General features: G+C 39.4%; 6 protein-coding genes across 10 annotated transcripts in view; 4 read left to right on the top strand and 2 right to left on the bottom strand.

The window, feature by feature from the left end:
* Positions 1 to 13010: 13010 nt before the first annotated feature.
* Positions 13011 to 19065, bottom strand: LOC122547930 (suppressor of cytokine signaling 4-like). The gene is made up of 2 exons (XM_043686488.2): positions 18958 to 19065; positions 13011 to 15031 (listed from the first exon to the last, which is right to left on the bottom strand). The coding sequence occupies exon 2, from the start codon at positions 14869 to 14871 to the stop codon at positions 13528 to 13530; it is 1344 nt and encodes a 447-aa protein (XP_043542423.1). The 5' UTR covers positions 14872 to 15031; positions 18958 to 19065; the 3' UTR covers positions 13011 to 13527.
* A 56-nt stretch (positions 19066 to 19121) lies between these two features.
* Positions 19122 to 85572, top strand: wdhd1 (WD repeat and HMG-box DNA binding protein 1). 3 transcript variants are annotated; one of them, XM_087989871.1, is made up of 26 exons: positions 19122 to 19379; positions 29838 to 29930; positions 36414 to 36525; positions 37418 to 37569; positions 37850 to 37961; positions 38837 to 38887; positions 39126 to 39221; positions 42336 to 42428; positions 42767 to 42873; positions 47452 to 47581; positions 47953 to 48169; positions 50024 to 50205; positions 53365 to 53549; positions 55704 to 55945; positions 61003 to 61140; positions 61911 to 62067; positions 63345 to 63459; positions 65429 to 65560; positions 66705 to 66910; positions 68091 to 68248; positions 69890 to 69946; positions 70335 to 70378; positions 74895 to 75068; positions 75942 to 76066; positions 76380 to 76518; positions 81475 to 85572. In XM_087989871.1, the coding sequence occupies exons 2-26, from the start codon at positions 29854 to 29856 to the stop codon at positions 81688 to 81690; spliced, it is 3417 nt and encodes a 1138-aa protein (XP_087845997.1). In that variant the 5' UTR covers positions 19122 to 19379; positions 29838 to 29853; the 3' UTR covers positions 81691 to 85572. The 3 variants fall into 3 exon arrangements, with proteins under 3 accessions (XP_087845997.1, XP_087845996.1, XP_087845998.1); XM_087989870.1 differs by having other exon boundaries at positions 68088 to 68248; XM_087989872.1 differs by lacking the exon at positions 36414 to 36525 and having other exon boundaries at positions 68088 to 68248.
* A 4405-nt stretch (positions 85573 to 89977) lies between these two features.
* LOC148149404 (GTP cyclohydrolase 1-like) lies at positions 89978 to 128506 on the top strand. Of its 2 annotated transcripts, none has more exons than XM_087989869.1 (6): positions 89978 to 90653; positions 116338 to 116447; positions 117260 to 117315; positions 120565 to 120596; positions 123386 to 123470; positions 128358 to 128506. In XM_087989869.1, exons 1-6 carry the CDS (start codon positions 90317 to 90319, stop codon positions 128482 to 128484), a joined length of 747 nt encoding a protein of 248 aa, XP_087845995.1. In that variant the 5' UTR covers positions 89978 to 90316; the 3' UTR covers positions 128485 to 128506. The 2 variants fall into 2 exon arrangements, with proteins under 2 accessions (XP_087845995.1, XP_087845994.1); XM_087989868.1 differs by lacking the exon at positions 117260 to 117315 and adding an exon at positions 118024 to 118079 and having other exon boundaries at positions 90002 to 90653.
* LOC122546615 (WD repeat and HMG-box DNA-binding protein 1-like) lies at positions 128499 to 164244 on the top strand. The gene is made up of 16 exons (XM_087990214.1): positions 128499 to 128517; positions 128695 to 128879; positions 132037 to 132221; positions 134376 to 134617; positions 139675 to 139812; positions 140583 to 140739; positions 142017 to 142131; positions 144101 to 144232; positions 145377 to 145582; positions 146763 to 146920; positions 148562 to 148618; positions 149007 to 149050; positions 153567 to 153740; positions 154614 to 154738; positions 155052 to 155190; positions 160147 to 164244. The coding sequence occupies exons 1-16, from the start codon at positions 128499 to 128501 to the stop codon at positions 160360 to 160362; spliced, it is 2292 nt and encodes a 763-aa protein (XP_087846340.1). The 3' UTR covers positions 160363 to 164244.
* A 4426-nt stretch (positions 164245 to 168670) lies between these two features.
* gch1 (GTP cyclohydrolase 1) lies at positions 168671 to 211727 on the top strand. Of its 2 annotated transcripts, none has more exons than XM_043697704.2 (6): positions 168671 to 169325; positions 195010 to 195119; positions 195932 to 195987; positions 199237 to 199268; positions 202058 to 202142; positions 207030 to 211727. In XM_043697704.2, exons 1-6 carry the CDS (start codon positions 168989 to 168991, stop codon positions 207154 to 207156), a joined length of 747 nt encoding a protein of 248 aa, XP_043553639.1. In that variant the 5' UTR covers positions 168671 to 168988; the 3' UTR covers positions 207157 to 211727. The 2 variants fall into 2 exon arrangements, with proteins under 2 accessions (XP_043553639.1, XP_043553637.1); XM_043697702.2 differs by lacking the exon at positions 195932 to 195987 and adding an exon at positions 196696 to 196751 and having other exon boundaries at positions 168688 to 169325.
* An 18823-nt stretch (positions 211728 to 230550) lies between these two features.
* Positions 230551 to 239530, bottom strand: part of samd4a (sterile alpha motif domain containing 4A) — a 119240-nt gene continuing 110260 nt past the window's right edge. Inside the window, exon 11 of the mRNA XM_087990213.1 lies at positions 230551 to 233528. Coding sequence (XP_087846339.1) covers positions 233500 to 233528 — 29 coding nt within the window. The 3' untranslated portion in view covers positions 230551 to 233499. The remainder of the gene's footprint in view (positions 233529 to 239530) is intronic.

The following is a 239530-nucleotide window of genomic DNA, read 5'->3' as shown; positions in this document are numbered from 1 at the left end:
AGAGTTAATAGTACAAGAAACTTAAATATTTTTCTACTTGGTTTAAATTTTGGTTAAGATTAATTTAAGTTCAGGTATGACATGGGAGTTCGGTCTTATGTGTTGAAGTATGTGTTTAGTATTTGATTCTGTGGATGAATACATCTTCAGGAAGTGCCACAGGTTTGACCAGCTTGAGTGCTGGGCTTTTTAGCCTAAGCATCAGCTGGAGGCCTGGTCGCACAGAGAGCTATGTAGATTCAGATGTTTTTAGACGTGGTCACTCCACAGTTTAAGGAAGTGCACTCAGGAGGAATGGCTGACCACCAGTCAGAAGGTGAGAGGCAGGCAGTTGGTAGGAAAGTCTCAGAGTGCACCTCACTCTAGACAATGTTTGTGTTGGAAAATAGTGAAAGTGATGGTTTCCCTTGGAGGGTGCAACCAGAGCCCAACTGCACAAAGATGGAGAAAGTGAGGAAGAGCAATTGTGTAAGAGACTCATTAGCAAGGGGTACAGATTTAAGGTAAATGATAGGAGGCTTAGAGGAGATTTAAAGACGTTTTCTTGGGGTATCTGGAACTCTCTGCCTGAAAAGGTGGTAGAGGCAGGAATCATCACAATATAAAGAAGTATTTAGATTATAACTGGAAGTGTCAAAGCATACAAGTCTATGGGACAAGTGCTGGAAAATGGGTGAGTTTAGATAAGGTCCTGTTAACTGACACAGACACAATTGCTGACGGGCCTTGTTCCATGCTGTAAAACTCTGACTCTTTGGTTCTAATTCTTGTATCTAGAGCAGCAGCCTCAAGCAGGAGGTGCTACCACTGCCTGTGAGTGTGGTTGTGACCGTGAATTTCTTAATATCAGAATCCTCCCAGACTGGAACTGCTGACGTCTGTATCAGCATTCAGTTCACTGTCCACCATTGCTTAAGAGAGTATTCCAAGGCAGGAGAGTTCATGTTCTCTCTGACCACAGCAAAGCAAGCAGATTTCACTAGCATATTATTAACATTGAACATCTGCAGCCCAAGTGCATGGGTATATGCACAGTGCTGTTAGGTTGCACGTTGCATCGTTTTGACTCAGTGACAATGAAGGAATGTAAAAGATTTTCAAGTTAGGATGGATGGTGTGTGACTTTGGTGGTATTTGCAGGTGGTGCTGTTCTAGTTGCCCTCATCCTTCTAGGTGATAGAAGTTGTGAGTTTAAAAAGTGTTGGCTAAGCAGCCTTGGTGTGTTACTGCAGTGATTCTTTCACATGGCAATGAATGCTGAAAATGATTATTGGAATGAGAATCAAGTGTGTTGTTTTGACCTCAATAATATTAAGCTTTTGTTTGATGTTTGGAACTCATCCAGGCAAGTGTAGAGTACTCTATCACACTCCTAACTTGTGCTGCAGACTGGTGAATCAGAAGGTGAGTTAAGTATCACAGAATTCCTAGCCTTTGACCTCCTCTTGTAGCCACAGTATTTGTTTGGTTGGCCCAGTTCAATTTCTGGTCAATTGTAATCTCCAGATTATTGATGGTGGAGAATTTTGCTTTGGTAGCAGCATTGAAATTCATGGGCAGATGGTTAAATTCTCTGATGGAGATAGTCAATGCCTAACATGTGTGTGTCATAAATATTGGAACATGCCACCCACGTTTGAATGTTGCTCCAATCTTGCTGCATGGAGACACAAATTACTTGAATATCTGAAGAATTATAGAATCATAGAGTACAGAAGAGGCTCTTCAGCCATTGAGTCTGTACCACCAAACCAATGCTAAATCTACACTAGTCCCACTTTCCAGCATTTGGCCCAAAGCCTTGAATGTTGTGACACTTTAAGTGCTCATCCAAATCCTTTGCAAAAGGTCGGGGTGACCTGCCTCTACTACCCATCCAGACACCCACCAACTTTTGGGTGAAAAGATTTTTCCTTAACTCCCCACTAAACCTCCTGCCTTTTCTCTTAGAAGTATGCCCCCGACTTATTGACCCTTCCATAGCTGCTTTCTATCCACTTTTTCTATGCCCTTCATAATCTTATACACTTCAGTCAGGTGTCCCCTCAACCTTTCATGCTCCAAAGAAAAGAACCTAAGCTTTTCCAGACGCTTTTCATAGCTAAACTGCTCCATTCCAGGCAACATTCTGGTGAATCTCCACTGCACCCCCTTCAGTTCAATCACATCTTTCCTACACTGTGGTAACCAGAATTGCACAGTACTCCAGCTGTGATCTAACTAGTTCTTTATAGCTCCAATGAAACTCCCTGCTCTTATAATCTATGCCTAAATTGATAAAGGTTAGTGCGCTGTTTGTCTTCTTCACTACCGTATTAAACTGCCCCACTTAAGGGATTTGTGGACAAGACCCTCCATTCCTCCAAGCTTCCTAGTGTCCTACCAATCATTGAGTACTCCCTTGTCTTGTTACTTCCTCGAAAGGTCTTCTTAAGACCTTCTTCACTGTTAATCACCACACCAATCTTAGTGTCATCTCCCTTCCCACCCAACACAAGGAACCCAGCACTGATCAGTGGACACCGATCTCCAGTCACATAGCCTTTTACCACCACCCTCTGTCTCATGTCACTAAGCATTTTTGGATCCAATTTCCTGAGTTATCCTATCTTTTATCTTCTTTATCAGTTTCCCATGTGGTACATCAAAGGCATTGCTGAAATCCATATAAACTGACCTTTGTCTATACTTCTGGTCACCTCCTTGAAATGTTCATCCAGATTCCTTAGGCATAATCTCCCACTGTCAAAGCTATGCTGACTAGCCCTGATCAAACTTTGCCTGTCTAAATGGAGGTATATTTTCTCCTTTAAACTTTTCTCCAGTAGTTTCCTTACCACAATGTTATGAATTTCCCAGTTTATCTCAATCACCTTTCTTGAAAAATGGAACCACATTATGTCACCTCCACTGTGGCCAGACAGGAATGAAAAGTTTGGGTCAGGGCACCTGTAACTTCCTCCCTTGTCTCCCACAACAGCCTGGATGCAACTTATACAGATCTGAAGATTTACCAATTTTCAAGCCCACCAAAACCTCCAATACCTCCTCACTCCTTACGTCAAACTGGTCAAAACCCTTCAGCTTACCTTCCTGAATTCTGTGCCTACATCCTCCTTCTCTTCAGACAGAAGTGAAAACTTACCAATGTTCTCCAGTTCCATGCACAGATTTCCCTCTTGATGCCTAATGAGCCCTACTCTTTCACTGGCTATTCTCTTCCCCTTGATATACTTGTGGGATATTTGGGATTCTCCATAATCTGTCTGGCAGCGTTTTCTCATATCCCATCTTTGCTCTGCTAATTGCTTTTTTAAGTTCCCTTCTGCACATTCTATACTCCACCATGGTCTCTGTTGATTTAATCTATCCATACCTGTACTCCCTCTGTGACACACCTCTCTTTTTCTTTTTATCCAGTTCAAATGTTCTGAAACATCAATGGTCTTCTGGGTTTGTCGCCCCTATATTTCACCTTAAAGGAATATGTTAGGCTTGTAAGTTCCCCACTTCCTTTTGAATGCCTTCTACTGTTCTGATGTGGATTTACCTCCAATTAGCTGCTTCCAGTCTACTTTGACCAGCCCCTGCTTTATTTCAATAAAATTTGCCTTCCTGCATCCAAAGCACTTCTTTGCAGGCCATATTTTTCTTATCCAAAACAAATTGTACTGTATTGTGCTCACTGTCTTTAAAATGCTCCACCACTGCCACCTTGACCACTTGTCTGGCTTCATTCCACAGAATTGGTTCAGCATTGCCCCTTATTGGATCCTCTATGTATTGATATAAAAAGCTCACCTAAATACGTTTCAAGAAATCCGCCACCTCTAAACCCTTTACACTCTAATTATCCTAATTAATGTTGGGAAGTTAAAAATCCCCTAATATAATTATCTATTATTGTTTTACAGTTTTACATCACTCAATTATAATTGTCTACATATTGGCTCTTATATTGCCTGCTTATATTTGGGGGTCTATATTACAATCCTTTCAGTACGACTGCCTCTTTTTATTCCTAAGCTCTACCCACAAAGCCTTATTTGTTGACCCTTCCAAGGTATCATCCTTCCTTACTACAGTAACTGACTCAATTAATAATGCAACACCAACTCCACATTTACACCCTTCTGTGCCCTGCCTGAAGATCCTTTATTTCAGAATGTTGAGTTGTTCTGTGATGGCAGCAACATCGCAATCTGAAAAGGTTTATCAAACACCCAGTAATCTCAGTTTTGGGGTTAGTCTTTGACATTTTTGAAAAGGCATTATTTATTGTAAACATTGATGACATTATGAGATTTGTCTCGTCATCATGGTAGAAAGTATCCATGCCTCTGATTTTAGGCTCATTTCATTTTCTATTCACTATCTCATAACTTCTGTCCATTTCCTAAGCCAGGTAAAAAGGAAACTGCAATTTAGTTCAAGCATCCTTTCCAACCTTAGTGATCAAGCAAGCCCAAGAGAACTTTCTGAAGTCTCTAGAGGGGTGTAGATTGTGGTTTGGAATAAATTAATTCTGCTAACAAAGTTCATTTAATTATGTGAATCATATTTCACATTTCATTTCTTTTTACTCATGGGATATGTGCATCGCTGCTGGGCTAGTAGTATTGCCTGTTTCTAGTTGCCTTTGAGAAGGTGGTGGTCAGCTATCTTTTTGAACTGTTGCAGTCCATGTGCTGTACATTGACCCAAAATTCCATGAGTGAGGAATTCCACGACTTTGATTCAGCAATAGCGAAGGAGTGGTGATTCATTTCCAAGCTAGAATGATGAATGTCTTGGAGTGGAACTTGCAAGTGGTAGTGTTCTCACATATCTGCTGCCCTTCTCTTTCTTATGTTTGGAAGGGATGTTTAAGGATCATTAGCAAATTTCTGAAGTGAATTTTATAGATTGTCATAAAATCCCTACAGTATCATAGAATCCTTAGTGTGGAAACAGGCCATTAGGCCCAACAAGTCCACACCGACCCTCTGAAGAGAATCCCAGCAGACCCATTCCCCTACCCTATTACTCTACATTTACCCCCGACTCATGCATCTAACCTACACATCCCCGAACGCTATGGGCAATTTAGCATGGCCAATTCACCTAACCTACATCTCTTTGGATTGTGGGAGGAAACCAGAGCACCTGGAGGAAACCCATGCAGACACTGGAGAATTTGCAAACTACACAGAGACAGTTGCCAGAGGCTGGTATCGAATCCGGGTTCCTCGCGCTGAGGCAACAATGCTAACCACGGAACCACCGTACTGCCCGCTACATAGCTGCTGCTGAGTATTGGAGGGAGTGGATGCTTATGGATATGGTGTGAATCAAGCAGGCTACTTTGACCTGGAATGGTGTCAAAACTTCAAGTGTTGTTGGAACTGTACTCATCTAGGCAAGTGGGGAAAGTATTCCATCACACTCCTGACTTATGTGTGGTAAATGGTGGATGGGCTTTGGAATTGTCAGGGGGCGAGATATTTGCTACAGTATTCCGAGCCTCTGATCTATTCTTGTGATATAAAGCCCTAGGATATAAATCCTCATTAGAAAATATATGCTTGCATTCAAGGAACTATAGTAAAGAAGTGTTGTTGATATGCTCTAATTTTCTTAAATTGCAATATTTGACAGCCAACATTCAGCACAGATGATCTTTTCTTTACCACATCAGTGTTGTACTTTATTTTAAGAAAGTGAGGGAAGTGTCAAATTTGTGAAGTGAGCGAAATGTGAACCGTAATCATCTCTAGGTAACATGGTTCAAAATTTAAGCAAAAGGTGAAGTTCATTCTTTCAAGTTCCTGTTTTATAACAGTACAATTGATAAGATGCTGTCATCAAGCCAGAAAGACATTCTGCCTAATGCAGTATTCAACTTCAGTGTCAGTGTGATCCTAAATATGTAGATTGTACATTCCAATGTCTGGTAGATATTATCACACACTACACCACGGTACCTGTTCAAACAGGTAAAGATCTTGGCAGCATTCTTTCAATCAGCCCATGCTAACAAATGCAAAATAATGCTCAACACTGCATGTAATTCTATGACTGGACACCATCTACTAACCAATCCCAACAATCTCACTCTGACTACTACCAGTCATGCTCACAATGCGGCTTGCGAGAAGTTATATTGAGATTTTGAAGATTTGGAGATCAGGTTGTGTTTACTTGCTGAGCTGGTGGATTTGTTCTCAGATGTTTCGTCACCATGCTAGGTAACACCATCAGTGAGCCTCCAGTGAAGCACTGGTGTTCTGTCCTGCTATCTATTTATCTGTCCTGGTTTGTTGTGGTAGGTGATGTTACTTCTGGTTCTGTTTCTGAGAGTTTGGTAAATGGGGGTCTGCAGTCCTCACTTTCTCCGAAATGGGGTCCAAATCTATTTGTTTGCTAATGGAGTTCCGATTTGAATGCCAGGCCTCTAGGAATTCCCATGTGTGTCTTTGTTTAGCCAGTCCCAGGATGGATATACTGTCCCAGTCAAACTGGAGTCCCTCTTTGTCTATGTATGGATACCAGTGATAGTTGGTTTTGCCTTTTGGTGGCTAGTTGGTGCTCATGTATCCAGGTGGCTCGCTTCCTGCCCGTTTGTCCAACGTACTGTTTGTTGCAGTCATTACAGGGTGTTTTGTTTGTGACATTTGTTCTTCTGGCTATTGGTATGCGGTCCTTTAAATTTATTAGGAGTTGTTTTATTGTGGTGCTAAGTTTGTGGACTACCATGGTGCCAAGAGGTCAGAGTAGTCTCGGAGATGTCTTTGATGTATGGTTGGGTGGCTGTAGTGCAGGAATCGGCAGACTGTGCTTATCGGGTACTGTTGTTCCTGAATATGTTATATAGGTGTTTTTCTTTGGCATCTCATAGTTCCTGGGTGCAAGAATGCATTGTGGCTCATTTAACTAATGTCCAGCTTCAGCTCCATTTGTGGGTGTTGGAATGATTGCTCCTGCAGCTGAGTATCTGATCTGTGTGTGTGTGGCTTTTCTGTAGACGCTGGTCTGCAGCTCTCCATTGGCTTTTCATTCTACTGTGATGTCCAGGAAGGGGTGCCTATTATTTTTCTCTTCCCGTTTGGTGAAATTTATACCAGGAAAGATGTTGTTTATGCAATGCATTGAAAAAGCAAACATACTACCTGCCAATAATGACACCTACCGTGATAATGGACTCTACTCCACAGCTAGAAAACCGCATTACAGAACCCCTGTTTCTACGGATTACCAAAGGTACATAAATAAGAGGCAGCCCCCTCAGACCCATAGCCTCACTTCCCGGCACACGGACATACAGCCTAGCAAAGGAACTGTAATACACACAAACACCAAGTAGAAGACACAACACGCTCCATCCACTCGACCCAGGAATTCCTTATCATCAAAGGCACCAAGGTAGAGGATGATGAGGTCATGGTTTCCTTCGATGTGTGGCCCTATTCACATCAATAGATATCACCCTAGCCAAAAACACTGGGCTCACTGCCGGACGAACCGAGGACACAAAAACCTGACAGCACTAACTCCATCAGCAAGGACAGCATCCTCAAACTAGTAGACTTGTGCCTCATAACCTATTTCACCTTCATTCACTAGATTTACAAACAAATCAACAGGACACCTATGAGATCACCAAATATGAGGACTTTTAGCAGAAGCAGTTATACAGAGGTTAGAACAAACAGCTCTTCCCATGATCCAGCCCAAGCTTTGGGTCCACTATGTGGATGGCACCTTTGTCATCACGAAATGCAACAAATTAGAAGAAATCCACAAACACATAAACAACATCCTTACTGGTATAAATTTCACCAAAGAGGAAGAGAATAATAATAGACTCAATTTCTTGGACAAAAAGTCAATGGAAAGCTGCAGACCAGCATCCACAGGAAAGGTACACACGCTGACCAGATACGCAACTACAGGAGCAATCATCCCAACACCTACAAACAGAGCTGCATCAGGACATTATTTAAGAGCCACAACACCTTCTAGCATCCAGGAACTACAAGAAGCCAAAAAAAACAACACATACACAAAATATTCAGAAAGAACAGGTCCCTGCTAAGTACAGTCTGCTGATTACTGCACAACAGACTGAAACAGGAAGACAGAACACACCCGACACTCTAACTACCCTATCGTACAAAGTCATCTCAGAGATGACGACCATACTACTCTGACCCCTAGGCATCATGATAGCCCACAAATATACCACCGCACTGAAACAGCTCCTGATGAATTTAAAAGACCCCGTACCAACAACCAGCATAGAGTCAGAGATGTACAGCACGGAAACAGACCCTTCGGTCCAACCTGTCCATGCCGACCAGATATCCCAACTTAATCTAATCCCATTTGCCAGCACTTGGCCCATATTCCTGCAAACTCTTCCTATTCATATACCCATCCAGACGTCTTTTAAATGTTGTAATTGTACCAGCCTCCACCACTTCCTCTGGCAGCTCATTCCATACACGCACCATCCTGTGTGAGAAAAGGTTACCTCTTAGGTCCCTTTTATATCTTTCCCCTCTCTCCCTAAACCTATGCTCTCTATAATTCTGGACTTCCCCACCCCAGGAAAAAGACTTTGCCTATCCAAATCATGATTTTATAAACCTCTATGACGTCACCCCTCAGCCTTCGACACTCCAGGGCAAACAGCCTTAGCCTATTCAGCCTCTCCCTATAGCTTAATTCCCCCAACCCCGGCAACATCCTTGTAAATCTTTTCTGAACCTTTTCAAGTTTCACAACAGCTTTCCGATATGAAGGAGACCAGAACTGCATACAATTTTCCAACAGTGGCCTAACCAATGTCCTGTACAGCCGCAAATTGACCTCCCAACTCCTATACTCTATGCCCTGACCTATAAAGTTAAAAAAAAATCACAACACCGGGTTATAGTCCAACACATTTATTTGGAAGCACTAGCTTTTGGAGCACTGCTCCTTCATCAGGTGGTTGTGGAGTATAAGATCATAAGACACCAAATTTATAGCAAACCTTTACAGTATGATGTAACTGAAATTATATATTGAAAAATACCTGGATTGTTTGTTAAGTCTCTCATCTTTTAGATTGAATATGTTGGTTTCAGTTATTTCATATGTTCTGCAATTTACATATGAAAATTGAAACCGACATGTTCGTTCTAAAAGATGAAAGACTTAACAAACAATCCAGGTCTTTTTCAATATATAATTTCAGTTACATCATAATGTAAACTTTTGCTATAAATTCTGTGTCCTACGATCTTATACTCCACAACCAGCTGATGAAGGCACAGCGCTCCGAAAGCTAGTGCTTCCAAATAAACCTGTTGGACTATAACCTGGTGGTGTGATTTTTAACTTTGTACATCCCAGTCCAACATCGGCATCTCCAAACCATGACTGACCAATAAAGGAAAGCATACCAAATGCCGCCTTTTAGCAATACTCAAGTAAACATTAGTTTTTACGTGAAGTTTGTAGATCACAAGAAAGCATTTGTATTGGTTTCATATATGTAATATAATTTAAACTGTGATATTTAAGTTGGCATGGCTCTACCTATCTACCTGCGAATCTACTTTCATTGAACTATGAACTTGCATCCAAAGTCACTTTGTTCAGCAACACTCCCCAGGACCTTACCAAGAACGTCATACGCAAAACAACATGCAAGGACTGCAACAAACATTACATTGGACAAAAGGGCAAGAAGCTAGCCACCAGGATATGTGAGCACCAACTAGCCAAAAGACATGACCAACTATCACTGGTATCCACACACAGACAAAGAGGGACACCAGTTCGACTAGAACAATACATCCATCCTGGGACAGACTAAACAAAGACATGCACGGGAATTCCTGTAGGCCTGACATTCTATCCAGAACTCCATTAACAAACATATAGATTTGGACCCCATTTTGGACCCCAACCTCTCAGATATAGAACCGCAAATGATATCACCTACCACAACAAACGGAGACAGATAAATAGAAGTGGGACAGAACACCAGCGCTTCATCGGAGGCTCACTGATGACGTTACCTAGCATGGTGATAAAATGTCTGAGAACAAACTTCCCAGTTCAGCGAGCAAACTTACAACCACAAGTTACATTCTATAGGAATATAGCCAAGCATTGTACTGGTTTTGAACTGAACGAAATCCCAAGACAAGCATTCAAACAAAAAAATCTGCGTGATTAACTGTCCCCTGTTGCATTTGTTATGGTAACACCTCAAAAAGTCAGAATCCAGCTGCCGACTAATCAGCATCCCTTTTCATGAACTATAAATTGTTGTGCTACTTTGAAGTTTTGTATTTTTGCAATGCTGTCCTCAAGAGTACAAAATAAAAAGCTTTTACAGTGTGTATATTTTTAGCAATACTCAAGTAAACATTAGTTTTTACGTGAAGTTTGTAGATCACAAGAAAGCATTTGTATTGGTTTCATATATGTAATATAATTTAAACTGTGATATTTAAGTTGGCATGGCTCTACATTTCGAAACCTTGAGTAATATTTCTTAGGTGAATATGGTATTTCAGGATATAGGAATCAAGGTTGCATTGATTACAATCAATATTACAAGCTTCAGAGTACCTAAATGTTTCCTCTTCCATCTTCATACAAGACCATTTTTCAATGCCTTGCCCTTGGAGACATGTGGTACCTTTCAGATAATATTGTCAGAGTCATACAGCATGGAAACAAACCCTTTAGTCTAACTAGTCCACATTGACCATGTTCCCAAACTAAACTAGACCCACCTGCCTGCGTTTGGCCCACGTCCTTTCCTATTCACATACTTATCCAAATGTTTTGTTAAACATCGTAACTGTACCCGCAATCGTAACTTCCTCTGGCAATTCATTCCACACACTAACCATTCTCTATGTAAAAACTTTGTTATACATGTCCTTTTTAAATCTTTCTCCCCTCACCTTAAAAGTATGCCCCCTAATTTTGAACTCCCCCACCTTGAGGGAAAAGAATTTTGCAAGTCACCTTATCTATGTGCCTCATGATTTAATAAACCTATATTAAGTCACCCCTCAATCTCCTATGCTCCAGTGAAGAAAGTCCCAGGCTATCCAGCCCATTTTTATCACTCAAACCCTCCATTCTAGACAACATCCTGATAAATATTATCTGAATCCTCTCCAGTCTAATAATATCCTTCCTGTAATGGGACAACCAGAACTCCAGAAAAGGCCTCAACAACATTTTGTACAACTTCAACTTGATGTCCCAAATCCTATATTCAAAAGGTCTGAGTAATGAAGGCAAGTGCGCTAAATTTCTTCTTAACTACCCTGTCTACCTTGCAAATTTCTAAGAATTACATACCTGAATCCCGAGGTCTCTCTGTTCTCCAACACTACGCAGGGCCCTACCATTAACTATATAAGTCCTACCCTTGTTTGTTTTACCAAAATGTAATACCTCACATTTATGGAAATTAAACTCCAACTGCCACTCCCCAGACCATTGACCCAATTGATCAATATCTGTTTGTTATCTTAGATAATCTTCTTCGCTATCCACTGTACCATTAATTTTGGTGTCATCTACAAACTTACTAACCATGTCCCCTTTATTCTCATCTAAATCCTTTATATAAATGACAAACAAAACTGGACATAATACCGATCCCTGGGCAAAACCACTGGTCACAGGTTTCCATTCCTAAAACCAACCCTCTGTCTCCTATCGTAAAGTCAATTTTGTATCCAATTAGCAAGCTCACTCTGAATCCCAAGCGATTTAACTTTACCAATTGCTCTACCATGCGGAACGTTATCAAAGGCTTTACTAAAGTCCAAGTAAACAATGTCTACTGCTCTGGGAGGGCAAATTGCAGCCTTTAAAGTTTATGAGACACAACTTCCCTTGCACAAAATCATGCTATCCCTAGTCAGTTCTTGCTTCTCCAAATGTAAATCCTCTTTCAAATGATCTTTCAAAATCATCTCCAACAATTGAGCCACCATTGATGGCAGACTTATAGGCCTATATTTCCCAGGTTTGTCCTTCCAACTTTTCTTAAATAAAGGAACAACGTTAGCTACCAAGATCCACAAGTCAGCCTACCCGACCGGTCCATTGTTTCGGCCTGCTGCTGCCCCACTGAACACATCTCCACATACCTCGATACAATCCTATCCCCCCGGTTCAGGAACTCCCCACATACGTTTGGCACACCACCCACGCCCTCCACTTCCTCCAAGACTTTTGTTTCCCTGGACCCGAACACCTGATCTTCACCATAGACATCTGTTTCCATGCTGTACATTTCTATGACTCTATAAATGATTGTGGAGTTGTCATTCTGTTTTTGATTCATTTATGCATGGAAGATCTTGTACCGTACAAATATGCCATGTAAAATAACATAACCAGCTATCATCAACTTAATCATGACAACAATTTTTAAACACATGGCATAAAATTTGGGAATCTACATCTAAACAAAAGGTTCACCTATGTGATTCTTTTTGTGGTAATTATGAACTGCTTATTATGTTAATTAATGATGGGACAAAGTTACATTCTGTAATCAATTTCCTGACAACACAAAAGGTAGGTGGCATGATGTACAAGTACACACACCAAGTGATTTTTAACTTTGCCCATGCATAGTCCAACACTGGCACCTCCTCATCATGCATACAAGTACATAGCAGCATAAAAGAATGTTAAAAGAATATGTAAATGAACAAAACTATAAAAATGGATTTCAAAAGAAGTGTGATATGATCCACTCCACAATTGTGTCTGTATCCAAAGTAAACTTGATTATTCTTTCTACAGGTGCTCACTGAGCTGTGGTCTGTTTATAAGATTTACTGCTTTGTTAAAAAAGTGTAATACAGTTCGGCCATGCAAAATCTATTTACGTTTCAGTACATAATGGATATTTGAATTGTTAGCAATATTAGGGACTCTAATAGTACACTTTTTATTTGTAACATTATGTAAAGCAAACGCCAAAGTGCAAAATATCTGTTTGAGGTTTTACTCGTAAAATTAATTTTGAAACTTACATTGCAGCAATCAATGTTACACACTTAAAGCTTCTTATAACTTAGAAAATTTTGGGTTAACAAATATCTTTAAAGGTGTACAAAAAGTGCAAATAAAATTGCAATATATGTGTGAAAAATTTTCAAGACTGGTATGTTTTACATTGAAGATCTTGGCTTCAGAACTGAACTCAGTCTTTAAAATCCATCTCAACACAATGTAAGAGTGCTTTCTAGGCAAATAAGTGTCACAACCTACAGATAAGATGCGCAAATGATTTATCCCATTGGAAAATGTGTATTGGTTTGATTACACTGAAGAATATAAGGAAGAAAATTAATCCGGAATACCTGAATAAAGTCGATGATAATGTTTGAAAGTTAGCAGACTTCAAACAAAACTATAGCATAACAAAACATTGTGTGAGAAAATGTCTTTTTAAGACAAATACTCAATTTGCTCTATGATGTAGAAATGTTCCTGGTGGTCTTAAACTTACTGATTGTCTTTCAGTCCACTACACCATTGTTGTGTGCTGATCTTCAGCATTCTTATTTTTTGTTTGTAATGGTATTCCTTCAAGTAAGCTTTCAATGATGGTGGCACAGGAAGAGCATCAATTCCTTCATAGGTTGTAGAGCTGCAAATTACAGCTCTGCAAAGGCGTTGAAGTGAAAATGGAAAAGTCCTGTTCAATGGAAGTGACAACAATGGTTCAAAGAACATACAAGAATTTGGGTCCCTATAATGTTCCAAAAGGCCGGTTACACTTGGTGCATGAAAAACACAGGGATCGTGGGCATCAAAGCTGAAGTTATGATTCCATTGTTCAATTCTAGCATGGAGAGAGCGGCTGTAACGTCTAAAACTGACAGAGAAGAGATAATCCTCCTGAGCAGAGTCTCTGAGCAAATATGTACCTTCTGGTTTGCCTTCTAATAGAGCCTCAGCTCCATACCTATCCATTACACCCCAGTAACATGGATTATTAATGATCCAAAACAGATCTGGAACTAAGCGGTAGATATAACCAAACTCAGTATGATATTTGTAAAAGGGTGCTAGCCAACTGCAATTATTCTCAAAATTCAGTTTGAAATTATTCTGATTTTCAGAATCTGTGAAAACAGCCATCAGTTCCTCTTCAGAGTCTGAATCATTCAAACAAAATGTTGTGTTATTATCACATGCTAAATCATTTGTTCCTTGCTCCACTTCAGAGTTCTGTTTATGCAAAGTATTTATCTGAGAAATCACTTCAAATGAGAGAATTTGTGCATCTAGAGGTTCTGCCTCTAGTTCAATGCTCATTCTGGATCCTTCTTCTAACTCATGTTCGTCAAATCCCACCTCGGAGCCTTCCCAGATTCCACAGCTTTGAGTTAATGGAATTGTATGCCAATCAATCAAATGCCATTTTTGAGCCAGGTCAGAACCATTAGGAAATGGACAATTATCAACCAGCAGATCACTAATGTGTATTTTACTTTTTGAACTTAAAGCAGAGTTTTTATGGTTATGGACCTTAAGAGGAAAACAATGAGCTACTGCATCCTGAATCTTTTGCTTCAGCGATCGAGTAGAGAGCTTGCGTGAACATGAATCTTCAAGATCTGACACCTGTCCAAGAGAGGTCAATTTTCTCTCCCTTCTTGAAGCAGTTGATGATATCCCAGCAACAGCCCCCACTTGTCCATCCAAAGTAGTCTCCATTTTGGAAGATCGTGAACGCTTCTTCCCACTCCATGTATAACCATCCCTACGATCAACACTTTTCACTTGGTTGACTTTAGGTTTTACATCCACGTTTTGAGATGCCACACCTTTTTGTTGTGACATTTTTTAAATAACAATGAAACAGTTGAAAATTGACATGCAAATCAGTTAATTCAGGATCTATGTAGTTCTTTGAATAACTTAACGATTTCTCTGGTTTACACTGGAGTTATTTCATCCGGCAGCTGCACACACAATTCCACTGTGCTTCAATTGAAAACATCTGCAAAAACAAAAACAATGAGAACTTCACTCTTAAGTAATAACATGGAAATATGAATGGTTCTCAGGTCAACTTGATTTAACTTTCCCTCCACAAACACAGTCCTCCTACCTCTAGAAATACAAGCCCCAGAACACACTGAAAACTTGGTCTTCCTTCAATTCTGCTATTTAGTGCATCTCTCTTTGCTAATGCCCAATCCTTAGCTGCTACACCTTCAACTGTACAAGGTTTAATCTGAGTAATTCTCACTGAACTGCTCCACCTCAAAGACACTCCTCAAAAAAATTTTAGTCAGTCTTGATGGTACATAAGGTGCGACATAAAAACAATTTGCAACTGTTCAATGTACAATCTAAGCTAATGCTACTACCCATCTTTTGCATCTACCGGAAAGGACTCATGACGCATCTGAAAGACAAAATATTTATCCCTCCCTCTATATTAAGAGAAACAATCAGACTAGATTCTGTACTCAAGCTTCTGTTGTGGGGCTTGAACCCATGATCTTTGACTAAAAGGCAATAGTGCTACCAGTGAATCAAGCTAGCACTAAATAATAAATTGATAAAGTGTTTTAATAAATAATATTCAAATAAACTACAATAAATAGATAACAGAAACGAAAATATCACAGCTTGAATGATATTCATGCTCTCAACATTCTACTCCAATGATTTTAGCTGTGCTTTTGTCTGAATATGCTGTGTAGAGGTAATGCACTTGATAACCAGTGTCGCTATTAATAACAGGAAGATCAAAAATTTTCAAGATAAAGCAGGTAGATCATAGAATTGGTGAATACCAGAACAAAAATCAGATGGATTCTGTAACATAACACAAAGTTTTCTATCACATTATCATCCACTTGAAGATGAAAACTTCACACTGTAATTCATAGCATTTAGAAATAAAAGCACCTCAACAGCGACCTTAAAGATTCACAACTTTTATGTATTCAAGACCTGAACTTGCAATCCTTAAAATTTAAACTGGCCAGTCATTTGTGACATCACCACCTGGCTGATATTCCATTTCTAAAGCTTAATCCAGGTGAAGTACCAAATGTATTTCATGAATATTTCTACTCATAAACTTAGCTGTGTCACATGCAAGTCAACTCATTTTGGGATAAATTATGAGAAGCTACAAGATTAAGAGGTGAATTGATCAAAGTTTTGAAGATATTGAAGAAAACAGAAAGGGTAGATAGAAAGAAAGAAACAAACAAACTGTTAGTTAAGGAGTATAGCACTGAATAATAATCAAAAGATTGGGAACTAAATGAAGTATCACTTCTTCATGATAGAAATTTGGAACTCGTATCCACAAATGGTAACTGACTGCAGATCAATTATTAAATTTACAACTGAGATTGCTAGATCCCTGTTAGCCAAAGGTATCAATGGTTATGGGTAAAAGCTGATAGATAAAGTAAGATTACAGATCAGCCGTGATTACTGAATGGTAGAACATGCTTAGGAGCCTAAATGTTCTGTTCCTGATCATCTGATTATGCAAATCTTCACAAACTACTTATGCTCCACAATGCACAATAGCTGCAACAAGTTGATTACTGATTTTATAAAACTGCTATGGAAATGATTATTTTTAGTGGTTATCTTTGCAATAGATTTTGTAAAAATATTAAACAAATGGGATACCAATTTAAAAAATATATACATTTTAAATAGAAGGTATAGCATTCCCATTGCTTTGACCAGGCCTACCAGCAGGTTGAGAACTTTGCACTATTCCCATACACCTTATGCTATAGGTACAGATACAAACATGCCAGACATGAAAAACTGTTGATCATGTCTGACCAGTTGACCGTTTAACATTGTAAGAGATCATTTTATAATATAAAGCATAAACCAAACATGTCTTTGACTTTAAAAACTAAATTTGGTTATTAAAATAAAGAATACTGCAATGATTCCTGTAAACCCAAAATAATATAGTCAGCATTCAGTGTTAACTGTAAATGTCATGCGATTATACCATTTATGACTGTTTTGGTATATGATCAGAAAATCCTCAGGCTCCTATCCATGTTGTGAAACTTGAAAAGGTTCAGCAAAGGTTTACAAGGATGTTGCCAGGATTGGAGGGTTTGAGCTACACTGAGAGGCTGGGGCTGTCTTCCCTGGAACATCAGAGGCTAAGGGGTGACCTTATAGAGGTTTATAAAATCATGAGGGGCACGGATAGGACAAAAAGGCAAGGTCTTTTCCCTGGGGTGGGGGAGTCCAGAACTGGAGGGTATAATTGTAGGGCGAGATGGAAAAAATTTAAAAGGGACCTAATGGGCAACTTTTTCATGCAGAGGGTGGTGCATGTATGGAATGAGCTGCCAGACAAGGTGGTGGAATTTGGTAGAATTACAACGTTTAAAAGCATCTGAATGGGGAGACGAATAGGAAGGGTTTAGAGGGATATGGGTCAAGTGCTGGGAAATGGGACTAGATTCGTTTAGGATATCTGGTCGGCATGGACGAGTTGGACTGTTTCCAAAGGGGCTGTACACCCCTATGACTCTATTACAAAGTAAATAATACTCAAATTTACACATGGCAGAAACTAAGGAAAAAAAAGCACCATACATCTTAAGTGCTTCCATACTGGCAATAGATTGAACAGACTTTGGATTGGATTTCAATTTGATAAAAAGTCTACCATGCTAGATTAGTCAGAAACAATAATAAAGCCAAACATTTCTCAGCAATTCCATGGATATCTGAATGTTGAAACTGATGAACTGTTGACCTTTCTATTGGATGGCTAAGATAGACAGGTGAATTTATGTTGGATACAGACAAAGGCCTCATTCATTTTACATAGTACTTAAATCCTAGTTTCCTGAAGTGTAAAGTAGATGAAGTTACACCAATAATTTCACATAGAGGTGGTGAAGTCTGGCAACTGGGCATTCGACAAGTTATTGTACTTACACTGCTAGGGAAGTACAGGATATTGCCAGGAATGGAAGGTTTGAGTTTATAGAAACTTATAAAATTGTGAGGGGTACAGACAAGAGAATGGCAGGTGTGTTTTCCTTAGGATGGAGGATGTCAGGACTGGACCAAATTTTAACGTGAGAGGAGAAAGTTTTAAAAAAGATGAGGGACAACTTTTTCATACAGAGTGGTTTGTGTGTGAAATGAACTTCCAGAGGAAATGGTGGATGTGAGTACAGTTACAATGTTTAAAAGACATTTGGATAAGTACATGAATAAGAAATGTTTGGAGGGATATGGGCCAAGCTCAGGCAGGTGGGTTTAGTTTAGTTTGGAATTATGGTCAGCATGGATTGGCTGGACCAATGGGTCTGTTCCCCTGCTCTATTATTCTATAACTGATTAAGTAAAAATGGGCAGCATCCACTTATATTAATGACTTTTTAGGGAGCACCAGTTCCATTATATTTTCTTTACAGATCTAACTCAACACCAAGAGACGTAGACCTATGAAAAAAACCACAGTGTATTACTCTTCATCTGTGGATGAGTTAGAACCCCTGAAGAAGGGCCTGTGCCCGAAACGTCGAATCTCCTGTTCCCTGGATGCTGCCTGACCTGCTGTGCTGTTCCAGCAATAAAGTTTCAACTTTGATCTCCAGCATCTGCAGACCTCACTTTCTCCTCAACGTTTTATTTAGATAACTTACACGTTTGAAATGGAAAAGAGAACGCGAGGATTCCACTCAGTATTCATACAATTGCAGTAACATGGTGCTGAGTCAAGGATGATTATGTTAGGTGAGGCCGGGTTGGGTTTGGGAAGGGAGTGATTGATGCTAGGCTGGGTTTTGGGGGAGGGCAGGGTCAGGCGAGGCTAGGCTAGGGTTGCGGAGCGGGTAGAGATGTGCGTGTCAGCCCACAGTGTGCTGACAAACTGACAGTTATGTGTCTCTAGACAGTTACCTCTGCCAGATGTGCACGAGCCGGCGGTGAGGTTCCCTCGCGGCAAACGGACCCCTCGCGGTGACCACACCCCTTCAGTGACATCGGCGGATCCCCACGTGATCTCCTGACCCGGATATTGCGTCAGGACTAGAGCCTTGACCCTATCAAGGATAAATATTCGTGAAAAAGGAAAACACTTTGCAACGTTTGGCTTTGTCAAGAGAGATAATAAACGAAACGCGAACTTAACAAACTGCGTCCTTTATGTTTTTCATCATTCCCTTTTCCTCTCTCATCCGGCATTGTGTGTGACGTGTAGGAGGAGGAGGTTGGCGGGAAACGTGAAGTTGTTGCTGAGCCACGGAGTTCGCTGGCGGTTGGAGAACAGTCAGAGAGAGAGAGAGAGGGAGAGGATATACGGTCATCACCAAATCCCCACCGTGAGTCTGCAATTCACTCTCTTTATCTCCAACTGTTCATCGCATTGGTGATTCGGGTTTCGTGAACAGTCCACTATTTGGTGACAGCGGCAGCCACGATGCAGTTTGCACTTTGGTTGACGAGGGTTTACAATTGTGCATTGCACAACTGAGGCAATCTTTTCGAACTAACTTTATATTTACATCGCTCCAACAGAGTAGGAAATATAACAATGCTAACATTCTGCAATATACTATACATCACGCTCACTTAGAGTCGATAAAGTGTAGCGCAGGAAAAATCACAATAATCCTTCATCAGGACTGAAAAAGGATTATCAAGGTCGAAACGTCCACGACCTTGCTCCTCAGTTGCTGCCTGACCTATTGTGTGGCGCCGGAAGAAAGCATTTGATGAACTCTGACTTCTCCAGCAACTGGAGTCCTCACTGTCGCCCACTTAAACAACTCCCATTAAAACGTAAAAAAAAATCTGTCATTTGACTCTACAGAAGCAGAACTAAAACTATGGGAACAAAAACCGACCCTTCGGTCCAACTCTTCCATGCCAACCCGATATCCTAACCTAATCTAGTCCCATTTGCCTGCACTTGGCCCATATCCCTCTAAACCCTTCCTATTCGTATACCCATCCAGATGCCTCTTAAGTGCTGTAATTGAACCAGTCTCCACCACTACCTCTGGCAGCTCATTCCATACATGCACCACCCTCTGTGTGAGAAGATTGTTCTTAGGTCCCTTTCATATCTTTGCCCTCACACCCTAAACCTCTGCCCCCTCGTTCTGGACTCTTCCACCCCAGGAAAAAGACCTTGTCTATTTATCTTATCCATGCCCCTTATGATCTTATAAACCTCCTATAAGGTCACCCCCCCCCCCCCCCCCCCCGATCCCGCTGCAGAGAAATCAACCCCAGCCTCTCCCTATAGCTCAAATCCTCCAACCCTGGCAACATCCTTGGAAATCTTTGCTGAACCCTTTCAAAATTTCCAATATCCTTCTGACAGGAAGGAGACCAGAATTGCATACAATATTCCAAATATGACCTAACCGATGTCCTGTACAGTCACATGACCTCCCAACTCCTATACTCCATACTCCTGACCAATAAAGGAAAGCATACCAAACACCACCTTCACTGCGACTCTACTTTCAAAGAACTATGAACCTGCACTCCAAGGTCTTTTTATTCAGCAACACTCCCCAGGAGCTTACTATTAAATGTATAACTACTGCTTTGAGTTGCTTTCCCAAAATGCAACACCTCGCATTTATCTAAATTAAACTCTGTCTGCCACTACTCCGTCCATTGGCCCATCTGATCAAGATCCCATTGTACTTTGCTGTCCTCTACACCTCCAAGTTTGGTGTCATCTGCAAACTTGCTAATCATACTTCTCATGTTCACATCCAAATCGTTTAAATAAATGACAAAAAGCAGTGGATCTAGCACCGATCCTTGTGGCACACCTCTGGTCACAGGCCTCCAGCCTCCTGCTCGTGAAGGCTACATCCTTTTAACTTGCTAGAATGCAATATGGATAAGCCAGCACCAACAATAAAATTAACAGGTTTGGTTGATATTTGTTTTTTTTAAACCCATGAATGTGCCTCAAAGTCTGATAAAAGTCTACAAATATTATTTTAAAAATAATTTATTAACACTAGCAGTGTTTAAGTAAAAGGTAGAATTTTAACAAAAACCCTTTCGATTAATATATTTTTCAATTAATCTTCTGTCTCTTTTCTATATGGGCTTCTAATTCCAGTTGCATTAGCCTGACTTTGTTTCCTCACCGTCCCTGACTTTGTCAAATCTGAATTTACCTGATATGGCCTACAAGTGATTCCAGAGCCACAGCAGTGTGGTTTAATCGTAAATGCCTTTTGGACTATTAGGAATGGGCAATAAATGCACGCATAGCTAGTGACACCACCATCTCATGAATAAAAGAAAAGGTGGAAGTTTTTTTTCCATACAAAAATAGATCATTGCTGGCAAAACACAGCAGGTCTAGCAGCATCTGTGGGGACAAAAAAGAATTAATGTTTCAAGTCCAGTTACTTTTTGTCAGAATTGGTAGCAGATGGAAGTGTATTTATGTTGACTATCAGAGTGGAGGAGGGTGGGGAAGAGGAGAGCGGATAGCTGGTGACTGGATCCCATAGAGAGATGAAAGGGCTAGATAGATAAAGGGATTATTGATAGGGCAGGACAGAAGAGAAGTCAAATAAGTGATAATGAGAGCTGAGAATGGGTAGGATGTTCTGAAAATACCCATGGAGTGTAATAATAAGACTAAGGTAGCACAGTGGCTCAGTGGTTAGCACTGCTGCCTTGCAGCGCCAGGAACCAGGGTTTGATTCCAACCTCGGGTGATTGTTTGTTTGTGTGGCGTTTGCACATTCTCCCCATCTGGTGGGTTTTCTCTGGGTGCTCTGGTTTCCTCCAATAGTCCAAAGATGTGCAGGTCAGGTGAATTGGCCATGCAAAATTGCCCATAGTGTTAGGTGCATTAGTCGGGTGAATGGGTCTGGGTGGGTTACTCTTTGGAGGGTCGGTATGGACTTGCTGGGCCGAAGGGCCTGTTTTCACACTGTAGGGAATCTAATCTAAGAGTCGATGAGAATAGGTTGTTTGTGCTGAAAGCAACCCTTGTCATGATAGGACCAGGGTGTGAGGGTGGGTCAAACACATGGGAAGACAGAATCTGGCTCTAAAGTTATTGAGCTCTCTATTAAACCCCAGAGGTTGCAGGGTTTGCAAGTGGGAAATGAGATGCTTTGATCTTGCCGTGATGGTAACTGGAACACTGCAGTGGGCCTGTAACAGAAATATTGATGTGGGAACATGGTAATATATTGAAATGGCAGGCAACTTGAAGTGCGGGGTCACTTTCATATTGTTCCATGTAATGTTTCCCATTTCAAGCAAATAATCCACATGACACTGATGGAGTATTTTACCAAACTTCATGAGATGTGTGAATGCACTTAATCTCTTTACAACAACTTCAGTTACAGACCTTTTGTCACTTAGGTAATTTTTCATCATGACCTTCTGACCAAGACTGAAATAAGTTTGGATTTGGAGATGCCGGTGTTGTCCTGGAGTGTACAAAGTTAAAAATCACACAACACCAGGTTGTAGTTGAACAGATTTATTTGGAAGCGCTAGTTTTCGGAGCGTTGCTCCTTCATCAGGTGGTTGTGGAGTATATCTTATACTCCACATCCACCTGATGAAGTAGCAGCGTTCTGAAAGCTAGCGCTTCCAAATAAATCTGTTCAACTACAACCTGGTGTTGTGATTTTTAACTTTGAAATAAATATTATACTTCATTTATCTTGAATCATTTTTACCTTGTCTTTCTTTTCTTTTACTTTGCTAATGAAGTCAGGCTCAAGCAAACTTAACCATTCCTTTGGACCATATTTAAACAGCAGTCTGTTGTAGAATGTAGGGAATTCTGTCATAAAACTGGGAATTATCTAGCCTGTATTAAAGAGAAATGTGGAAATTACTGTCTACCATTTCACTGAGCAAAACTTCTTCTGCAAATACCTATTCACAATCTATCATACTATTCAGAAATATTTCAAACTTTTTGATATAAACTATGAAACATTATCTGGTTTCTAGCCTCTGACCAAATGTCTCTAACAAATTATAAGGTGCAAATTGATCTCTCAAAACGTAAGCAGCTCTGGCACTTTGGGGACAGATTCAACAAGGACAGCTACATCAGACTCCTGCTCATTGATTAAAGCTCCACCTTCAACACCATCATGCTCTCTAGATTGATCTCAATTCTCTGAGATTTTGATCTTGGCTCTGCCCTCTGCAACTGGATCCTCAGCCTTCTGACCCACAGACTACAACCAGTGAAGATAGATCCAACTGCAGCTACTCCATGATAACACTCAACACTGGAGCCCTCACCCTGCTACCTTATTCACTGTACACCCAAGACTATGTTGCCAAATTCTGAACGAATGCCATTTACAAGTTTGCTGAGACATCACTGTGGTAGGATGGATACAAGTCAGATTACAGAAAGGAAAGAGGGCTTGGTGATGTGGTGCAGTGAGAACAACATCTATCTCAATGTTGACAAAACTAAAGAATTGATCATTGACTTCAGAAAGAGAGGAGGAGAACAAGCCCCCCCTTCTACATCAACAGAGCTGAGGTTGAAGAATGAATAACATCAGGTTCCTAGGAGTGGTGATAACTGGCAACCTGTACTTGACTTCCAACGTAGATGCAATGGTCAAGAAGACAGAACAACACCTTTTCTTTCTCAAGTGGCTTGGGGAGTTTGGCACGTCCATAAGGATCCTCACCAACCTTTACAGATACACCTTTGAAAGCAAACCGTCTGGGTGCATAATGGCCTGGTATGGCAACTTCTCTGCCAGTAAGAAACTACTGAAGATTGTGTGCACAGCCCAGATCATCTCAGAAGCCAATCTTCCATCCACTGATTCCATTTACACTGCTTGCTGCCGCAGAAAGACTGCTAACTTCATCAAAGACACATTGCACCCTGGTAATGCTCTACTTCAGACAGAAAATACAGAAGCTTGAACACATGCAGCAGCTTCTTCCAGCCTGTAATTAGATTGATGAATGGATTCTGTAATTTCAAATAATGCTGATGTTGATCTTGCCTAACGCATGGCCTGTGCGACGTAACCTGTCTAAATTTTTTTCACTCTGATCTGAATGACCTCGCTTACTGTAAACTGCCTGTATTCCTTGTAAACAAAGCTTTTCACTGTCGTTAGGTACATGTAACAATAAATAAATCAAATCAGATTCAATGTTTATTCATTTGCTATAGTTATTGGCTGAAACAAGGTACTCTTTCCCTTCCACTTCAAAAACATTGATTCGTTTCCACATTTTTCTTGTGGTTGACCATGGAATGAAAGGAACCTTGGTTGGATAATTTCTCATTTTAAGACACATTGCATAACTTTTCATCTCTGTACTTTTGGGTACCAAAAATGGTTTCCTCTACTCATATCCAACATATACACAGAGGTGAATGTTGAGAGGGCTTTAAAGGAGAAACGGATGGAAGGTTAATTGTGTATAGCTGCCTGCATTGGGGCTGAAGAAATTGGGGGTGGGGGGTGATGGTGCTCATCAAGAAGCCAAAGATACAAGACTGGCGCAATATGGTGTTGAAAAGTAGGGAAACATGAGGCCATAATGTTGTTTAAATATAGAGATGAGAATTTTAAATTTGAGATATTCAGAGACCAGGTGCTACTAGGTCAATAAGAATATTAAGGAATTATGAAATAGTCAACTGTATTAAAGGTGGCAGTTAAACTGGAAAGAGAAGAACCTTATTTGTAGATAATGTCATTTATGACTTTGGTTAAGGCCCACGGGAGCATAGAAACCTGTTTGAAAGGATTGGATTAGATTTGCCAGAGATTTGATTGTAGATATGAGACAACAACAAGCTCATGAAGGCTGAAAGTGGGACTATAGTTCAAGGGTAGAGCTGTTGTGGAATAATGAGCTGAATTTGTTTTTATGTACTGTCATTCATGACTTCAGGCACTTCACAACCAGTTGATTACGTATTATTTGGAATGTAGTCACCATTGTGTCATGGAGGATGTGTAGCTCAAAATTGATGTGATCATAATCAAGATCTATTTTAGTGCTGTTGTTTGAGAGAGAAGTGCCAAGACATCAGTGGAAATTTGCTGGGTCCTGTGATAGAATAGTTTCTAGGCAGACTTTAGTTTAAAGTCCCATCAGAGTGATATGCCTCTGAGAATGAAACTCACCAGTGTGGCACTGGACTGTCAGCATTGAATATTTGCCCAAGTCTCTGAAGTGAGGCTTGTACCCATGACCTTTTGTCCTGGAAGTGCTGGTGCTAAATGCTTAGCTTCTGTCATTTGAAGTGATTATACAGTTGCATGAGGGACAATGCAGAAAAGTAGATAAATCCCTGGGACCTGATTAGGTGACGCTAGAAGTTTGCGGGAAGCTAGGGAAGTGATTGCGTCCCTTGCTGAGATATTTGTATCATCGATAACCATGGGTGAAGTGCCAAAAGACTGGAGGTTGGCGAACATGATGCTTACCTTTAAGAAAGGTGTTAAGGAAAAACCAGGGTACTATAGATCTGTGAGCCTGTCATCCGAGGTGGGCAAGTTGTTGGATAGGATGTATGTGTATTGGAAAGGCAAGGACTGATTAGGATAGTTCACGTGGCTTTGTGCATGGGAAATAGTGTTTCACTAACTTAATTGAGTTATTTGAAGAAGTGACATAGAAGATTGAGGGCAGAGCATTGGATGTTGTCTATATGGAGTTAAGATGTTCGACAAGGTTCTGCATGGTAAACTGGTTAGCAAGGTCAGATCACGATAACTAGCAATTTGGAAACAGAACTGGCTCAAAGGTAGGAGACAGAGGATGGTGGTGGAAGATTGCTTTTTGGACTAGAAGCCAGTGACCAGCAGTGTGCCACAAAGATTAGTGCTGGATCCACTGTGTTTTTGTCATTTATCTAAATGATTTGGATGTGAACATAGGCATGGTTAGTAAGTTTACAGAGGACACCAAAATTATTGGTGTAGTGGACAACGAAGAAGATTACCTCCGAGTACAATAGAGCCTTGATCCGATGGGCCAAGGAGTGGCCGATGGAGTTTAATTTAGATAAATGTGACATGCTGCATTTTGGAAAGGTAAATCAAGGCAGGACTTATAGACTTAATGGTAAGGTCTTGGGGAGTGTTGTTGAATATAGTGACTTTGGAGACTAGATTTTTGAAGGTTCCTTGAAAGTGGAGTCAGAGGTAGACAGGGCAGTGAAGAAGGCATTTGGTACCCATTCATTTTATAGGTCAATGCATTGAGTTTAAGAATTGGGAAGTCATTTTGTAGCAGTACAGCCATTGATTAGGCCATTTTTGGAATAGTGTTCAATTCTGGTCTCTCTCTGCTATAGGAGGGATATTGTGAAACTTGAAAGGGTTATGAAATGATTTATAAGGATGTTGTCAGGGTTGGAGGGTAGCTATAGGGAGAGGCTGTATAGACTGGACCTATTTTCCCTGGAGCGTCTGAAGCTGAGGGGTGACCTTATAGAGATTAATGAAATTATGAGAGGCATGGATAGGATGAATAGTCAAGGTCTTTTTTTTTCCAGGGTGGGGGAGCCCGAGACTAGAGTGCATTGGTTTAAGGTGAGAGGGAAATGATTTAAAAGGGACCTAAGGGGTAACTTCTTCACATAGAGGGTGGTGCATGTAAGTAATGAACTCCCAGAGGAAGTGGTGACAGCTGTTAGAATTTAAAAGGCATTTGGATTGCTACTTGAATAGGACGGGATTAAAGGGATATGGGCTAAATGCTGGCAAATGGGACTAGGTTGTTTTAGGTTATCTGTTCACTGTCGACAAGTTGGACCAAAGGTTCTGGACACTTCTGTGACCAAGAAGAGCGATAGTATAAACTGAGCAGATAAGTCAGCTTGTGTGGAGGGAAACAGGCTTAACATTTCAGGCCTTTTTTTGGGGGTGGGGTCAGTGGTTAGAAATATTGTCACCCCTCAACTTGAGGATGAGCAAGACTGAGGGTCCCAAGTTTCTGTTTTGGCTGAGCGAGCTGATTATTGACTTGAAGATCCTGGGACACGTGGAGCAAAATATTCCACAAAGTAATGGGATCCAGAAGACAGGATGAGCTTTTCTTTATCTGCCACCACTGTGTCGCACCATGGCAATTATCTTAAAACTAGATGGACAAGTTATCCCTATTTTGAACAATTCAGCCTTCAACATTATTATCCCCTTGAGACTGATTACTAAACTTAGTGATCTCGGACTAAGCCCCACTCTCTGCAACTGAATCCTCAGTTTCCAGGCCCACAGGTCACAATCAGTGAAGATTGGCGACAATATTTCATCGTCACTAACGCTCAACACCGGACCCCCCAGGGGTGCATACTCAGCCCCCTACTGTACTCACTGAAAACCCATGACTGCATCGCCAGATACCAGACAAATGCTATCATACAAGTTTGCTGGTGACACCACCATAGTCGGTCGAATCTCAGATGGCAACGAAACAGACTACAGACGGGAGGTGGAAATCTGGAAAAATGGTACACTGAGAACAATGTAGCTCTCAATGCTGGAAAAAAAACCAAGGAACTCATTACTGACTTTTGGAGGGATGTTACTCATGCCCTCCCCACACATTAACATCATAGCAGTGGAATGAGTGGAGAGTGTCGAGCCCTTGCGAGTGGACCTCCACAACAAGCTTTCTTGGACTCTTCATGCGGATGCACTGGTTTCAAAGGCCCAACAACGTCTCCTCTTCCGCAGGCAGCTAAGGAAATTTGGCATGACCGCGATTACCCTTGCCAACTTTTATAGGTGCACCATCGAGAGCATTCTGTCTGGATGTGTCACTACCTGGTATGGCAACTGTACCATTCAAGATCTGAGATGGCTACAGAGAGTGGTATACTCGGCCTGGACGATCACAATGGCCAACCTCCCATTTATAGAATCCATCTACCAGGCCTGCTGTCAAGGAAAGGCTGTCATCATTCTCAAAGATCCACCCCACCCTGGCAATGTTTTTCTACAACCTTTACCATTGGGGAGAAGATACAGAAGCCTGAACACATGCAACAGCCAGTTTCGTTACAGTTTCTACCCTACTGTTGTTAGCATACTGAATGGACTCAAACTCTTAACATTCGCCTGTACCTAAGTTTTTGTTTTTGCTGCTGTTTACCTATTTACTTATCAATGCTACTTAACTCTGTGATCTGCCCGAATTGCTCGCAAGACAAAGCTTTTCACTGTGCCTCGGTACGTGTGACAATAAATTCAATTCAATTTAATTTAATTTAATTCCATTCAATTCATCTTGCAGCTCCTTCCAATTATTTACTATAAAAGCTGCTGCACTTCAACCCAGCCTGCAGAATGATCTTGAAGTTTTTTTTTGCTGTCCCCAGGAAATCTGTGCTTTAGAGAATTTAGAAAATGGGACCAGGTGAGAGAGATTTCTTTTGGCCATCTGAATACTTGGTGAATTTATGTCTATATTTATGGACTGTGGAGAACTGGAAAATATTGAACTGTTTGGGCATCTTCAGAACGAAACAGGGTTTTAAACAATGGTTTGAAAAGAATCAAAGTGTGTTGTTTTGGAAATTAGGTAAACAGGTTAATGTGGGCTGTGATGTATCTGATTGTAGAAAGTAAAATGATTTTGGGAAAATGACCAAGCAGTTCGTGGGGAGATATGAGATGGGTTTTATTGCCCTCAAATGGCTAGAAAACCTGGCTTTGGAAGGGGGCCCCTATGATGAGCAGTATTTTCTAAACTTTTTTTTTTGTTTCATGAATTTGAAAGGAAGGAACAGACAAAGTTTGTGCAAAGATTTGTAGCTCGGGTGCTCGTTATTGTGGTTCTGTTCGCCGAGCTGGAAGTTTTTGTTGCAAACGTTTCGTCCCCTGGCTAGGCGACATCATCAGAGCTTGGGAGCCTCCTGCGAAGCGCTTCTTTGATGTTTCCTCCGGTGTTTATAGTGGTCTGTCCCTGCCGCTTCCGGTTGTCAGTTTCAGCTGTCCGCTGTAGGAAGGAACAGACCTCTGAGAAAGCAGTAAGGCTGCCCAACTAGGTCTGTCCATCTCTTAGTTAAATTTCTTGGGGGGGAGATTGGGGAAGAGAAGTGCAGGTCTCTGAAGAAGATGATACCTATGACTTTTGGGAGGGTAGGTTTATGAGTGAGGATGGAAACATCTGACATGCATCGGGAGATATGAGAGAGTTGGGATTTGGAAATGCATATGATGGGTGGAAGTTGAGAGAACAGAAGTGGGAAAGCTGTATAAAACACAGGATTTTGAAGTAAAATGCATCTGCATTCCTGTCAGCTTTTTAGAAAAGGACTCAGGCCAGACACTTGGGTGCTTAGGTCATGCCCATTATTTAAAAGAAAACTCTACGTGATTTAGAGGGGTCTCACTGATGATGGCATTTGGTTGAAAGTCCACAGCAGCCAGGGTATTGTGTTCCCTGCACTTTCATAACAGAGATGTGTTCTCTGTGATTAAAGAATGGACCAAGCTGTCTTTGAGGGAATAGTATCTTTGCAATGCTGAAAGGAGAGGGAAGATGTGATTGGTGGCAGAAATGAAGTGGAGGATCTGTTGAATTTGGAAACTGGTGGGTTGAAAGGTGAGGACCAGAGGTGCCTGATCATTTTGAGAGGGAAGGGTGCAAGGTTAGAAGAAATAGGGTGGGTATTTTCAAGTGCTCTGTCAATCACAGTGAAAGGTAATCCACAATCGGGGAAAAAACATAGCGATAGTGCTAATGTGGAAGGTGGCAATACCTACAAACCTGTCTGAAATTTTACTTTTTTGGAATATTATTTTCCTTTTGATTAGGACACATCAACCCAAGATGCCAGCTGAGAGAAAACCAATGCGATATGCTCACCCAGATGGATATACGGGTGTTTGTTTTGATGAGAGTGGAAGGTAAGTTAACTTGTTGTAACCTGGCCTGGTTGAACTCAACATCTTGTTCCGTTTTAAGTAGCCACGCACTGATATTTTATGAACCTTTTATGTCAGTTATGACTCTGGGACGAGCATAGATTCATAGAGATGTACAACACGGAAACAGACCCTTGGGTCCTACCCGTCCATGCCAAACCCAATCTAGTCCCACTTGCCAGCATCTGGCCCATATCCCTCCAAACTTTTCCTATATATATATATATCCATCCAGATGCCTTTTAAATGTTGCAATTGTATTAGCCTCCACCACTTCCTCCGGCAGTTCATTCCGTACACCCTCTGCATGAAAAAATTGCCCCTTAGGTCTCTTTTATATCTTTCCACTCTCACTCTAAACCTATGCCCTCGAGTTCTGGACTTCCCCACTCCAGGGAAAAGACTTTGTCTGTTTATGCTATCCACACCCCTCATGATTTTATAAACCTCTATAAGGTCACCCCTCAGCCTCCGACGCTCCAGGGAAAACAGCCCTAACCTGTTCAACCTCTCCCTATAGCTCAAATCCTCCAATCCTGGTAACATCTTTGTAAATCTCTTCTGAACTCTTTCAAGATAGGAAGGAGACTGGAATTGCACATAATATTCCAACAGTGGCCTAACCATTATCCTGTACAGCCGCAATATGACCTCCCAATTCCTGTACTCAATACTCTGACCTATAAGGGAAAGCATATCAAACACCTTCTTCACTACCCTATCTACCTGCGACTCCACTTTCAAGGAACAATGAACCTGCACTCCAAGGTCTCTTTGTTCAGAAACGCTCCCTAGGACCTTATCATTAAGTGGATAAGTCCTGCTAAAATTTGCGTCCCCAAAATGCAGCACCTCACATTTATCTAAATTATACTCCATCTGTCACTTCTCAGCCCATTGGCTCAGCAGATCATTGTTACTTGAGGCCTTTTCTCAACTTTAGAATTGAAGTGTCACTTGGAAATTCTTCATTTTCTATCTTCTCCCAAGTATCTCAAATGAAAATAAAACATAAGCTCCTTGGATCCACTGCATTATTCATTCATATTCTGGAAAGCCTTCTCCATCAATTACACTTTCTCACCTAATTCCCATATTCCTTATTTCATTAGTGCCCAAAACTCTCTCAATGGATGTAGGTTTGCTCGCTGAGCTGGAAGGTTCATTTTCAGACATTTCGTCACCATACTAGTTAACATCTTCAGTGAACCTCAGGTCGAAGCTTTGTTCAGAGGCTCACTGAAGATGTTAACTCGTATGGTGATGAAACGTCTGAAAATGAACCTGCCAGCTCAGCGAGCAAATCTGCATCCAGAACCTCAGCCTGAGCAACAAATCTTCTCAAAACTTGCAAACTCTATTTAATCTCTAATTTGAATCTCTGCCAAGGTACATAAAGCTATGGGCCAAGTGCTGGAAAATAGGATTAGAATCGTTAGGGTGGTTGTTTTTGACTGGGAGAAAGTGAGGACTGCAGATGCTGGAGATCAGAGCTGAAAAGTGTGTTGCTGGAAAAGCACAGCAGGTCAGGCAGCATCCAAGGAGCAGGAGAATCGACATTTCGGGCATAAGCCCTTCTTCAGGGCTGAAGAAGGGCTTATGCCCAAAACGTCGATTCTCCTGCTCCTTGGATGCTGCCTGACCTGCTGTGCTTTTCCAGCAACACATTTTTCAGCTTTGTTTTTGACTGGCACAATCTTGATAGGCCAAAGAATCCTTTTTCTGTAGACCTCTATGCAGGCATTCAATGATTAAAAGCCTAGACCTCTGGGGTAGAGAATTTCAAAGGTTCACAAACTTTTGAACGATGAAATTTTGTCTCATCGCTAAAGGGTGACATTTATCCTGAAATTATGATCTGTATTTTGACTGTCTTCACCTGAGGAAACAGTCTATCAAGCCCAAATAAACATTTTGTATGTTGTCGAGCAAACACCTATTATTCTTGTAAACTCAAGAGAATATTGTTCTGATCTGGCTAATCTCTCAAAGGATTGCTTGCTTTTTTCATTCATTTTGTAGGATTTGAGCGTGGTTGGTTGGCTGGCCATCATTTGCTTTTAAGATGCCTTCTTGAACCTGGTGTAGTTGACCCACAATGCCATTAGAGAGGCAATTTCAGGATTTTGTCACATTGATAGTAGTGGCATGGTGATATATTTCCGAGTCAGGATGGTGAGTGGCTTGGAGGAGAACCTGAAGGTGGTGGTGTTCCCACATATCTACTGTCTTTGTCCTTCTAGATGGAATTGGTCGTGGGTTTGTCTAAAGATCTTTGGTGAATTTCTGCAGTGCCTCTTGTTGACAGTACATGCTGCTGCTTCTGAATATGGATGGTAGAGGGAATGGATGTAACGCCAATCAAGTAGGTTGCTTTGTCCTGGATGGTGTCAAGGTTCTTGAATGTTCTTGGAGCAGCACCCATCCAGGCAAGTGAGGAGTATTCCATTATACTCTTGACTTGTGCGTTTTACATGATGGATAGACTTTGGGGAAATCTCAGGATCAGTGCTTTTATCGCAGGAATCCGTCTAATGAATTTTTGATGCAATCACTGAAAGGCAAGTAAATCTTTCATTTAAGGTGAAGAAATAAAACTGTGCACAGAACTCCACACATGGTCTTACCAGAACTCTGTATAAATGCAGTAGGAGCTCCTTATAACTGTGGTGCCACTAACTTGTCTCTGGCTGTACTTTCCTGATGAATCATCAGTTGCACCAGCATTGAACATGAAATACTCAATAGACTGGAAACTGCTGCACTGTCTGGTCCTGCTAGACTGCTTGGTAGTCACCCATTCCCTTGTTGCCTGTGCGCTTTTAACTGCAATGTAATCACTTTTGTAAACATGCTATCCACATAGACTCCTATTGCAGGAGCACAACAATGACTTGAGCCCAGAGTTTATAATCTGTGTCCGGTCTGCATTTATCCTTGTCTGGTACAAGTGATGTGTCCATGACTTCAAACATAGTGCAGAATGAACACTCCACTTGGTTGAGTTGACCTGCCATTCTGCAAGTGGTGGAAAATCATAGCAAAGCTCACCAGTTAGCTGCTTCTCCTGTCCTGAAGTAAAAGCCAGCTATAGAAGGCCATTTCCTATAGAGTGCACACTATCCACTCCAGCTGTTTTAAGTCTCTCCAAATCATTTGCCCTTCTAGATGCTTACTATAACTGCATGATAATTTCGTGATTTAACTTCATATAAGGCCACCCAAATATCTCTTGAAAGGGTGAGTTCTACCGTTTATTTCCTCGTAGACGAGATGAGACTCGCATATTTTTCTTTTAAATGTTTATTCATGCACGTATGGAAGAGTTATACATCAAGAAAATGATGTACACATCAAATTTGTATTGTGCACTCTTAATTCCAGATGACACAAAATTCAGTATAAAGAGAAATAAACCTTTATTTCTGGATAGCTGGCAAGAGATTCTGGGGGTGACACCAAAGGAATCTCATATCCTTGTGATGGTACCCCTTGATGAATCTCTGAACATTACATGCAAGCAGTGCACTTTATATATCATTCAGGTGTGACTGTTACAAATATCTTAACATCACATGGTTAATTGCTATTACATTATTAAAACAGGAATTTCTCAACGTTACAATGACTAGGGATTGCTATTTTCCTGTTACAAATACTGAGTTGTTCACATGAGCCTGTTACTATATTATTCACATAATCTTGTGTTAAAGGTAAGGAAGTAGCTAATAGGATCCTGAATTGTGGTCATTGTTGGTATTCACATACTTCCTTACCTATTAATAAGAGTATGTTGATAGAAAAGAAGGCAGTCAATAAGGTCTAGATTAGAGTGGTGCTGGAAAAGCACAACAGTTCAGGCAGCATCCGAGGAGCAGGAAAATTGACGTTTCGGGCAAAAGCCCTTCATCAGGAATGAAGGCAGGGAGCCTCCGATATGGAGAGATAAATGGGTGGGGGGTGGGGCTGGGGAGAAGGTAGCAAAGAGTACAATAGGTGGGTGGGGGTGGGGATGAAGGTGATAGGTCAGAGAGGAAGATCGAGCGGATAGGTAGGAAGGAAGATTGGCAGATAGGACAGGTCATGAGGATGGTGATGAGCTAGAAGGTTGGCACTGGGGTAAGGTGGGGGAAGGGGAAATGAGGAAACTGGTGAAGTCTACATTGATGTACTGGGGTTGAAGTGTTCCGAGGCGGAAGATGAGGTGTTTTTCCTTCAGGCGTTGGATGGTGAGGGAGTGGCAGTGGAGGAGGCCCAGGACTTGCATGTCCTTGGCAGAGTGGGAGGGGGAGTTGAAGTGTTCGGCCATGTGGTGGTGGGGTTGATTGGTGTAGGTGTTTCAGAGACGTTCCCTAAAGCGCTCTGTGAGAAGGCATCTAGTCTCCCCAGTGTAGAGGAGACCGCATCAGGAGCAACAGCTACAATAAATGACATTGGTGGATGTGCAGGTGAAACTTTGAATGTGGAAGGCTCCTTTTGGGGCATTGGATGAAGGTGAGGGGGGAGGGGTGGGTGCAGGTTTTGCAATTCCAGCGGTGGCAGGGGAGGGTGGGTTGTTGGGGGGTGTGGACCTGACCAGGTAGTCACGGAGGGAACCGTCTTTGCAGAAAGGGGTGGGGAGGGAAATATATCCCTGGTGGTGGGGTCCGTTTGCGGATGATGCAGTTTATGCGAAGGTTGGTAGGGTGGAAGGTGAGCACCAGGGCGGTTCTGTCCTTGTTACGGTTGGAGGGGTGGGGTTTGAGGGCGGAGGTGCAGGATAATAAGGCCTATAGTCAGGACGGGCGGTCTTATCCAAGGAAACAATTAGTTTTGCCCAAGGGCAGGGAGCAAAATACGTGAATGGCTCCAGACAATTCCTATAATTCTGAGATAGCCAGACACCTGCAGTGATTTCCAGTCTCAGCCTGCCAAAGGACAGTTTCACAGTCAACCATTATAGTAAGTCACTATAATAGGGAGTTTTTAACTGTTGAATTCCCAATACTCTAAAACATTATGATAAGCCATTGTAATAGGATTTTTGGACTGTTGAATCCCCAAAATTTTCAGTGTCACACAAGAACAAAGGTTTTATTCCAGTTTTATAGATAAACAGCTTCTAATTGACTTTTTCTTCAAATAATTTCCAATCAAAATGTCGTACTTTACTCACTCCTATCTCTATCCATTTAGTTTTGCACAGTTCACATTCCATGTTAGTACACGTTATAATACGATCCAACCATACTTAAACTGTTATACATGATTATTCAATCATATCATCAAACACAGAGTTCTGATGAAAGGTTACTGGACCTAAAGCATTGACTCTGCTTTCTGTCTACAGATGCTGCCAGACCTGCTGAGTTTCTCTAATTTCTGCTTGTCAGATTTCCAGCATCCACAGTTTTTGGTTTGAATTTACTTCACTATCTATTTTTCCTTTCAGTCCCTTGTATTGCCTGGACTGTCTCTTTTCCCTTTCAATCTGCAGTTAATGTCTGCTGGCAGTTATGTAGGTGCTTGTAGTTTTTTTCAAAAAAGCTATATCTTTATTTTACAGACTATTAAAATTGACATTTACTTTTTAATTTTAATACATCACTTGTTAGTTCATATTTATATTGATTCTAACTTGTGTTAAAGTAAAAGTTACAAGAAGTGAAATCTCATTGATAATTCTTTTGGGTTATTTGGCTAATTTGGTCCATACTTCCCCTTTTGCAACTGTAACAAAATGCCCATAATTAAATGTTAAAAATCACACAACACCAGGTTATAGTCCAACAGGTTTATTTAGAAGCACTAGCTTTCGGAGCGTTGCTCCTTCATTAGGTGGTTGTGGAGTATAAGATCGTAGGACACAGAATTAATAGCATTAGTAAATTTTTTAAAAGTCCTGTAAATACAGCTAAGATCTGAAGTTAACTACAAAATATTAATATCAGGAGATTGTTGTTAATGACCATGTCAGGTTTTTGCTATAACTTGTGTCCTACAATCTTATACTCCACAACCATCTGATGAAGGAGCAACATTCCGAAAGCTAGTGCTTCCAAATAAACCTTTTGGACTAAAAGCTGGTGTTGTGATTTTTTAATTTTGTACATCCCAGTCCAAATCATAATTAAATGAATTTGGTATAGATCTACTCCTTGGATTGACCGCACAAATCTGTCTGCAAAAAAGGAATGGGATAAATTGCCAGTCAGTATGTCTTATTAGTGGTGATAAATATTTATATGGACACTGGGAGAGTTCTGCTGATGCTTTTTCAGCAGTGCTATGGAATCTCTTGCATCCACCCAAGAATCTTTGTTTTGAGTTTCATCTCATATTGGACATTCCTTCATTACTGAAGTGGCTTCCTGTTTTGCTGAAGCTCATGAAGCTGAAAGGCAAGAGAGCATCCATTATCAAGACTGATTAGTCTTTACAAAGACTTCAGGATCTCTCATTTTGTTAATCTTTCTGAACTTTCAGATTCATAGTAACTGGTGGCAGTGATGGAGACATTAGGATATGGGAAAGTCTGGATGATGACGATCCCAAATCAATCAATGTGGGTGAAAAAATTTATTCACTGGCTCTCCGGGTAGGTGTTTGCTTTACCTTTTAAGGATTCTTTTTTAAAATAATTCCCCAAAGTTATAAATTGTTTATGTCCCAAGTTGACTTGATCAAGCATAACAATTTATAATGAATATAATAGGTAGCCAGTTACTTTTGGCAGTGACAACTTTTCAGCATTATTAATTTTTTAAAAGTTCTGTGAATACAGCTAATACCTGAGTTAACTACAAAATATTAATAATCAGGAGACTGTTGTTCATGACCATGTCAAGCTTTTGAAAGTGGAGGAATGAAAATGACCAGTACTACTCAGAACTGAATAATTCTTGAATCCTTGCAAGCATTGCAGAAATATTCACAGGATGGCAGAAGTTGAAGATTTAAAATTCAAATGGTTAGGCAAAATCTGTCATGAAAACAGTGCATGTCGATTGAATGTTTGTCATAGTTGTATTTTATTGATTTGACATTTATTTTGTAATCTTACATTTATGCATCTGGTACATTTTAATGTGGGCTCTTTAATCCAAATATTAGTTTGATTTGTACTTCAATTGGGGGGAGAGAAAACTGGAAGCCACTTGCTCCTATGGTATTGTGGTGCCTAATGATTGTATCAATGGAGTATAACTAATACAATAAATAACAACAGTAAAAATCTAAAACAAAATATCATCAGCTTTTACAAAACTAATAGTCTTAGGAAAGAAATTTTCAATCTCAGGTTTATCATGAATGCATTATTCATATGTTAACTTTAGCATTTCAACTGCAAGTTAAGAATGAGTAATATCTTGCAATATTTTATAAAAATAATTTTCTCTCTAGAAATGCATGAAGCAGTTCAAGAGTATGTCATCATTTATGATTTAAGGAGATTAATAATTGAAAAATATTTTTGCTTCTGCCTTCAGAATGGAATGCTTGTTACAACTGTTTCTAACAACATTGTTCAAGTTCACTCCTTCCCTGAGGGTTTACCAGATGGTATTTTAACTCGCTTCACTGCTGAAGTGAACCACGTCGTCTTCAATACTTCTGCAACCAGTGTTGCTGCTGGTTCCAGGTAATGCAAGTTTGGAGAATGCTACACTATATTGCAAATGATCACCATGTAATAGATTTTAGGTAACCATTAACAATTTTAAACATCAGCTTTTGGAAAGGGAAAGGTAAAAGGATGCAGATGTAACATCAAGGGTATTTTTGATTTTGAATGCAATATATTTAAGTTATGTGTTTTATTTTCTGATAATGAAGAGGACTAACATATTTTCTTAATGTGGGATCTGAATATTGCCTCTGGTTATGTACAAAGTAGGTAATTGCATGACTGTCCCTTGCAGTGACTTTATGGTGAAGATCATTGAGACCAAGGACAACAGTCAGCAGAAGACTATTCGAGGTCATGAAGGTCCTATCCTCAGTGTTGCCTTTGATCCAAAGGATTTATTTTTGGTAATAAAATATTAGTGCACCTTAATCCATTCAAGATCTGTCAGTAATAGGCTATAAAGTTATTTTAAACTAAGACTAATGAGTGCTAAAATATATTTACAGTTCTGGGTTCATATTAAAATCCTAAGAAATCAGAGCAGGAATAGGCCAAATGGACTTTCAAATAAGCATCACCATTCCATAAAATCATGGCTAGGGCTAATCTTGGCCTCAAAGTCACACTCCTGCCCCACTTCCAAAAAATACCTTGACCTAATTATATCAAAAATCTGTCTAATGCAACCTTGACTACATTCAATGACTCAGCCTCTTCTGGTCTGTGGGATATGGAATTCAAAAGATTAAGGACCCTTGTGTGAAAATAAATTTATCCTCACCTCTTCTGAAACTGTACCCTGTGAAACTATTCCAGATTCATGTCCATGAGGAGGAATATATCCTCCCAGCATCTAACTTATCAAGGTCCTTAGAATTCTGTATGTTTCAATAAGATGACCTCTCACTCTTATGAACTCCAATCTCCTCAAACTTTTCTTAAAAGACCATCATTTATCCCAGGAATCAACCTTTTGTTTCAAAACACTTCCAATTCAAATATATTTCTTTGTAAATAAAGGCAATGTGTAAAATTACCAAAATCTTCACAGTAACGTCGCCCAACACTCCCGACAGTTGGAGAAAGACTTCTTTTCTTGGTTTTACAACTCATGTGCAATAATTCTTTCTGCCTCGCTGCATTGCTGACATTTCTTATTAAAAACTCGCAATTGAACTTTTGATATTATAAATGACTATAATATTTAAATATATGCAAAACATTTTCATGGTTCAGTACTTAAATTATTAAGCAGGTAACAGTCATGTTATGTTTACAGGCTTCCTCTAGTTGCGATGGAGCAGTTTGTGTCTGGAAAATTGCTGATCAAGTAAGTTGGACAAGCTTTACGATTGAGGTCATGTAGTTAATGTACATCAGTGCTAGTTTCGGATAAAATTGTACTAAAAGGTGGTATGTATACAAAGCTTAATTGCACTATGGATTTTAACTCTGCATTCTTGTCACATTCATTATAATTTCTTTTCTTTTATTGAATCCTATAAAATCTGTTTTGAAGTAAAATACATTTAATATGTGCAATAATAGTTTTATTTTTTATTTTGTAGACACGTGTAGCAAGTTGGCCACTATTAACTAAATTCAATGAGGTGAACCGTGCTACATCAATCTGTAGACTTGAGTGGCAACCAAAGATTGGAAAGGTAAATACAAAATTAGCACCATACAAAAATACCTTAAGAGACACCATCAATTTTTTTTTTAACAACAGAGATTAAGAAAATATTGCCTTGGTTAGGGATGTAATCATATTTCTGGATTAGAGTGGTGCTGGAAAAGCACAGCAGTTCAGGCAGCAACCAAGGAGCAGGAAAATCGACGTTTTGGGCAAAAGCCCTTCATCAGGAATACAGGCAGAGTGCCTGAAGGGTGAAGAGATAGGATGTAATCCTAGTCCTACCTATGTTAAACAGATGAGGTCAGATATCTGATATGAAAAATATCAGATGTAATATTAATAAAATTGTGTCTTCATGCAGTCTGGTTTACTGATGGAAAATATATAATTAATTAAAGGAGTTTATTTTATGTAAGTGAAGTATTGCCCTTTTCTTCACGATTAATAAATGCCTACCATCCTTGGTTGTGTATGCAGTCAACCACTCTCAGACTGCTATTGCAATGTGTCACCTGGTAAGAGATGTTAGACATCTAGAGCTAGGAATGATTCCGATTTGTGTAAATCTGTAGAATGAAAATTTTTAAAACATAGTTTTTTTAAAAAAAATTCCCTTGAATTCAAGTAAAGTGCACTGAAGTGATTATTCTAAATACTAGAAAGTAGCCTTTTGGTGTGTTGGCCATCTGTTCTGGGCAAAAGAGTAAGAACAGTAATAGTCTTAGAGGTACGTCCTGAGAAACATCAACTTGGTTTGTGTCAAGGAAATGTGCAAAGACTTAAATTGGCATTATGTAGGTGTATCAACCTCCTGAAAGATGTTTCTCTATCTTAGTTTTTTAATCAAGAACCTGGATGTAATAATAATTGGAGGCATGTTTAGTATATTTCAATGAAATTGGATATTTATAACAATGCAGTTGTTTTTTTTAGATTATTGGACATGCTGTTGATAATTATCCATCAAATAGCTTGAAATGTTAGGAGTTGCACATCTGCCACTGGTAAAGCTTCTATTCAGTGGGATCTAGTTTGCACCTGTTGTGACCACAAAGGTGATAACGATACATTGGCCTACTTGTAATGGATCTTGCTACTTGTGCTGTTGGCACCTGCTGCTGAGAGCTCAAATATATACATGTCACTGTTTTAAGTTTGGAGTGTTCATTTTGGCAAATAATGGTATCCTGAACTCTGGTTTGCTGATGCATGGACAGCACATAATCAGTCTTGGATTGGTGAGGTAGTGTGTGCTTTAATTCCTGATTAGTTTCTTAACTGTGATAGAAATTATATTAATAATATGACTGTCTCCCAACTGGTTCACAAAATTATCAATGACAGGGTACACCTTTTCCTTCCAAGTTTTCCCTGTTAGTAGGAAGTCATAAACTTAGTAAGCCAAGTAAGGAAATACTATCCAAGTACTTTTGTGTGCTTAGAGGTATGTAGTGTCATATTCTAGTCATAAATATCAACCCAAATGTTCTGGTGAATTCTAAAACCATCAATATCTTAAAGTTAAAATAACCATTTATTTATGTAATAACTGCTGCCTAGAACAAGTTAATAAAAGGAAATTTTGGAAAGCCTTTGGTTGTTTAGATTGTCATTTACCAAGAATCAAACCTTATCACTGAAATTTTACAGCCTAGATTGTCTTAAGAAATTGTTGTATGTAATTAATTACACAACGTCATTCCAAAGTAATGTAGTTATAAAATGAAGCCAATTTTAAACACAAAACTTTGCCTGTATACTAAAGACTTTCACTTCAAAGGTTATTACAAAATGGGAGTTTACTCCACCAGTAAATTTGTTAGTGTGGGCCATTTGGTTAATCTCACCTTTGAGGGGCTATCTTGGATAATAAGCAATCACAGACAAAATGCCACATGCTTAAGTTACCAGATTTCTCATTTAACCACAATTAACCTGCTATAACTATGCATTGGAAAATAATCTCAAGTCCATAGGTACTCTTGCAGTGCTATTTAGATAGGTAGTTGCAAGATTTTACCCCAGTGATGATGGAGAATGATATGATTCTAAGTCAAGATGGGCACATGACTTGGAAGGGGGTCTTGCAGGTGGTGATGTTCTCGTGTACCTGCTTCACTTCTCCTTCTAGACAGTGGAGGTCATGGATTTGGAAAGTGCTATTGAAGAAGCCTTGGTAAGTTTCTGTAGTGCAGCTTGCATTGTGTGTACACTCAATAATGGTTCACCACTGATGGAGGGCGTTACTGATTTCTGCTTATAGATCAGGTGTCAATAAAGAAGACAGCTGCTTAGTTTGTGTTCGAACTTCCTGAGTGTTGTAGGAACTGCAGATTCAGGTGATTGAAGAGTTTTCCATTACACTCTTAACTTGTACCTTGAATATGGTGGATAAGCTTTGGGAGGGTGGTCAGGAAGTGAATTATTTGCTAAAGTATTCCTAGCCTTACTGGATTAGCTGCAGTACGTGTACGGTTGTCCTGTATTTGGGTGAGGTGGATTGTGGTGCCTAGCCTAGTGGAGTTACATCACCTCCAAGCTATTCCCGCCTTGTGATGGATGATAGTACTGAGTAATTCCTCAATGGGAGACTCTGGGGTATGATAGCTCAACTTATCAAGTCTGCAGTGTTTCTTTTCTCATTAGCAAGCAGCCATTTCGGGTGATTTAGTAGTCTCTGAACTGATGGCAGTGTCTTGCGGGTTGCAATTCTTGTGGGAGCAAATACCGTAAGAAAAGGGTGATGCTATATGGACATGTAATGGAGAGGCTACCAGTGCCATGTATTGATGAACTATAGGCCAGTTCCGTCTGTATTCTACTTCATTGTGGACTCCAGACCGGCCTTGTACGAACCTGATCCTAAATTTGTTTGGTTCAGTAAGTGGAATAGGATCTTTTGGGTACATTTTATGCTGTTGATAATGTAGCTTTAGTTGTGTATTTTGGTCTCCGCTTTGACCAGAGTTTCTAGTATTGTAATTCGTTTCTGCATTACTAACCAGAAAAGTATGCAACATGTATACCAAAAAATGAGAAGAAATGTTTGGAAATTAAATTTTAACAATTGACTGAATACATGTGTAATTTGAATGTTTTCAATTTAATTCTGTCTTTTTGTTTTGGTATGTGCATATAGCTTCTGGCAGTTCCAGTAGAAAAGGTTGTGAAGCTCTTTGAAAGGGACACCTGGGAAAATACTGACAATCTTTCAGATGAAAGTATTATGATGGTAAGTTTTCCAATTGAGAGTAACCTTACTGAAATTTAATATAAAAATAACATTTTTATATTAAAATAACATTTCATGAAGCAGCAATCATTGCAAATAGCTTTCTAAACAACGAGTCCTCTGGATTAGAACTAATGTTTAGAAGATCATAGAAATATTAAAAATTATTTTGCCAAAATAGGTAAGAAACCTTGTGTATTTTCCCTGTAAGTTTTGCCAACTGTTTTTAGAAGTTGTGTTTATTTTCAAAGACAGACAGGTGATTATTAAAGGCAAGATTAATGTATTTTTTTACAAATGCTAAATTTGAGGATTATTTTCCCATTCTTTTTCCTCAGCCATTAAATGTTGTATCATGGTCTCCTTGTGGTGGTTATGTGGCTGCTGGGAGCATTGATGGATCAATGGTGGTTTGGAACGTACAGACCAGAAAATGCATTGAAAGGTATAATATTCTCGTGTTAATTTGTGAAACTCCATTATTGTTTGAGGATATTGTGATGGAATTCACACTGAATTATTTACAGGATAAGTTAGTGTCAAAATGTTTATTTTCCTTCATGAGATTCTATTATTCAGTAATGAGAAGTCAAAATACTGGAAATTTAAATGTTTTAAGATAATTTTGTCCAATTTCTAAACTAAAAAATGATTATGAATTTAAAATGCTTATTTTGTTTGCACTTTTCATTGAAGTTAGCTTATCTTCATTTTTAAATGGATGGAATGTAAGTTTATGAACATTTGCTGAATTGCTTTGAACTTTTGGAAATAGTTTTATTATATTTTGCTCTCAAAATAGAGGTGACATTTTATAAATGTTAAAATAATTTCTGGCATAATTCTGACATGAATTTCCTGGGCTATTTTTAAGTACTATCAAGTTCTCAAGAATAGCACCTATATGATTTTCTTAGTAGGCTAATGACAAAAAGTGGCGTTTCCCCAGGCACCTTAAAAATAATTGGTGCAAAGGCACTTGCATAGTTTCTTCGCAGTTAAATTGTTATAAGGCACAGTGACAAAAGGTGTGGCTGTATGCCTATGGCTTTCTACAGGGCTTTTTTAAAAATGCAGGAGGAATCAGCAGTTGAACAGTCCCAGTGCATATTTGCATCAATCTGTAGCTTGGTCATGCAATAAAAATAGTTGAAACTTTATTGCTGGAACAGCACAGCAGGTCAGGCAGCATCCAGGGAACAGGAGATTCGACGTTTCGGGCACAGGCCCTTCTTCAGGAATGAGCAGAGAGTGTTCAGCAGGAGAAGATAAAAGGTAGGGAGGAGGGACTTGGAGGAGGGGCGTTGGAAATGTGATAGGTGGAAAGAGGTCAAGGTGAGGGTGATAGGTCAGAGTAGGATGGAGGCGGAGAGGTCAAGAAGAAGACTGCAGGTCAGGAAGGCGGTGCCGGGCTGGAGGGATTCGGCTGAGACAAGGTGGGGGGAGGGGGGGATGAAGAAACTGGTGAAGTCCAAGTTCATCCCCTGTGGTTGGAGGGTTCCCAGTCGGAAGATAAGACCCTCCGACCGTCGCGTTGTTGTGGTTTGGCGGTGGATGAGTCCAATGACCTGCATATCCTCGGTGGAGTGGGAGGGGGAGTTGAAATGCTGTGCTACAGGGTGGTTGGGTTGGTTCGTCCGGGTGGCCCAGAGGTGCTCTCTGAATCGCTCCGCAAGTAGGCGGCCTGTTTCCCCAATATAGAGGAGGCCACACCGGCTGCAGCGGATGCAGTAGATGATGTGGGTGGAGGTGCAGGTGAATCTGTGGCGGATATGGAAGTTTCCTTTGGGGCCTTGGAGAGAAGTGAGGGGGGAGGTGTGGGCGCAAGTGTTGCACCTCCTGCGGTTGCAAGGGAAGGTGCCGGGAGTGGAGGTTGGGTCGGTGGGGGGTGTGGATCTGACAAGGGAGTCGCGGAGGGAGTGGTCTCTACGGAAAGCTGATAGGGGAGGGGAGGGAAATATATCCTTGGTGCTGGGGTCTGTTTGGAGGTGGCGGAAGTGACGGCGGATGATGCGCTGTACATGGAGATTGGTGGGGTGGTAGGTGAGGACCAGTGGGGTTCTGTCCTGGTGGCGGTTGGAGGGGCGGGGCTCAAGGGCGGAGGAGCGGGAAGTGGAGGAGATGCGGTGGAGGGCACCGTCGACCACGTCGGGGGGGAAATTGCGGTCCTTGAAGAAGGAGGCCATCTGTGTTGTACGTATTTTGAACTGGTCCTCCTGGGAGCAGATGCGGCGGAGACGAAGGAATTGGGAGAATGGGATGGTACTGGGTGGTACGGCGGGAAAGGAAGAAGCGGAGTGCTTTGAGTCCTTCGTGATGGGGGATGGAGGTGTACAGGGACTGGATGTCCATGGTGAAGATGAGGCGTTGGGGACCGGGGAAGCGGAAATCCTGGAGGAGGTGGAGGGCGTGGGTGGTGTCACGAACGTAGGTGGGGAGGTACATCGAACAATTCTTCCGCCGCCTTCGCCTCCGTGCCTTCTTCTTCAATCAAGACTCTCGCCCACCCTCTGACGACCCCTTCTCCCACCTCCAACACACCCCGTCCACCTGGACACCCCGTGCTGGCCTCCTACCTGCCCTCCACCTCCTCCAGGATTTCCGCTTCCCCGGTCCCCAACGCCTCATCTTCACCATGGACATCCAGTCCCTGTACACCTCCATCCCCCATCACGAAGGACTCAAAGCACTCCGCTTCTTCCTTTCCCGCCGTACCACCCAGTACCCTTCCACCGACACCCTCCTTCGACTGACCGAACTGGTCCTCACCCTGAACAACTTTTCTTTCCAATCCTCCCACTTTCTCCAAACAAAAGGAGTAGCCATGGGCACCCGCATGGGCCCCAGCTATGCCTGCCTCTTCGTAGGGTATGTGGAACAATCCATCTTCCGCAACTACACTGGCCCCACCCCCCATCTTTTCCTTCGCTACATCGATGACTGTATCGGCGCTACCTCGTGCTCCCACGAGGAGGTTGAACAGTTCATCCACTACACTAACACCTTCCACCCCGACCTCAAATTCACCTGGACAGTCTCGGACTCCTCCCTCCCCTTCCTCGACCTTTCTGTTTCTATCTCAGGCGACCGAATCAACACGGACATCTACTACAAACCAACCGACTCCCACAGCTACCTGGACTACACCTCCTCCCATCCTGCCCACTGTAAAAACGCCATCCCATTCTCCCAATTCCTTTGTCTCCGCCGCATCTGCTCCCAGGAGGACCAGTTCAAAATACGTACAACACAGATGGCCTCCTTCTTCAAGGACCGCAATTTCCCCCCCGACGTGGTCGACGGTGCCCTCCACCGCATCTCCTCCACTTCCCGCTCCTCCGCCCTTGAGCCCCGCCCCTCCAACCGCCACCAGGACAGAACCCCACTGGTCCTCACCTACCACCCCACCAATCTCCATGTACAGCGCATCATCCGCCGTCACTTCCGCCACCTCCAAACAGACCCCAGCACCAAGGATATATTTCCCTCCCCTCCCCTATCAGCTTTCCGTAGAGACCACTCCCTCCGCGACTCCCTTGTCAGATCCACACCCCCCCACCGACCCAACCTCCACTCCCGGCACCTTCCCTTGCAACCGCAGGAGGTGCAACACTTGCGCCCACACCTCCCCCCTCACTTCTCTCCAAGGCCCCAAAGGAAACTTCCATATCCGCCACAGATTCACCTGCACCTCCACCCACATCATCTACTGCATCCGCTGCAGCCGGTGTGGCCGCCTCTATATTGGGGAAACAGGCCGCCTACTTGCGGAGCGATTCAGAGAGCACCTCTGGGCCACCCGGACGAACCAACCCAACCACCCTGTAGCACAGCATTTCAACTCCCCCTCCCACTCCACCGAGGATATGCAGGTCATTGGACTCATCCACCGCCAAACCACAACAACGCGACGGTCGGAGGAGGAGGAGCGTCTTATCTTCCGACTGGGAACCCTCCAACCACAGGGGATGAACTTGGACTTCACCAGTTTCTTCATCCCCCCTCCCCCCACCTTGTCTCAGCCGAATCCCTCCAGCCCGGCACCGCCTTCCTGACCTGCAGTCTTCTTCTTGACCTCTCCGCCTCCATCCTACTCTGACCTATCACCCTCACCTTGACCTCTTTCCACCTATCACATTTCCAACGCCCCTCCTCCAAGTCCCTCCTCCCTACCTTTTATCTTCTCCTGCTGAACACTCTCTGCTCATTCCTGAAGAAGGGCCTGTGCCCGAAACGTCGAATCTCCTGTTCCCTGGATGCTGCCTGACCTGCTGTGCTGTTCCAGCAATAAAGTTTCAACTTTGATCTCCAGCATCTGCAGACCTCACTTTCTCCTCATGCAATAAAAATACAATTGGCTGTTTGCTGTCTTGAACATGCTGACTGAACTTAATAGTAGTAGCTAAAACCTGGAAGATAAATGTCTTTAAAGCGTTGAGATTGAATAATAAGAACTTGAATTCATACTTTGGATATCCAGAACTAGCTTTTCGTCCAACCTGTGGACCAGTCATTTTGCGAGAGTAGGCAAACTTGATATCTTTCTGTGAACTTCTCTTTTTGTCATGTAGTGACCAATGAATAAGTAAAAGGGGTGTTCTGCTTCTCTCTAACTCCTTTGAAAACAGTTTCACTTTTAATTTTCCATTTCACCCTAAATAATGCACTTGAAGATAAAGAAACTTGTCGTGATGGAATTGAAAATGTAAACTTACAATTTATTGGAACAAAATACTAACACTTGGCTCATAAAACTGAATTAATTAATTGAAAAGCGGCAAGGCACTGAAAATCTTTACTAGTTTAATTGCTCAACACTTGAGAACTGATCTATATGCTCAAGTATTTAAGATACTAACGGTCTAAAATTATAATGTGTTATATCAAAGAAGTCTAAGATGCGAGTTTTTAAGCCCTCACTTTTCTGTTGATCCCTTGCCATTTCAGTGGTAGTTTATCTGCAGTATAATCTAATAAATGGTTGATAAATGTATGATGTGAGTAATACTATGTTGTTTTTTAGATTTCAGCATGAGAAGTCTTATCGCATCTGTGCAATGGCATGGCATCCTTCAAAAGAAAGTATAGCATATACAGATGCTGAAGGAAATCTGGGTCTTCATGAAGGGGTTTTGGCAAGTGCTGGTAGCAAGGTAAACACTTTGTCTATAGTAGTAATACAGGCACAAGGATGTTTTTGTAATTTTGTTGCTGTCACTTCATCATTTCTGGTAGAGTGTGCAATAAGCTAAAGCAAAGTAATATAATTATAAGGTCTTACTTTATTTGAACTGGTAGTTTTGTATTAAAACAATTTTATTAACTGTGTCTGTGTGTGTATGTATACACGCTTGCATGAGTGCATTAAATCCTCGTCATAGGTGTATCTGTTCCGCAGTTTACAGTACTGAAGTGTATTAATTCTATTCACCATAGAGAAATTATACAAATTAGAAACTTGTAGATACCTCAATTAGTTCTGTTGGACATGGTTACTGCAAATTTTTTAAACATTTTTATTTAGGAACACGCAACTCATTCAAATGCTGCCACATTTGAAGATTTGTTTGATGAAGAGGACAATGACTTGTTAACAAAAGGCATGAATCTATCACCCCCATCACCTATGAGGCAGCCATTAGTGGATGATGATGATGACGATGATGGTGATGATGATAATGTAATGGCGATTGTCAACCGTTCTCGACATAATCGAGCTATTGAAGATGATAACTCAAACGGTAAGGAATAAGGAATAATTTTTTTAGATTAGATTAGATTACTTACAGTGTAGAAACAGGCCTTTCGATCCAACAAGTCCACACCGTCCCGCCGAAGCGCAATCCACCCATACCCCTACATTTACCCCTTACCTAACACTACGGGCAATTTAGCATGGCCAATTCACCTGACCTGCACATCTTTGGACTGTGGGAGGAAACCGGAGCACCCGGAGGAAACCCACGCAGACACGGGGAGAATGTGCAAACTCCACACAGTCAGTCGCCTGAGGCGGGAATTGAACCCGGGTCTCTGGCGCTGTGAGGCAGCAGAGCTAACCACTGTGCCACCATGTTGCCCACCAATTTAGTATCTTTGAACATGTAAATACTATTATTGTATTTGAATTTATATTTGTTAGCTATTTTTGCTTATGTATTTTCATTATTTTGTCATTTGAGATTATTTAACTTGTGTGAAAGTAAGGAAGTTGTCGACGTGATATGTAATTTATTCTGTTTGAAGAAATGTTGGTAAATTTTATTTTAGAAATCTCTGATATTACTTTCCAACTACAATTCCTTTTAATGAAATAAAAGCTATTCAGCTAGCTAGACCATTCTTAGAACATAATCGATTATGTTCTTCTTAGATTCCGCAGTAATTGTCAGCACCAAAGGTATACCTGATACACTTTTATGCGCACACATCCATTGTCATTTCAAATCTTATTTTTGATGTTTAAGATAGGAGGAATATTAAATAGAATCATCAAATGGTTGAAGCACAGAAGGAGGCCATTCAGCCAGTCATGTCCATATCAGTCTCTGCAAGACTAACTTATCATCAGTTATATCATCAGCAAGATCTTGCTTGATTTTGCCTTCATCGCCCTCTGAGGTGGTATATACCAGATACTAACTGCTCACTCCATATAAAAGCTTTTGGCATTGATTTTTTTTTTGCCAATAACCCTAAATCGATGTCTTCTGATTTTTAATCCCTTCTGCTAGAGGGAGTAGTTTTTCCCTATTCACTTTGTCCAGAGTCCTTTTGGTTTTGAAAATCACAATCAAATCTCCTTTCAACCCTCTCTTGAAGGAAAACAGACCCAACTCTTTCAATCAATGCACTTGACTGAAATTCCTCATCCCAAGAAGCATTTTTGTTAATCTGTAACCTGCAACTCCCTAACAGCACTGGGTGTGCCAAGTCTCCATGGTGTGTCACAGTTCAAGATGACAGCATTTTTGGGGCGGCATGGTGGCTCAGTGGTTAGCATGCTGCCTCAACTCCAAGGATCCAGGTTCAATTCTCGCCTCGGGTGACTGTCTGTCTGTGTCCAGTTTGCACATTCTTCCTGTGCCTGTGTGGGTTTTCTCCGGGTGCTCCGGTTTCCCACACTCCAAAGATGTGGGAGGAAAGATGTAGGTTAGGTGGATTGGCTATGCTGAAATTGTCCATGTTCAGGGATGTATAGGCTAGGAGGATTAGCTATGGTCGATGTGGGATTATGGGGTGCTGGGTCTGGGTGGGATATTCTTTGGAGGACTCAGTGGGCCAAAAGGCCTCCTTCCACATTGTAGAGGTTCTTTGATTCAATGACTCTGATTCTTGAGCAGCTAAGGATAGGCAATAATTGCTGACCTAGCCAGTAATGCACATATTTTGTGAATAAATTAAACAAAGCACTTCATGTAATATCAAAAGGGAAAATATGGCAATTCTTCACATGCATATTAATGAGTACAAAGTTATCCTTCAGACGTTCAAAACCTTAAAATAAAATAATGTTTACTTTAGTTGTATATTTGGGTGGGGAGAGTGACACCTGATGTTCAAATAACAATTTAAGGTTTATACATTTATTCTAGATATTGGATCTTCCACCCAATTAGAAGAAATGGATAATGATGATGATGACGATGACAATGCCCGAACTACTGTTGCACAAACTGCACCAACAGTTGTAGGATACTCTGGACCAGTGCCAACACCACAACAAAAACCTTTTCAACCTTGTTCCACTCCCTCTTATCTCCAGCATCGGTTCATGGTAAGCTCAAGTACCATTGCTTTTAATTTTTTTCATATCCTGCCTTAAAGGTGAAATACACAGATAAGTGATCACATTATCTTAGAAATTATTACACTTTATAGATTTTACAAGAAAAGATTGCAAACTTATCTCAAATATTATGCTGAAGTACTTTGAAATTTGATTTATGACAGCAGCTGCTTGCTGAATATTTCAGAAACAGCAATAAAATGAAGGAGCAGTTCATTTGTTTGTGGTGGTGTTGGTTGAAGGAATGTATTTGATCAGGAAACTAGGAGAACTTATTGCTCTTCTTGGAGTACTGTTACACCAGTGATATCTTTTTTGAAGTGACGTTTTGTCATGACTCAGGTACTGAGGTAGTGTGTTCGAAATCGAGCCTTGTTCCTGAAGTCATCATGAAAGTTAAAGACCTTGAAAAATATGTAAAGTTTCCCCAATTTACCTGACTTTTAAGTCCCAGGTTGGTAGAAAGCCCAGCCCAGATTCTGTACTTAAGTAGAATTACTATTTATTCCAACCGGCTGCTTGTCTTCACAGAATACTACCACCTGCCACCACCCACTCTTCTCCTCTTTTCCCCCCCCCCCCCCCCCCCAATTTCATCTGTAGCCACTTCAGTTAGTACTTGTACAACCAGTTGAACATCATAATGCTGGCCATGGATGTTGGGTTACTTGTTTTCAAACCATACAGCCATCCTTTACTAACACTGGTTTTAAAACAGTTCTTTCTCATTTCTTGGTCATAGACACCTACAGCATAAGAGACAGGCCCTTCGGCCCAAACTGGTGTATGCCAAACAAAATGTACATCCACGCTAACCCCATTTCCCTGCACTTGGACCATAACCTTGTAAACATTTCCTATCCATGCATTTATCCAAATGCCTTTTAAATGTTGTTAATGTACCCACCTCAACCATTTCTGCTGGCCGCTCATTCTGTATGTGTACCATCCTCTGTGTCAAAAAAAGATTGCCCCTCAGGTTCCCTTTTATACTTTCCCCTCTCACCTTAAACTGATGCCCTCTAGTCCTCAGTTCCCCAACCCTGTGAAAAAGATTGAGTGCATCGTGTTATCCATGCCTCTCATGATCTTATACGTTTCTACAAGATCCCTTTCAGTCTCCTATGCTCTAAAGAAAAATGTTCTAGCTTGTCCAACCACTTCCTATAACTCAGACCATTGAGCCTTGGCAACATCCTTGTAAATTTCCTCTGCACTCTTTCCAGTTAAATAATATCCTTCTTATAACAGGATGACCAAAACTGAACACAATACTCCAAGTGCATCTTAACTCCAAGGTCCATCTGTTCTGCTATATTCCTTAAGGGCCTGCCATTCGCCAAGAAATTCCTATTTGATTTGACTTCCCAAAATCCAACATCCCACACTAATCTATATTTAACTGCTTTTGCCATTTCTTGGCCCACTTCCCCCATCTGATAAAAGTGCTGCTGCAATTTCTGATAACCTTCCTCACTGTCACAATACCGCCTATTTTAGTGTCATCAGCAAACTTACTAATATACAATTCCTTGTACATTCTCATCCAAATCATGAATATAGATAACAAACAGCAAAAGACTCAGCACTGACCTCTGAGGTACACCACTAGTTACAGGTCTCCAATCCGACAAGGATCCTTCCACTATTCCCCTCTGCTTCCTACCATTAAGCCAATTGTGTATCCAATTTGCCAGCTCTCCCTGGATTCCATACGGTCTAACCTTTCAGAGCAACCTACTATGTGGAACCTTATCAAAGGCCTTACTGAAATCCATATGTCTACCACCCTGTCCTCATCAACCTTCCTGGTCATTTATCAAAGAACTCTAACAAACTTGTGAGGCATGATCTCTCTCCCATGCACAAAGCCAATGCGGATTACTCCTAATCAAACCCTGTCTTCCAAATGCATATATATCTTATCCCTCAGAATTTTTTCAAGTAATTTATCTACAATAGATGTTAGGCTTACTGGTCTGTAGTTCCCATGTTTTTCTTTGAAGCTCTTCTTGAATAAGGGTATGACATTCTGCTACCCTGTAGTCATCCAGGACCTCAGCCATGGCTAACAATGATGCAAAAGTATCAGCCAGGGCCCCCACAGTTTCTTCTCTAGCCTCTTTCACAGTTCTTGGATATATCTGGTCAGGACCAGGAGATTTATCCACCTCCATATATTTCAGTCCACAGCTTTTTAAAAAATAAAGATAACAGTCTGTACACCATAATTTTAAAAATCCCCTAATCATTACTAGACAACAGTTCTAATGCAAATGTTGGGAAATATAAATTAGACAGATATCATGTTTTAGAGTATGATCCCTTTCAATGGGATCAAAGTCAGTTGTCTGAGGTAGACCATGCTTAATGGTGTAGCCGTAAAGATTTGAGAGCTAAAGTCTCATTTGTCTTTCAAATTGTTGCAATCCAGCTTCAAAATTCTAAAACAGTTAAGAGATAATTTTGCAATTGTCTTAACCCCACATGGCCCATAAAGTTTTCTCTGAATAAAGGTTAAATGGTTTTCGTGTAGTTGCTGATTTTTGGACATTGTTATTGTTAAATGTTTGTGTAAAGGTTTTGTAGCTTGGGTGCTGGTTGCAGTTTCTGTGGATAAGTTTGGCGAGTTGGGAAGTTATTTTGCAGATGTTTCATCCCCTTTCTAGGTGATATCCTCAGCTCTGGCATGTGGGTTGTTGATAGGTGGTCTATACCTGACACGGTGGTAGTATTTGACACAACAGTACTAGGCTAAGCCAACCACAGGACAGCCATAGAACTTCTAGAAGCATGGCATTCATCCACAGACTCCATCAATAAACACATTTGACCTAGACCCAATATACCAACCACTACAATGAACAACTGGAAGCAGTGGGAATGAAACCAACTGAATTCCAACTGACACAATACAGCAGCGCTTCACAGGAGGCCCCACAGCACTGAGGATGTCACCCAGATAGGGCTGAAAAATGTGTTGCTGGAAAAGCGCAGCAGGTCAGGCGGCATCAAAGGAGCAGGAGGAATGTCTCCAAACCAACTTCTCAGTTTGGTGAATATACCCACAACAACTGCATTGTTCTTGTTAATTCTCTGCCACAGTGTTCCTTCTTAATAAAAAATTGTATCTGTTTTATTTTTTAGGTGTGGAATTCCATTGGTATTATTCGCTGTTACAGTGATGAGCAAGATAATGCTATAGATGTAGAATTCCACGATACTTCAGTACATCATGCAATACACTTGAGTAATGTTCTGAATCACACCATGGCTGATTTATCACATGAAGCAGTGCTACTAGCGTGTGTAAAAACTGATGAAGTGCCAAGGTAAAAGTATGGGATTTTAAAAATAATACTTGAAGTTTGGTTTGTGCTGTACCACTGAGTGTGTTAAATATTTACAGTCAGTATTTGCCTTCTATGTTAACCAAAACAAAGCCCCATAATTTTATTGACATTTTCCAAAATGCAGTCTGTGGACTGATTGTGGCCCACATGAACTCCTTTTAATTGGTGGGCACAGGCCCTTTTATTTGTAATGGTAGTGGCTTTGACAGGATGCTAAATCTGGTAACGGCCTTTGTGGCATTGTGGTTTGATTCTCAAAATAGTTGAATACAGGAGCAGGATCAGAAGGTGTGCAAAGGTGTGCCAATAACACTTGAAAGTGGTAGAGGCTGGTCCAATTACAACATTTAAAAGGCATCTAGATGGGTATATGAGCAGGAAGGATTTAGAGGGATATGGGTCAAATGCTGGCAAATGGGACTAGATTAATTTGGGATATCAGGTTGGCATGGTTGAGTTGGACCAAAAGGTCCGTTTCCGTGCTCTACATCTCTACGACTCTGTGACTTGTTTCGGATTTGGCTTTGTGTAGTGCCCTAAGATGCTTAACAGATTCATAAGAAAAATGGCATTGAATGAAAGTGTACATTGGGTGCCATTGCCAAAATGATAGCTGGAGAAATGGCTTTTAAAGAGGGTCATAAAGGAATCCAGAGATTTGGAGTCTATTTGTCTCAAAGCACAGCCTCCAAAAATGGAGGGGGAAGTGGGAAGCATAGGAGCCTAGTGTTGAGGCCTTGGCTCTTAGGTATTACTGGATCCTGGCTGATGTGTTTGAACTGATGATACCTAAGCATCTTCTGTTAACTGGGGTGAATATTGTGCTTGTCTAACACCGAAAGAGAAAAGGAAAGCAGTGAAGGTGGACAGGGGGAGAGAGACAAATGAAAATCCTGTCGGAGAAAAGAGCAGTACTTCTTCACGGTAGGCATTCCTGGAAGAGAGGTGGCAGTGGGTTAAACACTGGATAAAAGCAAATTACTGTGGATGCTGGAATCTGAAACCAATCAGCTTTGACAAAGGGTCAGTTAGACTTGAAACGTCAGCTCTTTTCTCTCCTTGCAGATGCTGCCAGACCTGCTGAGATTTTCCAGCATTTTCTCTTGGTTTCAGATTCCAGCATCTGCAGTAATTTGCTTTTATTTATTGAATATTGTGCTTTATTTATTTGCAGAATGGGAAATACCACCACCCCATGAAATTTCCAACTGGGTCTGAATTCATATTGAATAATATGTTTAGGAAAGTGGAGCAGATTGAGGAAGGATAGATGTTGTTGGAACCGATGGAAATGACTAGATTTATACCAATCCGAATGTATCTTGCCATGGTGGCTATAAGGGAACCTTGATAGGGAGTGTAAGCAGGCTTTTAAACTGTAACAGGTATCACAGGTGAGCTTGATGTGATCTTGACGCAAGGTCCACTGATGTTCATTTGCAGCAGGACTTGTCGGAAGGTGATTAGGAGCTGAAACTTTGCATACTTAGTCCTCTGGCTGGAGAAAAGGGATTAGACTTACTGTCATGTGGAAATTTACAATTATATTGTGCCATTTCCTCTGCATATTTTTAAAGAGCTGTGAGATAGCTAAACATGGCAGCCAATCTGAACATAGCAAGATGCCATATATATTCACCAAATGAATGATTGATCAGATAATCAGTTTTAATTGTGTTGATTGAGAAAGCATTATTAGTCCTCTGGTTCATATAAAATGATTTGCTGTACCAAAAGATATCACCTCTGACAATGAAAGGTCTCTTCACTGTCCACCTAAATGATATATTTTTAAAATTATAGTGGCTTTTAAAATCAAATGGTTAACCAAGGATTAATGCCTAAGCAAAACTGACATGTTATTGCTGCCACACTGACCGTTCGGTAAACTCTGCACAGACCGGGGATTGAGCTGGGGTGTTCTTAACCTGCATGATTCAGCAATTCACTACCTTAACCTGCTGAACTCTTGGGGAAAGCTAAACGATCTTTATCTGTTCCAATCCGTTCAGCTTATTGAAGTTAAATCTGTATGTTTTCTTTAAATCCCTGCATGAGAAAATATTAAAGTGCTCTTGGGAAAGGAAGTTATTGTGTATATTAAGACACTATGCTTTTCCATCTGTCCATCAGCACACTCCAGTGTATTCACTTCAACTCCAGGGATGCAAACAAAGAATGGATGGTGGATATGCCAAACAATGAAAACATTGAAGCCATTTGTTTAGGTCAAGGCTGGGCTGCTGTTACGACAAATGCTCAAATTGTTCGCATCTTCAGCATTGGTGGTGTACAAAAGGAGCTCTTCAGTCTTATGGGGCCTGTGGTCGCTATGTCAGGTCATGGGGAGCAGCTATTGATTTCTTATCATCGAGGTACATTTTAAAAGTTCTTTCTGAACCATTGTACTTTGTGCTTTATATTGAGTTTATTGTTCTGACCAATTGCATTGAAGCAAGCAGTCCTAAGTCCATAATTGTTTCGTGAAATGAAAAGTAAAGCAACAGCATGCCTTAGATCATATATACTTTAATTTTCTACGCCAGTCATTTGTAAATAAGATTACTCATTTGTGCTATGCTATAACAAACTTTGATATAGATTCTCATCCTGTCCAAACTGGTGGTCATTAGTGTGATGCCATTTTAGGGTATTATAGTGAATCACTCTATAAAATGCATACAAGTTTAAAAAACAGACACAGGCAGGTTCAACCATTTCAAGTTTGCATTCTAGAAGTGTTCTAATTATATTTATTAACCTGTTGCCAAACTCCTTCAATCTCTCTTTTTTTTGTTCACCTAAGTAGTAAAACATTGACATGTATTCTGCCCCCCAGTACTTGTAAGTCAAGGCTGTTGAACATTAACATCTACTTTTATTAGGTTTCCTTGCTACCCTGTCAATACAGTGCCTGAGATGTGACACCTGGTGCACCTCATCAGATGCCTTTTAAAAATCCAAATGCAATACGATTACTGTTTATGGATGTAGGTTTGCTTGCTGAGCTGGAAGGTTCATTTTCAGGCGTTTCATCACCATACTAGGTAACATCTTCAGTGAGCCTTTGGATGCTGATGATCCCTGCTTTCTGTTGATATGTTTGGGTTTCTTCGGGTTGGTGATGTCATTTCCTGTGGTGGTGTCATTTCCTGTTCTTTTTCTCAGGGGGTGGTAGATTGGGTCTAAGTCAATGTGTTTGTTGATAGATTTCTGGTTGGAATGCCATGCTTCTAGGAATTCTCGTGCGTGTCTTCGTTTGGCTTGTCCTAGGATGGATGTGTTGTCCCAGTTGAAGTGGTGTCCTTCCTCATCTTCTCAAAACTCGATTACTGTTTATCTTGCTTGCTACATCCTAGAAAAATAATTTATTTTCAGACAAGATATCCTTTTAATTTTGTTTGACTGCATTCTTTGAATTCCCACCAAAAATCAGAATGCAACAGGTTCTTCTCCTTAAAATTACAAGTGTGAATTAAAAGATAGTTAGAGATGAAAAAGGTCATTGGCTGACATCAGTCTCACGTTTCCCTTCTCATCTGTGGTACTGAGGACCTCAGGTGTAGGCCATGATGAATCACTCACTCAGCACTCCTGGAAGAAGATGGATGCAAATGTTTCAGTTTTGCCTTTTGCACAGACATGCTGGCCCCTGTCTTCTGTTGAGGATGGAATATTTATGGATTTGTCTCCTTCTGTCAGTTGCTTAATTGCCCACTACCACTTGACATGGCAGGGCTACAAAACTTAGATCTGATTTGTTGTTTGTGGAATCACTTAACTCTAATAATGCATGCTACGTTTGACATGTAAACTCCTGTGTTGTAACTTCAGACTGATACCTTATTTTAGATACGTCTAGTGCTACTCCTGCATATCCTCCTGAATTCTTTGAACCAGAGTTAATTTCTTGTTCTGGCTTGATGGAATTGTGTATGTTTTTAAATATAATTCTATTCTTCCCTACTCCTCCCTGCTTTCCTACCGTCTGTATTTAATTTGGCCAAGTCCTCATTCTCAGTTGGATCATTTTCTTTCAGTCCATAAAATTGGTTTCAAAACAAATTTTAATTTATGCCTCTAAAATGCCTTTAAATCATTACGAGATCATGATATTCATTGCCAGTTGCTGTTTGAGATGCAGTATAGAGCAAGTAGTTGTTAATAGCTAAAGGGTTCTACATCAGTAACATTGAAATTTACAGATCTGCAGTCTTGATATTGTTCTTCTTTGACCTCTGGCTCATTCATTAAAGTCATAAAGATATAGTGCACGGAAACAGACCCTACGGTCCAACTCGTTCGTGCCGATGAGATATCCTAACCTAATCTAGTCCCATTTGCTAGCACTTGGCCCTTATCCCTCTAAACCCTTTTGTTTGGAGGAATATTATTTGGGAGCAAACGATGCATTTTTCCCAAATTTATTTCTTTTGCAAGTCTTTTCCAAGTCAAAAAAATCCAGGTGATTGACAATGTGCAGTCCACCATATCCAGAATGATGTTGAATTCTTTCTCTCTTTTCCTCTATCCTTATGAGTCCATTATTCTTCAAACTTTCATCCATGACCTGTCATCTCCAGACTTGGTTAATCCAATATGTTTCTATCTGGCGTCAGTTCTTTCATCCTTTTTAGAACAATTTGTATGCCATCCTTCGTCTCACTGGTCTTTCAGCCTGCACATTCTCGCTTCCATTGGCTCCTGGCCTTCCAGTGCCTCCCCAGAGAAAACAAATAGTAAAACTTGAAAATGAGCATCCTGCTTATGCTGGTCCTCCATTTTGACAAGCCAGACCAGGATATCTCTTTTGCAATTTTACTGTTTTTTTTCTTTCTGGGTCAGATTTAAAATTTGCATCCTGATGAAGCACTTTTGCCTGAAACGTCGATTTTTTCCTGCTCCTCGGATGCGGTCTGGTGCTTTTCCAGCGCCACTCTAATCTTGACTCTGATTTCCAGCATCTGCAGTCCTCACTTTTGCCATACTTTAATCCCAACATGGCTTCTTCCTTTCCTCTTTCTGTAAACTCCTGTTTTACAAAGTTACCCATTACCATATTCTCTGCTATCAGTTTCTTGTGTATTAAGAACTCAGACAGAATCCCCTTCCTAATTTCCTCTAAATTTTCTGTTCTCCTTTTGAGCTTTAGCTCGCCCCTTCTAAATGTTGTTCTTGACTTGCCATCCATTTTTTGCTTCTAAATCTTGGAAGCATTTTGCAACATTTTTCGACATAAGAGGTGCTAACTGCATAATGTAAATTGCGTTGGCAAGAATGAACTGTGAAATTAAACAAAGAATTGTAGATGTTGTATACCTGAAACAAAAACAGAACTGCAGGATACACTCAGCATGTGTGGCAGCATCAGTAGAGAGAAAAAGAGAGTTGATGTTTTGAGTGCAGTGATGTTTTGTCAGAACTGAAAATAACTGGGAAAGGGTGGTATTTATGTTAATGATGGCTGGTTGTAGGGGGAGAGAGGAGTGACATGGATAGTTGAAGATGGTGCCCATCAGTAGAGAGAAAAAAGGGAAGCATGCAAAGATATTGCAGATAGTAAGCTGGGGAAGAGGTTTTGTGCTGAATGAGAACTGTAAATCGTTGAAAATGGGAAAGGCTATCCTGGGAGCAACCCATACAGAACAGGCCTTTGGGAGTGTGGTGGTGAGGAACAAACACGGGTGAAAGTGTTCCCACTGAAATAGTTAAACTCTCATGGTTGTGGGTATGTTAGACTCTCAGTTGAGACTTTAGAGCTGTAAGGTACCTAAGTGAAAGATAAATGCGAGGTGCTGCATTTTGGGAAAGCAAATCTTAGCAGGACTTATACACTTAATGGTAAGGTCCTGGGGAGTGTTGCTGAACAAAGAGACCTTGCAGTGCAGGTTCATAGCTCCTTGAAAGTAGAGTCGCAGGTAGATAGGATAGTGAAGAAGGCGTTTGGTATGCTTTCCTTTGTTGGTCAGAGTATTGAATACAGGAGTTGGGAGGTCATGTTGCGGCTGTACAGGACATTGGTTAGGCCACTGTTGGAATATTGCATGCAATTCTGGTCTCCTTGCTATCGGAAAGATGTTGTGAAACTTGAAAGGGTTCAGAAAAGATTTAGAAGGATGTTGCCAGGGTTGGAGGATCTGAGCTACTGGGAGAGGCTGAACAGGCTGAGGCTGTTTTCCCTGGAGTGTCGGGGGCTGAGGGGTGACCTTATAGAGGTTTACAAAATTGAGGGGCATGGATAGGATAAATAGACAAAGTCTTTTCCCTGGGGTTGGGGAGTCCAGAAGTAGAGGGCATAGGTTTAGAGTGAGGGGAGAAAGATATAAAATAGACCTAAGGGGCAACTCTTTCACGCAGAGGGTGGTACGTGTATGGAATGAGCTGCCAGAGGATGTGGTGGAGGCTGGTACAATTGCAACATTTAAGAGGCATTTGGATGGGTATGTGAATAGGAAGGGTTTGGAGGGATATGGGCCGGGTGCTGGCAGGTGGGGCTAGATTGGGTTGGGAAATCTGGTCGGCATGGACTGGTTGGACCGAAGGGTCTTGGTTCCATGCTGTACATCTCTATGACTGAGGTTTTGTTCCTCCAGCTTGCATTGAACTTTGCTGGAGCACTGCAGAAATGTTAGCAAGGGAACAGCAGTGGTGTGTTGAAGTGGCAGGCAGTTAGAAGCTCATGTCATTTTTCCAGATAGAGCGGAGGTGTTCAGCAAAGCAATCACCCACTCTGCATTTTGTCTCCCCATTTTAAAGGAATCTGTGTTGTGAGCAGCCAATACAGTAGACTAGATTGAATGAAATGCAGGTAAATTGCTGCTTCATCTGGAAGGTGTCTGGGGCTTGAGATACAGACGAGGTAGCTGCTAAATGTTGTATCTTCTATGATTGCATGGGAAGGTGCTGTTGGGATGTGACTGTTGAGAGTGAAGGAGGGTGTCAGAACAGACAGTAATTTTATTTCCATGTGGAAATATACACAGCCACCTTGTGGATTTAGGAATCCCTTGAAGTTTTAGTAAGTCATTGTTTCAGTGGCATTGTTTTAAAGAAAGACTGATTTTATATGATATGGAGATGTCGGTATTGGACTGGTGTGTACAAAGTTTAAAAAAAATCTCTTGACAGCAGGTTATAGTCCAACAGATTTAATTGGAAGCACTAGATTTCAGGCAACCACCTGATGAAGGAGCAGCACTCTAAAAACTAGTGCTTCCAATTAAACCTGTTGGACTATAACCTGGTGTTGTGTGATTTTTAATTTTATATAGTACTTTCCATAACTAACTGAAGTCTCAAAGCACTTTATAACCAATGAATAGTTTCACCCACTTAGCTAGATGGTAAATTTCTTTGAAATAACCCTTTCTGAAGGTAAAATTTATTGAAGAAAATTTTAATTTTTTTAAATTTATGACCTTTCTCTCTTCAGGTACTGGTTTTGATGGAGATCAGTGCTTGGGGGTGCAAATAATGGAATTAGGAAGAAGGAAACGGCAGATTCTGCAAGGAACGTCCCTTCCTCTTACCAGGAAGTCTTATCTGATGTGGCAGGGCTTCTCTGCTGAAGGTGATTTTAATATCTACTCTTAATATTCCAAATACTTTAGGATATAGTGTGCAGGCCATGAAGAAGAGAAAGTATAGTTCTTTCATCTGACCTGATGAGTGCAATTTCTTTTCTCAACAATATTCCAGTTCTGTACTACCAATTAAATAAAAGGAGAACTCCTCACCTGGAAATGGTGCATATATGTTAAATGTGCTGCGATATGTTCAAAATGTGTTGATAAATATTATAGATTAGGAAAAAACTGAGGAAATACTGAAATTTTGCAACGGCGCAATGAGCACTGAAAGGGAAAAGAAAAAATGAATTTTTTGAATAAGATTCTTCATTAAAATTATTGAAGAATTATTAATGAAATCCAAGCCTTCCTTGGAAATGTATCCACCTGTGGTGCATTTTTGTTTTAAAAGTTTCTTTTAGCAGTTCTTAAACATATGGCCATATGCTTTTAACTTGTGTTTTCTTAACATTGAATAAAGGCTGCCTCCCTGCATTCCATTGCTGTATTAGATTTTTATTTTACAGCAGCAGGTATCGTATCTTTTTGTTTAAGGTGTAAAATGTTGTAGCAGAACTGCTACATTTCAACTTTAAGAATCTCAATCATACATCTGATTTGAAGTTCCAACTTGATCGTCTTTGTATTATAGTTCGTCTTTTTGAAGTAGAATTTATAAGTTGTTTGTAATCCATTAACAATCCCAGAACAATGCAACTTTCATTAGATATGCAAATCAATTGTCTATTGTTCAATACTTTTTTTTTGGTAGGTACCCCAGTATTTGCAGATTCAGAAGGGATCGTACAAATGCTAAACAGATCTTTAGGGAGCACCTGGATTCCTATTTCGAACACCAGGGATCATTGCAAAGGCAAATCTGACTATTACTGGGTTGTTGGTATCCATGAAAACCCTCAGCAGCTCAGGTAAGGAAAGGATGCAGATGAGCAGATACATATAGTGTACATGATTGTTCTATTAAAATGGAAAAGTGCCCTTGGAGAGAAACCTCAGATAGTAGCAGTTTTGAACTATGGTAAAGATCAAACTCTTAATTGTTCTCTGCATTGCTTTACATCGTAAACTTTAGAGATTGCTCAATTCTTTTTAAACTAAAAGCAGCTACTGCTGCTGTAATTTCAGATGGCTAAGAAAAATGAATTTATAATTCTTTCCCGACCTTTGAACAGTTTTTCTGTTTGGGTGTATTAATATTACAAAATTATCATTGGTGCAAAGCAGAAAAACCTTTGGTTCAGTGGTAAAACTGCGATACTTGCACATTTAGTGTCCAAATATGTTTAAGTTGCAGTTAAATAATTTTGTTTATTTTAAAAATGCATATGTTGTATCTTCACACAGACGATGCAGCACATTTTGCAATGTAGTTTGATCCTGCTTGAAATAACTATGCAGCTTTTCCACTAGAGAAGCATATACACTACTTTTTTAAAGCAATAAATTAATTTCCTTTTATGATTCAGAAACTCCATATTTCGTAACTTACTCTGGTTTCAGCTCTATTAAAATTAAAGTTGCTCATTTCTGAAAAATGGAAAATGCTCTAGAAGCTTTGCAAAGAGAAGCACCTTCTGTACAATACACTTTCTGTTACCCTAACATTGCGTGTGAAATGGAACCATTAATAATCAGTAGGACTATTTCATTACATGTACTGCCATTCTTATGATTATCTGAAAGTGAATACTTTTGTCATATTTTAGTCATTTTGTGGTCCCAGGCTCAATATTGCTACAACCTGAATTAATTTCAAGGAAATAAATTCAACTGATAGACTGACCTGAAGGAATTTTAAAAAGTCTGATCTTGCAATTCAGTTGCCCTCCAATTTTACAATTTTTCAGTAAGTTAAGAATCCGTTATGAAATAGCTTCACAGTTCAAAACAATCTGCACTTTTAAAAAATATGCTAAGCCTTTGTATCATTCATATGAAAGCTCTCAAATGACACAGTTGCTGTAATGCATCACTCTGTTTCCATAACACTGAAATTATGCCCTATTTTATTTATGGAGAACTAGTTGACCTCATGTATTTCTCCATGGCAATATTTTCATTGTTTTGGACCATGCAGTTAAAAGAAACCTTGTTCTGCTTATTGGAAAGCTAATTAGGCAAGATTGATGATGTGATTTAAAATGTCTTACTCCTGAGAACTAAAATATAATTTTATTGTTGACAGATGTATTCCATGTAAAGGCTCTAGATTTCCACCTACACTTCCACGTCCCACTGTAACAATTCTACCATTGAAACTCCCTTATTGTCAAACTAGTTCAGAAAAAGGACAAATGGAGGTATGTGATAGGTGGTATGTTCTTTTGCATTGATGCAGTGCCCTGAAGTAATTCCCAAACATTGCTTTTTCTTTAATTTTAACAAATTTTAACTTGTTGCAAAATTTCAAATATTACACCTCCTTATTTCTTGATTTCAAAATGGATAAAATTAAAGATGAATTATTATTTGCTTTTATGCCATGTTAAAGGAGCCATGTTAAAGAGAATTTGTCATATTGATTCTGATGCAAATTTGTGCATGACTGCTTTATTGAATTGATACAAATTTACCAGTTTAGGGAGAATCTGAAGTACATTTACTGAATTAATTTTGAAAAGCAACTCAAAGAAAGTTGGAGTGGATACCTGCATCTAACTGTTTATGAGTGTATATTTTTAAGCTTTTAGTAGATGGTAGAGTCCTTTCTAAACTGATGTGCACAGAATTGCAAAACTATGGATGTAATATTTCAAAATTACCAATTCATTTATTAACCAACAGTTTTCATTACTGTTGGGTGTCAGGAAGACCTGTCACCATCGAAAGGTTCACGTCATGCATGTTGAAAGTTATACACATGCACACTTTGTGAAACACCCTGTCTTTTTTTTTAAAAAAAAGAAGTGCTTAAATAAGCTCAATAATGTAAGCAAATAAACAGAATGTGCACTGGAAGGTGTACAGTGCATGCACATTTTGTACGTGCTTCATGAGAGCGGCTGGGTGTTGACAGTTCCCTATTTGTTTTATGAAATTGCCTGTGTAGATTTTATTTTTAAAAAAACACCTGGAATATTAGAGAATTTTGAACACTGTGTAATGTTTAAAATATAGTTATAATTGACTTCCAATATGATTTTATGATATTCTTTGGGAGGGGGAGTGGATGGCGCTAATTTACATCAATGTCATTAGGTAAAAGTGATGAGTAAAGAACTTGCTGTAAATTAAAATCAGGTGGATTCTGCTACTGGTGGGCAACAAGCTCTACTAGTTTGCCACTCAAGTGATGTGAGGTGAACATTATTGCCACAGCAGTCCTCAAAGGCCACAATAAAGTGGAGTTGTTATCATGCCTCACTGGGATGGCACACTGGACATCAAGCCCAGCTATTCCAAGAGTTGTCACAGAAGTTTAAAATATGAAAGTGTGCTAAATAGAAGGCTCTGAGTGATTTGATTTACAATCGTAAAGTCTCTTAATTAATTACTGGTTAAAAACCACAGATATAGCAACTGGTGAGGGGAAAATAAATTGGCTTTCTTCAGACATTAGGTTGTTTTTTCACTGGAGAGGGAGCAATGCCATCTCCCTTTCCACATGTTTAAAGGCTTCTGGCCATTTTGTTTATCCCCACAAACTCCTCAGCTACCCAGGGCCAATCTTGTAGTTGTTGGCATCAATGATTAGTTACTACTCCACAGACCAATCAGCTAGTTGTTGCCAGCTGAATCTCACTTTGTACACAACCCCTGGTTCCAGCCCATCCAGATCTAACCTCCCTCCACTGCTTGACCAAAAAGCAGTTTAAAGACCACTTTCATGAGTGCTGGTAGCTGCTTTTAAAAGGTACAGCATTCCCTTTCATAATTTTTACTTTCAAAGGTCCTTTCCTCATTTCAGTTCAAAATACTGAAAAACAAAAAATACTGTTACTTTGTTATCCAAAATCAAATAATACCACTTTGTGTTTACGTTGTTGTCTGTAATCTTGCAAAGCTGCAAAAAGGTGCTGCAGTATAACTTTTAGCACACAATGTAATGGTTAGAAAATGGAGGCACATAATTTAAGACTTGCCTCTCTAAGCAATAATCAATTTCACGAATAAATGGTCTGGCTGGCTTTCATTATATATAAACCAGTTGCTTATTTCAATGCAATAATATAAATAACTTGATCCAAAATATTTGTTGTTTATAGAAAATCTGTTGCAATTTGTTAGTAGTATAATATGGGTCATTTAAATTCTTTCCTATCTTCCCAGGAACATTACTGGCGATCAGTGCTATTTCATAATCACTTTGACTATCTGGCAGAAAATGGTTATGAATTTGATGAAACTGCAAAACACCAGGCACTAAAGGAACAGCAGGAACTACTAATGAAGATGTTTGCTGTGAGTAAATTCTATATAATCTTGAGCAGCTGTTTCTGCAAACATACACATCCTCTCCTTCCTGTCTTTGAAGAGAGAGACAAAGTAAGGGGTTGTGAGTGCAATTACATTTCAAATGTACACTGGTGTTGCTAACATGCTGCCAGCATACTCAACTGGGTAGGCTGTATACCATTTGAACATCCTATTGCTTTTCTTTAAACAATGCAACGTTTGAGCTGCTGATTTAGCTAGTTAAATCAAAATTTGTGTTTATCTGACAGCTGCAGAATATACACAGACACTCTTAATATTAAAGCAATGCTTTGGTTCTTCTGAATATTTTTACCTTTTAATATTTAGTCTTCTTGAAACGGAAACTTCCATCATATATGCTGGTGGTAAATGGAACAGCTTTCTGGAGAATTAAAGCCATTCATTTATTGTTGCATACCGCAGTGGGGACAATCTGTGATTATCATTACATGCTCCTGTTTAATACAATACATGTGTAAAGCATCATCAGGTCTTAAATTTCATGATGTTTGATTTGATCGTCCAGTCATTGAGATGTATGACTTGTGTAACTGGCATTGCACCAACACTGAAATTCATACACAAAGTGTGCTAAGCAGAGCACCAGGTTCCTTCAGTTGTTTGTAGTCAGCAGAGCTGTGTTCAGCTAGCCCATGCTTGTGAAGCCAAGATTAGGAAGTACTTGCTGGACAATCCTGAGGGCACTATTAGCTACACTTACAACTGAACGAAGGTTATTAGTCATATTCATAATTCACCTACATTTGCTAGAAGTGGCATATGATTGTGTGCGGAAGCCAGTTTTTCCAGAGCGTGCTGAAATAAAAATAACAATTGTTAGAAATGTGCTCAAAATGTTTTGTCACAAGTTCATTAGCTGAAAAAGTCCAAAATGTTTGCCGGAACTGCTGAATATTCATGAGAATTTCTTTAGCTCAGATTTCCAATATACATAGCTTATTGTTTTTGTCTGGAAAGTCCTTGCATTTATTTACATAGTGTGCATTGTTAAACTTTTAAAAATATTTTTGAATTAATTTTTATAACAAGACTTATTAAATGAGTATTATCATCACATTTTCGTTGAAGCTCAATTGGAAAGAAAGCTAACATTCTGTTTGTCATTTAGCTGTCGTGCAAGGCAGAACGTGAATTCCGTTGTGAAGAACTCACTGAATTTATGACTCAGAACGTCTTAAATTTGGCTATCAAATATGCTTCACGTTCAAAACATCTAACTCTTGCCCAACGCCTTAGCAACCTCGCACAGGAGAAAGCTACAGCATTATTGACAGTACAAGATGAAGATGACTTTCAAGCTGATCCAAAGGCGAGGTATTGCTTTTTTGTTAATTTGTTATTGCAGTGTATTGTTTGGCTCAGTTGACTAGAATATGGTACTGAATGACACCAACAGCAGTGGTTCACTTCCACTTGCTGTGGTAATTCGTGGAGGCCTGTCTTCTTACTCTGCACTTGATGTAGAGGGGTGCCCATCAAGTTATATATCTGTTGTCTAAATCTAGTGGGGATAGATGCCTTTGGTACTTTGTGGACTATACCTCTTAACTCATTATTACCTATATTTCCATTTAATCATGAGCTATTTGAAAATGTATTTCCATAATTCAAATAATTCTATCCACTGAGATCGTTTTTCACAAGACCATATAACTTGTTTGCATGATATGAAAACAAAACTGCATGCATGACACAAAATAGGGGTATGCTTGTGGTATGCTTCAGGTTGTACTGTGGTTCAATCTGATATATTTCGAACTAGAAGATTTGCAGTTGTGATTTTACTTCATGTGAATACCTTAAAGGTATTTCAGCTTGCCCATACCATTTAATCAGCATTTTGCACTTTGAAACATCTCACCAAAATTTGTGATCAGGTGCTCATGCCTGTTCAAGTTTCATATTTCTCAGTAGTTCTGTTATAATCGATGTTGGTGTTCATAAGCATGTCTCAATGCTATTTTATTGTTTCATCACTTATTCCTACAAATGTGCAACAGTTGAAAGAAGGACTACATTTTATCCTTTCCTTTCTGAAATTTTTAATTTTATTAGTCAGATACTTTATGTTGAACTCTTTTGTGGAGAGATTGAAATCTCAGTCCTGTGGTTTATTTTGAAAATCACTTCAGTGTCCATGACAAGTAATTCAATATCCTCTTCTGAAACATGAACTGAATTTGAGTGGGAAAACCTCTAGGAATAAAATGGCACTTTAGAACTTGGGCTTTTTACACTTTTTTTATTTGATCTTAAATCCAATAAATTACACAGTTGATCAAATGAATTTAATGAGCATTTAACAATTTCATGTTGCTTTCAACTAATTGCAACCAAATGAAGAAGTTGCAAGTAACTTCAGAATCCAACTGCCACATTTTTTTGCATTTGCATTAAAACTTTGTGCACAAAAGTAGGCTTGTTTAATTATTTCAGGATGTAAATGTTAGTGGTCTAAATTTTGCTGGTTATTGAAACTGTCTTTCTCAAGCAGCTATAGAAGAACAGTGACCAAATGGAGTTCACATGTGCAACCTCCAGCTCAAAACTCCATTGAAAAGGAAGAAGGAAGTGAGGAAGATATTCAGAATAATGCAGAAGGAGATGGTAACAATGAATTGGATCCTGAGGAAACAGTTCATGCAAAGAGAAGTAAGTTTGGCTAGATATTCCACTTTCTAAATTTATTTTAGATGACTTTTTACATGTTTAGCATATTTAGAAGTCCAAACCAATTATGAGACCAGATTTTTATTCATTGCTCTGATATGAAATTATTTGAACAAGACTTGAACAAAAATTGTGCTTCAGCTCCTGTAGCTGCATGTCGTCATAGAGATGTACAGCACGGAAACAGACCCTTCGGTCCAACCCGTCCATGCCGACCAGATATCCCAACCCAATCTCGTCCCACTTGCCAGTACCCGGCCCATATCCCTCCAAACCCTTCCTATTCATATACCCATCCAAATGCCTTTTAAATGTTGCAATTGTACCAGCCTCCACCACTTCCTCTGGCAGCTCATTCCATACACGTACCACACTCTGTGTGGAAAAAGTCACCCCTTAGGTCTCTTTTATATCTTTCTCCTCTCGCCCTAAACTTATAACCTCTAGTTCTGGACTCCCTGACCCCAGGGAAAAGACTTTGTCCATTTATCCTATCCATGCCCCTCATGATTTTGTAAACCTCTATAAGGTCACCCTTCAACCTCTGACGCTCCAGGGAAAACAGCCCCAGCCTGTTCAGCCTCTCCCCATAGCTCAAATTCTCCAACTCTGGCAACATCCTTGTAAATCTTTTCTGAGCCCTTTCAAGTTTCACAACATCTTTCCGATAGGAAGGAGACCAGAATTGTACGCAATATTCCAACAGTGGCCTAACCAATGTCCTGTAAAGCCACAACATGACCTCCCAACTCCTGTACTCAATACTCTGACCAATAAAAGAAAGCATACCAAATGCCGCCTTCACTATCCTATCTACCTGCGACTCCACTTTCAAGGAGCTATGAACCTGCACTTTTTGTTCAGCAACACTCCTAGGACCTTACTTAATGGTAAGTGTATAAGTCCTGCTAAGATTTGCTTTCCCAAAATGCAGCATCTCGCAATTATCTGAATTTATCTCCATCTGTCATTTCTCGGCCCTTTGGCCCATCTGGTCAAGATCCTGTTGTAATCTGAGGTAACCTCCTTCACTGTCCACTACACCTCCAATTTTGGTGTCACCTGCAAACTTACTAACTGTACCTCGTATGCTCCCGTCCAAATCATTTATGTAAATGACAAAAAGTAGAGGGCCCAGCACCGATCCTTGTGGCACTTCACTGGTCACAGGCCACCAGTCTGAAAAACAGCCCTCCACCACCACCCTCTGTCTTCTACCTTTTGAGCCAGTTCTGTATCCAAATGGCTACTTGTCCCTATATTATGTGATATCTAACCTTGCTAACCAGTCTCCCAGGGGGAACCTTGTCAAACCCCTTACTGAAGTTCACATCTACGGCTCTGCCCTCATCAATCCTCTTTGTTACTTTTTCAAAAAAACTCCAACACTCTTTCGACCTTCCTGCTTAGCAAATCCTGATCCATTTTATATCAGTATTCAGAACTTTGAAGTAAATAGAAGAAAATATTTGTACAAGTAAATACTGATGTGTAATTTTTTACATGTTCCAAAAGTAACTTCTGTTTATTTTTGTGCTGGTAATATGTGTTTGAAGCAAACATATGCAGAAAACCACTTTGTTGTGTTGATTACTTATTGAAAACTGTTCTTCTGTACTGCAGGGTTAAATCCATTTAGTAAAAATCTTGGTCCCGTGGAACAAATAACTCCAAAATCAGGTACTGAGAGTAGTTTGCCATTAGTGTATATTAATTATGCATGTTACTTTGTTGTCTATTTAAAGGTGATAAAATAATATACTGACTTTAGTCTTCATTTAAAAGCCAACATATTGGCATTTAACACGTTTGCACAACTATGCATATTATATCATAGGCATTTGCATTGAATCAGCTGGCTGGTTGTCTAATTGTGAAAATTACGTTAATTACAAACTGAAAGTAGATGCTTAATTCAGGATTGCTTCCTTTTAAATGTGTCACTGCCAAAATGATTGTATCATAAAATCATTGATATAAATTTTAGAATGGAACAGTATTAGTGAAATTGAAAACTAGTATTGGATTTATGATACAGATTCTGATTTTATAACTTTCTTGTCAATAGTAACTCTTACAAACAGTATGCTTGCACGTGCCAATCCATTTAAGGTAAGAAATGATCGTACAGTACTTAAACTCTTTGTGATTATGAAGTTTTATCTGTCCTGTGAACTATTAATTGTTTACATGCATTGGTTTTAGAAGAAAACAATTTGATATCCACAAAGTAATTTGATTTAATGTGTGGCTTTGGTCACACAACTCAATTTGCCCTTCTCGAAAATAAAGCAAAAGGACTCTTTTTTTTTTTTTGCTTTTAAAGGAAGCTTCTCCCTAACAGAAAGAGAGAAGAGAAATAACAAGCTACAGTGATGTTCATTACCGAAGCCCAAATATTTCATACTTTGTTTCTCATTGGAAATTTAGTAGAATAATTTTTCTGTGAACAACCTTCTGCTGAGAACTCTTCCCTTCCCTTTACTTTTCTTTTCTCCAGCAACTTGGTCCTAACAGTATAGTCTTGGTTTATATTCCTAGAGCTATATTCCAAGTGGCATACCTGCTTGTGCATCCATGGCTGGGAGCCATCAGAGGCTCACCTCCCATTTCTGGAATCCATTTACACTTGTTGTTGCCACAGAAATGCAACCAACATCATCAAAGTCCTTTCCCACTCTTGTAATACCCTCTACCTCTTCCATCAGGCAGAAAATACAGAAGCTTGAACACGCACCAACATCCCATCAGATCTTCTCCTCCTCACCCCCATTGACATCTAGGCAGTGCAATGCAGATCTGAACCATCTCATTTGCAAATCTCTCAAAATCTATTTCCTCTTGTTCTTGATCCTTTTATTAGTGGGAGCAGTTTCTCTGTGTTTACCCCCACGTGACCTCTCAGCACTTCTCTTCAACCCTCTCTCCAAAATAAAAAGTTCTAAGCTGTCTGATTTATCTTCCTAAATGGAATTTTTCATCCCTGGAACCATTCTTGTAAAATCACTCTTGACATTCCAGTGGGTTCATATCCCATGTGGCACACTACTCCAACTGAGGTTTAACAAGTGTCTTTTATAATTAAGCATAAACTCTTTGCTCCTTATACTTCGTGCCTATGTTAATATATCCCAGGGTACTATATGCTTTATTGACTGTTCTCTCCAATTGTCCTGCCACCTTCAGTGATAGAGTTATAGAGGTCTGCAGTTCAGTTAAAGCCCTTTGGCCCATCGAATCTGTACCAGCCAAAAACAATCACATCTATTCTAATTCTGTTTTCCAGCACTTGGCCCATAACCTGTGTACATTGGCATTGCAAATATACATTTAGATACTTTACATTTTTTACATTACATTACATGTAATGTAAAATCAGAGCTGAAAAATGTGTCGCTGGAAAAGCGCAGCAGGTCAGGCAGCATCAAAGGAGCAGGAGAATCGACATTTCGGGCATAAGCCTGAAGAAGGGCTTATGCCCGAAATGTCAATTCTCCTGCTCCTTTTATGCTGCCTGACCTGCTGCGCTTTTCCAGCAACACATAGTTTACTATATTTCCAAGTTTCAAATTATCCATGTGCTTTGAACTTGTGGCTCATTAGATTACTACGTATCAAGAAAAGCAAAGCCCCAGTGCTGACCAGTTGGGATGTCCAAAACAAACCTTACTGCAGCCAAAAAAAAGTATCCATTCATCTGTTTCCTATTGCTCAGCTAAGTTTGTATCCACATTGCTTATTTCCCTTTTGTCCCATGAACTAAACCTCTCTCATAAATCTGTAGTTTTTAAATAAATCCACATACATCATATCAGCAACATTAGCTCACTGAATCTTTCTGTTAATTTGTTTTTAAAAAATCCAAGTTAGCTAAATATGACTTTTCTTTTAGAAATTCCTGCTGATTCTCACAATAGAAATCAGCTTTTTCCATGAGACTGCTAAATCAATACCGAATAATTGTAGAAGCTTCCATACCAGTGAATTTACTTTTATTAGTTTGTAATTGCTGAACTTATTCTACTTTAAACAAGGGCAAAATGTCTTAAATTTTCCAAAGCTCTTGTACACTCTGAGCCAAGGGAAGAGTGAAAGATTATGACCATTTCACTTCCTTATATGCTTCTCATCTGGTCTCACTGCCTTATCACCCATAGACTATCCAACCATATGATATTGGACCAGAAGGAAGCCATTCACTGAGAGCATGGCTGAACTGATAAACCTCAAATTCGCATTCCTGCTTTATCCCCATAACCCTTGATTTTCTTACTAATTAACTTTCTATCTCAGCCATGACAATACTTAATGACCAGCCTCTGCAGCCACCTATTCTTGACATCTGTAAACTTCTGCTTCTCTTGTCCAAGTCAATAAAATACATTGTAAATAATTGTAGCATTGTAAGTAATAGTTTTAGGTTGCCAACCTGAAAATGCCCTTCAATCCAAATCTGTCACTCCTATTAGGTAGGAGAAAGTGAGGACTGTAGATGCTGGAGATCAGAGCTGAAAATGTGTTGCTGGAAAAGCGCAGCAGGTCAGGCAGCATCCAAGGAACAGGAGAATCGACGTTTTGGGCATAAGCCCTTCTTCAGGAAGAAGGGCTTATGCCCGAAACGTCGATTCTCCTGTTCCTTGGATGCTGCCTGACCTGCTGCGCTTTTCCAGCAACACATTTTCTACTCCTGTTAGGTAGCCAATTGTCTATCACTACTTATACTACTCCAAACACAGTGACATCTTGTCTTATTAAGTAGCCTTATGTACAGTCCCTTATCAGATGTCTTTTGGCAATCCCCAAATACGATAAATCTACTGGTTCCATTTTATCTATTCACCTTGTTAATACATTTGACACACTTGATTTCACCTTCATGAAGCTCTGCTTGATTAGGTACTTCTGCATGCTTTATTTTGTATTCTTTATAATAAATTGTTTTGCTTTCCCAACAACAGATGTCAACAGACCTATAGTTACCTGTTTTGGCTCCTTCCCTCTTGAAGGATGTCTAATGCAACTTTCCACTCCGCTGGTGATTTCCCAGAATCTAGGGATTCTGTGCATCCATTATCTCTGAGCTGCTTCCTTTTAAAATCCTAGGTTGCAAACCTTTGGGTTTAGGGAACTTGTTGGCCTTTAGCCCATTAGTTTTCCTACTGTTTCTTCTCTAGTGGTTTGTTATTGTATTTTTTTCCCTGGCTGCTTTAGCACTTGATTATTTAGTACTTTTGGATTTCTATTCGTGTCCTTTACTGTCAAGATGCAAAACCTTTATTCCACTATTTCCTGGCTGTCCATTATTATTTCCCTAGCTGCATTCAATAAGGGGTTTATGTTCACTGTGACCACTCTTTTTTTTTTTGCTTTTTATATATACCTAAGGAAGCTCTTGTCCATTTTTATGTTATTTGCAAGGTCGCTGATATAGTTTATTTTCTCCATCATCTTTTGTAATCTTTTATTGGATATTAAAACTTTTCCAAACTCTGTTTTACCACTAATCTTTGTCCCATTGTGTTTTTTCCTTTCAATTTGATAACATCCTTAACTTACTGGTTAACTGTGATCGATTTATCTCCTTCCTACAGTCCTTGTTCTTCACTGGAATAGAGCTTTGCTGTGAACCATGAACTGCTATTGTTTCTTAACCATCTTTTCTTCCCGCCCAAGTTTCTCTCACACGAACTAAAAGTTAAATTCTACCATATTATAATCACCGTTAACTAAGCGGGTTTTTTACTCAGATCATTTATTAAACTTCCCTTATTGCACATTGCAGTACTTCCTCCTGGTTAATTTTGAGCCCTTTTAGTGACTTCCTCTTGTCACCAAGAGGCAGCATCTGTTTACTTGGCAAAGGTGGATCCAAATTATTCATTTAACTCTTAAGCCATGCCTTTTGCTTTTAATGTTCGTATAGAACTCTTTGTGGCTCCCTTTTGTGTTGGATGCCTGTCTTTTCTCATAATGCCATTTTACTTTTCAAATATGCTTTTTCAACTCTCCTCTGGAACCTCTTGGTTCTTAGTTATACTCTCTCCCTAAGAATTGTCAAAAGTACACTTACCTTTATTTGTATCTCCTTTTTTATCCAGGAAGCTCTAAATCTGTTTATCCTGCTTTTCCATTTTGAGGGTGTGTACTTTGTATGTACCCAAACCATGTCTTCCCCTGAATGTAGCCATTGTTCACCTACAGTTTTTGTTTCTGTTCTTACCCCATTGAAGCCAGCTCTCCACGAATTAATTATTCTTACTCTGGATTAACAAAATGCTGCACAAGAAACACATTACGAGCTCTGTTCAGGTGTTGTCTTACCACTTTATATGTAAGTTCCACTATGCTTTGTTTTAATCTGTCTAGCAGTAATAAAATCAGCAGGTTTGGTAGCTTCTGTGGAAAGAAGAACAGAATTGACATTTCTGTCCTCGCCTTTCCTCTGTTTTTGTGAAAAGACATAGACCTCAAAACCTAACCCTGTTTCTCTCTCCACAGAAGCTACCAAATCTGAGAATTCCAGGATTTTCTGTTTTCATTTCAAATTTCTGACATCCCTGAGCCTTTACTTTTGTAAACGTTAATATGGCATTTTATTTGCTCAGCCAAGATGTTTTTTCCTTTTCAGGTAACATCTGGTGGAATATCCCCTGCATTGGTTGGAAATCATGCGCGTAACACCAATATTCTAGATAGCATGGCAAAAATTAATAAGAAAGCATCAAGTAACAACAGCCAATCTGCAAGTAGTGAGAAATCACTGCTTCTGAAACCTCTGGTCTCAAAACCAAAAGCCAAACAGGTACAAGCATTTTCAGAATTTGCTTTATTAGAATCAGGAACTACGTTGTTTTGTTTTTTAAGTGCATGATTGTTGTACCAGTTGGGTGTAAAACCTAGTATGGGATTGAGCTGTGCAGGCCAAAAAATCCCGATTTGTCTTCTGTTTTGTGATGTATTGGTTGTTCACTGCCCAAGTGGTCGTTGACATATTCCTACTGCTGTTCTCTGTAGCCCTGTTGGGAGTTATCACATCCTGTAAAACCCCAACAATCTTCAGCATCTCTTTGGAAAATTACATGTAGACATTGCATTATGATCTAACTGAGTATGCAGCCTTATCCATTTAACTGCTTATGCAGCCTTTAACTAGCTGCCTCTGCTCAAATGTGAAAATACCTTTGATGTCAGACATTTGTAAAAGCTTGTGGAACAAGTACTCAATTACAATTTATGGGAGAATATTTAAAATTTGTATATCAATATCAAGAGTCATTAAAGGAAAAAAGTAAGTCCTGTGTGCTACCTTTTTTATTTAACTCCAGATATATTACCTAACCATTTTTTAAATATCAAACATTTTTTTTGTAAGCATTTGTTCACAAAGCTAGTTCTTTTTAAAAACAGGTTTGGGTGTTTTGCAACACTTGCATTGCAAGATAAGATGTAGAAATAAAAAAAAACTTGACCTTTTAAAACTCCCATGTGGTGATAATTACATTAGAGTTCATGATTTCTATAATTAATTTGTGTAAGGATTGAGCAAGTCCTACGCTCTTCTGCAGTCACTCCAAAACTGATGAACTGCCTGACAAAAAAACCACAATTTCTGTTACAATATTCAGGCTGTTAATCTTCAGTTTGGCATCTTATTTTACCTATTTTCTTTTCAAAGATCCAAGCTACACTGTTCCAGCCAGCCAACTCTAAATTCAGCAGTAAAACTGTGGAAGAAAAAGCAATTGAGGCTCCTTCTGTACAATCAATCATCCCTGACAACAACAACACAGAAAACAAGAAGTGAGTGCTTTTAAAATTATACACAATGGATGTGCACTTTAGATAATCTTTAATGCTACCGGAAATCTAGCAATTTGTGTCAGAAACCATCGCAGAGTTTCTTTCAAGAAAGTGTTATTTACTGACTTGTTTGTTGGAAAATAGTGATTACAAGATTCAATGTGTTTCCAGTTAGTCACCATACAGATTCTACTTTGAAGCTTAAACCTATTATCTCCAAAATCAGTATTGTATTAGAATTTCTAACAATTTAATGTGATTAGTAAACATTAGCTGTTATAATACAACAATAATGTTTTTTCTTTGTAAAAAGGCCTAAGAAGACAGGTTTCCAACTTTGGTTGGAAGAAAGTCGAGAGGATATTGTTGCTGAAAGTCCAGGTTTATCAGAAGAAGAAATAATTAAGGAAGGCATGAACAGATTCCGTGTTCTGTCATCTGAGGAGAGGAAGGTATGAAAATTCAGGCCTGGAATAGTTTTTAGCCTTTTTAATATTTTAGTTTTTGTTTTTTGATTGATAACTTCTGTCTGATTTTACTAATTGCTTAATTTGCAAGCATTTGATTTCTTCAAATAATAATAATAATTAACCAGTCAACCTATTTCATTTGCTTTCAAATGAAAGTAGATGCTTGGTAAAATATTTGTAGTCATACCTTTAACACATCCTACTGTTGTAGTTATATAGATTTTCCATTCAGTTACTTTGGATTACTCCTTTGCATTGGTTGGGTATAATGTAAGAGAATGCACCTATTCTACAAATACTTGTTTAATATATTGAATAGATATTTGAATCTGAGCAGATCCATGCAGTAAAACTGGTGCATAACAACAATCCCACATTTATCATGAATATCTAATTTTAAAAATCTACAGGTTTCAATAATGTTAAATTGATAATAAAAACAAATCTATATAGGTATTTTAAGGTACGTGCACTGCTGAGATTTATTTTCATCAATACTGGGAAGTCTAGCAGAAATCAAATTGGAAACTGTGTCAGCACCAGCGCTACTTGATTTTGATTGTACTGCTCATAGACTACAAAACAAAGTACAACTGAATAGATTTGAAGTGGCTGTTGCTGAGGAATCATATCTACGTAAATTTAGTAGTATTGATTTTGTTTCTTTGTGATCTGATGACCTGTTATTTAAGCAGGATTGACAGGTGCAGAAACACATCTGTTTAGGTTTACTTAATTGGAAGACAACATTGGAGAGTAAAATATGAAATTTCACTGCAGCGTTTGTGCTTTGAATTTGAAATTAATCTGAGGTGAAATCTTAAAGTAGTGGACGAGGAATTCCAATTGAAGCTGAGTCAGAGGTCGAGGGGGATCAGCCAACTGGATGTTTCATATTTGATTTTATTTTGCTTCTGATAATGGAGTAATGACATTTTCAGTGCAGCTGTTTTGTTTTTAGTTTTTGGGAATCAGCTAGCTGAAAAAGAAAAAAAATAAATTAGTCATTCAACATTTGCAGAAATTCTGCAATTAAACCTAGTGATTTTTTTCTGCCAAAGAACTGAATATGACTCAAAACGTTTATACGAAGGAAAAGCATAAAGGAAAATGTAGAATGTAAGTTTTATACTGTAGTTGCAAGGGCACCCCTTTAAAATTTTCTCTTTAATTATGCAGAATATTTGGACAAGTATGACAGAGACATACTTGTTCTATCGGGTCTTGGGATAGAACCATAGATAAGGAAATTGTAAATTTTGCCTCAATGTCACCAAGTCAAAAACCTGGGACTCCCTCCCGAATAGTGTTGTGGATGTACTTGCAACTCAGGGATTGCTGTGGTTCAAGAAGTGAAACTTTTCCAAGAGCATTTAGCAACAGGCATCAACAGGTGATATTATCGTGCGATTATTAATCCAGAAACTCGGCCAAGGTCTGGGGATGCGGGTTCAAATCCTGGATGGCAGATGGTGGAATTTGAATTCAATAAAAAGTATCTTGACTTAAATGTCGAAGGGAGGAGGCAATGGCCTCGTGGTATTATCGCTAGAGTGTTAATCCAGAGACCCAGGTAATGTTCTGGGGCCCCAGGTTCAAATCCTGCTATGGCAGATGCTGTAATTTGAATTCCATAAAATCTGGAAGTAAGAGTCTAATGATGACCATGAACCCATTGTCGACTGTTTGAAAAATCCATCTGGTTCATTAATGTCCTTTTAGGGATGGAAATCTGCCATCCTGATCTGGTCTGGCCTACATGTGACTGCAGACCCACAGCAAAATGGTTGATTCCTAACTCATTTGAGATGGACACAAACGCTGGGCTTGCTGGTCATGTTCATGTCATATGGAGAAAAAAAAAATGTTATTTTCTCCATTTGTTAAACTAATATTAAAACAAATATTTATCTGCAGCATTGCAGTGAACAGAGATGCGTACAGCTCCTCATGAGCTATGGCTGATTTTGAATCTGTTCCCACAGTTCCAGGTGCCATCTGAAGCCCTTGTTCTTCTGGTTGATAAAGGTTGTGTTTTTGAAAGTACTGTTAAAGGAGCTTTAACAAGTGTCTGCATCACTGTGTGCCAGTGGTATGGAATGAATGTTGAAGGTGATAGGTGAGGTGCTGATCAAATAGGCTGTTGTGTCCTGGATGGTTTTAAGCCTCTTGAGTGTTTCGGAGTTGTAGGCAAGTGGAAAGTATTCCATCACACTCTTCACTTGTGCTTTGTAGGTGGTGGATTGTCTTTGGAAAGAGATGAAGTGAGTCACTTATCACAGAATTCCCAGTTTCCAAATGGCTCTAACAGTCACTTTATTTGCCTGGCTCATCCAGTTAACTTTCTGATCAGGAATTCAATGTTGAATTGCCACTGAATGTCAATAAGTGGTTCTTCCTTGTCTCTTCTCTCTTGATGGCTGTGGTCTGGCATTTTGTGGCACGAATATTACTTGACGCTTGTAAGCCATTGTGTTGGGTGCATTAGTCAGAGGAGGATGGGTTGTTCTTTGCAGGATCAGTGTGGACTTGTTGGGCCTGAGGGCCTGTTTCCACTCTGTAGGGATTCTAATCTAATCTAATCTAAATATTGTCCTGGTTTTGCTGGGTGTGGATAAAGACCGCTTTGATACTTGAGTTGCTGTAGTCATAGCGAGTGTCACCATTTGTGACCTTAAGGACAAAGGAAGATCATTGATGAAACAAATGATGTTTGAGCCTCGGACACTATCCTAAGGAATACCTAATTTGGAGGTGCCGGTGTTGGACTTGAGTGTACAAAGTTAAAAATCACACAACACAAGGTTATAGTCACATAGATTTATTTGGAAGCACGAGCTTTGGGAGTGCTGCTCCTTCATCAGGTGATTGTGGAGAATAAGATTGTAAGAACACAGAATTTATAGCAAAAGTTATTGTTGGGGGGGGGGGGGAGGTTTGAGTGTCTGTGAGAGGGTGTGTGTGTGAATGTAAAGGCTTTAAGTCTGTGACAGGGTGTGTGTGTGTGGGGTGTGTGTATGTGTGTGAGCGTAAAGGGATTTAAGTCTGTGACAGGGTGTGTATGAGAGGTGTGTGTGTGTGTGTGTGGTGCAATGAGGTCACCTGTAGTGTGACACGAACCCAAGGTCCCGGTTGAGGCCATCCCATGGGTACTGAACTTAGTTATCAGCCTCTGCTCGGCCACTTCTCGTTGTTGCCTGTCCCGAAGTCTACCTTCGAGGATGGTCACCCAAAGGTCTGAGGTCAAGTGACCCGGACCGCTGAAGTGCCCTCTGACTGGAGGGGAACATTCCTGTCTGTTGATTGTTCTGTGGTGTTCTCCCCTTGCCCCCCCCCCCCCCCCCCACCACCACATATAAGTTTGTGGGGTGAATTTGTACTTGCAGAATTACATTTTACTTTGCTCAAAAACTGCATGAATCTATGTAAGATTCTGTAAATCTGTTCTTTAGATTAGAATCAGTCTGACCATTGTGGCACAGACAGTCTCACACAGGGCACCTCACATCTTCAATACCTTATCTGGGCCGACATGGCACCTATTGTTAAAGTGCACTTGAGAATGTAAATTTTTTAAAAAAGTTTTGCGATTTACAGATGAAAGAAACAATCCAAGTCTTTTTCAATATATAATTTCAGTTACATCACACTGTAAACTTTTGCTATAAATTCTGTCTTACGATCTTATTCTCAACAATCACCTGATGAAGGAGCAGCGCTCCAAAAGCCAGTGCTTTCAAATAAACCTGTTGGACTATAATCTGGTGTTGTGATTTTTAACTAAGGAATTCCTGTAAGCATGTCCTGAGGTCGAAATGATTGGACTCTAAAAATCACAGCCTTTGTAGTTTGTCCTTTTTATGCTAGTGGAAGTTTGCCCCCAATTCCCATTTATGTCAGTGTTACCAGAACCCCCTAAGTCCATACTTAGTCAGTTGCTTCCTCTTTTTGTCTGTAGTTTTACTCCATAACGGTTCTGCTGAATTTTATTGGGATTAATTGATTTCGCCTCAAGGTTTTTAATTTAAAGGCTTGGTTTTGAATGACAGATGGAGAAGTCACAAACCAAAATTCAGTACTCTATTTGTTCACTTGTTCTGGTTTTTGCCTGCTTGTCTTAGTGATAATTCCTTCACCCCACCAGCTCAACATTATTATCATGAGGTGTGTAAATAATTCCTATTAAAGCCATGCATCCTTCGCTATTCTTTTACCCTACATATAATACTTTCACTAAGATCCCTTGCTTCTATAGTTAGTGTATGTCTTCCCCATATCCTCTCGATGTTGATGTTTTTTATTGACTGGGATATTTTGCTCCCAGTGTTACTCTTGTAGAATATGCAATAGCTGCGATATGACATTTAGCAGAATTTGTGCATTTAGAGTGTTTTCTTACAATACATGAATTTGATGACAGAATTCTTATCTAAAACACAAAGATATCCATAATATATCTTATTGGTTTTCCTCTTTTTTAAAAACTTTTTGGATGCCCCTCACTCCATTCCAACCCATTCCTCACAATTACTTTAAATTTTTACCTATATCATATTTACTCCAACCTAGGCCTCCAGCTTATGTGACAGGCTACGTCTGTCTCCTCCGACACAATTTTTTTGGTCAAATGTATATCCCTAATCTTTCCTGCTGCCTGGTCCAACATGTAGGGAGGAGAATGTCTTAGGACTTTGAGTGCAACCCCACTAATTGGATGTATTTTAATGCCTTTCAGTCTTGCCTATCATTTGTCCTAGTGTAACCAGGAATGGCTGCATAGTTTGTAACCCTTATGCATGAAGTTAAATTGCATATGGCCCTTTTAAGTAGAGTGGAAGCTCTTTTGATTGGCTTCAGTATAGTGTTGAATGATGACCAAACTGCTTGGCCACCTAGCAGTGCAGATTTAAATTATTCTTCTGGTGATGTTATTTCCAGACCTGGACGGAGAAAGCTAAAAGAAGCGGAAGCATTGACAATATGCCTGATGCAGAGGATGCTCAAAAACGCAAGCGTGTGGAAGAGCTTCATGAAGATAACCTGGAAAGCAAAGATGAAAACTCTGAAGCACCTGGAAGCTTGGCAAAAAAACAGAAACAACAGCATGTATCCACTAATTCAAGATTGGCTGCCTTTGCCTTCAAAAAGGAGTAGCATTGCTGCATATTACTTGACCACAGTTTGAACATTTCAGTATTTCTACCACATTTATTGATTTGTCAATAGTTATATAGTTTAGACAAAACAAGACTGTATATTTTTTTAAAGTTCACATTAAGGATGCAATTTGGCCATTGTGTTCATCCTGTACAGTGATTTTTCTAGTTCAGCTAAAAATGATCTTGAGTAGAACAAAAACGTTTTTTTTAAATGACAACTCTCTATTTTAGGTGTGATTGACCAAGGCCTAGTAGCTGGTTGTGTTATCTGTAGTATTTACTGCAATGGTGTATAGTGGAGAGTGGAAGCACAGGTCGTGGATAGAATGGCAATATCGATAAATCAAATTAATGTGCACCAAGACAACATTTTTGAAATACATTTTCTTTGTTGTAAATCATAACCTGAGAAGTTTAACAGTAGTGAATTGTAATAAGGTGAACTCTGGAGACTTTAATGGGGATGTACGGATAAATTATGAATTCAGTGGAATATAATTTTGAAACACCTGCTGCCCTTGGCACTTGCAATTAATTAGTTTCGTTATTTCCAGTTATTCATCCACTTGCAAAGAAATGTAGGTCAAAATCTTCACAGATTTCAGTGTTTTATAATTATATGTCAATGTATACTTATGGCAAGATATTAGCTTTCGTTCAGCACAAGTTTTTTTTTTAAGTTTGAATTTTAAATGTGTTTTTTTATAGGAATTAAACTGGATCTCTTTCGGTACAGTATTTGTATTCCTCATTGATTTCTTATAAGGTTTCAAGAGTAGTACAGTGTGTTAAAATGAAAACGTATCAGACTGAAAAGTAGAAAGATAGCAAAGGTTCAGTTTGGACCTGAATCATTATTTTGGTTCTCCATCATTTTGTCTTGACTTATGGTTTTCTTTAGATTTATAAATTGATACCTTTAATTTCCTCAAAAATTATAGATAACCCTACAAGTAACAAAATAATTAACATTAAATGATAACTGTGGTGGAATAGGTTATCTTTAAATAATCAAGAAATATTATTTGTCTCAGCACATCAAGTTTCATCATATAATGAAACAATAAAGCTGTATGCAGACAGATCCCTTAATGCTTGAGTTTTTCTATTCACTCATGAGACATGGGTATTGCTGGCTGGCCAGCATTTATTGCCTGTACCAAGCTGCACGAACAGTGGCTCAGTTCATTTCAGAGGACAGTTGAAAATGCATGCTAAGGGTCTGGAGTCACATGCAGTCCAGGTGAGGGTGGCAGATTTCCTGCCCAGAAGGGCATTAGTGAGCCAGATGGATTTTGCCAACAATTGACAGTGGCATTTTTCATTGAGTTTTCATAGAGTCCTTACAGTGTCGAATCAAGCCCTTTGGCCCAACAAGTCCACACCGACCCTCCGAAGAGTAACCCACCCAGACTCATTTCCCTTTATTTCCCCCTGACTAACGCACCTATTACTATGGGCAATTTATCATGGCCAATTCACCTGCACATCTTTTGGACTGTGGGAGGAAACCGGAGTACCCGGAGGAAACCCACGCAGACACAGGGAGAACGTGCAAACTCCACACAGTCAGTCGCCCGTGGCTGGAATCGAACCCGGTCGCTGGCGCTGTGAGGCAGCAGTGCTAACCACTGAGCCACTGTACCGCCAGTGGCGTCATGGTCATCATTAGATTCTTAGTTGCAATGTCTTTTGTAATGACTTCAAATACCACCATCTGCCGTGGAAGGATTTGAATGTAGGTCCTCAGAATATTCGCTGAGTTTCTGGATTAATAGTCTTCTGATAATACCACTAGGTCATTGCCTCCCCTAAAGTTAGAATAGTTGGAGCCCAATATGCATATAAAAGATGAAAACAGAGTTCTGAGCTTTGTCATTGCATTTGTCATTGGCAGTGACAGGCATTAAGTAAGTGCTTTGTTACGCAACATTTTTGGATAAAACTGAGCATAATGTATATTTATATGGGAAGCTTTAACACACCAATCTTCACTTGGCAAAATTGAATGCAAACAAATTTCTGGCACTACAAAATAACAATTATAACAGTTGAGATTTATAAATGTTCTTTGTAAGTTCCTGTGCACTTATTTCTGTCTAACATTTTTACTTTTCAAAACAAAACTTAAATTCAGGGCTTTGCGTTTGACTTTGGATTTCAGAGGTCACACATTTGAAAGATGCTAGTGAAGAAGCCTTGGTGAATTGTTCCTGTCTGTCTAGTTGTAACTGATGTACACTGCACCTGCATGAGGTGAAAGGATTGAATGTTTAAGATGGTGGATATGATGCGAGTCAAGCAGGCTGTATTGTATTGGATGACATTGAGTGTTATTGGAGCCGCACTTCATACAAATAAGTGGAAACTATTCCATTATATTCTGATTTGTGCCTTGTTTGTGGTGGACAAGATTTATGAGGCAGAAAGTGAGTCACAATTCCAAGGTTCTGGCTTGCTTTCCTAGCTATTGTATTTATATGACTGACCCAGAATGCAGATAGTAGGGGATTTACCAGTAATAATGTCATTGAACCCAAAGTGGAGGTGCATCAGCTTGCTTGGTATGAATGCTACTTGCCATTTAGTAGCCCACAAATGAATTGTCCGGGTCTTGTTACATGTGAGCATAAACTGCTTCATTATCTGAGAAATGAAACTGAACAATGTGCAATCATCAGTGAACATCTCCACCTGGGGTTTCGTACAATGAAGGGAAGGCCACAGCTAAAACAGGTAAGGTATTTGACCCAGAGGAATCCCTGTAGTGAGGCTTTGTGATTGTTCTCCAGCAACCAAAGTCATCTTCCTTTATGCTAGGTATGACTCCAACCAATGGAGCGTCCTGCCTCTGATAAGCCATTGATTTAAATATTACTAGGGCTCCTTGATGTCACACTCTAACAAATGGCGGCTTGATGTCAAGGGTACTCCATCTCACCTCACCACTGGAAATCAGCTCTTTTATGTTTGAACTAAGGTTGCATGAGGTGTGGAACAGAGTGGTCCTTGCAACATCTAAACTGTATCAGAGACCAGGTTAATTAGTAAATGCCACTTGGTATTACATCTGATCGTACCCGTTATTGTTTTGCTTGTGGTTAAGCAGCTCATAGAGCTATATTTGGCCGAATTAAATGTGCCCTGCTTTCTATGGACAGGAAAATTTTGCATTTTGAGGCATTTGGCTGATTTTTGTGGCTGTAATGTAGATGAAGTAGTAGTTCACCCCCTCAGTGAGGAGAACTGAATATGATATATGGTCTGGCCACAGCAATGTACAATAAGATAATTACTTCTCACTTATGCAGTTATTTTTACTGTTCACACCTATTGGTTGGTCTATCTTAGCTGGACATGTTTATGTTAAGTTGGTTAGGACTCTTGCTGGAACTACCAACTTCAATTGAACTTCCATCCCCTGTGTTTCAATATACTTCAATTTGATTAACTATTTGGAGAAGTCATTTGCTTATGGTTTTTGATTGTGAATACTTGGGAGAAGGTAATATCTTTTGTGTATTCATCCAGCTTTAATTTGTGTCATTTATTGCTTTATGGGAATTGGGAAAATTGGATGGAAAATCGATGCTGTTGTCTGTAATAACCTCATCAGATTTTTGGATCACATGGAGGGCCAAAGTTAGATGTTAGTGGGAACTGATCTACTCATCTCATGTTCTGGATGTATACATGTCACTTTTTCTTGCTTGTTTTCTTGTGACATCTCCATAATGGAATTAGTTTGAAAATATAAAGACTGTGCTTATTGTCTTGTTCAATGGTGAAAAATGTACAGTTGTCATCATTGTGACATCATTGGCTCAATGTGGCATATCCTGTAAATAAATGACAAATTATGTTTGCATTTCTCCAAGATTCGGTGTGATTTGTTATTGAGCCATCTGGAAGCAATGAGAATGCTGACTTGCACACATAAACAATACAGCCATATTTTCTTATTATTTTGCTTCATACTTTTTTTTTCTTGGACAGCTACATAAGCCATGTAGCTTATGTAACAAATTCCTTAGCATGTGTACTATAGCTATGGCTTTCAATTGATGAAGTAGATTTAGATCTAAACGGTCATGGTAAAAAGAACCTGATTAAAGTTTTTGAAGAGCTGACTGAAGTATTGAGCAATGAGCATATATAGATCTTATAAATATGGATTTCCATGTCTAGTTCATTATCTCACTTAAGAGACTGATGGGTAAAGTATAAACTCCTGGATTGAACTAATTACTATAATTAATGAATGACTTGGATGATGCAATGTCAATTCACAGACTCAAATCTGGTGATGATGCTGAGATAAGTGACATGGTAAATAGTTAAGATAGAAACATAAAACTGCAAAGAGGGAAATCTATATTTTTACACCAACTAATTAAATACTCTGGATTTAAAATCTTGGATCCCTCAAAATGAGTTACTTAAATTATATGAATTGTCACAAGTGACTTATTATCTAAGTTTGTGAGAAGATTTGTAGCTTGGGTGCTCGTTGTTGTGGTTCTGTTAGCCGAGCTGGGAATTTGTGTTGCAGACGTTTCGTCCTCTGTCTAGGTGACATCTTCAGTGCTTGGGAGCCTCCTGTGAAGCGCTTCTGTGATATTTCCTCCGGCATTTGTAGTGGTTTGAATCTGCTGCTTCCGGTTGTCAGTTCCAGCTGTCCGCTGCAGTGGTCGGTATATTGGGTCCAGGTCGATGTGCTTATTGATTGAATCTGCGGATGAGTGCCATGCCTCTAGGAATTCCCTGGCTGTTCTCTGTTTGGCTTGTCCTATAATAGTAGTGTTGTCCCAGTCGAATTCATGTTGCTTGTCATCTGCGTGTGTGGCTACTAAGGATAATTGGTCGTGTCGTTTCGTGGCTAGTTGGTGTTCATGGATGCAGATCATTAGCTGTCTTCCTGTTTGTCCTATGTAGTGTTTTGTGCAGTCCTTGCATGGGATTTTGTACACTGCGTTGGTTTTGCTCATGCTGGGTATCGGGTCCTTCGTTCTGGTGAGTTGTTGTCTGAGAGTGGCTGTTGGTTTGTGTGCTGTTATGAGTCCTAGTGGTCGCAGTAGTCTGGCTGTCAGTTCGGAAATGCTCTTGATGTACCTATACAATGCACCTATACAATGTATTTGCCAAAAACGGATACCCGCGCAATTTCATCAACAGATGCCTAAGGGAAAGACAACGGAACAAGGACATGCCGCAACCCAAAGGACTAGCCACACTACCATACATCAAGAGCATTTCCGAACTGACAGCCAGACTACTGCGACCACTAGGACTCATAACAGCACACAAACCAACAGCCACTCTCAGACAACAACTCACCAGAACGAAGGACCCGATATCCAGCATGAGCAAAACCAATGTAGTGTACAAAATCCCATGCAAGGACTGCGCAAAACACTACATAGGACAAACAGGAAGACAGCTAACGATCCGCATCCATGAACACCAACTAGCCACGACACGACCAGCTATCCTTAGTAGCCACACATGCAGGTAACAAGCAACATGAATTCGACTGGGACAACACTACTATTATAGGACAAGCCAAACAGAGAACAGCCAGGGAATTCCTAGAGGCATGGCACTCATCCACAGATTCAATCAATAAGCACATCGACCTAGACCCAATATACCGACCACTGCAGCGGACAGCTGGAACTGACAACCAGAAGCAGCAGATTCAAACCACTACAAATGCCGGAGGAAAGATCACAGAAGCGCTTCACAGGAGGCTCCCAAGCACTGAGGATGCCACCTAGACAGGGGACGAAACGTCTGCAACACAAATTCCCAGTTCGGCTAACACAACCACAACAACTTATTATCTATGTTGTTTTTTTAAAAATCTGTCTGTAACAATGGACACAGAAATCTGTAGTTGCTCTTGAAGGTCATCCCATTCCTTGTTGATTCAATGTCGGCAAACGGACTGATGTGTTAACTTGGATCAACCACATCGATACACACTTAATTAATACTTGATTTACACTTAGACAACATAATGGCTTCTATTAAAGATGTGGGAATTCAAAGCTTCTGAGAAAAGCATGAAACTGAAGGACACCATGAAGAATTTCAGCATTATTGACCTTCCTTTGTGGAAAAAATGATTTGTTGAAGTTAACATAGCAGCTGTATCAAAGTTTTTGATCCGTATAAGACTGGTTGTGAGATGCCATATTTGGCAGATCTCCAAGCAGGTTTCTGAAACATTCCTTCATGGAAAGGCGGGGGGGGGGGGGTGTTCTTGATGGGAAGTTGGAGAAAAATGCATGTTAAAGGGCACCCAGACTGAACCAAGCTACTGAAGACAACACGCTTCAGTGCTGCAAAAGCAAGGTAAAGAACTTTTCAGAACTGCCCAGAACTAGATCTGCTCAATCCACTTATAGGATAAATCTCCAGCCAGAAGAAACGATTATAGCTGCTGAATTGAAGTTAGGCTGTTCAATTCCTTCACCTTGGAACAAGGATCTTAAATCAAGTAATGGCTTTCGATGGGAACAGACTGACTGACTGACAGATTTTTCATCTTTATACATATCTTTTACCCATAACTACTTTTAACCTTATTGTATTGTAGATCACACTTTTTAAAAACTTAATAGCTTTCAGCAATGGTTGCATAATAAATGAACCTTTATTGTGTTTCAGATTAAAACTTTGCTACTGATTATTTTTAAATTGTAACATTAAAAACTAAAAGGGGACTGAACCAGCTATTTTAATAAAAATGCAGTTCATGCACCATTTTGTGTACATGCGGTTGTGCCAAAATTGAGAAAAAAGTAGTAGCAACTGCCATCTACAGTGTTTTTATCTGCTATTGATTTTGGTGTTTTGAGAAGTGGTAATATCAGGATTCCCACATCTAATATGTTGCATGTAGGGCTGTGCCAATCAGAGTCCAGTGCTTCTTCACAGAAGATAATGAAATAGCATAGCTGTTGCAACTGAATTGCTAATTAGTAATTCATTGCAGTTGGATTGAGATTTGTAAAATCCAATTTGTGCTTGGATCAAATTGCAGTTAACGTGAAGGCCAGTGAGGGCCAAGTATTTTCAGTGGAAGAAATGTGTACAAATTTTATCAAGACTTTTTAAAAAGGTTTAACATGTGTTAGGTACCAAACTGAAAAGTACAGGAAATGTCTTGCAATGGTAAGTCCTGTTACACAAGATGTGTTCACTTCATACATAGTCTTCTGAACTTAGATTAGGAAATTAGGTAATCATTTCTTCCTTGAATGTAGGGAGCTATTACGGTAAATAATGTTACATGACAATTCCTTTTGTTTATATGTTATGTTTGCCAGTCTGAAATGAAGTCAGAAAATTACAACTGAATTTATTTTTATTCATTCATTGCCCATCCCTAATTGTCCTGAGGGTTGATTAGAGTCAATCACTTTGTGGTGGGTCTTACCAGACCAGGTAAGGATAGCAGTTTCCTTCCCTAAATGACATTAGTGAACCAGATGGGTTTTTCCTGACAATTGGAAATGGTTTTAATGGCCATTATTAGATTGTTAGCCTCCAGATTTTTTTTCATTGAATTCAAATTCCACCAACTGCAGTGGCGGAATTTAAACCCAGGGCCCTAGACTTTCTTTACGTCCCGTGATGATACTTCACTGAATCTCCTGAACAGAAAGATGAGAATAAAACCATACAGTTTTATTATTGGCCAATGCATATGCTTTGGAGCACTGAAGTTTCCAAATATAAAAAGTAGGTCAAGCTTTCTTAAATATTTCTTTTTTTCACAGATCATTTGGTCATTTTTGTTATTTTAGTGACTGGAATCATTCCATTTTTAAATGCTGCAGCGATTGTAACAGAAAAGATTAGTGCTTTGATTCTGTCTGCAATGATTCTGTTATGGGTTTCCTTTTAGAGATCAGTTAACATTCTGCTAAGGACACTTTTATACCAATGTAACTTTTGCCTTTTTTAAAAATGTAAGAATCGGCCACTGCTGTCGATCACGCAAACTTTCTGCTGCGGAAAAGTGAAACAGATAGGTATTTACAGTAAACGACAGTGCTTACATAATTGCCTTTTAAGGCACGACCAGAAACGTTAACTAATTTCGCCCCACAGATGCTGCCAGGCCTGCCTACTGTGTTTGTTTCTCATTTCCTTCTTTCGGTTTTTACCAACGTACCAAGTTCTGGGAAAAACTTTAATTGTGAAATGGAGGGCGAAAATTCAGAAGTTAGCTAATAGTCTGATGACACACTAGCAGCTAGTCGTACGTAACATGGATGAGGCTGGGCTGACTGACACTGGATCACCTCTGCTGACTGTTCCCAGGTTCTTTCTGTCTGTCACTGTGACGGAGACTGAGACTGGGTTGTCTGTTCTGATCTGGACACTTGAAGCTGATCTCAGATAATTGTCAATGAATGTGAATGACGCACCTCTGCGTGGATTTCCCTACAGCCAATGATTGGGTGCCAGTCCAGCTCTCCCTGTATGGAAAGGAGCCGGAAACTGGGTTTGTGTTTGAATGACCAGCCACCTGTTCACACACAAACACACACTCTACTTTGTCTCTTCGCTTGCCCGTCTGCTGTTGCTCCAACTTCTGCTCCATACTCATGGATTACGGAAAACCCTTAGTTAAAGGGGGCAAGGCCGAGGGGCTGAGTGGCGGCACCACTTCGGTCAAGATGCCCATGCCTAGTGGGGCTGTTACCGGCGCCTGGGTGAATGGGCACTCGGAGTGGCAGCGAGGAGCGGCGGCTCAGTGGCAGGAGGAGCGGACCCGCAGCATCGAAGACAACCAGCTGAACCTGCCGAGTCTGGAAGCCGCCTATTCCTCGATCCTGAAGGGACTTGGCGAGGACCCAGAGCGACAGGGTCTCCTCAAGACGCCGTGGAGAGCCGCCACTGCCATGCAGTTCTTTACCAAGGGTTACCAGGAAAAGATTTCAGGTAAACCCAGCTGACATGGAAGACAGGGGCTCCTCTCCTTCCACCTTCTTAAAACTTTTAATTTTTTTATTCCTTTCCTTCCTCTTCCGCTCCGTGAGTGACAACTTCAAATGTTTCGGGAGTTTCCCGGTGGCTGTCTTAATAACAATGTTTGATTTTTGTTGGGGAAAAAAGACCTTTTCGTTTTGGGATGGTTTGGAATTGATATCTCTGCTGTTGAAAGATACATTCTTAATTTGTGGGAAATTTATTTTAGTTTCTCTACAACTGTGGGTTATTTCTCACTAGAAGCTTGATCGGCGGCGCCCCAATAAAATATCTCTCTCTACCATCATGTTAAAACAGATTTGTTAATTCTCTGTTCCCCTACTTGCACCATCGATTTCAGCCAAGAGGGTAAGGAAACATGGCTTTAACTAAAACATTAAAGACCCAGAATGTTATCAGTGTAGCCATGTTCAACGTTTGGGGGCAGAGGATGGGGGTGGGGGTGGGGGGGGGGGGGGGCAAAGAGGGATGTGTTCCTGCCTCCCTAAGGCTTCCCTGAAGTACCAGTGCATTCGTATTCTACAGTTCAATGCGTGTGCCCCTGATATTCAGAATCCACTGAACTAAGGGGCCATCAGTTTGATGCATGACTTTTAAAAACTCATTCTTTGAAATAATGCCAGTAATTGAGTGTCCCTAATAGCACACCTATTGTTGTCAAACCTTTTGAATTAAGTCATTGGCATTAAGCGTACGCAGTAGTAACCCTGTCCATTATTGAGGTTTGTTTCAGCTTGTAGTCCCCTGACCATTTGCTGAATCAAAGTGACAACGTGAAAACAAATCTGCAAAGACCTTTGTACTGAAAGTGGAAATCAATGAAGCTTTATGGAAAATGAGGCCATATACAGTAATTCTTCAGCAATTCTTGAGCACTGTTACACTTCTTTACAGAAATAACCAGACACAGTTCCTAGAACTTGGTCTTTTTGATAATATTTAAGAGTTTGAAGTTGCTGTTTGAAATAAAATACAATCTTTCCTATTTCAATTTCAATCAATTATGTAAAATACAGGTTATCATTCAGGTGGTCATTTATGCCATGTCCCCATGTAAGAGAGCTTGAATTCCATGCTTTCGCATCCATAATGATTCTAATTGCAAGCAAATTTTTAATTTTGCATTTGCCCAATGCGTTTATGCTTTTGTGCCTAGCATGACTCATCAAAACTAACCTTTTTGTTGGAATACATTAACTGCACCTGTATCTTCAATATCTCATTGATTTATTACTTGCACTGTATGCTGTTTTGGAAAATATAGGGGGTGATGGATTCTCAGAGGCACATAGCACAAACAGCCAAGTTTCTGGTATTGAGACTGGTTCTAATGCAACGAAAGATACGTCGGGTTCCAAGAGATCAATTATGTTAGGGGACTCTCTAGCCCGAGGTACAGACAGACGTTTCTGTGGCCAGCAGCGATAAAGCAGAATGGTGTGTTGTTTCCCTGGTGCCAGGATCAAGGATGTCTCAGAGAGGGTGCAGAATGTTCTCACGGGGGAGAGGGGCCAGCAAAAGGTCATTGTCCACATTGGAACCAACGACATTGGAAGGGAAAAGGTTGAGATTCTGAAGGGAGGTTACTTAGAGTTAGGCAGAAATGTAAAAAGGAGGTCCTGGAGAGTAGTAATATCTGGATTACTCCTGTTGCTACGAGCTAGTGAGGGTAGGAATAGGAGGATAGAGCAGATGAATACATGGCTGAGGAGCTGGTGTAAGGGAGAGGATTCACATTTTTGGATCATTGGAATCTCTTTTGGGGTAGAAGTGACCTCTACACGAAGGAAGGATTGCACCTAAATTGGAAGGGACTAATATACTGACAGGGAAATTTGCTAGAGCTGCTCGGGAGGATTTAAACTAGTGAGGTGGGGTGGGGGGAACCCAGGGAGATAGTGAGGAAAGACATCACTCTGAGACTGATACAGTTGAGAACAGAAGCGAGTCAAAGTCAGGGCAGGCAGGGACAAAGTAGGACTAATAAATTAAACTGCATTTATTTCAATGCAAGAGGCCTAACAGGGAAGGCAGATGAACTCAGGGCATTGTAAGGAACATGGGACTGGGATATCATAGCAATTACAGAAACATGGCTCAGGGATGGGCAGGACTACCAGCTTAATGTTCCAGGATACAAATACTACAAGAAGGATAGAAAGGGAGACAAGGGAGGAGGGGGAGTGGCATTTTTGACAAGGGATAGCATTACAGCTGTGCTGAGGAAAGATATTCCCAGAAATATATCCAGGGAAGTTATTAGGATGGAACTGAGAAATAAGAAAGGGATGATCACCTTATTAGGATTGTATTATAGACCCCCCAATAGTCAGAGGGAAATTGAGAAACAAACTTGTAAGAAGATCTCAGCTATCTGTAAGAATAATAGGGTAGTTATAGTAGGGGATTGTAACTTTCCAAACATAGACTGGGACTGCCATAATGTTAAGGGTTGAGATGGAGAGGAATTTGTTAAGTGTGTATAAGACAATTTTCTGATTCAGTATGTGGATGTACCTACTAGAGAAGGTGCAAAACTTGACCTACTGTTGGGAAATAAGGCAGGGCAGGTGACTGAGGTGTCAATGGGGGAGCACTTTGGGGTCAGTGACCATAATTCTATTAGTTTTAAAATAGTGATGGAAAAGGATAGACCAGATCTAGACCAGTTGCAGTTCTAAATTGGAAAAAGGCCAATTTTGATGGTATTAGGCAAGAACTTTCGAAAGCTGATTGGGGGCAGATGTTTGCAGGTAAAGGGACGGCTGGAAAATGGGAAGCCTTCAGAAATAAGATAATGAGAATCCAGAGAAATTATATTCCTGTCAGGATGAAAGGGAAGGCTGGTAGGTATAGGGAATGCTGGATGTCGAAATAAATGGAGGGTTTGGTTAAGAAAAAGAAGGAAGCATATGTAAGGTATAGACAGGATAGAACGAGTGAATCCTTAGAAGAGTATAAAGGAAATAGGAGTATACTTAAGAGGGAAATCAGGAGGGCAAAAAGGACATAGTCAACATGGCTTTGTACATGGGAAATCATGTCTCACAAACTTGAGTTTTTTGAGGAAGTAACAAAGAGAGGGCAGAGCCATAGATGTGATCTAAATGGACTTTAGTAAGGCGTTCGACAAGGTTCCCCATGGGAGACTGGTTAGCAAGGTTAGATCTCTCAGAATACAGGGAGAACTAGCTATTTGGATACAGAACTGGCTCAAAGGTAGAAGACACAGGGTGGTGGTGGAGGGTTGTTTTACAGACTGGAGGCCTGTGACCAGTGGAGTGCCACAAGGATCGGTGCTGGGCCCTCTACTTTTTGTCATTTACATAAATGATTTGGATGTGAGCATATGAGGTACAGTTTAGTAAGTTTGCAGATGATACCAAAATTGGAGGCGTAGTGGACAGCGAAGAGGGTTACCTCAGATTACAACAGGATCTGAACCAGATGGGCCAATGGGCTGAGAAGTGGCAGATGGAGTTTAATTCCAATAAATGAGAGGTGCTGCATCTTGAGAAAGCAAATCTTAGCGGGACTTATACACTTGATGGTAAGGTCCGAGGGAGTGTTGCTGAACAAAGAGACCTTGGAGTACAGGTTCATAGCTCCTTGAAAGTGGAGTCGCAGGTAGATAGAATAGTGAAGAAGGCGTTTGGTGTGCTTTCCTTTATTGGTCGGAGTGTGGAGTACAGGTGTTGGGAGGTCATGTTGTGGCTGTACAGGACATTGGTTAGGCCACCTTTGGAATATTGCATGCAATTCTGGTCTCCTTCCTGTCGGAAAGATGTTGAGAAACTTGAAAGGGTTCAGAAAAGATTTCCAAGGATGTTGCCAGGGTTGGAGGATTTGAGCTATAGGGTGAGGCCGGACTATTTTCCCTGGAGCGTCAGAGGCTGAGGGGTGACCTTATAGAGGTTTACAAAATTATGAGGGGCATAGATAGGGTAAATAGGCAAAGTCTTTTCCCTGGGATTGGGGAGTCCAGAACTAGACGGCATAGGTTTAGGGTGAGAGGGGAAAGAATGAAGAGACCCAAGGAGCAACCTTTTCACACACAGGGTGGTACGGGTATGGAATGAGCTGCCAGAGGATGTGGAGGAGGCTGGTACAATTGCAACATTTAAGAGGCATTTGGATGGGTATATGAATAGGAAGGGATATGGGCCGGGTGCTGACAAGTGGGACTAGATTGGGTTGGGATAGCTGGTCGGCCTGGATGGGTTGGACCAAAGGGTCTGTTTCCATGCTGTACATCTCCATGACTCTTGTGTTCCAGAAGAACTATAATTATAACTGCAGGATAGCTGAGTGGAAAGGTAGAGTAAAGTGGATTTCAGGAATTAAGCAGACGATGATCTATTTTTAGGAACATTCGTCCCTTGGCTTTTTAATAACTAAAGTTAAACTTGAATGTCATGTTTTATCCAGAGCTGGTTATTATATGTATTATATACTCTCTTTGCAATTTGTGAATCATATTGAGAATTAATAGTTAGCTGTGTAGTTCTGATCTTCGGATGCACTAATAAGTATGCAGGCCTTGTTTACTTTTGTCAAAGGTGTATGTGATGTGTCAAGTAGCAATTTTGGCTTATATTTTTGTTCTGGGATAGAACATGCCTCATGGCTGAAATACAACATTCTTGAGCCACTTCATTCAAAGACTAACCAAGGTAGTTTCCATATCCTTGTGGCTTCTTGGCCAAAGTTTTGTCCTTTTTGGATCTGTTTCAGTATTGCAAGTGTGGTGTGATGGTTTGTGTGATGTATGGAAACATCAGGCAGGCAATTTAGATTACAGGTATCAACTTCGAGTAGAAGTGCCATTATGTCTAGATTTTGGTCAGTGGGCTGTCCACTTTCCATCTCTCCTTTTACTGAGACCAAAACTCAGCCTTAAAATCATCGATGGAGTATCCACAAATCTCTAGAGTAGAGAATTCCAAAGACTTTTAACTGAGTGAAAGGATTTCTTCTTGCCTCAATGCTAAGTGATCAGTGCCTTATCCTGAGACTTTGATCCCATCTTCTAGATCCCCCAACTAGCAAGAAATAGCCTATGTCTGACCTGTCAGGTCCCTTCCGATTCTTATATGGTTCATCGAGCCCAGATTTTATTCTTCTAAATTCTAAAGAATATACATTCTATTTACTTGGTCCTCCACCATAGCAGAATTCTTTTACCCCAGGAATCAATCAAGTGGAACATCCCTGTACTGCCTCCATTCATATAATCTTGTTTAAGTATTCAGATCAAATTTGTACACTGTTTCAGGTATGGTTTTACCAAAGTCCTCTACAATTGCAGCAATGTGACATACTTGTCCTACAAACAATAAAAAGCAAACGATGCGTTGATTTTTAAGTGCTTGCTGTACTTGGATGCTGACTCCATGTTGTATGAATGCAACAGAGCCTCTGACTTTAATGTTGTACAACTTACGCACCTTTCTGAAGAAAAATTCTGCTCTCTTATTCCTAAAAGTAATAATATTCAATTCCTCCATCACTGATGCCCAGTGGTAACAATGTGTATCATCCATAAAATGCAATTCAGCAACTCACCAGACTCATTCAGCAGCACATTCAAGACCCCAACCTCAGACTTCGATAAGGAAAAGGACAGCAGATACATGGAAACACCACTACCTGCAAATTCCTTTCCAAGCAACTAACCAGCCTGACTTGTGACTATATTGTTGTTCAGCCATTGTTACTGTGTCAAAACACAGAAGTTCCTTTCGAAGAGCACTGTAGATATGAATACTCCCAAAAGAACAGCAGTACAGTGGTTCAAAGCAGACAGCTCATCACTTTCTTGAGGGCAATTTGAGATGGGCCATAATCTGTGAACAAATTTTAAGAGTTCTCAGTTACATCCTTTGTGCATAGCCTGTATCTCCAAGAAGCCATCTTATGTAGGTTTGAAAGAGTAAAAATCGGAGGGGAATGTGAATAGTGCATTATGAAGACATCATGGCAGCTTTCAGAATATTTTGCACAGGTATGCATGAAAGCATTCTGGATCATTTTCAATCAATAGATATTCATGGATTATCTGTGAGTACCTTCCCTGCCATGGCAAGAGGTACTCCCCCCTCACCTCCATCCAAGGCCCCAAAGGATCCTTCTACATGCAGCAGAGACTTTCCTGCACATCCAAACAACCTATCTACTGTGTCCGTTGCTCTCAATTTGGTCTCATCTACATTGGGGAGGATGTCACCTTGTTGAACGATTCAGAGAATATTTCCGGGACACATGCACCTAAAAACCCCACTGCCTTATGGCCGACCACTTTAAACCCCACCCCCTTCCCACATGCAAGTCCTGGGCCCCCTCCACCACCAAATCCAAGCCACCTGACAGATGAATGCCTCATCTTCGCATTGGGGCCCACCAACCACATGACGTCAGTGTCAATTTCACCAGTTTCCTCATTACCCCCCTCCCACCTTATCCCTGATCCAATTCTCCAACTTGGCACCACCTTCTTGAACAGTCCTACTTGTCCATCTTCCTTCCCATCTATCCACTCTACCCTCTATTCTGATCTATCACCATCACACCCCTCCCCCCCCAATCTTCATCTACCTATCACCTTCCAAACTACCTTCCCCCCCCCCCCCCCCCCCCCCCCGGCTCCCATTTATCTCTCAGGCCCCTTGCCCACCTCCCCCCACCGCTTTCCTGATGAAGGGCTTATGCCCAAAACGTCAACTCTCCTGCTCCTTGGATGCCTCCTGTCCTGCTGTGCTTTTCCAGCACCACACCTTTTGAGTATGAGTACCTTGGTCACTCATGTGCATCCTGACCTCTAGGATCTGTGACTAAGTAGTCAGTAAAGAATGACATCCTTCTCATTTTGTGCCTTCATCTGTCATCTTGATATGAAATCCTGAAGAGGTCAGCAGGTTCCTAGAAGGATTTGAAGACAAAAGAAATTCAGGGTTTATGGAGACCTTGATTATTGGCGGTGCATGTCCACTTGGCTAAGAATTCTTGTTTTAGTAGACTGCAGATTGTCAGTAATGATCTTTTTAACTTGGAAAAAGCCTGAGCTTTGTGAGGTAGCAGAAATCGCCTCCAAATGTTGACAATCCCTCCAAAGCGCTGAAACAGCATTAACGGAACCAGCCAACAATCAAAAAGCTTTGATGTGGACAAGGCACCTGTCCTGATTCAGTATTTCAAAGGCTTCCTTGCATTTGAGTCTTCAGTACCTGCTGTGCCCAGGCCTCTGACACTGGGGATTTGAGAGTTTACAGATCTGCTATTCCCAAGAGACTTTACTGTAGGTCTTTAAAAGAACATTGTTGAGATGTGTAAATGAAAGGGATTGTGTTGGTTTTCTAACAGTGGCCGTTTTTAACATTTCAACATATAAACACCCCAACCCAAATGTTTAGCTTAAAATCTGGTCTTCCAAATTTCATTTCCTGGGAGGGCATCTACTTGAGCCAAGGAGCTCATTATAGTGACTTAAATATCAGAAATAAATTTGAATGCAACATATGTACTTGCTAATATCTTCTACCATAAGAATATAATGCAAGCTTGCAATATATTTTCCATCTGGTATCTCCTGCAGCTCTTAGTTTGCTTGCGAAACATGCAATTGTATTTATGATTGTAAAACAAATGCAGTTACTTAATACCTTGCTATTCAGTTAAAGGTATGTGTCCATTGACACTGCCCTATATAACAGGTCTGTTATATAATTGTGCTCAAGCTCAAACTACATGTGCTCTTGAATTTACTTCTGTAACTTCATCTGCATCTATGAGTGACTAATTGTACCAGGTTTCAAAATAACTTGAATTCAAAAAGAGCAGAAAGGGGAAGCATTATGTTCATTTACTGGAAATGTTGACTCAAATTCTGGAAGCCGGATGGTTGTTTCTGCCAGATAGACTGGGGTTGCATGTTGACCGCTGTGCAATTTCTGACTCAGCTGACCGAGACAATTGCCCTGGATTTTGAAAATCTGATGGACTATTCTCCTGCGTCTCCAAAAGGCTCCAAAAATCTCCTTTTAAACTTTGAGAGTTCCAAGAATTCAGGCTCACTTAAACTTAATGGGTACCCAGGAAATGTTGGATTTGGAAACCTATTCAAATTCATCGGCATTATATTGAACCCTAACTCACCCATAGACCTCTGGGCTGCTGCTGAACATTTGCGAACTCTACAGGAGAGAGGTTAATGGCAAGATTCAATGAGGCAGGAACTACAATCAATGCTAAAAAGCATTTCAGACTGGTAAGAGATGCATTACAGAATAAAACAAATTTGGAACTCCATAGAGTTGAAGCACAAGTTGCACCGAAGCAGTTATAGATTTTATCAGGTGCTGGTATTTTGTACAGTGTCCCCAGGTCAGTGTTCAGCCAGAGAGTGGACAGACACTGGAGGCTCTCAAGTAAAGTTAAAAATTCCTGTGGGCAAGGGAAAACTTTGTTTTATTTATAAAAGGTTTTTTTTGCATCCTTTTGTTTAAAGATGGGGTCCAAAACTGTACACACTATTCCAGGTACATGACTTAAGAAGACTTCGCTATTTTCTAACTCTAACTCTAACTCTGTAATAATAAAGGCTAAAATTCTATTTGCCTTTTTAATTACTTACGGTTCAACCAATGTCCACAGATTCTGGACACATTTGAGAAAAGAAATTTCAGACTTTGAGGATGGTGAAAAAAATACAGCCTGTTTGGAAAGGACAGCCAACCTATTCATGAGGTTAAAGATGCTTCCGATATTACAATGGACCAATAAAGGCATAAGGAATTGTGAACTAGTCAGAGAAATTATGTACATAAGTGTAGAAATATTCACAATAGTTGGGGGTGGAGGTTAGAGAAACCATGGGAGGCACATGTTGTGTAAGGGTCAAAGGTTAATGCTGAGAAGTGTCTTAAGTACTATTCACCATGACAACATATAGAATTGTAGACGGAACAGTTTAGGATCAGAGGAGTAAGACCCACCATCTGGGTTATCATTCTCATATTCTTATGGGCACATAGTTTCATTCACACAATAAACTAAATCTGCTTTCCTTACTTGAGATAGGATGTACTGACACTGCAGGGGGTGCAGGGAAGGTTCACTAGGTTGATTCTGGAGTTGAGGGGGTTGGCTTATGAGGAGATTCGCTGGAATGCAGAAGAATGGGGGGGAGGCGGAAATCTTATAGAAACATATAAAGTTATGAAGGGATTAGATAAGATAGAACAAGAGGGCATAGCCTCAAGATTAGAGGGAGCAGATTTAGGACTGAATTGAGAAGGAACTTATTTACCCAGAGGATTGTGAATCTAAGGAATTCCCTGCCCAGTGAAGTAGTCGATGCTACTTCAGTAAATGCTTTTAAAGCTAAGGCAGATTTTTTTTGAACAATAAAGGAATTAAGGGACACGGTGAGAAGACGGGTAAGTGGAGCTGAGTCCATGAAAAGATTAGCCATGACTTTATTGAGTGGCGGAGCAGGCTCGAAGGGCCGGATGGCCTACTCCTGCTCCTAGCTCTTATGTTCTAAAATGAGAACCTCCTGTTATAGAATCAATTAGTTTTCCTTTACCATACAAGACCCAGTGCGTCCAGTAAATCCCTACCAGGAAGGATGATTTGCTGCTGCCATCCATTAGAGAGCTCATGCATTCTGTTGAGCAGTGGTAAGGATTGATCTTAGAGACCCCAATCTATCTAGTTCACTTTCAACCTTCCTAGTAGCTTCATGCTGCAATGATATTGGTGACCTAAGGAGATTTCTTTTACATTCATATTATACCGTAATGTTTGAATTTACCTGAAATTCTTTTAAAAACAGGGGTCAACTTAGGCACCAGGTATATGCAAAAACATCATTTTTGTGGCTGAACACACTGGGTCAGCTTGTACACTTTGATCTGTAGAAGCTACTGTGGAAAAGTATATCCAGTGCAAAAGTCAACTTCATGATGTTTGGCCTAAAGAATGTAATTTTTCCTTTTACCTCTTGTGAAAAGCCAGTCCTACCTTTTTAGGGATCAAAACACAAAATTCCAGAATATGAACATAATACTGGTGATGATCCAATCACCTTGTAAAGGTATATTTACTAATGAATATTAGTAAATAAATATTTAAAACTTCTGGGTTATTTAATCAAATAATTAGTGCTGAGATTATATCTGATGATTGATATGAAATTTTTAGGCTTTTCACTTGATTCCATTGTAAAGTTCTTATTGGCACATATCAAACAAGGGATCAGTTAAAGTGTGTCTGCTTTGACTCAAGGAGTGTCAGAAATAAGAGTGATGAATTTAGAACATGGATCAGTACTTGGGACTATGATGTTGTGGCCATAACGGAGATGTGGGTTTTACAGGGTCACTAAGAGAGGTTGTTGTTATGGGTCACTTCAACTTTCCCAATATTGACTGGGACCTCCTTAGTGCAGATGGTTTGGATGGAGCCGTTTTTGTCAGGTGTGTTCACAAGGGTTTCCTTACTCAGTAAGTAGACAGCGATGAGGGGAGAGGCCATTTTGGATTTGGTGCTCAGTAATAAGCCAGGACAGGTGTCAGATCTCGCGGTAGGAGAACACTTTGGTGACAGTGACCGCAACTGCCTCACATTTACCATAGCCTTGGAGAGGGAAAGGAGCAGTTACCAAGGGAAGATATTTAATTGGGGTGAAGGAAATCATGATGCTACCAGACAGGAGTTGGGAAGTACAGATTGAGAGCAATTGTTCCATAGAAAAGGGCACAACAGACATGTGGAGACTTTTAAGGAGCAGTTGTTGTAAGTGATGGACAATTTTGTTCCTCTAAGACAGGCATGAAGGGGCAAGATTAAGGAACCTTGGATAACGAGAACAGGGGAGCTTCTCTTCAAAAGGAAGAAGGCAGCTTACATAAGGTGGAGGAAGCAAGGATCTAGCACCGCTTTAGAGGATTACAGGCTTGCTAGAAAGGAGCACAAATGGACTGAAGAGAGCCAGGAGGGGCACGCAAAAGGCTTGGCAGGAAGGATTAGGGAGAACCCAACGGCATTTTACTCATATGTGAGGAATAAGAGAATGATCAGGAGAAGGTAGGAGAAGGTAGCGTAGGGAACTTATGCATGGAGTCTGAGCAGATGGGGAAGCCCTAAATGAGTTTTTTGTTTTGGTTTTCACTAAGGAAAGGGACTTTGTTGTGAATGAGAACTTTGATGAGCAGGGAAACAGGCTTGATCAGATCAAGATTGATGAAGTTATGTGCTGGAAATTTTGGCAAACATAAAGATTGATAAGTCCCCAGGGCCAGACCAGATTTATCATAGGTTGCTCTGGGAAGTGAGAAAGGAGGTTGCTAAGCCGCCGGCAAAGATCTTTGCCGCCTCACTCTCCATAGGAGTCATACCGGAGGATTGGAGGGAGGCGAATGTTGTTCCTCTTTTCAAAAAGGGTAATAGGGAAATCCCTGGCAATTACAGAACAGTCAGTCTTAACTCTGTGGTCAGCAAGGTTTTGGAAAGAATTCTGGGGGATAGGATTTATGACTATTTGGAAAAGCATAAGGTTATTAAAGGCAGTCAGCATGGCTTTGTGAGGGGCAGGTCATGCCTCACAAATCCTATTGAGTTCTTTGAGGAGGTGACGAGACAGATCAACGATAGTCGAAGAGTGGGTGTGGTATATATGGACTTCAGCAAGGCATTTGATAAGGTTCCCCATGGTAGGCTCATTCATAAAGTCAGGAGGTATGGGATACAGGGATATTTGGCTGTCTGGATTCAGAATTGGTTGGCTGACAGAAGGCAGAGAGTGGTTGTAGATGAAAAGTATTCTGTCTGGAGGTCAGTGGTGAGTGGTGTCCCGCAGGGCTCTGTTCTTCTGCCTCTGCTTTTTGTAGTTTTTATAAATGACTTGGATGAGGAGGTTAAGGGGTGGGTTTGTAAATTTGCCGATGACACAAAGGTTGGAGGTGCCGTTGATAGGATTGAGGGCTACTGCAGGATGCAGACCCTGGGCTGAGAAATGGCAGATGGAGTTCAACCTGGATAAATGCGAAGTGATGCATTTTGGAAGGTTGAACTTGAATGCTGACTATAGGATTCTTGGCAGTGTGGAGGAACAGTGGGATCTTGGTGTTCAAGTGCATAGATCCCTCAAAGTTGCCACCCAAGTGGATAGGGTTGTTAAGAAAGCGCATGGTGTTTTGGTTTTCATTAACATGGGGCTTAAGAGCCGCAAGGTTTTGCTGCAGCACTACAACCCCCGGTGAGACCATATTTGGAATATTGTGTCCAGTTCTGGTTGCCCTATTATAGGAAAGATACAGAGGCTTTGGAGAGGTTGCAAAGAAGGTTTACCAGAATGCTGCCTGGACTGGAGGGCTTGTCTTACTAAGAGAAGTTGACTAAGTTTGGACCTTTCTCTCTGGAGAGAAGGAGGAAGAGAGGTGACCTGATCGAGGTATACAAGGTAATGAGAGGTATGGATAGAGTCAGTAGCCAGAGACTTTTCCCCAGGGCAGGACTGACTGGCACGAGGGGTCATAGTTTTAAGATATTAGGAGGAAGGTATAGAGGAGACGTCAGATGTAGGTTCTTTACGCAGAGTGTTGTGAATGCATGGAATGCATTGCCAGTGGTGGTGGTGGAAACAGAGTCATTAGGGACATTTAAATGACTGCTGGATATGCACATCAACAGCAGTGAATTGAGAGGAGCATAGGTTAGGTAACTTTATTTTAGATTAGGAATAATCCTCGGCACAACATCGTGGGCCGAAGGCCCTGTTCTGTGCTGTACTTTTCTGTGTTCTATGCATATTAATCCTCTTGACCATTACTCTCTGCACATCGGTATTATTTTGGCTTTTATGTCTCAGAGAAATATAAACTGAAGAGCACCAGCATGGATTTGTAAAGGGCAAGTCATGTTTAATAAATCTAATTGATGCTTTTAAATTGAGGTATCTAATGTGTTAGAAAAAAGATTGTGTTTGAACACTGGCTATGTAAACTTCCAGAAGGGATTTGATGAGATTCTACAAAGGAGACTGTTAGCTAACATGTAATTAGGAACAATTCATGACAAGGATAGGGAATTAGCAAGGGAATATGCCTCGAAATCAAATTATCAAGATGCGACCAGTGGTATTCCCCATGGTCTGTGCTAAAGAACTAAAAGCTGATTTTAAAAACAAAAATAATTCAACAAGTTGAAACGCTAGAAAGAGAGAAACTATTTGTTCTCTTCGAGTCCAGAACACGGTTATACAAGTATGACCTATGATTCAAGCTAAGTCATCCAAGTTATAACAGAGGACTGTACTTCACACAAGCCTTTGTGGAACTCAAATTCTTTTCCCAAAAAGCTGTTGAAACCTGGATAAATAGTCATCAGAACTATTTCATAGATATTGTTTGACAAAGTTTTTTTTAATAAGTTATGAAATTAAGGGAGCTAGATGGGAGTTAAAAAAGATTGGAAGCTCAGTACCCTTCTCCTGTTCCTATGGGAGTGAGTGGAAACACGAACACTATCAATGCACACACTATCTCTTGCTCCTTTGCTCTCCTGTTTTCTGTTATCTTCTTTTCACACACTCACCTTCTCACATTTTTTTAAAAAAAGCATGAAATTTCTTGTTCTGTCTTTGCCATGCGCTTAAATAAGCTTCCTCATCCACTTTCTGGTTCTCAGTGTCTTTTTCTTGTATGACCATACGAAATAAGATTGGATCATTCGACCTTTTAAGCCTGCTCCGCTATTCAAGAAGATCACGGCTAATATGTTTGTGTTTAAAATTCCACCTTCTCTTCTATTTCCAATAGCCTTCGATTCCCTTGCCTAACAAGAATCTGTTGACCTCTGCTTTAAAAGTATGCAGTGACCCTGTCTCCACCATCCTCTGAGGCAGAGAGTTTCAAGTTAAACAACCATCTGAGAATAAATTTCTCCTCGGCTCAGCTCTAAAAGGGCAACCCCTGGTTTTATTGCAGTGCCCCCTACTTCTGGCCTGATCAACAACACTGTTACAAATGCTATAGTTATGGGGCCAGTTGCATGACGGTGAGTTTATGAATCTTATTATACCACAGTTTAGGCTGTGCAACATTGGAGCAGTGCTGCCCAGTTAGAATGCCAATCATTTCAAAATCTACCTTGTCATCGCTATCTCGGATCTGAAACACTTCAATCAAGTCACCTCTCAGACTTCTAAACTGCAGTGGAAACAAGCTCAGCTTGTCCAACCTTACTTCATTAGACAAGCCATTTATTCCAGGGATCAATCTGGTAAACATTCTCTGAACAGCCTCCAATGCACTCTTATGTGCAGTTCTTTTTTTGTTCATATGTCTGTTTCTCACTTTGGCATTTCCACTCAACACAAACCCATTCTCTGCAGACGTGGACTTCCTGTATTCTCAATTTTCCTGCACTGCACACTATTTACATTATACAATGATTATATTAAGTTAATTAATTGTAGTTATGAAAAGCATGACATAAATGCTCTGATTTATTTGCATATAAGAATATATCCTCCTTGCATGATCCACAACCTCTGCTTTTTTTCCTGTGGCAGTTCTACAAATATTGGCTGACCTTTGCTCACATTTCCAAATGAAAATCGATTAGCAATCACTCACTGACCTCTCTCAAAATATAACTCAGCACCTGCTTGCAATCCTTTTTGTGTTTGCAACTGGTGTTTATCCACTGAAGAGTTTAAACAACTGAGGCTCCTGTGGTACCTCAGCAGATTTGTTTTCTTCCATTTTACCATGAGGGAGGCACAGTACATCTTAAGAAATATTTGAACATCTCGCAACTGGAGAGATTTTAATGTAGAAGATTGTGTTTTAGAGTAATACCTTTTTTAGAGTGCAAGAAAATGTGTACTGTTTTATCACCAAGTTGTACTCAATGACGTGTTTTGTTTAATATCTTTCATGTAGTTTTCCCTCATTTCACAATACTGTTGATAAGCTACTCTTATTGCTTTGTTATATTAGGTTTTTCTATCATCTGGGTGTACACTGAGATGTTTGCAGCAAACCAGACAGTTGCCATATCAACATATTGTCTTTTGTGATGCAGTTCCTGAAAACAGACTGTAAAGTCAAATATAATCTCAATTTCTTGAAAGATGCGATGTCACCATGTTTGCTGTTTCATATCTATTGCTGAATGAAATTCTGTTCATGAAAAGGATATGTTGCAGAAATTGTCACATTATAAATTTCCTAATAGCTTTGAAATTATGTTACTGGCCATTACCAAAGCTGATATTCTATAGTGATAAATGAGTCTTTTTGTTATTAGCTGCAAGAAAGATGCAAAAATGAATCTGTAGTTTATACCCTTTAAAGAAAGTAAAAATATGAATAATCTGTTTGGTCATCTAACCATTAATTGAAAGTATTATAAGTATATTCCTATTAGTTATTTGATCGTGTAGTACTTGAGTATTGCTGAAAGAAGACTAGTTAATAATCAGTAATCTCTTCTCATTCAGCATTACACTTTATTTTCCTTTTACCATGGTATTTATTCTGAATTATCCTGATGAGTACAAAATGAAAAGCTGTCCATTTTCAGCAAACCTAATTTTTCAGTTACACAATTAGGTTTACAAAGAATCAAACATGCTTTATACTTATTTGTGCCACTGAAGTGGCGTTGGAGGGAGAATAATGTTTTGTTAGGTTGTTTTTGCTATTGTATCTAAAATCTTATAGACATATTGCAAGAAGAAATTGGTGTACAGGTTATGGCCCATGAAAGAATTAATTAGTTTGTTTTTGGCAAAGATCTGTCTGCTAGAACTTGAAGGATCAGTCAACATTAGGAAATTAGGAAAAGCTGGCTTTTTGAAAAAAAAATGTTGTGCATTGTTTAATTTTAAAATGTTGTGGATTGCCTCAGACTCAGCTGCTGTAGTGGAATTTGTCCTAGCAATGAAATTGTGAACAGAGTTTTCAGATCAGGTTATTGGACGTGGATGTGAAAAAGAAATAAGAAACCCATATTCCACACATTTCAGGACTTCATGCTCCTCAGTAATAATGTTGATCAGGTTTACCCAGTCTTTTGTGAATCAAAGTCCCCTATTATGACTTGTTAATCTTGTTTAGCATGTATTTCTTGCTTAATTTTAAGTAGTTCTTTATTTTTAGGATATACATTTTCCCCAATCTTCAATTATTTATTGACCCTCCATGACGATGCTTTCTCAATAAACAATGAACCTGAGTTTTTCCTATCATGTCACGCTTGATTTTTATTTTCAATTCAGCCAATTGCCATATAAAGGTGAAGACCCTGAGCCTTGTCCTCTTTAGTTATGTATTGCTGTGTTGAGTGCTCCCCATGTTCTTTTTCTCCCTACTCCACCTTAAACATTCACATCCTCCACCAGTGCTCTGTGTAACTTTTCGCAGGCCTCCACGTTTCATGCAAGGCAGTAGGTTCTGGAGTTGGAAACTACATATCAACACATTGACCAATGTGTATTGAGCTTCCTAGCAGCTGTGCAGTCTTGCAGCCTAGAGGGGACATTGTCACACAGTTACAGTGGCTGGAATGTATAACTTTTTCGAGATTCACTGCAGCAACTTTTCAAGTCACCCTCAAGAATCCCTACAAAACCCACAATCCCTACCGTCCAAAGGAAAGCAAAGGCAGCTTTCGCATGGGAAATTCACCACCTGCAATTTCCCCTTCAACCACACCATTGTGACTTGGAAATGTATTGCTGTTCTTCATTGTCACTGGTTTAAAATCCTGGAATTCCCTTCCTAATAACACTGGTGTACCTACACTACATAGACTGTAGATAGTTCAGGGGCTCACCACTACATCAACAAAATGATGACTTAGCTAGCAACATCCAGGTCTCATAGAAGAATAAATTTTAAAAATTACCACACAGCTTTACAATTAAATTTGAAGTAGCTGGAAGTCAGAACATGTGAATATTTCTCATACACTTTTCAGTAAGCACAATTCAGCTATGCACTGACACTAAAATATTTTAAAACATTGCGCTTAGAGCAATGTGCATTCTTTTTTTCAAATGCAACCTACATAGCCTGCAAATCTAGTGTAGGCGTTTTGTTTGAAGTTAACAACAAAGAGATGTGCACCTTGAATTCTAATGATTACAGCCATAGATCATGGATTACAGACAGGAAATTAACATCCTACTCGCTTTGATAGCATGAGCAACAAATGATGGTGTATTTGTTATTGCAAAAATGGAAGGGAAGAATAATAATTGCAATATTATTTTGGTGAAAAGGCATTCAAATGTATTAAACATGAATAATCCAAAATATTGATAATTGGCAGATCTGATAATTGAATATTACAAAATGTGTTCATTTAGTTCAAACCTGCATAAAAGGAGAAAGATCCAGCTCTTGTTCAGGATTTTGGTCTTTCTCAAAATACTTAGGGGAACAGGAAGCTTTGCTAAAGCTCTCTTTTAGTGTAACACAAGAATGTCAAATAAATTTAAAAAGATAGGAGAAGGCCGATCAACTCCTCAAGTCCATTCTACGCGATCATGGCTGATTTGTCCCACACCTCAACTCCCCTGTGATGTCAGCTCAGCATAACCATCAATTCCTGATATTTCAAAATTCTATGGATCTTATGAAGAGTCATACTGGACTTGAAACGTGAACTCTGTTTCCCTCTCCATAGATGCTGCCAGATCTGTTGACTTTCTCCAGTATTTTCTGTCATTATTTCACAATTTTACCTCCTCTGTGAATATTATCACTGCCCTAGCTTCCACATCTCTTTGATGTTGAGAATTCTAGACAATTGCTACCCTGTGGGAGAAGAAACTCCTTTGCATCTCACTTGTCGCCTTCCTTTGCCATTCCATTTATGCACTGCCCTGTATATAAAAAAGTTGACTCTTTTAAATCTTTCCCCTCTCGCCTTAAATCTGTACCCTCTAGGTTTGGACTCCCTTACCCTGGGGAAAAGACCTTGGCTATTCAGCTTAAGTATGCCCCTCATGATTTTACAAACCCTTATAACCTCAGCCTCCTATATTCCAAGGGGAAAAAAGTTCCAATCTATCCAGCCTCTCCTTATTAATTCAAACCTTCCAGTTTCAGTAACATTTTATAAATTTCTTTTCACCCTTTCCAGTTTAATGACACCCTTCCTATAGCAGGGCAACCAGAAGTGTGCGCAGTGCTCCAAATGTGGCCTTACTAATGTTTTGTACAGCTGTAGCATGATGTCCCAGCTCCTGTACTCAGTGCTCTGACTGATGAAAGCAAGCATGCCAAAGGCTTCTTCACCACCCTGTGTACCTGTGACACCACTTTCAAAGAACTGTGTACCTGCACTCCCAGATATCTTTGTTCGACAATCCTCCCCAGGGCCCTACCATTAACTGTGCAAGTCCTGCCCCAGTTTGTCTAACTGAAATGCAACATCTCACATTTATCCAAATTAAAATCCATCTGCCATTCCTTGGCCCATTAGATATTCCAGGTTTGGATGCACAAGCACCTTCTACAAGCAGAGATTTTCTGAAAAGGAAAGGTTAAGAAAGTTGGGCTTACACTCTTTGGAATTTAGAAGAATGAGAGAAGACCTTACTGAAATATATAAAATTTTTAGGGACTTCACAGGAGATGTGTAGAGAGGTTGTTTTCACTTGGAGAGTCGAGGCCAGAGGTTAAGTTCTCTGATTAAGAGGTCTCCAATTTAAAGCAGATTAGGTTTTCTTTTCTCCTGAGGGTAGTGAATCTGTGGAATTCTTTACCATAAAAGGCTGTCATGGCTACACTATTAAATATATTCAAGGCTAAGATAGACAGATTTCTAGTCATTAAGGGAATCCAGGGTTATGGATATAAGCAGAAGGGTGGAGTTCAGGTCAGTAAGATCACATTGAATGGTGGGGCAGAGTTGATGGGTTGAATGACCTTTTGGACCCAAATTGTTTAGAATCTATTTCAACTCTTGATCTACAAGGTGAACAATTGAAGAGTGGAACCGCTACTGCATTGAAGCCTTAAAGCTACTTGGGGCCAGAATCATTTATTTTGTTTCTGTTTAAAGTAAATGCCAACCAATTATTGTACAGAAGCTAAAGTAGTGAAATTTTCTGGTGTAATAATTGCTGTGTCACTAGCATCCAACAATGAATAGGTTTATTCATAAAACTGTCTTTGGTGCCAGAATAAGAAAAAAACACACCCTGATTCTTAGTCATTCAGAAGGATATACATTTAAAGAGGAAATTCATTTTCTGTAATGGGCCAATTTTCATTTGCAATGACATCAAGCCATGTATTAATACTCAGCTTTTTCTGTTAGCAACAAAGGAGTACTTTACATAAATTGGCTACATTTTTTAAAAAAAGATAAAATGGCAAAAAGTAGACTTCATTTCAAAGAAGTAATAACATGTTCCACTGTATTAACAGACCATGCTAATCAGTAGAAACATCAGATCTCTATCAATCAACTGACTGACTTTTTGGTGAGCCCAGCTCTGAATGAAACAATATTCAATATCTATTCAACGTCCCAAAAGAACATAAAACACTGTATTGGATCATTCAATCAATTTTCAATACCACATTCGAGAAGATTTTGAAATATTCACAATTTTGTATGTCTAAACATCTCAGGTCCAACAGACTTTATTTAGACCAAATTAAAACTGAAAGAACAGCAGATCTGTAAATCGGAAACAAAAATGGTTCTGAGGAAGGGTCATATGACCTGAAACGTTAACTCTGATTTTCTCTCCGCCAAACTGGCATACTTGTTGAACGTTTCCAGCAATTTCTGTATTTATTTAAGTCAGTTTCAAAATAGTAGTTGAGAAATTGTCAACTTATTGACCTTCATTGTGGGAGAAAGACCACAGAACAGAACTGAAACTAGATTAAAGCTTCATTTGGTAGCAGAAGCATGGGGCTGACAAATATTGCCTGTAATGGGAGCACCAAAAAAGTGGTAGTTTTATTCTCCTAGTTTCTTTTCAATCAGAAATGTTGAACATGAGTGAAAAATATTGACCATTTCATTGTGCCAACCAAACATAAAGGAGAAGCTGATAAAATATGTAATTTACACCACCCACTTAAATGTTTGAATTTTAAGATTTTAAAAATGGCCTAAAATCTGATGCTTCAACCAGTGCTGACCATTCTTTGCCATTCAGTATTTGAACTTAGATTAATTGTACACACTGACATTTTATTACTTTACTCAAATTTGTATAGTTTTTAGGTATGTTCAAACTTCATATTATTAAACATCTGTCTAGTTCTTGTCACATGAAAGAAAAGTTCCAAGGCATTTCCTAGTCCAGAAAAATAAGATAAATCGTGAAGCTCTGGGTCAGTTAACAAATGTTAGGCCAATAGAAGTAAGTTACAATTCATTATCGAGCTGTAATGGCGGAGCATTCAAACAAGAGGTATTATGTTTGACAAATTATTCAGGTGTTCGAAAGTTCTTTGAAGATGTGAAAATCAAGGTGGTTAAAGAGGAATCAGTATTTGGATTTCCATAGGCTTTGAATAAGTTGCCACATAATAGGTATGATATTGGGATGTTGGAGGTAATAGCATTGATAGAGAATTTACTAACAAAGAGAAAATGAATCTGGACAAACAATCATTTTTAATTTGGCAAATTGTAACCAGCAGTAATAACTGTAACTGGCCAAGGGTCAGTGCTTCAATTATTTGCAATGTATATTAATTACTGGGATAAATTAATTGTACTGCTATCAAAATTGCTGGCAAGAAAACATTTCTTTGGGAAAGCAAGCTCTGAGAGAATACAAAAAGTCTGCAAAGAGAAGTTGATAAAGTAAATGGGCAAAAAAAATCCTAAGTGGAGTATAAAGTGTGAAAACGCTAGGTTCTCCATTGGTCATGGAATCAGAGTCCTAGAGGTGTACAGCATGGAAACAAGACCCTTCAGTTCAACCCGTCCACGCCGACCAGATATCCCAACCCAATCTAGTCCCACCTGCCAGCACCCGGCCCATATCCCTCCAAGCCCTTCCTATTAATATACCCATCCAATGCCTCTTAAATGTTGCAATTGTACCAGCCTCCACCACATCCCCTGGCAGCTCATTCCATACACGTACCACCCTCTGCGAGAAAAAGTTGCCCCTTAGGTCTCTTTTATATCTTTCCCCTCTCACCCTAAACCTATGCCCTCTAGTTCTCCCCAACTCCAGGGAAAAGACTTTGTCTATTTATCCTATCCATGCCCCTCAATTTTGTAAACCTCTATAAGGTCACCCCTCAGCCTCCGACACTCCAGGGAAAACAGCCCCAGCCTGTTCAACCTCTCCCTATAGCTCAAACCCTTCAATCCTGGCAACATCCTTGTAAATCTTTTCTGAACCCTTTCAAGTTTCACAACATCTTTCTGATAGGAAGGAGACCAGAATTGCATGCAATATTCCAACAGTGGCCTAACCAATGTCCTGTATAGCTGCAACATGACCTCCTGTACTCAATACTCTGACCAATAAACAAAAACATACCAAACGCCTTCTTCACTATCCTATCTACCTGCAACTCCACTTTCAAGGAGCTATGAACCTGTACTCCAAGGTCTCTTTGTTCAGCAACACTCCCCAGGACCTTACCATTAAGGTGTATAAGTCCTGCTAAGATTTGCTTTCCCAAAATGCAGCACCTCGCATTTATCTGAATTAAACTCCATCTGTCACTTCTCAGCCCATTGGCTCATCTGGTCCAGATCCTGTTGTAATCTGAGGTAACCCTCTTCGCTGTCTACTACACTTCCAATTTTGGTGTCATCTGCAAACTTACTAACTGTACCTCTTATGCTCGCATCCAAATCATTTATGTAAGTGACAAACATTAGAGGGCCAAGCACCGATCGTTGTGGCTCTCCACTGGTCACAGGCCTCCAGTCTGAAAAACAACCCTCCACCACCATTCTCTGTCTTCTACCTTTGAGCCAGTTCTGTATCCAAATGGCTAGTTCTCCCTGTATTCCATGAGATCTAACCTTGCTAATCAGTCTCCCATGGGGAACCTTGTCGAACGCCTTACTGATGTCCATATAGATCACATCTACTGCTCTGCCCTCAATCTTCTTTGTTACTTCTTCAAAAAATTCAATGATTTCCCGCGCACAAAGCCATGTTGACTATCCCGAATCAATCTTTGCCTTTCCAAATACATGTACATCCTGTCCCTCAGAATTCCCACCACCGAGGTCAGGCTCACCGGTCTATAGTACCCTGGCTTGTCTTTACCGCCCTTCTTAAACAGTGGCACCATGTTTGCCAACCTCCAGTCTTCCGGCACCTCACCTGTGACTATCGATAATACAAATATCTCAGCAAGAGGCCCAGCAATCACTTCTCTGGCTTCCCACAGAGGTCTTGAGTACACCTGATAAGGTCCTGGGGATTTATCCACCTTTAACCCATTTCAAGACATCCAGCATTTCCTCCTCTGTAATCTGGACATTTTCCAAAATGTCACCATCTATTTCCCTACAGTCTATATCTTCCATATCCTTTTCCACAGTAAATACTGATGCAAAATATTCATTTAGTATCTCCCCCATTTTCTGTGGCTCCACACAAAGGTCGCCTTGCTGATGTTTGAGGGGCCCTATTCTCTCCCTATTTACCCTTTTGTCCTTAATATATTTGTAAAAACCCTTTGGATTCTCCTTAATTCTATTTGCCAAAGCTATCTCATGTCCCCGTTTTGCCCTCCTGATTTCCCTCTTAAGTATACTCCTACTTTCTTTATACTCTAAGGATTCACTCGATTTATCCTGTCTATACCTGACATATGCTTCCTTCTTTTTCTTAACCAAACCCTCAATATCTTTAGTCATCCAGCATTCCCTACACCTACCAGCCTTCCCTTTCACCCTGACAGGAATATACTTTCTCTGGATTCTTGTTATCTCATTTCTGAAGGCTTCCCATTTTACAGCCATCCCTTTACCTGCGAACATCTGCCTCCAATCAGCTTTCGAAAGTTCTTGCCTAATACCGTCAAAATTGGCCTTTCTCCAATTTAGAACTTCAACTTTTAGATCTGGTCTATCCTTTTCCATCACTATTTTAAAACGAATAGAATTTTGGCCCCAAAGTGCTCCCCCACTGACACCTCAGTCACCTGCCCTGCCCTATTTCCCAAGAGTAGGTCAAGTTTTGCACCTTCTCTAGTAGGTACAACCACATATTGAATCAGGAAATTGTCTTATACACACTTAACAAATTCCTCTCCATCTAAACCATTAATACTATTGCAGTCCCAGTCGATGTTTGGAAAGTTAAAATCCCCTACCATAACTACCCTATTATTCTTACAGATAGCTGAGATCTCCTTACAAGTTTGTTTCTCAATTTCTCTGATGACTATTGGGGGGTCTATAATACAATCCCAATAAGGTGATCATCCTTTTTCTTATTTTTCAGTTCCACCCAAATAACTTCCCTGGATGTATTTCCGGGAATATCCTCCCTCAGCACAGCTGTAATGCCATCCCTTATCAAAAATGCCACTCCCCCTCCTCTCTTGCCTCTCTTTCTATCCTTCCTATAGCATTTGTATTCTGGAACATTAAGCTGCCAGTCCTGCCCATCCCTGAGCCACGTTTCCGTAATTGCTATGGTATCCCAGTCCATGTTCCTAACCATGCCCTTCCCTGTTAGGCCCCTTGCATTGAAATCTGGATGCATAGAAAAGCAGAATTTTATTTGAATGAAGTGTTGCTACAGAATACTCTGGCACAGAGAGGTCTGCACATGAAACATAAAAATTAAGCATGCAGTTACAGATCTAGGTTTAATGACTCGGTTTAATATTCAAGGTTGGGCTGACAACTGACAAGTAGCATCTTGCCACATAACTGCTCAACAATGACTATCTCCAGCAAGCAAGAATCTGACCATCACCTTTTGACAATCAATTGCATTACTATTGTTGAATTTGACAGTATCAAAATCCTGTGGGGTTACCATAAATCAAAAACTGAATTTGGCAAACTACATGAACACTGTCAAACCAAGAGCAGGTCAAGGTGAGGAATTTTGAGGTGACTGACTCCCCTCCTGACTTGTTAAAGCCTGCCCACTATTTAAATGGCATATCTCAGGAGTGCAATGGAATACTCCACACTTGTCTGGATGAGTACAGCTCCAACAACATGCAAGAAGCTTGACACGATCCATAACAAAGCAGCCCGACTGATTGACACCACATCCACATCTAGTTCCTCTACCATCTGATGCTCAGGTATAGACACTGCTGCTATTCCACAAGATGTACTGCAGGAATTCACCAAGTCTCCTTGGATAGTATGTTCCAAACCCATGCCCACAACTATCTAGAAGAACAAGGATGCAGATACACGGGAACACCCCCACCTGTAAGTTTCTACCCCCCCCAACAAGTCACTCACCATCCTGACTTGGAAATATATCACTGTCCCTTCAGTGGCACTGGGTCAAAATCCTGGAACTCTCTCCTTAACAGCATTGTGGGTCTACCTACATAAAGTGGTTAAAGAAGTCAGTTCAGCACCACCTTCTTGAGGGCAATTGGGAATGGACAGCAAATGCTGACTATAGCCCATATTTCCTGAATTAAATTTTTAAGCAAGTTAATTCAGAAGGTCATTGGAACATCAGCTTGCATTGTAAGTGAGATAAAATATAACAGCAGGGAACTCTTGCTGCAACTCTGAGGCATTGGTAAAACCAAACCTGGGATACAGTGTACATAGATTCATAGAATCCCTACGGTGTGGAAACAGGCCCTTCAGCCCAACAAGTCCACACCAACCCTTTGAAGAATGACCCATGCAGACCCGTTCCCTTACCTACATTGACCCCTGACTAATGCACCTAACCTAAACATCCCTGAACATTACGCGCAATTTAGCGTGGCCAATTCACCTAACCTGCACATCTTTAGATTGTCGGAGGGAACTGGAGCATCCGGAGGAAACCCACGCAGACACGGAGAATGTTCAGTTTTGTTCTCCTTATTTCAGGAGTTTCATGGCAGACAGTTCAGAAAAAATTGCTAGGTTGCTCCTTATTATGAAGTTATCACATGAGAAAAGGTTGGTCATATTCTCATTCAAATTCATAAGAATTATAGGTGGTTTTATTCAAACATAGGAGGTTCTGTGGGGTTTAACAGTAGATACTGAGAGGAGGTTTGTGGGGAAATCCAGATTTCGGGGCATAGTTTCAGAATTGGAAGTTTTTATTTAAAACAGCAATGAAGAGGATTATTTTTCCCCAAGGGTGGTTAAACATCTAGTTTCTTTACCCTGGACAATGATAGTTGAATACATCCAAAGATGAAAGAGATTCTGAACAATTGAGCAATCAGGGATTATGGGAAGCACACAGGAAGGTAAAGATCTGACCAAAATCAGATTAGCCATAATCTTATTGAATGGTAGTGCAGACTCAAAAAGCCATATGGCTGATTCCATCTATTTTTCATCTTACTAAACAACCTATACCCCATCACTCCCCAATCCTGCACTGGGTGTTTAGCAGCAAGAAATGTAATCAATTTAATGTGTCACTTGCTTTTTAATATGTGACCTGTCTTTTGAATTCCAGATATTTTAAATGATGCTATATTTGATGAAGACCACGATGAGATGGTGATAGTGAAGGATATTGACATGTTTTCAATGTGTGAACACCACTTAGTTCCATTTATTGGAAAGGTAAACAAACTCAAATCGAGCTCACGTTGCGCCACTACATCTATTATAACATATCATAATATTGTCTGCATAGTAGTATGGAATACATTATGATGTGAATCACAGTTCCAAAACCTGACTTGTAACTTTTTGGTAAGGAATGCAAATATTAATTTTCAAAAGAAAATGGATAATTTACCCTCCTTTATCTTGACATTTATTTCAATGCACTTTGAGGAATACAGCAAATGCTGTAGGGCAGATGTCACCAAATTAAACTAGATCGTAATAGGCAGAACTTTGTCCAACCTGACAATGACAGCAATAAATTGCAAAAACAAATTACATAGTTATATTTAACTCATTATGCTCTGGAAGGAAATTTTAAAATTATTATTGTTATAGACTATAATGCCTGAAGAAACCATTCAATAACAATTATATTTTTCCATTTATTCTAGTCTATGTTTTATAGCAAGTAGAAACACATTCTCTTCATTTTCTGGTCAAAGTATGCTTTAAGATTGTATTGTTCTTACAGTTCTGTTCTCCTTGCTCGGCAGAAGGTTTTTTAGTTTATAGACCAGTTTTATTTTACATTTGTTAATAGGGAAAGTAACTGCAGCAGTATATTTAATTACATTGTTCTTGGAGCTTCTTGCTTCAGTTATCATTAATTACTGTTATTCCTCATGCTTTAGTATTTCGCCTCTGTCCATCCTGACTTGAGGTCACTAAAGTTGCTGGAGTGCTATTTATATATTAATAATTATAAATAAAGTTGTGCAATTGAGAATTATTTAGTGAATTTCAAACTGTCTCCTTTTTTTCAGGTTTCAATTGGTTATTTACCAAACAGAAAAGTTATAGGAGTGAGCAAGTTAGCCAGGTAACTAGGCTCAAGTGCCTGTGACAGAGACAGATACAACAAATAGGAGCGATAGATGCTGTACTTTTGGTTGAGTGCTCACTGTTCCAGACTAGATTGGAAATGGCACCCAATGAAACAAAGGCTGCATTTCTCTTACTGTTGTTATCTGTGGCAATACCCTCAGTCTTTGGTTAGACAAAAGACAGAAAACTAATGCTAAAGCTGCTGCAATTGTATGTGCATGTGTATCTTCTTTAATGAAACAAAATGTTATTATTTTAATTTTAAGTACTGAATATTATAACATTTCTGTGCTCAAGATGTACCCATATGACTGTGGGTGTCATTGGCTTGGATAAGTAAAATAATTTTATTGCTGGAATTTTTTATAATTAATGTTTTGCCAAAGACTTGAGATATACAGCACTGGCTGCTGCTAGCTTTAGAAAATCAGTACTGTATAGTTTAGTTCATTTGGCTTGAATTTGAATGAGCAGTTTTCTCTAAAGGCATATTACTCAGAGCTTGCTATTTATTCCAAAGGGCTGCTCATGATTGAATGGTCATTCCATTGCACACATTTGGCCTCATACTGATTCGGGACCCATCACAAAATGTCAGCATCTCTCTTGTCTACAGATACTTCAATTTTGACCTGGCTGAGAATTTTCTTGGTCCCTTCTGTGTGTGGTCAGGTGTAGTCAATGTTTTCTTTCCATCCTGTAGGTGCATATAGGTTATCTACCTGAAAAACGACTCCTTGGTCTCAGCAAGCTTGCCAGGTAAGGACTGATTGACAATGGCTGAGAGTCAAATAGGGCTTAATTACTCCAAATCAATGACATTATTTTGTTTTTCCTTGTACATTCATTCTTAAATTGTAATATTTAAATTTTATTGAAGAAAGTGGAGGATAATGTGTGTTAAGAAGTTATTAATTTATACAGAATAATTAAAGAATGTATTACTGATGATTCTCAAAGTTAAAAACATTTTAGGACTAAACGGATACCTTCTTAGCTTCAAGCTGCATTTGTATTTGTATTGCTTTTTTCTTTAACTATCTATCTTAGTGCAGTATTATTCTGAATAGTTTATTTCTGGATAGTCAGAATTTTGTCTGCTATATTCACCATTCTAGGAGAGTAATAGAAATATCAAACAAGCTGTTCTGCTTTCTTTCTGTAATCACAAATCAATTAGTAATGCAGTCACATATTGCTGGATTCTTAATTTAAACTTTTTAGTATTGAAGTACATTAAAGCTGTATATATTGATCAAACTTGTGACATTTTATAATAAATGTGTGATTCTATTTTGACGAAACCTGCCAAGCCAGTAATAACAACACTTACAATTCATTTCCTAGCTATTGAACAAAATGACCAAAGAGTTTACATTTAAATACCTATTATTAACGTTCAGCCTGACTCACATAAGTATTTTTGTAACCTTTCAGATTTATATATCTTTCAAAATATATGGCGTATTTAAGTACGACTCCTCGTGTTAAAGTATGCTATGCTACTACTAATCAGGGAAAATAAGAGGTATTGCTTTGCAGACAGCTTTAAAATTGAAATATTCCATAGGTTGAAATTCTCCTCAGTTATACATACAGAAAGCTTATACATGTTACATTTAAAAAGGACATAAGGGACAACATTTTCATGCAGAGGGTGATGGTGTATGGGGAGAAAGTGAGGTCTGCAGATGCTGGAGATCAGAGCTGGAAATGTGTTGCTGGAAAAGCGCAGCAGGTCAGGCAGCATCCAGGGAACAGGAGAATCGACGTTTCGGGCATAAGCCCTAACAAGCTGCTGGAGGCAGTGGAGAAGGCTGGTACAATTACAACATTTAAGAGGCATCTGGATGGGGAGATTTATAGGAAGGATTTAGAGGGATATGGGACAAATGCTGGGAAATGGGACTAGATTTATTTAGGATAACTGGTTGGCATGGACAAGTTGGACCGAAGGGTCTATTTTCGTGCTGTACGTCTCAATGACACTATGATGTGTTTACACTTTACAGTCGATACTAAACATAACTTGAGTGACCCAAGTAAACATAAGCTGATTATTCAAATATGATTACATCTGATAAGTGTGACAGAAAGTACAGTAGCTCTAACCATCAAACATGTCCCTACTTAAAGTAAAAATGCTGGTTTTCATGCACTTGAAAAAAATCCTGATTCCATTTGTTACAAAACAATTACTTATCTGTTAATTGTTTTAAATACAGGATGTCAAGTTAGTTTTTTCAGATCACTATTTTTGCATTTCTTTTTAAGAAGCATGCAATTCTTCAATTTACTTATAAGACTGAAACATTACAATCAATGTATATTCAAAAGATAGTCATTTACATTGAAAATACAACAGTGAAGGGCTATATGACTGCAGGAAGATTATTTTTTTTAAAAAAGCACAACTTGTTTCATTAAAAAAAAGAAACTTTTATTCCTTATTATCTTGATATTGATCACCCATGAAGCACTGACATTTTATATGACCTTCAGGGTAGGGGCACATGCACTTCAGTGAGCTTGAAATGAAAATTCACCTGACCAACCAAACCAGAGAATGGAAACCCTTCAACTCCTTTTATTTTACAAAGCTTCTCTGTGACTGAAACATTTTTCTTATGCTTCCATTATCTGTAGAAAATATTATAGGATAATATGATATAGTTCTTTTTATAAACAAAGAAATGTTCAATACCTATCTGTCTGTAATTTTTAGCCATTCAAGTAATGAAGCATGTTTTCACATTTCAAAATATCCTTATTTCAGTCTTTTTATATAGATCGTTAACTCATATGCTTCAGTTTATTTCAAATGAATAACATTAAAGCAAATAATCTGAACTTTAAAACACAACCATATTCAAATAAATCTTTAAAACATTTGGGAATAGTTTGGGTATAAGAGAAGTTTTATTTGTCACAACACATTGAAATATTTCTACTGTGGCTCATGCAAGTGTAACAAGTACAGTAGTAGCTCCAACTAATCAAACATATTTTTACATGAAAGGCTAAAACGATGTTATACCTCACTCTCAAAAACTCTGATGACTTTGATAAGTGGAAACAGTAATCTAATCATTTTTAATGAATAACATATGTTTCAATATACAATGCCAGTTAGTTTGCTGCATTATTACTTTAGCATTTATGTTAAAGAAGTATGTGGTTCCCTAATTTACTCACTGGAATGTCAGACTTAATATTAAAAATAGTGCCTGATTTTCTTTTTCAGAATTGTTGAAATTTACAGTAGGAGACTCCAAGGTAAGTATTACATTTAAAAATGTTATTTAGTATTTATCTTCATTTTTAAATCATTCTAGCCCCATTTTAAAGTGTGATCTTTTTTTCTAATACCAAGTATATGATAACAGTGATAATTATCCAAAATTAGTGGAACCACTGTTTAAATATAAATCACAAATAAACAATCTATCAAAAATGGAATAATTATAATCATTTTATTCTGATGTATGATTATTATTATGGTCTTATACAATTAAAGACATAGGATCAAAAGAAACGAAAGCTGTACTCTGCACTCAAATGGCAAGAATTTTTAAACGATTTGGTCAACAAAATCAGGCTAACGTATCTGTAGAAATATGGGCTTTTCTGAGGGGCCATATTTCAGCTTTGCATAAATGCCATTTTAATTCTGCGTGTTGCACCCAAAAATCAAAGATGCAGAAAAATCCTCAAGACAGTGTGTGTGGAAAACATTCAGAGAAGAGACATTTCAAAATAAAGCCTAACCAAGCAAAATAGAACAAATGTAACAAATATAGATAAAGATTGAAACAAGAAAGACAGGGTCCAATGCCAGGATTTTTGCTGATTCATGATGTATTTAAGAATGGCAGATACATCCCAATTTGGGATTCCTGCACATTCCTATTTGAGTAATTTTGGCTGTTGTTTTTCTTTTACCTGGCAATCATTCAATATTTCCATCAAAATATATTTCCCTCTTACCTTTTCAATTTCAAAAAGCTGTTATCCATAGCAGATCTCTCAATCTTATGTAAATATACATACAAATGTGGAAAAATTTTCAAAGAAAGACCAGGTTGTTACATGGTAATATAAAAGTCAACACAAGTTTCTATTCCACTTCAAACTGTTTATGCTTTGGATGTAGGTTTGCTCACTGAGCTGGAAGGTTCATTTTTGGACATTTCATCACAATACTAGGTAACATCTTCAGTGAGCCTCCAAATGAAACACTGGTGGTGTAGCCCACTTTCTATTTATATGTTTGGGTTTCCTTGAGCTGGTGATGCCATTTCCTGTGGTGATGTCATTTCTAGTTCTTTTTCTCAGGGGGCAGTAAATGGGATCCAAGTCAATGTGTTTGTTGATAGAGTTTCGGTTGGAATGCCAGGCTTCTAGGAATTCTTGTGTGTGTGTCTCTGTTTGGCTTGTCTCCTAGGATGGATGTGTTGCCTCAGTTGATGTGGTATCCTTCCTCATCTGTATGTAAGGATACGAGTGAGAGTGGGTCATGTCTTTTTGCGACTAGTTGATGTTCATGCATCCTGGTGGCTAGTTTTCTGCCTGTTTGTCCAATGTAATTTTGTTACAGTTCATGCAAGGTATTTCAACCAAAACTCTATCAACAAACACATTGTCTTGGATCCCATTTACCACCCCCTGAGAAAAAGAACAGGAAATGGCATCACCATAAGAAATGATGTCACCACAGGAAATTACATCACTGACCCAAGAAAACCCAAACATATAAATAGAAAGCAGGCTACACCATCAGTGCTTTATTCGGAGGCTCACTGAAGATGTTGCCTAGTATAGTGATGGAACATCTGAACCTTCCAGCTCAGTGAGCAAACCTACACCCAGAACCTTAACCTGCGCTACAAATCTTCTCAAAACTCACTGTTTATGCTTTACTTGCTGAACTAAGTGAATTATTTTTGGAGCTCAGCCAGGCATTCATAAAGAGACCATCTGATAGCTGTTAATAGATAGACAATGATGTTCTTTGCTGCTGAGGTGATACTGTGTTGTCTTCCTGGAACAGTTGTTGGCTGAATTCATAGTGTTTCAGATAATTGGATAGTTGCCAAAAAATCTACTTCAGGAATTATCCATGAGTAAAGATGACTGTTGGTGGGATTTCAGCTGAAATGTTTTGCTGAGAGGAATTTCAAAGAAAGAGAGGGGTAACAATGGGCAGGTGTTCTTTGGATAGGTAAAAACAAAACTCCGTTCAAAAATGGTATAATCTTATCCTACTTAAACTGGACCATATGACCATCCTCTTAAAATTCTACAGAATGTATGACCCTAGTTGTGTTCTCTGCTCCTTGCAGGTGCCATAAATGTTGTTGTAATGAATGTCTTTTCCTCAGTAAAATCTCTGTTTAAAAGTTCAAGATATACTTATGAATCTATGATTTTTTTTAAAAAAAATAATTTTAGACTGTATCCTTTAATAACACTATATATAAATAAGCCTCATGGAACAGCTATTACCTGGTGGTTCTATTAATATTTTAAAAATTGTCATAATATAATCAGCAGTTTTTTAAAAAGTGCATAGATAAATATGAAAACTATTTAATGGATAAGTTTTTGTCCTTATTTTAATTTCCAAGAATAAATGATGATGATCTAATATAGGAGGAGAAAGTGAGGTCTGCAGATGCTGGAGATCAGAGATGGAAATGTGTTGCTGGAAAAGCGCAGCAGGTCAGACAGCATCTAGGGAACAGGAGAATCGACGTTTCGGGCATTAGCCCTGAAGAAGGGCTAATGCCCGAAACGTCGATTCTCCTGTTCCCTAGATGCTGCCTGACCTGCTGCGCTTTTCCAGCAACACATTTCCATCGATGATCTAATATACTTGTGTATTGTGATACATATGTCATGGATTTGTACACATTTACTTTGAATAAATTGGGCCAATACAAATTAGGAATTTTTATTCAGAACATAATGAAAATGCATAATTAAATTGTTGTAATATCCCATCTTCACTCAGTAGTTAATCCGGAGCTCATTTCATACAAGTATATTATTTTGCCTGTCAACAGTACAAGAGCGTCTCACCAAACAAATTGCGAAAGCGATCACAGAAGCCTTACAGCCTGCAGGTGTCGGAGTGGTGATTGAAGCCACGTGAGTGTTGAAAGCAGAATTAAGTTTAAAAAAGCAAAGCATTTTTTGTTATTTTTAGTTTTGTGCAATTTTAACAGCTTTAATGAAGTTTAACTTGGCAGAGTATTCTAATTGTTAAAGAGCAGTATATGTAATTTATATCTTCAAAGAAACACAAATCTGCTAATTTCCTTTTGGTTTGTCAATGTAGCAAAGGCTGTGGAGTTGGAAGTAGTTTTTGGAATAACTAAATAAATGTATATAGATCTTTTCAATGTAATATCAAGAGCATTACAAAACAATGTATGATGTGAAGTCAATTATGGAGCTATTCAGTTACCAAAAAGCTTGACAAAGACGTATGTTTTAAGGAAAGCCTTTAAGAAGTGAGGCAGACAGGTAATGATAGGTTATTCTAGAATTTGTGGCTCGACAATTGAAGCCTCAGCAACCAATAGTGGAGCAATTAAAATTGGTGGTTGGACACGAGGCTAGTGTAGAGGAGCATGAATATATTTGAGTGTGTGGTCTAAAGGAGATAACAGAGAAAGGAAAGGGCCAAGGTTGTAGAGGATTTGAAAATCAGAATGAGAATTTTTATAGACATTGCTTTTCTGGAAGCTAATGTAGGTCAGTGATCTAGGAAAATGGAACTTATTGCAAGTTAATCACAAACAGCAGAGTTTAGGATGTAGATCGTGGGAGACCAGTCAGGAGTACATATTAATTATTCAGTTTAGAGGTAACAAAGGTATGAATGAATGCCAAGATTATTCTGAAATCAGCCCCACCATGTGAGTAATATTACGACCAGACAAGGAGATGAAATCTGCTTTTTAATCCCGTCTTGTCAGTCACATCAAATAGCACACAGTCATCACAATTCAATTCAACATAGCTAACTAGAAAGTGAAGGTGCAGAAACCAAGGTTTTCTTGAGTGAAAGTAAAATAAATTTTATTACTTACTAATATGAAGAAAAAAAGTAATAAAAAGATGACATCAAATATACACACAAAAAGGTAAAAGGTTCGAAAGGGTTAGTGGTTGGTGTAGAAAAGGAGAAATAACTTTATGCAGTTGTCATTTGGAGATGCCGGTGTTGGACTGGGGTGTACAAAGTTAAAAATTACACAACACCAGGTTATAGTCCAACAGGTTTATTTGGAAGCACTAGCTTCCACCTGATGAAGAAGCAGTGCTCCAAAAGCTAGTGCTTCCAAATAAATCTGTTGGACTATAACTTGGTGGTGTGATTTTTAACTTTATGCAGTTGAGAAGTCATAAAGTCATAAAGATGTACAGCACGGAAACAGATCCTTCGGTCCAACTTGACCATGCCGATCAGATATCCCAACCCAATCTAGTTCCAAATGCCAGCACCTGGCCCATATCCCTCCAAACCCTTTCTATTCATATACCCATCCAGGTACCTTTTTTAAATGTTGCAATTGGACTAGCTTCCACCACTTCCTTTGGCAGCTCTTTCCATACACATACCACCCTCTGCGTGAAAAAGTTGCCCCTTAGGCCTCTTTTATATCTTCCCCTCTCACCCTAAACCTATACCCTCTAGTTCTGGACTTCCCCACCCCAGGGAAACCCTTAGACTCTTTAAGATTTTAAACCTGAGGCCAGATTTGGTTAATTGTTGACTCATTTGTGCAGTAGTAGCAGAATCTGTGGTAGATTTCTTGTCCTTAGTGAATGGTTGCTTTATCATTGGGGCCTGCTTTCTGAGATGAAACGAAGTAGGGAGAGAGTGACTTCCAAGTGTTGCTGTTACGAATTCAAGTTCTTTTGTTTGTGCTGCTGGTCAAAAGTAGCTGTTGAAATGTAGGTGAAAGTTATTCCAGAGTCTAGCTCTGTTGTCTGTCCAAGCTGAATAACTGGCAGCAAGACTTTAATTTCCCAATATATGAAGTCATATAAGTATGTATGAAACCAGCTAGTCCAATTGCAACATTTATGACTTCTCAACTGCATATAGTCCAACAGATTTATTTGGAAGTTTGTTGATGCTAATCCAGTTGCTTGGTTTTGATGTTTTTAGATGAAAAGTAATAATTTCAGCACAGGTGGCTTTGTTTATTCCACTCTCGAAATTTGTCTGTCTGCAGTCAGGTGTCCACTGGTCTTGTTTTAGGTCCATATGTTTTTGCTTTTTAAAAACATTTAACCCATGAAAGATCTCTGGTATAACAATTAGACAATGGATATATTCTCTAATTCTCTACCAAACAGCAGAGAAGGAACAGTGTGACCTGGAGCAGAGTTGGCCTTAAATGTGTTCCCACAACATTGCTGCTCTCGTTTTCTCTAGTGATAGAGCGGTATGGAGAAATTTGCAAATCGCTCTGCTGAGTTTTATAATATCTTTAGACTGCAGTGAGTAGTAAGTCTTGATAATAAGTCTTGGATAATTATCTAACATGCTTCTTTACCTGGATGGTGCTAAAATCTGTGTTGCAGCTTCACCCATCTAGATCAGTGAAGAGTTATTCGATCACACACTGACTTAAACCTTGCAGATGTAATTATTTAATGAGATTTTATCACACAAGGAGTTCATTTGGCCCATCATGTTTGTGCCAGCTTTCTGCGAGAACAATTCATTTAGTTCCATTTCCCTGTGGCTCTGCAATTTTTTTTACTCTTTAAGGTAATTATTCAGTTCTTTTGAAAGCCTCAACTGAATCTATTTCCACCACACATTCCAAATACTGACTACTGATGGAAGAAAAGTGTCTTTCTTCCTGCTGCAGTTGCTTCTTATGTTAGTGACCTTAAATCATTGTTGTGAGCTTCTTAATTCTTCTGTCCAGACTGCCAACTTTGAATGCAGAGTCATTGAGTCATACAGCACAGAAACAGACCCTTTGGTCAAACTCAATCATGTTGACCATGTTCCCAAACTAAACTAGTCCCACTTGTCTGTTTTTGGCCCATATCCCTCCAAACCTTTCCTATCCATATTACTTATCCAAATGTCTTTCAAATGTTGTAACTGTTTCTGCATTCACCACTTTGTCTGGCAGTTCATTCCATATATGAATACACTGTAAAACAAAAAAATTGCCCCTTGTGTTTTAAAACTTGTTCCTCTAGCCTTAAAAATATGCGCCAAGTTTTGAACTTTCCCCATCCTAGGGAAAAGATCTTTGTTATTCATCTAATTTTTCATGATATTATAAACTTTTAGAAGGTCACCCCTTAACCTCCTGTCTATCAATACTCCTCTGAGATTTCCCTAATCCAAGAGGAAGAATTCCATTTCTCTAGACTAGAAGTTCCTTAACCTGGACTACTCCCTTGCATCATTTCTGCACTTTCTTTAGCATGTTCACAATATTCCTAAAGTATGGTGGCTGGAACCATCTACAATTCTTTTTCTTGATTTCAGTGTGCAGGGCACAACTTCAAAACTTGCAGACATCAAAAAACATTGGAAGTATTGTGAACTAAGGGACAGGATGTTTATCAAAACAAGAAACATAAACCGGATAATGGAATGGGTGGACTAGTGGCAAATAAATTTAATACTGAGAATTGTGAAGTGATTTATTTTGGTCGAAAGAACAAGGAAAGGTAATATAAAATAAAAGCAGGAGCTCTAACACTAACCTCTGTGAAACCCCACTATATTCTGTCCTCCAGTGTGGAAAGCAACCAATCACAAGTACCATTTCTTATCGCTGACCATTTTGCATCTATACTGTCCCTACACACAGGGAGAGAAACCTTTTGATGCCAGAACATTAGTCATTTGTCAGAGTATTTAGACTCTGCTCTGCTTTTCCAGTCAAAATGTGATTTGTCTGGTCTAGTGTAAGCTTCTGGTCAGAGACGATCCCAAAAATGTGTTTTTTTTTGCCAGGCCAGGATTCCTTAGCTAACACTTTATGACTATTGGATAGCCGGGGCATTTTGGAGGGCAGTTAAACGCCTGGAGACATATAAAATCTGCCCAGTTTCCTTCCCTAAGAAAAGGATATTAGTGAACAAGGTGGATTTTTACAGCACTTTCGCTATCATCAATACCAGTGTTGTATTCCAGCTGTTTTTTTTAATCAACTGAATTTAAAGGTCAAAAAGTGTGGTGCTGGAAAAGCACAGCCGGTCAGGCAGCATCCGAGGAGCAGGAGGGTTGACAATTCAAGCATAAGCTCTTCATCAGGAATCCTGATGATTCTGATGAACACTTTATGCTCAAAATGTCAACTCTCCTCCTCGAATGCTTCCTGACCGGCTGTGCTTTTCCAGCATCCCACTTTTTGACTCTAATCTCCAGCATCTGCAGTTCTCACTTTCTCTTGAATTTAAAGGTTCCACAGCTGTATGGTGGGATTTATCTTGTTTAATGTCCCATGCATTGAATGTATCCAATAAGATCAAATGTAATAATAAAGTGTAGAAGCATTGGGATAATTGTATTGTACCATGAGCAGGGATGAGAGAGATGGATGGCAGAAGTCAGGGAAAGAAAAGAGAGGGGTAGGGAAAAATGATAGAGAAGTCGCTCATGAAGAGAGTTGGGAAGCATTGATGACAATTAAAAATGGGAAAGAGAATCTGAGGTGGATGTGGCTTGGAAGAAAGGATAGCAAGGAAAGTAATAGGAAAATACAAAAGAGAGGTGAATAATGATGGAATGACCTGTTTTTGAGTGGAATGGTTGTGGAAGGTTTGATCATAAGTGGTCCGTATTGGGGTGGAGATTTGGAAGTTGGCTAAACACTGTCTTGGTTCTGGAAAACATTACTTGGTCAAATGTAGGAGTCCAACATAAACTGAAAGTTTAGTGCAAAATAAAGTTGCTTACTAAAACAGCCAAGCCATTCTGCCAAATCTGAAGGATCGTGACTAAGAATATCAACAAGCCTGTTTAAATAATCTCTCTCTTTGTAGGCACATGTGTATGGTGATGAGGGGAGTGCAAAAGATGAACAGTAAAACTGTAACCAGCACCATGTTAGGTGTTTTCCGGGAAGACCCGAAGACCCGTGAGGAGTTTCTAACTCTTATTAAGAACTGAAAATTGAACGCTGAATGGAACATACTGCTTCATGTAATATCAAAAGGGAAAATATGGCAATTCTTCACATGCATATTAATGAGTACAAAGTTATCCTTCAGACGTTCAAAACCTTAAAATAAAATAATGTTTACTTTAGTTGTATATTTGGGTGGGGAGAGTGACACCTGATGTTCAAATAACAATTTAAGGTTTATACATTTATTCTAGATATTGGATCTTCCACCCAATTAGAAGAAATGGATAATGATGATGATGATGACGATGACAATGCCCGAACTACTGTTGCACAAACTGCACCAACAGTTGTAGGATACTCTGGACCAGTGCCAACACCACAACAAAAACCTTTTCAACCTTGTTCCACTCCCTCTTATCTCCAGCATCGGTTCATGGTAAGCTCAAGTACCATTGCTTTTAATTTTTTTCATATCCTGCCTTAAAGGTGAAATACACAGATAAGTGATCACATTATCTTAGAAATTATTACACTTTATAGATTTTACAAGAAAAGATTGCAAACTTATCTCAAATATTATGCTGAAGTACTTTGAAATTTGATTTATGACAGCAGCTGCTTGCTGAATATTTCAGAAACAGCAATAAAATGAAGGAGCAGTTCATTTGTTTGTGGTGGTGTTGGTTGAAGGAATGTATTTGATCAGGAAACTAGGAGAACTTATTGCTCTTCTTGGAGTACTGTTACACCAGTGATATCTTTTTTGAAGTGACGTTTTGTCATGACTCAGGTACTGAGGTAGTGTGTTCGAAATCGAGCCTTGTTCCTGAAGTCATCATGAAAGTTAAAGACCTTGAAAAATATGTAAAGTTTCCCCAATTTACCTGACTTTTAAGTCCCAGGTTGGTAGAAAGCCCAGCCCAGATTCTGTACTTAAGTAGAATTACTATTTATTCCAACCGGCTGCTTGTCTTCACAGAATACTACCACCTGCCACCACCCACTCTTCTCCTCTTTCCCCCCCCCCCCCCCCCCAATTTCATCTGTAGCCACTTCAGTTAGTACTTGTACAACCAGTTGAACATCATAATGCTGGCCATGGATGTTGGGTTACTTGTTTTCAAACCATACAGCCATCCTTTACTAACACTGGTTTTAAAACAGTTCTTTCTCATTTCTTGGTCATAGACACCTACAGCATAAGAGACAGGCCCTTCGGCCCAAACTGGTGTATGCCAAACAAAATGTACATCCACGCTAACCCCATTTCCCTGCACTTGGACCATAACCTTGTAAACATTTCCTATCCATGCATTTATCCAAATGCCTTTTAAATGTTGTTAATGTACCCACCTCAACCATTTCTGCTGGCCGCTCATTCTGTATGTGTACCATCCTCTGTGTCAAAAAAAGATTGCCCCTCAGGTTCCCTTTTATACTTTCCCCTCTCACCTTAAACTGATGCCCTCTAGTCCTCAGTTCCCCAACCCTGTGAAAAAGATTGAGTGCATCGTGTTATCCATGCCTCTCATGATCTTATACGTTTCTACAAGATCCCTTTCAGTCTCCTATGCTCTAAAGAAAAATGTTCTAGCTTGTCCAACCACTTCCTATAACTCAGACCATTGAGCCTTGGCAACATCCTTGTAAATTTCCTCTGCACTCTTTCCAGTTAAATAATATCCTTCTTATAACAGGATGACCAAAACTGAACACAATACTCCAAGTGCATCTTAACTCCAAGGTCCATCTGTTCTGCTATATTCCTTAAGGGCCTGCCATTCGCCAAGAAATTCCTATTTGATTTGACTTCCCAAAATCCAACATCCCACACTAATCTATATTTAACTGCTTTTGCCATTTCTTGGCCCACTTCCCCCATCTGATAAAAGTGCTGCTGCAATTTCTGATAACCTTCCTCACTGTCACAATACCGCCTATTTTAGTGTCATCAGCAAACTTACTAATATACAATTCCTTGTACATTCTCATCCAAATCATGAATATAGATAACAAACAGCAAAAGACTCAGCACTGACCTCTGAGGTACACCACTAGTTACAGGTCTCCAATCCGACAAGGATCCTTCCACTATTCCCCTCTGCTTCCTACCATTAAGCCAATTGTGTATCCAATTTGCCAGCTCTCCCTGGATTCCATACGGTCTAACCTTTCAGAGCAACCTACTATGTGGAACCTTATCAAAGGCCTTACTGAAATCCATATGTCTACCACCCTGTCCTCATCAACCTTCCTGGTCATTTATCAAAGAACTCTAACAAACTTGTGAGGCATGATCTCTCTCCCATGCACAAAGCCAATGCGGATTACTCCTAATCAAACCCTGTCTTCCAAATGCATATATATCTTATCCCTCAGAATTTTTTCAAGTAATTTATCTACAATAGATGTTAGGCTTACTGGTCTGTAGTTCCCATGTTTTTCTTTGAAGCTCTTCTTGAATAAGGGTATGACATTCTGCTACCCTGTAGTCATCCAGGACCTCAGCCATGGCTAACAATGATGCAAAAGTATCAGCCAGGGCCCCCACAGTTTCTTCTCTAGCCTCTTTCACAGTTCTTGGATATATCTGGTCAGGACCAGGAGATTTATCCACCTCCATATATTTCAGTCCACAGCTTTTTAAAAAATAAAGATAACAGTCTGTACACCATAATTTTAAAAATCCCCTAATCATTACTAGACAACAGTTCTAATGCAAATGTTGGGAAATATAAATTAGACAGATATCATGTTTTAGAGTATGATCCCTTTCAATGGGATCAAAGTCAGTTGTCTGAGGTAGACCATGCTTAATGGTGTAGCCGTAAAGATTTGAGAGCTAAAGTCTCATTTGTCTTTCAAATTGTTGCAATCCAGCTTCAAAATTCTAAAACAGTTAAGAGATAATTTTGCAATTGTCTTAACCCCACATGGCCCATAAAGTTTTCTCTGAATAAAGGTTAAATGGTTTTCGTGTAGTTGCTGATTTTTGGACATTGTTATTGTTAAATGTTTGTGTAAAGGTTTTGTAGCTTGGGTGCTGGTTGCAGTTTCTGTGGATAAGTTTGGCGAGTTGGGAAGTTATTTTGCAGATGTTTCATCCCCTTTCTAGGTGATATCCTCAGCTCTGGCATGTGGGTTGTTGATAGGTGGTCTATACCTGACACGGTGGTAGTATTTGACACAACAGTACTAGGCTAAGCCAACCACAGGACAGCCATAGAACTTCTAGAAGCATGGCATTCATCCACAGACTCCATCAATAAACACATTTGACCTAGACCCAATATACCAACCACTACAATGAACAACTGGAAGCAGTGGGAATGAAACCAACTGAATTCCAACTGACACAATACAGCAGCGCTTCACAGGAGGCCCCACAGCACTGAGGATGTCACCCAGATAGGGCTGAAAAATGTGTTGCTGGAAAAGCGCAGCAGGTCAGGCGGCATCAAAGGAGCAGGAGGAATGTCTCCAAACCAACTTCTCAGTTTGGTGAATATACCCACAACAACTGCATTGTTCTTGTTAATTCTCTGCCACAGTGTTCCTTCTTAATAAAAAATTGTATCTGTTTTATTTTTTAGGTGTGGAATTCCATTGGTATTATTCGCTGTTACAGTGATGAGCAAGATAATGCTATAGATGTAGAATTCCACGATACTTCAGTACATCATGCAATACACTTGAGTAATGTTCTGAATCACACCATGGCTGATTTATCACATGAAGCAGTGCTACTAGCGTGTGTAAAAACTGATGAAGTGCCAAGGTAAAAGTATGGGATTTTAAAAATAATACTTGAAGTTTGGTTTGTGCTGTACCACTGAGTGTGTTAAATATTTACAGTCAGTATTTGCCTTCTATGTTAACCAAAACAAAGCCCCATAATTTTATTGACATTTTCCAAAATGCAGTCTGTGGACTGATTGTGGCCCACATGAACTCCTTTTAATTGGTGGGCACAGGCCCTTTTATTTGTAATGGTAGTGGCTTTGACAGGATGCTAAATCTGGTAACGGCCTTTGTGGCATTGTGGTTTGATTCTCAAAATAGTTGAATACAGGAGCAGGATCAGAAGGTGTGCAAAGGTGTGCCAATAACACTTGAAAGTGGTAGAGGCTGGTCCAATTACAACATTTAAAAGGCATCTAGATGGGTATATGAGCAGGAAGGATTTAGAGGGATATGGGTCAAATGCTGGCAAATGGGACTAGATTAATTTGGGATATCAGGTTGGCATGGTTGAGTTGGACCAAAAGGTCCGTTTCCGTGCTCTACATCTCTACGACTCTGTGACTTGTTTCGGATTTGGCTTTGTGTAGTGCCCTAAGATGCTTAACAGATTCATAAGAAAAATGGCATTGAATGAAAGTGTACATTGGGTGCCATTGCCAAAATGATAGCTGGAGAAATGGCTTTTAAAGAGGGTCATAAAGGAATCCAGAGATTTGGAGTCTATTTGTCTCAAAGCACAGCCTCCAAAAATGGAGGGGGAAGTGGGAAGCATAGGAGCCTAGTGTTGAGGCCTTGGCTCTTAGGTATTACTGGATCCTGGCTGATGTGTTTGAACTGATGATACCTAAGCATCTTCTGTTAACTGGGGTGAATATTGTGCTTGTCTAACACCGAAAGAGAAAAGGAAAGCAGTGAAGGTGGACAGGGGGAGAGAGACAAATGAAAATCCTGTCGGAGAAAAGAGCAGTACTTCTTCACGGTAGGCATTCCTGGAAGAGAGGTGGCAGTGGGTTAAACACTGGATAAAAGCAAATTACTGTGGATGCTGGAATCTGAAACCAATCAGCTTTGACAAAGGGTCAGTTAGACTTGAAACGTCAGCTCTTTTCTCTCCTTGCAGATGCTGCCAGACCTGCTGAGATTTTCCAGCATTTTCTCTTGGTTTCAGATTCCAGCATCTGCAGTAATTTGCTTTTATTTATTGAATATTGTGCTTTATTTATTTGCAGAATGGGAAATACCACCACCCCATGAAATTTCCAACTGGGTCTGAATTCATATTGAATAATATGTTTAGGAAAGTGGAGCAGATTGAGGAAGGATAGATGTTGTTGGAACCGATGGAAATGACTAGATTTATACCAATCCGAATGTATCTTGCCATGGTGGCTATAAGGGAACCTTGATAGGGAGTGTAAGCAGGCTTTTAAACTGTAACAGGTATCACAGGTGAGCTTGATGTGATCTTGACGCAAGGTCCACTGATGTTCATTTGCAGCAGGACTTGTCGGAAGGTGATTAGGAGCTGAAACTTTGCATACTTAGTCCTCTGGCTGGAGAAAAGGGATTAGACTTACTGTCATGTGGAAATTTACAATTATATTGTGCCATTTCCTCTGCATATTTTTAAAGAGCTGTGAGATAGCTAAACATGGCAGCCAATCTGAACATAGCAAGATGCCATATATATTCACCAAATGAATGATTGATCAGATAATCAGTTTTAATTGTGTTGATTGAGAAAGCATTATTAGTCCTCTGGTTCATATAAAATGATTTGCTGTACCAAAAGATATCACCTCTGACAATGAAAGGTCTCTTCACTGTCCACCTAAATGATATATTTTTAAAATTATAGTGGCTTTTAAAATCAAATGGTTAACCAAGGATTAATGCCTAAGCAAAACTGACATGTTATTGCTGCCACACTGACCGTTCGGTAAACTCTGCACAGACCGGGGATTGAGCTGGGGTGTTCTTAACCTGCATGATTCAGCAATTCACTACCTTAACCTGCTGAACTCTTGGGGAAAGCTAAACGATCTTTATCTGTTCCAATCCGTTCAGCTTATTGAAGTTAAATCTGTATGTTTTCTTTAAATCCCTGCATGAGAAAATATTAAAGTGCTCTTGGGAAAGGAAGTTATTGTGTATATTAAGACACTATGCTTTTCCATCTGTCCATCAGCACACTCCAGTGTATTCACTTCAACTCCAGGGATGCAAACAAAGAATGGATGGTGGATATGCCAAACAATGAAAACATTGAAGCCATTTGTTTAGGTCAAGGCTGGGCTGCTGTTACGACAAATGCTCAAATTGTTCGCATCTTCAGCATTGGTGGTGTACAAAAGGAGCTCTTCAGTCTTATGGGGCCTGTGGTCGCTATGTCAGGTCATGGGGAGCAGCTATTGATTTCTTATCATCGAGGTACATTTTAAAAGTTCTTTCTGAACCATTGTACTTTGTGCTTTATATTGAGTTTATTGTTCTGACCAATTGCATTGAAGCAAGCAGTCCTAAGTCCATAATTGTTTCGTGAAATGAAAAGTAAAGCAACAGCATGCCTTAGATCATATATACTTTAATTTTCTACGCCAGTCATTTGTAAATAAGATTACTCATTTGTGCTATGCTATAACAAACTTTGATATAGATTCTCATCCTGTCCAAACTGGTGGTCATTAGTGTGATGCCATTTTAGGGTATTATAGTGAATCACTCTATAAAATGCATACAAGTTTAAAAAACAGACACAGGCAGGTTCAACCATTTCAAGTTTGCATTCTAGAAGTGTTCTAATTATATTTATTAACCTGTTGCCAAACTCCTTCAATCTCTCTTTTTTTTGTTCACCTAAGTAGTAAAACATTGACATGTATTCTGCCCCCCAGTACTTGTAAGTCAAGGCTGTTGAACATTAACATCTACTTTTATTAGGTTTCCTTGCTACCCTGTCAATACAGTGCCTGAGATGTGACACCTGGTGCACCTCATCAGATGCCTTTTAAAAATCCAAATGCAATACGATTACTGTTTATGGATGTAGGTTTGCTTGCTGAGCTGGAAGGTTCATTTTCAGGCGTTTCATCACCATACTAGGTAACATCTTCAGTGAGCCTTTGGATGCTGATGATCCCTGCTTTCTGTTGATATGTTTGGGTTTCTTCGGGTTGGTGATGTCATTTCCTGTGGTGGTGTCATTTCCTGTTCTTTTTCTCAGGGGGTGGTAGATTGGGTCTAAGTCAATGTGTTTGTTGATAGATTTCTGGTTGGAATGCCATGCTTCTAGGAATTCTCGTGCGTGTCTTCGTTTGGCTTGTCCTAGGATGGATGTGTTGTCCCAGTTGAAGTGGTGTCCTTCCTCATCTTCTCAAAACTCGATTACTGTTTATCTTGCTTGCTACATCCTAGAAAAATAATTTATTTTCAGACAAGATATCCTTTTAATTTTGTTTGACTGCATTCTTTGAATTCCCACCAAAAATCAGAATGCAACAGGTTCTTCTCCTTAAAATTACAAGTGTGAATTAAAAGATAGTTAGAGATGAAAAAGGTCATTGGCTGACATCAGTCTCACGTTTCCCTTCTCATCTGTGGTACTGAGGACCTCAGGTGTAGGCCATGATGAATCACTCACTCAGCACTCCTGGAAGAAGATGGATGCAAATGTTTCAGTTTTGCCTTTTGCACAGACATGCTGGCCCCTGTCTTCTGTTGAGGATGGAATATTTATGGATTTGTCTCCTTCTGTCAGTTGCTTAATTGCCCACTACCACTTGACATGGCAGGGCTACAAAACTTAGATCTGATTTGTTGTTTGTGGAATCACTTAACTCTAATAATGCATGCTACGTTTGACATGTAAACTCCTGTGTTGTAACTTCAGACTGATACCTTATTTTAGATACGTCTAGTGCTACTCCTGCATATCCTCCTGAATTCTTTGAACCAGAGTTAATTTCTTGTTCTGGCTTGATGGAATTGTGTATGTTTTTAAATATAATTCTATTCTTCCCTACTCCTCCCTGCTTTCCTACCGTCTGTATTTAATTTGGCCAAGTCCTCATTCTCAGTTGGATCATTTTCTTTCAGTCCATAAAATTGGTTTCAAAACAAATTTTAATTTATGCCTCTAAAATGCCTTTAAATCATTACGAGATCATGATATTCATTGCCAGTTGCTGTTTGAGATGCAGTATAGAGCAAGTAGTTGTTAATAGCTAAAGGGTTCTACATCAGTAACATTGAAATTTACAGATCTGCAGTCTTGATATTGTTCTTCTTTGACCTCTGGCTCATTCATTAAAGTCATAAAGATATAGTGCACGGAAACAGACCCTACGGTCCAACTCGTTCGTGCCGATGAGATATCCTAACCTAATCTAGTCCCATTTGCTAGCACTTGGCCCTTATCCCTCTAAACCCTTTTGTTTGGAGGAATATTATTTGGGAGCAAACGATGCATTTTTCCCAAATTTATTTCTTTTGCAAGTCTTTTCCAAGTCAAAAAAATCCAGGTGATTGACAATGTGCAGTCCACCATATCCAGAATGATGTTGAATTCTTTCTCTCTTTTCCTCTATCCTTATGAGTCCATTATTCTTCAAACTTTCATCCATGACCTGTCATCTCCAGACTTGGTTAATCCAATATGTTTCTATCTGGCGTCAGTTCTTTCATCCTTTTTAGAACAATTTGTATGCCATCCTTCGTCTCACTGGTCTTTCAGCCTGCACATTCTCGCTTCCATTGGCTCCTGGCCTTCCAGTGCCTCCCCAGAGAAAACAAATAGTAAAACTTGAAAATGAGCATCCTGCTTATGCTGGTCCTCCATTTTGACAAGCCAGACCAGGATATCTCTTTTGCAATTTTACTGTTTTTTTTCTTTCTGGGTCAGATTTAAAATTTGCATCCTGATGAAGCACTTTTGCCTGAAACGTCGATTTTTTCCTGCTCCTCGGATGCGGTCTGGTGCTTTTCCAGCGCCACTCTAATCTTGACTCTGATTTCCAGCATCTGCAGTCCTCACTTTTGCCATACTTTAATCCCAACATGGCTTCTTCCTTTCCTCTTTCTGTAAACTCCTGTTTTACAAAGTTACCCATTACCATATTCTCTGCTATCAGTTTCTTGTGTATTAAGAACTCAGACAGAATCCCCTTCCTAATTTCCTCTAAATTTTCTGTTCTCCTTTTGAGCTTTAGCTCGCCCCTTCTAAATGTTGTTCTTGACTTGCCATCCATTTTTTGCTTCTAAATCTTGGAAGCATTTTGCAACATTTTTCGACATAAGAGGTGCTAACTGCATAATGTAAATTGCGTTGGCAAGAATGAACTGTGAAATTAAACAAAGAATTGTAGATGTTGTATACCTGAAACAAAAACAGAACTGCAGGATACACTCAGCATGTGTGGCAGCATCAGTAGAGAGAAAAAGAGAGTTGATGTTTTGAGTGCAGTGATGTTTTGTCAGAACTGAAAATAACTGGGAAAGGGTGGTATTTATGTTAATGATGGCTGGTTGTAGGGGGAGAGAGGAGTGACATGGATAGTTGAAGATGGTGCCCATCAGTAGAGAGAAAAAAGGGAAGCATGCAAAGATATTGCAGATAGTAAGCTGGGGAAGAGGTTTTGTGCTGAATGAGAACTGTAAATCGTTGAAAATGGGAAAGGCTATCCTGGGAGCAACCCATACAGAACAGGCCTTTGGGAGTGTGGTGGTGAGGAACAAACACGGGTGAAAGTGTTCCCACTGAAATAGTTAAACTCTCATGGTTGTGGGTATGTTAGACTCTCAGTTGAGACTTTAGAGCTGTAAGGTACCTAAGTGAAAGATAAATGCGAGGTGCTGCATTTTGGGAAAGCAAATCTTAGCAGGACTTATACACTTAATGGTAAGGTCCTGGGGAGTGTTGCTGAACAAAGAGACCTTGCAGTGCAGGTTCATAGCTCCTTGAAAGTAGAGTCGCAGGTAGATAGGATAGTGAAGAAGGCGTTTGGTATGCTTTCCTTTGTTGGTCAGAGTATTGAATACAGGAGTTGGGAGGTCATGTTGCGGCTGTACAGGACATTGGTTAGGCCACTGTTGGAATATTGCATGCAATTCTGGTCTCCTTGCTATCGGAAAGATGTTGTGAAACTTGAAAGGGTTCAGAAAAGATTTAGAAGGATGTTGCCAGGGTTGGAGGATCTGAGCTACTGGGAGAGGCTGAACAGGCTGAGGCTGTTTTCCCTGGAGTGTCGGGGGCTGAGGGGTGACCTTATAGAGGTTTACAAAATTGAGGGGCATGGATAGGATAAATAGACAAAGTCTTTTCCCTGGGGTTGGGGAGTCCAGAAGTAGAGGGCATAGGTTTAGAGTGAGGGGAGAAAGATATAAAATAGACCTAAGGGGCAACTCTTTCACGCAGAGGGTGGTACGTGTATGGAATGAGCTGCCAGAGGATGTGGTGGAGGCTGGTACAATTGCAACATTTAAGAGGCATTTGGATGGGTATGTGAATAGGAAGGGTTTGGAGGGATATGGGCCGGGTGCTGGCAGGTGGGGCTAGATTGGGTTGGGAAATCTGGTCGGCATGGACTGGTTGGACCGAAGGGTCTTGGTTCCATGCTGTACATCTCTATGACTGAGGTTTTGTTCCTCCAGCTTGCATTGAACTTTGCTGGAGCACTGCAGAAATGTTAGCAAGGGAACAGCAGTGGTGTGTTGAAGTGGCAGGCAGTTAGAAGCTCATGTCATTTTTCCAGATAGAGCGGAGGTGTTCAGCAAAGCAATCACCCACTCTGCATTTTGTCTCCCCATTTTAAAGGAATCTGTGTTGTGAGCAGCCAATACAGTAGACTAGATTGAATGAAATGCAGGTAAATTGCTGCTTCATCTGGAAGGTGTCTGGGGCTTGAGATACAGACGAGGTAGCTGCTAAATGTTGTATCTTCTATGATTGCATGGGAAGGTGCTGTTGGGATGTGACTGTTGAGAGTGAAGGAGGGTGTCAGAACAGACAGTAATTTTATTTCCATGTGGAAATATACACAGCCACCTTGTGGATTTAGGAATCCCTTGAAGTTTTAGTAAGTCATTGTTTCAGTGGCATTGTTTTAAAGAAAGACTGATTTTATATGATATGGAGATGTCGGTATTGGACTGGTGTGTACAAAGTTTAAAAAAAATCTCTTGACAGCAGGTTATAGTCCAACAGATTTAATTGGAAGCACTAGATTTCAGGCAACCACCTGATGAAGGAGCAGCACTCTAAAAACTAGTGCTTCCAATTAAACCTGTTGGACTATAACCTGGTGTTGTGTGATTTTTAATTTTATATAGTACTTTCCATAACTAACTGAAGTCTCAAAGCACTTTATAACCAATGAATAGTTTCACCCACTTAGCTAGATGGTAAATTTCTTTGAAATAACCCTTTCTGAAGGTAAAATTTATTGAAGAAAATTTTAATTTTTTTAAATTTATGACCTTTCTCTCTTCAGGTACTGGTTTTGATGGAGATCAGTGCTTGGGGGTGCAAATAATGGAATTAGGAAGAAGGAAACGGCAGATTCTGCAAGGAACGTCCCTTCCTCTTACCAGGAAGTCTTATCTGATGTGGCAGGGCTTCTCTGCTGAAGGTGATTTTAATATCTACTCTTAATATTCCAAATACTTTAGGATATAGTGTGCAGGCCATGAAGAAGAGAAAGTATAGTTCTTTCATCTGACCTGATGAGTGCAATTTCTTTTCTCAACAATATTCCAGTTCTGTACTACCAATTAAATAAAAGGAGAACTCCTCACCTGGAAATGGTGCATATATGTTAAATGTGCTGCGATATGTTCAAAATGTGTTGATAAATATTATAGATTAGGAAAAAACTGAGGAAATACTGAAATTTTGCAACGGCGCAATGAGCACTGAAAGGGAAAAGAAAAAATGAATTTTTTGAATAAGATTCTTCATTAAAATTATTGAAGAATTATTAATGAAATCCAAGCCTTCCTTGGAAATGTATCCACCTGTGGTGCATTTTTGTTTTAAAAGTTTCTTTTAGCAGTTCTTAAACATATGGCCATATGCTTTTAACTTGTGTTTTCTTAACATTGAATAAAGGCTGCCTCCCTGCATTCCATTGCTGTATTAGATTTTTATTTTACAGCAGCAGGTATCGTATCTTTTTGTTTAAGGTGTAAAATGTTGTAGCAGAACTGCTACATTTCAACTTTAAGAATCTCAATCATACATCTGATTTGAAGTTCCAACTTGATCGTCTTTGTATTATAGTTCGTCTTTTTGAAGTAGAATTTATAAGTTGTTTGTAATCCATTAACAATCCCAGAACAATGCAACTTTCATTAGATATGCAAATCAATTGTCTATTGTTCAATACTTTTTTTTTGGTAGGTACCCCAGTATTTGCAGATTCAGAAGGGATCGTACAAATGCTAAACAGATCTTTAGGGAGCACCTGGATTCCTATTTCGAACACCAGGGATCATTGCAAAGGCAAATCTGACTATTACTGGGTTGTTGGTATCCATGAAAACCCTCAGCAGCTCAGGTAAGGAAAGGATGCAGATGAGCAGATACATATAGTGTACATGATTGTTCTATTAAAATGGAAAAGTGCCCTTGGAGAGAAACCTCAGATAGTAGCAGTTTTGAACTATGGTAAAGATCAAACTCTTAATTGTTCTCTGCATTGCTTTACATCGTAAACTTTAGAGATTGCTCAATTCTTTTTAAACTAAAAGCAGCTACTGCTGCTGTAATTTCAGATGGCTAAGAAAAATGAATTTATAATTCTTTCCCGACCTTTGAACAGTTTTTCTGTTTGGGTGTATTAATATTACAAAATTATCATTGGTGCAAAGCAGAAAAACCTTTGGTTCAGTGGTAAAACTGCGATACTTGCACATTTAGTGTCCAAATATGTTTAAGTTGCAGTTAAATAATTTTGTTTATTTTAAAAATGCATATGTTGTATCTTCACACAGACGATGCAGCACATTTTGCAATGTAGTTTGATCCTGCTTGAAATAACTATGCAGCTTTTCCACTAGAGAAGCATATACACTACTTTTTTAAAGCAATAAATTAATTTCCTTTTATGATTCAGAAACTCCATATTTCGTAACTTACTCTGGTTTCAGCTCTATTAAAATTAAAGTTGCTCATTTCTGAAAAATGGAAAATGCTCTAGAAGCTTTGCAAAGAGAAGCACCTTCTGTACAATACACTTTCTGTTACCCTAACATTGCGTGTGAAATGGAACCATTAATAATCAGTAGGACTATTTCATTACATGTACTGCCATTCTTATGATTATCTGAAAGTGAATACTTTTGTCATATTTTAGTCATTTTGTGGTCCCAGGCTCAATATTGCTACAACCTGAATTAATTTCAAGGAAATAAATTCAACTGATAGACTGACCTGAAGGAATTTTAAAAAGTCTGATCTTGCAATTCAGTTGCCCTCCAATTTTACAATTTTTCAGTAAGTTAAGAATCCGTTATGAAATAGCTTCACAGTTCAAAACAATCTGCACTTTTAAAAAATATGCTAAGCCTTTGTATCATTCATATGAAAGCTCTCAAATGACACAGTTGCTGTAATGCATCACTCTGTTTCCATAACACTGAAATTATGCCCTATTTTATTTATGGAGAACTAGTTGACCTCATGTATTTCTCCATGGCAATATTTTCATTGTTTTGGACCATGCAGTTAAAAGAAACCTTGTTCTGCTTATTGGAAAGCTAATTAGGCAAGATTGATGATGTGATTTAAAATGTCTTACTCCTGAGAACTAAAATATAATTTTATTGTTGACAGATGTATTCCATGTAAAGGCTCTAGATTTCCACCTACACTTCCACGTCCCACTGTAACAATTCTACCATTGAAACTCCCTTATTGTCAAACTAGTTCAGAAAAAGGACAAATGGAGGTATGTGATAGGTGGTATGTTCTTTTGCATTGATGCAGTGCCCTGAAGTAATTCCCAAACATTGCTTTTTCTTTAATTTTAACAAATTTTAACTTGTTGCAAAATTTCAAATATTACACCTCCTTATTTCTTGATTTCAAAATGGATAAAATTAAAGATGAATTATTATTTGCTTTTATGCCATGTTAAAGGAGCCATGTTAAAGAGAATTTGTCATATTGATTCTGATGCAAATTTGTGCATGACTGCTTTATTGAATTGATACAAATTTACCAGTTTAGGGAGAATCTGAAGTACATTTACTGAATTAATTTTGAAAAGCAACTCAAAGAAAGTTGGAGTGGATACCTGCATCTAACTGTTTATGAGTGTATATTTTTAAGCTTTTAGTAGATGGTAGAGTCCTTTCTAAACTGATGTGCACAGAATTGCAAAACTATGGATGTAATATTTCAAAATTACCAATTCATTTATTAACCAACAGTTTTCATTACTGTTGGGTGTCAGGAAGACCTGTCACCATCGAAAGGTTCACGTCATGCATGTTGAAAGTTATACACATGCACACTTTGTGAAACACCCTGTCTTTTTTTTTAAAAAAAAGAAGTGCTTAAATAAGCTCAATAATGTAAGCAAATAAACAGAATGTGCACTGGAAGGTGTACAGTGCATGCACATTTTGTACGTGCTTCATGAGAGCGGCTGGGTGTTGACAGTTCCCTATTTGTTTTATGAAATTGCCTGTGTAGATTTTATTTTTAAAAAAACACCTGGAATATTAGAGAATTTTGAACACTGTGTAATGTTTAAAATATAGTTATAATTGACTTCCAATATGATTTTATGATATTCTTTGGGAGGGGGAGTGGATGGCGCTAATTTACATCAATGTCATTAGGTAAAAGTGATGAGTAAAGAACTTGCTGTAAATTAAAATCAGGTGGATTCTGCTACTGGTGGGCAACAAGCTCTACTAGTTTGCCACTCAAGTGATGTGAGGTGAACATTATTGCCACAGCAGTCCTCAAAGGCCACAATAAAGTGGAGTTGTTATCATGCCTCACTGGGATGGCACACTGGACATCAAGCCCAGCTATTCCAAGAGTTGTCACAGAAGTTTAAAATATGAAAGTGTGCTAAATAGAAGGCTCTGAGTGATTTGATTTACAATCGTAAAGTCTCTTAATTAATTACTGGTTAAAAACCACAGATATAGCAACTGGTGAGGGGAAAATAAATTGGCTTTCTTCAGACATTAGGTTGTTTTTTCACTGGAGAGGGAGCAATGCCATCTCCCTTTCCACATGTTTAAAGGCTTCTGGCCATTTTGTTTATCCCCACAAACTCCTCAGCTACCCAGGGCCAATCTTGTAGTTGTTGGCATCAATGATTAGTTACTACTCCACAGACCAATCAGCTAGTTGTTGCCAGCTGAATCTCACTTTGTACACAACCCCTGGTTCCAGCCCATCCAGATCTAACCTCCCTCCACTGCTTGACCAAAAAGCAGTTTAAAGACCACTTTCATGAGTGCTGGTAGCTGCTTTTAAAAGGTACAGCATTCCCTTTCATAATTTTTACTTTCAAAGGTCCTTTCCTCATTTCAGTTCAAAATACTGAAAAACAAAAAATACTGTTACTTTGTTATCCAAAATCAAATAATACCACTTTGTGTTTACGTTGTTGTCTGTAATCTTGCAAAGCTGCAAAAAGGTGCTGCAGTATAACTTTTAGCACACAATGTAATGGTTAGAAAATGGAGGCACATAATTTAAGACTTGCCTCTCTAAGCAATAATCAATTTCACGAATAAATGGTCTGGCTGGCTTTCATTATATATAAACCAGTTGCTTATTTCAATGCAATAATATAAATAACTTGATCCAAAATATTTGTTGTTTATAGAAAATCTGTTGCAATTTGTTAGTAGTATAATATGGGTCATTTAAATTCTTTCCTATCTTCCCAGGAACATTACTGGCGATCAGTGCTATTTCATAATCACTTTGACTATCTGGCAGAAAATGGTTATGAATTTGATGAAACTGCAAAACACCAGGCACTAAAGGAACAGCAGGAACTACTAATGAAGATGTTTGCTGTGAGTAAATTCTATATAATCTTGAGCAGCTGTTTCTGCAAACATACACATCCTCTCCTTCCTGTCTTTGAAGAGAGAGACAAAGTAAGGGGTTGTGAGTGCAATTACATTTCAAATGTACACTGGTGTTGCTAACATGCTGCCAGCATACTCAACTGGGTAGGCTGTATACCATTTGAACATCCTATTGCTTTTCTTTAAACAATGCAACGTTTGAGCTGCTGATTTAGCTAGTTAAATCAAAATTTGTGTTTATCTGACAGCTGCAGAATATACACAGACACTCTTAATATTAAAGCAATGCTTTGGTTCTTCTGAATATTTTTACCTTTTAATATTTAGTCTTCTTGAAACGGAAACTTCCATCATATATGCTGGTGGTAAATGGAACAGCTTTCTGGAGAATTAAAGCCATTCATTTATTGTTGCATACCGCAGTGGGGACAATCTGTGATTATCATTACATGCTCCTGTTTAATACAATACATGTGTAAAGCATCATCAGGTCTTAAATTTCATGATGTTTGATTTGATCGTCCAGTCATTGAGATGTATGACTTGTGTAACTGGCATTGCACCAACACTGAAATTCATACACAAAGTGTGCTAAGCAGAGCACCAGGTTCCTTCAGTTGTTTGTAGTCAGCAGAGCTGTGTTCAGCTAGCCCATGCTTGTGAAGCCAAGATTAGGAAGTACTTGCTGGACAATCCTGAGGGCACTATTAGCTACACTTACAACTGAACGAAGGTTATTAGTCATATTCATAATTCACCTACATTTGCTAGAAGTGGCATATGATTGTGTGCGGAAGCCAGTTTTTCCAGAGCGTGCTGAAATAAAAATAACAATTGTTAGAAATGTGCTCAAAATGTTTTGTCACAAGTTCATTAGCTGAAAAAGTCCAAAATGTTTGCCGGAACTGCTGAATATTCATGAGAATTTCTTTAGCTCAGATTTCCAATATACATAGCTTATTGTTTTTGTCTGGAAAGTCCTTGCATTTATTTACATAGTGTGCATTGTTAAACTTTTAAAAATATTTTTGAATTAATTTTTATAACAAGACTTATTAAATGAGTATTATCATCACATTTTCGTTGAAGCTCAATTGGAAAGAAAGCTAACATTCTGTTTGTCATTTAGCTGTCGTGCAAGGCAGAACGTGAATTCCGTTGTGAAGAACTCACTGAATTTATGACTCAGAACGTCTTAAATTTGGCTATCAAATATGCTTCACGTTCAAAACATCTAACTCTTGCCCAACGCCTTAGCAACCTCGCACAGGAGAAAGCTACAGCATTATTGACAGTACAAGATGAAGATGACTTTCAAGCTGATCCAAAGGCGAGGTATTGCTTTTTTGTTAATTTGTTATTGCAGTGTATTGTTTGGCTCAGTTGACTAGAATATGGTACTGAATGACACCAACAGCAGTGGTTCACTTCCACTTGCTGTGGTAATTCGTGGAGGCCTGTCTGCTTACTCTGCACTTGATGTAGAGGGGTGCCCATCAAGTTATATATCTGTTGTCTAAATCTAGTGGGGATAGATGCCTTTGGTACTTTGTGGACTATACCTCTTAACTCATTATTACCTATATTTCCATTTAATCATGAGCTATTTGAAAATGTATTTCCATAATTCAAATAATTCTATCCACTGAGATCGTTTTTCACAAGACCATATAACTTGTTTGCATGATATGAAAACAAAACTGCATGCATGACACAAAATAGGGGTATGCTTGTGGTATGCTTCAGGTTGTACTGTGGTTCAATCTGATATATTTCGAACTAGAAGATTTGCAGTTGTGATTTTACTTCATGTGAATACCTTAAAGGTATTTCAGCTTGCCCATACCATTTAATCAGCATTTTGCACTTTGAAACATCTCACCAAAATTTGTGATCAGGTGCTCATGCCTGTTCAAGTTTCATATTTCTCAGTAGTTCTGTTATAATCGATGTTGGTGTTCATAAGCATGTCTCAATGCTATTTTATTGTTTCATCACTTATTCCTACAAATGTGCAACAGTTGAAAGAAGGACTACATTTTATCCTTTCCTTTCTGAAATTTTTAATTTTATTAGTCAGATACTTTATGTTGAACTCTTTTGTGGAGAGATTGAAATCTCAGTCCTGTGGTTTATTTTGAAAATCACTTCAGTGTCCATGACAAGTAATTCAATATCCTCTTCTGAAACATGAACTGAATTTGAGTGGGAAAACCTCTAGGAATAAAATGGCACTTTAGAACTTGGGCTTTTTACACTTTTTTTATTTGATCTTAAATCCAATAAATTACACAGTTGATCAAATGAATTTAATGAGCATTTAACAATTTCATGTTGCTTTCAACTAATTGCAACCAAATGAAGAAGTTGCAAGTAACTTCAGAATCCAACTGCCACATTTTTTTGCATTTGCATTAAAACTTTGTGCACAAAAGTAGGCTTGTTTAATTATTTCAGGATGTAAATGTTAGTGGTCTAAATTTTGCTGGTTATTGAAACTGTCTTTCTCAAGCAGCTATAGAAGAACAGTGACCAAATGGAGTTCACATGTGCAACCTCCAGCTCAAAACTCCATTGAAAAGGAAGAAGGAAGTGAGGAAGATATTCAGAATAATGCAGAAGGAGATGGTAACAATGAATTGGATCCTGAGGAAACAGTTCATGCAAAGAGAAGTAAGTTTGGCTAGATATTCCACTTTCTAAATTTATTTTAGATGACTTTTTACATGTTTAGCATATTTAGAAGTCCAAACCAATTATGAGACCAGATTTTTATTCATTGCTCTGATATGAAATTATTTGAACAAGACTTGAACAAAAATTGTGCTTCAGCTCCTGTAGCTGCATGTCGTCATAGAGATGTACAGCACGGAAACAGACCCTTCGGTCCAACCCGTCCATGCCGACCAGATATCCCAACCCAATCTCGTCCCACTTGCCAGTACCCGGCCCATATCCCTCCAAACCCTTCCTATTCATATACCCATCCAAATGCCTTTTAAATGTTGCAATTGTACCAGCCTCCACCACTTCCTCTGGCAGCTCATTCCATACACGTACCACACTCTGTGTGGAAAAAGTCACCCCTTAGGTCTCTTTTATATCTTTCTCCTCTCGCCCTAAACTTATAACCTCTAGTTCTGGACTCCCTGACCCCAGGGAAAAGACTTTGTCCATTTATCCTATCCATGCCCCTCATGATTTTGTAAACCTCTATAAGGTCACCCTTCAACCTCTGACGCTCCAGGGAAAACAGCCCCAGCCTGTTCAGCCTCTCCCCATAGCTCAAATTCTCCAACTCTGGCAACATCCTTGTAAATCTTTTCTGAGCCCTTTCAAGTTTCACAACATCTTTCCGATAGGAAGGAGACCAGAATTGTACGCAATATTCCAACAGTGGCCTAACCAATGTCCTGTAAAGCCACAACATGACCTCCCAACTCCTGTACTCAATACTCTGACCAATAAAAGAAAGCATACCAAATGCCGCCTTCACTATCCTATCTACCTGCGACTCCACTTTCAAGGAGCTATGAACCTGCACTTTTTGTTCAGCAACACTCCTAGGACCTTACTTAATGGTAAGTGTATAAGTCCTGCTAAGATTTGCTTTCCCAAAATGCAGCATCTCGCAATTATCTGAATTTATCTCCATCTGTCATTTCTCGGCCCTTTGGCCCATCTGGTCAAGATCCTGTTGTAATCTGAGGTAACCTCCTTCACTGTCCACTACACCTCCAATTTTGGTGTCACCTGCAAACTTACTAACTGTACCTCGTATGCTCCCGTCCAAATCATTTATGTAAATGACAAAAAGTAGAGGGCCCAGCACCGATCCTTGTGGCACTTCACTGGTCACAGGCCACCAGTCTGAAAAACAGCCCTCCACCACCACCCTCTGTCTTCTACCTTTTGAGCCAGTTCTGTATCCAAATGGCTACTTGTCCCTATATTATGTGATATCTAACCTTGCTAACCAGTCTCCCAGGGGGAACCTTGTCAAACCCCTTACTGAAGTTCACATCTACGGCTCTGCCCTCATCAATCCTCTTTGTTACTTTTTCAAAAAAACTCCAACACTCTTTCGACCTTCCTGCTTAGCAAATCCTGATCCATTTTATATCAGTATTCAGAACTTTGAAGTAAATAGAAGAAAATATTTGTACAAGTAAATACTGATGTGTAATTTTTTACATGTTCCAAAAGTAACTTCTGTTTATTTTTGTGCTGGTAATATGTGTTTGAAGCAAACATATGCAGAAAACCACTTTGTTGTGTTGATTACTTATTGAAAACTGTTCTTCTGTACTGCAGGGTTAAATCCATTTAGTAAAAATCTTGGTCCCGTGGAACAAATAACTCCAAAATCAGGTACTGAGAGTAGTTTGCCATTAGTGTATATTAATTATGCATGTTACTTTGTTGTCTATTTAAAGGTGATAAAATAATATACTGACTTTAGTCTTCATTTAAAAGCCAACATATTGGCATTTAACACGTTTGCACAACTATGCATATTATATCATAGGCATTTGCATTGAATCAGCTGGCTGGTTGTCTAATTGTGAAAATTACGTTAATTACAAACTGAAAGTAGATGCTTAATTCAGGATTGCTTCCTTTTAAATGTGTCACTGCCAAAATGATTGTATCATAAAATCATTGATATAAATTTTAGAATGGAACAGTATTAGTGAAATTGAAAACTAGTATTGGATTTATGATACAGATTCTGATTTTATAACTTTCTTGTCAATAGTAACTCTTACAAACAGTATGCTTGCACGTGCCAATCCATTTAAGGTAAGAAATGATCGTACAGTACTTAAACTCTTTGTGATTATGAAGTTTTATCTGTCCTGTGAACTATTAATTGTTTACATGCATTGGTTTTAGAAGAAAACAATTTGATATCCACAAAGTAATTTGATTTAATGTGTGGCTTTGGTCACACAACTCAATTTGCCCTTCTCGAAAATAAAGCAAAAGGACTCTTTTTTTTTTTTTGCTTTTAAAGGAAGCTTCTCCCTAACAGAAAGAGAGAAGAGAAATAACAAGCTACAGTGATGTTCATTACCGAAGCCCAAATATTTCATACTTTGTTTCTCATTGGAAATTTAGTAGAATAATTTTTCTGTGAACAACCTTCTGCTGAGAACTCTTCCCTTCCCTTTACTTTTCTTTTCTCCAGCAACTTGGTCCTAACAGTATAGTCTTGGTTTATATTCCTAGAGCTATATTCCAAGTGGCATACCTGCTTGTGCATCCATGGCTGGGAGCCATCAGAGGCTCACCTCCCATTTCTGGAATCCATTTACACTTGTTGTTGCCACAGAAATGCAACCAACATCATCAAAGTCCTTTCCCACTCTTGTAATACCCTCTACCTCTTCCATCAGGCAGAAAATACAGAAGCTTGAACACGCACCAACATCCCATCAGATCTTCTCCTCCTCACCCCCATTGACATCTAGGCAGTGCAATGCAGATCTGAACCATCTCATTTGCAAATCTCTCAAAATCTATTTCCTCTTGTTCTTGATCCTTTTATTAGTGGGAGCAGTTTCTCTGTGTTTACCCCCACGTGACCTCTCAGCACTTCTCTTCAACCCTCTCTCCAAAATAAAAAGTTCTAAGCTGTCTGATTTATCTTCCTAAATGGAATTTTTCATCCCTGGAACCATTCTTGTAAAATCACTCTTGACATTCCAGTGGGTTCATATCCCATGTGGCACACTACTCCAACTGAGGTTTAACAAGTGTCTTTTATAATTAAGCATAAACTCTTTGCTCCTTATACTTCGTGCCTATGTTAATATATCCCAGGGTACTATATGCTTTATTGACTGTTCTCTCCAATTGTCCTGCCACCTTCAGTGATAGAGTTATAGAGGTCTGCAGTTCAGTTAAAGCCCTTTGGCCCATCGAATCTGTACCAGCCAAAAACAATCACATCTATTCTAATTCTGTTTTCCAGCACTTGGCCCATAACCTGTGTACATTGGCATTGCAAATATACATTTAGATACTTTACATTTTTTACATTACATTACATGTAATGTAAAATCAGAGCTGAAAAATGTGTCGCTGGAAAAGCGCAGCAGGTCAGGCAGCATCAAAGGAGCAGGAGAATCGACATTTCGGGCATAAGCCTGAAGAAGGGCTTATGCCCGAAATGTCAATTCTCCTGCTCCTTTTATGCTGCCTGACCTGCTGCGCTTTTCCAGCAACACATAGTTTACTATATTTCCAAGTTTCAAATTATCCATGTGCTTTGAACTTGTGGCTCATTAGATTACTACGTATCAAGAAAAGCAAAGCCCCAGTGCTGACCAGTTGGGATGTCCAAAACAAACCTTACTGCAGCCAAAAAAAAGTATCCATTCATCTGTTTCCTATTGCTCAGCTAAGTTTGTATCCACATTGCTTATTTCCCTTTTGTCCCATGAACTAAACCTCTCTCATAAATCTGTAGTTTTTAAATAAATCCACATACATCATATCAGCAACATTAGCTCACTGAATCTTTCTGTTAATTTGTTTTTAAAAAATCCAAGTTAGCTAAATATGACTTTTCTTTTAGAAATTCCTGCTGATTCTCACAATAGAAATCAGCTTTTTCCATGAGACTGCTAAATCAATACCGAATAATTGTAGAAGCTTCCATACCAGTGAATTTACTTTTATTAGTTTGTAATTGCTGAACTTATTCTACTTTAAACAAGGGCAAAATGTCTTAAATTTTCCAAAGCTCTTGTACACTCTGAGCCAAGGGAAGAGTGAAAGATTATGACCATTTCACTTCCTTATATGCTTCTCATCTGGTCTCACTGCCTTATCACCCATAGACTATCCAACCATATGATATTGGACCAGAAGGAAGCCATTCACTGAGAGCATGGCTGAACTGATAAACCTCAAATTCGCATTCCTGCTTTATCCCCATAACCCTTGATTTTCTTACTAATTAACTTTCTATCTCAGCCATGACAATACTTAATGACCAGCCTCTGCAGCCACCTATTCTTGACATCTGTAAACTTCTGCTTCTCTTGTCCAAGTCAATAAAATACATTGTAAATAATTGTAGCATTGTAAGTAATAGTTTTAGGTTGCCAACCTGAAAATGCCCTTCAATCCAAATCTGTCACTCCTATTAGGTAGGAGAAAGTGAGGACTGTAGATGCTGGAGATCAGAGCTGAAAATGTGTTGCTGGAAAAGCGCAGCAGGTCAGGCAGCATCCAAGGAACAGGAGAATCGACGTTTTGGGCATAAGCCCTTCTTCAGGAAGAAGGGCTTATGCCCGAAACGTCGATTCTCCTGTTCCTTGGATGCTGCCTGACCTGCTGCGCTTTTCCAGCAACACATTTTCTACTCCTGTTAGGTAGCCAATTGTCTATCACTACTTATACTACTCCAAACACAGTGACATCTTGTCTTATTAAGTAGCCTTATGTACAGTCCCTTATCAGATGTCTTTTGGCAATCCCCAAATACGATAAATCTACTGGTTCCATTTTATCTATTCACCTTGTTAATACATTTGACACACTTGATTTCACCTTCATGAAGCTCTGCTTGATTAGGTACTTCTGCATGCTTTATTTTGTATTCTTTATAATAAATTGTTTTGCTTTCCCAACAACAGATGTCAACAGACCTATAGTTACCTGTTTTGGCTCCTTCCCTCTTGAAGGATGTCTAATGCAACTTTCCACTCCGCTGGTGATTTCCCAGAATCTAGGGATTCTGTGCATCCATTATCTCTGAGCTGCTTCCTTTTAAAATCCTAGGTTGCAAACCTTTGGGTTTAGGGAACTTGTTGGCCTTTAGCCCATTAGTTTTCCTACTGTTTCTTCTCTAGTGGTTTGTTATTGTATTTTTTTCCCTGGCTGCTTTAGCACTTGATTATTTAGTACTTTTGGATTTCTATTCGTGTCCTTTACTGTCAAGATGCAAAACCTTTATTCCACTATTTCCTGGCTGTCCATTATTATTTCCCTAGCTGCATTCAATAAGGGGTTTATGTTCACTGTGACCACTCTTTTTTTTTTTGCTTTTTATATATACCTAAGGAAGCTCTTGTCCATTTTTATGTTATTTGCAAGGTCGCTGATATAGTTTATTTTCTCCATCATCTTTTGTAATCTTTTATTGGATATTAAAACTTTTCCAAACTCTGTTTTACCACTAATCTTTGTCCCATTGTGTTTTTTCCTTTCAATTTGATAACATCCTTAACTTACTGGTTAACTGTGATCGATTTATCTCCTTCCTACAGTCCTTGTTCTTCACTGGAATAGAGCTTTGCTGTGAACCATGAACTGCTATTGTTTCTTAACCATCTTTTCTTCCCGCCCAAGTTTCTCTCACACGAACTAAAAGTTAAATTCTACCATATTATAATCACCGTTAACTAAGCGGGTTTTTTACTCAGATCATTTATTAAACTTCCCTTATTGCACATTGCAGTACTTCCTCCTGGTTAATTTTGAGCCCTTTTAGTGACTTCCTCTTGTCACCAAGAGGCAGCATCTGTTTACTTGGCAAAGGTGGATCCAAATTATTCATTTAACTCTTAAGCCATGCCTTTTGCTTTTAATGTTCGTATAGAACTCTTTGTGGCTCCCTTTTGTGTTGGATGCCTGTCTTTTCTCATAATGCCATTTTACTTTTCAAATATGCTTTTTCAACTCTCCTCTGGAACCTCTTGGTTCTTAGTTATACTCTCTCCCTAAGAATTGTCAAAAGTACACTTACCTTTATTTGTATCTCCTTTTTTATCCAGGAAGCTCTAAATCTGTTTATCCTGCTTTTCCATTTTGAGGGTGTGTACTTTGTATGTACCCAAACCATGTCTTCCCCTGAATGTAGCCATTGTTCACCTACAGTTTTTGTTTCTGTTCTTACCCCATTGAAGCCAGCTCTCCACGAATTAATTATTCTTACTCTGGATTAACAAAATGCTGCACAAGAAACACATTACGAGCTCTGTTCAGGTGTTGTCTTACCACTTTATATGTAAGTTCCACTATGCTTTGTTTTAATCTGTCTAGCAGTAATAAAATCAGCAGGTTTGGTAGCTTCTGTGGAAAGAAGAACAGAATTGACATTTCTGTCCTCGCCTTTCCTCTGTTTTTGTGAAAAGACATAGACCTCAAAACCTAACCCTGTTTCTCTCTCCACAGAAGCTACCAAATCTGAGAATTCCAGGATTTTCTGTTTTCATTTCAAATTTCTGACATCCCTGAGCCTTTACTTTTGTAAACGTTAATATGGCATTTTATTTGCTCAGCCAAGATGTTTTTTCCTTTTCAGGTAACATCTGGTGGAATATCCCCTGCATTGGTTGGAAATCATGCGCGTAACACCAATATTCTAGATAGCATGGCAAAAATTAATAAGAAAGCATCAAGTAACAACAGCCAATCTGCAAGTAGTGAGAAATCACTGCTTCTGAAACCTCTGGTCTCAAAACCAAAAGCCAAACAGGTACAAGCATTTTCAGAATTTGCTTTATTAGAATCAGGAACTACGTTGTTTTGTTTTTTAAGTGCATGATTGTTGTACCAGTTGGGTGTAAAACCTAGTATGGGATTGAGCTGTGCAGGCCAAAAAATCCCGATTTGTCTTCTGTTTTGTGATGTATTGGTTGTTCACTGCCCAAGTGGTCGTTGACATATTCCTACTGCTGTTCTCTGTAGCCCTGTTGGGAGTTATCACATCCTGTAAAACCCCAACAATCTTCAGCATCTCTTTGGAAAATTACATGTAGACATTGCATTATGATCTAACTGAGTATGCAGCCTTATCCATTTAACTGCTTATGCAGCCTTTAACTAGCTGCCTCTGCTCAAATGTGAAAATACCTTTGATGTCAGACATTTGTAAAAGCTTGTGGAACAAGTACTCAATTACAATTTATGGGAGAATATTTAAAATTTGTATATCAATATCAAGAGTCATTAAAGGAAAAAAGTAAGTCCTGTGTGCTACCTTTTTTATTTAACTCCAGATATATTACCTAACCATTTTTTAAATATCAAACATTTTTTTTGTAAGCATTTGTTCACAAAGCTAGTTCTTTTTAAAAACAGGTTTGGGTGTTTTGCAACACTTGCATTGCAAGATAAGATGTAGAAATAAAAAAAAACTTGACCTTTTAAAACTCCCATGTGGTGATAATTACATTAGAGTTCATGATTTCTATAATTAATTTGTGTAAGGATTGAGCAAGTCCTACGCTCTTCTGCAGTCACTCCAAAACTGATGAACTGCCTGACAAAAAAACCACAATTTCTGTTACAATATTCAGGCTGTTAATCTTCAGTTTGGCATCTTATTTTACCTATTTTCTTTTCAAAGATCCAAGCTACACTGTTCCAGCCAGCCAACTCTAAATTCAGCAGTAAAACTGTGGAAGAAAAAGCAATTGAGGCTCCTTCTGTACAATCAATCATCCCTGACAACAACAACACAGAAAACAAGAAGTGAGTGCTTTTAAAATTATACACAATGGATGTGCACTTTAGATAATCTTTAATGCTACCGGAAATCTAGCAATTTGTGTCAGAAACCATCGCAGAGTTTCTTTCAAGAAAGTGTTATTTACTGACTTGTTTGTTGGAAAATAGTGATTACAAGATTCAATGTGTTTCCAGTTAGTCACCATACAGATTCTACTTTGAAGCTTAAACCTATTATCTCCAAAATCAGTATTGTATTAGAATTTCTAACAATTTAATGTGATTAGTAAACATTAGCTGTTATAATACAACAATAATGTTTTTTCTTTGTAAAAAGGCCTAAGAAGACAGGTTTCCAACTTTGGTTGGAAGAAAGTCGAGAGGATATTGTTGCTGAAAGTCCAGGTTTATCAGAAGAAGAAATAATTAAGGAAGGCATGAACAGATTCCGTGTTCTGTCATCTGAGGAGAGGAAGGTATGAAAATTCAGGCCTGGAATAGTTTTTAGCCTTTTTAATATTTTAGTTTTTGTTTTTTGATTGATAACTTCTGTCTGATTTTACTAATTGCTTAATTTGCAAGCATTTGATTTCTTCAAATAATAATAATAATTAACCAGTCAACCTATTTCATTTGCTTTCAAATGAAAGTAGATGCTTGGTAAAATATTTGTAGTCATACCTTTAACACATCCTACTGTTGTAGTTATATAGATTTTCCATTCAGTTACTTTGGATTACTCCTTTGCATTGGTTGGGTATAATGTAAGAGAATGCACCTATTCTACAAATACTTGTTTAATATATTGAATAGATATTTGAATCTGAGCAGATCCATGCAGTAAAACTGGTGCATAACAACAATCCCACATTTATCATGAATATCTAATTTTAAAAATCTACAGGTTTCAATAATGTTAAATTGATAATAAAAACAAATCTATATAGGTATTTTAAGGTACGTGCACTGCTGAGATTTATTTTCATCAATACTGGGAAGTCTAGCAGAAATCAAATTGGAAACTGTGTCAGCACCAGCGCTACTTGATTTTGATTGTACTGCTCATAGACTACAAAACAAAGTACAACTGAATAGATTTGAAGTGGCTGTTGCTGAGGAATCATATCTACGTAAATTTAGTAGTATTGATTTTGTTTCTTTGTGATCTGATGACCTGTTATTTAAGCAGGATTGACAGGTGCAGAAACACATCTGTTTAGGTTTACTTAATTGGAAGACAACATTGGAGAGTAAAATATGAAATTTCACTGCAGCGTTTGTGCTTTGAATTTGAAATTAATCTGAGGTGAAATCTTAAAGTAGTGGACGAGGAATTCCAATTGAAGCTGAGTCAGAGGTCGAGGGGGATCAGCCAACTGGATGTTTCATATTTGATTTTATTTTGCTTCTGATAATGGAGTAATGACATTTTCAGTGCAGCTGTTTTGTTTTTAGTTTTTGGGAATCAGCTAGCTGAAAAAGAAAAAAAATAAATTAGTCATTCAACATTTGCAGAAATTCTGCAATTAAACCTAGTGATTTTTTTCTGCCAAAGAACTGAATATGACTCAAAACGTTTATACGAAGGAAAAGCATAAAGGAAAATGTAGAATGTAAGTTTTATACTGTAGTTGCAAGGGCACCCCTTTAAAATTTTCTCTTTAATTATGCAGAATATTTGGACAAGTATGACAGAGACATACTTGTTCTATCGGGTCTTGGGATAGAACCATAGATAAGGAAATTGTAAATTTTGCCTCAATGTCACCAAGTCAAAAACCTGGGACTCCCTCCCGAATAGTGTTGTGGATGTACTTGCAACTCAGGGATTGCTGTGGTTCAAGAAGTGAAACTTTTCCAAGAGCATTTAGCAACAGGCATCAACAGGTGATATTATCGTGCGATTATTAATCCAGAAACTCGGCCAAGGTCTGGGGATGCGGGTTCAAATCCTGGATGGCAGATGGTGGAATTTGAATTCAATAAAAAGTATCTTGACTTAAATGTCGAAGGGAGGAGGCAATGGCCTCGTGGTATTATCGCTAGAGTGTTAATCCAGAGACCCAGGTAATGTTCTGGGGCCCCAGGTTCAAATCCTGCTATGGCAGATGCTGTAATTTGAATTCCATAAAATCTGGAAGTAAGAGTCTAATGATGACCATGAACCCATTGTCGACTGTTTGAAAAATCCATCTGGTTCATTAATGTCCTTTTAGGGATGGAAATCTGCCATCCTGATCTGGTCTGGCCTACATGTGACTGCAGACCCACAGCAAAATGGTTGATTCCTAACTCATTTGAGATGGACACAAACGCTGGGCTTGCTGGTCATGTTCATGTCATATGGAGAAAAAAAAAATGTTATTTTCTCCATTTGTTAAACTAATATTAAAACAAATATTTATCTGCAGCATTGCAGTGAACAGAGATGCGTACAGCTCCTCATGAGCTATGGCTGATTTTGAATCTGTTCCCACAGTTCCAGGTGCCATCTGAAGCCCTTGTTCTTCTGGTTGATAAAGGTTGTGTTTTTGAAAGTACTGTTAAAGGAGCTTTAACAAGTGTCTGCATCACTGTGTGCCAGTGGTATGGAATGAATGTTGAAGGTGATAGGTGAGGTGCTGATCAAATAGGCTGTTGTGTCCTGGATGGTTTTAAGCCTCTTGAGTGTTTCGGAGTTGTAGGCAAGTGGAAAGTATTCCATCACACTCTTCACTTGTGCTTTGTAGGTGGTGGATTGTCTTTGGAAAGAGATGAAGTGAGTCACTTATCACAGAATTCCCAGTTTCCAAATGGCTCTAACAGTCACTTTATTTGCCTGGCTCATCCAGTTAACTTTCTGATCAGGAATTCAATGTTGAATTGCCACTGAATGTCAATAAGTGGTTCTTCCTTGTCTCTTCTCTCTTGATGGCTGTGGTCTGGCATTTTGTGGCACGAATATTACTTGACGCTTGTAAGCCATTGTGTTGGGTGCATTAGTCAGAGGAGGATGGGTTGTTCTTTGCAGGATCAGTGTGGACTTGTTGGGCCTGAGGGCCTGTTTCCACTCTGTAGGGATTCTAATCTAATCTAATCTAAATATTGTCCTGGTTTTGCTGGGTGTGGATAAAGACCGCTTTGATACTTGAGTTGCTGTAGTCATAGCGAGTGTCACCATTTGTGACCTTAAGGACAAAGGAAGATCATTGATGAAACAAATGATGTTTGAGCCTCGGACACTATCCTAAGGAATACCTAATTTGGAGGTGCCGGTGTTGGACTTGAGTGTACAAAGTTAAAAATCACACAACACAAGGTTATAGTCACATAGATTTATTTGGAAGCACGAGCTTTGGGAGTGCTGCTCCTTCATCAGGTGATTGTGGAGAATAAGATTGTAAGAACACAGAATTTATAGCAAAAGTTATTGTTGGGGGGGGGGGGGAGGTTTGAGTGTCTGTGAGAGGGTGTGTGTGTGAATGTAAAGGCTTTAAGTCTGTGACAGGGTGTGTGTGTGTGGGGTGTGTGTATGTGTGTGAGCGTAAAGGGATTTAAGTCTGTGACAGGGTGTGTATGAGAGGTGTGTGTGTGTGTGTGTGGTGCAATGAGGTCACCTGTAGTGTGACACGAACCCAAGGTCCCGGTTGAGGCCATCCCATGGGTACTGAACTTAGTTATCAGCCTCTGCTCGGCCACTTCTCGTTGTTGCCTGTCCCGAAGTCTACCTTCGAGGATGGTCACCCAAAGGTCTGAGGTCAAGTGACCCGGACCGCTGAAGTGCCCTCTGACTGGAGGGGAACATTCCTGTCTGTTGATTGTTCTGTGGTGTTCTCCCCTTGCCCCCCCCCCCCCCCCCCACCACCACATATAAGTTTGTGGGGTGAATTTGTACTTGCAGAATTACATTTTACTTTGCTCAAAAACTGCATGAATCTATGTAAGATTCTGTAAATCTGTTCTTTAGATTAGAATCAGTCTGACCATTGTGGCACAGACAGTCTCACACAGGGCACCTCACATCTTCAATACCTTATCTGGGCCGACATGGCACCTATTGTTAAAGTGCACTTGAGAATGTAAATTTTTTAAAAAAGTTTTGCGATTTACAGATGAAAGAAACAATCCAAGTCTTTTTCAATATATAATTTCAGTTACATCACACTGTAAACTTTTGCTATAAATTCTGTCTTACGATCTTATTCTCAACAATCACCTGATGAAGGAGCAGCGCTCCAAAAGCCAGTGCTTTCAAATAAACCTGTTGGACTATAATCTGGTGTTGTGATTTTTAACTAAGGAATTCCTGTAAGCATGTCCTGAGGTCGAAATGATTGGACTCTAAAAATCACAGCCTTTGTAGTTTGTCCTTTTTATGCTAGTGGAAGTTTGCCCCCAATTCCCATTTATGTCAGTGTTACCAGAACCCCCTAAGTCCATACTTAGTCAGTTGCTTCCTCTTTTTGTCTGTAGTTTTACTCCATAACGGTTCTGCTGAATTTTATTGGGATTAATTGATTTCGCCTCAAGGTTTTTAATTTAAAGGCTTGGTTTTGAATGACAGATGGAGAAGTCACAAACCAAAATTCAGTACTCTATTTGTTCACTTGTTCTGGTTTTTGCCTGCTTGTCTTAGTGATAATTCCTTCACCCCACCAGCTCAACATTATTATCATGAGGTGTGTAAATAATTCCTATTAAAGCCATGCATCCTTCGCTATTCTTTTACCCTACATATAATACTTTCACTAAGATCCCTTGCTTCTATAGTTAGTGTATGTCTTCCCCATATCCTCTCGATGTTGATGTTTTTTATTGACTGGGATATTTTGCTCCCAGTGTTACTCTTGTAGAATATGCAATAGCTGCGATATGACATTTAGCAGAATTTGTGCATTTAGAGTGTTTTCTTACAATACATGAATTTGATGACAGAATTCTTATCTAAAACACAAAGATATCCATAATATATCTTATTGGTTTTCCTCTTTTTTAAAAACTTTTTGGATGCCCCTCACTCCATTCCAACCCATTCCTCACAATTACTTTAAATTTTTACCTATATCATATTTACTCCAACCTAGGCCTCCAGCTTATGTGACAGGCTACGTCTGTCTCCTCCGACACAATTTTTTTGGTCAAATGTATATCCCTAATCTTTCCTGCTGCCTGGTCCAACATGTAGGGAGGAGAATGTCTTAGGACTTTGAGTGCAACCCCACTAATTGGATGTATTTTAATGCCTTTCAGTCTTGCCTATCATTTGTCCTAGTGTAACCAGGAATGGCTGCATAGTTTGTAACCCTTATGCATGAAGTTAAATTGCATATGGCCCTTTTAAGTAGAGTGGAAGCTCTTTTGATTGGCTTCAGTATAGTGTTGAATGATGACCAAACTGCTTGGCCACCTAGCAGTGCAGATTTAAATTATTCTTCTGGTGATGTTATTTCCAGACCTGGACGGAGAAAGCTAAAAGAAGCGGAAGCATTGACAATATGCCTGATGCAGAGGATGCTCAAAAACGCAAGCGTGTGGAAGAGCTTCATGAAGATAACCTGGAAAGCAAAGATGAAAACTCTGAAGCACCTGGAAGCTTGGCAAAAAAACAGAAACAACAGCATGTATCCACTAATTCAAGATTGGCTGCCTTTGCCTTCAAAAAGGAGTAGCATTGCTGCATATTACTTGACCACAGTTTGAACATTTCAGTATTTCTACCACATTTATTGATTTGTCAATAGTTATATAGTTTAGACAAAACAAGACTGTATATTTTTTTAAAGTTCACATTAAGGATGCAATTTGGCCATTGTGTTCATCCTGTACAGTGATTTTTCTAGTTCAGCTAAAAATGATCTTGAGTAGAACAAAAACGTTTTTTTTAAATGACAACTCTCTATTTTAGGTGTGATTGACCAAGGCCTAGTAGCTGGTTGTGTTATCTGTAGTATTTACTGCAATGGTGTATAGTGGAGAGTGGAAGCACAGGTCGTGGATAGAATGGCAATATCGATAAATCAAATTAATGTGCACCAAGACAACATTTTTGAAATACATTTTCTTTGTTGTAAATCATAACCTGAGAAGTTTAACAGTAGTGAATTGTAATAAGGTGAACTCTGGAGACTTTAATGGGGATGTACGGATAAATTATGAATTCAGTGGAATATAATTTTGAAACACCTGCTGCCCTTGGCACTTGCAATTAATTAGTTTCGTTATTTCCAGTTATTCATCCACTTGCAAAGAAATGTAGGTCAAAATCTTCACAGATTTCAGTGTTTTATAATTATATGTCAATGTATACTTATGGCAAGATATTAGCTTTCGTTCAGCACAAGTTTTTTTTTTAAGTTTGAATTTTAAATGTGTTTTTTTATAGGAATTAAACTGGATCTCTTTCGGTACAGTATTTGTATTCCTCATTGATTTCTTATAAGGTTTCAAGAGTAGTACAGTGTGTTAAAATGAAAACGTATCAGACTGAAAAGTAGAAAGATAGCAAAGGTTCAGTTTGGACCTGAATCATTATTTTGGTTCTCCATCATTTTGTCTTGACTTATGGTTTTCTTTAGATTTATAAATTGATACCTTTAATTTCCTCAAAAATTATAGATAACCCTACAAGTAACAAAATAATTAACATTAAATGATAACTGTGGTGGAATAGGTTATCTTTAAATAATCAAGAAATATTATTTGTCTCAGCACATCAAGTTTCATCATATAATGAAACAATAAAGCTGTATGCAGACAGATCCCTTAATGCTTGAGTTTTTCTATTCACTCATGAGACATGGGTATTGCTGGCTGGCCAGCATTTATTGCCTGTACCAAGCTGCACGAACAGTGGCTCAGTTCATTTCAGAGGACAGTTGAAAATGCATGCTAAGGGTCTGGAGTCACATGCAGTCCAGGTGAGGGTGGCAGATTTCCTGCCCAGAAGGGCATTAGTGAGCCAGATGGATTTTGCCAACAATTGACAGTGGCATTTTTCATTGAGTTTTCATAGAGTCCTTACAGTGTCGAATCAAGCCCTTTGGCCCAACAAGTCCACACCGACCCTCCGAAGAGTAACCCACCCAGACTCATTTCCCTTTATTTCCCCCTGACTAACGCACCTATTACTATGGGCAATTTATCATGGCCAATTCACCTGCACATCTTTTGGACTGTGGGAGGAAACCGGAGTACCCGGAGGAAACCCACGCAGACACAGGGAGAACGTGCAAACTCCACACAGTCAGTCGCCCGTGGCTGGAATCGAACCCGGTCGCTGGCGCTGTGAGGCAGCAGTGCTAACCACTGAGCCACTGTACCGCCAGTGGCGTCATGGTCATCATTAGATTCTTAGTTGCAATGTCTTTTGTAATGACTTCAAATACCACCATCTGCCGTGGAAGGATTTGAATGTAGGTCCTCAGAATATTCGCTGAGTTTCTGGATTAATAGTCTTCTGATAATACCACTAGGTCATTGCCTCCCCTAAAGTTAGAATAGTTGGAGCCCAATATGCATATAAAAGATGAAAACAGAGTTCTGAGCTTTGTCATTGCATTTGTCATTGGCAGTGACAGGCATTAAGTAAGTGCTTTGTTACGCAACATTTTTGGATAAAACTGAGCATAATGTATATTTATATGGGAAGCTTTAACACACCAATCTTCACTTGGCAAAATTGAATGCAAACAAATTTCTGGCACTACAAAATAACAATTATAACAGTTGAGATTTATAAATGTTCTTTGTAAGTTCCTGTGCACTTATTTCTGTCTAACATTTTTACTTTTCAAAACAAAACTTAAATTCAGGGCTTTGCGTTTGACTTTGGATTTCAGAGGTCACACATTTGAAAGATGCTAGTGAAGAAGCCTTGGTGAATTGTTCCTGTCTGTCTAGTTGTAACTGATGTACACTGCACCTGCATGAGGTGAAAGGATTGAATGTTTAAGATGGTGGATATGATGCGAGTCAAGCAGGCTGTATTGTATTGGATGACATTGAGTGTTATTGGAGCCGCACTTCATACAAATAAGTGGAAACTATTCCATTATATTCTGATTTGTGCCTTGTTTGTGGTGGACAAGATTTATGAGGCAGAAAGTGAGTCACAATTCCAAGGTTCTGGCTTGCTTTCCTAGCTATTGTATTTATATGACTGACCCAGAATGCAGATAGTAGGGGATTTACCAGTAATAATGTCATTGAACCCAAAGTGGAGGTGCATCAGCTTGCTTGGTATGAATGCTACTTGCCATTTAGTAGCCCACAAATGAATTGTCCGGGTCTTGTTACATGTGAGCATAAACTGCTTCATTATCTGAGAAATGAAACTGAACAATGTGCAATCATCAGTGAACATCTCCACCTGGGGTTTCGTACAATGAAGGGAAGGCCACAGCTAAAACAGGTAAGGTATTTGACCCAGAGGAATCCCTGTAGTGAGGCTTTGTGATTGTTCTCCAGCAACCAAAGTCATCTTCCTTTATGCTAGGTATGACTCCAACCAATGGAGCGTCCTGCCTCTGATAAGCCATTGATTTAAATATTACTAGGGCTCCTTGATGTCACACTCTAACAAATGGCGGCTTGATGTCAAGGGTACTCCATCTCACCTCACCACTGGAAATCAGCTCTTTTATGTTTGAACTAAGGTTGCATGAGGTGTGGAACAGAGTGGTCCTTGCAACATCTAAACTGTATCAGAGACCAGGTTAATTAGTAAATGCCACTTGGTATTACATCTGATCGTACCCGTTATTGTTTTGCTTGTGGTTAAGCAGCTCATAGAGCTATATTTGGCCGAATTAAATGTGCCCTGCTTTCTATGGACAGGAAAATTTTGCATTTTGAGGCATTTGGCTGATTTTTGTGGCTGTAATGTAGATGAAGTAGTAGTTCACCCCCTCAGTGAGGAGAACTGAATATGATATATGGTCTGGCCACAGCAATGTACAATAAGATAATTACTTCTCACTTATGCAGTTATTTTTACTGTTCACACCTATTGGTTGGTCTATCTTAGCTGGACATGTTTATGTTAAGTTGGTTAGGACTCTTGCTGGAACTACCAACTTCAATTGAACTTCCATCCCCTGTGTTTCAATATACTTCAATTTGATTAACTATTTGGAGAAGTCATTTGCTTATGGTTTTTGATTGTGAATACTTGGGAGAAGGTAATATCTTTTGTGTATTCATCCAGCTTTAATTTGTGTCATTTATTGCTTTATGGGAATTGGGAAAATTGGATGGAAAATCGATGCTGTTGTCTGTAATAACCTCATCAGATTTTTGGATCACATGGAGGGCCAAAGTTAGATGTTAGTGGGAACTGATCTACTCATCTCATGTTCTGGATGTATACATGTCACTTTTTCTTGCTTGTTTTCTTGTGACATCTCCATAATGGAATTAGTTTGAAAATATAAAGACTGTGCTTATTGTCTTGTTCAATGGTGAAAAATGTACAGTTGTCATCATTGTGACATCATTGGCTCAATGTGGCATATCCTGTAAATAAATGACAAATTATGTTTGCATTTCTCCAAGATTCGGTGTGATTTGTTATTGAGCCATCTGGAAGCAATGAGAATGCTGACTTGCACACATAAACAATACAGCCATATTTTCTTATTATTTTGCTTCATACTTTTTTTTTCTTGGACAGCTACATAAGCCATGTAGCTTATGTAACAAATTCCTTAGCATGTGTACTATAGCTATGGCTTTCAATTGATGAAGTAGATTTAGATCTAAACGGTCATGGTAAAAAGAACCTGATTAAAGTTTTTGAAGAGCTGACTGAAGTATTGAGCAATGAGCATATATAGATCTTATAAATATGGATTTCCATGTCTAGTTCATTATCTCACTTAAGAGACTGATGGGTAAAGTATAAACTCCTGGATTGAACTAATTACTATAATTAATGAATGACTTGGATGATGCAATGTCAATTCACAGACTCAAATCTGGTGATGATGCTGAGATAAGTGACATGGTAAATAGTTAAGATAGAAACATAAAACTGCAAAGAGGGAAATCTATATTTTTACACCAACTAATTAAATACTCTGGATTTAAAATCTTGGATCCCTCAAAATGAGTTACTTAAATTATATGAATTGTCACAAGTGACTTATTATCTAAGTTTGTGAGAAGATTTGTAGCTTGGGTGCTCGTTGTTGTGGTTCTGTTAGCCGAGCTGGGAATTTGTGTTGCAGACGTTTCGTCCTCTGTCTAGGTGACATCTTCAGTGCTTGGGAGCCTCCTGTGAAGCGCTTCTGTGATATTTCCTCCGGCATTTGTAGTGGTTTGAATCTGCTGCTTCCGGTTGTCAGTTCCAGCTGTCCGCTGCAGTGGTCGGTATATTGGGTCCAGGTCGATGTGCTTATTGATTGAATCTGCGGATGAGTGCCATGCCTCTAGGAATTCCCTGGCTGTTCTCTGTTTGGCTTGTCCTATAATAGTAGTGTTGTCCCAGTCGAATTCATGTTGCTTGTCATCTGCGTGTGTGGCTACTAAGGATAATTGGTCGTGTCGTTTCGTGGCTAGTTGGTGTTCATGGATGCAGATCATTAGCTGTCTTCCTGTTTGTCCTATGTAGTGTTTTGTGCAGTCCTTGCATGGGATTTTGTACACTGCGTTGGTTTTGCTCATGCTGGGTATCGGGTCCTTCGTTCTGGTGAGTTGTTGTCTGAGAGTGGCTGTTGGTTTGTGTGCTGTTATGAGTCCTAGTGGTCGCAGTAGTCTGGCTGTCAGTTCGGAAATGCTCTTGATGTACCTATACAATGCACCTATACAATGTATTTGCCAAAAACGGATACCCGCGCAATTTCATCAACAGATGCCTAAGGGAAAGACAACGGAACAAGGACATGCCGCAACCCAAAGGACTAGCCACACTACCATACATCAAGAGCATTTCCGAACTGACAGCCAGACTACTGCGACCACTAGGACTCATAACAGCACACAAACCAACAGCCACTCTCAGACAACAACTCACCAGAACGAAGGACCCGATATCCAGCATGAGCAAAACCAATGTAGTGTACAAAATCCCATGCAAGGACTGCGCAAAACACTACATAGGACAAACAGGAAGACAGCTAACGATCCGCATCCATGAACACCAACTAGCCACGACACGACCAGCTATCCTTAGTAGCCACACATGCAGGTAACAAGCAACATGAATTCGACTGGGACAACACTACTATTATAGGACAAGCCAAACAGAGAACAGCCAGGGAATTCCTAGAGGCATGGCACTCATCCACAGATTCAATCAATAAGCACATCGACCTAGACCCAATATACCGACCACTGCAGCGGACAGCTGGAACTGACAACCAGAAGCAGCAGATTCAAACCACTACAAATGCCGGAGGAAAGATCACAGAAGCGCTTCACAGGAGGCTCCCAAGCACTGAGGATGCCACCTAGACAGGGGACGAAACGTCTGCAACACAAATTCCCAGTTCGGCTAACACAACCACAACAACTTATTATCTATGTTGTTTTTTTAAAAATCTGTCTGTAACAATGGACACAGAAATCTGTAGTTGCTCTTGAAGGTCATCCCATTCCTTGTTGATTCAATGTCGGCAAACGGACTGATGTGTTAACTTGGATCAACCACATCGATACACACTTAATTAATACTTGATTTACACTTAGACAACATAATGGCTTCTATTAAAGATGTGGGAATTCAAAGCTTCTGAGAAAAGCATGAAACTGAAGGACACCATGAAGAATTTCAGCATTATTGACCTTCCTTTGTGGAAAAAATGATTTGTTGAAGTTAACATAGCAGCTGTATCAAAGTTTTTGATCCGTATAAGACTGGTTGTGAGATGCCATATTTGGCAGATCTCCAAGCAGGTTTCTGAAACATTCCTTCATGGAAAGGCGGGGGGGGGGGGGTGTTCTTGATGGGAAGTTGGAGAAAAATGCATGTTAAAGGGCACCCAGACTGAACCAAGCTACTGAAGACAACACGCTTCAGTGCTGCAAAAGCAAGGTAAAGAACTTTTCAGAACTGCCCAGAACTAGATCTGCTCAATCCACTTATAGGATAAATCTCCAGCCAGAAGAAACGATTATAGCTGCTGAATTGAAGTTAGGCTGTTCAATTCCTTCACCTTGGAACAAGGATCTTAAATCAAGTAATGGCTTTCGATGGGAACAGACTGACTGACTGACAGATTTTTCATCTTTATACATATCTTTTACCCATAACTACTTTTAACCTTATTGTATTGTAGATCACACTTTTTAAAAACTTAATAGCTTTCAGCAATGGTTGCATAATAAATGAACCTTTATTGTGTTTCAGATTAAAACTTTGCTACTGATTATTTTTAAATTGTAACATTAAAAACTAAAAGGGGACTGAACCAGCTATTTTAATAAAAATGCAGTTCATGCACCATTTTGTGTACATGCGGTTGTGCCAAAATTGAGAAAAAAGTAGTAGCAACTGCCATCTACAGTGTTTTTATCTGCTATTGATTTTGGTGTTTTGAGAAGTGGTAATATCAGGATTCCCACATCTAATATGTTGCATGTAGGGCTGTGCCAATCAGAGTCCAGTGCTTCTTCACAGAAGATAATGAAATAGCATAGCTGTTGCAACTGAATTGCTAATTAGTAATTCATTGCAGTTGGATTGAGATTTGTAAAATCCAATTTGTGCTTGGATCAAATTGCAGTTAACGTGAAGGCCAGTGAGGGCCAAGTATTTTCAGTGGAAGAAATGTGTACAAATTTTATCAAGACTTTTTAAAAAGGTTTAACATGTGTTAGGTACCAAACTGAAAAGTACAGGAAATGTCTTGCAATGGTAAGTCCTGTTACACAAGATGTGTTCACTTCATACATAGTCTTCTGAACTTAGATTAGGAAATTAGGTAATCATTTCTTCCTTGAATGTAGGGAGCTATTACGGTAAATAATGTTACATGACAATTCCTTTTGTTTATATGTTATGTTTGCCAGTCTGAAATGAAGTCAGAAAATTACAACTGAATTTATTTTTATTCATTCATTGCCCATCCCTAATTGTCCTGAGGGTTGATTAGAGTCAATCACTTTGTGGTGGGTCTTACCAGACCAGGTAAGGATAGCAGTTTCCTTCCCTAAATGACATTAGTGAACCAGATGGGTTTTTCCTGACAATTGGAAATGGTTTTAATGGCCATTATTAGATTGTTAGCCTCCAGATTTTTTTTCATTGAATTCAAATTCCACCAACTGCAGTGGCGGAATTTAAACCCAGGGCCCTAGACTTTCTTTACGTCCCGTGATGATACTTCACTGAATCTCCTGAACAGAAAGATGAGAATAAAACCATACAGTTTTATTATTGGCCAATGCATATGCTTTGGAGCACTGAAGTTTCCAAATATAAAAAGTAGGTCAAGCTTTCTTAAATATTTCTTTTTTTCACAGATCATTTGGTCATTTTTGTTATTTTAGTGACTGGAATCATTCCATTTTTAAATGCTGCAGCGATTGTAACAGAAAAGATTAGTGCTTTGATTCTGTCTGCAATGATTCTGTTATGGGTTTCCTTTTAGAGATCAGTTAACATTCTGCTAAGGACACTTTTATACCAATGTAACTTTTGCCTTTTTTAAAAATGTAAGAATCGGCCACTGCTGTCGATCACGCAAACTTTCTGCTGCGGAAAAGTGAAACAGATAGGTATTTACAGTAAACGACAGTGCTTACATAATTGCCTTTTAAGGCACGACCAGAAACGTTAACTAATTTCGCCCCACAGATGCTGCCAGGCCTGCCTACTGTGTTTGTTTCTCATTTCCTTCTTTCGGTTTTTACCAACGTACCAAGTTCTGGGAAAAACTTTAATTGTGAAATGGAGGGCGAAAATTCAGAAGTTAGCTAATAGTCTGATGACACACTAGCAGCTAGTCGTACGTAACATGGATGAGGCTGGGCTGACTGACACTGGATCACCTCTGCTGACTGTTCCCAGGTTCTTTCTGTCTGTCACTGTGACGGAGACTGAGACTGGGTTGTCTGTTCTGATCTGGACACTTGAAGCTGATCTCAGATAATTGTCAATGAATGTGAATGACGCACCTCTGCGTGGATTTCCCTACAGCCAATGATTGGGTGCCAGTCCAGCTCTCCCTGTATGGAAAGGAGCCGGAAACTGGGTTTGTGTTTGAATGACCAGCCACCTGTTCACACACAAACACACACTCTACTTTGTCTCTTCGCTTGCCCGTCTGCTGTTGCTCCAACTTCTGCTCCATACTCATGGATTACGGAAAACCCTTAGTTAAAGGGGGCAAGGCCGAGGGGCTGAGTGGCGGCACCACTTCGGTCAAGATGCCCATGCCTAGTGGGGCTGTTACCGGCGCCTGGGTGAATGGGCACTCGGAGTGGCAGCGAGGAGCGGCGGCTCAGTGGCAGGAGGAGCGGACCCGCAGCATCGAAGACAACCAGCTGAACCTGCCGAGTCTGGAAGCCGCCTATTCCTCGATCCTGAAGGGACTTGGCGAGGACCCAGAGCGACAGGGTCTCCTCAAGACGCCGTGGAGAGCCGCCACTGCCATGCAGTTCTTTACCAAGGGTTACCAGGAAAAGATTTCAGGTAAACCCAGCTGACATGGAAGACAGGGGCTCCTCTCCTTCCACCTTCTTAAAACTTTTAATTTTTTTATTCCTTTCCTTCCTCTTCCGCTCCGTGAGTGACAACTTCAAATGTTTCGGGAGTTTCCCGGTGGCTGTCTTAATAACAATGTTTGATTTTTGTTGGGGAAAAAAGACCTTTTCGTTTTGGGATGGTTTGGAATTGATATCTCTGCTGTTGAAAGATACATTCTTAATTTGTGGGAAATTTATTTTAGTTTCTCTACAACTGTGGGTTATTTCTCACTAGAAGCTTGATCGGCGGCGCCCCAATAAAATATCTCTCTCTACCATCATGTTAAAACAGATTTGTTAATTCTCTGTTCCCCTACTTGCACCATCGATTTCAGCCAAGAGGGTAAGGAAACATGGCTTTAACTAAAACATTAAAGACCCAGAATGTTATCAGTGTAGCCATGTTCAACGTTTGGGGGCAGAGGATGGGGGTGGGGGTGGGGGGGGGGGGGGGCAAAGAGGGATGTGTTCCTGCCTCCCTAAGGCTTCCCTGAAGTACCAGTGCATTCGTATTCTACAGTTCAATGCGTGTGCCCCTGATATTCAGAATCCACTGAACTAAGGGGCCATCAGTTTGATGCATGACTTTTAAAAACTCATTCTTTGAAATAATGCCAGTAATTGAGTGTCCCTAATAGCACACCTATTGTTGTCAAACCTTTTGAATTAAGTCATTGGCATTAAGCGTACGCAGTAGTAACCCTGTCCATTATTGAGGTTTGTTTCAGCTTGTAGTCCCCTGACCATTTGCTGAATCAAAGTGACAACGTGAAAACAAATCTGCAAAGACCTTTGTACTGAAAGTGGAAATCAATGAAGCTTTATGGAAAATGAGGCCATATACAGTAATTCTTCAGCAATTCTTGAGCACTGTTACACTTCTTTACAGAAATAACCAGACACAGTTCCTAGAACTTGGTCTTTTTGATAATATTTAAGAGTTTGAAGTTGCTGTTTGAAATAAAATACAATCTTTCCTATTTCAATTTCAATCAATTATGTAAAATACAGGTTATCATTCAGGTGGTCATTTATGCCATGTCCCCATGTAAGAGAGCTTGAATTCCATGCTTTCGCATCCATAATGATTCTAATTGCAAGCAAATTTTTAATTTTGCATTTGCCCAATGCGTTTATGCTTTTGTGCCTAGCATGACTCATCAAAACTAACCTTTTTGTTGGAATACATTAACTGCACCTGTATCTTCAATATCTCATTGATTTATTACTTGCACTGTATGCTGTTTTGGAAAATATAGGGGGTGATGGATTCTCAGAGGCACATAGCACAAACAGCCAAGTTTCTGGTATTGAGACTGGTTCTAATGCAACGAAAGATACGTCGGGTTCCAAGAGATCAATTATGTTAGGGGACTCTCTAGCCCGAGGTACAGACAGACGTTTCTGTGGCCAGCAGCGATAAAGCAGAATGGTGTGTTGTTTCCCTGGTGCCAGGATCAAGGATGTCTCAGAGAGGGTGCAGAATGTTCTCACGGGGGAGAGGGGCCAGCAAAAGGTCATTGTCCACATTGGAACCAACGACATTGGAAGGGAAAAGGTTGAGATTCTGAAGGGAGGTTACTTAGAGTTAGGCAGAAATGTAAAAAGGAGGTCCTGGAGAGTAGTAATATCTGGATTACTCCTGTTGCTACGAGCTAGTGAGGGTAGGAATAGGAGGATAGAGCAGATGAATACATGGCTGAGGAGCTGGTGTAAGGGAGAGGATTCACATTTTTGGATCATTGGAATCTCTTTTGGGGTAGAAGTGACCTCTACACGAAGGAAGGATTGCACCTAAATTGGAAGGGACTAATATACTGACAGGGAAATTTGCTAGAGCTGCTCGGGAGGATTTAAACTAGTGAGGTGGGGTGGGGGGAACCCAGGGAGATAGTGAGGAAAGACATCACTCTGAGACTGATACAGTTGAGAACAGAAGCGAGTCAAAGTCAGGGCAGGCAGGGACAAAGTAGGACTAATAAATTAAACTGCATTTATTTCAATGCAAGAGGCCTAACAGGGAAGGCAGATGAACTCAGGGCATTGTAAGGAACATGGGACTGGGATATCATAGCAATTACAGAAACATGGCTCAGGGATGGGCAGGACTACCAGCTTAATGTTCCAGGATACAAATACTACAAGAAGGATAGAAAGGGAGACAAGGGAGGAGGGGGAGTGGCATTTTTGACAAGGGATAGCATTACAGCTGTGCTGAGGAAAGATATTCCCAGAAATATATCCAGGGAAGTTATTAGGATGGAACTGAGAAATAAGAAAGGGATGATCACCTTATTAGGATTGTATTATAGACCCCCCAATAGTCAGAGGGAAATTGAGAAACAAACTTGTAAGAAGATCTCAGCTATCTGTAAGAATAATAGGGTAGTTATAGTAGGGGATTGTAACTTTCCAAACATAGACTGGGACTGCCATAATGTTAAGGGTTGAGATGGAGAGGAATTTGTTAAGTGTGTATAAGACAATTTTCTGATTCAGTATGTGGATGTACCTACTAGAGAAGGTGCAAAACTTGACCTACTGTTGGGAAATAAGGCAGGGCAGGTGACTGAGGTGTCAATGGGGGAGCACTTTGGGGTCAGTGACCATAATTCTATTAGTTTTAAAATAGTGATGGAAAAGGATAGACCAGATCTAGACCAGTTGCAGTTCTAAATTGGAAAAAGGCCAATTTTGATGGTATTAGGCAAGAACTTTCGAAAGCTGATTGGGGGCAGATGTTTGCAGGTAAAGGGACGGCTGGAAAATGGGAAGCCTTCAGAAATAAGATAATGAGAATCCAGAGAAATTATATTCCTGTCAGGATGAAAGGGAAGGCTGGTAGGTATAGGGAATGCTGGATGTCGAAATAAATGGAGGGTTTGGTTAAGAAAAAGAAGGAAGCATATGTAAGGTATAGACAGGATAGAACGAGTGAATCCTTAGAAGAGTATAAAGGAAATAGGAGTATACTTAAGAGGGAAATCAGGAGGGCAAAAAGGACATAGTCAACATGGCTTTGTACATGGGAAATCATGTCTCACAAACTTGAGTTTTTTGAGGAAGTAACAAAGAGAGGGCAGAGCCATAGATGTGATCTAAATGGACTTTAGTAAGGCGTTCGACAAGGTTCCCCATGGGAGACTGGTTAGCAAGGTTAGATCTCTCAGAATACAGGGAGAACTAGCTATTTGGATACAGAACTGGCTCAAAGGTAGAAGACACAGGGTGGTGGTGGAGGGTTGTTTTACAGACTGGAGGCCTGTGACCAGTGGAGTGCCACAAGGATCGGTGCTGGGCCCTCTACTTTTTGTCATTTACATAAATGATTTGGATGTGAGCATATGAGGTACAGTTTAGTAAGTTTGCAGATGATACCAAAATTGGAGGCGTAGTGGACAGCGAAGAGGGTTACCTCAGATTACAACAGGATCTGAACCAGATGGGCCAATGGGCTGAGAAGTGGCAGATGGAGTTTAATTCCAATAAATGAGAGGTGCTGCATCTTGAGAAAGCAAATCTTAGCGGGACTTATACACTTGATGGTAAGGTCCGAGGGAGTGTTGCTGAACAAAGAGACCTTGGAGTACAGGTTCATAGCTCCTTGAAAGTGGAGTCGCAGGTAGATAGAATAGTGAAGAAGGCGTTTGGTGTGCTTTCCTTTATTGGTCGGAGTGTGGAGTACAGGTGTTGGGAGGTCATGTTGTGGCTGTACAGGACATTGGTTAGGCCACCTTTGGAATATTGCATGCAATTCTGGTCTCCTTCCTGTCGGAAAGATGTTGAGAAACTTGAAAGGGTTCAGAAAAGATTTCCAAGGATGTTGCCAGGGTTGGAGGATTTGAGCTATAGGGTGAGGCCGGACTATTTTCCCTGGAGCGTCAGAGGCTGAGGGGTGACCTTATAGAGGTTTACAAAATTATGAGGGGCATAGATAGGGTAAATAGGCAAAGTCTTTTCCCTGGGATTGGGGAGTCCAGAACTAGACGGCATAGGTTTAGGGTGAGAGGGGAAAGAATGAAGAGACCCAAGGAGCAACCTTTTCACACACAGGGTGGTACGGGTATGGAATGAGCTGCCAGAGGATGTGGAGGAGGCTGGTACAATTGCAACATTTAAGAGGCATTTGGATGGGTATATGAATAGGAAGGGATATGGGCCGGGTGCTGACAAGTGGGACTAGATTGGGTTGGGATAGCTGGTCGGCCTGGATGGGTTGGACCAAAGGGTCTGTTTCCATGCTGTACATCTCCATGACTCTTGTGTTCCAGAAGAACTATAATTATAACTGCAGGATAGCTGAGTGGAAAGGTAGAGTAAAGTGGATTTCAGGAATTAAGCAGACGATGATCTATTTTTAGGAACATTCGTCCCTTGGCTTTTTAATAACTAAAGTTAAACTTGAATGTCATGTTTTATCCAGAGCTGGTTATTATATGTATTATATACTCTCTTTGCAATTTGTGAATCATATTGAGAATTAATAGTTAGCTGTGTAGTTCTGATCTTCGGATGCACTAATAAGTATGCAGGCCTTGTTTACTTTTGTCAAAGGTGTATGTGATGTGTCAAGTAGCAATTTTGGCTTATATTTTTGTTCTGGGATAGAACATGCCTCATGGCTGAAATACAACATTCTTGAGCCACTTCATTCAAAGACTAACCAAGGTAGTTTCCATATCCTTGTGGCTTCTTGGCCAAAGTTTTGTCCTTTTTGGATCTGTTTCAGTATTGCAAGTGTGGTGTGATGGTTTGTGTGATGTATGGAAACATCAGGCAGGCAATTTAGATTACAGGTATCAACTTCGAGTAGAAGTGCCATTATGTCTAGATTTTGGTCAGTGGGCTGTCCACTTTCCATCTCTCCTTTTACTGAGACCAAAACTCAGCCTTAAAATCATCGATGGAGTATCCACAAATCTCTAGAGTAGAGAATTCCAAAGACTTTTAACTGAGTGAAAGGATTTCTTCTTGCCTCAATGCTAAGTGATCAGTGCCTTATCCTGAGACTTTGATCCCATCTTCTAGATCCCCCAACTAGCAAGAAATAGCCTATGTCTGACCTGTCAGGTCCCTTCCGATTCTTATATGGTTCATCGAGCCCAGATTTTATTCTTCTAAATTCTAAAGAATATACATTCTATTTACTTGGTCCTCCACCATAGCAGAATTCTTTTACCCCAGGAATCAATCAAGTGGAACATCCCTGTACTGCCTCCATTCATATAATCTTGTTTAAGTATTCAGATCAAATTTGTACACTGTTTCAGGTATGGTTTTACCAAAGTCCTCTACAATTGCAGCAATGTGACATACTTGTCCTACAAACAATAAAAAGCAAACGATGCGTTGATTTTTAAGTGCTTGCTGTACTTGGATGCTGACTCCATGTTGTATGAATGCAACAGAGCCTCTGACTTTAATGTTGTACAACTTACGCACCTTTCTGAAGAAAAATTCTGCTCTCTTATTCCTAAAAGTAATAATATTCAATTCCTCCATCACTGATGCCCAGTGGTAACAATGTGTATCATCCATAAAATGCAATTCAGCAACTCACCAGACTCATTCAGCAGCACATTCAAGACCCCAACCTCAGACTTCGATAAGGAAAAGGACAGCAGATACATGGAAACACCACTACCTGCAAATTCCTTTCCAAGCAACTAACCAGCCTGACTTGTGACTATATTGTTGTTCAGCCATTGTTACTGTGTCAAAACACAGAAGTTCCTTTCGAAGAGCACTGTAGATATGAATACTCCCAAAAGAACAGCAGTACAGTGGTTCAAAGCAGACAGCTCATCACTTTCTTGAGGGCAATTTGAGATGGGCCATAATCTGTGAACAAATTTTAAGAGTTCTCAGTTACATCCTTTGTGCATAGCCTGTATCTCCAAGAAGCCATCTTATGTAGGTTTGAAAGAGTAAAAATCGGAGGGGAATGTGAATAGTGCATTATGAAGACATCATGGCAGCTTTCAGAATATTTTGCACAGGTATGCATGAAAGCATTCTGGATCATTTTCAATCAATAGATATTCATGGATTATCTGTGAGTACCTTCCCTGCCATGGCAAGAGGTACTCCCCCCTCACCTCCATCCAAGGCCCCAAAGGATCCTTCTACATGCAGCAGAGACTTTCCTGCACATCCAAACAACCTATCTACTGTGTCCGTTGCTCTCAATTTGGTCTCATCTACATTGGGGAGGATGTCACCTTGTTGAACGATTCAGAGAATATTTCCGGGACACATGCACCTAAAAACCCCACTGCCTTATGGCCGACCACTTTAAACCCCACCCCCTTCCCACATGCAAGTCCTGGGCCCCCTCCACCACCAAATCCAAGCCACCTGACAGATGAATGCCTCATCTTCGCATTGGGGCCCACCAACCACATGACGTCAGTGTCAATTTCACCAGTTTCCTCATTACCCCCCTCCCACCTTATCCCTGATCCAATTCTCCAACTTGGCACCACCTTCTTGAACAGTCCTACTTGTCCATCTTCCTTCCCATCTATCCACTCTACCCTCTATTCTGATCTATCACCATCACACCCCTCCCCCCCCAATCTTCATCTACCTATCACCTTCCAAACTACCTTCCCCCCCCCCCCCCCCCCCCCCCCGGCTCCCATTTATCTCTCAGGCCCCTTGCCCACCTCCCCCCACCGCTTTCCTGATGAAGGGCTTATGCCCAAAACGTCAACTCTCCTGCTCCTTGGATGCCTCCTGTCCTGCTGTGCTTTTCCAGCACCACACCTTTTGAGTATGAGTACCTTGGTCACTCATGTGCATCCTGACCTCTAGGATCTGTGACTAAGTAGTCAGTAAAGAATGACATCCTTCTCATTTTGTGCCTTCATCTGTCATCTTGATATGAAATCCTGAAGAGGTCAGCAGGTTCCTAGAAGGATTTGAAGACAAAAGAAATTCAGGGTTTATGGAGACCTTGATTATTGGCGGTGCATGTCCACTTGGCTAAGAATTCTTGTTTTAGTAGACTGCAGATTGTCAGTAATGATCTTTTTAACTTGGAAAAAGCCTGAGCTTTGTGAGGTAGCAGAAATCGCCTCCAAATGTTGACAATCCCTCCAAAGCGCTGAAACAGCATTAACGGAACCAGCCAACAATCAAAAAGCTTTGATGTGGACAAGGCACCTGTCCTGATTCAGTATTTCAAAGGCTTCCTTGCATTTGAGTCTTCAGTACCTGCTGTGCCCAGGCCTCTGACACTGGGGATTTGAGAGTTTACAGATCTGCTATTCCCAAGAGACTTTACTGTAGGTCTTTAAAAGAACATTGTTGAGATGTGTAAATGAAAGGGATTGTGTTGGTTTTCTAACAGTGGCCGTTTTTAACATTTCAACATATAAACACCCCAACCCAAATGTTTAGCTTAAAATCTGGTCTTCCAAATTTCATTTCCTGGGAGGGCATCTACTTGAGCCAAGGAGCTCATTATAGTGACTTAAATATCAGAAATAAATTTGAATGCAACATATGTACTTGCTAATATCTTCTACCATAAGAATATAATGCAAGCTTGCAATATATTTTCCATCTGGTATCTCCTGCAGCTCTTAGTTTGCTTGCGAAACATGCAATTGTATTTATGATTGTAAAACAAATGCAGTTACTTAATACCTTGCTATTCAGTTAAAGGTATGTGTCCATTGACACTGCCCTATATAACAGGTCTGTTATATAATTGTGCTCAAGCTCAAACTACATGTGCTCTTGAATTTACTTCTGTAACTTCATCTGCATCTATGAGTGACTAATTGTACCAGGTTTCAAAATAACTTGAATTCAAAAAGAGCAGAAAGGGGAAGCATTATGTTCATTTACTGGAAATGTTGACTCAAATTCTGGAAGCCGGATGGTTGTTTCTGCCAGATAGACTGGGGTTGCATGTTGACCGCTGTGCAATTTCTGACTCAGCTGACCGAGACAATTGCCCTGGATTTTGAAAATCTGATGGACTATTCTCCTGCGTCTCCAAAAGGCTCCAAAAATCTCCTTTTAAACTTTGAGAGTTCCAAGAATTCAGGCTCACTTAAACTTAATGGGTACCCAGGAAATGTTGGATTTGGAAACCTATTCAAATTCATCGGCATTATATTGAACCCTAACTCACCCATAGACCTCTGGGCTGCTGCTGAACATTTGCGAACTCTACAGGAGAGAGGTTAATGGCAAGATTCAATGAGGCAGGAACTACAATCAATGCTAAAAAGCATTTCAGACTGGTAAGAGATGCATTACAGAATAAAACAAATTTGGAACTCCATAGAGTTGAAGCACAAGTTGCACCGAAGCAGTTATAGATTTTATCAGGTGCTGGTATTTTGTACAGTGTCCCCAGGTCAGTGTTCAGCCAGAGAGTGGACAGACACTGGAGGCTCTCAAGTAAAGTTAAAAATTCCTGTGGGCAAGGGAAAACTTTGTTTTATTTATAAAAGGTTTTTTTTGCATCCTTTTGTTTAAAGATGGGGTCCAAAACTGTACACACTATTCCAGGTACATGACTTAAGAAGACTTCGCTATTTTCTAACTCTAACTCTAACTCTGTAATAATAAAGGCTAAAATTCTATTTGCCTTTTTAATTACTTACGGTTCAACCAATGTCCACAGATTCTGGACACATTTGAGAAAAGAAATTTCAGACTTTGAGGATGGTGAAAAAAATACAGCCTGTTTGGAAAGGACAGCCAACCTATTCATGAGGTTAAAGATGCTTCCGATATTACAATGGACCAATAAAGGCATAAGGAATTGTGAACTAGTCAGAGAAATTATGTACATAAGTGTAGAAATATTCACAATAGTTGGGGGTGGAGGTTAGAGAAACCATGGGAGGCACATGTTGTGTAAGGGTCAAAGGTTAATGCTGAGAAGTGTCTTAAGTACTATTCACCATGACAACATATAGAATTGTAGACGGAACAGTTTAGGATCAGAGGAGTAAGACCCACCATCTGGGTTATCATTCTCATATTCTTATGGGCACATAGTTTCATTCACACAATAAACTAAATCTGCTTTCCTTACTTGAGATAGGATGTACTGACACTGCAGGGGGTGCAGGGAAGGTTCACTAGGTTGATTCTGGAGTTGAGGGGGTTGGCTTATGAGGAGATTCGCTGGAATGCAGAAGAATGGGGGGGAGGCGGAAATCTTATAGAAACATATAAAGTTATGAAGGGATTAGATAAGATAGAACAAGAGGGCATAGCCTCAAGATTAGAGGGAGCAGATTTAGGACTGAATTGAGAAGGAACTTATTTACCCAGAGGATTGTGAATCTAAGGAATTCCCTGCCCAGTGAAGTAGTCGATGCTACTTCAGTAAATGCTTTTAAAGCTAAGGCAGATTTTTTTTGAACAATAAAGGAATTAAGGGACACGGTGAGAAGACGGGTAAGTGGAGCTGAGTCCATGAAAAGATTAGCCATGACTTTATTGAGTGGCGGAGCAGGCTCGAAGGGCCGGATGGCCTACTCCTGCTCCTAGCTCTTATGTTCTAAAATGAGAACCTCCTGTTATAGAATCAATTAGTTTTCCTTTACCATACAAGACCCAGTGCGTCCAGTAAATCCCTACCAGGAAGGATGATTTGCTGCTGCCATCCATTAGAGAGCTCATGCATTCTGTTGAGCAGTGGTAAGGATTGATCTTAGAGACCCCAATCTATCTAGTTCACTTTCAACCTTCCTAGTAGCTTCATGCTGCAATGATATTGGTGACCTAAGGAGATTTCTTTTACATTCATATTATACCGTAATGTTTGAATTTACCTGAAATTCTTTTAAAAACAGGGGTCAACTTAGGCACCAGGTATATGCAAAAACATCATTTTTGTGGCTGAACACACTGGGTCAGCTTGTACACTTTGATCTGTAGAAGCTACTGTGGAAAAGTATATCCAGTGCAAAAGTCAACTTCATGATGTTTGGCCTAAAGAATGTAATTTTTCCTTTTACCTCTTGTGAAAAGCCAGTCCTACCTTTTTAGGGATCAAAACACAAAATTCCAGAATATGAACATAATACTGGTGATGATCCAATCACCTTGTAAAGGTATATTTACTAATGAATATTAGTAAATAAATATTTAAAACTTCTGGGTTATTTAATCAAATAATTAGTGCTGAGATTATATCTGATGATTGATATGAAATTTTTAGGCTTTTCACTTGATTCCATTGTAAAGTTCTTATTGGCACATATCAAACAAGGGATCAGTTAAAGTGTGTCTGCTTTGACTCAAGGAGTGTCAGAAATAAGAGTGATGAATTTAGAACATGGATCAGTACTTGGGACTATGATGTTGTGGCCATAACGGAGATGTGGGTTTTACAGGGTCACTAAGAGAGGTTGTTGTTATGGGTCACTTCAACTTTCCCAATATTGACTGGGACCTCCTTAGTGCAGATGGTTTGGATGGAGCCGTTTTTGTCAGGTGTGTTCACAAGGGTTTCCTTACTCAGTAAGTAGACAGCGATGAGGGGAGAGGCCATTTTGGATTTGGTGCTCAGTAATAAGCCAGGACAGGTGTCAGATCTCGCGGTAGGAGAACACTTTGGTGACAGTGACCGCAACTGCCTCACATTTACCATAGCCTTGGAGAGGGAAAGGAGCAGTTACCAAGGGAAGATATTTAATTGGGGTGAAGGAAATCATGATGCTACCAGACAGGAGTTGGGAAGTACAGATTGAGAGCAATTGTTCCATAGAAAAGGGCACAACAGACATGTGGAGACTTTTAAGGAGCAGTTGTTGTAAGTGATGGACAATTTTGTTCCTCTAAGACAGGCATGAAGGGGCAAGATTAAGGAACCTTGGATAACGAGAACAGGGGAGCTTCTCTTCAAAAGGAAGAAGGCAGCTTACATAAGGTGGAGGAAGCAAGGATCTAGCACCGCTTTAGAGGATTACAGGCTTGCTAGAAAGGAGCACAAATGGACTGAAGAGAGCCAGGAGGGGCACGCAAAAGGCTTGGCAGGAAGGATTAGGGAGAACCCAACGGCATTTTACTCATATGTGAGGAATAAGAGAATGATCAGGAGAAGGTAGGAGAAGGTAGCGTAGGGAACTTATGCATGGAGTCTGAGCAGATGGGGAAGCCCTAAATGAGTTTTTTGTTTTGGTTTTCACTAAGGAAAGGGACTTTGTTGTGAATGAGAACTTTGATGAGCAGGGAAACAGGCTTGATCAGATCAAGATTGATGAAGTTATGTGCTGGAAATTTTGGCAAACATAAAGATTGATAAGTCCCCAGGGCCAGACCAGATTTATCATAGGTTGCTCTGGGAAGTGAGAAAGGAGGTTGCTAAGCCGCCGGCAAAGATCTTTGCCGCCTCACTCTCCATAGGAGTCATACCGGAGGATTGGAGGGAGGCGAATGTTGTTCCTCTTTTCAAAAAGGGTAATAGGGAAATCCCTGGCAATTACAGAACAGTCAGTCTTAACTCTGTGGTCAGCAAGGTTTTGGAAAGAATTCTGGGGGATAGGATTTATGACTATTTGGAAAAGCATAAGGTTATTAAAGGCAGTCAGCATGGCTTTGTGAGGGGCAGGTCATGCCTCACAAATCCTATTGAGTTCTTTGAGGAGGTGACGAGACAGATCAACGATAGTCGAAGAGTGGGTGTGGTATATATGGACTTCAGCAAGGCATTTGATAAGGTTCCCCATGGTAGGCTCATTCATAAAGTCAGGAGGTATGGGATACAGGGATATTTGGCTGTCTGGATTCAGAATTGGTTGGCTGACAGAAGGCAGAGAGTGGTTGTAGATGAAAAGTATTCTGTCTGGAGGTCAGTGGTGAGTGGTGTCCCGCAGGGCTCTGTTCTTCTGCCTCTGCTTTTTGTAGTTTTTATAAATGACTTGGATGAGGAGGTTAAGGGGTGGGTTTGTAAATTTGCCGATGACACAAAGGTTGGAGGTGCCGTTGATAGGATTGAGGGCTACTGCAGGATGCAGACCCTGGGCTGAGAAATGGCAGATGGAGTTCAACCTGGATAAATGCGAAGTGATGCATTTTGGAAGGTTGAACTTGAATGCTGACTATAGGATTCTTGGCAGTGTGGAGGAACAGTGGGATCTTGGTGTTCAAGTGCATAGATCCCTCAAAGTTGCCACCCAAGTGGATAGGGTTGTTAAGAAAGCGCATGGTGTTTTGGTTTTCATTAACATGGGGCTTAAGAGCCGCAAGGTTTTGCTGCAGCACTACAACCCCCGGTGAGACCATATTTGGAATATTGTGTCCAGTTCTGGTTGCCCTATTATAGGAAAGATACAGAGGCTTTGGAGAGGTTGCAAAGAAGGTTTACCAGAATGCTGCCTGGACTGGAGGGCTTGTCTTACTAAGAGAAGTTGACTAAGTTTGGACCTTTCTCTCTGGAGAGAAGGAGGAAGAGAGGTGACCTGATCGAGGTATACAAGGTAATGAGAGGTATGGATAGAGTCAGTAGCCAGAGACTTTTCCCCAGGGCAGGACTGACTGGCACGAGGGGTCATAGTTTTAAGATATTAGGAGGAAGGTATAGAGGAGACGTCAGATGTAGGTTCTTTACGCAGAGTGTTGTGAATGCATGGAATGCATTGCCAGTGGTGGTGGTGGAAACAGAGTCATTAGGGACATTTAAATGACTGCTGGATATGCACATCAACAGCAGTGAATTGAGAGGAGCATAGGTTAGGTAACTTTATTTTAGATTAGGAATAATCCTCGGCACAACATCGTGGGCCGAAGGCCCTGTTCTGTGCTGTACTTTTCTGTGTTCTATGCATATTAATCCTCTTGACCATTACTCTCTGCACATCGGTATTATTTTGGCTTTTATGTCTCAGAGAAATATAAACTGAAGAGCACCAGCATGGATTTGTAAAGGGCAAGTCATGTTTAATAAATCTAATTGATGCTTTTAAATTGAGGTATCTAATGTGTTAGAAAAAAGATTGTGTTTGAACACTGGCTATGTAAACTTCCAGAAGGGATTTGATGAGATTCTACAAAGGAGACTGTTAGCTAACATGTAATTAGGAACAATTCATGACAAGGATAGGGAATTAGCAAGGGAATATGCCTCGAAATCAAATTATCAAGATGCGACCAGTGGTATTCCCCATGGTCTGTGCTAAAGAACTAAAAGCTGATTTTAAAAACAAAAATAATTCAACAAGTTGAAACGCTAGAAAGAGAGAAACTATTTGTTCTCTTCGAGTCCAGAACACGGTTATACAAGTATGACCTATGATTCAAGCTAAGTCATCCAAGTTATAACAGAGGACTGTACTTCACACAAGCCTTTGTGGAACTCAAATTCTTTTCCCAAAAAGCTGTTGAAACCTGGATAAATAGTCATCAGAACTATTTCATAGATATTGTTTGACAAAGTTTTTTTTAATAAGTTATGAAATTAAGGGAGCTAGATGGGAGTTAAAAAAGATTGGAAGCTCAGTACCCTTCTCCTGTTCCTATGGGAGTGAGTGGAAACACGAACACTATCAATGCACACACTATCTCTTGCTCCTTTGCTCTCCTGTTTTCTGTTATCTTCTTTTCACACACTCACCTTCTCACATTTTTTTAAAAAAAGCATGAAATTTCTTGTTCTGTCTTTGCCATGCGCTTAAATAAGCTTCCTCATCCACTTTCTGGTTCTCAGTGTCTTTTTCTTGTATGACCATACGAAATAAGATTGGATCATTCGACCTTTTAAGCCTGCTCCGCTATTCAAGAAGATCACGGCTAATATGTTTGTGTTTAAAATTCCACCTTCTCTTCTATTTCCAATAGCCTTCGATTCCCTTGCCTAACAAGAATCTGTTGACCTCTGCTTTAAAAGTATGCAGTGACCCTGTCTCCACCATCCTCTGAGGCAGAGAGTTTCAAGTTAAACAACCATCTGAGAATAAATTTCTCCTCGGCTCAGCTCTAAAAGGGCAACCCCTGGTTTTATTGCAGTGCCCCCTACTTCTGGCCTGATCAACAACACTGTTACAAATGCTATAGTTATGGGGCCAGTTGCATGACGGTGAGTTTATGAATCTTATTATACCACAGTTTAGGCTGTGCAACATTGGAGCAGTGCTGCCCAGTTAGAATGCCAATCATTTCAAAATCTACCTTGTCATCGCTATCTCGGATCTGAAACACTTCAATCAAGTCACCTCTCAGACTTCTAAACTGCAGTGGAAACAAGCTCAGCTTGTCCAACCTTACTTCATTAGACAAGCCATTTATTCCAGGGATCAATCTGGTAAACATTCTCTGAACAGCCTCCAATGCACTCTTATGTGCAGTTCTTTTTTTGTTCATATGTCTGTTTCTCACTTTGGCATTTCCACTCAACACAAACCCATTCTCTGCAGACGTGGACTTCCTGTATTCTCAATTTTCCTGCACTGCACACTATTTACATTATACAATGATTATATTAAGTTAATTAATTGTAGTTATGAAAAGCATGACATAAATGCTCTGATTTATTTGCATATAAGAATATATCCTCCTTGCATGATCCACAACCTCTGCTTTTTTTCCTGTGGCAGTTCTACAAATATTGGCTGACCTTTGCTCACATTTCCAAATGAAAATCGATTAGCAATCACTCACTGACCTCTCTCAAAATATAACTCAGCACCTGCTTGCAATCCTTTTTGTGTTTGCAACTGGTGTTTATCCACTGAAGAGTTTAAACAACTGAGGCTCCTGTGGTACCTCAGCAGATTTGTTTTCTTCCATTTTACCATGAGGGAGGCACAGTACATCTTAAGAAATATTTGAACATCTCGCAACTGGAGAGATTTTAATGTAGAAGATTGTGTTTTAGAGTAATACCTTTTTTAGAGTGCAAGAAAATGTGTACTGTTTTATCACCAAGTTGTACTCAATGACGTGTTTTGTTTAATATCTTTCATGTAGTTTTCCCTCATTTCACAATACTGTTGATAAGCTACTCTTATTGCTTTGTTATATTAGGTTTTTCTATCATCTGGGTGTACACTGAGATGTTTGCAGCAAACCAGACAGTTGCCATATCAACATATTGTCTTTTGTGATGCAGTTCCTGAAAACAGACTGTAAAGTCAAATATAATCTCAATTTCTTGAAAGATGCGATGTCACCATGTTTGCTGTTTCATATCTATTGCTGAATGAAATTCTGTTCATGAAAAGGATATGTTGCAGAAATTGTCACATTATAAATTTCCTAATAGCTTTGAAATTATGTTACTGGCCATTACCAAAGCTGATATTCTATAGTGATAAATGAGTCTTTTTGTTATTAGCTGCAAGAAAGATGCAAAAATGAATCTGTAGTTTATACCCTTTAAAGAAAGTAAAAATATGAATAATCTGTTTGGTCATCTAACCATTAATTGAAAGTATTATAAGTATATTCCTATTAGTTATTTGATCGTGTAGTACTTGAGTATTGCTGAAAGAAGACTAGTTAATAATCAGTAATCTCTTCTCATTCAGCATTACACTTTATTTTCCTTTTACCATGGTATTTATTCTGAATTATCCTGATGAGTACAAAATGAAAAGCTGTCCATTTTCAGCAAACCTAATTTTTCAGTTACACAATTAGGTTTACAAAGAATCAAACATGCTTTATACTTATTTGTGCCACTGAAGTGGCGTTGGAGGGAGAATAATGTTTTGTTAGGTTGTTTTTGCTATTGTATCTAAAATCTTATAGACATATTGCAAGAAGAAATTGGTGTACAGGTTATGGCCCATGAAAGAATTAATTAGTTTGTTTTTGGCAAAGATCTGTCTGCTAGAACTTGAAGGATCAGTCAACATTAGGAAATTAGGAAAAGCTGGCTTTTTGAAAAAAAAATGTTGTGCATTGTTTAATTTTAAAATGTTGTGGATTGCCTCAGACTCAGCTGCTGTAGTGGAATTTGTCCTAGCAATGAAATTGTGAACAGAGTTTTCAGATCAGGTTATTGGACGTGGATGTGAAAAAGAAATAAGAAACCCATATTCCACACATTTCAGGACTTCATGCTCCTCAGTAATAATGTTGATCAGGTTTACCCAGTCTTTTGTGAATCAAAGTCCCCTATTATGACTTGTTAATCTTGTTTAGCATGTATTTCTTGCTTAATTTTAAGTAGTTCTTTATTTTTAGGATATACATTTTCCCCAATCTTCAATTATTTATTGACCCTCCATGACGATGCTTTCTCAATAAACAATGAACCTGAGTTTTTCCTATCATGTCACGCTTGATTTTTATTTTCAATTCAGCCAATTGCCATATAAAGGTGAAGACCCTGAGCCTTGTCCTCTTTAGTTATGTATTGCTGTGTTGAGTGCTCCCCATGTTCTTTTTCTCCCTACTCCACCTTAAACATTCACATCCTCCACCAGTGCTCTGTGTAACTTTTCGCAGGCCTCCACGTTTCATGCAAGGCAGTAGGTTCTGGAGTTGGAAACTACATATCAACACATTGACCAATGTGTATTGAGCTTCCTAGCAGCTGTGCAGTCTTGCAGCCTAGAGGGGACATTGTCACACAGTTACAGTGGCTGGAATGTATAACTTTTTCGAGATTCACTGCAGCAACTTTTCAAGTCACCCTCAAGAATCCCTACAAAACCCACAATCCCTACCGTCCAAAGGAAAGCAAAGGCAGCTTTCGCATGGGAAATTCACCACCTGCAATTTCCCCTTCAACCACACCATTGTGACTTGGAAATGTATTGCTGTTCTTCATTGTCACTGGTTTAAAATCCTGGAATTCCCTTCCTAATAACACTGGTGTACCTACACTACATAGACTGTAGATAGTTCAGGGGCTCACCACTACATCAACAAAATGATGACTTAGCTAGCAACATCCAGGTCTCATAGAAGAATAAATTTTAAAAATTACCACACAGCTTTACAATTAAATTTGAAGTAGCTGGAAGTCAGAACATGTGAATATTTCTCATACACTTTTCAGTAAGCACAATTCAGCTATGCACTGACACTAAAATATTTTAAAACATTGCGCTTAGAGCAATGTGCATTCTTTTTTTCAAATGCAACCTACATAGCCTGCAAATCTAGTGTAGGCGTTTTGTTTGAAGTTAACAACAAAGAGATGTGCACCTTGAATTCTAATGATTACAGCCATAGATCATGGATTACAGACAGGAAATTAACATCCTACTCGCTTTGATAGCATGAGCAACAAATGATGGTGTATTTGTTATTGCAAAAATGGAAGGGAAGAATAATAATTGCAATATTATTTTGGTGAAAAGGCATTCAAATGTATTAAACATGAATAATCCAAAATATTGATAATTGGCAGATCTGATAATTGAATATTACAAAATGTGTTCATTTAGTTCAAACCTGCATAAAAGGAGAAAGATCCAGCTCTTGTTCAGGATTTTGGTCTTTCTCAAAATACTTAGGGGAACAGGAAGCTTTGCTAAAGCTCTCTTTTAGTGTAACACAAGAATGTCAAATAAATTTAAAAAGATAGGAGAAGGCCGATCAACTCCTCAAGTCCATTCTACGCGATCATGGCTGATTTGTCCCACACCTCAACTCCCCTGTGATGTCAGCTCAGCATAACCATCAATTCCTGATATTTCAAAATTCTATGGATCTTATGAAGAGTCATACTGGACTTGAAACGTGAACTCTGTTTCCCTCTCCATAGATGCTGCCAGATCTGTTGACTTTCTCCAGTATTTTCTGTCATTATTTCACAATTTTACCTCCTCTGTGAATATTATCACTGCCCTAGCTTCCACATCTCTTTGATGTTGAGAATTCTAGACAATTGCTACCCTGTGGGAGAAGAAACTCCTTTGCATCTCACTTGTCGCCTTCCTTTGCCATTCCATTTATGCACTGCCCTGTATATAAAAAAGTTGACTCTTTTAAATCTTTCCCCTCTCGCCTTAAATCTGTACCCTCTAGGTTTGGACTCCCTTACCCTGGGGAAAAGACCTTGGCTATTCAGCTTAAGTATGCCCCTCATGATTTTACAAACCCTTATAACCTCAGCCTCCTATATTCCAAGGGGAAAAAAGTTCCAATCTATCCAGCCTCTCCTTATTAATTCAAACCTTCCAGTTTCAGTAACATTTTATAAATTTCTTTTCACCCTTTCCAGTTTAATGACACCCTTCCTATAGCAGGGCAACCAGAAGTGTGCGCAGTGCTCCAAATGTGGCCTTACTAATGTTTTGTACAGCTGTAGCATGATGTCCCAGCTCCTGTACTCAGTGCTCTGACTGATGAAAGCAAGCATGCCAAAGGCTTCTTCACCACCCTGTGTACCTGTGACACCACTTTCAAAGAACTGTGTACCTGCACTCCCAGATATCTTTGTTCGACAATCCTCCCCAGGGCCCTACCATTAACTGTGCAAGTCCTGCCCCAGTTTGTCTAACTGAAATGCAACATCTCACATTTATCCAAATTAAAATCCATCTGCCATTCCTTGGCCCATTAGATATTCCAGGTTTGGATGCACAAGCACCTTCTACAAGCAGAGATTTTCTGAAAAGGAAAGGTTAAGAAAGTTGGGCTTACACTCTTTGGAATTTAGAAGAATGAGAGAAGACCTTACTGAAATATATAAAATTTTTAGGGACTTCACAGGAGATGTGTAGAGAGGTTGTTTTCACTTGGAGAGTCGAGGCCAGAGGTTAAGTTCTCTGATTAAGAGGTCTCCAATTTAAAGCAGATTAGGTTTTCTTTTCTCCTGAGGGTAGTGAATCTGTGGAATTCTTTACCATAAAAGGCTGTCATGGCTACACTATTAAATATATTCAAGGCTAAGATAGACAGATTTCTAGTCATTAAGGGAATCCAGGGTTATGGATATAAGCAGAAGGGTGGAGTTCAGGTCAGTAAGATCACATTGAATGGTGGGGCAGAGTTGATGGGTTGAATGACCTTTTGGACCCAAATTGTTTAGAATCTATTTCAACTCTTGATCTACAAGGTGAACAATTGAAGAGTGGAACCGCTACTGCATTGAAGCCTTAAAGCTACTTGGGGCCAGAATCATTTATTTTGTTTCTGTTTAAAGTAAATGCCAACCAATTATTGTACAGAAGCTAAAGTAGTGAAATTTTCTGGTGTAATAATTGCTGTGTCACTAGCATCCAACAATGAATAGGTTTATTCATAAAACTGTCTTTGGTGCCAGAATAAGAAAAAAACACACCCTGATTCTTAGTCATTCAGAAGGATATACATTTAAAGAGGAAATTCATTTTCTGTAATGGGCCAATTTTCATTTGCAATGACATCAAGCCATGTATTAATACTCAGCTTTTTCTGTTAGCAACAAAGGAGTACTTTACATAAATTGGCTACATTTTTTAAAAAAAGATAAAATGGCAAAAAGTAGACTTCATTTCAAAGAAGTAATAACATGTTCCACTGTATTAACAGACCATGCTAATCAGTAGAAACATCAGATCTCTATCAATCAACTGACTGACTTTTTGGTGAGCCCAGCTCTGAATGAAACAATATTCAATATCTATTCAACGTCCCAAAAGAACATAAAACACTGTATTGGATCATTCAATCAATTTTCAATACCACATTCGAGAAGATTTTGAAATATTCACAATTTTGTATGTCTAAACATCTCAGGTCCAACAGACTTTATTTAGACCAAATTAAAACTGAAAGAACAGCAGATCTGTAAATCGGAAACAAAAATGGTTCTGAGGAAGGGTCATATGACCTGAAACGTTAACTCTGATTTTCTCTCCGCCAAACTGGCATACTTGTTGAACGTTTCCAGCAATTTCTGTATTTATTTAAGTCAGTTTCAAAATAGTAGTTGAGAAATTGTCAACTTATTGACCTTCATTGTGGGAGAAAGACCACAGAACAGAACTGAAACTAGATTAAAGCTTCATTTGGTAGCAGAAGCATGGGGCTGACAAATATTGCCTGTAATGGGAGCACCAAAAAAGTGGTAGTTTTATTCTCCTAGTTTCTTTTCAATCAGAAATGTTGAACATGAGTGAAAAATATTGACCATTTCATTGTGCCAACCAAACATAAAGGAGAAGCTGATAAAATATGTAATTTACACCACCCACTTAAATGTTTGAATTTTAAGATTTTAAAAATGGCCTAAAATCTGATGCTTCAACCAGTGCTGACCATTCTTTGCCATTCAGTATTTGAACTTAGATTAATTGTACACACTGACATTTTATTACTTTACTCAAATTTGTATAGTTTTTAGGTATGTTCAAACTTCATATTATTAAACATCTGTCTAGTTCTTGTCACATGAAAGAAAAGTTCCAAGGCATTTCCTAGTCCAGAAAAATAAGATAAATCGTGAAGCTCTGGGTCAGTTAACAAATGTTAGGCCAATAGAAGTAAGTTACAATTCATTATCGAGCTGTAATGGCGGAGCATTCAAACAAGAGGTATTATGTTTGACAAATTATTCAGGTGTTCGAAAGTTCTTTGAAGATGTGAAAATCAAGGTGGTTAAAGAGGAATCAGTATTTGGATTTCCATAGGCTTTGAATAAGTTGCCACATAATAGGTATGATATTGGGATGTTGGAGGTAATAGCATTGATAGAGAATTTACTAACAAAGAGAAAATGAATCTGGACAAACAATCATTTTTAATTTGGCAAATTGTAACCAGCAGTAATAACTGTAACTGGCCAAGGGTCAGTGCTTCAATTATTTGCAATGTATATTAATTACTGGGATAAATTAATTGTACTGCTATCAAAATTGCTGGCAAGAAAACATTTCTTTGGGAAAGCAAGCTCTGAGAGAATACAAAAAGTCTGCAAAGAGAAGTTGATAAAGTAAATGGGCAAAAAAAATCCTAAGTGGAGTATAAAGTGTGAAAACGCTAGGTTCTCCATTGGTCATGGAATCAGAGTCCTAGAGGTGTACAGCATGGAAACAAGACCCTTCAGTTCAACCCGTCCACGCCGACCAGATATCCCAACCCAATCTAGTCCCACCTGCCAGCACCCGGCCCATATCCCTCCAAGCCCTTCCTATTAATATACCCATCCAATGCCTCTTAAATGTTGCAATTGTACCAGCCTCCACCACATCCCCTGGCAGCTCATTCCATACACGTACCACCCTCTGCGAGAAAAAGTTGCCCCTTAGGTCTCTTTTATATCTTTCCCCTCTCACCCTAAACCTATGCCCTCTAGTTCTCCCCAACTCCAGGGAAAAGACTTTGTCTATTTATCCTATCCATGCCCCTCAATTTTGTAAACCTCTATAAGGTCACCCCTCAGCCTCCGACACTCCAGGGAAAACAGCCCCAGCCTGTTCAACCTCTCCCTATAGCTCAAACCCTTCAATCCTGGCAACATCCTTGTAAATCTTTTCTGAACCCTTTCAAGTTTCACAACATCTTTCTGATAGGAAGGAGACCAGAATTGCATGCAATATTCCAACAGTGGCCTAACCAATGTCCTGTATAGCTGCAACATGACCTCCTGTACTCAATACTCTGACCAATAAACAAAAACATACCAAACGCCTTCTTCACTATCCTATCTACCTGCAACTCCACTTTCAAGGAGCTATGAACCTGTACTCCAAGGTCTCTTTGTTCAGCAACACTCCCCAGGACCTTACCATTAAGGTGTATAAGTCCTGCTAAGATTTGCTTTCCCAAAATGCAGCACCTCGCATTTATCTGAATTAAACTCCATCTGTCACTTCTCAGCCCATTGGCTCATCTGGTCCAGATCCTGTTGTAATCTGAGGTAACCCTCTTCGCTGTCTACTACACTTCCAATTTTGGTGTCATCTGCAAACTTACTAACTGTACCTCTTATGCTCGCATCCAAATCATTTATGTAAGTGACAAACATTAGAGGGCCAAGCACCGATCGTTGTGGCTCTCCACTGGTCACAGGCCTCCAGTCTGAAAAACAACCCTCCACCACCATTCTCTGTCTTCTACCTTTGAGCCAGTTCTGTATCCAAATGGCTAGTTCTCCCTGTATTCCATGAGATCTAACCTTGCTAATCAGTCTCCCATGGGGAACCTTGTCGAACGCCTTACTGATGTCCATATAGATCACATCTACTGCTCTGCCCTCAATCTTCTTTGTTACTTCTTCAAAAAATTCAATGATTTCCCGCGCACAAAGCCATGTTGACTATCCCGAATCAATCTTTGCCTTTCCAAATACATGTACATCCTGTCCCTCAGAATTCCCACCACCGAGGTCAGGCTCACCGGTCTATAGTACCCTGGCTTGTCTTTACCGCCCTTCTTAAACAGTGGCACCATGTTTGCCAACCTCCAGTCTTCCGGCACCTCACCTGTGACTATCGATAATACAAATATCTCAGCAAGAGGCCCAGCAATCACTTCTCTGGCTTCCCACAGAGGTCTTGAGTACACCTGATAAGGTCCTGGGGATTTATCCACCTTTAACCCATTTCAAGACATCCAGCATTTCCTCCTCTGTAATCTGGACATTTTCCAAAATGTCACCATCTATTTCCCTACAGTCTATATCTTCCATATCCTTTTCCACAGTAAATACTGATGCAAAATATTCATTTAGTATCTCCCCCATTTTCTGTGGCTCCACACAAAGGTCGCCTTGCTGATGTTTGAGGGGCCCTATTCTCTCCCTATTTACCCTTTTGTCCTTAATATATTTGTAAAAACCCTTTGGATTCTCCTTAATTCTATTTGCCAAAGCTATCTCATGTCCCCGTTTTGCCCTCCTGATTTCCCTCTTAAGTATACTCCTACTTTCTTTATACTCTAAGGATTCACTCGATTTATCCTGTCTATACCTGACATATGCTTCCTTCTTTTTCTTAACCAAACCCTCAATATCTTTAGTCATCCAGCATTCCCTACACCTACCAGCCTTCCCTTTCACCCTGACAGGAATATACTTTCTCTGGATTCTTGTTATCTCATTTCTGAAGGCTTCCCATTTTACAGCCATCCCTTTACCTGCGAACATCTGCCTCCAATCAGCTTTCGAAAGTTCTTGCCTAATACCGTCAAAATTGGCCTTTCTCCAATTTAGAACTTCAACTTTTAGATCTGGTCTATCCTTTTCCATCACTATTTTAAAACGAATAGAATTTTGGCCCCAAAGTGCTCCCCCACTGACACCTCAGTCACCTGCCCTGCCCTATTTCCCAAGAGTAGGTCAAGTTTTGCACCTTCTCTAGTAGGTACAACCACATATTGAATCAGGAAATTGTCTTATACACACTTAACAAATTCCTCTCCATCTAAACCATTAATACTATTGCAGTCCCAGTCGATGTTTGGAAAGTTAAAATCCCCTACCATAACTACCCTATTATTCTTACAGATAGCTGAGATCTCCTTACAAGTTTGTTTCTCAATTTCTCTGATGACTATTGGGGGGTCTATAATACAATCCCAATAAGGTGATCATCCTTTTTCTTATTTTTCAGTTCCACCCAAATAACTTCCCTGGATGTATTTCCGGGAATATCCTCCCTCAGCACAGCTGTAATGCCATCCCTTATCAAAAATGCCACTCCCCCTCCTCTCTTGCCTCTCTTTCTATCCTTCCTATAGCATTTGTATTCTGGAACATTAAGCTGCCAGTCCTGCCCATCCCTGAGCCACGTTTCCGTAATTGCTATGGTATCCCAGTCCATGTTCCTAACCATGCCCTTCCCTGTTAGGCCCCTTGCATTGAAATCTGGATGCATAGAAAAGCAGAATTTTATTTGAATGAAGTGTTGCTACAGAATACTCTGGCACAGAGAGGTCTGCACATGAAACATAAAAATTAAGCATGCAGTTACAGATCTAGGTTTAATGACTCGGTTTAATATTCAAGGTTGGGCTGACAACTGACAAGTAGCATCTTGCCACATAACTGCTCAACAATGACTATCTCCAGCAAGCAAGAATCTGACCATCACCTTTTGACAATCAATTGCATTACTATTGTTGAATTTGACAGTATCAAAATCCTGTGGGGTTACCATAAATCAAAAACTGAATTTGGCAAACTACATGAACACTGTCAAACCAAGAGCAGGTCAAGGTGAGGAATTTTGAGGTGACTGACTCCCCTCCTGACTTGTTAAAGCCTGCCCACTATTTAAATGGCATATCTCAGGAGTGCAATGGAATACTCCACACTTGTCTGGATGAGTACAGCTCCAACAACATGCAAGAAGCTTGACACGATCCATAACAAAGCAGCCCGACTGATTGACACCACATCCACATCTAGTTCCTCTACCATCTGATGCTCAGGTATAGACACTGCTGCTATTCCACAAGATGTACTGCAGGAATTCACCAAGTCTCCTTGGATAGTATGTTCCAAACCCATGCCCACAACTATCTAGAAGAACAAGGATGCAGATACACGGGAACACCCCCACCTGTAAGTTTCTACCCCCCCCAACAAGTCACTCACCATCCTGACTTGGAAATATATCACTGTCCCTTCAGTGGCACTGGGTCAAAATCCTGGAACTCTCTCCTTAACAGCATTGTGGGTCTACCTACATAAAGTGGTTAAAGAAGTCAGTTCAGCACCACCTTCTTGAGGGCAATTGGGAATGGACAGCAAATGCTGACTATAGCCCATATTTCCTGAATTAAATTTTTAAGCAAGTTAATTCAGAAGGTCATTGGAACATCAGCTTGCATTGTAAGTGAGATAAAATATAACAGCAGGGAACTCTTGCTGCAACTCTGAGGCATTGGTAAAACCAAACCTGGGATACAGTGTACATAGATTCATAGAATCCCTACGGTGTGGAAACAGGCCCTTCAGCCCAACAAGTCCACACCAACCCTTTGAAGAATGACCCATGCAGACCCGTTCCCTTACCTACATTGACCCCTGACTAATGCACCTAACCTAAACATCCCTGAACATTACGCGCAATTTAGCGTGGCCAATTCACCTAACCTGCACATCTTTAGATTGTCGGAGGGAACTGGAGCATCCGGAGGAAACCCACGCAGACACGGAGAATGTTCAGTTTTGTTCTCCTTATTTCAGGAGTTTCATGGCAGACAGTTCAGAAAAAATTGCTAGGTTGCTCCTTATTATGAAGTTATCACATGAGAAAAGGTTGGTCATATTCTCATTCAAATTCATAAGAATTATAGGTGGTTTTATTCAAACATAGGAGGTTCTGTGGGGTTTAACAGTAGATACTGAGAGGAGGTTTGTGGGGAAATCCAGATTTCGGGGCATAGTTTCAGAATTGGAAGTTTTTATTTAAAACAGCAATGAAGAGGATTATTTTTCCCCAAGGGTGGTTAAACATCTAGTTTCTTTACCCTGGACAATGATAGTTGAATACATCCAAAGATGAAAGAGATTCTGAACAATTGAGCAATCAGGGATTATGGGAAGCACACAGGAAGGTAAAGATCTGACCAAAATCAGATTAGCCATAATCTTATTGAATGGTAGTGCAGACTCAAAAAGCCATATGGCTGATTCCATCTATTTTTCATCTTACTAAACAACCTATACCCCATCACTCCCCAATCCTGCACTGGGTGTTTAGCAGCAAGAAATGTAATCAATTTAATGTGTCACTTGCTTTTTAATATGTGACCTGTCTTTTGAATTCCAGATATTTTAAATGATGCTATATTTGATGAAGACCACGATGAGATGGTGATAGTGAAGGATATTGACATGTTTTCAATGTGTGAACACCACTTAGTTCCATTTATTGGAAAGGTAAACAAACTCAAATCGAGCTCACGTTGCGCCACTACATCTATTATAACATATCATAATATTGTCTGCATAGTAGTATGGAATACATTATGATGTGAATCACAGTTCCAAAACCTGACTTGTAACTTTTTGGTAAGGAATGCAAATATTAATTTTCAAAAGAAAATGGATAATTTACCCTCCTTTATCTTGACATTTATTTCAATGCACTTTGAGGAATACAGCAAATGCTGTAGGGCAGATGTCACCAAATTAAACTAGATCGTAATAGGCAGAACTTTGTCCAACCTGACAATGACAGCAATAAATTGCAAAAACAAATTACATAGTTATATTTAACTCATTATGCTCTGGAAGGAAATTTTAAAATTATTATTGTTATAGACTATAATGCCTGAAGAAACCATTCAATAACAATTATATTTTTCCATTTATTCTAGTCTATGTTTTATAGCAAGTAGAAACACATTCTCTTCATTTTCTGGTCAAAGTATGCTTTAAGATTGTATTGTTCTTACAGTTCTGTTCTCCTTGCTCGGCAGAAGGTTTTTTAGTTTATAGACCAGTTTTATTTTACATTTGTTAATAGGGAAAGTAACTGCAGCAGTATATTTAATTACATTGTTCTTGGAGCTTCTTGCTTCAGTTATCATTAATTACTGTTATTCCTCATGCTTTAGTATTTCGCCTCTGTCCATCCTGACTTGAGGTCACTAAAGTTGCTGGAGTGCTATTTATATATTAATAATTATAAATAAAGTTGTGCAATTGAGAATTATTTAGTGAATTTCAAACTGTCTCCTTTTTTTCAGGTTTCAATTGGTTATTTACCAAACAGAAAAGTTATAGGAGTGAGCAAGTTAGCCAGGTAACTAGGCTCAAGTGCCTGTGACAGAGACAGATACAACAAATAGGAGCGATAGATGCTGTACTTTTGGTTGAGTGCTCACTGTTCCAGACTAGATTGGAAATGGCACCCAATGAAACAAAGGCTGCATTTCTCTTACTGTTGTTATCTGTGGCAATACCCTCAGTCTTTGGTTAGACAAAAGACAGAAAACTAATGCTAAAGCTGCTGCAATTGTATGTGCATGTGTATCTTCTTTAATGAAACAAAATGTTATTATTTTAATTTTAAGTACTGAATATTATAACATTTCTGTGCTCAAGATGTACCCATATGACTGTGGGTGTCATTGGCTTGGATAAGTAAAATAATTTTATTGCTGGAATTTTTTATAATTAATGTTTTGCCAAAGACTTGAGATATACAGCACTGGCTGCTGCTAGCTTTAGAAAATCAGTACTGTATAGTTTAGTTCATTTGGCTTGAATTTGAATGAGCAGTTTTCTCTAAAGGCATATTACTCAGAGCTTGCTATTTATTCCAAAGGGCTGCTCATGATTGAATGGTCATTCCATTGCACACATTTGGCCTCATACTGATTCGGGACCCATCACAAAATGTCAGCATCTCTCTTGTCTACAGATACTTCAATTTTGACCTGGCTGAGAATTTTCTTGGTCCCTTCTGTGTGTGGTCAGGTGTAGTCAATGTTTTCTTTCCATCCTGTAGGTGCATATAGGTTATCTACCTGAAAAACGACTCCTTGGTCTCAGCAAGCTTGCCAGGTAAGGACTGATTGACAATGGCTGAGAGTCAAATAGGGCTTAATTACTCCAAATCAATGACATTATTTTGTTTTTCCTTGTACATTCATTCTTAAATTGTAATATTTAAATTTTATTGAAGAAAGTGGAGGATAATGTGTGTTAAGAAGTTATTAATTTATACAGAATAATTAAAGAATGTATTACTGATGATTCTCAAAGTTAAAAACATTTTAGGACTAAACGGATACCTTCTTAGCTTCAAGCTGCATTTGTATTTGTATTGCTTTTTTCTTTAACTATCTATCTTAGTGCAGTATTATTCTGAATAGTTTATTTCTGGATAGTCAGAATTTTGTCTGCTATATTCACCATTCTAGGAGAGTAATAGAAATATCAAACAAGCTGTTCTGCTTTCTTTCTGTAATCACAAATCAATTAGTAATGCAGTCACATATTGCTGGATTCTTAATTTAAACTTTTTAGTATTGAAGTACATTAAAGCTGTATATATTGATCAAACTTGTGACATTTTATAATAAATGTGTGATTCTATTTTGACGAAACCTGCCAAGCCAGTAATAACAACACTTACAATTCATTTCCTAGCTATTGAACAAAATGACCAAAGAGTTTACATTTAAATACCTATTATTAACGTTCAGCCTGACTCACATAAGTATTTTTGTAACCTTTCAGATTTATATATCTTTCAAAATATATGGCGTATTTAAGTACGACTCCTCGTGTTAAAGTATGCTATGCTACTACTAATCAGGGAAAATAAGAGGTATTGCTTTGCAGACAGCTTTAAAATTGAAATATTCCATAGGTTGAAATTCTCCTCAGTTATACATACAGAAAGCTTATACATGTTACATTTAAAAAGGACATAAGGGACAACATTTTCATGCAGAGGGTGATGGTGTATGGGGAGAAAGTGAGGTCTGCAGATGCTGGAGATCAGAGCTGGAAATGTGTTGCTGGAAAAGCGCAGCAGGTCAGGCAGCATCCAGGGAACAGGAGAATCGACGTTTCGGGCATAAGCCCTAACAAGCTGCTGGAGGCAGTGGAGAAGGCTGGTACAATTACAACATTTAAGAGGCATCTGGATGGGGAGATTTATAGGAAGGATTTAGAGGGATATGGGACAAATGCTGGGAAATGGGACTAGATTTATTTAGGATAACTGGTTGGCATGGACAAGTTGGACCGAAGGGTCTATTTTCGTGCTGTACGTCTCAATGACACTATGATGTGTTTACACTTTACAGTCGATACTAAACATAACTTGAGTGACCCAAGTAAACATAAGCTGATTATTCAAATATGATTACATCTGATAAGTGTGACAGAAAGTACAGTAGCTCTAACCATCAAACATGTCCCTACTTAAAGTAAAAATGCTGGTTTTCATGCACTTGAAAAAAATCCTGATTCCATTTGTTACAAAACAATTACTTATCTGTTAATTGTTTTAAATACAGGATGTCAAGTTAGTTTTTTCAGATCACTATTTTTGCATTTCTTTTTAAGAAGCATGCAATTCTTCAATTTACTTATAAGACTGAAACATTACAATCAATGTATATTCAAAAGATAGTCATTTACATTGAAAATACAACAGTGAAGGGCTATATGACTGCAGGAAGATTATTTTTTTTAAAAAAGCACAACTTGTTTCATTAAAAAAAAGAAACTTTTATTCCTTATTATCTTGATATTGATCACCCATGAAGCACTGACATTTTATATGACCTTCAGGGTAGGGGCACATGCACTTCAGTGAGCTTGAAATGAAAATTCACCTGACCAACCAAACCAGAGAATGGAAACCCTTCAACTCCTTTTATTTTACAAAGCTTCTCTGTGACTGAAACATTTTTCTTATGCTTCCATTATCTGTAGAAAATATTATAGGATAATATGATATAGTTCTTTTTATAAACAAAGAAATGTTCAATACCTATCTGTCTGTAATTTTTAGCCATTCAAGTAATGAAGCATGTTTTCACATTTCAAAATATCCTTATTTCAGTCTTTTTATATAGATCGTTAACTCATATGCTTCAGTTTATTTCAAATGAATAACATTAAAGCAAATAATCTGAACTTTAAAACACAACCATATTCAAATAAATCTTTAAAACATTTGGGAATAGTTTGGGTATAAGAGAAGTTTTATTTGTCACAACACATTGAAATATTTCTACTGTGGCTCATGCAAGTGTAACAAGTACAGTAGTAGCTCCAACTAATCAAACATATTTTTACATGAAAGGCTAAAACGATGTTATACCTCACTCTCAAAAACTCTGATGACTTTGATAAGTGGAAACAGTAATCTAATCATTTTTAATGAATAACATATGTTTCAATATACAATGCCAGTTAGTTTGCTGCATTATTACTTTAGCATTTATGTTAAAGAAGTATGTGGTTCCCTAATTTACTCACTGGAATGTCAGACTTAATATTAAAAATAGTGCCTGATTTTCTTTTTCAGAATTGTTGAAATTTACAGTAGGAGACTCCAAGGTAAGTATTACATTTAAAAATGTTATTTAGTATTTATCTTCATTTTTAAATCATTCTAGCCCCATTTTAAAGTGTGATCTTTTTTTCTAATACCAAGTATATGATAACAGTGATAATTATCCAAAATTAGTGGAACCACTGTTTAAATATAAATCACAAATAAACAATCTATCAAAAATGGAATAATTATAATCATTTTATTCTGATGTATGATTATTATTATGGTCTTATACAATTAAAGACATAGGATCAAAAGAAACGAAAGCTGTACTCTGCACTCAAATGGCAAGAATTTTTAAACGATTTGGTCAACAAAATCAGGCTAACGTATCTGTAGAAATATGGGCTTTTCTGAGGGGCCATATTTCAGCTTTGCATAAATGCCATTTTAATTCTGCGTGTTGCACCCAAAAATCAAAGATGCAGAAAAATCCTCAAGACAGTGTGTGTGGAAAACATTCAGAGAAGAGACATTTCAAAATAAAGCCTAACCAAGCAAAATAGAACAAATGTAACAAATATAGATAAAGATTGAAACAAGAAAGACAGGGTCCAATGCCAGGATTTTTGCTGATTCATGATGTATTTAAGAATGGCAGATACATCCCAATTTGGGATTCCTGCACATTCCTATTTGAGTAATTTTGGCTGTTGTTTTTCTTTTACCTGGCAATCATTCAATATTTCCATCAAAATATATTTCCCTCTTACCTTTTCAATTTCAAAAAGCTGTTATCCATAGCAGATCTCTCAATCTTATGTAAATATACATACAAATGTGGAAAAATTTTCAAAGAAAGACCAGGTTGTTACATGGTAATATAAAAGTCAACACAAGTTTCTATTCCACTTCAAACTGTTTATGCTTTGGATGTAGGTTTGCTCACTGAGCTGGAAGGTTCATTTTTGGACATTTCATCACAATACTAGGTAACATCTTCAGTGAGCCTCCAAATGAAACACTGGTGGTGTAGCCCACTTTCTATTTATATGTTTGGGTTTCCTTGAGCTGGTGATGCCATTTCCTGTGGTGATGTCATTTCTAGTTCTTTTTCTCAGGGGGCAGTAAATGGGATCCAAGTCAATGTGTTTGTTGATAGAGTTTCGGTTGGAATGCCAGGCTTCTAGGAATTCTTGTGTGTGTGTCTCTGTTTGGCTTGTCTCCTAGGATGGATGTGTTGCCTCAGTTGATGTGGTATCCTTCCTCATCTGTATGTAAGGATACGAGTGAGAGTGGGTCATGTCTTTTTGCGACTAGTTGATGTTCATGCATCCTGGTGGCTAGTTTTCTGCCTGTTTGTCCAATGTAATTTTGTTACAGTTCATGCAAGGTATTTCAACCAAAACTCTATCAACAAACACATTGTCTTGGATCCCATTTACCACCCCCTGAGAAAAAGAACAGGAAATGGCATCACCATAAGAAATGATGTCACCACAGGAAATTACATCACTGACCCAAGAAAACCCAAACATATAAATAGAAAGCAGGCTACACCATCAGTGCTTTATTCGGAGGCTCACTGAAGATGTTGCCTAGTATAGTGATGGAACATCTGAACCTTCCAGCTCAGTGAGCAAACCTACACCCAGAACCTTAACCTGCGCTACAAATCTTCTCAAAACTCACTGTTTATGCTTTACTTGCTGAACTAAGTGAATTATTTTTGGAGCTCAGCCAGGCATTCATAAAGAGACCATCTGATAGCTGTTAATAGATAGACAATGATGTTCTTTGCTGCTGAGGTGATACTGTGTTGTCTTCCTGGAACAGTTGTTGGCTGAATTCATAGTGTTTCAGATAATTGGATAGTTGCCAAAAAATCTACTTCAGGAATTATCCATGAGTAAAGATGACTGTTGGTGGGATTTCAGCTGAAATGTTTTGCTGAGAGGAATTTCAAAGAAAGAGAGGGGTAACAATGGGCAGGTGTTCTTTGGATAGGTAAAAACAAAACTCCGTTCAAAAATGGTATAATCTTATCCTACTTAAACTGGACCATATGACCATCCTCTTAAAATTCTACAGAATGTATGACCCTAGTTGTGTTCTCTGCTCCTTGCAGGTGCCATAAATGTTGTTGTAATGAATGTCTTTTCCTCAGTAAAATCTCTGTTTAAAAGTTCAAGATATACTTATGAATCTATGATTTTTTTTAAAAAAAATAATTTTAGACTGTATCCTTTAATAACACTATATATAAATAAGCCTCATGGAACAGCTATTACCTGGTGGTTCTATTAATATTTTAAAAATTGTCATAATATAATCAGCAGTTTTTTAAAAAGTGCATAGATAAATATGAAAACTATTTAATGGATAAGTTTTTGTCCTTATTTTAATTTCCAAGAATAAATGATGATGATCTAATATAGGAGGAGAAAGTGAGGTCTGCAGATGCTGGAGATCAGAGATGGAAATGTGTTGCTGGAAAAGCGCAGCAGGTCAGACAGCATCTAGGGAACAGGAGAATCGACGTTTCGGGCATTAGCCCTGAAGAAGGGCTAATGCCCGAAACGTCGATTCTCCTGTTCCCTAGATGCTGCCTGACCTGCTGCGCTTTTCCAGCAACACATTTCCATCGATGATCTAATATACTTGTGTATTGTGATACATATGTCATGGATTTGTACACATTTACTTTGAATAAATTGGGCCAATACAAATTAGGAATTTTTATTCAGAACATAATGAAAATGCATAATTAAATTGTTGTAATATCCCATCTTCACTCAGTAGTTAATCCGGAGCTCATTTCATACAAGTATATTATTTTGCCTGTCAACAGTACAAGAGCGTCTCACCAAACAAATTGCGAAAGCGATCACAGAAGCCTTACAGCCTGCAGGTGTCGGAGTGGTGATTGAAGCCACGTGAGTGTTGAAAGCAGAATTAAGTTTAAAAAAGCAAAGCATTTTTTGTTATTTTTAGTTTTGTGCAATTTTAACAGCTTTAATGAAGTTTAACTTGGCAGAGTATTCTAATTGTTAAAGAGCAGTATATGTAATTTATATCTTCAAAGAAACACAAATCTGCTAATTTCCTTTTGGTTTGTCAATGTAGCAAAGGCTGTGGAGTTGGAAGTAGTTTTTGGAATAACTAAATAAATGTATATAGATCTTTTCAATGTAATATCAAGAGCATTACAAAACAATGTATGATGTGAAGTCAATTATGGAGCTATTCAGTTACCAAAAAGCTTGACAAAGACGTATGTTTTAAGGAAAGCCTTTAAGAAGTGAGGCAGACAGGTAATGATAGGTTATTCTAGAATTTGTGGCTCGACAATTGAAGCCTCAGCAACCAATAGTGGAGCAATTAAAATTGGTGGTTGGACACGAGGCTAGTGTAGAGGAGCATGAATATATTTGAGTGTGTGGTCTAAAGGAGATAACAGAGAAAGGAAAGGGCCAAGGTTGTAGAGGATTTGAAAATCAGAATGAGAATTTTTATAGACATTGCTTTTCTGGAAGCTAATGTAGGTCAGTGATCTAGGAAAATGGAACTTATTGCAAGTTAATCACAAACAGCAGAGTTTAGGATGTAGATCGTGGGAGACCAGTCAGGAGTACATATTAATTATTCAGTTTAGAGGTAACAAAGGTATGAATGAATGCCAAGATTATTCTGAAATCAGCCCCACCATGTGAGTAATATTACGACCAGACAAGGAGATGAAATCTGCTTTTTAATCCCGTCTTGTCAGTCACATCAAATAGCACACAGTCATCACAATTCAATTCAACATAGCTAACTAGAAAGTGAAGGTGCAGAAACCAAGGTTTTCTTGAGTGAAAGTAAAATAAATTTTATTACTTACTAATATGAAGAAAAAAAGTAATAAAAAGATGACATCAAATATACACACAAAAAGGTAAAAGGTTCGAAAGGGTTAGTGGTTGGTGTAGAAAAGGAGAAATAACTTTATGCAGTTGTCATTTGGAGATGCCGGTGTTGGACTGGGGTGTACAAAGTTAAAAATTACACAACACCAGGTTATAGTCCAACAGGTTTATTTGGAAGCACTAGCTTCCACCTGATGAAGAAGCAGTGCTCCAAAAGCTAGTGCTTCCAAATAAATCTGTTGGACTATAACTTGGTGGTGTGATTTTTAACTTTATGCAGTTGAGAAGTCATAAAGTCATAAAGATGTACAGCACGGAAACAGATCCTTCGGTCCAACTTGACCATGCCGATCAGATATCCCAACCCAATCTAGTTCCAAATGCCAGCACCTGGCCCATATCCCTCCAAACCCTTTCTATTCATATACCCATCCAGGTACCTTTTTTAAATGTTGCAATTGGACTAGCTTCCACCACTTCCTTTGGCAGCTCTTTCCATACACATACCACCCTCTGCGTGAAAAAGTTGCCCCTTAGGCCTCTTTTATATCTTCCCCTCTCACCCTAAACCTATACCCTCTAGTTCTGGACTTCCCCACCCCAGGGAAACCCTTAGACTCTTTAAGATTTTAAACCTGAGGCCAGATTTGGTTAATTGTTGACTCATTTGTGCAGTAGTAGCAGAATCTGTGGTAGATTTCTTGTCCTTAGTGAATGGTTGCTTTATCATTGGGGCCTGCTTTCTGAGATGAAACGAAGTAGGGAGAGAGTGACTTCCAAGTGTTGCTGTTACGAATTCAAGTTCTTTTGTTTGTGCTGCTGGTCAAAAGTAGCTGTTGAAATGTAGGTGAAAGTTATTCCAGAGTCTAGCTCTGTTGTCTGTCCAAGCTGAATAACTGGCAGCAAGACTTTAATTTCCCAATATATGAAGTCATATAAGTATGTATGAAACCAGCTAGTCCAATTGCAACATTTATGACTTCTCAACTGCATATAGTCCAACAGATTTATTTGGAAGTTTGTTGATGCTAATCCAGTTGCTTGGTTTTGATGTTTTTAGATGAAAAGTAATAATTTCAGCACAGGTGGCTTTGTTTATTCCACTCTCGAAATTTGTCTGTCTGCAGTCAGGTGTCCACTGGTCTTGTTTTAGGTCCATATGTTTTTGCTTTTTAAAAACATTTAACCCATGAAAGATCTCTGGTATAACAATTAGACAATGGATATATTCTCTAATTCTCTACCAAACAGCAGAGAAGGAACAGTGTGACCTGGAGCAGAGTTGGCCTTAAATGTGTTCCCACAACATTGCTGCTCTCGTTTTCTCTAGTGATAGAGCGGTATGGAGAAATTTGCAAATCGCTCTGCTGAGTTTTATAATATCTTTAGACTGCAGTGAGTAGTAAGTCTTGATAATAAGTCTTGGATAATTATCTAACATGCTTCTTTACCTGGATGGTGCTAAAATCTGTGTTGCAGCTTCACCCATCTAGATCAGTGAAGAGTTATTCGATCACACACTGACTTAAACCTTGCAGATGTAATTATTTAATGAGATTTTATCACACAAGGAGTTCATTTGGCCCATCATGTTTGTGCCAGCTTTCTGCGAGAACAATTCATTTAGTTCCATTTCCCTGTGGCTCTGCAATTTTTTTTACTCTTTAAGGTAATTATTCAGTTCTTTTGAAAGCCTCAACTGAATCTATTTCCACCACACATTCCAAATACTGACTACTGATGGAAGAAAAGTGTCTTTCTTCCTGCTGCAGTTGCTTCTTATGTTAGTGACCTTAAATCATTGTTGTGAGCTTCTTAATTCTTCTGTCCAGACTGCCAACTTTGAATGCAGAGTCATTGAGTCATACAGCACAGAAACAGACCCTTTGGTCAAACTCAATCATGTTGACCATGTTCCCAAACTAAACTAGTCCCACTTGTCTGTTTTTGGCCCATATCCCTCCAAACCTTTCCTATCCATATTACTTATCCAAATGTCTTTCAAATGTTGTAACTGTTTCTGCATTCACCACTTTGTCTGGCAGTTCATTCCATATATGAATACACTGTAAAACAAAAAAATTGCCCCTTGTGTTTTAAAACTTGTTCCTCTAGCCTTAAAAATATGCGCCAAGTTTTGAACTTTCCCCATCCTAGGGAAAAGATCTTTGTTATTCATCTAATTTTTCATGATATTATAAACTTTTAGAAGGTCACCCCTTAACCTCCTGTCTATCAATACTCCTCTGAGATTTCCCTAATCCAAGAGGAAGAATTCCATTTCTCTAGACTAGAAGTTCCTTAACCTGGACTACTCCCTTGCATCATTTCTGCACTTTCTTTAGCATGTTCACAATATTCCTAAAGTATGGTGGCTGGAACCATCTACAATTCTTTTTCTTGATTTCAGTGTGCAGGGCACAACTTCAAAACTTGCAGACATCAAAAAACATTGGAAGTATTGTGAACTAAGGGACAGGATGTTTATCAAAACAAGAAACATAAACCGGATAATGGAATGGGTGGACTAGTGGCAAATAAATTTAATACTGAGAATTGTGAAGTGATTTATTTTGGTCGAAAGAACAAGGAAAGGTAATATAAAATAAAAGCAGGAGCTCTAACACTAACCTCTGTGAAACCCCACTATATTCTGTCCTCCAGTGTGGAAAGCAACCAATCACAAGTACCATTTCTTATCGCTGACCATTTTGCATCTATACTGTCCCTACACACAGGGAGAGAAACCTTTTGATGCCAGAACATTAGTCATTTGTCAGAGTATTTAGACTCTGCTCTGCTTTTCCAGTCAAAATGTGATTTGTCTGGTCTAGTGTAAGCTTCTGGTCAGAGACGATCCCAAAAATGTGTTTTTTTTTGCCAGGCCAGGATTCCTTAGCTAACACTTTATGACTATTGGATAGCCGGGGCATTTTGGAGGGCAGTTAAACGCCTGGAGACATATAAAATCTGCCCAGTTTCCTTCCCTAAGAAAAGGATATTAGTGAACAAGGTGGATTTTTACAGCACTTTCGCTATCATCAATACCAGTGTTGTATTCCAGCTGTTTTTTTTAATCAACTGAATTTAAAGGTCAAAAAGTGTGGTGCTGGAAAAGCACAGCCGGTCAGGCAGCATCCGAGGAGCAGGAGGGTTGACAATTCAAGCATAAGCTCTTCATCAGGAATCCTGATGATTCTGATGAACACTTTATGCTCAAAATGTCAACTCTCCTCCTCGAATGCTTCCTGACCGGCTGTGCTTTTCCAGCATCCCACTTTTTGACTCTAATCTCCAGCATCTGCAGTTCTCACTTTCTCTTGAATTTAAAGGTTCCACAGCTGTATGGTGGGATTTATCTTGTTTAATGTCCCATGCATTGAATGTATCCAATAAGATCAAATGTAATAATAAAGTGTAGAAGCATTGGGATAATTGTATTGTACCATGAGCAGGGATGAGAGAGATGGATGGCAGAAGTCAGGGAAAGAAAAGAGAGGGGTAGGGAAAAATGATAGAGAAGTCGCTCATGAAGAGAGTTGGGAAGCATTGATGACAATTAAAAATGGGAAAGAGAATCTGAGGTGGATGTGGCTTGGAAGAAAGGATAGCAAGGAAAGTAATAGGAAAATACAAAAGAGAGGTGAATAATGATGGAATGACCTGTTTTTGAGTGGAATGGTTGTGGAAGGTTTGATCATAAGTGGTCCGTATTGGGGTGGAGATTTGGAAGTTGGCTAAACACTGTCTTGGTTCTGGAAAACATTACTTGGTCAAATGTAGGAGTCCAACATAAACTGAAAGTTTAGTGCAAAATAAAGTTGCTTACTAAAACAGCCAAGCCATTCTGCCAAATCTGAAGGATCGTGACTAAGAATATCAACAAGCCTGTTTAAATAATCTCTCTCTTTGTAGGCACATGTGTATGGTGATGAGGGGAGTGCAAAAGATGAACAGTAAAACTGTAACCAGCACCATGTTAGGTGTTTTCCGGGAAGACCCGAAGACCCGTGAGGAGTTTCTAACTCTTATTAAGAACTGAAAATTGAACGCTGAATGGAACATACTGCTTTTAGATGTTCAATATATGCTTTAATTGTTATTACTTGTATTTGTTAAATGTTTAGATGTAGGATTCAGAATTACAAAAATATGAACCTGTTAATAGTAAAGGATAATGTACGTTGGGTTATGTCAATATACTGTAACAAAGTCACAGTTCTTAGTGTTTAATATTTGAGTGTCTTAGAATTCTCAAAAAGATACATGATAGTTTCATAGATTTAGATGTCTTGTAACCAATAGGTTGGTATTTAATGGAATCTAGCAGAGGTCTACTCAGAATATTTATACAAATTTACACATTTAGTTTTTAATTAAAAACAAAAAAAGTACTTTTTCCTCTGTGTACCAGCCAGTTGAATGAGGAAATATCACAAATAGTACTGAATTTTCACTGAAACATTTTATCCTTTGCACCTGTATGTAGTCTCCTTGTTGCACATATTTTTAAAATTTATTTTTCTAAGTAGCATCAAACAGTGCTTCTGAAGACTTGGAGTAAATGTCATGGTGGTGGAATTTACAGTGGTGTCTGAAGAAAACTGCATAGTCCTTCTCCACATGACAGTTACTTGTGCAGAGTTTGTGTAGAATTCTGACTTCATTCCATTGACAAATTAGGTTCAATAGAAGAAGTTAAATCTTTTCAATATTATTGTTTGCTTCAGAGTTGAGAACTGCTATGATTGTGCAAATACTGTGTACATATGAAGCAAAAGGAAAAAGGGATGTCAATCTGGCCACCATACTTTATATATCCAGATTGACTCAAAAGTTAGGGGAATTAATGTGTTTTTAATGTTTTTGTCTCTAATGTTTGATCTAGAGGATAATTCCATGCATTGGTAACTGTGGCTCTTGTGTCTCTTTCATGCCTCTGCAGCCAGAAGACGATATAGTGCTCAAGGATGTGGTCTGACTACAGATTGAATAAGCTTTTCTTTAACTTTCATATTATACTGTTTGATTGTTTTATATTGACTTTGCTTAGAAATTAACCTAGAAATGGTTTGACCAATTTGCGATCATTTGTATATTCAACAGTTGTCATAGTCCTGTGTCTGCCTAAATCACGCATATAGACATTTTTTATTCAACCTTTCAGATGTTATGGTTGGACTTTATCTCTGGGTCAGAAGGCCTGGGTTCATGACACTACCATTGCACTAAGAGCCCTCACAGTCCATTCAGGCACCTATTAATCACCTAACTCATTGTTACATGTGAACATGATCCCTAATATATTTCATAGACAATTACTTTAAATCTCTCAACCACTGGCAACAGTCTGCATTGTCCATTCATGATTTTAGACACCACTATCAAATCACCTCACTCTGTTATAATGAACAGGAGTCCAGGTTTTCAGATTTTTCTAGAGCTTTTTTAATTTTCCCATTCTAGGTGGCATTTTCCACACCCTTCCTGGAGTATGAATTTCTGAATTGTATACATGACTGAAGCTGTGATTTTACTTATCTCGACTTACCATTTTAAGTTTTACATTTACATCTTACTCTAAAATCCCCGAATTCATGAACTTTTCCTTCACATTGAAATTATCCATGTGAAGTGCTGCTTTTATAATGAACCAAATATTCTCCAATCTTGTACATCATCCAACCTTTTTTGCTGTTCAAATTGGAATGGTTACTTTTATCTAACCAAGGGTGCCACCTCATTTGCTGACATTAAATTCCATTTGTCATGTCTTACAGATCCTCTCATCAATATTGCCTTTCAACTTTCTTTGATCATCATTATTTACTCAGTCTGTTTTAGTACTATCTATAAATTTCTCCTAGCTTTCTTTTTCAAGCCTTATATCGTAATCACTGTTTGCTACTCTATTGTGCTTGGACCTCTTATTCAGCATTTTACATTAGTCTAATAATGTTTGTCAATCACTGTTCTACCCTCTCGAGCTACAGAAGAAGTTGGACAGAATGTGTTCTGATTCCTTCAATTCCACTGCCCTAATTTCATAACGCTAGCAAATTTCATGAATTTGAATTGATCATCTCATTCAAATTTATGGGGAACAGATACTCAATTAAGACAATGGTAGAGGGGAAATATACATTTGCACCATTAGTCAGATTTATAATGAACTCTAGTACCACATTCAAGTTAGAAAAAAAAATGAAAAGGAGAATATATAGGCTGTTTGAGAGGAGAGTACTGTCAGGCTTGCAGGTGGCACATTACTTGTGTTTTAACATTTCTTGTGAAATGTCCTGATGAGTGCAAAGTGAAAAACTATGACAAAAGGTGTCTTTTCAGTAAGAGCTTAAAAATGTGTTGCTGGAAAAGCGCAGCAGGTCAGGCAGCATCAAAGGAACAGGAGAATCTTCAGGAAGGGCTTATGCCCGAAACGTCGATTCTCCTGTTCCTTTGATGCTGCCTGACCTGCGCTTTTCCAGCAACACATTTTTAAGCTCTGATCTCCAGCATCTGCAGTCCTCACTTTCTCCTCTTTTCAGTAAGACCCAAAGTGCCACTTTGTAATCAACTTAATATACTTGCTGTCATCTGTGGACAGAATTAGAAGGTTTAAATGGATCTTATGATTTATTTGTATGCCTCAAATAGCCCAGAGTGGAAAGACATGTGCTCTCGCCTGTGAATTCATCCAAAGAGTTCTTAGAAGGGTAGAGGTATGCTTCCCATAATGAAGATGAGAAAATAATAAAACATTGGGGCAAAAGATTAAAGTTGATTTGCGTAAGTCAGGAAATGCAGAGAAGAACATAGAAACAAATGCACGGTGTATTCTTCCTTGTTTTGTTTATGGCAAATCTTGACCATCTTTCATGTAACAGCTTGAATTGCCAAATCTGGTAGCAAGGTAATTGAATGAAATATGTAATCATCAGTGTTTAAATTTGTTGCTACTGCAACCACAAGTGCTGCACATGCAATGGCGGCACCTGTCCTGTTGTCAGTACATGCCAGTATCAAAGAAAATTGTTCTGCATGACTACTGCTGCCACATTGCCAACCCCTCACTGCCCTGCTCATCTCCCACTTGCTGCACCTCTTGGCCACCCTCTTCCTCACCCACCATCTTGCACATGAAACAGAAAATGGGGTGGGACGCTGGTCAGTGAGTAAAGTGATGAATGATGCAGTGAGCGGCAGCAACAACAGGTGCACAATGACTTCACTGGCAAAATATTACATGTTCAACATTTGTAGAAATCCATGTTATGTATTAACATTCAGACAAAAGAATTTCCAAATCCAGGGAATCAGGAATATTCTTTAGAAATAATTTTCCTACAATATTTTAAAATTTAATTATTTTCAAAATATTTTGATTACTAATCAAGACATTCTATGTAGAAGTACAGAATCATTAGCCTGCATTAGAGTTATTTTAAAAGAAATATCTTTTGAACATAGAATACTGTGGTGGGGTTCTGAAATATTCCAGGAGTGCGATACAACATGCATGAGGTGAAGTTTTGTATTTTCTTTATTTAAAAAAGAGGAAAGTTGCTTTTTTTGTTTACTTTTTAAAAATAGCACAAATTTATTCAAATAAAAGATGAAAATGTCAATTTAAGATGAAATACATTTTGGTAACTCATTACAATCAAGAAAATCTAAAGTGGTTTAATAAGTATCTGAAATTGCATCGTTCACCAAGCTATAAATTCCTAATTTCTTTTTAAAAAGGTGTATAATTTATTGAAAAAAGTCAATTTATTAATTTTTAATGATAATTAGACAGAGTTTAATTTATTTGAATGGTTAATCATTCTACTTTAACAAACTCCATTTAATTTTTTAGTAGTTCATGATTAGAATTAGCTTTGAGTACAGGGATTGAGCACTGGAGCAGCCTAAATCATTGGCAAGTGATAAGATTCAGAGTGACGGATTAAACATTGCACAAATGTTGTACGATTACTTCTTGATAAATTCCACAAAAATGTATAATAGTGTATCATTTTCCATGTATTATTTAAGTGTCTTTTCATTATTGCATATTTTAAGTGTACTGTGTGGTGATAATCATTTATATAAAACTTAATGATGTTTTAATGTTGCAATTGACATACATTCTAGAAATTTGCAGTATTTGTGAATACTGTTGCTTTGCTCAGAATGCTAATGTGCAACTTTTCATATGGAAACTCAATGTTACTAATTGACTAATATAGCTAAAAAGAGTGGCTATGAATTGTATACCAATTTGCTACAAGCAAATTCCTGACATTGAGAAAAATCTCTCCCCTCTGGTATGTGGAAATCCATATTCAGTGTATGTTGTTCTGAGTAACTTGTATAATGCATTAACCTGGGGTCTGTTGGCACTGAAATATGGCCTTGGACTTTGTTGTATCCTGAGAGTCAAATAGAATTGTTTGTTTTAAAACTCTTATATTTTGTAATTACTGTCGCTTTTGAAATGTATTTAATTTTAGTGCACTTAAGGGACTGTATTGAATATAGTCAAAGATTGTAATATATGTCCAATTGTTTATATAGTAAGTATTATTAGTATTAACAATTTAACCACATTAAATTGTACTTTAACCTAAAGACTTGAATGAGCTGAGCAATGTTTGTTGTTTTCATGGAATTTGAGTAATATTTTGCCTTTTTAAATTATAAAGTTGTGATTTTCTTTAGAATATACAATGATTTTAACCTAACATTTGTGAAAACGTTTGCTGTCTTACTTGGGTTATTGAGGCATGGATGGGACAGGTCAGCTTTGCACAAAACGTGCCAAATGCTCTGATCTGCAAACGAATCAGCAGTTTCCAAACAAATCCGATTAAGGCATTAATTAGGTATGCAAAGCCTAGATATAGTATGAAACATTTCCTTGTCAACAAAAAGCAGGACTTATATAGCACTGCTAATGTAAAATGGTGATCCAAATGTGCTTTGTGTTAGCTGGGTAAGAAACATCAGCACCAAACTAGACTTAGCATTAGTAACTGAAAAAGATGGGCTTTCTAAATAAAAAAAGAGATCATTAAAGAGGAGTGGGATAAATAGAAACAGGGAGGTTTGGAGGGGTATCTGAAACGTTGAGCCTACTATGCTACAGGAACAGCCACTAATGGTGACACAAAGGAAGTGGAGGGGTTTACAAGTAGCCAGGAAGAAAGTAGTTTGAGGGTTGTAGAATTAGGGGAGGTGGTGACCTATTCTGGTAATCTAGAGTCCCAGGCTAATGTTCTGGGAACAGGTTCAAATCACACGATGGGGATGGTGAAATTAAAATATAGGTACTGGTCTAATAGTTACCATAACCTGCAATAATGTAGTTGATTGTTCACTGCCCTCTGAAATGGCAGTGAGCACACCATTCAGGGTCAATTAGGATTGCAGAATAAATGTTGGCCTTGCCATATCCTATGTGCAGCCGAATGTGTCAAGTAGCAAGGAGGAATGCTTGGCAGTGTTGGCTAAAGCAATCTTCAATATACATTCAGATTAGTTGCTGATTCATTTCTATTGGTAATGCCCGTGTTTGTTAAATGCTGTTAATTTTGTTTAAAGTTGGCAGGGAGTGGCCATGCAAGTAAAGGCCTTGGTTCTTAGTTCAAGGATTCTGCTCAGACTAATTATTCCAATCATGGGTGCTGTAGTTATCTTTCCTCCCTTTGACTTGCAACATGGAAGGAGATTGTGCTGAAGCAACATTGAGAAAGACAAGTCAGAGAGAGAGGATAAGAGTTTTCAAAGGAGGCCTTATCCACCTCAGGTCTTCAGACCTAAATCTCAACCTAAGCCAGGAACAATGTATCTCATCTCCTTTCATGGTAATTTCTTGCAGAAAGACACAAGAATTAGAGTTGGACAAGCAAGACAGACCTAAGAGACCCAAGGGGCAACTTTTTCACGCAGAGGGTGGTACGTGTATGGAATGAGCTGCCAGAGGATGTGGTGGAGGATGGTATATGATGTGGCATTTGGATGGGTATATGAATAGGAAGAGTTTGGAGGGATATGGGCTGGCAGGTGGAACTAGATTGGGTTGGGATATCTGGTCGGCATGGATGGGTTGGACCGAAGGGTCTGTTTCCATGCTGTACATCTCTATGACTCTATGACATGTACAGGGACTGTGAAGGCTTGTATTTCTTTGAAACAGAGAAAGGACTTATTTATCTCTGTTTTGAATATACTCAATGACCTAGCCTCCACAGCCCTCTGTAGCAATGAATTCCACAGATTCACCACTGTCTGGCTAAAGACATTTCTCCTTGTTTCCATTCTAAAGGGTCTTCCCTTTTACTCTAAGGCTCCTGCCTATGGAAAGATTTTCCCAACATTCACTCTGTCTAGGCTATTCAGCATGCTGGAACTTTCAATCAGGTTCCCCTCATCCTTCTAAAGTCCATCGAGTAAAGTCCCAGAGTCCTCAGATGTTAAGCTTTTCAGCAGGGTACAAGAAAATGAAAGAAATAACAAAATGTTTACTTAAACAAAAATTAATACTGCAATTGTGAAATCTTGGCAATATAGACTGAATGAGGTTTGGTAAATCCTGTTTGAAGACTAATATAGGCAATGGTACAAATTGATTCTGAATGGTTGTATTGATCAGTAATTCCAGAGTTTGAAGCAACTATGATGCCTCAGATTAATTGTTAGAGGTTAAATGATGACATGACCTTGGCAGGGAACTCCAATTGAATTTGGAGTGAGCTACAAACAACCCAGTAGTGTTGAATAACTAATACGTCCACTGAGCATAACTCCCCCAATAGAACTATTAAATTTGCCTTATAGCGTTGCCTATGGGAGTAAAATCTGCATTAAAACCAACAAATATAAAGAATGCCATCCCATTTATGCAAAAAGATATGACTTGTTTTAAACTTTTAATTTATTTGATCCTAAATATTTACCACAGCAAGAGCTCAGTATTATTAATAATTGACTAGGATGGGACCAAGGATCTTAATATCGGAATTTTCTTTACATGTATATGTTTAGCATCATTTGGGGGAAAGCTGAAGCTGAAAATAAACACAATGAAACTCAAGTACTAGATAAACAAAGTTAAAACTCACAACACCAGGTTACAGTCCAGCAGGTTTATCTGAAAGTACAAGCTTTCAGATTGCTGCTCCTTGGTCAGGTAGCTAGAGGGGCAGGGTCATAGGACAGTGAATGTATAGTAAAAGATCAAAGTGTCATACAACTGATGGGATGTATTGAACAAACCTAGATTGCTACTAAGTCCTAATCACTTAGAATGGGTTGCAGATTTCGATTTATTAATATGTAAATCCCAGACAAAAAGATCTTTTGTCCTGGTTTTTTTTGAGAGATTGTAAAAGTAGAGGTGCCACACTAATGACTGAAAACATCTTAAATAAATAACTTGAGAGGCTTTTAGGTTTTTTTTTTAAAAACGGTTGAAACAATGGAAGGGGAGTGGCCAATTCTCATAGATCAAGGTTTCTAGATTTTTTTAGTTTTAGCAGTGATTTTCCAGCACCACTCTCATCTAGACTCTGATCTCCAGCACCTGCAGTTCTCACTTTTGCCGAACTATCCAATATGATCTATTGGATGCCTGCCCCCTAGTGGAGTTATTTAATATTGTATTGTAAAGCCTCCTTTGTCTTTCTCAAACGATCATTTCATTCTAGAAAAGAAAGTTCATCCAGTGTTGTGTAATAGATTAAACACTGCAACAAAAGCCACAATTGAAAGACAACTAGTGACGTCGATTTTGTGGTCAACAGGTGACCCAATAATTAGAGGGAAGGTGCAAACATTGAGTTACTCCTATGGCATGAACTTTACCTCTTTCCCGATAGCCTTTCTTCACGGTTATTGGGAACAACACAGTTTCTGCCGACGCCGCAGCCACTTCTGCCCCCAGTGACATCACTCACTTGCACAACGACCACGCTGCATGCTTCTCCGCCCCCACGCCGATCTCCATCACCACGCCTAACCCTGCCCCCACGCCAATCTCCGTTCGCACGCCTAACCCCGCCCATGCGCTGATCTCCCTCTGAGAATGTGTAAAATTCACTGGGCTTCTGCGTATGAGGAAATCCAAAGCTGCTGTTAGATTCAGAAGATAACTTATTATCACACTAAAATCTGGATTATCTAATATTAATATATACCCACAATTTGTTTTCTCATTATTTCCCTGCTCCTTTACTTTTCCTTGACACATGGCCTCCTATTTCTAATGTTCTCATTGTCCTAATAAAGAGTCAAAGTGGCTACTTGAGCCCAGTTTGCCCTTCTGTATGATCCTTGACCTCAAGTCCACTATCTTGCCCATTTCCCATATTCTTTTGTTTCCTTAAGTCCAAAGTCTATTGATTTTAGTCAGGAGTGAACTCTGACAGGACAATGGTGCTGGTTTATGGGAAATAATTCCAAATACTCAAATCCTCTGAGTGAAGATGGTTTACTCAATGTTAAATGATCAACTCCTTATCTTGAATCTGTCCCCCATTCTAGATTACCAAGCAGGGTAAACAACCTCTCAGCACCGCCTATCATAGGATAGAATGCCTATTTTGTGGAAAAAGGTTATTTGACCCAACAAGTCCACACTGACTCTCTGAAGATTTAGCAACCCAGACTCAACACCCCCCACCCCCAAACCCCCCCACCTTAACCCTGTAAACTTGCATTTCCGATGGCTAATCTAACTAATTTTACACTTCCCTGGACACTGTCGACAATTTAGCATAGTCAATCCACCTTACCTGCACATCTTTGGATTGTGGGAGGAAACTGGAGCACTTTGAGGAAACTCATGCAGACACGGGGAGAATGTGCAAACTCTACACAGCCAGCCAAGGCTGGAATTGAAACCAGGACCCCGGTGCTGTGAGGCAGTAGTACTAACCACTGAGCCACTGTGCCGCCCTTAGAAGTTTCTAAATATCAATGCAGTCACCGTTCAATCTTCTAAACTTCAAAGATTACGGGTCAAGCATTTATCAATTATCAGAAAGAATGCATAGGATAACTCTCTCATCCCAGGAATCAATCTAATGAATGTTAACTGCACCTGTCAAAAGAAAGTTCATTAAGATCGTATGATTTAGGAGCAGCAGTGGGCTAATGAGTCTGCTCCACCATTCGGTGAAATCATGGCTGACCTGACAATCCTCAACCCGACTTTGTCTTTTCTCCATGATCCTCGATTGCCATAGTCAACCTTGAATATACTTAATAACCAAGCATCAAGAGACCTCTGTGGTGAAGAATTCTACAGATTCACTACAATCAGAGAAAAAATCATTCCTCCTCATCTCAGTCTTAAATATACAATCTATTCTTCTGAGATTATGCTCTCTTGGCCTAGACTCTGCCACAAGGGGAAACAATCTTTATGCATCGGCCTGATTCAAGTCTCTTGAGAATCTTTTATAGTCAGCTTTCATTCTTCAACATCAATTAATGCAGACTCAATCCTTTTTAAGACTTTTTTTTGGAAAAGGAAACCAAAACTGTCCTGTGCGCTCCAGGTCTGCCATCAAAACCCAAGTACAATATAGCCTAATTTATTCTTGTATTTTAGCTGCCTTATAATAGAGACCATCATATGATTTGTCTTCCCAATTGCTTGCTGTAATAGCATGTTACAGTACCTCCAAATCCCTATGAACATTACGTTTGATCATTTTTCTTAAGATCTGCTGTGAAGGTAACCTCTCAATTCCCTACACTATACTCTATGTACTACCTTACTGCCCATTAACTTACATCTGAATCTTTTTACAGCATCTTTATGTCATCCTCACAGATTACCATCTCAGCAAGCTTATGTCATGAGCAAACCTGGATATAATTCTTACAGCACTTTTGTCCAAGATATTAATATAGTTTATAAATAGTGAAGGCCTCAACACAAATCCTTGTGGTATTCCACCAATTAGAACCTACAACCGCTCCCAACTATATCAGTGAACCTTCATGCGACAATACTGATCCCAGTCCTGTTGCTGTGCCATCCATCCCTTCTAAATAGGTGCCTTGAGTCCCAGAACTGGACCCAAACTCCTGACAATCCAAAGCCCTTATCTGCTATCATGCCAGTTCATTTTTCAAATTCTACATGAACTATTATGTTCATTGGCCCCTGCTGTGCTTAATCTTAACAAAATCACAGCACTACATTTTTTTTGCCCTGAATTTTCTTTATAGTTTTCTAAAACTCCCAACCTCTTCAGACCTTTCTTTTTGGTTTAAAGCCCTAACAACTGTTCTAGTTGTTCAATCTCGGAGGAAGTTGATCACTGTTTGGTTGACATGAAGCCTATTTCAATAGAATCATTTCCTCATTTGTTCAATTTAAACACTAGTGCTAGTGTTCTGTGAACCAGATCTCCTTTCTCCTACTTCACCCTTTGAGCCAAGCATTTAACCCATTGATCTTCTGGATGCAATGTCAATTCCCTCAAGATTTAGGTAGTAACCTAGATTTTAAATACTTCAAGGTTCATCAACCTAATTACTAACCTGAAACCTGCTCCTCAAACGTGCAACACAGCATCACATTCTTGAGGCTAGATAGCTCATTCACTCCTGAATGAGCCATATCAATATAGCTCCTCCTTCTCCAAGTTCTTGTGCAGCCAAGATGCGATATCCTTAAAGCTAACACTGGGTAGACAACTTTAGACTCCCAATTGGAGCTAGAAAAAAAAGTCTCTATTCCACTAACTGTTCAATACCATACCACTACTACATTTTTTGTTCTCCTTCCACTTGCATGGATTGCCCCCATTCAAGCAGGTACCTTGTACCTATTGGACAATGTGAGAATATTTCCTCAATCCCCATGCTGTGAGAATTTTTTTTACCTATAGTGTGGAAACAGGCCTTTTGGCCCAACAAGTCCACACCGACCCTCCGAAGAGAAACCCACCCCCCTATATTTACCCCTGACTAATCCACCTAACACTACGGGCAATTTAGCATAGCCAATTCATCTAACCTGCATATCTTTGGACTGTGGGAGGAAACCGGAGCAAATCCACGCAGACACGGGGAGGCTGTGCAAACTCCACACAGACAGTTGCCCGAGGTGGGAATTGAACCTAGGTCCCTGGCGCTGTGTGGCAGCAGTGCTAACCACTGAGCCACCGTGCCACCCCAACTTGCTTCTATGCCTGGCCAATGACTAACTCTAAAGTACTACTTAACATAAGGCCATGACTACCTCATGGACCTAAGTCTACAGGTAACATTTGCCCTCTCAAGTTCTGCAAAGTCCATATTTTGGAGTCTAGTCCAACAATCTTTATCCAGAGTTCATCAAGTTACTACAAAATGGTTGCTCAAGATATTCTCCACAAACTGCTATTTATCACTTAACATCACACCATCTGTCTCTTTACTACACAAGACAGTAGAAGTAGGCCATTTAGTCCATTAAGCCTGCTCTGCCATTCAGTAAGATCAGGGCTGGTGTAATAATCTTGTGCTCCACTTTTCTGCCTTTCCCCCATAACCCTTGATTCCCTTACTAATTCATGGCTAAGAGACAGATTTTTAATTAATCAACCTCAATAGTTTTCTGTGGTGAAGAAATCCACAGGTTTACTACTCTCAGAAGAAATTCCTCTTCATCTCTGCCCTAATGAGGGAACATCTTACTCTGACATTATGTCCTCTTATCTTAAACTTTCCCACAAGGGGAAACAATCTTTTCGTATTTGGGCAGTATCTGTGGAGAGAAACAGAATTAATGTTGAGTCGGATATGGCTCATACCATAAACATTACCACAACTGCTGAGTTTCTCCAGCATTCTGTTTGTTTCAGATTTCCAGCATCCTCCTTCTGTATCTACCTTGTGTGTTTCAATAAAGTCACCTCACATTCTTCGATACTCAAATGACTATAAGTCCAATCTACTTGACCTCTCAAGACAGTCCCCGACAACTGTTAAAACATACCCTGCATCTTGAATAACTGTTATCACGTGAATATAATATCGTGTTGCTGACACCTTTAAGAAATTCAAAATTTGAAAAGGAAACAAACACAAATACCCGGTCCATCAAAAACCTTTCTAGTTTTGATTGCTCATATAATTTTTGTTCTGAGATTTTTAAAAAAATGAATATTCACCTTCTGTCAAAGATATGATTTGTTTCCCTACAATGATGCTGACTTTTCAAAAATTACTTTGTTGACATGTTAATGTCACTGTTCAGAATTGAAAACAAGCACTTGATAGACAAATTGACCGGAATCCGTCATTTTGGAATTAAAGTATTGCAGCGACACATTTGAGAATATCACAATTTTGTGTTTTTTAAAATTTAATTTCATATATAAACAAGTGGAAGCATGAATGAAATAGTGAATCACATACCACTACGGCGTGGAAGTTGTCAAATCCACTAAAGAACATTCAGCCATTCCTTCATGCAGAGCGAGGCAGAAGCATCTTGGAAGGTTATTGGCAATCCTTTCTACCATCTTCAGTCCTACATTTTTTTTGCAACTTGGGATGAAAACAAAATTAAGGGTGGCATGGTGGCTCAGTGGTTAGCACTACTGCCTCACAGCGCCAGGGACCCGGGTTCAATTCCAGCCTCGGGTGACATTCTGTGTGCAGTTTGCACATCCTCCCTGTGTCTGCATGGGTTTTCTCCAGGTGCTCTGGTTTCCTCACACAATCCAAAAGATATGCAGGTCAGGTGAATTGGCCATTCTAAATTTCGCATTGTGTTAAGTGCATTAGTCAGAGGGAAATGGATCTGGGTGGTTTACTCTTCAGAGGGTAAGTGTGGACTTGATGGGCCGAAGGGCTTGTTTCCACACTGTAGGTAATCTAATCTCCAGGCCAGGCTTTCCAACACTTTAAAATAGAATCCTGAGATGTGCATATCACAGTCAACGCCAGGTTTTTGTTTTGCTTAATTACTCTAACTGCTCTCTGCAAATATCCCAAATCCCACGCCAAACCTGGGAAATCTCATTTTTCAGAGCTGGGATTGAGGTAGATCTTGCTTTATGCACATACAGTTTGTGGAAGAAGCTGACCATTTAAATAATCAACTGCCTGCACTCAAAACAGATTTTGGAGTTCCTGTTGTCTGGAACCAGAAATGTGAATTCTTCAGAGGTAGGGTTAGGTGCCCTGCAGGATTATTCACAGTGGAAGAGATTATGCATAAAAGATCCACAAACTCTTAAGAATTGTCCAACTTGTCAAGAAATTGCTCAGGTATCAAAAGCTGTCAAAGTGTTGAGATCTTTCGAACAGTGTCAAAGCAGTCAAGACCTGTCACAATGTTTTTTTTTAAAAAGTGTTTTTCTCAATAGAGTGTAGTCTACAATAAAGAAGTCATTGAACTTTCTTTCCTCCTGTGTGCATGGGTATTTGTGGATACTAAGTGAATGGGCAGGGTAGACGAAGAGGAAATGAATAGTAGATGGAAAGAGAAACCATGTAGGTAAAGGGGCATGAGGGGTGAATATTTTATTTTTTATTTTGATTTTTTGGATACAATAGTAGAATCCCCCAACAGGCTTTCTGCAGAAACCTTTCAGCTGGTTGGGTATATTGGCTTGAATCTCAATACAGCCCAACAAAATTAGCCCTCGTCCAATTCTGAAGTTCTAATTTAGATACTTTTCTTTAGCTTTTCCATTACTAAAAGTCATAACATGATAATCAATTTTACTCAAGTTCTTCCACAGAAATCTGATCTACTTTGGCCCACTACCAACAATGGCTCCTGCTTAGTTGGACAATGTAAGGGAACATTTAAAATAGAAACTAATAAACAGAATAGTAATCAGATCTCAACTCAGAAGAATGTTAAAAAAAAGAAAAAAAGTTCTATGTTTCTGTACCTTTAGCCAGCTATCAAAGAAATAACCAGTCTCCAGTTTCTGGCTCCATTTCCTTCCTTTACTGAATTGGAGGGTAGGAGAGTGTGCGGAATTTGAGAGAATTACAACTAACACATCCACTACTTCTGCAGTCACTTTTAAAACTCAAGGATGCAAGCCATTGGGTCTATTGACTTATCAAATTTTAGTCACATTAATTTTCTTAGTAACTTTCCTCTAGTGAGTGATTATTTCAAGTTCCCCTCTTTTTTAGTCTCAATTTTATACTATTCTTTGAATTTTATTTTGTCTTTGGCCAGAAAGTGTGATCCAAAATATTTGATCAAAATCTTTGCTACTTTCTGTTTCCATTAATTCCCATCTCACCCTCTAAAGGACAAATGCTTACTTTAGCTATTTGCTAAATATTTTTGTAGAAACACTAGTTTATGTTGCATGCTAGCTTACTTCCTTTTTTTTAGGCCTCATGATAGTCTCTAACATGTACTCAATTTTCTGGCCTCCTACTAAACTTCATAGCATCAGATACTTCTTCTTTCAATTTGACACCATCTTTAACTTCCTTAGTTAGCAGAGGATACTCCACAATCCCCACGCCATCAGGAGCAGTGCTCCGAAAGCTAGTACTTCCAAATAAACCTGTTGGACTGTAACTTGGTGTTGTGATTTTTAACTTTGTTAGTAAATGCTGACAAATGGGACTACGTCAAATCGGGATGTCTGGTTTGCATAGATGAGTTGGAACATGGCGTCTGTTTCCGTGCTATATGACACTGACTACAAATGCTTCATTCTTGCAGCATCTTTCTTTCTCAGAGGACAATATCTTAAGAGTTCTAAAACATTTCCTTATATACCTGCCAGTGCTTATCTACCACTCTATCTTTTAACCTATTCCTTTTGCCTTTATTTTACCTTAAGACACTAATTGCAGGACTTTCATTCCTCACTCCGAAAATGAATACGGGATTCCTTACTACACAGCTTAATCCTTTTGTCACACACTTTCTTGCCCAATGTGGTCTGTTCCCTAGTTGTCCTAGAAGGTACTGTTCTAAATACAGTCTACTGAATTCATCCTCAAGGCTCCCTTTGTTAATTTGGTTTGCCCAATACATTTGGCAACACTGTCAAATAGTTAAGGTAGGTAGTGGTCCTAAAAGCTGGATTTCTTTCCTGTCCAGTGTCTCCACCCAAACTGATTCTGCATCTTGATCTTTTGAACCAAGATTCTTGTTGATGTAATGATCTCATTGTTATTTAAACTAGTTATTCCAGTTCCTTTTCCTTTCTTCCTAATCCTTCTGAAATATCAAAAAAAAACTTGAATATTCAATTCCCTGCATTGTTCAGTTTGCAACACTACCTCCGCAATGGCTTAAAGCCATACTAATTTATTTCAATTTGTGCTTTCAATTTATCTGACTCATTATGAGTGCTATGAAGAATCTGATAAGGGTCTTTACATTATAAAAAAAATTTTTTCAACTATGACCCTATATCTTTATACACTCTTGTACTGGCACACACTAGTCTTTCTTGCATCACATGATTATTCCACTTCAATACCTCGTCACCAGAAGATATTTCAGGAAATCCTTTCCAATCATTGCTCATTACTTGAATTATCAAAATGTCAATTGGGATGATGTTAAAGTCCTCCAAGATCACTACTCTGGATTCTGTCTTTTGCCACCTCAAACCTTCTCTTTCCAAAACTATAGTACCTTCAATCTGTGCTGCCACCGCAGCTCCCTTTTATTTTTAATTTAAAAAATATAAATCCTCATCATTTTTAAAACCAAGTTCCCACTACATCACACCCTGACAAACTTGGGAACTTACCAAACTTGGTCCATAGTGTCTATATGCATGCATTTTAATTTTTTTTTGTATTGTTTACAGTCATTATCTATCCCTACATAACATGGTACCATTCACATCTCAAATACTATCCAAAACACACTATACCATTCATCTTTTCGATTACTATGTGTCATTGTCCAACCCCCTGCCAATTTATCTTAAACCTCCCAAACCACACCAGTGAACCTTCCAGTTAGGATACCAATGCCAGTCCTATGAATAGATGCCTTCTGCAGGAGACCGATTCCAGTGCCTCAACTTTAAGTCATAGAGTCATAGAGATTTACCACATGAAAACTGACCCAAATCATCCATGCCAAGCATCTAATCTAGTCCCATTTGTCAGCAACCAGCCCATATCCATCCAAACCCTTCCTATTCATATACACATCCAGATGCCTCTTAAATATTGCAATTGTACCAGTCTCCACCACTTCCTCTGCAGTTCATTCCACATACATACCACACTTTGCATGAAAATGTTGCCCCGTAGGTCTCTTTTATATCTTTCCCCTCTCACCCTAAACCTATGCCCTCTAGTTCTGGTCTCCCCCACGCCAGGGAAAAGACTGTCTATTTATCCTATCCATGTCCCTCATGATTTTGTAAACCTCTATAAACTCTCCCTTCATCCTCCACTGCTCCAAGGGAGTCCAGAACTAGAGGGCATAGGTTTAGGGTGAGAGGGGAAAGATATAAAAGAGACCTAAGGGGCAACTTTTTCACGCAGAGGGTGGTACGTGTATGGAATGAGCTGCCAGAGGATGTGGTGGAGGCTGGTACAATTGCAACATTTAAGAGGCATTTGGATGGGTATATGAATAGGAAGGGTTTGGAGGTATGTAGGCCGGGTGCTGTACACCCAGTACAACCCACGGACAAAACCAACGTCATCTATAAAATTCAATGCAAGGACTGCCACAAACACTACGTAGGACAAACAGGAAGAAAGTTAGCCACCAGGCTACATGAACACCAGCTAGCCACAAAAAGACACGACCCCCTCTCACTCATAGCCCTACACATGGATGAAAAAAAACACCATTTCGACTGGGACAACACATCTATCCTGGGACAGGTTCAGGAAAGACATGCCAGAGGATTCCTAGAGGCCTGGCACTCCAACCACAACGCCATAAACAAGCACATAGATCTAGATGTCATCTATCAATCCCTCAGAAAACGAACAGGAAATGACATCACTACAAACCCCAGGAACCCCATCCAGGAGAAAGCAGGAGACAACAGCTTCGCTTCACTTGGAAACCTACAGCTCAGCGAGCAAACCTACACCCTAAACCTCAACCTGAGCTAAAAACCTTGCGATTCCCTACACCTACCAGCCTTTCCTTTCACCCTAACCGGAATATACTTTCTCTGGACTCAATATCTTATTTCTGAAAAGGCTTCCCACTTTCCAGCCATCCCTTTACCTGCAAACGTCTGCCCCCAATCAACTTTTGAAAGTTCTTGCCTAATACCATCAAAATTAGCCTTTCTCCAATTTAGAACTTCAACTTTTAGATCCTATATATCCTTTCCCACCACTATTTTAAAACTAAGAGAATTATGGTCACTGGCTCCAAAGTGCTCCTCCACTGACATCTTAGTCACCTGTCCTGCCTTATTTCCCAAGAGTAGGTCAAGTTTTGCACCTTCTCTAGTAGGTACATCCACATACTGAATCAGAAATTTTTCTTGGACATACTTAAGTGGGCGGCACGGTGGTTAGTACTGCTGTCTCAGCGCCAGAGACCCGGGTTTAATTCCTGCCTCAGACGACTGTCAGTGTGGAGTTTGCACATTCTCCCCATGTCTGCGTGGGTTTCCTCTGGGTGCTCAGGTTTCCTCCCACAGTCCAAAAATGTGCAGGTTAGGTGAATTGCAATGGTAAATTGCCCATAGTGTTAGGTGAAGGGGTAAATGTAGGGAATGGATCTGGGTGGGTTGCACTTCGGAGGGTCAGTGTGGGCCAAAGGGCCTATTTCCACTGTGAGTAGTCTAATCTTAAATTCCTCTCCATCTAAACCCTTAACACTATGGCAGTCCCAGTCTATGTTTGGAAAGTTAAAATCGCTTACCATAACCACCCTTTTTTCTTATAAATAACTGAGATCTCCTTACAAATGTGTTTTTCAATTGCTCTGACTATTCAGGGGTCTAATACAATCCCAATCTTTCTTATTTCTCAGTTCCACCCAAATTAACCTCCCTGGATGTATTTCCAGGAATATCCTCCCTCAGTACAGCTGTAATGCTATTCCTTATCAAAAATGCCACTCCCCCTCCTCTTTTGCCTCCTTTTCTTCGCTCCTATAGCATTTGTATCCTGGAACATTTAACTGCCAGTCCTGCCCATCCCTGAGCCACATTAATGTAATTGCCATGGTATCCCTGTCCCATGGTCCTACCCATGCCCTGAGTTCATTTGCCTTCAGGCTTAGGCCTTTTGTGTTGAAATAAATGTAGTTTAATTTATCAGCCCTACCTTGTTCTCTGGTTTGTCCCTGCCTGTTCTGTTTGACTCTCTTCTGTTCTCAGATTGATCTCTTTCCTCACCATTTCCCTGGGTCCCACCCCACCACTTTATTAGTTTAAATCCTCCCAAACAGCTCTAGCAAATCTCCCTGCCCGTATATTAGTCCCTGTCTGATTCAGGTGCAATCCATCCTTCTTGTACAGGTCACTTCTATCCCAGAAGAGATCCCAATGATCCAAAAGTCCTTCTCCCATACACCAGCTCCTCAGCTGTACCCTCAATAGGTCATAGCACCAGGAGTAATCCAGCTAGTACTAATCTGGAGGACCTCCTTTTCAAATTCCTGCCTAACTTTCCCTTTAGAATCTTATCCCTTTCCTTTCCTTTCCTATGTTGTTGGACCTTCTGCTGCCACCTAACCTTGAGAACATTCTGCACCCTCTCAGAGACATCCTTGACCCTGGCACCAGGGAGGCAACACACTATTCTGATTTTTTGCTGCTGGCCACAGAAACATCTGTCTGTGCCCCTGACTAGCAAGTCCCCTAACACAATTGATCTCTTGGAACCTGACATACCCTTCATTGCATTAGAGCCAGTCTCGATACTAGAAACTTGGCTGTTCGAGCTACATTTCCCTGAGAATCCATCACCCCCTTTTTCCAAAACAGCGTATTTGTTTGAAATGCGGATAGCCACAGAAGACTCCTGCACTAGCTGCGTACCTCTCTTAACTTTCCTGGCGTTAACCCATCTATGTGACTGTATCTGCAACTTTTCTCCATTCGTATAACTGCTTGCTCCCTTGCTCTTGTATATTCCTCATTGCCTCTAATTGTTGCTCAAACTGACCCATTCGATCTGATTGGATTCGCAACCATCGGCATTTATTGTAGATATAATCCTCAGTTACCCATAAATTCTCCCTAAATTCCCACATCCAAGAAGAGCATCTCACTCTACTAAGGGCCATTTTTGCTACTTCCAATCTACAGCCCTAGAAAATAGCAGAGTCTTATTCCTCTACAAAACACTGCTCTGGGCTAACTTGATACTTCTTGATTAAACTTAAAAATATAAGCCAAAGACTTATCTCAATAAAACATATAATCAAGAAAGAACCTACTCTACTCACTATAGCATGGCTATACTTAAAGCTATTCACTTATCTGTTTCTGTGCTATGACCTATCAGAAACAGGTTCTTTCAAGGTCTGTTGTAAATTCCACTGTTTGTTACTTTTCCTACACACACTCCAAAGTCCGGCGATACAGGAATTCAACAGCAAAGGCAGTAACTGCGCAGGTTCACTGTTGTGTCAGTTTGCAGTGTGGGTTTCTCGCTCTCTCTCCCCTGCATACACCATTTTCTGCTTTTGCCTGTTGTTTTCCCTTTTAAAAGTGCGGATGTTTTGACATTTTTTTCTCCTCCAAAGTTCCAAAACAATGTAAAACATTATAAAACAGTAATTGCTGCTCCTGGAATTTGAGGAAATCACCTCCAACACCTCAGAAAAGGAGCAGCCTGTTACAGCCAGAAGATTTTCCCACCCTCCATCTTGGATTACCCAGAATGCACAGAAACAGACCCTTCAGTCCAACTCATCCATGCAGACAAGATATCCTAAATTGATCTAGTCCCATCTGCCAGCACCTGGCCCAAATCGCTCTAAACCCTTACTATTCACAGATGCCTTCTAAATGTTGCGATGGTACCAGCCTCCACCACTTCCTCTGGCAGTTCATTCCATACATGCACCACCTTCTCTGTGAAAAAGGTGTCCCTTAAGTCCCTTTGAAATCTTTCCCCTCTCACCCTAAACCTATGCCTTCTGGAGCTGGACTCTCCCACCCCAGGGAAAAGACCTTGTCTGTTTACCCTATCCATGCCCCTCATACTTTTATGAACCTCTGTTAAAGATCACCCCTCAGACTCTGACCCTGCAGGGAAAAAAGCACCAGCCTATTCAGCCTCTACCTATAGCTCAAACCCTTGCAAAATCCTTGAAAGGGTTCAGAAAAGATTTACAAGTTTCACAACATCCTTCCTATAGGAGGGAGACTCTCTATGTTATCCCTTGAGGCTCTCACTGATTCTCCCAATATACCCATTTAAACTCTTACTGGCAGTGGGAGTTATCCAGAAATTAGCACCATCAAGACCGTGGATTTTAAACTTTCCCTCTAAATCTTAAAACATCTGACTGCAGGACTGCAAACTTGTTTTCTCTCTATTACTGGTAGTGACCTCAAAAATATTCCTTACCCTGTCCCTGGTGTACTTCTTCCTTGGTGCCAGGATAAAGTAAAGTAAATCACTCAAGACTCATGATGATTACAGAATTGTTCCCCACATTAAAGAATATCAATAACCATTCATTTCGACCCTCTTGTGCAGTCTCTTACTTGCTTTTGCCGTGAGCTAGACTGCACTCCTTCAAATGTTGACACTGCCAGCTATATCCAAAGCTTGACCTGGCTTGTAAGTGGGACAGAAACCCAAAGACACTTTCATGCCTTCAAAAAAAAAAAGATTCCAAATGGCCTCTGATCAGTTAGCCCGAATTCACGATATCAAGGGGTACCCACCTCTTCAAATGTATATCCTAAGAAGCTCTCATCCTCCCTGATGCTCCAGCTGGGTCCAGCTATACAGAAATCCAGAGCGTGAGTTCAGCAGCTGGAGACTCTTCTACACAAGGTTCTCTAAGCACATGAAAAGAGCTCTCTTGTGGCACAGTGGTACTGTCCCACCTGCTCCAGAGGTGGATAATAACATCTCTAGACAGGTTGCGTATAAAAATAAGTTAATAAAACAAATTCCCAAGCACATTAAGTGTCCTTTAATTCACATGGCACAGGAATTGAAAGTAACAGTTTTCAACTGTCCATTATTGCGTGGCACGGTGGCTCAGTGGTTAGCACTGCTGCTTCACAGAACCAGGGTCCCAGGTTTAATTCCAGCCTTAGGCTGTGGGGAGTTTGCACATTCTCCCAGTGTTTGCATGAGTTTCCTCCCACAGTCCAAAGATGTGCAAGTCAGGTGAATTGACCATGCTAAATTGCCCATAGTGTTAGGTGCATTAGTTAGAGGGAAATGGGTCTGGGTAGGTTACACTTCAGAGGGTCAGTGTGGACTTGTTGGGGCAAAGGGCTTATTTCCACACTGTAGGGAATCTAATTTTAAAAATCATTGGATTTAAAAGAATGTCTTTCCTCTTAAAATCCAGTTAGTATCTTGTTTAAACTATCAATTTAAATTAAATAACTCTCAATTTATACTGTGATAAAGTTCATTTTGAACTCACGGTAGTACTTACATTGATGTTTTTAATTTTCTGGCTTCTACTTTAAATTAATCCTCTAGTTTAGAGGCAAAGAAAGAGATATACACTAATAAATAATTTGCTTTATTTTCGGTTATACTTTGATTTCTTATCTTGAACATGGTCAGTTTGCTCTGAACACTCAATCTCTTCATATCCTACTGATCACATACTTGTTGCTGCTTTGTGGTCTGCTCTGTTGCCACTCTTTATATCCACTCAGTTTTACTGTTGGCTGGATTGCTCTACCAATGTCTTCATACCTCTTTGCCAGACTTACTGTGAGCTTGGGTGCTCTGTTGCTGCACTTGATATTCCGTTTGCAGTCTCTCACTGTTCTCTCATGCTGCTGCTTGTGGGACCTGAACCCACAACCTTTGTCACTCAGACTTCTAACAAAAATTAAATCTGTTCAGACATATTATAACATTGGCTGGGGCAGGTGGGACTTGAAATAGGGAGACTACCAATTTCGCAAGATCCTGCTTTCATTATTCATATTTTCAATCAACCTATTCAGAGATGTTATGACAGACCTCTGGATCAGCTGATACTTGAACCTGGGTCTTCTGGCTCAGAGGTAGGGACACTACCATTGCCTTACTAGTGTTGTTACTTAGTCAAGGATTGTACAAATAAGCCATCGCTGATCACTTAAAAGTAATTACAGGCCCTGACAAGACAGATGACTGATGGTTGGCTTGTTTAGGTATTTTTGCAAGATGTACCAGGCTATCCTGCATGTGTTTGTAGCAGAATCCTGGAATGATCTGGAGGCAAAATGCATGTGGATGCATGTGGATTTTCACAGTCATTGATCACACATGGCCACTAGATAACAGGTCTTACTCTGGGAGATTTGTTCTGTGCAAACCTCTCAGTAGTCTGAGCCACTAGTGTCAAACATATCAAAAAAATTGATTTGATGACAGAGTGCAACGTGATGGGCTGTGCCTCCTGCAAGCTTCCCCTTTCTGATCACTTATGGATCTACAGGCTCATGAGCAATAAGCTGATACAGCGCTGTTGCTTATAATCTTTGGTCCTCATCAGAGGTCCAATCTAAAGGCAGCATAAAGCAGCTCAGATGCTAATGCTTACAGAAAACCTCAAAGTTCAGAATATAATCTCACAGTAAATGAACCCCAAATAGTGCTTTTCACACTAGCAGGCAAGAGAGAATGTGTATACGGAGTAATGAATCCCCATTTTCAGTCAAGAATGTTTCAGCCCCCTCATTTGCTGTTTCATGCTCTTCATGGTTTCATTAGTAAGTTTCTATAAGTCTGAGAAATCCATGAACTTAATATGAAGTGAAAACTGTGTCAAAAATCACTGAGTACTTAACAAATGAAAACTGAGAATGGCTTCTCTCTGCTTTCAATTAAGCTTTATCTTGAAGACCTGATGGTGTTGATATGAAGATCACAGTCAGGAGGTGGTAATTTACCTTACTATGGATTTCAATATTTGTGAATCACTCTAGAAAACACTTTGTGAATGCCATCATTTACTAAGCTAGCTCCAACTCATCTCCCATGAAATAAAATGTGTATGTCAAATATTGTAACTGTCCTCAGAAGAATGCATTGAATACAACTCAAGCACTTTCCCAAAAGGAAAGCAAACAAAGAGCAAGAAACTGAGAAATCATTTGATGACTAAATCATTGAGTTGCTTTTATATTCCTGCTCTTGGTGTCATAAGAGGAAAGGCATTAGTAGCTTTCCCTGCTGCTTTCTTGACCAGAAAATGAGGCAGGGTATGGAAGACATACAAAAGTGGGAGAGAAATAAAGACTTTGCCTTCTATGCTTTCTGCCATTTTCCTGGTTGAAAGCATGACTGAATACAAACATGTCTTGAACATATTAGGAATGTTCAAACTAGATGTATGTATTTTATTTTTGCAGTTAAGAAAGACACATACACCACAGTGTTACAAAAACTTGTATTAATCGTCTCCCTTCACTTTCAATATAATGCTGATATGAAATAACCATCATTTTAATTAAGTGACAAGAATGGGAGTAATAAATACATTGTAGCAAGTTTGTTGTTTAAGTCACAAGTAATTCATTGGTAACTTTAAACAAGAACATTTGAAAACTATACACTTGCAAAGAACAGCAAGTAAAACATATTAGTGTTTGTCATAAAGCTTTAACATGTAACAAACGTGCTTTTTCCATAAGGTGACAAACTGTAAAAATATGCACTTATGTGCAGCAATAACTATGCAAGAAACATACTTCTTGTACACTACCTTCTTTGTACAAGGCAACAGGAACATAAACATGCATGCATTTACAACGAGGGATTGCCTCTACTTGACATGCAAAGGAAAGAAAGCAATATGGATCTGTATATTGCAAAGAGAGGTAAGATTCTATATTGAACTCCAACAAAACTGTTCATAAATATATAGGGTATAGTATAATAAAAAAAGGGAGGAAGTATCCAGGTCATTACTGTTAGCATTGCTGTTGCTTCCTATTCCTCCCAGAGGAATAAACATTCATTATTTTCTGAATCGAGATAAAGAAATACAAAAAATAAAAGCCACCATACGAAATTTTGATGACTTGTACAAAACAATTTAATTCTTTTATTTAGTGTTTTATATATAGTGCACACACATCTGTTGCAAGACCTGCCTTTGCAAACACACAGCATTTTTTAAAATATCTTGACTATTGTGTGTCTCGCATTCTAGCTATTATCTCTTTAAAGGCATCACAGCAGCCTGGCAGAAATTACACAAAACCTCAATTTTCAACACAAGTATAGTAGGATACATGTTTTGGGAGGCTTTTTTTTCAGTTTTTCAATGTCAAGAAGTAGTTAAGCACTTCAAACAGTTACGAGGCCAGGCTTTGTTCTGGGCTTGCAGAGATATCCTGTGTGCACGACAGTTAACAAAACAAAGACAAAGACTATAAATATCAAGAATATGTCTTGTCACCTTTGTTTTTGAATTGATGGTGCTACTTTGCTCTGTATAAAACAGTTAACACTTGGGATAGGTGTAAGATACAAAAGGAAAGGCACTGCCGCTTTATTTCTAGATATTTGACTTCACAGCCTTATATGCATGCAATCATCATTTCATAAATAATTCATTTTACATAGGATAGTATTAATCAAGCTCTACACCTGCAGTCAATACAGGACTCAACAGAAGAGGAGAATGGCATCAATGTTCTCAAGACAGAAGCCACATATTAAAATTAATTCACCAGACAGCACTTAGCAAAACAAACATTTGTTGCTATGTAAATACTTAACCTATACCTTGTCAATAGTAATAAGCAATATTAAAAAAAATAACTAAATGGATGTTAATATTTTGAAACATACTCATGGTTACCAGCCATAGCAAGTTAATACATATCTAAAATAATACATCTAATTAATAGATAACCTTTGCATCTATAAATCAGTGGAGGAATAAATATTAATTCTGATTTGTAAATACCTTTTAGGACTCTTGTTAAACAGTATTTGATGATGTGAATGCAGTTACATTACCTTTTCTGAAGCTGTATTCACGGTATAAACATTATGTATATAGTTTAATACTTTATTCACCAATTTTTTTTATAATACTGCATTTCCAACTCTGTTTCTGACAACACTATATCCATGTATATTCAATTTCACCCCATTATCTTCCTGCTGTTTCTCAGCTCTTGCCTTTTTTCTTTATCGGATATACTAATTGTTACATTAGACTGTCTCTCTCACTCTGCTGCTGAAGCTCTAGATTACATATATTTGAATTTTTTTTATTTTGGGTAAGTACTTGGTGGAAGGGACAGGAAAAACATTCAGGATCTAATAACTTGTAATCTGTATCAACTTTGCTTTAACTGTTGACTTAGAGCTTTTTGGATTGGTACAAACAATATAAAGTAAAACCAGAACAAGCAGCATACTCACTGACAGTTATACAAATTGCAAGGCTGATTAACTTTAACTCTCACCATACTACACACGTCTCCTGCATTTAACAACATTCCAAAACCATCCCTCATTATCAGTTTTAACATCTGTACCTATTTAGGACTAGCACCTATATTTACAATTTCCTTCAAAATGACCAAATATCCTGTCGATGCATGGCTTTCTGCTGCTAACCAAAAGAAGCAAACCTGCTGCTATCGCAGAAGGGAAAACTAAAATGCTTTAACAATACAAATCATAATGGCATACCTGAAAATGTTTATGTACCCTTTATGGTTATGTAAACAATATACAAATTTATTTTAGTTACATTTAAAATTCCCCTTCATAGCATACTTAAATGCTGAAAAGAGATCAATGACCCCAATCAGATGCAATGAATATGAAAGACATCATATATGTAGTTTCTCCCTCTTTTGGTCGCAAATTTATAGTATAGTTTTATAGAATTTTTAAAAGAGCTTCAAGAAAATGTAACCAACCATTGTTGCATTGCTTCAACTTCAACTCTTCTCTCCTCACGACAAACGGTATTTTACCCTTCACTTGCCATACCAACACCAACTACTCTTTTTACTTAATTTATGGCTCTTCAATTTTAGGCATCCAGGGGGTCTCACTCTGAAATCCTTTTCGTGGACAGAACTACTTTTGATCAACCTGACTATACTTCAGATTTTGATGATACATAACAATCTAGACTCTTGCACAAAAATACGCTCATTACACCTTGCAGAAATATAACACAAGACATTACTTGACCCTGTCCACTGCATGGGACTGGAACTTGTGAACTGCGGTCTGAACCTGCAGCTACTTTTGTGGTTCAGAGCCAGCACCAATGATGTCGTTCAACCTTCTAGATTGTTGAGGTTCTGTCAACGCCATCTGAAAATTAAAAGCAAAATCAGTACTCTGCAGCTTTATGATTATTTAATATTACATGAGCATACTTCAATGTGCAATCTAGTAATTTTATTTAAAGCCACACAATACAATTTCCCATTATATAAAAAACATGCAGGGTTTGAAGTTAGTGCAACAAAATTTGGCTTCAAAAAAATAGGAAAGTACAACTTATGCACAGGAACAGTGCTTTTGCATTTTAGTAAATACTGGAATGTGCTGGGTTGTTTGGACTGGAGGGAGTTGAAGTAATTTATTAACAACATTTTCTTAATGAGTGTAATCAATGTAAAGAGGTTCTTGTGGCTCAGTGGTAATTTGGGTTCAAACCTCAATTGCTTCAGAGGTGTACCATAACATGTCTGAACAGGTTGATTTAGAAAAAAAACAATGCAAACCTCAAATTTTCAGATAAATTAGTTTTTTTTTAATGTCACTCTCATGGGAACTTTTGTTTAAAACTTATTTTTCAAAAAGCATCACTATCATTGTAATTACTAAAACCATATTATGATTATTTTCAGTAACAAATTTGATGAATTACAAAGTCTGGGAAAATTATTAGTTTTGAAAACATTCAAGTGCATCAGTGCGTTACTAGACTTATGCACTTTTATAAAATGAACCGCGATCTGTTTGACCACTTTCATAAACTGTGCAGCAAGAAAGTTGCTGAAAGGTACATAAATGACAGAAAACTCAATCATATAACACATTTTATTAAACATTTACTTAAGTGCAATGACAAGATTCATCATCAAGCTCACTGGACACTGCAGGAGGGCATGCCAGGACCAACACCAAGTATACCTAAAAATGAAGTGTAAAAACTGGTGAAGCTACCAAACAGGATCGCTTGCATGCCAAACAGCATAATCAGCAAGTGATAGACATAACAATGCGATCTCCCAACCAATGGATTAGATATATGTTTTGCAGTCCTGCCACATTTAGTCATATTTGGTGGTGGACAATTAAACAGCTCACTGGAGATGGCGGCTCCACAAATAGCCCCATTCCTAATGGAGAAGTGCAGCACAGCAAAAAACAAAAAATGCTGAAGCACTCACAGCAATCTTGAGGCAGAAGCTTCGAGTTTATAAGCCATCTTCCAGTGGTCTGCAGTATAACAGATACCAGTCTTCAGCCAATTTGATTCACTCCACTTGATATCAAGTAACAGTTGGAAGCACTGGTTAGTGCAAAGTCTATGAGCCCTAACAACATTCTGGCAATAGTTCTGCAGACATGCTACAGAAATTGCCACTCCCGGAGCCAAACTTTACCAGTACAGTTACAACATTGTTGGGTAGAAACCAATATGGAATATTGCCCAGACATATCCTGTACAACAATCTACCCTCAAATCATGAGTAAAGTGATGGAAGGGGTCATCAACAGCGCAATCAAGCAGCACCTGTTTAGCTATAACTGTTTACTGACATCATTACAACCTTGGCTCAAATGTGGACAAAAAAAATGAGAAAAATTCCAAAGGTGAGAGGAGTGTGACAGCCCATGACATTGAAGACACACTCAATCCAAGTGCAGTGTGAAGTCTAGCAAAACTGATATCAATGGGTGTCAGGGGCAAACTCTCCGCTGGTGGACTAATGCCTGGCACATGGGAAGATCGTTGTGGTTGTTGGGAGTGAGTTAGTCATCTCAGCTCCTGGATATCTCTATAGGCGTTCCTCAGCATATGATCCTAGGCCCAACCATCTTCACCTGCTTCAATGATCTTCCTTCATCATAAAGGTCAGAAGTGGAGATGTTTGATGATTACATGATGCTCAGTATCATTGGTAAATCAGATACTGAAGCAGTCCATGTTCAAATACAACAAAAACTGGACAATACCCAGGCTTGGGCTGAAAAATGGCAAGTAACATCCATGCCATACAACTGCCAGGTAACGACCATCTCCAATAAGAGACAATCTAACCACCACCCCCTTGATAATCAACAGTGTTAACCATCTGAAATTGCCTACTATCAATGTGTGGGGTTACCATTGACCAGAAATTCAACTGGATTCACCACATAAACACAGTAGCTACAACAGGGTTAGAGGTTAGGAATACTGCAGTGATAGACAGGCTTTGGGGAGTCAGGAGGTGAGTTCATCATCTAAAAGGCACAAGTCACAAGTGTGATGAAATATTTGATTGGCACCACATCCACAAGCAATCCACACTCTCCTCAGCAGCAGTGTGTACCATCTACAAGATACACTGCAGAAATTAGAAGATCCTTAAGAGAGTATCTTTCAAAACACAAACACTTTCATCCAAACAAGAGCAGCAGATATATGGGAACACGACCACCTGCAAACCTCCCTCCAAATTACTCACCAGGGCCAACCTACAGCACGTGGACTGCAGCGGTTCAAGGCAGCAGCTCATCACCACCTGTTCAAAGGCATCTAGGAACAGGCATTAAAATGCTGGCCAGCCAGTCTGCCCACATCCCACGAATAAATAAAACAAACATCACTACACAAAAACAGTGGGGCAATTCCAAGGTTAGTGATTTTAAACTGACAAATACTGCACTCTCCCCTCGTAGCCTCAGAAGACAATGGATAAAGGTGCCGAATCGTTTTACATATCATTGCATGTGGAACTTAGAGTCATTGAGATGTACAGCATGGAAACAGACCCTTCGGTCCAACCTGCCCATGCCGACCAGATATCCCAACCCAATCTAGTCCCACCTGCCAGCACCCGGCCCATATCCCTCCAAGCCCTTCCTATTAATATACCCATCCAAATGCCTCTTAAATGTTGCAATTGTACCAGCCTCCACCACATCCTCTGGCAGCTCATTCCATACACGTACCACCCTCTGCGTGAAAAAGTTGTCCCTTCGGTCTCGGTTATATCTTTCCCCTCTCACCCTAAACCTATGCCCTCTAGTTCTGGACTCCCTGACCCCAGGGAAAAGACTCTCTATTTATCCTATCCATGCCCTCTTAATTTTGTAAACCTCTATAAGGTCACCCCTCAGCCTCAGACGCTCCAGGGAAAACAGCCCCAGCCTGTTCAGCCGCTCCTTATAGCTCAAATCCTCCAACGACCCTCTCTCCCTTGTAGCCCTACACACGGAGGAAAAAAAAACACCATTTCGACTGGGACAACACATCTATCATGGGACAGGCTCAGCAAAGACATGCCGGAGAATTCCTAGAGGCCTGGCACTCCAACCACAACGCCATAAACAAACACATAGATCTAGATACCATCTATCAACCCCTCAGAAAACGAACTGGAAATGACATCAACTCTAACCCCAGGAACCCCATCCAGGAGAAAGATATAAATAAAAAGCAGGAGACAACAGCTTTGCTTCACTTGGAGGTCGTCACTGATGTTACCTAGCCAGGTAATGAAACATCTGGATATCAAACCTACAGCTCAGCGAACAAACCTACACCCTACACCCTCAAATCTTCCAACCCTGGCAACATCCTTGTAAATCTTTTCTGAACCCTTTCAAGTTTCACAACATCTTTCCGATAGGAAGGAGACCAGAATTGCATGCAATATTCCAACAGTGGCCTAACCAATGTCCTGTACAGTTGCAACATGACCTCCCAACACCTGTACTCAATACTCTGACCAATAAAGGAAAGCATACCAAATGCCTTCTTCACTATCCTATCCACCTATGACTCCACATTCAAGAAGCTATGAACCTGTACTCCAAGGTCTCTTTGTTCAGCAACACTCCCTAGGACCTTACCATTAAGGTGTATAAGTCCTGCTAAGATTTGCTTTCCCAAAATGCAGCATCTCTCATTTATCGGAATTAAACTCCATCTGTCACTTCGCAGCCCATTGGCCCATCTGGTTCAGATCCTGTTGTAATCTGCGGTAACCCTCTTCGCTGTCCACTACACCTCCAATTTTGGTGTCACCTGCAACCTTACGAACTGTACCTCTGATGCTCGCATCAAAATCATTTATGTAAGTGACGAAAAGTAGAGGACCCAGCACCGATCCTTGTGGCACTCCACTGGTCACAGAACTCCAGTCTGAAAAACAACCTTCCACCACCACCCTCTGTCTTCTACCTTTCAGCCAGTTCTGTATCCAAATGGCTAGTTCTCCCTGTATTCTGAGAGATCGAACCTTGCTAATCAGTCTCCCGTGGGGAACCTTGTCAAATGTCTTACTGAAGTCCATATAGATCACATCTACGGCTCTACCCTCATCAATCGTCTTTGCTACTTCTTCAAAAAACTCAATCAAGTTTGTGAGACAGGATTTCCCACGCACAAAGCCATGTTGACTATCCCGAATCAGTGCTTGCCTTTCCAAATACATGTACATCCTGTCCCTCAGGATTCCTTCCAACAACTTGCCCACCACTGAGGTCAGGCTCACAGGTCGATAGTTCCCTGGCTTGACTTTATCACCCTTTTTAAACAGTGGCCAATCTCCAGACTTTTAGCAGCTCACCTGTGACTATCGATGATACAAATATCTCAGCAAGAGGCCCAGCAATCACTTCTCTAGCTCCCCACAGAGTTCTCGGGTACACCTGATCAGGTCCTGGAGATTTATCCACCTTTAATCGTTTCAAGACATCCAGCACTGCCTCCTTTGTAATCTGGACATTTTCCAAGATGTCACCATCTATTTCCCTACAGTCTATATCTTCCATATCCTTTTCCACAGTAAATACGGATGCAAAATATTCATTTAGTATCTCCCCCATTTTCTGTGGCTCCACACAAAGGCCGCCATGCTGATCTTTGAGGGGCCCTATTCTCTCCCGAGTTACCGTTTTGCCCTTAATATATTTGTAAAAACCCTTTGGATTTTCCTCAATTCTATTTGCCAAAGCTATCTCATGTCCTCTTTTTGCCCTCCTGATTTCCCTCTTAAGTATACTCCTACTTCCTTTATACTCTAAGGATTCACTCGATCTATCCTGTCTATAACTGACCATATGCTGCCTTCTTTTTCTTAACCAAACCCTCAATTTCTTTGGTCATTCAGCATTCCCTATACCTACCAGTCTTCCCTTTCACCCTGACAGGAATACACTTTCTCTGGATTCTCGTTATCTCATTTCTGAAAGCTTCCCATTTTCCAGCCGGCCCTTTACTTGTGAACATCTGCCTCCAATCAGCTTTCGAAAGTTCTTGCCTAATACCGTCAAAATTAGCCTCTCCCCAATTTAGAACTTCAACTTTTAGATCTGGTCTATCCTTTTCCATCACTATTTTAAAACAAATAGAATTATGGTTGCTGGTCCCAAAGTGCTCCCCCACTGACACCTCAGTCACTTGCCCTGTCTTATTTCCCAACAGTAGGTCAAATTTTGCACCTTCTCTAGTAGGTACATCCACATACTGAATCAGGAAATTGTCTTGTACGCACTTAAGAAATTCCTCTCCATCTAAACCTTTAACACTATGGCAGTCCCAGTCTTTGTTTGGAAAGTTAAAATCCCCTACCATAACCACCCTATTATTCTTACAGATAGCTGAGATCTCCTTACAAGTTTGTTTCTCAATTTCCCTCTGACTATTAGGGGATCTATAATACAATCCCAATAAGGTGATCATCCCTTTCTTATTTCACAGTTCCACCCAAATAACTTCCCTGGATGTATTTCCGGGAATATATTCCCTCAGCACAGCTGTAATGCTATCCCTTATCAAAATGGCACTCCCCCTCCTCTCTTGCCTCCCTTTCTATCCTGGAACATTAAGCTGCCAGTCCTGCCCATCCCTGAGCCATGTTTCTGTAATTGTTATGATATCCCAGTCCTATGTTCCTAACCATGTCCTGAGTCCATCTGCCTTTCCTGTTAGGCCCCTTGCATTGAAAAAAATGAAGAAGTGTAATTCATTAGTCCTATCTTGTCCCTACCTGCCCTGACTGTTTGACTCGCTTCTGTTCTCAACTGTACCAGTCTCAGAGTGATCTCTTTCCTCACTGTCTCCCAGGGTTCCACCCCCCCCCCCCAAT

This window comes from Chiloscyllium plagiosum, unplaced genomic scaffold (genome assembly GCF_037043375.1).
Source record: "Chiloscyllium plagiosum isolate Xiang-an unplaced genomic scaffold, Cpla_swu_hap1 HiC_scaffold_8, whole genome shotgun sequence".
Classification (NCBI taxonomy): domain Eukaryota; kingdom Metazoa; phylum Chordata; class Chondrichthyes; order Orectolobiformes; family Hemiscylliidae; genus Chiloscyllium; species Chiloscyllium plagiosum.
This window is presented reverse-complemented; position numbering and strand designations above follow the sequence as displayed.

What these genes read in the sequence shown, in the direction of transcription:
- LOC122547930 (XM_043686488.2), bottom strand. Translation starts at nt 14,871, where the DNA reads ATGTCACAACAAAAAGGTGTGGCATCTCAAAACGTGGATGTAAAACCT.
- wdhd1 (XM_087989870.1), top strand. Translation starts at nt 29,854, where the DNA reads ATGCCAGCTGAGAGAAAACCAATGCGATATGCTCACCCAGATGGATAT. An exon ending in TGAAGATGATAACTCAAACG is followed by an intron (nt 48,170 to 50,023) that starts GTAAGGAATAAG and finishes CATTTATTCTAG; the next exon opens with ATATTGGATCTTCCACCCAA. An exon ending in ATCTCCAGCATCGGTTCATG is followed by an intron (nt 50,206 to 53,364) that starts GTAAGCTCAAGT and finishes TTTATTTTTTAG; the next exon opens with GTGTGGAATTCCATTGGTAT.
- LOC148149404 (XM_087989869.1), top strand. Translation starts at nt 90,317, where the DNA reads ATGGATTACGGAAAACCCTTAGTTAAAGGGGGCAAGGCCGAGGGGCTG. An exon ending in TAGTTCCATTTATTGGAAAG is followed by an intron (nt 116,448 to 117,259) that starts GTAAACAAACTC and finishes CCTTTTTTTCAG; the next exon opens with GTTTCAATTGGTTATTTACC. An exon ending in GGAGTGAGCAAGTTAGCCAG is followed by an intron (nt 117,316 to 120,564) that starts GTAACTAGGCTC and finishes TTTCTTTTTCAG; the next exon opens with AATTGTTGAAATTTACAGTA.
- LOC122546615 (XM_087990214.1), top strand. An exon ending in CAGAAAAAGGACAAATGGAG is followed by an intron (nt 142,132 to 144,100) that starts GTATGTGATAGG and finishes CTATCTTCCCAG; the next exon opens with GAACATTACTGGCGATCAGT. An exon ending in TACTAATGAAGATGTTTGCT is followed by an intron (nt 144,233 to 145,376) that starts GTGAGTAAATTC and finishes TTTGTCATTTAG; the next exon opens with CTGTCGTGCAAGGCAGAACG.
- gch1 (XM_043697704.2), top strand. Translation starts at nt 168,989, where the DNA reads ATGGATTACGGAAAACCCTTAGTTAAAGGGGGCAAGGCCGAGGGGCTG. An exon ending in TTACCAGGAAAAGATTTCAG is followed by an intron (nt 169,326 to 195,009) that starts GTAAACCCAGCT and finishes TTTGAATTCCAG; the next exon opens with ATATTTTAAATGATGCTATA. An exon ending in GGAGTGAGCAAGTTAGCCAG is followed by an intron (nt 195,988 to 199,236) that starts GTAACTAGGCTC and finishes TTTCTTTTTCAG; the next exon opens with AATTGTTGAAATTTACAGTA.